The sequence below is a fragment of the Hippopotamus amphibius genome, chromosome 6 (genome assembly GCF_030028045.1).
Source record: "Hippopotamus amphibius kiboko isolate mHipAmp2 chromosome 6, mHipAmp2.hap2, whole genome shotgun sequence".
Taxonomy (NCBI): Eukaryota; Metazoa; Chordata; class Mammalia; order Artiodactyla; family Hippopotamidae; genus Hippopotamus; species Hippopotamus amphibius.
This window is the reverse complement of record NC_080191.1, coordinates 27,464,172-27,727,948: the sequence shown is the minus strand read 5'-3', so window position 1 is coordinate 27,727,948 and position 263,777 is coordinate 27,464,172. Positions and strand designations below refer to the sequence as shown.

At 39.2% G+C, this 263,777-nt stretch overlaps 3 protein-coding genes across 9 annotated transcripts; 2 read left to right on the top strand and 1 right to left on the bottom strand.

Annotated features, from left to right (window-relative positions):
* The first annotated feature begins 31,163 nt into the window (after positions 1–31,163).
* FAM184A (family with sequence similarity 184 member A) lies at positions 31,164–143,394 on the top strand. 6 transcript variants are annotated; one of them, XR_009054342.1, is made up of 19 exons: positions 31,165–31,426; positions 72,781–73,635; positions 74,338–74,473; positions 75,913–76,094; positions 79,877–80,074; positions 83,465–83,587; positions 90,761–90,922; positions 93,079–93,200; positions 93,661–93,811; positions 114,805–115,017; positions 118,532–118,685; positions 120,236–120,363; positions 122,724–122,908; positions 123,349–123,495; positions 130,096–130,213; positions 132,118–132,222; positions 141,300–141,502; positions 142,320–142,414; positions 143,046–143,394. XR_009054342.1 is itself a non-coding variant. In XM_057739345.1 (18 exons), the coding sequence occupies exons 1-18, from the start codon at positions 31,256–31,258 to the stop codon at positions 143,125–143,127; spliced, it is 3,435 nt and encodes a 1,144-aa protein (XP_057595328.1). In that variant the 5' UTR covers positions 31,165–31,255; the 3' UTR covers positions 143,128–143,394. The 6 variants fall into 6 exon arrangements, 4 of the variants coding, with proteins under 4 accessions (XP_057595328.1, XP_057595329.1, XP_057595330.1 ...); XR_009054343.1 differs by lacking the exons at positions 142,320–142,414; positions 143,046–143,394 and adding an exon at positions 131,406–131,496 and having other exon boundaries at positions 31,164–31,426; positions 141,300–141,319; XM_057739345.1 differs by lacking the exon at positions 142,320–142,414.
* A 12,220-nt stretch (positions 143,395–155,614) lies between these two features.
* On the top strand, positions 155,615–232,184 carry MCM9 (minichromosome maintenance 9 homologous recombination repair factor). 2 transcript variants are annotated; one of them, XM_057738434.1, is made up of 13 exons: positions 155,615–155,908; positions 158,293–158,611; positions 161,896–162,212; positions 163,426–163,507; positions 166,991–167,191; positions 171,018–171,143; positions 172,977–173,096; positions 202,480–202,654; positions 223,162–223,364; positions 223,989–224,192; positions 225,209–225,291; positions 225,783–225,928; positions 230,137–232,184. In XM_057738434.1, the coding sequence occupies exons 2-13, from the start codon at positions 158,308–158,310 to the stop codon at positions 231,608–231,610; spliced, it is 3,435 nt and encodes a 1,144-aa protein (XP_057594417.1). In that variant the 5' UTR covers positions 155,615–155,908; positions 158,293–158,307; the 3' UTR covers positions 231,611–232,184. The 2 variants fall into 2 exon arrangements, with proteins under 2 accessions (XP_057594417.1, XP_057594418.1); XM_057738435.1 differs by lacking the exon at positions 171,018–171,143.
* Positions 176,666–188,836, bottom strand: ASF1A (anti-silencing function 1A histone chaperone). Its single transcript, XM_057738437.1, has 4 exons — positions 188,400–188,836; positions 182,560–182,675; positions 178,326–178,502; positions 176,666–177,062 (listed from the first exon to the last, which is right to left on the bottom strand). Exons 1-4 carry the CDS (start codon positions 188,506–188,508, stop codon positions 176,850–176,852), a joined length of 615 nt encoding a protein of 204 aa, XP_057594420.1. The 5' UTR covers positions 188,509–188,836; the 3' UTR covers positions 176,666–176,849.
* Positions 232,185–263,777: the final 31,593 nt, after the last annotated feature.

Below are 263,777 nucleotides of genomic sequence, written 5' to 3'. Positions count from 1 at the left end.
TAGAAATTTCAGGGTATATTTATATATTAAATTATATTAAAACATATATACATTATATTAATTACCTATTCTATTTTCACATATCAGATCATAAGCATTAGTCCATTTTTATACATAATCCACATATTTATAATTTTAAGGGATTCACAATACTTCATTATATTCATTATTTTTATTTTCTAAGGTTAAACAATCTTTGGGGGAGAAAGGATTTGTTTTATTTTTTATTTTATTTTTTAAATTTTTTATTGGAATATAGTTGATTTACAATGGTGTATTAGTATCTGCTGTACAGTAAAGTGAATCAGTTATACATATACAGATATCCACTCTTTTTTACTTTTTTTCTTTTCTTGTATTTATTTTTTGGTGGCACCACATAGCATGTAGGATCTTAGTTCCCCAGACCAGGGATTGAACCCATGCCTCCTGCATTGAAGGCACAGAGATTTAACCACTGGACCACCAGGGAAGTTCTCCACTCTTTTTTTAGATTCTATTCCCATATAAGTCATTACAGAGTATTAAGTAGAGTTCCCTGTGCTATACAGCAGGTTCTTATTAGTTATCTATTTTATATATAGTAGTGTGTATATGCCAATCCCAATCTCCCAATGTATCCCTCCCCACCTCCTTTCCCCCTTGGTAACTGTAAGTTTGTTTTCTACATCTGTGACTCTACTTCTGTTTTGTAAATAATTTCATTTGTACCATTATTTTAGATTTCACATATAAGCTATATCATATGATATTTGTCTTTCTCTGTCTGACTTATTTCACCCAGTATGACTATGTCTCTGTCCATCCATGTTGCTGCAAAAGGCATTATTTCGTTCTTTTTTTATGGCTGAGTAATATTCCATTGTGTGTGTGTGTGTATATATATATATATATATGTATGTATATACTACATCTTCTTTATCCATTCCTCCATCAGTGGACATTTAGGTTGCTTCCATGTCCTGGCTGTTGTAAATAGTGCTGCAGTGAACACTGGGGTGCATGTATCTTTTCAGATTATGGTTTTCTCCAGGTATATGCCCAGGAGTGAGATTGCTGGATCATATGGTAGCTCTATTTTTAAAGGAACCTCCATACTGTTCTCCATTGTGGCTGCACCAATTTACATTCCCACCAACAGTGTAAGAGAGTTCCCTTTTCTCCCTGTACTGGCCTCCTTGTTGGGTCTCAAAAACACAAACACATTTCTGCCTTAGAGCATTTGAACTTCCTAGATGCCCTCTCCTCAGATTTCTGCACAGCAAACTATCCACCTCCTTTAACTCACTAATCAGTTGTCACCTTCTTCCCAACATACTTACTGACCAAATTTGGAACTGCCCCTCACCTCCACAGCACTCCCAGACTCCCCTGCCCTACTCTACTTTTTATCTATACCGTTGCATTTTTTTGAACCTAGTATTAAACTTATTGCTTATTAATGTTCTGTCACCAGAATATAACTTTCACGAAGCAGGAATTATTTCCTGTGGTGTTTACTTTTGTACCCCCAAGTGTTTAAAAACCATATTTACCATACAGTATAGGCTTGATAAATAGTTTTAGAATCATGACACATGGTGAGGTATTTGGATTATATTCCAAGTGAAATTAAAGCCATTGAGAGTTTTAAGTAGGTAATTGATGTGATCTGATTTACTTTTTAAGAGACAACTTTGGTTGCTATTGGTGAATGGATTATAAAATAGAAAAAAAAAAAAAAAGGCAAGTTAGGAGGTTATTGCCAGAGCATAGGTGATGTGCTGTCAGTGGAGAGGGAAAATGGATTCAGTGTACCCTTTGAAGACAGAGCTGACAGTACTTGTACCTTAAGGAGCTTAGTGAAAGAATGGAGAGAATCAAGAAAAAGTCCAAGGTTTCTGGCTGGGAAATAATGTGTTGGATGAGTTACAGATATACTGAAAAAGGGAAACTAAGAGTGTGCAGGGTTGCTATGGACTGAATGTTTCTGTTCCCCCAGAATTCGTATGTTGAAGTCTAATCCCCAATGTGATGGTATAGGAAGTAGTGCCTTTGGGGGGGTACTTAGGTCATGAGGGTAGAGTCCTATAAACAGGATTAATGCCCTTATCAGAAGAAACACAAGGGGACTTCCCTAGTGGCACAGTGGTTAAGAATCTGCCTGCCAATGCAGGGGACACGGGTTCGATTCTTGGTCCGGGAAGATCCCACATGCCACGGAGCAACTAAGCCCATGCGCCACAACTACTGAGCCTGTGCTCTAGAGCCCACGAGCCACAACTGTTGAGCCCATGTGCCACAAGTACTGAAGCCCATGCACCTAGAGCCTGTGTTCTGCAACAAGAGAAGCCACTGCAATGAGAAGCCCACTCACTGGAAGGAAAAGTAGTGCTAGCTCACCACAACTAGAGAAAGCCCACGCGCAGCAATGAAAACCTAACTCAGCCAATTAATTAAGTTTAAAAAAAGAAGAAAAAAAAGGAAGAAACATATGAGAGTATGCTTCCTCTCTCTGTTCTCCACCATGTTAGGACACAAGAGGAAGATGGCCATCTGCAAACCCGGAAAAGTGCTCTCAACAGACACTAGATCTGCTTGTCCCTTGACCTTGGAATTCCCAGCCTCCAGGCTGTGAGGAAAAAATGTTTGTCTTTAAGTCACCAGCCTATGGTATTCTGTAACAGCAGCCAGAACTGACTAAGACATAGGCATATCTTGTGTACCTCCTTTGGGTCCTCTCAGCCTTACCTGTCTCCTGGACCTTGTGATATTGTGTCCTGCCTCAGCCACACTGTGCATTGACACTGTTCTGCCCTGAGGTTGACCAACCAGCCACATACCCAGGGTCTCTGTTCGCTCCTGTCATTTTGACAGTGGGAAATAGGAAAGGGAGAGAGTGCTCAGGTAAATTACCCTTCTCCCAGGGATGGCCTCTTCCCAGGCATGGTTTCTCCATCCAGCCTGCCCAAAGAACTCCACGTGGTCAAGCTTCTCACAGTAGCCAGGGCAACAGCACATCACCTTGCATGGCTTCCTGTGGCCCCTGCCTTACTTTCCTTTTCTGTCATCTCATACCATTAGCATTACACCTTGCCCGTTAAACGGCCTCTCTGTTATCTTGTGAACGCTGACGAAGATAAGAAGAAATAGATTTGTGGACAAAATTCAAGAATCATTTTGGAGTGAGGGTAGACAACTATTTTGAGATGTTTTGGTAGAGAGCAACAGGGCAACATCTAGAGGAGCACTGACAAGGGAGAAGCAACTATGAGGTGGTGACCTCAGAGTGTAGGAAAGTCCACTTCCCTCAGAGTGAGGGAAACGTGGTACAATTACTGGGTATGTTGAACATCCCTACAAGGTTTACAATCATACAGTTCTCGTCAGCCTGGTTTTCTGATTTTTTTTCTGGAGCAAACCTCAGCTGCTGGGGTATAAGCACAAAAAGTAGAGTTGGATTCAACTTGGTTAAGTTAGGGGTAAGTGCCAGTGATAGAGGGAGAGGCAGGAAATCTAAGCTGGACAAAGAGCCAAGTAAAGCCAGGAGAGGATGGATAGATATAGAGAAAGAAGCAAGGTCAGTGAATTAGAAGTCTCAAAAAGGTCAAAAATTGTAATGGAGAAGGTTCTAGAACAAGGGTCAGCAAACTCATTTTATAGAGTACTAGATAGTAAATATTTTAAGCCTTGTGATTCACTTCCAATCTCTCTCACATGTTCTTTTTTGTTTTTTTTTTTAAGTTTACTACTCGTTAAAAATGTAAAAACCATTCCTATCTCATGAGCTGTCCTTGGGATGCATGTGGGCCGTCGGCCATAGTTTGCCAACTCCCATTCTGTTGTAGAGCGTGTGAGCTAGAAGACTAGAAGGCAGAAGTCAGGAAGTGCATGTTTTAAACTGAGATTTGGAGGAGGCCAAGTTTCTGAGTGTGACTACAGAAGTGGCTGTTAATGTGTAGTAGAAGGAGAGATCATTAGAGGCTGGTAACCAGAGGCCAGTGTCGGCAGAATTATCCACGTGGATATTGAAACACCCAAACTGGTGAAGGAAGTAAGGGAGGAGAGGCGGTTGCCAAATAAAAAATTATGTGTTGTTAGAAGATCAGATTTAATGGGTATCCTGTATTTTTATGTACTGAATCTGACAGCCCTAGGTGGAGAGAAATACTGAGCTGGAAGCTAACGTCTTCGGTGAATAAGAGATGAGAGCAACACGGTAGAGCTATATGGTGTGAGCTCTGAAGGACATGATTGGGGGTGGGGGTGGAAAGAAAGGAAGGAAAGTGGTTTCTGAAGTGTGACTGGGAATGAAGAGGGTCCCGACTCCATGTTCTGGCATTGGGGTGTAATGGGAGCTCGAGAAGGCTGCAGGAGAATCAGAGCCCTCAGGACTCAGCCAGGTCTCATTACAGCAATCAAAGGGAAGGATGTCGAGAATTCAGAGATTTGGGGGAACTTACGCCAGGTTGAACATGTGTGATGGTTGATCACAGTTCTAGAATTTCAAAGAATACAGTGAGAATGTTTAAAAGGAAAGAATTGAGTGAAATAAGCTGAAAATGAGTGAAGTGGGGAGTGGGGCTTTGAGGCTGCCTGGGGTAACCAGGAATGCAAGGCCTGCTGACGGGGTCTGCTCTATTCTATCAGAGGAGAGGTGGACTCAAGCATTATTGTCCTGATTACTTAGCCTGGTAAATTGGTGTGTTTACTGGTGTGTAAACCGGGACTTCTGAGAAGTTGATGCAAAGACAGATTAGATGTGCAAAAGATTTATTAGGGGAAGAGCTTGTAAAGGATAATAGGGAGAAAGCAGGAGTAGAAGGGGAGAGGCTTCAGACTGCAATGCAGGTCTGACACCTGTGAAGGGAGATGGGGGAAGAATTAGAATCGTGTAGGAGCCTCAGACTGCAGCCCAGTTCTACGAAGTTTTGCCCAGGCTGGTGTGGAACCCACTCGCCAAAGCTGCCCATGAGAGCAGGGCCCAATCCACAAGAACTGCACCTTTGCCCAGCGAAGTTATTGGCTGGAGTAACCCTGGTGGCATGTGGACCCAGAAGGGACAGCAGTTGGACTGTCAGTCAACTGTGCCTCCCTCTGCCATGACAGACAAGTAACAAAACTTCCACCCCTTTTATCCCAAACAGCTCCGCTTAGCATTTCTAATAAGGAAATATGATTTTTTTTTAACTTTTTACTTTATATTGGAGTATAGGTGATTAACAGGAAATATGTAGTTTATGTGGTCTTTTATGGCAGCTAGTAATTGTGTTGCTGTTCTTTGCAGAAGTCATTCTTCCTCTGTCGCACACACATAAACCTGCATAGATGTCCTGGATCCTGCATCTGTCCTTTTTCATCTTTTCTGATATTTCAAATAGCTTTCTCAATGCAGTTTTTATGTTTTCTTTCCTTTTTTTAAAAATTATTTATTTATTTGTTGGCTGTGTTGGGTCTTCGTTGCTGCACATGGACTTTCTCAAGTTGTGGCAAGCAGGTGATACTATTTTGTTGTGGTGCACAGGCTCCTCATTGCCATGGCTTCTCTTGTTGCAGAGCATGGGCTCTAGTCGCGTGGGCTTCAGTAGTTGCGGCACACGGGCTCAACAGTTGTGGCTCACGGGCTCTAGAGCACAGGTTCAGTAGTTGTGGCACACGGGCTTACTTGCTCCGCGGCATGTGGGATCTTCCCGGACCAGAGATTGAACCCGTGTTCCCTGCATTGGCAGGTGGATTCTTAACCACTGCGCCACTAGGAAAGGCCCAGTTTTTATCTTTTCTACATGTGTTCCGTTAAAAAAAAAAAATAGTGTGACTGTTTCAAGGAACAGAAAAGGACAACAGTCAACTTCCTAATTTCACTCCTAAAAGAATAAAATTCAGCTCCTCTTTAGAGTGCCACCTGTCTGGTGGGCCACTGCTCAGGGGCACAGGGAGAGCAGCTTCTGGCGATCTGAATCACAAGTGGTGGAGGGGAAACCCACTAAACTGCAAGAGGAAACAAATAAGGAGACTGCTTTATGTAAAACCCATTAAACTTTCAATGCCAGAAAACTAAAAATATTAAAAGGTTTTTTTTTTAATTATTTAAATGTAACCTGGGTGGAAGCGATTACTTATGATGTGGTCAATTTGAAATATGACCATTCAGAAACCCTGTGTAATAGGCCATTTTGCAAACCTAGGAGGTCCCCCCCCCCCCGCTTTCTTTCCAGAATAAATAAAATTCAGGGATTGTACAGTTTTTAACAGTTAAAATAATATACACATAGGCATGGTCTTGTTATGCTGCTATGTTCTAAAACTATCAAAACACTGCAGAAATGATGTTTTTTTCATTTTCAACAGCCATTAAACAGTCCAAACACTATTTCTTGTATTGAAAATATTCAGCTCCATATACCAATAAACTGCTTTTTTAGAGAGAGATGAATTGCCCAAATTACCCTTATTTGCTTTCTTCCATGAAGTTGGCTGATACATGATTTTTTCTAGTATTGATACATTAAATTGCTGCATACCTGACATAGCCAAAACAATTTGATCGCAATTAGAACTTAGGCAGTCTCTTCAACAACAGGCAAGGGACCTACTTTTTCAGGACTAGAAGAAACCCAAAAGACTTAGTACCCATTTATTACTACACGGTACTATAAATTAGAGTAAGCCCAGTTTTTGTATTCTACAGAATCAGCTTCCCCGGAAATTCAATATTTTAAATATTGCTTTTAGTGTGGTAAAATATACCTAACATAAAATTTGCCATTTTCAGCATTGTTACGTGTATGTTTCTGTGACATTAAGTACATTCTCATCGTTGTGCAACCATCACCAACTTCCATCTCCAGAACGTCTTTATCTTTCTCCAGCTGAATAATCTGCACAAATTAAACACTAGCTCCCCATTCCCCCATCCCCTGGCAACCACCCTTGTGCTTTGTGTTTCTAGGAACCTCAGATAAGTGGAATCACACAGTATGTGTCCTTTTGTGACTGGCTTATTTAATCTAGCATAATGTCTTCAGACATTCATTATGTGGTAGTGTGTATCCAAATTTCCTTTCTTTTTAAGTCTAAATAATATTCTCTTATGTGTATATACATTTTGTTAATGCATTCATCCATCAATGGACACCTGGGTTGCTGTGACCTCTTGGCCATTGAACATATCCTGCTATGAACATGCTGTGCAAATAGGAAATTCGATTTTGAGTAAGCATATGGCTGAAGCCATGGCAAAGATACTCTTAGTGCACTTTTCTTCGTTCTTTTCACTTCCTGGGTCAATATGCTCCAGTTACAGGTAACAACCAGAGTGAATATCAAGTTTAAACTGCAGGTGGCAGCAAATATCAATAAACTAGGCATAATGCTTAACAAAAGCGTGGCTGTTTTTTCCCATGTTTATTTTTGGCCCTTCAAACAGAGTAGAATCGATATTTTTCTCTAGATTACCTATGTTCAAAATAAGGAACTCGAAGCATTTATTTGGGTTAAACTTATAAGGCATACTTTAATTGAGAAATAGAAAAGACCAATGAACCGGTGGAAACAGTATCTGAGGGCTTGAAATTCGGCTCAGAGCTTTCAAGAATCTTGCCTGAAACGTCTCAGCCAATCACACATACCGTATAATCTCCCTGCCACGTCTTGGAACTTTGAAAGTAGGTTAAATAGTTTACAAGTGACTTGCCTCAGGCTTTTCTGTGATAGACACTGCTAGTTGTTTACCCAATATCCTTCTCCCCTTCTTCCCTAATAATAAAAACCTCAATTTTTATTAGGCTGACAGTGTACCCAACTAGAAAACAAAAAAACTGCATTTCCTTACCTCCACTGCAGCCAGAGGAGGTCACATGACACAGTTTTGTCCTTGACATGTAAGCTCAAGTCTGTTCCTGATCAAAAGTTTTATTTTCCCGATAGAGGCTCTTCCTCCTTCCGTGTTTTTGTTGTTGTTGTTGTTGCTTTCTTTGTTGTTTTATTTTCATTTGCTTGATTTGTTTGCTTCTTACCTAAAACTTGGATGGGGAACAAAATATGGGGCAGCTATACTGTAACGATGAGACTATCAAGAAAGCAAAAGGCACATGTTCTACTTTACAAAGTAGAAAAAAGGAGCCTGGAGATGACCCAAATGAGGTGCTAACCATCCCTGGGCTACCCATGTCTAGCTGGATTACTTACTTTCCAGTAGGACTTCCTACTTCCTGTGATGTGAGAAAAATATTCCCCTATTTACCTCAATCACCATGGTCAGGTTTACGCTGGTGAAGCAGACCTAATCCCTTAGTGAGGCAGATAGACATTCTGAGATGGGTAGGTGAATTAAGGGTGTGTTTAGAGACAGAAATAATAAATATGCTTGTTTTTTCAATTGAGAAAAGGTGCCTAAAATACAGTGCAGAACTACATTTTAATCAGATGTGCCTCTACGAATAATTAACTAAGGTAGACATTGTGTAACATTGAAAGTAATGAGTTAGTAGGCCTTTAGATAAATGGAGGAGTGGCATTTAGGAGTGGAAATAGCGGAAGAGGATGACTTTTTAAATAATAAAAGTAGAGTTGAGTTTCTTAATATTTCTCATAAAAATCCCCATGAATGTGGGAGTCCCTATTCATTAGAGAGTTCAGTTTATCAGATTTTACCACATCCTATGATAAATCATTTGTGAAATGCCAGAAGGTCAAGATAATGCTGTTCCCATCCATATCCTACTATATTTTATGAGGTGGTCTATGTCCATAGCTAATATATTCATCCTGTGAAATGACCATTCATCAACATCCAAGAGAGAGAAAAAGGAGTCATTTACAAAGTAAGACAACTAAACTCCAATAAAAATTAATTTTAAAGAAAGTAAGATAGAGTTTAGAGAGAATCTTCCAGAATCAGAGCACCTGGTAGAATAGAACTAAATAGGAGGAGAGGCAGGGGATCAAGTGCTAAAACCAGTTCTAAATCTGTGACCTTAATTTCTTTTCTATACTAAAAGCAGGTTTTTGCATTTGTAAAGTGAGAGATGTGAAATGTCTCATGATACTTATAATTTCGTTGGAGAATAAAAAATCTAAGACACATTAACGCTATAGCAAACAATGTGGCACAATATGTAATTAATGGCTAAGTCATATGGTTCAGAGAATAAGTGCTACAGAAATTGAGAATATAAGACCAAAAATATTTGAGGAAGTTTTTATGAAGGAGGTGGGAAAAGGGAGAAATTATGAAGGGAGAGGTTTAAAAAAAAAGAACTTCCCAAATAGAAAGGAAGGAAAGGCAAGGACTTATGAACAAAATCAACTTCTTTGTGGGATGGAGAAGAAAGCTTGTTTTGGAAAACAGTGAGAAATAGATTTAGATTTGTAGTATTGGGTCAACTCATGGGAGCCCTCAAAAGCTAGAAAAAACAAGTTTTGAAGCTGACTAGGAGAAAGCAATCCTATTCCCTGAACCAATTATAGGTTCTAGCATTCCCAGCTCCACTCAAACCCTTGATCGGAAAACCTAGCAGCATCCCAGGGTCCCCACACTTGTACTGTCTCAGCTCATGGACCAGCAGCTCTCCACTCTCCATCAAACCACCCATCAAGGCCTGATTGATTCCTTAAAATAGAAGCCAACCACCTCCAGAGGGCATTGTCATTTCCAATCCATGGTGAAGAGCTGGGAAACCAGCTAGTTTCTGCAATTTGAAGAGAAGCATACAATTTGAAAAGGTAGATAGAGAGTCCTTAAAAAAAATTCCAAGAAAAAAATTCTCAAGAGTACAACCTGGATGGGGTATAGAGCGTTTAACAGTGTTTCAGAAGAGAGAAGAAACTCTAGGTCCCTGGCTATGGTTCTACTCTGCTCTAGGCAAGCTCTCCAGTTCCTCCCACTTCCACATCCTCATTCAATAAAAAAGTAACTATTTAGTAAGGATGTCAAAGACCCATCCTATATCAAGGCGTCAAAAGGTCTAGATAAGCTACTTATATCAACCATAAATAAGAAGAAAAGGACTATTATGGCAATCATGTAGAAACTCTGCGTGAAAATTACCATCCTCATCATATCATCATCATTAGTGCTTCTCAAACTTCAGAATATGCAGAATTATATGGAGAGCTCATTAAAACATGGATTCTGGACCTCACTCCCAGAACTCCTGATTCTTCCCTCTAGAGAACCTGGCCTGATTGACCTTTTATTCCAATTCAGCTGATATATTTAAGAATGTTGCTACCTAATGAATATGTCTTAAATTTCCTCAGACTGTTAATAGCAGGGAAAAATCATTACCTTTTTTATTTATATCACAAACTCAAAACAAGAAAAGTCTGAAGATTCTCTAGTCCATCATCCTTCTAATACAGAAATTCCATCCATCTTAATACAGAAATTCCATGATAACCTTTTAAAAATATGCCTATCAAATTTATCCTTGTAGCCTGCAGTGACAGAATGTTTACCACTTCACATTTCAGCCCAACACTTTTTGGGAAGCTATAAAATTGCTATAAAATCCTCCACGGAGATGCTAGTCTTATCTTCCCCTGGAGAGATTTATTTATGTTTCAAAGGGTAAGAGTAAGAACCTAGGATGCTACTCAAGTAAAAAAAAAGGTTTTTATCCCCACCTTTCAGGAGAGGAGGGGAGACAGCAGTCCCTTTCTATAAAAATGCCCAGATTTAGATTTTCAGGGTTCTTAACCATATTATAAACTCTGATAGGTGTGATATGGTACCAGATATACCTCTTATCATGTTGCTATATGGCTAAGAATTGGGACAAAAGGGAACTGGCACAGTTATTTGCTGTAAGCAAATATTAATCTGATCTGCTTCAGAAACCTTGAGTTCACATTCAGGTTAATATTAAAAACCATGACAACCTAGGAAAGCAGTATGAACATGTGTATCTATGAGAGAAGTTACAGGCTTTAGAAAATTGAGATCATGCAGAAATTATTTTTCATATGCAGTTTATACATTTAATATTTATTATATAAGTGGTAATTTCAATTATTTATATTATCTTTTATTGTAAGTTTAGAATAATAGATTACCCCCAAATTTTGATATTCCCTTGAGAGCTGTGAAAGGAATATATGGCCTACTGAAACATTTCATAAAGTAAGTAACCTGGATAAATTAGTATAACAAATGTAAACGGGTTTTTTTCCCCATTTTTGGAAAAAGTTACTCCCAATTACCAATCTTTTTTCTTACAGAATCTTTCCCATTCACCATAACTTCTCAGAGACTTTTTTTCAGTGAATGTATTTACAAAAAACTTTTATTACTCTGAAAGATAACTTACCTACCATATACTTTTCATGCCTTATTACTTTACTTATTGTCATGACAACTTTGTATCCTATGAGACAGTTACTAGCCATCATTTTTAGAGATGAGGAAACTGAGACACAGAAAGGTTAAGTAATTTACCAAAGTGCATCCAGATAATTAGTTTTAAAGCTAAGGTAAGAGCCAAGCAATTAAGTAAATATATTGAGTTTACTCTGGATAGTTCATATGATCTCTAATTATGAAAGCTGAGCTAGTAAAAGAACCTGATGGTATTGTCAGTACTTGGCTTCCCATTTTCCAAAATCACAAGACTGTGAAAACAGATGAGAAGACAAAAGATAACACTCTGGGTAATAGCTATACAATAATAGCTATTATGTAATATGTTCTTTTTTAAAATAAGTCAGTGTGATTTTTTTTAATAGCATTTCTCTTCCTGGTAATATCCAATTCACAAATGATAGTTTATAAAAAGCATGCCAAAAATCTGAGACAATTCTCTGATCTTGGACAGCAATACAATTTCTTTAAGCATAGAATTGGTAACTTACTGACACTTGGGTGTGCATGATTGACGTCTTTAGGTTAGTTGCGTATAGTTAATTAAAATTAATGTTTGCCGACTAACTTACTATGCCTCTTGGCAGTAAATGTACTTGATATTTACTGTCAAAGTACAGATTATTATGAATTTCTATGATGTGAATACATTTCTATCTGTATTTCTGTTATTGGTAGGGCAAAAACAGCTTTGTATAAGATGTAAATTATTGGGAAAACAGGAATCTAGAAAGTTAATATTTCTGTTTTGAGTATTTGTAGCCCATATAGTTTTAAAATAAATTTTATTTTTTTGAATTACTTTAGATTTACATGAAAATTGTGAATATAGTAAGGGTTCCCAATATCCCATGCCCAATTCCTCTGTTACTAACATTTCTTTTTTTTTTTTAATAGGAGTTATTTTATTGGCAGACGGCTCTTTCAAAGAGTTGTACAAATTACAGAGCACCCTGCACCATGTTATTAACATTTTAAATTAACGTGTGGTACATTACTGTCAACTAAAGTCCATGGTTTATTCGGTTTTCCTTAGTTTTTACCTAACATCAGTATTCTGTTCCAGGATTTCATTCAGGATACCATGTTTACATTTAATAGCTACATCTCCTTAGGCTCTTCTTGACTATGACACTTTCTCAGACTTCCCTTGTTTTTGTTTTTGATTTTTTATGATTTTAAGAGTCTTAAGGAGTACTTGTAAGTATTTTGTAGAACATCTCTCTACTGAGATTTGCTTTATGATTTTCTCTTAATTATCCTGGGCTTATGAATTTTAAGGAGGAAGATCACAGAGCTAAAATGGCACTTCATCACATTATATCAGGGTACATGCTATCGAAATGACATCACTGTTGGTGTTCACCTTGATCATCTGGCTAAGGTAGTGTTAGTTTCTGCACGCTAAAGTTATCTTTTTCCCTTTTTTCCATGGTGCTCTTTTGGAAGAGGTGTGTACTCCACACTTGAGTGGAGAGCTATATACTTTTTCCATGAGAATGAAATGGAATTCATAATTTTTAAAGCATGCACCATTAAAAAATGAAATAATAAAAGTCCTGGTGAGTTTTAGCATCTTGAAACTTTGAACAGTTAAGATCCTATTCTTAGAATCTTTGTAGGAATACTGTCTGTGTGATACCATTTAGATACTCTCTGTGTGTTACTAAACTTTACCAGTTTTTTAGATTATTTATTTGACAACCCTTTATTTATCAGGAACTATGTTGAACTCTCGAAAAACAAATCTGAGACATTGTCCTTGCCCTCAAGAGGTTTAAATCCCATCGTAAAGATTCCACATCCTGAAAGCCAATACTTTCCTCATTTCTCTTGCTATGGTATCTAGAACATTTGCAAATTCAGATTAACCTTTTAAAACTGACTATCCTCACACCCCCAGCCAACATCATACCAAATGGTGAAAGGTTGAAAGCTTTTCCTCTAAGATTAAGAGCAAAACAAGGTTGCCTACTCTCACCACTCCTATTCAACATTATACTGAAAGTCCTAGCCAGAGCAATCAGGCAAGAAAAGAAATAAAGGTTTCCAAATCAGAAATGAAGAATATACAAAACTGTCTCTTTCTGTAGATGATATGGTCTTAAGAATAGAGAATCCTAAAGACTCCATCAAAAAACAAAAATACGCAACTCTGACATCAATGCCCTGCTCACATCCCCTCAGTCCACCCCTGAGGTCAGCTGTGTTTGGGTAGATAATTTGCTTACCTCCAGCAACTCCTTACCTTAAGCATTTAGCTGTGTGAGGGACCCCAGGGAGTTAATGTCCCAGGAGCATCTTCAATCATTAAAGAGTGGATATTGATGGGAAAATACTCCCACTTGCTTGTCCTTAGTTGGGACTACTTCAGCCCTGTTTTACACAGTCCCCCAGAGAGTCCACAGTGGTAGTGAAGGCCAGTTGCTCACCCCAGTAATTTTGCAGTAACAAGGCATCACTTTGCGGTCTCCCATTTTCTGTCTCACTTCCCCCTCCCTCACCCTGTTTCCTGTGATCACTCCCCAGATAAACTCCTTGTACCCAAATCCATAGTGTAGAATCTACTTTGGGGTGAAACTCGAAGACAGCTTGGTTTTCCATTTTCTAAATTCAGTGTAGATATGTGAAATTTGTTTTACAGGTGTTCGTTTGTGATGGCTCTCATTTTGCTTCAGTCTTTGCTTTTAATTGCTCTTTTTATAAAGGTAGCCTGAGAAACTGGAGAGTAGGACAGGAAGAAGAAAGAGGAAAAGAGGTGGAAAATTGAAAGCTAAGCTCCTTTACTTAAGTGAATAAGCATTTTTGAAAAAGGAAGTAGCACTTTTCAAGTTGTGAATAAAATCAGTCATGAGGCAGAGGTGAGAGAAAACAGTGTGAACCACTGGATGGAAAGGATGGACGATAATGTCGTCATTGTTCTGACCCAAATATTCCTTTAAATATAATTTTTCTAAATCTGTACTCTTCTCATTATTGTCTCTTCTGGCCCCTACTCTTTGTATTCCCTTCATTCCTCCTTCTTAACCCCATTTCTCATCCCGCCAGGGTGACACATCAAATCTTCAAATGAGAAGAGCTTTAAGCAGTACGTGCCAAAATGTACTGCTTTGTCTCTAAGTTCCAAACTTGGATGGGCTGCCTGGAGACCAGCCCATATCCACCAATGCCAAGGACAGGCCAGGACCTGAGAGAAGTGTTGGGGGAAGGGGGAGAAAAACATGTATCCAAACATTTACCCAAAGTGCTGTCCCTCCCACACTGAATTTCAGCCTAGACTCAGACACAGTGCTAATGATACTCTTAAGCACTACCTTTTTCTTTCTTCCTATTCTTCCCATTCTCTGGAAGGATGGAAGATGTGCCAGAAGTTCACCAAACAATAAGAAAACCTATATTATTTCTCATGTAGATATTTTAATATCTTCTCTGGGAGAGGCCCTCGTAGAGACTGTCTTGAAAGGTGAAGCAATGTTCTATCTCCTGGACACTGGATTTTTGAGTCTGGATCAAGAGATTAGACGACTGATAATTTGCTTAATGCTCTTCCTCCAATATCTTAACACAGGTTAACACACACACACACACACACACACCTGACAGGAAGTCACACAATCACACAGCTCCTAGGAGCAAGGATCTTTCCTGACTTCACCACTAACTTTATAAAATGTGCATAGATTGTTTCTTCTCTCACTCAGTGCCTTTGAGGAGAGATAGGTTATCTGGTAAGAATGGATAGGGCTTATAAAACGAGAATATTAATTCAAGGAGACTAGGAGACCACTTATTGGTATATGGGACGGGCTTTGGTGATGAAGCAGATGCTCTCAGTAACCTGCGCTACATCCACTCAGCCTACCTTTGATTTTTGCTGCCAGAGTAGTGGACTTTCCCATGCGTGCTGACAGAGTCCCATCCCAAGCGCCCTCTTCATCTCTCTGACTTTCCCAAGTCTTTCTCTGAAGCAGCAGGAGCTTATACAGCTGTGTGCAGGACAAGCTCAAAATGTAAGGAACAAATGCCCCCCAGGCATGTTTCAACCAATGGGGCATGGAAGCCAGAAGATAAATGCTTCAGCCTCCCATTCACTGGAGGAACAAATCTGAGATGTATTCTATGTGGTTCTTCAGAGGATTTTCAGAGACTTGAGCCCCGTTGCCCTCAATGGTAGTTAGCTCAATAACAATACCTTTCACTGACTTTACCCAGCCAGCCTGCCTTTCTTTTTATTGAGGTATAATTGACATACAACTTTTTATTAGTTTCAGGTGTGCAACATGGTTGGCTATTGGTATATATTGCAACATGATCACCACAATAAGCCTAGTTAACATCTGTCATCATACATAGTTATAAATTTTTTTCTTGTTATGAGGACTATTAAGAATTACTCTTAGAAACTTTCTTTTTTACAGTTGTAATAAACATAATTTATTTCATTAATAAATTACTATTTCATAAGAAACATCATTTATTTCACCATATGTTCCTGAGTATAATCATGGGTTGTCCTGATAGTTGCATTAGGCTCTTAATACCTCAAGGAAATAGTAACACCCTGTAGGTTTCTGGATGATACCCATGCTCTCACTGTTCAGTTTACTACACTGACCTTTTAAAATGAGAATTTTTACTCCTCTTCAACCTCATAGCCATTAATAGCTGATGAATGTTTAAGTGTACATAATGGCAGGTGACATGAATGGTGAAACTGATCCTTATGAAGAGTTGTTGAATTCTATCCAGCCTTTCTTTAAGCTCAGTAGTAGTTAATTCATAAATGTGAGATTTGGTGAGATACACCAGGTATATATACAATACTGATGGTTATGGAATGGGATATCTCAAGAAGATTCATATGAGACCAAGAAAATTTGTGATATATGTGTTTATAGAATGAATTCTTGAGGGAGATTAACCTTTATGATATTTCTATAGTGCTCCAACTCAAATTCTTCTCTTATTGCTTTTCTAGCTCCCTTGGCTATAATAAAATACTAAGGTCTTTAAGAGTTAAAGCTGGGTATGAAATGATAGATTTGGCTTATTTTACTGACTTGATGCTTTTAAAGTACAGGAAAATTATGAAAAAGACTTTAAGGTAAAGAATATGCTATGCTTTTTAAAAAATGTTAACTTATTCCAAGTATATTATAATAAAAGTCAGTAGGGGAAATAAGATTTGATATATAATTATTAGCTTTTTCTGCTGAGAATTAATGTAATATATAAAATTGGGTCATTCTATGTGCCTTTTTAAAAAAATACTTAGCACCTAAGTGCTACTTGTGTGTTTAAGTTCTTAGAGGTTTTTTGTTTGGTAGCAAGACTTAAAAATTCTTCTTTCACTTATAGTGTGTCAGAGATCTTGGAGAAACATGGACCTGAGAAGCCAATTTCATTTGTTAGGAACAGTCTAGCTCAGAAGGGTCATGCAAGCTGATGGTTAGCCTGATGATGCACACTGGTCAGAAGTGAGTAATAAACAAAATTAATAATTGTATATGATTAAAAATAAGTACTGCTCTTTTTCTTTTTTTACTTTATTGGGTTATAATTGACCAACAATAAATTGCACATATTTAAAGTATAGAATCTGATAAGTTTTGATATATGTATGTACCTATGAAACCATCACCTCTGTCAAGATAACGAACATATCCTTCATTCCTAAAACCTATTTCTTGCTCATTTATAATCCCCTTCCTCCTCCTGCTTCTCCCCATCACACCCCCATCCCCTCCCCAGGCTACCATTGATCTATTCTCTGTTCCTACGTATTACTTTTCATTTTCTAGAATTTTATGTAAATGGAGTCATATAGAACACACTTTGTCTTCTTTCTTTCACTCAGCGTAAGTATTTTGTGATTCATCCGTGTTGTATCATGGATCAATAGTTTATTCCATTTTATTTCTCTCTTAGCAACTTTCAAACATGTAATACAAATAGTATTATTAAATGAAGTCGCCACGCTGTACATTACATCTCCATGACTTTATTTTATAGCTGGGGTTTACATCTTTTCACCCCCTTTTCCCATTTTGCCCACCCCACCCTCACCTCTGGCAATTGCCAGTCTGTTCTCTGTGTCTATTAGCTTGGTTATTTTATTTTTTAGAATCTAAGTATAAGTGAGATCATATGGTATTTGTCTTTCTCTGTCTGAGTTATTTTACTTAGCATAATATCCTCAAGGTCCATCTATGTTGTTACAAATGGCAAGATTTTATTCTTTTTTTATGGCTGAATAGTATTACATCACATTTTCTTTATTCTTCCTTTGATGGATACTTAGGTTGTTTCCATGTCTTGGCTATTGTAAATAATGCTGCAGTGAACATGGGGTGCTTATATCTTTTCAAGCTAGTATTTTTGTTTTCTTTCAGTAAATACCCAGAAGTAGAATTGCTGGATCATATGATAGTTCTATTTTTAATTTTTGAGGAAACTCCACACTGTTTTCCACAGTGGCTGTACCAGTTTACATTCCCTCCAACAGTACATGAAGGTTGCCTTTTCTCTACGTCTTGGACAGCATTTGTTATCTCTTGTCTTTCTAAATAATAGCCATCCTAAGATACGTTAGGTGAGATCTCATTATGATTTTGATTTGCATTTCTCTGATGATTAGTGATGTTGAGCTACTTTTCATGTGCCCATTGGCCACCTGTATGTATTATTTGTAAAAATGTCTATTCAGATCATCTGACCATTTAAAAAACTGATTTAATTTGTTTTTGGTTTTGTTTTTTCACTTTTGAGTTGTATGAGTTTTTTAAATATATATTTTGGACATTAACCCCTTATCAGATATATGACTCATAAATATTTTCTCTCATTCACTGACTTTTTCATCTTCCTTCTCTCAATAAGCTTACTCGCTTCCCTCCTATTTTCTGAAGCCATGCAGAAAATTAATTACCTAAACTCATAATTATCTAAACTCAAGTCCTTACTTCAGGTTCTGCTTTTGAGGGACCCCTGAACTAAGACAGTAATACCAGATACAACCCTACAAAGCAGACCTCAGGATAGTATTCTGAAAATGGTTTATTCACCAGTCAGATGGAAACAAAAAACCCATCGCTGGTGGTAACTGTAATGTCCATACTTCTGGCAAAACTACAGAACTCTCAGCTGTGGTAGATAGGAACTGGAAGAAGATGAGCTTTGTTTACCCAGTATCTCTGATACTGGAATGAAAAGGGGCAATGGTAATTCCACATGGAGTGGAATTGGCTGGCTTTTGTAAACTGCCTTAGAAGCCTCGAGAAATGCTTTAAAGGAAGAGAGAGAGAAGTTCAGTTCAGCCAACTATCAACTCATGGCATTTTGTGAAAATCAGAGCCCTCCATGGCAGACAGTAAAGAGACCCTGTGGCAGAAGGGCAGACTGTGCTAAAAGCCAGGTTCAGAACTTCAACTTAGGAGTGACAGAATGGCAAAGGAGACTGAACATGTGGCTCTCCTATGTTAAAGTTCCCTGCTTACGTGACAGCTTTGACAGAGAAAGACCAGGACCCCAACACTTGGAATGTAGACATCTGTGAGGAAATGTACGCAGACCTTAAACCCTGGATGCTCTTCAGTCATGGAGGCTGCAGAAGCCCGTCTCCTCCCCCTCGCTAGAGGACAGCAGTCCCCCTTTGCCTCAAGAGGCTAACACCTTTGAGATGAAGGCCTTGCAAGATAAAGCTGTTCTCCTTGGGATCCCCTCCACTGACTCCTCTAGTTGTTTTCAGATAGATAATGTGAGTCAGGACCTAGAATACCATATGAGGGAGGTATAGTCTCTGCTATGGGAGGAAATAACTTACTGAAAGACTTATAGTATCTGGTTAATATGATTGATGGGAATAAGGGAAAGATCGATCTATGGGAATAGATTAGAAAGTGTTCAGTTGAATAGTGAGTGGTATATAAGGATGAATAGGGGAGAGTTCATTGGAAAATATAGCATGGCACAGGATTTAATATCCTTTCAATTGCACCTGGAGCTTGTCCCAACATACAGCTAAGATGGTGCTTTGAAGCTTGGATAAGACAATGATGTAGAGATGCCAGAACTGTCATCAGAGTATGAAGGAACATGACAGAAGTCTCAAGGAAGTAGCATATTAGAATGAGATTTTTATGTGAGACCTACTCTTTGACTGTATTTCCCAGAATACTCCTTTCACTGGGGCAATAAGAAATGCAGTAGCATTTTTTTAAAAGCTCAGTGTCATTGTCTACGAACCAGGGTTCATAGGAAAAAATGCTACCACAGAATTGGGTTCCCTAGAATCAACGGGAATGAAAAAATTCCATGATATTAGAGGCCAAGTAGCTGCACTTAAACATCAAAGGCATAATTACTGTAATAGGCAATAAGATTAGAAGGGTAACCAGAGTGCCTGGACCCAGGGATTTGGAGTAATTGCTAATAAACCTTTATGTCCCTAGGGATAAGATAGATAGGCAGCCTGCAAAACTATTACTCGACTTTCATATTCAGAAAAAATTAAAAGCAGGTGAGCAGCAGGCTAGGATCACAACTGTAATAGAAAATCATAAACCTTTGTAGAGTTTCCATCTCTGAGCTGGTTCTCAGACCCAGAGCCCCCAGCCTGATCCCTCTCGAGGAAAGACCCCGCAACTCCATTATAAATATATATACTAACTCTTCAGTTCTTCCCCCCGAAAAACCTATGACCTTTTCCCCAGACCTTTTAAGGCCTGTTAGGTATAAAATCTAAGGTGACACTGATAACAGGGAACCTGAAGGCCATGAGGGTCCCCTCAGTAAAGCGGGAGCTTAAGGAGGCCAGGGAATAAACGGAGTCCTGGTACCAGGCATCTCCGGTGGGCTTGCAGGCCATCTTGTGGTTGTTCCCCCAATACCCAAGTGCATGACTAGGATGGATATAATTATTTATTGAACTTTTCGTTCCTAACATTTAGAAAGAAGTGCAGCACAAATTTGGTCTCTTAATTTTGGACACAGCAGATACCGTATGGGGTATATTGTTCCAAACCGTTTATTGAGTGACTCAGAAATTTTCCAGTTACAAGTAGGGTCCAAAGCAGGAGAAGACTCTACAGCAGGTTCAGGCAGTGGTGCAAGGCTTCCTTGTATCTAGGACTATATGAACGTACAGATTCAGTGCTAGAGATATCTAACAAAAGAGTGGCAACTCAGAGCTCTGAGATTATTATTATTATTATTATTTTGGCTGCGTTGGGTCTTTGTTGCACCGGCTTTCTCTAGTTGTGGAGAGTGGGGGCTACTCTTTGTTGCGGTGCTCAGGCTTCTCATTGCTGTGGCTTCTCTCATTCCGGAGCATGGGATTTAGACACATGGGCTTCAATAGTTGCAACACATGGGCTTAGTAGTTGCAGTATGCAGGCCCCAGAGCGCAAGGGCTTCAGTAGTTCTGGCTCATGGGCTCGATAGTTGTGGCTTGCGGGCTCTAGAGTGCAGGCTCAGTAGTTGTGGTGCATGGGCTTAGTTGCTCTGTGGCATGTGGGATCTTCCCGGATCCAGGGATTGAACCTGTGTCCCCAGCATTGGCAAGCTGATTCCTAACCACTGAGCCACGAGGGAAGTCCCAGAGTTTTGAGATTCTGAGTCAAGGCATGGCCTCTGTTACAGGGAACCACCCACCATTTGACAAACAGTTTCTGGTATATTCCAGGGTCCTAGTAGAGACTGAAAACATGACCATGTGACACTGAGTGACTGCAACTGGAAATGTCAAATCATCTAAGTTACAAGGCGAGCTTCACAGTAGCAATTCATCATAGGATAGAAATGATACATACAGGATGGGGCCTGAGGAAGTCCAGAAGTCACAAGTAAATTTCAGAAACAGGTAGTCAGATTCCCACATCACTACCCTCTGTTGCATCCACGGGTCTCTATCAGTCCACACCCATGGCCTCATGAGATGTTCCTTGTGACCAAGTGATAAAAGAAGAAAAAAATCTGAGCCTATTTTATATACGGCTTTGCTCAATATGTTGGTTCAGGTGCAAATGGCCTTCTGTTGCACTACACCCCATTCACGGGTAGCCCTAAAAGGCAGTGGTGAGGGGGAACTCTCACAGTTCTCAGAGCTTGGAACAGGCACTTGGTTTATGGAGGAAGAACTAGCCTGACGTAAGGATATATATGCTCCGTTGTGCAGTGGTGAATTACTTAGCTAATTTGTCAGACGCCTAGAATGAGCAAGATTATAATATTTAGCATAAAGAGATTTGAAGCAAAGGCATATGTAAATATCTAAAGGAGTGGAAACAAATATGCACATCTTTATGTTTTACACTAACATCTATCGGAGAGCATCTGTTACTGAGGAGGCTCTTAAAAACCAGGTAGACAGGATTCTCCTCAGGCAAATGTCAGCCAGCCTCTATTCTTGACACCTCAATGCTAGTGCAGTGAACCCATGAACAATAGCAGCCTTGTTGGCATGTATAGAGACCACACATGGCCCTAATAGTATTGGCTCCTTCTCAGCAAACTGACATAGCTATTGCTTCTGCAGAAGTTCTGACTTAGCAGCAAAGACCAGTACTAAGTATCAGTCCTCAAGGACACCCTCAGGCACTTAGTAGCAAGTTTATGACATCAGATCTCCCCACACCCAACCCCACAGAGGAGGAAGCAATTCATCCTTACAGGAAGCATCTCCTATTCTGGATATGTGCTTGCCTTCCTTGCTTATAGTATATCTTTCAAGATTATTATCTGAGAGCTCAGGTTAGTTTGGGGACAACATCCTTCATGTTTGAGAGTTGTCCTACACCATGTGGTATATGTGTTGAGCCAATGACTGATATATGGTGCTGTGTACTCAACAGCTAAAATACATGAGTCTGGAAACCAAGGAGGGGAAGTAGGAATGGCTCCTCTCACCATCATACCAAGTAACAGAAATACTTGCAGCATTTGTGCTTCCTATTCCCATGTCCCTAGGCTCTATTAGATTATAGGTCTTGGTTACTGCTAAAGGTGGGAGGAAGAAAATCACTTCTAGTCGGGGATACAGTAAGAGTCTCACAAAACCTATAGCTATGACTACCACCTGCTCACTGTGGCTCTTTAGTCCAGAAGATCAGCAGTTAAATAAAGGCACTGTTTATACTGGCAGGGTAATGATCCAGTTATCACGAGCACCTAGGATTGTTGCTAAGTAATGGAGGCAAGGAGGAGTATTTCTAGATCTCAGCAGATTCACTGGGATTCACCTTATCCGTCCATGCTTGCTGATAGCACTGAATAAAAACCTGTCACAACCTCAGCCTGACATGGGCAAAGCTTAAACTCCCCAAGGATGAAGGCCTGGGTCTCCCCACCAAGCAAATAACTTAGACCAGCAGAAGTGCTTGCTAGGGGTAAGGAAAATCTACAATGGATGGTAGAGAAGGGACCTGGTGAATGTGTTATGGCCTTTGGACCAGTTGCAGCAAGGGACATCTGCTTGCTACACTAACTCTTTTGCCTTAACTCCTTTTGAAAATTAGCATCTGGCCATGACCTTAAAGAACTGGTGATAGAATGGACTTTATATAGGGCAAAAATGGATCTGAAAGGTGCAAGTCATAGACTACAGCAGATACTTTTGGTGTCCCGTGCCACTTCCTTTGATTTCAGCTGCAGAGGTGCTGGACAGTTCCTACACAGGCTACAGCGCCCCTCAAGTGCCTGCTGCATGTCTTCCTAACTCAAAGCTCTCTCCAAAACCCCAGGAACTAAACCCATACTGAATGGCCAGACACACAGAGAAGTTAATTCCCCTGGGAGCCACCCTTAACCAATGAGTGAAGGGATACAGTGGATAAATGTCAGCTTTTTGTTTTCAGGCGGGAAAATTCTGACACGCATTCTCAGAGAATCCTTAGTGGGATTGAGTCCCAATTGATCAAAGTGGTATTCAGATTAATAATGTATCCTCTGATGGCTTTTCCTTCTTATCTCTGTCAGTTTCTTTGGCTCCCACAATCACCTGCAAGGTAAACTGCCTGATTCAGTCTCTGCTTTCAGAGAAACTCAAACAAAGCAGATTGATAAACCGGTTGACCGTGATGCTTATAGAAAAATTTGGCTTTGTTAATAAAGGAAAAACTAATAATATTTTTGGTAGATGAAGTCAACTAAATTTCAGAAACAATTATTAAACATTTGTTATGGATTATGCATTTTAGTAGGTATTCAATACCATTTTCAGTTGATTGATGTGACAGAGATGAGTTTTCTGAACTCAAGGGGAATGAACAAAAAACTAATAAAGAGGTAAAAAGAGAAAGAAGCACATAGCAAGACATCAATGAATGACAAACTCTTTTACGGTGATGTCTACCAGCTTGTAGCCATCTGGATTTATCTGGGAAGACTTAGGATTATATTGTGTACCGTGCTTTGGGTGTATTAGAAGGTGAAAGTGAGGGTTGGGACATGATTGTTTTGTGGTATATCCAAAAAATATAACAAAATTATGTTCTAAGAATATGAGATAATTTATCATGTAATACGTGAGAAATATAAGAGACCCTCAAGATCATTTGGGCAATGTCTTTGCTTTAAAAATGAAGAAAAAGAGGTGGTTTAGTGGTACAAATCAAGCCTGGAATATCAGGATCCTGATACTCTTTCCAATTATACTTGGAGCCTTGCATCAAGAGAATAGTTGTCAGTTGAAAAATGTTTAATGCAAAATATTTTCTGTATATGTGTGAAGTCTTAGATCTAGTGTGTTTATTGATTCTACCAGAGTTCAGTTGCTTGCACACAGTCTCTATTGATTCTGAGTCCCTTATGCAATTAAGCCTTGTTGCATGACCTTAGATAAAGTCCCATTCAAGTACTGAATGTTCCTAAGAGGCTTAACAATGTGATACAGAAAAGAACTAGAAGGTTCCTTGGAAATCACCTGGCCAACTCCACTTGTCATGCCTTTTTGTAGATAGTTAATACCATTCTTAATTGACTGTCTGATTTGACCTCTATGACTCTTTTGGCACAAGTAGGAAGGAGGAGAAAAGTAAAAAGAAGAACATTTCCTCACTTTTTCCTTCTCTCAAACCTCAAATCCAGATGTTCCCTATAGTTGACGATGACGACGGCCTCAGGTAGAAAACGACTGTTTCACCCCTGCAAAGGAAGCACCCAAAATACGCTTGTTGGTTGGTGCAACAGCGTTCTCTGGTTGTTCTCTGAAATGCATTTCCTGTAAGCAGCAAGGATGTCTTTCCCTGAAGAAATCAGCGTCTACTTTTTATTTTCTATTGTGGTAAAACATACATAACATAAAATTTACCATTTGAACTATTTTTAAGGGTATAATTCAGTGCATTAAGTATATTTACATTGCTGTGCAATCATCACCACCATCCATCTCTGGAAATTTTTCAACTTCCCCACCTGAAACTCCATGCCCATTATTATTTTTTTAAGATTTTATTTATTTATTTATTTTTAAAATTTTTGGCTGCATTGGGTCTTTATTGCTGCACATGGGCCTTCTCCAGTTGTGGCGAGCGGGGCTACTCTTTGTTGTGTTGCTCGGGCTTCTCACTGTGGTGGCTTCTCTTGTTGTGGAGCACAGGCTCTAGGTGTGGGGGCTTCAGTAGTTGCCATGCCTGGCCTCAGTAGTTGTGGCTCATGGGCTCTAGAGTGCCGGCTCAGTAGTTGTGGTATACGGGCTTAGTTGCTCTGCAGCATGTGGGATCTTCTCGGACCAGGGATCGAACCCATGTCCCCTGCATTGGCAGGCAGATTCTTAGCCACTGTGCTACCAGGGAAGCCTTCCATGCCTATTAAATAGTAACTCTTCATTCTCACCTCCTTCCAGTCCTAGCAACCACCATCCTACTTTCTTTTTTTTTAATTGAGATATAATTGATATATAACGCTTTATGTGTGTGTGAGATATCCTACTTTCTGTATCTATGAATTTGACTACTCAAGGTGCATCATGTAAATGGAATCATACAGTATTTGTCCTTTTGTGATTGGTTTATTTCACTTAGCATCATGTCTTCAAGGTTCATTCATATTGTAGCATGTCAGAATTTCCTTCCTTTCTAAGGCTGAATAATATGCCTTTGTGTGTGTATATATATATATACACCACATTTTATTTATCCATTCATCTGCTGATGGACACTTGGGTGGCTTCCACCTTTGGCTACTGTTAATAATGTTCCTGTGAACACTGGTGTACAAATTTTTACAAATATCTCTTTGAATCTTTGCTTTCAGTTATTTTTGATACATACCCAGAGGGGAATTGCTGGATCATATGGTAATTCGAAGTTTGATTTCTGGAGGAACTACCATACTGTTTTCCACAGTATCTGCACTATTTTCCATTCTTACCAGCAATGCACAAGGGCCCCAAATTTCTTCATATAACACTTGTTACTTTGTTTTGTTTTTATAATAACCATTCTAATGAGTGTAAAGTGGCATCTCATTGTGGTTTGGATTTGCATTCCCTAATGATGAGTAGTCTTCAGCATCTTTTCATGTACTTACTGACCATTTGTGTATATTCTTTGGAGAAATGTCTATTCAAGTCCTCTCCCCATTTTGCAAATTGGTTGTTGTTGTTATTGTTGAGTTGTAGGAGTTCTTCATAAGTTCTGGATATTAATCCCTTATCAGATATATAATTTGCAAATATTTTCTCTATGGGTTGCCTGTTCACCCTGTTGATAAAGTCCTTTCATGCGCAAAAGTTTTTAATTTTGAGGAAGTCCAATTTACCTATTGTTTCTTTCGTTGCCAGTGTTTTTGGTTCACTAACTTTTTTTTTTTTAATTTATTTGTTTATTGGCTGCTTTGGGTCTTCGTTGCTGCACATGGGCTTTCTCTAGTTGCGGTGAGTGGGGGCTACTCTTCATTGTGGTATGTGGGCTTCTCATTGCAATGGCTTCTCTTGTTGCGGAGCACAGGCTCTAGTCACATGGGCTTCAGTAGTTGCGGCACATGCGCTCAATAGTTGTGTCTCACGGGCTCTAGAGCGCAGGCTCAGTTGTTGTGGCGCATGGGCTTAGTTGCTCCTTGGCATGTGGGATCTTCCCAGACCAGGGTTTGAACCCATGTCCCCTGCATTGGCAGGCGGATTCCTAACCACTGCACCACCTAGGAAGTCCCTGGTCCACTAACTTTTGAGTGCACATCTTGATCCTTATTTTTTAAAAAATTTTGTTTACCATTTAAAAAATTTGAAATGTAGTTAATTTATAATGTGTTAGTTTCAGGTATATAGCAAAGTGATTCAGTTATACATATACATATGAAATATATGAAATTCTTCTGAAAAATACTATATATTTTTGCTCAGATTCTTTTCCATTATAGGTTATACAAAATATTGAAGGTCTTTCCCTGCACTATACAGTAGGTCCTTGATGTTTACCTATTTTATATATAGTAGTGTGCATATGTTAATCCGAAACTCCTAATTTATCCCCCTCCCCTCACTATCCCCTTTGGTAACCTTAAGTTTATTTTCTATGTCTGTGAGGCTCTTTCTGTTTCGTAAATAAGTTCACTGGCATCATTGTTTTAGATTCCACGTATAAGTGGCATCATATGATATCTGTCTTTGTTTGACTTACTTCACATAATATGATAATCTCTAGGTCCATCCATGTTGCTGCAAATAGCATTATTTCATTCTTTTTTATGACTAATAGTCTATCGTATGAAATATTCCATTCTAATCCTCATTTTAATTCTTAACGTTAGGTACTGCTGCCTGGGATTAATCTAGGTTTTCTGGAGCCTGAAGTACATACAATGTGGGAAGCTTAATAGAAAAATACAAAAAAACTTGTTTTTATAAATTTTTACTAAATTTTATAATCATGTTATCACTTGAGAGGACCCCTCCTGGAAGGAATCATGTGAGCTTCATTAGCTCCATCACTAATTGGTCTTTACAGACACCACTACCACTTTCTTCTTCCCTCTCCCAATAATTTCTAACAATTCAGAAAGTGTATAGGGGGATTTGCAAGCCCGTGAGACATCATTGTAAATATAAATCATAATTGAAATATCAGCATATGGAAATATTAGCATAAGAAATGTCTAGTTAAAGAATACCAGAACAGAGATTCTCTGATAAATAGGTTTAAACTATTGTTTGGTAAAACAGAGGGAACTGAGTTTAAAATATCTAGGTCATAATTCTAGCTCTAATTGATTTTTAAAACCTGTGTAACTCATTTTTTCTGGTCTTCAATATGTGTAAAATAAGAGACTTGGACTTGAAGTTCTGTTCCAGCTCTAATCCTCACAATTATTTTTACTTCTAGCTTATTCCTCTACTTGCTTTCAGTGACTATTCCCCTGTATCAGCCTCTACCCCTGCTGTTCCCAAATTCTGCATTAAAAGCCCATTTCTCGGGTATCATTTCCTGGGCCGGATGCTTCCTTTCATCAGTTAAGACTCCTTCTCAAGGATAAGTTCTATCATGTCATAGATGACAACATACCTAGACAGATGCTTCTTTTCACATATTGATGGCTTCTGCTCTTCTCTTGTAAGCAACACTTACCTTCTCTTCTTGTATTCAAATTTGATTACTCCTATTACCTCTCCTATCCTATATTCAATTGCAACCGAGTATCTCCACTTAGATATCCCACAGGCATCTCAAAGATAACATGTTCTACCCTGAATTTATCACCTTCCTCTACCTCTTCCTCCTTCTCCAGTCCCTGTCTCAGGGAGAGCCCTTACTACTCTCTTGTCCTCAGCCCCAATGTCCTGTCTGCTTTACCTTATGGATGTTTCAGATCCATCCATTTCTTTTATTCTCACTGCCATATTTTAGGTCAATGGTCTCACCTGTATAAGTGCAACAGCCTCCCAACTAACTAGTCTCCATGTCTACAAAGTTGCCCATGTAACTCATTTTCCACAGGCACAAGAATTAGGTTACTAAACTGCAAATCTGATTATTTCAGTCACCTGTTTAAAACCCTTCAGTGGCTCTTCATTGCCTTTAGAACAAAGTCCCAACCTCTTTATCAAGGCAAATAAGTTCTCCCTCCCAAATAATCTTGCTACATACGCTGCCTCGTATTTGACATCCCATCAAACCCTTTGCTTCAGCCATACTGTACCACTTACTGTTCCCTCAATGGGTTACACTCTCTCTCATCCCCAGGGCCTTGCCCTTGCTGTTCTCAGAGCCAGCAGTCCACATCTACTATCTCTCTTCCTCTGGAGAACTCATCCTCCAGGAGTCCATTCAGACATGACTTTTTCACCTGTGTGAAGCCTTCTCTGACACTCGCAGGCTGGGTTTAGGGCCGCCTCTTGTGCGTTCCTTTAAATAACACTTATCACGCGGTATTGCACCTTATTACTTGTGTCTGTCTTTCCCACTTGGCTGCTAACAGACACTGATTCTTAGTCATCACTGCAGCCTCGGCACCTGGCACACAATAGGCTTGTGAGAAATATTGCTGCATAAACCATCTCATGAGAGAAACAGGTACTAAACAAAGATTTCTTGCCTAACTAGCTTTTCCTGTTTTCTCTCTTATTGCACAACTCCTTTACTGAATTTTTTAAAAGTGTGATTCTGTGGGTGATGGGATTATGAGTGTATTATATTAGTCTTTATGTTTCTATGTATCATTTATTTTTTTAAGAACTTTTGAGATACAATTGACATACAATAAACTGCATATATCTACATATCATTTACAATTAAATAGAATTCTATATCAGATGACCTGTTTCATCCCATTGTGGTCAGGTAAAACTATTAAATTCATGGAATGACACTGGGTGTCTATTGAGTAGAGTATTTAGGAAAAGGCTCCTCTTGGGCTATGCTGTATAGTGATGGCAAGAACTCTTGTGATGGGATTCAGAGTGAACTACCAGTGGACCAGAGTTGCAACCTTTAACTCCCAAGTTAGACTGGGAAGGGACTGATAACACTCTTCAGAGGATGCACTTGAGGGATGAACAAGATGGGCGACTCAGCTGAGGCTGCACATTGGTCTTATTTCCAGTCCTATATTCTTTCCACTGTATCATAAAGACAAAAACACCTTCTTTGCCCTAGCAAAACTTAGCTATAAAAACTTTATGAAACTTAGCATTTGAAGCACACACTTCTGCATAGAATGTAAAGGACATGAGGGTTCTAAAGTGATTATGAATCTTTCATGCCTAGAATTTGGTGAAATAACCCACCTCCTAATTCTCTTTAATTTCATTTAATCATTAGAGCTTAGGAAGGGAGCAAAATTTGCATGATATTTGTTTCTGCTCATCTGCTCCATTCAGGACCTTGGAACTAGACAACCTATCTTCGGAAAGTCTTATTAGAGGGAAGGCTGAGCACCAAGGACCTGGGAAAAGAGGTAACTAATGTCAAGCTTTCTTTCTGGAATTCCAGCAGTTCCATAACTATTTCAAGATCCTACTCGACCTTCTCCTTGTAGGTTTATATTTTGTCACAAATACTTTATGATAATATGGCCCCCAACTGGATTTGTTAATAATCTCAGATTTATATGGTAGTTGTATACTAAAGAGAAATTACATATTATAACAGGAGGGGATTCAGTCCTGTAAAACTGCATGAGAACAGATTTTTTTTTTAACAGGCACAATTCTACATTTTTAAAGTTTGTGTTAAGAATGCTCTAAAACGACTGATTTACTTCAACACAGGACATAAGATTAAAAAAAAAATTATTTGACCTGCAGGAGCAGAGATGTTAGGAGAAAATCAGTAGGAAATAACACATTTAGTAAGATGAAAATGCACAAGTAATGACACATTTTGGCCCAGCTCCTAATCCTTAAGGACATCTTGTTCCAGCTTCTGTTTTCCCCAGCTTGCAGCCAAGTAGATTTCATATATAATTGTCTGGGGCTCCATTAGACTGGGAAAACGCAGTGGTGCAATTCTATACCAACTGAGTGATGAGGTGTGTCCTCTCCACACAGAGGCCCTTGGTGTTGAATGAGGGACAGTGCCTGGCACGTCCTAGGTCGGCCTAAGACACTGTATCAATCATGTTTGTGTGAGTTTGTAAGGAAGGGTCCGGGTAGCGGGCAGCGGATTCTCCGTGGTATTCATGACGCACGTCTCCGGTGCTGAGGCCGCGGCTGGGAGGGAGCTGGACGTGAATTTGCCGCTCTTCTTGGGGAAGAGCCACTGGGGCCCAGCGCACGCGACGATGCACGTGGAAGGGCTCCGTGAATCGGCAGCCGTTCTGCACACCGAAGCCGAAGCCGACCCCGGCCCCGTCGTTTCCGGCGCGAGCGGCACACGGCGCTTACCACCGGCCGGCCGGAGCGCGCGGGGTCCCCGCCGCAGAGGGAAGCCCCTGGCTGCAGACCCCGCGCCAGGCGCCCGCACCTGCCGCTGGGCGGCAGCGGCGGCGGCGGCGGGGGGCGGAGCTTGGCTGCGGGGAAATGACGTCGCCGCCCCGCGCGCTCCGCGGGCCGCGAGCCCTGGTAACGGCGGCTCCGCGGCTCCCGCGTCCTCCTCCATGTCCCCGCCTCCCCCCGCAGCAGCCCGCCCCGTCTCCGCCTCCCTCCGCAAGCCCCGAGGCGGCTGTCTCGCTGGGTCCCGGGTGCGCGGTGGCAGCGGGACCCGCGGGGCCACGCCGCCCACGTCGTCCCCGCCAGGCGCGCGCTGAAGAGCGGGCGAGAGCGCGTCGGGCCCCGGGCCAACGCCGCCGCCGCCGGATCCCGGGCATCTGCCCCGCGCCCGTGTCGCCCGCCGCTCCCTGGACGGCGGTGACCGGGGGAGCGCCGGCGGGTGAGCGCGGGCGGCCGCGGCTGGCGGGCGCCGGGGGTCGGGTCCGGGCGCGGCCGCCGCCCCGGCTCCTGCGCCCCGGGCGCGGACACCGGCGCCCCGGCCGGGGTCTGCCGGGAAGATGGCGACCCCGGGCACGAGCTGGCAGCAGCACTATTACGGCGGCGGCGCGGCGGCCGGGGCGGCCAAGTGCGCGCCCTCGCCGGCCGCCGCGCAGCAGGCGGGGCCCTGCCTGGACTACAGCCAGGACCTGCACCTGAAGATGAGCAAGAAGATCGCGCAGCTCACCAAGGTGAGCGGGCGGCTGCGGGGTGGGCGCGGCGGAGGCCCCGTGCGGGCCCGAAGGGGAGGCGGCGCGCGCTGCGCCCGGGGCGATGGGAAGGGGGCCTGTTCTGGGGAAGCCACAGCCAGAGACGTACCTCCTGGAGCAGTTCAAACTTCGGGGCAGCGCCGGCGACGTGAATTTAAAGTAAACGAAACCCCACGGCACGGCTGGGTTGGTGGGACTTGCACCCCGCCACCCTTTGGGGGCTAGCCGGCACAGAACAAATGAGGATCTGCTTCTTTCATGGCACAGTTTTAAATCATTTTAGTTTTGCTCTCGTGCATCTGCCGAGGCTCCACGAGGCTTTACACTACTGTATGAAGTACAGTACCGTATTTACCCGCCATGACCCGGGGTCCTCGAAATTCATCAGTATCTTTTATTGGTTACGTGGTTGAGGGGATAATACATCCTTCTGAGAGATATAGGAGGGTAAAACATACCTTGCGTGCCGTTTTCGGGAATTAACGAGTCACTCCTTATGCTGACAAAATGTCAAACAAGGCTTTTTAGATGAATCATGTGCCTTCATTTAGTTAAATGCTTCAGTCTATCAGAAGAAGATTTTCAAAGAGCAAACACGCCCGCAGATCTGGCCAATTGTAGCTTAGGATCGTCCTTGCAGGGTGAGCTTTTTTTTCAGGTTGTGTTGATAATGAGAAACAGTTGGTATCTGTGGAACAAGAGCAACTTAGAACAGTTACATTATTCTGTTAAGGTCTTAGGGACAATCTCAGTATCCATTAGCTGAGAAGTGATTCGTGGTTTCTGAAAGCTAGTAGAAGTGATAGACCTTAGTTTAATGTTTAAGCGGAGCTGGCTACCCGCTTGTTAGTGTTGGTATGTGAAGAGAGGCGGGCATTGTGGGGTTTGCTACCAGAAAACTTCTAAAGTCTGACTCTTTCAACTTCAAAATTCTCATTGTATAATTCCATTACTAGTTGGCAGTTTTGAGAGGGTAAAGTAAGAGTTGGAAGAGAGGATACGAAGGAAATGGAAGTGAAAAGTGGTGACAAGAAGGTAAAAATATTTTGGTGAAGAAATGTGACAGAGTAGAAAGAAAAATAACTGAAGGGACTAAAGCATAAGATGTCAAATGGAAGCACAGATGAAGAGGTACAGATGCATAACCGTAAAACTCATCCACTCTAAGAGCAAGGCAGCATTGGGGGAAATTTTGTTAGTGTTTGGTTTTTGTTTTATGTCAGCACCATCTCAGAGGTTGCTGCGGGTCCAGTTTTTACTCTTTTCTCTTGTGACTGAGGGCCCTCAAATTCAGAGAAAGGAAAGCCCAAGAAGGAATAATAGTATACCATCAGAGCATTTACACATTTGGGAGCTAAAAGCCCGGCGTCCTGAAGTCATGTTTGGTCTTCAGAATACTGATGTCCAGAATGAAGCACATGCATATTTATTTACTGTGATTTTCTCTTATAGTGTGTCCAAAACAAACATTTTTATTTTAGATTGTAACCCTCTAGGGCCGTGCTGTAAGTCATAGAAACAGTAAGTTGGTAGTGGAGCTGTGTACAGTTTAAGAAGTTTCTTTTCTGTCCAGTAAACTACTTTTCTTTTATGCTTTTTCAATTTCCTGTTCCTTTAAAGGGGGGAAAATCAGCACAATTGTGAACAGTGGGAGTATTAATAGAAGTTGCAGTCACTTTCTTTACACTGCCCACTTCAAATCTAACGAAGCAGGAGGCTGCCCTCATGCCAGTGCCCTCATTACGGCTTGAGTGCTACATCTAATCTTGATTATTACTTGCACTCTCTGATTTAGTGTTTATAATTACTATCTCTAAACACTTACTCCATGCCTTCTGCTAAGTGCCTCAGACCTTTAATCTCTTATTCTAGAGTTTCCCAGCCTTGGCACTACTGACATTTTAGACTGAATAATTCCTTGTTGAGAGTGGGCAGGGCTGTCCTGTGCATTATAGGATGTTTAGCACCATCTCTGGTGCTACCTATAGGTTCCAATTGTAGTCCGCACCTGCACACACAATAGTGACAATAAACATGTCTCCAGGCATTGCCAAATGTTCCCCAGGGAGGGGTGGGCGGGGATCATCCCAGGTGGAGAACCACTGATTTACACTGAAATAGCCCACCCCCGTCTCTTACCTCTATTACTAAGACAAGGCAGGAGAATCAAACAGTCTGATAATGGGACTCTGTTTCAGCCAATACCCTTCAGTTTCTGAAACATACAATAAGACCTGCCTCCTTTATGTACCAATTTGGAAATTGTCAATTTTATAGTTACATATAGTTATTATAAATACCATAAGAATGATAGTATGAGTAATATATCAAATGATAGAAACTCTACTAGTATCTGCTATATAGAGTTTTCACTCAGTTTATTAATAAATTCACATCAGTAGAGGTATGTTAATAGAACTATGGTTGGAACTTGACAATAGCTTATGTCTCAAAAAATTCGACATTATAAAGGTAACCATTAAAATAGGATTTTATGTCTTTTGGAAATGAGTCAACAGAACTCACCTCATCAGCGTTGTTGTCAGCATGGCCTGGGAATCTGACACACTGTCTTGAGTTAAAACTCCTTCTCTACCATTTACTAGTACTATAACCTTGGGCAAGTCATTAACTTCTGAGCCTCAGTTTCCTAATCTTTAAAAGAGAGATGATGATACTATAACCTGTAGGATAGTAGGCTCTTAACTCAGGCTGTCACTGAAAAGACATATACCAACAAAGTATTGTAAAATACTGGGTGATATACTTTTTAAGTGCTACTTTATTTTTTAAATAAACCATCCTGCATTAATAGCATTATGTGATACTGTATTTCTTTATGGGGTTTCTGCTAAATCTTTAAAAATGCATATAGTAATTTTTCTTGTATTTGAGTATCAGAGTTTAAAATGTTCACATTTGCTCTCTTTTTTTGTAGTACAGTATTTAAAATACAATATGCATTTTTCGGAGGTTTGGCTGACAGTGAAAGAAGGATGCAGCTAATCTACATTATAACTTTACACGTAGTAACATATTTTTAACTAAAAAGCAGTCTCAGCTGCAAGCATATTTGTTCACATTCTGTTTTCTAAGAACCTAACCTGGCAGCCATCACGTGGAAAGGACACCGCAATTCTTTAAGCATTTTTTGTGTAAGGGGTGCTTTGCTAAGTGTAGGAGATACAGCAGGGAGCAAGACAGTCTCTGCTCTTTGAAGTGAGTCTTTTATATTGTGGTTACTCATGTCAGATTTAAAGAATTGCTATCAGGTTCTTGAGTCCTGTTGTGTCACATTTCTGAAATTGTTAGTGACTGAGCCATCTCAGGATAGAGAAGCTGGACGGGTTGAGTTATGTTTTATGAGACCACGTTTGTGTACTTCTTTACTCTCTACTGTGTTGACTCTTTAGTGCATTTGGCTGAAAATCAGGACTTGTGGGATGAAATTATAAAACAGCTTTATTTTTGTCACTTACTGTCCCTTTCAATTTACTCTGTGAGGCTGACACATCCCCTGCCCGTGGATAAACTTGACTTTTTTGGTTGCTTTTAGCTAATGCAACTTGTCCTTCAGTAACTAAGTCACAAACGTCTCAATTTGGTTATTAAAATGTACCAGCAAATAAAAACTCCAAACCAAACCTGAATTAAAGATGAAGCTTCTCCCCCACTCCCACTTCCTAGCTCTGCGCATTGCAAGGGGGACGCCAGTAATCTGGGATTTTTTTCTTCTGACTGGGCTTTTCTACTTCTTCTGTGTCTTGCCATTCCTAGTTTCTGACCCCTCCCAAGTTGGACAAGGAAGAAGGGGACAGTGGAAAGAAGAGCAGCTGCTAACTAACACTTGATCAGTGCCTGGTGCTCTAGCTTCAGTGCTGTTGTAGGTGTTTAAAGTTCTTTCTCTCACCTGTGGATCCTCTGCCTGCCTCCTCAGTTGCTTACCTCACATTGCTTGACAGTGAGAATGCATCTGTATTCTGGCAGGTTTTTTTATGTCTTCCTCAGCTTCTTGGATCTGGCAGGACCTGCATGTTCATTTTGCTGAGGTCTGTTCAAGCTCCAGGTGACCCTCTTGGTTGGACCCAGACGACATCACCCCAGCTTGCTCTTAGGACCCACATTGGTCGATAAGGAACACTCATTCTTTGTCCAGACAGACTCTGAAAGTGGTCCCAGTGCAGCCAGCTTTCTTTTGCTCTCAAACACCTCTTCATCCAGCTTCTTATCCTTTAGAATGTCCAGAGATGAATCAGGTGCCAGTTTAGTCCGTTCTTCAAAGTGCTTGAGGCACACATCAAGCTCTTCAAGTGGTCCCATCAAAGCCGTTTCCTCTAGGCTTTCAGTGAGAGGCAGGCATCTATCTCCTCCCTCCCCTCTGGAAGGCAAGGGCACTTGTTCTGGTAGCTCTGTCCCAGAGGAACTCTTCTCCAAAACCTGCCTCTGAATTCTCCTTGAAGCTTCTCTCCCTTGTGTTGAGGGTAGGGGGTAGACTGCCTCCTTGGGAAATTTTGAGAATGTTCTGGCACCTGCTTTGGAATGTCAGTTGTCTTTGGTTCTCACTAGAAACTTCCCTTTTAATATCCTGTCATGTTAGCTGCCCATCCAACAATTTTTTAGTTGATTGCACTTTTGATATAGTTTACCACAGACATAATTAGTATAAGGTTCCAAAGAGCAGGAACAGTTGCTTTGTGTTCTCTGTGCTTAGCATCAAATCCTTCTTAAAAGTCTTCTTTTAATACCCAACTTATGTCTCTCCTCTCCAGAACTGCGCTGACCAACCTGGGCCTTTTGGGGTTTGCTTTACTCTGAATTAGGGTAACATTTATTCTCTGTACTTCTCATTTGATACTTAGTAATACAAAGTTGCAAACACTGTCTCCTGTGTTTATAAATATACTTTGTTTCTCTGATTTGACTATAAGTTCCTCAGCTTTGGAGACTGTATGTTTCATGTAACCTTAATGTTGCACATAGTCTAAAAGCTTAATAAATGTTTATTGGAGATAATGATGTACCAAGTAATTTTGTTATATAGTAGAGAAAGTCAGTAAATATTTTTGAGGAGTTGTAGCTGCTTTTCTTCTGGATTAATGCTAGATCATTTCAGCTGAGTTAAATTACTCTTAAATATTTAAATGTTCATTTGGCTTCCCCTTAAACTGCTTCAAAAAGCTATATTATTATTTTTTGATACAAAAATAAAAATGTAAAGCACTTTGTCTAAAATATAAATATCATTTCAAAAGAAAGGTAATTGATGTACCAGATTCTTAGCAAATATGGAAAAAGTCTTTTGATCAGTCATTTAATACTAACTCTGCTTTTACTATATTCAAAACCTGAATGTGTTTATATAACACCAAAACCAGTGAAATTTTTAAACAATTCTGTTTTGTCTATGTTAAATACAACTGATTTCTCACTAGTTGGTTTGTTTGAATTACCTTGATACTGTTTTATAACAATATTTAGTTTCAGTTATGACTTGGGTTGTTTTAGCTTGGCACATGCCAAATGTAGCATCTTTTTTTTCCCTCCTTTGTTACATTGCAGTTTTGCCATTCTGTTATGCAGTAGCTTAGACGTAATCTTTTAGTCACAGCTGAGTGGTTTGAATTAATTTCCTGTATTTTACTAATGGGCACAAAAGCATGATTTGCTATTAATCAATTGTCTAAAAATTTATGAAGGGACTGCCTTTAGAGTTAAAAGGTTTAGAGCTGGAAGAAACCATAGATTCTTACCCGCCTAACCCTCTCATTTTGGGGGTATGGAAGTTGAGGGCCTAAGGTCATTTGAAGACTATACAGCTTGTCACTGGCAGATCTTGGATTCGAACCCAGGTGCCTGGAATGGTTTAGGGGAGGGCCAGTGATACTAGCAGGTCTCCTCTTGCTGTGTACGCCTTCCTTCTAACTAACATTACCCACTCAGTTCCTAACAGACCACGGAGATGGAGTTATTTTCCTCCGAATTAGAACTATGTTTTGCTTATCATTTAGATCACAGACCCGATGAGAGTGAAACCAACATAACTCTCCCATACACTGCACAATTTGTGGGTATGTGGGTTGTACAGTTTGTAACCGTGGCTTTGGTAAATTTGTAACAGCTTTTTTTTTTTTTTTTTGTATTCTCAGATAAATGTCATAATATTTTCATGTTTTTATTAACAGCTTTAGTCATTCCAGACTTTAAAAATTCTTTAATTATGTTGATTTAGATACTGTCATACTTGGTATCAAAGTTACTACTGGGTGGTTATTTTAAATAGTTTTCCTTTGCTTGCTTTCTTGATTGGATTGTTGCTGAGGTTCCATTTCTGAGGGCAGTACGTTGGAAGTTCTCCAGTTTTTCTCCCCCTGCCCCTCTCTGATTTGTTTATGAAAATCTTTTGCTATCTTCTAATTGCCAACCTCTTAAAAAGTAGTATGAAGGATAAGGGTTCAGCAAAATGTGATTGAAACAATTTGTTTATTTTAATTAATAAGCAAATTCCTGTACTTTCCTAAAATTATGAGTGTTTCTGAAATTTTTCTCTCTCGTAAATTTGAGATGAGAATGGAGTAACCTGGGTCTGTAAAGTCAGTTAACTTCTAGATGACAATAATGGGGGTGGGGTGAGGCGTGGTAAAACACTGTTATCTGCCCTTTCAGTTTATCTTATGAGATTAAAAATCTTTTTTTATCTGTGAGCAAATAAACTTCAATATTATGCCATGAAAGTGGGATTGATGTGAATAATAGAAATTCTTAATGCCATACTTGTTTTTTTTCACAGGAGAAAGTTTCTATCCTTCAGGCTACTTTTGAATGAAAAGAACAGTGAGTCTATTGGATTGGTGTCCCCCAGCCCTTTTGGGAGACCGACATCGGAAGAGAGAGGGAAGAAAATTGCTAAGTGAATTCAGGGCTTGTTTTTTTGTTTTTGTTTTTTTAAAGATTTTTAAAAAAAATATTTTATTGGCTGTGTTGGGTCTTTGTTGCTGCACACGGGCTTTCTCTAGTTGTGGCGAGTGGGGGCCGCTCTTTGTTGTGGTGCGTGGGTTCCTCATTGTGGTGGCCTCTCTTGTTGTAGAGTATGGGCTCTAGGTGCATGGGCTTCAGTAGTTGCGGCACGTGGGCTCAATAGTTGTGGCTCACGGGCTCTAGAGCACAGGCTCAATAGTTGTGGCGCACAGGCTTAGTTGCTCCGTGGCATGTGGTATCTTCCTGGGGCAGGTATCAAACCTGTGTCCCCTGCATTGGCAGGCAGATTCTTAACCACTGCACCACCTAGGAAGTCCCTGTTTTGTTTTTTAAAATAAAAACAATTTTATAAACATGGGCGAAATACTACTTTCAGGTGTGATCTGAGCCATAAAGGTGTTTTTTGTTTGTTTGTTTGTTTTAAGGTTAACGTCATAACTTAACAATCCTTCAGAATATTTTTGGAAAATAGTCTCTGACTGCCAATCAGTTAACATATGGAAATGAATTTTGGAAACACCAGTCTTTACAGGTTGAGGATCGCCAGTTATAGTCATTTGGTATACTTAGCATTTGAGACCAGGGCAAATATTTTAGAAAATACACTTTTTATTTTTAGCTTTCTGTTAAACCACAGCAGTGAGTGAGTGTTGTCATTTGTAGGCCCAAAACTTATTTCATTAGTGATTACACCTCTCTTTCCTACCAAAACTTTAACAAGAATGTATAAAAAGTAGTGAAGTTGAATATGTAAAAAATTTTTGCCCTATATCTTTTACTACTGTCATGGTGAGATATAAAGGGAGGCTGAAACTACCAGAGGACCTGTGGTGGATGGAAAAACAAGACTTAACCATAATACTTGGGATTTGGATAATAGACTCAGCTACTAGGTAACACTTTATTATAAGGGAGGTAGTATTTTAATGACTTAAAAATTACTAATCTGTATTTCTTTATATGTACATCTCTGTTTTGAGATTTAAGAAGTTTGAAAATAAAAGGTTGGTTCATAAAGTACATTGCTAATATTTAAATTATCAATAAAATTGCTAATTTTAGTGAAATATAAGGATAAATCCCTATTCAAAATTGTTAAGGAATGAATTATTTTAGTTAACTACAAGTTACCATAGGGATTAATGATTTTCTACCTTCCAAAATAATATACTTACGCTTAAGTTATACCATTCATGAATTATGTGGAGACCTTTATCACTTCCAGATGCTTGTTGATAATCAGTATATTTACAGGAGATTAGGCCAAACCTATACTAAGCCTATGCCAAATGCTGAAACTTTATTTCTGAATAAATTTTATTACTTTCATTTTTATTTGCCATGTCTCTCTTCCTTATAAAATGAAGTGCAAAGTTTGAATATTTACATACTCTAGATATTGGGCTTTCTGGTTGGAAAGATTTTGCTTATAATGCTGAATGTGTGTCTGTGTGTTCAAGGTATTTGCATTTTTCATCCTGTTTCTCCTTAACCACAGTCTTAACAGAATTTCATTTCTTTCAGAAAACATTTCATAACTAAAATGCTAAATAGTGTTCAATTTTTTTTCTTTTTAAAATTTTTATTGGATTATATTTGATTTACAGTGTTGTGTTAGTTTTAGGTGTACAGCAAAGTGAATCAGTCATACATATACACGTATCCACTCATTTTTAGATTCTTTTCTCATATAGGCCATTACAGATTATTGAGAGAGTTCCCTGTGCTATACAGTAGGTCCTTATTAGTTATCTATTTTATATATATTAGTGTGTACATGTCAATCCCAATCTCCCAATTTATCCCGCCTTCCCCCTTGCCCCGTCTATTTTTTCATTTTTATAAATTTGTTTATTTATTGGATTTATTTATTTTATTGGCCCAACGGTCTTCGTTGCTGCACACAGACTTTCTCTAGTTGCAGAGAGCAGGGGCTGCTCTTCATTGCGATGCATGGGCTCCTCATTGTGGTGGCTTCTCTCGTTGTGGAGCATGGGCTCTAGGTGCATGGGCTTCAGTAGTTGTGGCACATGGGCTCAATAGTTGTGGTGCACGGGCTTAGTTGCTCCGAGGCATGTGATATCTTCCTGGAGCAGGTTTCGAACCTGTGTCCCCTGTATTGGCAGGCGGATTCTTAACCACTGCGCCACCTAGGAAGTCCGCCCCCTGTCTGTTCTTATTCTTAGAAGTTTTGCCTAGTGGAACGTTATGTAAACAAAGTACAGTTTTGAGAGGAAGTTGTGTATTTATGTGCGTTTAATGTAATGGTCTGCTCAGAGCAACAAGGGAAGGTATAGTTAAATATGACTAAAAAGGTTGGTAAACCTTTGTTGAATGTCTAGTCCATGAAAGATACTGTGCTGGGCTCTATTAATACTATCAATATATGGTGCCGTTTTTAGACTATGTATTTTTCTATAGACTTTTGAGAAAATGTGACCAGAATAAAGTAGGTAAATGTTTTAATCAAGATTAATTTAATATGGCAAATTTTAAATGTTTAATTATGGGAAGCTTTCTCTGTTTGGTTTGGGTTTTTTTGGGGGGGGGTAAATAAAATATATATATCTCATTTTCTTAGATAAAGAAACTATGCTAGTACCATCCAACTTCTTTAATAAGGCTTTTAGTAGTAATTTAAAGAATAAAGTTGATACATTCTCTGGTTACAAATCTCTGTAATGACCAGGGGTAAAGGGGATGAGGGAAATTTTAGTTTTCTGAGCCCCAGGAGTTAGTGGCTATGTTTGGGTTTTGGTCTCCTGGGCATGGGACAGAGAGCTACGTTTCCAGAGCCATTGGCTCAGTGAGGCAGCAGTGCCCACTGTGCGGGCCACAGGTGTGGTTCAGTGGCTCTGACACAGACCCCAGTTTGAATTTCTGCTTCACCACTTACTAGGCTGTGACCTTTAGTAAGTGTTTTATCCTCTTGGAGCCTCAGTCTCCTCGTCTGTAAAATAAGAATGACAAAGCCTATCTCATAAAATTACCATAAAGATGAAACGAGATGATTTGTGTAGAGGAGGAGGTCAATAAATGTCAATTTGTACCCAGTCTCCAGGCCTCTCCCCCTTGTTCAGCCTCTGCTGACATTGTTTCTAACAATTAAATATGTTTTTGTATACATTTGCTCCTCTGATGGAGATACCATGTACGTTATTAGGGACCACAGCTATCAAAAGTAAAGGTTAAGCAGAAAGTACAGTTGATTCTCATTATCTGAGGTAGTTATGTTCTATGAAATTATGTAGGGAAAACACGGGGTTATGTTCCTGACACCCTCTGGTCGCATTTTCATCAAGCCATCAATACATAACCTTGTTTTAGGTGTATTTCTTGTTTAATGACACCTGATTTAAAACATATTGTTGATTCATTAACAGAGAACTCACAGCAGACAGCACTGTAATTCATGCGTGAATGAAGCTTATCTAACACAGTGTGTTAGATTTTGAGGTTACATATACATTTTAGCAAGTAGACAAATTTGAAAATATGGAATCCCTGCATAACGAGGATCTACTGTATCTAAAAATGGATGTAGAACTTTGCATCTGCTGTGTACTTAGTCCTGCTCTGGTTTGTCAGATGCTGTCATGGGCCTATGTGGCGATGACTCTGACTACACCCTAAACGCCCTCACGTAAGTGTGAGTTTGACTTACCATTTCCCTAAATGCCCTCAGATGAGAGGGCTGGAGGGGGTGGTGGGGGCGTGAATACTCATCTTTTGTGCGAGCTGCCAGTCACCTAGCAGCTACCCTGCAATCCTAGTAAGCATGGGATAAAGTTACAATCAGATTCTCTCCGTGCATGTACATTGTAATTTACGTAATCTGAACTTGGATCTGCCCTATTGCCCTAGGTCAGAAAAAGAAATAAAATGTATAAATTATTTCTTGGCATGGTGTGAACCCTTTAAAAATATAATGTGGACTTATTTTAAGTAAAACAAAGTCTTATTTCTTATAGTCATCATTTGCTTAAAATGTTTGCAGTTACAGTTACTTTCTTCCCAGCACAAATGGTCAGTGTGGGAGTTGGTTTGTCTAGTTACCTTTGTCTAGTTACCTAAAGATAACTAGAAATCTTCTACTCCCTAAGACTACAGCACATTTGGTTGGATGTTTCGTGATTAACTTCATTCAATATACAGAAAACGCTTAAACTATTTATTCACATGTAGACTGTCTTTGGCAGATAATTAGTCTTACTGGTCTCTATTCTGACAGTACTTTTCTTAAATGACCTAGAAGAATGTGCTTTTTCATTGTTGTTAATTGTAAGGTATGTTCAGGTCGGTACACGCTTTCTTGTCCCACTCTCCTGGTGATGATCAGAAAATACTGGGGAAAAAGGAGCCCAGATAAGACCACTCTGTAGTCATGAAGGAATTAGATAGTTAACTGCTGTAGAAAAAAATAAGAATTTGATCTGAAGCCAAGCCTGTCACTGTGATATTGCTCTTTAGGGCTCTACATGTTTTTAACCTTCAAGCCTGCATCACCCTTGCTATTTGTTTTCTCTGTTTCTATTTCTGGATTATGGAACATTGCTAGAGAAAATTATGGGACTGGACCATGGCAGACTACTGCTACCAAGATGTCCCTGTCCTAATCCCTGGAACCTGTGAATGTTACATTATATTATACTGGCCCCATCCAAATAATCAAGGATAACCTCCATCTTGAAATGTCCACAGTTTTATCCTCTCCTCTTTCTGTACACACATTGGGTAGGTAAGCTACTTTGTATTTTACTAAAACTATAAAGACTACCCAGCTTAAGTGACTTGTGTATAGAAAGACTATGGGGTCATTTATTCCTTAAGAGAACTTTCTCCTGGTCCTGCCACCTTACCTCTTGTGTATGTGCTATTTCTCTATGTCTTAAATGGATCACACTTGACAGGGGCAGGTGAGAATCAAGGAAACTAATTGAGAGTCTATTGTAATATAGTATTAATGAGAATTGAGGGTCTGAATTAGGACTATGGTGAGAGAGAGTAAGGTGATTTGAGAAATCTCAAACCTAAGGGGCAGATTTGAGAAACGTTTTGGAGATAAACTTGTCAAGATTTTGTGACAATTTATTGTAGGGAAGATTGAGAATAACAGGTCAATAGAAAGTACTCAAATATTGATTAAGTAAATGAGCGACTGGATAGATGTTGATGTCAACTGAGATAGGAACATAGGAAGGACATCTATTGTTGTGTAACAGATTATACCCCCAAATTTAGGGTCTTAAGACAACAAACATTTATTATCTCACAGTTTCTGAGGGTCAGGAATCCAGGTGTCACTTAGCTGGATGGCTCTGGTTCAGGGCTTCTCATGAGGTTGCAGTCAAGCTGAAGACTTGTCTGGGTCTGGAGGCTGCATTTTCAGGCCGACTCATGTGGCTGTTAGTGTGGGACTTTAGTGCTTCACCAAGTGAAATTCTCCTTAGCAAGTGATCTGAGGGAGTTGAGGGGGGATTTAGGAATCTCCCCTCATATAGGCAATTATTAAAATCTTGAGTGGTTGGGGCCTTAAGCAGAATAGAAAACATTTAGAATAGCTGTGGTGGGAAGGAGGAGAAAATAGCTAACCAGATTCAAGTGAAAGGATCAGTGAGATGTGTGGTTGTCCCAAGAGGAAATTAGACATGATATTTGGTATCAATTTGAATTGAACTTGAATGCTTCACAGTTTTCTGCAAAGTCCTGCCATCCTGTGGAGAGGACCATTGTTCACCAAATGTAGGAGAGAAGGCATGTTATTAAAGGATTAATCCAGAGTCTGAGTTTTGCCCGAGAGGTGTAGCAGAATTGGGGTTTAAGAGAATTAAGGAGCTTCGATAGAGAATAGTTCAGCTAATCTACCCTTGTGTGCTGCACAGGGAAGGAAGTGAGGTGAGGATGGAGCTAATAGATAAAGGAAAGTTTAGGAATTGGGAGGACCATCCGTATGTAATGTAGATGATGGCCCGTGGTTGAGGGATGACGCAAGGAATTGTATCACGAGGGGGGCTCTACTAAGACTTCTGAGGTGGAGTAAGTTGTAACGAGATCCAGGGCACAGTCTTGAGAATGTTTATAGGGGGGTGAGTTTCGTAGAGTTCGGAGTCCCAGAGAACTTTACGTCTGGTCTTTGGGATTCTCCATGCATCTTTGAAATCTGCAAAGATAATGGCAGAGTTGGGATAGGAGGAAATCTTGTGAGTCTCATGCCTAAATTTATTCTGGATGTGGGCAGTGACTTGGAGCCTGGCTTGTTACTGTGATAAGGCAGGTGGACTGATAAAGCTAAGTAATAGGATGAGCCATAAAGCAAAAGGCAGTTTTCATTATGGGGGAAGAATAATGATTTGGAATGGTTATCAGTAAATACCATTTTTAAGCAACCATTATGTGCTATTTTCTTACGATATTTAATTTAATTCTTACCATACTCTGTGAGGTTGATATTAGACTTCATGAGGAAGTTAAGTGTTAGAAAGGGTAAGTGACTTGCCCCTGGGCCATGCTGCTAGAAAAGCTGGGATTTGAACCTCTGTTTGTCTGACTGTGCCGTGTTGCTTTTTTTTAGAAAGCAGCGTTAGGCAGCTGGGTGAATGCCCATGTCAGTTCCACATCCCGCGATGTGTTAGGTGCAACATAAAGTCTGGCTTCTGGTGGAAGAGAACTCTGTGTCTTTGGCGGAGAGGGCTGCAAATGGGTGAAGGAACCAGGGAATGTGGATGGATACTGGAATCTAACTTGCAGCTGTTCTGCAGTCATATGTCTAAATAAGGTGGAATATATGGTCTTACAGTGCAGGCTCTTATTATGCTTAAGTGGTTTTTTTTCTTTTTCTTTTTTTTTTTTTACTATCAACTGGAAAATTATAGGTATGCAACAAATGCTAAACAAGAGGCTAGAATTTTTAAGAAAAATGTGATTTTAAGTAAATTATTTCATCAAATTGTCTTTTTAACTTGATTATTTGTTTATACAAAATTTCTGGATAGTTTGTCATCCTAAAAATAGTGAATAACATGAATAAAAATACCTATTTACTAAGTATATGGGATTTTTTTTAGATTGTCACCTTTTTACTGATAATCTTAAATCTGAAAATGACATTTTATAAAATCTAAACATCTTTTAGAAAATGAGCACAGAAGTTATTTAACAAACTAAGTAGATACTGTGTCAAATATAGCCTCTAGAACCTCTGAGGTGTGGAACTTTGCCTGTTTTACTTTATCCCTGTGTGGAGAGTCATTCAGCAGCCATTAGAGTGTCTAATAAATACAGTGGGGGACACGAGTAGGGCCGGAGCCTGTTCTCCAAGAGCCTGCAGTCTAGCGGAGGCACAGGACAGTCACCTGAGGCAAAGCGGTGTCTGCATTAAGTAAACCACTTCATGGTTAGTGTTATCACAATGGAACTCTGGCCAGAATAGCCAAGAACATTCTGAGTCCTGTCATTTCCTTTCCTGAGCACAGCTGCCTTCACCACAAGTTGGGAGGCGGTGGAACCGACCAGTTTTGTCTCTCACATATCTGGTTACAGTTTATTGGAAGGACCATGTCAATAAAAAAACCCATTAAACCGAAAAGCATGTGGTGCAGTTCGGTGCATCAGGCACTGTGTGAAGCAGATTACTTATATTATGTTGTTGTCATCATCATACCTTTATGAAGTAGGCATTATTCTCTTCGCTTTACAGAAGAAAAACTGAGACTTAGAGATGTTGAAAATAACTTTCTCACATTCGTATAATGGAAGTGAGAAGGCGTTAACCGTGGTCACTTTTCTCTAACATATTTGGAATCCTGTGTAAGATCTGCAGTCTGCTATGTGCAAAATGTTAAAACCAGAGCCCATCTTGGAAGTTTCAAGCCGGCTCTTTCTATCTTATGTCATGTCCCTGTCCCTGGACTTGGCTCCAGATACAGTCCCCCTGGGTTACTGGGCTTATCCTCAGGCAGTTGTGCTTTCTTTTCCTGGACACTTGCTGGGTTTTTATACTTGCTCTCTGGAAGTCTTATTCCATGCTCAGCAAACTTCTCTGCAGCCACCTCTCTTCATAAAATACCCCATCTCCTTACCTTAATTGAAAACCTGGCTCCCTCCCCAGGATACTGCCTTTCCCTGCTGCTTTTGCAGGTGATTACTACTTATTTTCACACATTTCGTCAACCAAATACTCATAAAGAAAATGAAGTTCCATCAGGAACACGAAGAGTTTGATTTTTTATGCTATGATTTGTGAGTAACCAACTTATTAAATATAGAAGCAAGTTATAAAATGGGCTATATTTATAAAAATACAGTGGTTTGAAGAGTTTATATTAAGATTATATATCAAATAAGAATAGTCTTTTTGTTGAAAATAGTAAAATGTGCTCTTCTGCCAAGATAATACTTGTGGATGAGAGTAAATATATAAAATTCAGTATAGCCAATTCTCATTAATAAAGCGTTTATAATGATAAACATCTGAAGTACTGGTATAGTGTTTTGTTTACGATAAGTGCTGAATAATTCTTATGCCTGACAGAATATTTACTTATCATGGTATAGTTGGGTGCACAGCATTTGCTTCAAGTAATTATGTCTTTAGTCATGACCTAATTCAAACACAGGTTGGAATAAAAGGGTGAAAAAAACTGAAATAATTCCAGTAAGTAAAGAGGATGTTAGAAAGAAGCATTTATTTTTAAAATTTTTTGGTTTTTTTATTTTTTAAAAATTTTTATTGAAATATAGTTGATTTACAATGTTGTGTTAGTTTCAGGCGTATAGCAAAGTGATTCGGTTATACATATAAATACATATCTATTCTTTTTTTAGATTCTTTTCCATTATAGGTTATTTCAAGATATTGAGTATAGTTCCCTGTGCTATACAGTAGGTCCTTGTTGGTTATCTCTCTTATATATAATAGTGTGTATTTTAATCCCAAACTCCTATTTATCTCTCCCCCTCTTCCCCCTTTGGGAACCATAAGTTTGTTTTCTATGTCTGTGAGTCTATTTCATGAGCCTTTTTTTTAAATTGGAGTATAATTGCTTTACAATGTTGTATCAGTTTCTGCTGTACAACGAAATGAATCAACTATATGTATACAAATATCCCCTCCCTCTTGGACCTCCCTCCCCCCATCCCCCATCCCACCCATCTAGGTCATCACAGAGCACTGAGCTGAGCTCCCTGTGCTATACCGCAGGTTCCCACTAGCTATCTGTTTTACACATGGTAGTGTATTTATATCAAACCTAATCTCCCAATTCTCCCCACCCTCCCCTTCCCCATTCCATGTCCACACATCTGTTCTCTGTGTCTGTGTCTCTATTCATGCCCTGGAATTAGGTTCATCTGTACCATTTTTCTAGAGTCCACATATATGCATTAATACACAATATTTGTTTTTCTCTTTCTGACTTAATTCACTCTGTATGACAGACTCTAGGTCCATCTACATCTCTACAAATGACCCATTTTCGTTCCTTTTTATGGCTGAGTAATATTCCATTGTATGTATGTACCACATCTTCTTTATCCATTCATCTGTCAATGGACATTTAGGTTGTTTCCATGTCCTGGCCATTGTAAATTTTATTGGATATGATGGTTTCTAAAGCTGAACTGTCAAAATAAATTTGGGAAATTAACAGGGGACATCTATTATTGCCAAAAAAAAAAATTGGAAATGAAAGTTTCAGTAAAGGGGATGAAAAATGTGGAATACAGTCATTAAAGTGAGGAGGTGGCCATTTACCTAACATATCTTCGTTACCTATTGCTACCTTTCACACTACTCCAAAACTTGTATAGAACAGCCACCATTTCATTCACATACATTCTTGGGTTAGGAATTCAGAGAAGAGACAGTGAGGGTGATTTGTCTGCTTCCACAATGTCTGGATTTTCAGATGGGAAGGCTAGAATGGCTGGGTGTGACTTGATGGGGGGGTGGGGTGGCTAAAACAACTGGGGGTGGAGAATCCACTTCCAGGATGACTTCTTTACTCATGTGGTACCTGGACTGGGATTACTTGAAGGCTGGGCTCAGCTGGGGCAGATGACTAGAGGAGCTACATGTCCTCTCCATGTAGCTGAAGCTTTTCACTATATGGTGCCTTCTAGAGACTGGGTCCTCCAGAGACAGAAAGAAAGCTGCAAGGCTTCTACTGATCTAGGCTCAGAAGTCTCAGTATCTCTTTTGCCACATTCTGTTGGTTACAGGTGAATCATTCAGGCCAATGCAGATTTGAGAGGAGAGTTGAACTCTACTTCCTGATGGGCGAATAGTAAGCTCCCATTGCAGAAAAGCATGTAGCATGGGAAATATTATGACCATTTTTAGAAAATATAGTCTGCCAAAACGTACACTTTCTGGAAATAGAGGAAAAAATTTAACCCACATTTACAGCTTTTTCAGTGATTAGCCACAAACTTTTAAGGGATTAAAAGAAGAAGGAGAACTTAATATGCATTATTAGGAAAGAGTTCTTACTGGCATTTTAAACACAAGTATAGAATATCCAGATTAGCAGAGACACTTTCCCTCAGCATTTAACAGAGACATTATTAGATATATGGTAATATATGGTAATAGCAAGCCTTTTTATTATAAGCATAGCAGAAAATTAGAAAACATACTGGTGTACACTTTGGATATTGTCACTGCTTAGCCACTTGCCCATCTTACCTATTGGGACAATAGCAAGAAGACCATCATTTCAAGGCTTTTGGAGATTACTTCCAAGATTTTGGATCTTTGGTAATAGTGTATATGTATGTATTTGGGCAGCAGCCTTTATTGCTTTCAAGTTACACTACGTTAATTTTTAACCATATTGTGAAAGAAATTTTTCGATCTGATTAAGCTTTTATTTCTTTCCTCTTTGAGGAGAGAAACAGATGGTAGTATTTACATAAGTAGTGTTGTGTCAGGAAGGAAGAAAACCAAATCTTTAGCACACTGGTGAGTTCCCACCAAGCCAGGCTTATCCAGGACATCCAGTCCCTTCTAGGGGCATTTAAGGAGGTTAGCGATATTGTGGTTCGAATACTGAATATTTATGATAACTCTTTCCTTTTTATTTGTCTTTGGCTTCATTCTATCAAAATGTAAATGCTCAGCATATGTGAGTGCCCAAATTTACATTGCTTTGGAAAGGAAGAAAGTACTTAGTATGTTATATGAATAACTTTAGTTTGGGAGATATTTGAAAATTTTAGTGACAGAGCTGGTAAACTAACTGCATGGTAGAACCATGATTCAGTAGCCAGTTACTTTGATGCTTAATGCCAAGTGATGCCCTTGAATAAGACGAGAGAGAGATTCTGGTGAGCATGAAATGTTGCTATGGGATGGTAGAACCCTAAATTAATTTTAAGAAGCTTCTGTCCATTTAATTTTTTTTGACCTTCGTGCTATTGTTGTCATTTATTTTACTGTCCATTTAATTTTTAAGACTGTTGTTTGTACCTGGATGTCTGCCATCACCTCAAATACCACATGTCCAAAGTTGAATTAATCATCCTCTCCATCAGACATCTCCCAGGTGCCAAAGAAAAAAGAAATAGGCCAAAAAATCTAATTTTCTTTCTCTACTCTAGCATTTCTGTCTGACCCTATCTTCCTTTTTTTTTTTTTTTAAATTATTTATTTATTGGCTGCATTGGGTCTTCATTGCCCACTTGCAGTGGCTTCTCTTGCTGTGGAGCACAGGCTCTAGGCTCGCGGGCTTCAGTAGTTGCAGCATGTGGGCTCAGTAGTTGCAGCTTGCAGCCTCTAGAGCACAGGCTTAGTGACCCTGCCTTCCTTTGAGAGTGGAATTTTGGGATTAAATTTTTCTTTTTAAGTGCTTTTGTTTTTTCTTTGGTATTTCTATGAGATTTTCCTTTTCATTTGCATTCCCCCAGGTAGGAATCAATGTAGACCTTATTTTTGTAGTCTCCTAACTTTTGTGCTCTCCTTCTCCAAGATAAATTTCAATTGTGCTTCTTAGTGCTATGGTACTATTAATAAATGTAATCCCCTGCATGAGTATTCATTTTCTCTTTGTTGTTCGCTAGTCTAAATCTAAACTCCTCTGCATGTTTTTTGCTTATTTGCCTATTCATGGGGCAAGGGACTGCCAGGGCTTAAGCACCTGTATTAGGTTTCTCCAGAGAAACAGAGCCAATAGGATATATATTGTTAATTAAACAAGGTGGCTTTTAGGTTGAGGTGGCTCTAATGCCATGGTAAGCCAACCAGAATCTAAGCCTGTAAATGCCTCTAGATTATGAAACCTAAACCTAAGGATAACCCATCACGAAGGGCCAACTAGGCTTTAAGTTGTAGCCAATCAAATAATTTCCTTGCTTTGCTTCCACCTCTTCTCTATGAAAGCCCTTCCCTGAGCTCCTGTCTCAGGAGCGCCCCTAATCACTTGCAGTTTGGCACTGCCCAGTTTGACTCAACTTTTGCTCAGATAAACTCTTAAAACTTTAAACATCCCGGTCTGTCTTTTAGCAGTACATGATAAGGTATGTAAATACGACTTGTTATTAGGTATCGGCGCACACGATTATGGAGGCTGGAAAGTCCAAACATCTGTAGTCAGCAGGCTGGAGACTCAGGAGAGCCCAGTCCCAGGGCAGGAGAGGACACGTGTGCCAGCTCAGACGGGATGAAGAAGTTCCCTCTCACTCAGCCATTTTATCCTACTTAGGTCTTGACTTGATTGGGCGAGGCCACCCGTATTAGGCAGGGCCATCTGCTTTACTCTGTCTGCCAATTCAAATGTGTGTCTCATGCAGAAACACCCCACAGACCCACTCAGAATGCTGGACCAAATGTCTGGGTACCCCACGGCCTAGTCAGGTGGAGACATAAAATTAACCATCACAGCAGTTCGATTGGGAAGGTTTTCTTCCATGATTGCTTTTAGCCACTTACGACTCAAATGGCAGGCAGAGTACAGGCTGTAGTGAGAAGTGGGGAGTACAGAACGAGGATGGGATGACATTTAATAGTGCCTACGAGAGAGGGTCGGTGAAGGGCTAGGTCTGTAGGGATTGTAGCCTGAGGCGTATCAGGAGGGGGAGATGTGGAGAGGACCAGAGGGACACAGAGGAGGCTGGAGTCAAAGGGAGAGGTGATTTGGAATGTGGAGAAAGTAGGAAAGACTGGAAATGTGGAATGTCAGACTGGGAAACAAAAGAGGGAATTGAAAGAACTGGACAAGCTGAAGTCTGCAGAGTAGGGCCGACAGGGGCTGCTGGTATGAGGGCAGGGCTCTGTGAGGTAAAGCTGAGTATGTGTTGTTGGGGTGGCAGCAGGAAAATGATGAAGACCAGGCTTCTCTTTAGAGAAGTGGAGACTGCAGACCTTGTAGGAGGGAGAAGAGAGTAAGTGTATTATTAGACAAAGGGCATGGCTTTTGGGGAGGCAGTCAAGACAAGAGCTGAAAGGGTGGAACAAGCCCGTGATAAACCACATCCACTGCAGAGAGCAGAATAGGGTAAAAAAAGTGTTCTAATGCGCAAAGAAATGCAGAATATGAGATTCGACACCAGAGAGATATATTATCTGTACTGTGTATACTTTCAAGGAATTTAAGTTGCCATCACAAGTCATTAGGGAACTGCAAATCAGCACCACAATGAGATACCACTTCACACCCACTAGGGTGGCTATAATTTTAAAAGTGGGCAGTAAATTATTGGCAAAGATGTGGGGAAATGGGAGCCTCATGCTTTGCTATTGGGATTGTAAAATGATGTCGCTGCTTTGGAAAATAGCTTTTCAGTTTCTCAATAGGTTAACATACATGGAGTTACCACATGACACAGCAAGTCTACTGTTAGGTATATACCCAAGAAAACTGAAAATATGTACACAGAAACATATATACACAAAAACTTGTACATGTTTTTGTGTATATATGTTGTCAGAGCAGCATTACTTACAATAGCTAAAAGTAGAAACAACCCAAATGTCCATCAACTGATGAATGGGTAACAAAATGTGGATATAGAATTTCATTTTGGTCATAAAAAAAAAAGAGCGAAGTACTGATACATGCTAAAACACAAATGAACCTTGAAAACATCATGAAAGACCTGACACAAAGCCACATATTGTATGAATTCCATTTCTCTGAAATGTTCAGGATAGGCTAGTCCCTTGAGATAGAGTAGAATAGCTGTTGCCTGGGGCTTTGGGGAAAGCTTGGGAGTGGGAGTAACTACTAATGGTTATGGGTTTCTTTTTAGGTGAAGATACTCTGAAATTAGGTAGTGATAATGGTTATACAATCTTGTGAATATACTTAAAACCACTGAATTGTATACTTTAAAAAGGGTGAATCTTAAGGTATGTGAGTTACTATTTTTAAAAAAGGGGTTGTTGCAATGTTTAGTTACTCAAGGCTCAGAACAAGAGCATTCCTGAGTATAGGACCTATGTGAATTCCTCTGCCTGCTTTAATCTTAAGAATAATATATGATTTCAAAGATTTGAAATTTGTTATTTCTAGGGACCATTAAGATAAATACATTGATTACTTAAAGTCATCTCCTGTGCCATACTTTGGAAAAATCTGGATTATTGTATCTAATTACCAAGCCAGCCTACTTTATTTATTGTAATTCACTTATTTATCTTAGCTTTACTTTCAGAGTTATATACAATATTTTCTTAAAAATTTGCTGTTTAAAAAAAAAGCAGAGACAGGCTAGTAAAAAGAGGAATATGTGGGGGTTTTTTTTGTTTGTTTTGGTCATTAATATGAATTTTTTCTCTAAGGAATTTGAATATTGACAACTTTAAAGCTCTTTTCTAGAATTTCATTACCTTTCTTCAGATCCTTTCAGAATGGCACTGAGGTTTTCTCAGTTGGAAGAGCATCATAATATTCATTTCATTAAACTATATGTAGTTCCTGTTGAGAAGTAAATTGAGACCTGAAAATGTTTATCACCATAAAAAACAATAGAAAAAATATTTCAAAAACATGGAGGAACTCTCTTAGAATTCAGTTTAGGGTACTGTTGTTATGTTTCAGAGTTTGTATTCTTATAAAATAGGTTGGCATAGTATTTCTTCTTTCTAATTACTGAATTAATTTTATAGGCCCTTATTTTTGAATTTAATAAAGCAGCAGGTGGTTCTCAATCTTTTTTTTCCAGTCAGTCACTCCCCTTGGTGCATGTGTAGATAGCCATTCGAAAGGGGAAGGGAATGAGTATGTAGTTTTTTTAAAAGGCCACTTGGTGATTCTTATACTACGTCCTGCCCTACATCAAATTGGGAATGCCTGCCATTGTGATCAGAAGTTATTCATGGGAGTGTAATATCCCTCTGGTTGTTGGGTAGAAAATGGTTAAGCACAGTTAGCCGTAGTGAAGGCTCAGGAAATTTGGGGTGATGTGTTTTTAGAAGTGCCTGCTCTGCTGGGAAGACAGATGCTCAGAACAGAACTGTGGACCTGGAGTCAGAGGCTCCTGAGTTGTACCCTGTTCCAGCCCAGATCTATCTGAAACAGGAGGTCACTGTTGCGGGCAGGAGCATGTGAGAAACTGGAGTCAGTGGGTGCTGTACGAGTCCCCTGTAACTCATAAGGTGTGAGCCCTGACTGAAGATAGAACAAAATCTGTAGAGTCCATAACCTCCTTGACGGACTGAACAGCTGGGAGAGGGTCTCTCTCCTCCCACTTATAATCAACCGCCAGATTCTCCTGCTGTGTGTGATCTAAACAGCTCTTCAGTCAGGTCTCATACCTCCCAGCCGAGGTTTGTGTTAGGAACCTCAGGCTGTTTCCTGAGTTATTTTGATGCATTTTGACTGTATTTTAAGTCTCCTCCCATCCAATATATCCCCCACACTGCAACCAGAATTTTAATTTCTAAAATGCAAGTCAGATCAAGTTATTTCTCTGCTTAAAACCCTTCATTGGTTCTCCATTACCTACAAAGAAAGGCATGGTTATTGAGTTCTGTAACTTGTTGATACCTTGACTTTTGATTGATTCGTTACATTGGGGGTACTCCTTTAAGAAACCTCAGTATGTAGAAATTCAGGTGCCCCCTGAGTTTTGCACAGAGCCTCTCTTAACACAGCCTGTTGGACTCTCTCAGCCACTGCTGCTTCCTGACCTGTCTCTGGTGGTATTGTTTGTTGATTGCTTTGGTGAAAGTGGCTTTCGGGTTAGGTCAGGAGAGGGGACCAGATCAAATACAACTTTGAAGGCCACAGGAAAGGATTTTAGCCTTTTTTTCCTGTATGCATGTGATGGAAAACTGTTAGAGGGTTGAAAGCGAGGGTTAGTTATGATTTATATTTTGAGAGGATCACTGTGGCTGTTGAGTGAGGAATGGATTACAGTGCAGTGTAGATGAGAGCTGGGAGGTCATTGAAGAGACCACTGCAGTGGTCCTGGCTCTGGAGCCAGAGGTGATGGTGACTTGCACTAGGGTGGTTGCAATGGAGATGTAGAACAGTGCAGAGATTCAGGATATATTTGGAAGTATAACTGATAGGACCTAATATTGGCTTCATGTGGTGGGGGGGGGGGGGGGGTGGTGAGGAAAAGAGAAGGAAGAACTCTTAGGAGACACATTTGTCTATTTTCATTCTTTAACAGCATATTTAGGTGTAAAAGGAGGAAATGAGAAAAATATAATATGGTTGTCTGTATCCAAAACAGATAATATTATTTTAAGCCCTTGAATTACACTTGAGTTAGGAAGGGAATATATGACTGGGAGACTGCAAGGGCTAGTCAAGGGCCGACGTAGTGGAGGGCACAGTCTGAGAGAGTGCTTGTACCTCAGGAGCTATTCAGGGAGTCCATACCCCAGCTCAGGACCTTAGACTCATGCTTCAGTATTGGTGTCTGGGAACCTGGGCCTCCATGGCCACTGGCGTGGAAGGCTCTGACTTTTCAAAGGAGGGTATCTCCCCCAATTCAACCAGGTTCCACAGGGCTTAGTGTATGTTGTATCCCAGTCTTACCTGACTCACCTTACTGAATTTTGCTGACATCCAAGCCCTTATTCAAAAGCCTTTTTATTTGAGTCCTATGACCAGAAAAGATAGCACTCTACAGCCCTCCCATTCTGACTCCACGTCTCAATCCAGTGGCACGATGTTCTTTCCAATAAAGGTTCTACAGTCTTGTGAACCCTGGGATGTACCAGGTAATTGTTGTAGTGACATTCATTCTTCATATCTTCTCTGCTTTCCTGGCCATTCAGAGGCACATTATTGGAGTATGTAAGAGTAGGGCTGGAGTCTGATGTGGGTTTTCCCAAATACTGGAGACATGCCAGTGCTAATGGCTTTACTTCCTTGATACGTGGCACAGGAATTCATGCTTTTGATATGCTGCCTCTTGAAATTAGAAGCAGGAAAGTTGTGGAAGAATCAGCTTCCTGTCTGGGCCTGCTGAAAAGAAGGTCCCAGTCAGCTGTTGGAATGTTACATTGGCTCCATCTTCCTTCTTCCCGGGCTGATAACACTTTACTCTTCACCCTGTTTCCACAGCATAGGGTCTTTGGAATATTATTATTGTTCTGTTTTGTGTATCTGATATAGAACCTTCTAGGACATGAGTTAAAATGTTGGTTAGCAATTCAGTAATACTGCCCAAATCACATTTACATATAAGTTATTGCAAAGACTCTAAATATAGGGTTAAAAAATAGATTTTTATGGGGATGAAGTATATTATATCATATTAAATAATACCATAATAGAGATATGTTCAAAATATTATAGGAACCTACATATTGTGGGTCTCCCTAGGATTCGTATGCTGGTTGGAATAGAGATGATATTGTGGTAGATTTTAAAATATTTTTACATGGTCTTACCAATTCAGTTTTGACAATATTGATTAGTATATTAAATATTATGCATCTCTCTTACTGCATTTCCTTTGAGAAGGAAAGTAGAAATGGAGAAGAGCTATAATACAGGAAATTGGATGGGTATGATAAAAACTGTGGCGTATACTTGGACAATTTTTTATTTGGTGGGCATAGCAATTACTACAAAATTGTTTGTTCATCTGAGGATCAACTTGGTACAATTAACTTTCCAAAGTATACCTTTTCCATCATAGACACAACTCTTTTTCTGACTTCTCAGGTTACAAATATTAGTGTGATTTTTATTCTTCTTTGTACTTTGTTCCCTATATCCAATCTCTTATTAAATTCTGTTAAAAGGAGAGAGATGCAAAAAAAAAGAAAAAAGGTAACAATTATAATAGGATAAAGGGTGACAAATATTTTTTCCTTTTTTTTTTTTAATCTATTTTCTTTTACATGTTTCCTGCAAGGCACAAAGATTACTTTAGTAATCAGAAAATATATAGAACATATAACTTTTTAAAAAGATCATTTTTGATAACTGGACATAACAAGAGGAGGACACTAATATTGACCAAGGTGCAGAGAAAAAAAAGCGTTAACTAGTTATGAAATATTGATCTACTTCCCTAATCCAGATTTTTGCTGTATAAATGTTTTTTTAAGAAAGCAATTGTTCTTTATTGTATTTGAGAAGATAGTTTGAGTTGAACTTGAACATATAGAAAATCTTTGTTGTTGCAGTTTTGCTATTTGCTGTTCTCATTACTGAATTCATTGTGGCACCTTATGCCTCGTCTGTGAATGAGGACGTCAGGCATTCTGGTCTCCTTTGCCAGTTTTGCAGCCTCCTCCACATTCTTTATCCACTACTATTCTGCCTCCTCCAACTCCAAGCTGCAGAAGTCTTCTGTTTTGTCAAGTCAACTGCTCCACCGTTGGCTTTGTGGGTGATTTTTCTACTGGAGAAAAGGGATTTGGTGGTGAAGGGAGCAATGCTAGAGTGGCTTTTTGAGGAGACCTGAGCAAGAGCCATCCCTCTGAGATGATCATGTAAGCTGCTCAGCAGCTAGGAGGAAGAGAAACAACTAGAAGCCAGTAAGTGTTTTTTGTTTATATCTCAGCCATAATAAGAAGGAGACGTTGCTTTGAAATATCAGCATTTATTACATTTTAGACAATCAAAACAAAAAATTTTCTAATCCTTTTTCTCTAGACAATTTTGACGTCCAAGGGGAGGGGAGGGTGGTAGCAGGAGGTGGTAGTGAGTTACTTTATTCTCTCTTAGGGTTTAATTTTTTCCAGCTTTATTGAGATATAGTGAACATATAAAACTGTGTAAATTTAAGTTGTACAATATATTGATTTCGTACACATATAATGCAAAATGATTACTACCATAGCACTAGCTAATACCTCCATCACATCACATAATTACCATTTCTTTTTCTGTGGTGAGATCATTTAAGATGTACTCTCTTAGCAACTTTCTAATACGTAATACAATATTATTAACTATAATCACCATGCTGTGCATTAGATTTTCAGAACTCGTTTGTCTTATAACTCGAAGTTTTTACTGTTTGACCATACATCTGCTTATTTCTGCAAGAACATATAATGGAGAAAAGACAGTCTCTTCAGTAAATTGTTCTGGAAAAACTGGACAACTACACGTAAAAGAATGATTTTAGAACACTCTCTAACACCACACACAATAATAAACTAAAATGGATTAAAGACCGAAATGTAAGGCCATACAGTATAAAACTCTTATAGGAATACGTAGACAGAAGACTCTTACATAAATTGCAGCAAGATCTTTTTTGACCCACCTCCTAGAGTAATGAAAATTATCATAAAACAAAAATAAACAAGTGGGATCTAATGAAACTTGAAAGGTTTTGCACAGCAATGGAAACCATAAATAAAACAAAAGCCAACCCTCAGAGTGGGAGAAAATATTTTGTTATGAACCAATTGACAAGGGATTAATCTTCAAAATATACAAAGAATATATGCAGCTCAATGTCAAAAAAAAAAAAAAAACCCAATTAAAAAATGGGTGGAAGACCTAAGTAGATACCTCTCCAAAAAAGACATACAGTTGGCCAACCAACACAAGAAAAGATGCTCAACATCACTAATTATTAGAGAATTGCAAATCAAAACTACAGTGAGGTATTACCTCACAACATTCAAAATGGCCATCATCAAAAATTCTACAAACAGTAAATGCTGGAGAGGGTGTGAAGAAAAGGGATCATTCCTACGCTGTTGGTGGGAATGTAAATTGATACAGCCACTACAGAGAACCATATGTAGGTTCCTTAAAAAAATAAAAATAGAACTACAATATGATCTAGCAGTCCCACTGCTGGACATATACCTGGAGAAAACCACAATTGAAAAAGATACATGCACCCCAGTTTTCATTAAAGCACTATTGACAGTAGCTAGGGCATGGAAGCAACCTAAGTGTCCATCAACAGAGGAATGGATAAAGAAGATGTGGTACATATATACAATGGAATATTACTCAGCCATAAAAAGGAACGAAACAGTGCCATTTGCAGAGATGTGGATGGACCTAGAGACTGTCATACAGACTGAAGTAAATCAGAAAGAGAAAAACAAATGTAGTATAATATCACGAATATGTGGAATCTAGAAAAATGGTGCAGATGAACTTATTTGCAAAGCAGAAATAGAGACATAGATGTAGGGAACAAACATATGAATAGCACGGGGGAAAGGGTTGGTGGGATGAAGTGGGAGATTGGGATTGACATACATACACACTATGTATAAAATAGAAAACTAATGAGAACCTACTGTATAGCACAGGGAACTCTACTTAAGGCACTGTGGAGACCTGAATGGGAAGGAAGTCGGAAAGGGGGGGATATGTGTATATGTATGGCTGATTCATTTTGCTGTACAGTAGAAGCTAACACAACATTGCAAAGCAACTGCACTCCAATAAAAATCAAAAGATGAGTATAAATAAATAAAGGTCCTTAAAAAAAAAAAAAGCTAGTTTCTATTAGGGTCTCTTTCCTTGATCTAATTAGAAGAATAAAAAAAAGCAAAGAGGTTTTGAGAGACTCGTGGATAGTAGTAGCATTTTGTGTTGGTGAGTATGAGAGAAACAAGCCTTCCTTTTCTCTTGATTTACTTTTATCAATATAGCAAGGGTTTCCTAGCTTCTTTGTAATTGGGAGCTAATTGTCTTTTCTGTAGGTCTTTGAGATCTTTGACTGTAGAGCCATGGAAGATGAGTAGATGAAGGAAGGAATGTCGCTTATGGTTTCACTTCCTCTGTGCCTGAGAATGTCAGCAATTCTTGCAGTGGTTGAAGGGGCAGGAATTGGAGAACCCATATGGCTTTGAGATCAAGGAAATGTCGTTACAATATTTCAGTTTAGAAGAAGTTGCTAGGGTTGTGGTCCTTGTCAACCGTTTTCTACCTCAATTTGTGTGAGAGGTGATGTTTGCCTCTGTAATATACCTCAGTGTACACAGCCAGGTTCAGATCAACCCCATACAATTTTGAGAGAAAATAAAACACTGTAATTCCAAATCACTACACACATTAAAGATATCAGTAGCTATCAGTCTCTAGAAATTGCAGTATAGATAAGATAAACTAAGAAGTATTTGCAATTCCCAGAGTATGGACCACGAAGCTTTTTTTCTTTACATTTGCAAACTTCAGTCTCTTAACTATTAATGTTAAATTATTTGGGGCATGCAAGTCACATCTCTGGAACCTGTGCCATTTCCTTTAAAATTTCCTGTTCAGATTATTTATTAATCATTCATTACTGATTTTGTATATTAATATTCTGCAAATTTACTGAATTTATTAGCTCTCATAGTTTTTTGTAGATTATTTGGGATTTTCTACGATTAGAACCATGCCATCTGTCAATAATGATGGTTTTACTTCTTCCTTTCAAATTTAGATGCCTAGTATTTCTTTTCCTTGCTTAATTGCCCTGGATAGAACTTTTAGTACAATGTCAAATAGCAGAGGTGAAAATGGGTGGATTTCCCTAAGGCTTGTCAATTTTGTTGATCATTTCGAAGAAACAACTTTTGGTTCATTAATTTTCTCTGTTGTTTTCTATTCTCTTTCATTTATCTCTGCTCTAATTATTATTTCTTTCCTTTTGCTAGCTTTGGGTTTAGTTTGTGCTTCTTTTTCTGGTTCTTTGAGAAGAGAATTTAGAGTATTGATTTGAAGTCTTCTCTTTCAGTGTAGTTTGTAGCAACTATTCATCTCTGCCATTGTAGTGGGAAGGCAGTTATAGACAGTGCATTAGTGAATAAGCACGGCTGTGTTCTTCTATTTATAAAAACAAGCTGCAGTTTGCCAATCCATTTTAGCTGCATCCCAGAAGTTTTGATATGTTTTGTTTTCATTTTCACCCTTGCCCAAAAGGTTTTACTCTTTTTCTCTTCCCCCAGACTCAGTTGGTTGTCACCCGTGCCCTGGAGGGGGGCAGTAGGGCCAAAGGGGAAACAAGGTTTGTTGCTCTTACCCCAGTAGCTTATGGCTCTTGTTCCGTAGATGAGAAGATCTGGGTAGCGTTTTGTGCTTTTTCAGCTGAGGCTGGCCTGTTGCACTGAGGGAGGCTTTCTCTCTTTTTTTTTTTAACTTTTAATTTTTTATGTTTTACAATAAACTGCATATATTTAGAGTGTAGAATTTGGTATCCCAATCTCCCAGTTCATTCCCCCCCCCAACTCTCCCCGCTTTCCCCACTTGGTGTCCATATGTTTGTTCTCCACATCTGTGTCTCTGTTTCTGAGGGAGGCTTTCTCTTGTCTTCTACCCTGTCTCCAGTCTTTCTCGTGGCCACCCACTGAGGTCATGGCGAAGAGCTTGTGAGTAAGTGCCATCCCCTGTGCTTGTCGCATTCATGGGTTCCGTGTTCTCACACTTGCCATTGTTGTAACTTTGTCAAATTCACATTTATTAAGTAGAGCCCTGGGGTGGTGATTCGATAAAAGACCACAAGAGAAATGAAATCGAGTTTATTACTTACAGATCCTAGAGGAGGTACGCGGCACACCTTACGAGGCCTCGAGGAGGGAGGTCAAGTCAAAGGGGTAGGCAGAGATTGGGGCGGGTCCCGGGGGTGTACTTTGGGGTTCCCAGGCCAAGGCCAGATGGGTCAATTCAAACCCAGAATGCAGGGATGTGGTTGGTAAGCTTCTCCAGTGCCTGTTTTTATCCAAGGGGCACCAGAGGGAGACCCTGGGAGGTGGGGGAGACTGATGATCACAAGGGCAGCTGGGCGAGTCCTGTCAGGCACTTACACTCACGTGTGAGTCTGTGGACCGTTTTCTAGGGCATGCACGCTCGATGGAGGATAGTATCAGCTCAGAGCCTCACGGGCCACTTGGCCACACGAGATGGATGCTGAGGCAGCAATGTTGTGGAGTAGTTTAGCTAAACCCATGCTCTACTTTTAACAGCTTGTTACAGACTTTAGCTGAATTCTTCTTTCCCACTCACATGAGATCCTCATCGTCTGTGCCGTGCCATGGGTGAGCCAGAGTTCGTGTCCTGGGAGGCTTGTCTTAGATTTAAAGTCAGGAGGCTGTCTTGTGGTTGCAGCTTGCTGACAGGTTCAATAAAACTTACAATTTTGTAGGCTGTCTGGTATTTTTTGTTGTTACTGGGGAGTATTGCTCTTTCCATCTTTCTACATCCTGCATAGAAACTGGAAGCCCATCAGATGATTCTTTCAATTGAGCACACACACCCAAATGTCATTATGACCTAGGTTTTTTCTTTGGGGGGTTCACTTCCTCCAGAGAATTCTTCAGTGTGCTGCCAGGGCCCTGTTATAAGCTGACTCCTGGCATTTGGAATTTGGGGAGGGAAGGGGAGTGGGGACTCACTGTTTAGGATGCAGTTTTTATGAACAGACTTTGTATTGTAGAGCAGTTTTAGAGTATCAGAAAAGTTGAGTGCAAAGTACAGAGTTTCCACATGCCCTTCTCCCCTAAAGGACACAGCCTCCCCCACTATCTATAAGGACTCAATTGAGACTTGTTCCTGCGCCTTCCTGCTTTAGACTCAGGTTTCTCCTGTTCCTTGAGCAAGAGGTTCAGACAACTTTTTATAGAATTGAGAATTGATTATGTTCTACTTTAAACATAAAAGACTTTACTCATTTGTTTTTCCTGATGACTTCATAGCACTCTTGATTCGTGGTAAGGGCTGATTTTTAAGATGCATCATTACTTTATGTATGAGGCAGCAATATTGTGGAGTAGTTGGAAAAAATGCTGTCCTTCTATGATTGTAAGATTCTTCCCCACTTATGAGATGTTTAAGTGTGGGGGAAAATATATATATATATATGTCTTAGAATCATTGTCCAGCACCATTGTGAGCGTATAGACAGAAAAATATGTATAGATTCTAAATCTTCTAAAATTCTTAGACTCATTTCCCAGTTAAATTGCAGGGACAAAACTCATCACCAGGAACTTTTTGACTCTAACTGGCCTTCCCTGGCACTCATCTGTCTCTCTGTTCAGGATCATCTGACCACACCAGCCACCCACCAAAACCATTCCTGTCTTGTGCCTTAACTCAGGTTGCTTTCTTCACAGTTCTCTCCACTGGCCTTTGCCCTTTCAGGCCTTTCCGTATACTGCAGTCCTCATCCAGTTCTGCTGCTGAAAACCTCTCATGCCGTGTTTACAGTATTCTCTGCTCAACAGCTTGACACTTTACATGTATTATCTAAAATTGTCTGCCGTTATTTTGTGTGTGTGTTAAGCAGTTCTATTTAAGTAAGATTAAGTAAGAACATTTATACTTTTCTTTATCATAATGCATATTAAAAAGTACTGAGAACATAGTAAGGCATTCACTTAAAAGTTGTTGATTGATTTTTTTGTTGTTAAGATTTGGTAGCACAGATCCCATTGCCTGGACCTTAAATAATAAGCCTTATAATAAGACTTCTGTTTGCCATTTCAAAAGTCACGTTAAATTTTCTCAGAGAAACAGATATATTCTCTATTACCATCAAGGAAAATACCTCCAATGTTACTATACTTTATAATTTTAAAAAGACTTTTCTAACAATCATTATAGAAATGCATAGAGAGTAAACATATCTTTAAAGGTAATTCTTTCCCAAAGCAATTGGATTTTAAAGCTCTTTTAAAATTAGGGTTTTATAATGCCCTTAGCTTAAATAAATCCAAATGAGCTTTTTTTTTTTTTTAATTGCCTTGTAAATGTTTTATTTGGACATGTCTATTGTTGGAATTAATTTGATTATATAATGAATGAAGAATAGCTTTTGTTGTATTTCGAACTTATAACAAAAGAAACTGGACCAAGAAAAGAAAAAAATGGAAGTAATTCATTACCAAGGCTAAACTGCTCTATATGGGTAGCATCTGTTCCCCTTCTACTCACCTTGAACTACAGATCTTCAATGCATCTTCCTGGTAAATCCAGTTCCATAGTTATTAATGGCAAATATGTGACTTAATATTTTTTGAGAATATGGGTTAAAAGATTTACATCTCATATCATATTCCAAAAGACAGTTAAAAGTCTCTTTAAATACCTAGCCTGCCAATTGCCTCTTTTCTTCACCACTCTCACAGACCCTTTAAAAAATCCCCTCAAAGTTTTGAGCAGTTCAGGCTTGGCCTTTGGACAGGTAGACCACAGGGGCAGCTCTTACAATTCAGGCAGCCTCCTTGGAAGGCTTGTCACATATAGGTAGGGTGGGTTTTCATAGGGACTAAACCTTTTTAAACAAATTTAAATTCGTTTTATCATTCTTTTTCTCATTTCTTTAAGCTGAGTAGGACATCATAAAAGAGGAACAGTGGGTTGGAAGAAGGTGGGGAAGAGTAATATTTGAAAAGCAGACTGGTAAGTGTGCCCTCATAAAGTGGTGTTAAGTACTCTAATCACTGATAGGGTGGATTGAGAAAACACAACACAACATTTCCACTGAGAGGAACGTGACACAATTCTGAGTCTTTATCATATGTCTTCTACAGGTCAGCCAACCTGGTCTCTTCAGAAATGTCAATGTTCAAATTAAAGGAGACTGAAGACTCAGTCTAATGTGGGATCCTGGATTGGATCTACAGTGATAGAGAAAAGCTGCTATAAATTTACTGTTGGAATAATTTGGTAAACTTGAATACAGGCTGTGTATTAGATAATATTCCACTAGGCTAAGCTTCTTGGGTGTAATAGTGCTGTTGTCTTTGATCTTAGGAAATATATTCTACAGTATTTAGGGGTGACAGGTACCTGGAACTTATTTTCAGATGGTTCAGAAAAAAGAATGTGTATGTTTGTGCGCGTGGGCGCACGCACGTGCTTGGTGCTGAATGGGCTTGGGATTTTTTTCTTTCTGACACTTATTTTACACTAAAGGATATTCTGTGGGTTTTACTTCTTGCTTTATTTTCTTTAAGATGAATGGTCATTTGTGACCTCATTTTATTTTTTCCCTTTCGTCCACCTCAATTTTGCTAGCATGGAGCTGCTTGGGACTAGTTCTTGAATTCAGTTGTGTAAACTTTTCTTACACTGCAGTGATTAACCCTGTAATCCAGGTAGCATAAATATGTGCTATTATTGATCATCAGTAGAATAGTAAGAAAATATGGATGAATTTGTGCAGTTTCATCACCTTTAAAACACATTTTATTAACATGCCCTAAAGGATGCTAATAATATTCAGGTTCCAAAAGGTGAACCATTTTATAGAAACATTAGATTCTCTAAGCTACTTAGAGCTCATCAGCTATATTTAATTTGTGAAACATTTACCTGTAAGGCTGGCCTGGGAGTGCTGCTGAATATAACTTGAGATACAGAGTCCTCTGGTCTGTGTCATTCATTGCTCTAGAGCAGATAGAACAGACCGTATGGCAGAGGTCAATAACCCACTGTTTTGAGAAGTTTGAGAGACTCCTTTCAATATTCTTTAACTTTTGTGCCTTAAGGACCAAGTAACCTTTTGGTAATTGCATCTGAGGGTTTAATAATAAAAACAGAGTTATAGAAACATATTCTTCCTTTGTTTAAAATGTATGAGATCTGCTTTTTAATTGAAGTATGACTGACCTACAACACTGCATTAGTTCCAGGTGCACAACACAGTGATTTGGTTTTTCTATGTATTACAAAATGATGTCTGTTACCATCTGACATAATACAAAGTTATTATAATATTTTCTGTGTTCCCCGTGCTGTACATGTCATACCGACAACTTGTTTTGTAACTGGAAGTTTGTACATCTTAATCTCCCTCACCTATTTCACTCCTCCCCCACCTGCTTCTGGCAACCACTTGTCCTGTGTATGTATGAATCAGTTTCCGTTATTTGTTCATTGTTTTGTTTTTTTACATTGTATATATATGAATTGATATGGTGTTTGTCTTTCTCTGTCTGGCTTATTTCTCTTAGTATGATACTCTTTAGGTCCATCCATGTTGTCTGAAATGGCAAGATTTCATTTTGTAAATGTTTCAAATGAGCTTATTTACAAAACAGAAACACAGACTTAGAGAACAAACTTATGGTTCCAGGGGGAAAGGGAGGTAGGGAAGGGATATATTGGGAGTTTGGGATTGACATGTACACTCTACTGTATTTAAAACAGATAACCAACAAGGAGCTACTGTATAGCACAAGGAACTCAGCTCAATATATTGTAATAACCTAAATGGGAAAAGAATTTGAAAAGGAATGGATGCTTGTATGGGTATAACTGAATCACTTTGCTGTACACCTGCGACTAACACATCATTGTTAATCAACTATACACCAATATAAAATACAAATTTTAAAAAATGATTTCATCTTTTTGTGACTGAACAACATTCCATTGTGTGTACATGTGTGTGGGGGGTATGTGTATATACCACATCTTCTTTATCCATTCATAAATTGTTGGGCACTTAGGTTGCTTCCATTATCTTGGCTATTGTAAATAATGCAGCAGTGAACATAGGGGTGAATATATCTTTTTGAGTTAGTGTTTTTGTTTTCTTTGGAAAAATACCCAGAAATAGAATTGCTGCATTGCATGATAGTTCAATTTTTAATTCTTTGAGGAACCTTCATACTGTTTTCACTGTGCCTTGGTGCATACTGGCTGCACCAGTTTACATTTCCACCAACAATGCACAAGGGTTCCTTTTTCTCCACATTTTCATCAGCACTTGTTATTTGTCTTTTTGATAATAGCCATTCTGACAGATGTTAGGTGATCTCTCGTGGTTTTGATTTGCATTTTTCTGGTGATTAGTGATGTGGAGCATCTTTTCATGTGTCTCTTGGCCACCTGTTTATCTTCTTTGGGAAAATGTCTATTTAAATCTTGTGTCCATTTTTTAATCAGGTTGTTTGATGTTGAGTTGTATGGTTATTTGTACATTTTAGAGGTTAACCCTTTATCAGATATATTGTTTGCAAATGTCTTCTCCCATTCAGTAGTCTGCCTTTTTGTTTGGTTGAGTTTCCTTCACTGTGCAAAAGCTTTTTAGTTTGATGTAGTCCCATTTGTTTGTTTTTGCTTTTATTTCCGTTACCTCAGGAGACATAGCCAAAAAAATATTGCTAAAACTGATCTTGAAAAGCATGCTGCCTACATTTTATTCTAGGAGTTTTATGGTTTCAGATCTTACATTTAAGTCTTAAATCCATTTTGAGTTTACTTTTGTACATAGTGTGAGAAAGTCCAGTTCAGTTTTTTTTTTTTTTTTGCATGTAGCTGTCCAGTTTTCCCAACACCATTTATTGAAGAGGCTATTTCCTATTATATATTGTTTGTACCAGATTACAATCTGTACAATTAATTATAGATTAATTGTACCAGACCTTTAAAAAAATTGTCGAATCTGAGATTGCTCCTTTTTTCTTTAAGTACTCTCGTGCCTCATGTAGTGCTTGTATACTCTGAGGGTGAGTTTTCCCTCTCTCTCTCTCTCCTGTTGGTCTGTCTGACTCTCTGGCATTGATCAGAAAAGGAAAGTGAACAAATGTCCAGAATTTTCAAATAAGCAAGAGATAAAGGAAAACATCACCTGGAGGAGCAGTGATGACTGGGGTGTGCTCATGGTTGCTGCGGGGCTGCGTCTGTTGTGAGGCAGACATGCTGGGAAGGCTGAGTGCAGCTGGCCTCACCAAGGTCAGGAGCATCGTCTACGGCCAGTAGAGAGAAGCTGCTGACGGCTGCTGCGCTCTAAGAACGTGGTCTCGTCTCCCTATTACGGAGGGGTATGCAGCAATCAGACAGGAGTTGCCCATCTTCCCTCTCCACCTCGAGTCCCACTCTTTACCCTTGCTCTCTTGGGAGGAGTTTTTCCCTACTTCCAGTCAGTGCCAGCCTCTCCACCTGTGGCCGGCAATCCTTGCCTCAAACTTTCTCCGTGACTTTGGTACAACAATTAGCCCTTCCCTAGGTGACATTTTCAGTTCTTCTTTAAAAACAAAAGCTCTCCCTGGACTTGATTCTGCTGCCTCCTAAACCATCATCCTAGTTGTGCCTATTTTTTTCCTTCCTTTTACCAACGGTTTCTTAGAGCTTTTTTCTCTACCAGCTAAGCACCTCCATTCACTCACTATCAACTCATCCACTTTTTCCACTTGTCCCCTCTCTCTGCCATCACCACTCTACTGAGTGTGCTCTCTCAGAGATTGCTTCTGACATACAGATTCTGAATGCAGGGCTTCAAGTCTTCTTTTTTCTTGATTTTTGTGCCGCCTTTGACAAGATCCGTTGCCCATCCCTCGCACCTCGGACCGTGATGCCCTGTTTCCACGCTCACTCATCTGTCTCAGCACGTTGCCTCTGTCTGTGGGTCCTCATCCTCCTCCCACGGCTGAATCCCACCCAAGGCGTGGTCCTCAGTCTTCTTCATTCTTTCTCAGTAGCTGCTGAGCTGGGCAGAATCCAGAAGGGAGGAACTACTGAGAAAGAGATTCTGGTTAAAATACCATGTGATAAACCATCATGGAAAAGAATATCAAAAAGAACATATATATGTGTAACTGAATCACTTTGCTATACAGCAGAAATTAGCACAGCATTGTAAATCAACTATTCATCAATAAAATTTTTTAAAAATGAGATCCTATTAAGGTAAAGTAAGCATTTTCCTCAGAATAAGGGAAAACTCATACATTACCATCCTCACTCCCACCCGCAAAGACTCATTTTGTATTTCTCCTCCTTTGTAAGACTTATCAAAATTTCACTTTGACAGTTTGAGTAAATGTTTCTTTAAGGTCAGTCTCCACTAAGCTGCAAGACAGTAGACACCTCACATATGCATCTAGTTCACTCTTGTGCTTTCTGTGCCAGTTATAGGTCTTTGCATGTAGAAGTGTGCAGTAAACTTTTGTTGAAGGGAAGAATGAATGAAGCAGGAATTAACTGTTAAAGATTTGCACGTGAGCTATCAAACTTTAGGCAATTAGATTTTTTTACATTTTCAAAATATATGTTCTTTTTTAGAAGTATAATGATTAATGTTCAATATTCTTGAAAAAGTTTAAGGATAATTTTTATAAATCAGTTTTCAGTCGGTGATTTTTAAGGAAATTTGAAGGGTATCTGTTGGTAATTAAGGTTCCTTTAATTTTCTGTTTTCATTTTCATTGTTCTGTTTTTCTACAGCTAATGCATTTCAAGTATTCATTCATTCTTTTTAGCACTGTTAATGTTAATCTTTTTAAATGGTTTAACGTTTTCTAATTATAATAGTAACATACATTCATTACAGAAGGCTTAGAAGTACTGAATATCCTCAGTTAAAATTTGGTTAATTTCTTTATAAACCTTTAAATATGTATCTGCACACACATGCACACTCATTGTTTTTCTGTATAAGATTGGATCTTGTTGTGTATAGTAGCATGTGTATTTGCCTTATACTACAAGCTTTTTCTTTGAAATATCCTCCTAAATGAGATGTGCTTTTTAATGGTTTCGTGGCATTACGTTGTGGGGATGTACCATCATTAGTTCAATGATTCCCTTGCCTTAGCAGCGTTAAACTTGTTGGTATAATATGCAACAATTCAGGTCCACTTAAAATATTTTAAGCTAATATAAGATACTTTTCAGTGAAAATACTTTATTACTAATGTGTTAGCTTTCAGTGGGAACATATATTTATTTTGCCAACATATTTGCTCCTTTAACCATAACAAAACACCATAGAACTTCTTGATGTGTCCTCACGTGGCAGAGACAGAGAAAGGAAGCAAGCGCTCTGGTGTCTCTTCTTCTAAAAGCATGAAGTCCCATCATGAGGATTCCACCCTCATGACCTTGTCTAATCTTAATTACCTCCCGTTATCTCCATGTAACATCATATTGGAGGTTAGGGCTTCAGCAGATGAATTTTGTGGGGTAGAGGAGAGACACAATTCAGTTCATAGCAGTCGACAGTGAGAACTATTTCAGACACTTTTGTTTTTCCCTAAGTAGCATTTTTAAAACTAGGATCTAGAATTGTTCTCATTTTATCCGTGGGTAAGATTATCTGAAAATCTTAACAAAAAAAATAAAAATCACTCACAATTGCTTATTCATCATGAGATAGATAGTTAAATTATGCATTATTGGCGTAAGATGGAACTGTGAAATTGCATGAAATTGCTGACATGATTGTACTGTCCCATTCCATGAATGTTCATAGTTCCAGAAAAATTGCAAACGGCTCTTAATGTCTTTTAAAATAGTTTATGAAAAGGGACATTGGAGAATTGCCTTTTCCTGTGCAGGAACCATAGCCAGTTTTATGGGTGATTATGGTTGCTTACTGAAGTTTCTTTTAAAAATAAGTCTCGTTCTCTCCATAAATAAATGATACAACTAATAAGGAAGCCTTAGTATCTTACAGTGCTTTATATTTTTTTTAAAAAATCTTAATATAACATCATTTTAAAATGTCAGTGATAAGTTGATCTTATAACAACATTGCTAGGGTAGAATAAATATGATCTCCATTTAATATTGAGAAACTTGAAGCTTGGAGGAATTATTTTACCTAGGGTCGAAAATTCAGTTTCGGTCCATTCTGTTACTTCAAGTCATATATCTTCTGTATTCAGAGAACATGGAACCATCTATATTACGTTTGTCTGAGAAATAATAATTAATCAGACAAAGGTAATATAGATAGAGAAACATACTAATAAATGTTTACCTTTGTAATTATGTAAAAAAGTGAACAGAAGATGCTATGTATAGTTAAGGTACTTGAAAATTCATATATAGCATTCTCATTTAAAAATAATATAATTAAGTAGTGGTATATTTTAAATGGTCATTTATAAGAGCACTGTTAATTTGTTACTGTGCTTGGCATCTTTTTATTGTTCCTTTTTAAGTTTTTAGAAATTTATTTTACCATTGCTTTCTTGGAAGATACAAATACATGGTCAGTATGATACTGTGTTTATTTTATATAATATACTTTCAGAATCACATAGTTGGTGTTTTCAGTGTATGAGTTGCAGTGGTACAAAGCCTAGATTGTTTAGTAGAGAGTAAAAAAAAAAAAGCTAGTGCAAAATTACAGTTTTAAATTTTTGGCTGCCAGTTTTGGCTGGTAAGATAGCTATGTATAGATTAGAACAGGAGTAGGTAATAAGGTCTTTTCCACAACTACTCAACTCTGCTGCTGTGCTGGGAAAGCATCTGTAGGCGATACATAAAGGAATGGGTGTAGCTGTGCTCCAGTAAAAGTTGGTTTCCAGAGACGGGCAGCAGCCATATTTGGCCTGCAGGCTCTAGTTTGCTGAGCCCTGGGTTAGAATATAAAGTGCAGTAGAACTCCTCTCCATACCATTTCCCCATTATTTATCAGATGTTTTGTTTACTTTTCTTAAATTCTGTTTTAATCTAATGCTTTACTTTGTAACCTTTATCCCCTTTAGTTTCACCTTTTTATTTACATTTTTGTGTGCTCCTGAGCTCTTGTATCTTTAGCTACTTTTCTAGGTTCTGTAACATCATCGCACAGCTTTCTGGCCTTGTCGTCAGGACCCCCCACATTTAACCAATCTAACATTTCCTGTGTTTCAGGAATGACTGGTGGTAAGGAAATGGTAATGTTGGATATAAAGGAAAGATAGAATGCCATGGATGTAGGTGCTCTTGGAAGACTAAAAGAGGCAGAGCTGGAGCTGACGCTTAAAGACTGGAGGGAAATTAAATTAGAAAAAAAGAGAAGAGTATTTCAACAAATAGTTGACAAGGAAGAGCTCACGTATTGCTTCCCTCTGGCTTTTCATCCCCAGTTATATAGAATCTCACCCTGTACTGGTCCTTGTCAATATCGTTTCCTGGAGCAAAGTGCTAACAGTGTGACTTGTTTTCTCTGGGGATTCCATCTCTTTGGATTGTCTCTTTTCCTGTCACTTGCTTAGTGAGATCAAGAGGGAAGGCATACAGACATGCTCTGGGGAGGTCTGCAACCTGTGGGCTAGACCAGCTCTGTTCTAGGCACTCTGGCAAATGGACTTCTCTCCAGCTGGTCAGTGTAGTGCCCCTTCCAGTCTTTTCTGGCATCAATGTGGTAGACAGGTATGACCCTGAGGGAAGGGAATAGGAAGCCACCCAACTTTCTTGGTTATAGGCTACCTTTAAGATTAAATGTGTAAATGAAAGGAGTCCTCCATGGGGATGTATATTAGCTCTTAAGGGACATAACGTGGAATTTGGAATTAGGTTTATTAAAAAAGAGACACTGTGAATAAGTATTTATTTCCCTCTGTGCACATATTTTCCTGTGGCCCTTGTAGGAGAAGGGGTAGGTGTAGCAAGACAGATGGAATCTTGCCATCTCTCAATCTTTTTTCTTTTGGTAGGATTGCATCTCATTCACGCTGTCAGAAAATAGACACAGCAGACCTAGCTGAGTGTACAGACAGGGGACCTAGTGTGGAAGATAAAGCCCTGGACGGAGAGAGTGAAGCCCCTGCAGTGAGGTAGCTCCAGTGTGTATTCTGCCTTCTGCCAGTGTAGATGCATGCTTAGCAGGTGACAGCCTAGATTTAGCAGCAGAATTCGGAATTACCAGGCTTCCAGTGTAGGGCAGAGACTTACTGTGAGGCTTTTCTGCTGATCCCCCCATAGTCCCCAGGAAGCTAGACTGGGCCATAGGAAAATTCCACTCTCATAGACCAGGTGGCCTCCTTTGTCTCTTTCCTCCTCACTGTTACATTTCTAGGAAAACGTTCTTCAATTTGAATGCTTTAACATCCTAATCAAAAAGTCTTCAAGTGCAAATTTTCAGTGTGCTATGTAAATTTGCTAGGTAAATCTATGAGTACAAAAACAATGCAGGAAATTTTAGTATTTAATATTTACCATAGCCAATATCATGTGCATAGACAAAAAGTCAATCCAAATGAAGGAATTAATTTCAGTTAGAAAATAATGTGGTTTACTGAATTCTTCCCCCTTTTCTTTACAACCATGCAGGTGATATACGCTCTGAACACTAAAAATGACCAGCATGAGTCTGCAATTCAAGCCCTCAGAGATGCCCATGAAGAGGAAACCCAGCAACTTCTTGCAGAAACAAGAGAAAAAATACTGCAGTATAAAAGCAGAGTAACAGAGGAGTTAGACCTTAAGAGAAAGATTCAAGTTTTAGAAGCATCATTAGAAGATCACATAAAAATGAAGCAGCAGGCTTTGACAGAATTTGAGGCTTATAAGCACAGAGTTGAGGACATGCAACTCTGTGCAGAAGCCCAGCATGTCCAGCGCATAGTGACCATGTCTAGAGAGGTTGAGGAGATTAGAAGGAAATTTGAGGAAAGATTACGGAGTTTTGGACAACTCCAGCTACAGCTTGAAAAAGACAAGCGGTTGGCATTAGAAGACTTGCGAACGGCTCACAGACGGGAGATCCAAGAGCTGCTGAAATCACAGCAGGATCACAGTGCCTCGGTTAATAAAGGGCAGGAGAAAGCCGAGGAGCTGCACAGAATGGAGGTGGAGGCCTTAAACAAGACACTGGAAGAGCTAAGGCTGGAGCGGAAAAAGCTAGTTGAGGATTATGAAGGCAAGTTGCGTAAAGCTCAGTCCTTTTATGAACATGAGCTAGATACTTTGCAAAGGTCACAGCTTTTTACAGCAGAAAGCCTCCAGGCTAGCAAAGAAAAGGAAGCAGATCTTAGAAAAGAATTTCAGGGACAAGAAGCAATTTTACGAAAAACCATAGGAAAATTAAAGACAGAGTTACAGATGGTACAGGATGAAGCTGGAAGTCTTCGTGACAAATGCCAAAAGCTTCAGATAGCACTTGTTACAGCAGAGAACAGTGTTCAGGTGAGTAAAGAATATTACATTCAACACACAGATTTTTTTTTTCCACTTTTCTCTTTTTCTTTTCGATTAGACCACTTTAACTTTTTTTTCCCATGTTGCTTTGTTTCTATTTTTCTTTTGTGAGAAAATCAATGAAAAGGTAATCTATATTACCCTGTAGCTATTATTGCCTGCAACAGTTTCAGACATTAAAGGCCCCAAAAGATAAGCTTAAAACCTTGTTGATTATGAAAGGATTTTATTTAAATAACACATTATTCAATGTGATTTGGGAAGTTTAAAATATTAGTCTTTAATTATATTTTTTCCTTTCCCTTCATTAATGATGGTCTGCACATCAGTTGATATCCAGACACAACAAAAAATTAAGATTGCTTTATAAACAGTGGTATGGCACAAGTCTGAAAAAAAGCCAAAAAGTCTCTATGGAACGTCTCTTTGTTTCATTGGCGTGGAAAATTTCATAGGTGTGTTTTTAATATCTGGACAGTATTTAAATATATTCAAAAGGGTCAAATAGTCTTTCATGGTTGGGTCATATGACTTATGATGATAACAAGTTATGTGTCACTAATACAGATTCAAAACTAGGTATTGTTAAGTGTCACTTTTGAATAAGAGAAAGCTGCTGCTGGTAGTTTCAGTGAGTTATTTAGGCTAGCATCATTCTTATATCAATAATGGCTATTTGATCTTTCCTAGGTTCTTCAAAAACAGCTTGATGATGCCAAGGAGGGAGAAATGGCCTTATTAAGCAGGCACAAGGAAGTGGAAAGTGAGCTAGCAGCGGCCAGAGAACGTTTACAACAGCAAGCTTCAGATCTTGTCCTCAAAGCTAGTACGTCTGACCACAGTTCTTGGTGTATTCCTCAGCTAAAGCTAACATTTAAATGTTAATTCGACACAAAATTAGCCTTCTCATATTTTAAAATTATTTAGATTCAAAATATGTTAAAGGGTTCTGTTATCTTATTAATTAATCATAAGATAAGCAAATGATAAGTTATGTTTAGGAATATATTTCTATAAACAAATTAAGAATTATAGGTTTTAGCACCAAGAAGTCAGTCACTAAAAGAAAAACACTCTAAGAGGCTTTGTTCTTTAAAAACGTGTCCTTTTAAAACATAAATATTGAGACATACTTAAATTAATGGAAGTGTATTTAGATTACAGCAGCCTCACTTCATTTGGCTTATTAATAAGGATCACTTGGCATACTGACGTGGGGTTGCCCATCCTGGCGTGGCCGACGTGCTCATTTCAAGGCCTTTCCTAGAAGAGCGGGGCGACCCACGTCAACCTGAAGTGACGTTTCACCAGGGTGCTTGGTGAGCCAGGGGAGGCCTTTGAACGAGTTCCGTGAGGGTGTCATCTGATTGATGGGCTCATCAGTGAATCCCAGATTACCCTCCCCCTAAAGTATCAGTAGTAGCTTTTCCCCGTTAACCTGGCTGAGAGTCACCCGGACAGCTTGTGCAACCACAGATGCTGGGCCCCAGTCCTGGAGTTTCTGACGCAGCAGGTCTGGGGTGAGCTTCATTGCTCACTGGTGGTCCTAGGTGCTGCCGGTGCTGCCGGTGCAGGGCGCTTTGAGAACCCCTGTCCTGAGGCGTGCCTTCTGAGACTTCTCATATTCACTTTTCACGTCTCTGTCTCTGCTCATACCCGCCCCCCTTCTGTTGTTTTGCTGTTGTCATTTATTGTAGGTTTTCATAACCTTGCTGTCCTTATCTGTCTCTTATCCTGCTTTAGTTCTTTATCAGATCCGTTGTCTAAAACAAATTTAGTTTCAACCAAACTGCTGCCTGCCATTGTTACCTGCTGCATACAGATTTCTTCCTTTTTATGTTAGAATTTGAAGAAAAGAAAAAAAAAAGAGAGAGATTAGAAAAGAATACTCATTTTAGTGCCATAGTACTACTCAGTGCATCTTTTCTTTCTTTTACTCCCAAGATTTTTATATGTATCCCTGAGGAGTTGCTTCTGCTTCAGCTTGTATAGCTTGAAATCTTCAAAAATGATTGGAATGGTCCTGGGTGCGGGGAGCAGCATTAGTGATGTGAAAATGGACTTCATTCTAATTTAAGTAATTCTACTTGGATAATAAACATTCCCATTGTAAATATTTCTATTGTATACAGTGAGGAAACCAAAGAACTACTTGTACATACAGACCATTTATTTTACTTAGGTATTAAGTACATGTCATTAACTATAAACTTTTATATCACAATGTAACAGATTTTAAATTGGGGTTTTCTCTTGGGGGAGTAGGCCACATTGGAATGCTTCAAGCAACTCAAATGACCCAGGAGGTTACAATTAAAGATCTTGAATCAGAAAAATCAAGGGCCAATGAGAGATTATCTCAGCTTGAAGAAGAAAGAGCTTTTTTGCAAAGCAAAACTCAAAGTCTGGATGAAGAGCAGAAGCAGCAGATTTTGGAACTGGAGAAGGTAAAGAGGACCCCACCCCCCATGACGGGAAGGGAAGAAAAGTTCAGTTTCCCTGTTTTCCAGATTTGATGTAGAGTGTTTACTTCTACTCTGTAGTAACAGTCTATTTCTTAACTCTAGTACTTTTTTGTTTTTATTTTGAGGAGAAAAGCTATAAAGCTGGACTATCCCATATTGTGTATATGTTCAAAATACTGTCTATAACAATTTATCATGTAAAAACTTACGACATTTCACCTATTTCAAGCCAGAAACTGAATAAACTCTTATTTCAGTGGGATGTACACTGTGGTTAATCATATTTTTTTTTATTGATGGAATGTATTATTGTATATATGCCTAGGAAATGTTTATAAAACTGAAAAGGGTGACAAGAATTAAGCCCTGAAAATTCGTATACCAACATATTGAGTTTCTAAATTAAACAAATAAGACATATCATGTATAGAGTAAGTGCTGAATATTTATTTCAATTTTTCACGTATCTACAATACCAGGTGGGAGATTGGGACACTCTTCCTCCTTCTCTCAGCAACTGAGTGTGTTGGAAAATGTCTGTTCTCCTTGCCCACCTGCCCCTCACTCCTCACCCGGTGCCCCCACCCCACAGGCTTGGCCTCGGCCTCGGCCTCCGGTGACGTCCTGGTTGCTGGACTTGGGGGATCTTGTCTTTCTGTGGTACTGACTCCTCTCTGACTTACAGCATCTCCCTTTGGTTCTCTCACTTTCCTCCTGCCTCCCTGGCCCTGAAGTCTTGTCTGTGAGCTTCTGTCCTCTCTCTATCTGTGTCCTTACCTTTGGTGTTCCTCCCGCATTCTCATCTCATTCCACAAGCTCATCCGTTCCAGTAACATCAGCTGTCACTTGGTCACTGATAGCTCCCAAAGCCGTCTGTCTAGGCCAGATCCTTTCCGTGAACTTGAGTCCTGTGTCTCTAACTCCCACTAGATACCTCTGTTTCTCACAGACATGTCAAATCAACATGTCTAGAGCTTTCTCCCCTCAAAATACAGTATTTCCTTTGCTTCTTTTTTCAACCAGTGTTACTATAGTCTGTCTAGTTTGGTAAACCAGAAACCTGGGAGTCATCTTTGATGACTGTTTCCTTAACCCCTTTGTCAGGCACCAAGTCCCATCAGTTCTATTCCCTTAATATGTTTTTATTCCACCTCTCCTCTTCATATCCATTTACAGAGCTTAGGTGTAGGCACCTATCATTGCTTGCTTGGGTTACAGTTGTAGCCTGCTAACACTCTCCCTGCCTTCAGTCAGCTCACTAGCCTACTGCCAAGACGTTCTGCCTGTGGACAGCAGCTTTAGCCCATGCCCAGGAGTTCCCACCCAGCTTTCCCAATGGCCTCTCTCTTCCTCAGCACTCTTCTTCCTCCCTGCTTCTCTGGTTGAACCCAGACTGGTACACGACTGTAGGTAGAAGCTATGATCTATGATGAGGGGGACTTCATGTCTGAGCTGTGAAATAAAAAGGCCTTGGGGCGAGGGTGGTAAAAGACCCTTAAAAATGTTGCATTCGCGTATTCAAGCAGGGGCTCTGGTTTCTGGGGACCCCAAGTCAGGGAGAGCTAGAAAAGGGGTTGGGATCCTGTCCTAGAACACTGTGCTGAACCCTGAGCCCCCAGTATCCCCATCCCTATAGGGCAGGCTTGAAGGGAAGGTCTGAGGCCCACACTGAACCAGGCAAGAAGGAGAGAGGCTGGGAGTTTCTGCTTCCTCAGTCTACACCTTCTGGCTTTGAAAGGAAAGAAAGTCCAGTGCCTTATATTCAAGAATCTTCCTTAGAGTTTTTCCCCCTCACTGAGCCTTGGGAATAATTATAATCTCTTATTATGTAACGTAATTGCTAACAACTATAAAATATTTACAGTGGGCTGGGTATATTGCTAAATATTTGCGGGCACATTATCTTAACTTCAGCAACCCTGTAAAATAGGTTCTACCTTATCATTCCCATTTCACAGATGGAGAAATTGAGGCTTATAGACATTATGCATGCCTGGTACCCACAGTCACATGGCTAATAAGTGGCAGAGCTGGAACTTGAACCCCTGTCTGTGACACTCCAAAACCCATGTTCTTCACCTCTACATTGTGCTGCCTCCCACGACATGAGGACCTTTTATTTCCACCTGAGTAGTTCTAGGGACCTGCAGACTAAGCCAGGCAGGCAGGTAGATGGCAGTTGCTATAGAGGCCAGACAGCAGGATGGCTCTGCCTACCTGGGAGGCATCAGTGACCCAGAGGAGGTCATTGTCTGTCCTCTGAGAGTCCTACAGAGCGGCAAGGAGGTGGTCTGCTCCAGCCCCTAAAGAGAATTAAAATATCTTTCAACCTCATATTCTTCAAGTTTTACTTTCTCACCTTCCTCTTTCATAACACCACATAACTTTTTCAGAAGAGTACCCTTCACCCAGTACCTCCATTTCCTTCTTTTGGTCTGGCTTCCCCTCTCCTGCTCTGTTGAAATGGATCCTAAGGCATCAGTGGGAACACAGCCACCACACCCAAAAGCTGTGCCCATTTTCTCAGCAGCACTCACACCTGTTGGCCACCCCCTCCCCACTCTTTGTCTCTGTGATGTTGACCCTCCTGGCTCTCCTTCCCTAGTCACTCATGTCTCCTTCACCGGTTCCTCTTTCTCCTCCTGCTCCCTAAATCCAGGTACTTCCCAGAGTTCTTCCTTTCTTTGTTTCCTTTCTACTTCTTCCCCTTGACAAGTTGTCTTGGTTTGCTGCAGCTGCTACAACAAAACACCATAGCCTAGGTGGCTTAAACAACAAATATTAAAAAATAAATAAAAATTTTAATAAATTTTTTTTAAAATGTAAGTTACTTAAATTTCGGTGAGTTCTTATTGCCATCAGAATAGAATCCAGAGTCCTTAGCATAAAAGACCCCTGGTCGTCATCTGACCCTGCCTCCTCCCGAGCCTCACCCTCCTCCACTCCCAGCCCTGAATCCCAGGTTCTAGCCACACTGCTCAGCTGTGTGGGCTTCTGTCTCCCTAACTTCACTGCCTGGTAAACTGCTTCTCAGCTGTCAAAATCCTGGAAATGGTTAGGAATGCAGGCTTTTGACATCAGATCCAGATTTGAAATTTTCTCATCTGTTGTTTATTGATGGGCTTGTGAGAATTAAATGAGAGAATGTGTCCTCATCATCTCAGCTCAGATGTTTTGTCTTCTGGGAAGTCTTCCCTGATCGATCAATCAATCTCTCTCTCTCTCTCACACCCACACACACCCCCCCCCCCACATTTCCCACCCCATCCAGGTTAGGCTCCTTTCTTGTATTCTCTCACAATATATGATGTATGCTCCTTTCATAGAACTTAAAAAATTATATTGCCACACTCTTTTGACTCTTTTTTCACCATTAGACTGTTAATGCTTAAAGGCATATAATTGGCACTCAGTAAAATTGCATTGAATAGTATCATTTGAGTGGGTATGTTGGTAAGCCATTTTGCGTACCACTTTGACATGTAGGAAGACTTTTTCTCTTGAGCCTACAGATGCGCTCGCTCACACTTGGTTCTAACCTAATAATAGTGTATTTTATCATTTGCTTTAAAATTACTCATTTTGCCTGTGCCACCCAGTCATTTTCTGAGAACACCCACTCATGTATTGTCACGTACCATAGTCTATATCCCATAGCACTCAGTTCATCCAGGTTTACCTATTTACTGAGTATTCAAAATACTAATAGCAGTAATGAAAAAAGCAGATGCCAATTATTGATCTTTATTTTTGTTCAATTTTAGAAAGTAAATGAGGCAAAGAAAATGCAACAAGAATATTATGAGATGGAGCTAAAAAACCTGCAAAATCGACTGGAAGGGGAGGTGGCTCAGTTAAATGAGGCCCATTCGAAGACTTTGGAAGAATTAGCTTGGAAGCACCACATGGCAATTGAGGCTATCCACAGTAATGCACTTAGGGATAAGAAAAAGCTGCAGGTGGTGAGTGAAAATTCAGCTTAGCATTGCATTGTAAATCAGTGGGCTTTCTGTAATGATCTAGCTGCTGTCTTGTTGTCACTCTGTAAATCTCGGTTCAAAGAGTAACATGCATAAAAGTTCTTATAGGGGATGCAGTTTATTTAAGTGATGTGAGGAAGTTCTGCTTTGTGTAAGCCGTAATAGAAACACTCCCTGGATCTTGAGCTGCCTCTTCGTGAGAGAGCAACATCAGCGCGCTCCTCAGGAAGCCTCCCTAGTTGAAGCACTTACTCTGTAGACAGTTTCTTTCCCTGGGAAAATGATCTGTTTTGTTTTGTTTTTGCCCTCAAATAAGGCATCAGCTTGCTAATAGTAATACAAGACAGATAGTAAATTATATAGTAGAAGAAGCAAGGTGTCTGATGGATTGGGGCCTTACACTGAGCTCTTTGCTTACTAGCTGCTTATTCTTGGGTCCCAAAAGCTATGCCTGAGGCTCCTCATTTGACAGATGAAGATAAGATCCGTCTTGTAGTATCCCTGTGAGGGTTAAGTGAGAGACAGTGTTGAAAACCCAGACATATCCGAGCACATAGTGATAAATAAGTGTTAGTATTTCTTACTGTGTACCAGATACTGCAGTGGTGTTTTACATTTATTTTTTTCATTTAATCCTTAAAACACTGCTTTTGGTCTCACTGCTATACCCATTTTACTGAAGAGGAGGTGGAGGCACAGAGGGGTGAAACATTTGCTCAAGCACATGCAACTGGTGAGAATCAGTCAGACCTTGAATTCAGGTCTCGGATGTCAACCCCGAAGACATGTAACCTCCGCATTGCATGGGCATGTGTTGATGACTGTTGTCCTGTGTTTTATGTCATAGCAGTTTGCAGGCTACTAAGGGCTTTCTTATATACTCCTTACCATTTATGCCTTGGAGAGTAATGTCATTTTTATTCTGTGGGTGGTGAAACAGGTTTAATAAATCTAAATGACTTACTCAGAACCACAAACCTAGTAAATAAAAGAGGTAGGATGTGAATTGAGATCTGCCTCTGTGTCCCTTCTTTTTCTGACTAGTTGGAAGAAATATTCAACACCTAAAGTTAATTAAAAATTCAAAATAAAACTTCCTTTTAGGATGATATTTCTGTCTAAACATACTGTTATATGTTTTTATAACGAAAGACAAAACTTAATGATATGTTATTTCTCACAGTTGTGGTCGTCCTTGTTTCTGTGCCAGCTCCCTGCTCCAGGACAATGTGTACAGCTTTAATTAATTACATAGTTAAACTTGTGCATGCTCGCCAACTCTGGGTGAGCTCCAGTGTCTGAGATCTTATAGTAGAGTGTTGGGTGGTAACTGGCTTTGGTAATCTCTCCCATAGCTGCCTTTTGCTGTTCGTTTTCATGTCCGTGTTCTATTTACACCTTGGCCTCCTCCTCCTCTTTTATTGGAATACTTAAATTGCAAGTGCCTTTTGCCTCTCTTCATTCCTCTGTATTAAGTGCTAAGTGCTAGAATCAAGGCATCTCTCATCAATATCATTTTTACCTCATTACTACCCTTCTAATTGCCCCCTTACCCATTACAGTGCAATTGCTGAGCTGCCTGAAAATCTACTTTCACCCATTTACATTTCCTACAGACTTTCATTAAAGCATGGTTGCCATAAGGCAGATGACATGAATTTCCTCTATGTGAAGATACAGAGAATCCATGCAGAAAAGAGATACCATAGTAGTCCTTAGGAAGCATGGTGCAAGCTTGGCCCTTAGCTGGTGTCTGGAACTTGAATTTCAGGAGGGTTCCCACCATCCCCTGATTAAGAGTGTCTCACTGTGCCTAAAACCTGTATGCAGACAATGTGGTTTATGCTGAACGTGGCTTTCCTTCCCGCAGTCTGGAATTTTGGAACATGTGAAACTGGCCAGCCCCCGGTAAGAAGCCTGGCACTGAGGCCCTCATGAGCTTTCTCCTCCCCTCCCCAAGTATGTTTATTTGGGAAATGAAGTTAATGATCATGAAAGTAGATATCTAAGCACCTTGGCTGAACTGACAAAGTTCTACTGTACCATTTTCATAGATACAAAGGCAATTTTACAAATCTATCCTAAGTGTAAAGATATTATTTGGGGCTAAGGTAAATTTATAAAATAATAATTATAATAAGGTATTTGTTAAATTTCTCATATTTAGATATTTACCAACATCTGATTCTAGGAAAGTTTTCTTCTTAAAAATTTTTATTGGGGTATAGTTGCTTTACAATGTTGTGTTAGTTCCCTCGTGAGCTTTCTTAGTGGACATTTCACACGTGTTGTCCCAACTTGCAGGGGAGTTGTGTGTGAGAGGACTCTTAGACACTTGAGCCTGGTTTCCTGAAGACTTTGCCCCACGTGCCTTTCCTCTTTGCTGATCGTGCTTCGCATCCTTTTGCTGTAATACATCATAGCTGTGAGCACAGCTAAATGCGAGTCCTGGGAGACATCCCAGCAAATCATCACACCTGGAGTTTTTCTTGGGGACTCCCAACACAGCACCCTGTTTATTTACGGTTCTCACCTTACACTATAGACATACTGCACACTTGGAACATACCATGTTCTTTGCTACCTCCATGGGTTTTGCACATGCTTTTCCTCCTGCCTAGAATGTTATATCTCCCTCTTGCTTCACCACCTTTTCTTACTGGTACACTCCTTCAAACTATGCTTAGGAATTGCTTTCTCTGTGAAAGTTTCACACCAAGCTAGAACTTATCAGTTCCCCATTCATATACTCCTATACTCCCCATTACATCTAATTTTAATCACATACTCTTTAATGAGCTTATTAAGGGCAGGCACCACGTCTCATCGCCTTTGTATCCCAAGTAGTAAGTATCGTGTCTGGCACACAGTAGGTGTTCTTCAGCAAGTATCACTTTTAGTAGTATTGCTCTTTAGATACCTTCATTTTTTTACTTGTTAATCCTTGACTGCATTCCATTGCTAGACCACTGAGTTCCAGAAGTGTTACTAGATTTTGCATTTTTATGTAAATATAAAAGAATTATGAACCCAAGAGATAGTGAGAATTTTTTCTCATCTCACCAAATTATCATTTATATCACACATTTCTGTTTTTTGATTTCAGGTTGATCTAGACTAGTCAGATATTCTTCTTACCATTAAAAAAAAAAGACAACTGCTATCTCATAAGTGACTCAAAATGAGTCTAAGGCCTTAGAATCTAAGGCCCTAGGATTAATTAGATTCACTGTTAACCCTGATATTAATTATTAAGTATAAGACTAATTTGAAGAGCAAAGCATCAAAATATAAAACAGAATAGCCTTTTTCTTGGAGTCTGAAGTATACAATATTTGCAATTTTAATTTTTTTTAAATTTCTTTTTCTAAGGAATTGGAGGAAAAACATAAGAAGGAAAAGCTAAACCTGGAAGAGGATAAAAATCACCTTCAGCAAGAGCTAGAAAACCTGAAGGAAGAACTGGAAGATAAGCTGAATTCAGCCAATCAAGAGGCAAGAATTCTTTGGGCCGGCCAGTCAGTCACCTATGTTATATCTTATTGGTAGTACCTTATTTGGTAACATTGTATGAGTAGATGAGCCTCAGTGAAGGTAACATACCCAGAGTAAAAATAATCAAAACTTTCTTTATTGCTGAATTTTTCATAGTGACGTTGATTATATCTCACCAGGTAAAAATTTGCTACAAAAAATATTGGACCAAAGTGCTTTTGTGAGGAAAAGCAAAACAAAGGAGAACATCCCCTTGTAGGAAAGAAAACAAAAGAGGTTTTTCTACCCTTTTGAAAAACATTAACTTCCTGTTGTCTACACTGAATCTTAATTTTTAAAAAAAGAGACCTTATAAGTTCTGGATAGTGACATCTGAAACAATTTTTAAATTCTATATGAGAATAGTATTGTTTAGCCTGGAAAAGAAAAGACCAAGAATAGAATAGAATAAAACCTTATAAATCAAAAAGTTGTGACTAAAGGAAATGTAAAGACAGCTGAAAAGCTATAATATTGTTTGTTCCATCATTTCTTGTGTCCTGGTTCACCTGCCCCCCTTACTGTCCTCTTTTCCTTCAGTTCCAGCTCATCCTTCATGGGGCTCGTAGACTGGTCTTCCTAAAACGAGTTCTTGTCTCGTCTCGTCAGCTGTTCCTATCTCACTAGCCTCATCTTTCCCAACAGTCTTTTAAGTCCTGCTTTCTCATCACTCTGCTTCTGCTCACAGAAACCATACCAAAACACATGAGTGCCCCTGGGCAGGCGAATGATTTGCACTCAGTATTCTTTATCTTTAAACATTTATCCAGAGAAGGTACCAAGCACGACATTTGGATATAATAGAGAATTAAGGTTATTATTGGTATTAGCTCAGTCTCTCTTGGATTGTCCAAGATATCCACTGCATACCTGTCTCTCGGTCTGTGATCCGTGTGGTTACAGTGTCCCACTCTCGTTTGAAGGTGATTTCGTGACCGTCTGTGTTTCTCATGCAGGCGCCCTGGAGTTCTTTCAGTTCCAGATTTCAGTATTCCCTCAACCTACATACTGTAATCTCACTGAGAAGAGTTCTAATAAATATGTAATTGATTTTCCTTCTGGATACATTCTCAGTTATGTTTTAGCACCTTGGTAATATTTTGGTGCCGCTTTAGAATGGCTCTCCAGAATCTGCCTGACTCATCCCTCTGCATGCATCTGTCCTCCCTTCACCCTGGGACATTTTCTTTCTTGTCCTGCTTTGCTGGCTAGGATCTCCAGAGTTAATAAGCATTCCTGTTTTGTTTCCTGCTCTTAAAGTGAAGGATGTCAACATTTCACAATTAATTATGATGCTTCTCTGAAGTTTTATTTTGTAAAGGCTCTTTATCAGCTTTAGAAAATTCTGTTGTAATTCTAGTTTCCTAATTCAAAAAAAATCACAATTTGATGTTGATTTTTTGGCATCTATTGGGAATATACTCATTTTTCTTTAACTTGTTAATGTGGTACCTTACATTAATCAATTTTATAATTTTTTAAAATAAATTTATTTATTTGTTTATTGGCTATGTTGGGTCTTTGTTGCTGCTCGTGGGCTTTCTCTAGTTGCAACAAGCGGGGGCTACTCTTCATTGTGGTACATGGGCTTCTGAGTGCAGTGACTTGTTGCAGAGCATGGGCTCTAGGCACACAGGCTTCAGTAGTTGTGGCACACAGGCTCAGTAGCTGTGGCTCCAGGCTCAGTAGTTGTGGTGCATGGGCTTAGTTGCTCTGCAGCAGGTGGGATCTTCCTGGACCAGGGATCGAACCCGTGTCCTCTGCATTGGCAGGCAGATTCTTGACCACTGCGCCATCAGGGAAGTCCCAATTTTATAATTTTAAATCAACCTTGGAGTTCTAGAATAAGTCCTACTTAGTCATGACAAATTATATAAATCTTTGTTGTGTTGTTGTTGTTTTATAAAATACATGCTTTTTTTATATGATTTTTCTGGAAAAGGCAAAACTATGAAGTTGGAGAATAGATAAGTGGTTTCTAAGCGGGGAGGAATTTACTACAAAAGGACAACACAAGGGAATTATGCAGGGTGATGGAACTATTCTATGTCTTGATTATTGTGGTGAATGTACAACTCCATGCATTTGCCAAAATCCATAGAACTGTAGACCACAAAGAATGAATTTTACTGTATGTAATATTTTAAAACTAAGTCTAATAAAATGCTTATTAAAACAAAGAAGAGATTATGAGTAATAAAAAAGTTGGCAGAGTTTAGGAAAGAAGTGAAAGAGAAAAATTAAAATATCACAGGTATAAAAACCACATTAGAAGAATCAAAAATAATACTAGATTTAGTTTTCTAATATTCATTTTAAGATGTTTAAGCCTAGTCTTAAGATTGTTCGTACTTTTCCTTTTTTATACCATCCTTTTCTGGTTTTGGGATCAAGGTTATACTAGCCTCATAAAGTGAAGTAGGACTTATGTCCTTTTCTGTTCTCTGGAAGAGCTGTGTGAGATCAAAATGCTTTTTTAACCTTAATTGCACTGTGGTTCATATTGAAGGCAATTTTGAAACTTGTTAAGGCTAGAATTGTGACCTCACACATAAAAGAAGCTTAATGTTGTAACTGCATCCACTTGTTTAATGCAATGTAGTTTGTATTCTGGTTCATTAAATCAAGATTTTCAGCTATTTTCTTCAAATATTCTGTATTCTTTTCAATTTTCATCTTCTTGATCTATCGGTTTCTAAAAACTGATATGATGATGTAATTTGCTTATTTCTTTTTATATTCTATCAATTTTTGCTTTGTATGTTTAGAGGCTTTGTTATATGCAAAAAATATAAAATTTTTAGCTACTTAATGAATCATACTTTTTGGCTTAGTCTGTGTTATTTGATATTGTATAAGCTGACTGGTATATCTTTTTTCATCCACTGACTTTCTGTTTTACTGCATCCTTATGTTTACGTGTGTCTCTTGCCAAACACAAAGCTGCATTTTAAAAAATACCTAGTCAGAAGTTTTGCCTTTTAAATAAAGGTTTTATTTCACTTACATTTATTAGATGGAAAATAGATACATCTATGGAAAGACAGAAGGAAAGAATTAAGGTGGTAGTTCATAAAAAGTGAAAGTGATAGTTTTAGAAAATACTAAAGAATGTACTATCTTCATAAGTTGATGATCTTGATACCCTTCCAAGTGAAATAGCTTAAAAATATAAATAGTTGAGCTGTGGATTTAGATGATAAATTCATGAGTGCCAGAATCATAATGGTACATTAAGGGAAGTTAGTGAGTTTAAAATCTCAAGTGGAGGATAACCATTATCCTATGAAATGTTATTTTGGGATCACTTTTGAAGACAAAATAGTAGGCTGAATCATCAATAAATATGATCAGTATGGTCTTTTAAAATGTTCTTATAACATTTAAGTTGTAGATTTTCTTCTGAAAATAAACTTTTTAAATGGATATATATTTTTTCAATATTGTTAAAATGAAAGCCATTTGGATTTGTTTATTATAGGGTGTTCTATCATAGTTCTGCTGCCTGAAACATGGTAGATCAGTAAATATTTTACATAAATTGTAGTAATATTTTTTGGATCTGTCTCCTAAGGTAAAAGAAAGAAAAGCAAAAATAAACAAATGGGACTTAATTAAATGTAAAAGCTTTTGCATAGCAAAGGAAACCATCGACAAAAAGAAAAGACAACCTACTGAATGAGAGAAAATATTTGCAAATGATATGTCCAATAGGGGTTAATATCCAAAATATATAATCAGCTCATACAACTCAATATTGAAAAACAAACAACCCAATCAAAGAGTGAGTAGAAGACCTAAAGAGCCATCCATATGTCTTCTTTGGAAACATGTCTAACAGACACATGAAAAGATGCTCAACATCACTAATTATTAAACAATGCAAATCAAAAACAATGAGATAATCACCTCTTACCTGTCAGAATGGCTACTATCAAAAAGCCTACAATAACAAATGTTCACCAGGATGTGGAGAAAAGGGAACCCTTGTACACTGTTGGTGGGAATGTAAATTAGTACAGCCAGTATGGAAAACAGTATGGAGGTTCATCCTAAAACAAAAAATAAAACTACCATGATTCAGGAATTCACTCCTGGGTAAATATCCAAAGAAAATAAAAACATTAGTTCAGAAAGATACATGCACCCCACTGTTGATAACAGCATTATTTACAATAGCCAAGATATGGAAGCAACCTAAGTATCCGTCAACAGATAAACAGATAAAGAAGATTGTGTGTGTGTATATGTGTGCACACACACATACATACACACACATACATATATATGTATATACACATACATGTATGTATATATGTATAAAATGGAATGTTACTCAGCCATAAAAAAAGTGAAATTTTGCCATTTGCAACAATGGGTGGACATAGAGTATTGTGCTTAGTGAAATAAGTCAGGCAGAAAAAGACATACTCATCGCTTATATGTGAAATTTAAAAAAGGAAAACAAATGTATATAAGAAAACAGAAACAAACTCACAGATATAGAGAACAAACTAGTGATTACCAGTAGGAAGGGTGGTGGGAGAGGCAAGGTGCAGTATGGGATTAACAGGTACAATCTACTACATATACAATAAGCTACAAGGATATATTGTACAGCATAGAGACATATAGCTGTTATTTTGTAATAACTTTAAAATGGAGTACAATCTATAAAAATATTGAATCACTATGTTGTATGTATAACTGAAACTAGTATAATATTGGAAATCAACTATATGTCAATAAAATAAAAAATTTAAATAAAATGTATAGGGCTTGATATGGTGAGTGGTAGAAAGTGACTCAGATATCTAGCTTAGGTATTTGGACAGATAATGATGCCACTCTTGGAAGATGGGAATTACAGGAGGAAAAATACATTGGATGGCGAAGACTAAGTTGTTTGGATATGCTGACTTTGCGATGATTGTAAGACATCTAGGCTGGAACTAAGTAGAGTGTGCAGGCTTGGCGCTGAAGATCAAGCAGTTCCTGAAGCCATTTAAGTAGAAGAGCTTACCCAAGGGTAGCTAATGAGAAGATTGCTGATAACAAGAGGTGCACCAATATTGAATTAACAGAGCCAGGAACAGAGATTGAAAAGGAGACATAAAAAGCACAAGAACAAGGATTAATGGATATCAGAAAAGCATGAAAGCAGATACTTGCAAGAGGGTAGAAGTGCTTCACAGTGTCACGCAGTGATTAGAGTCAGACTATGAGGCTTGAAAAGGTTATGCAATCAAGAATTCTCTGAGGACTTTTCTATAAGAAATGTCAATAGAACAGAAGGATAGAGGCTAGAGTTAATAGGTTTAATCTGAATCATAGTGGATGACAATGCTTTTTTAAGACTATATGTAAATGGAAGAGAAGAGGAAAATGAAGTTAAATTCTTTATTACTTTGTACCAAAAAAGTTGTTGAAATGTAATATTGTCATGAATATAAATATAAATAAAATACAAAAATATAAGGACAGTGAAGGCCTTTTGAAATATGATGGCAGTGTCATGAATTAAAAACACAGAATATTTGTACAGTTAAAGCTAAAACTCCTATATATCAAAACATACCATAAGCAAAATTATGAGAGAGGAGAAACTGGGAGGGGTGGAATAAGCAATTGGCAAATTGTATGACTACCTGATATTTGTATGCTGCTTCCTAGTTAAAGAATCTTTTCCCATATATCCTTGAATTTAATTATCACAGTAACTCTGTGAGGTAGGTATTTTTACTGCTATTTTATAGTTGCAGACCCAGAACTTGAAACTAGATTTTCTGCTAAGTTGAGTACTCTTTAACCCTGTTAACAGTCACTTTTCTTACATTCATTCATTCACTGCTGCAAAACACATTCATGGCAAGCCAGATCAACACAAAAAGTAGAGAAGATACAAGTAAGCTATATAGACTAGGGAAATGTGACAACTACAGTGACAGAGAAAAATTTAAAACATTGTAAATGAATATTATATGCAGATATGCTAGTAAATTTTTAAATTTAAGGAAAACCAATGCCTTCGTATGAAAATTTCAATTTCTAAAATGATTCAAAGTAGTTGAACAACCTGGCCAAACCAGTTATAGCCATGAAAGAAACTGAATAGTCCAACATGTATCTAGAGAGGCACTAGACTCAGAGGATTTAAATGGATGAGTTATACTAAATTTTCAAAAAACAAGTAAATCTTAGCTATGAAAATATTGTAGAGCCCAGGAAAAAAAAAGGAAGCTCCCAGCTCATTTTATGAGGTTGATATCCCTTTAAAGATACTGAGATAAAATGCTACTATCACCAGAGTTGTTCCGCATGTATGTGTATCTGCATGGAAAGGAGACAGGAAGTTGGGGGCAGGGGATTTGGGGTCAGAGAAAGGATTGAAGAAGGATTTTTTGGTTTTCTTCATCATGTCTGTATTTACAGTGAGAAATATTCAGGTGTTATTTTTTAATTACTGGTTGTCATTTCTGTAGAGTTTTGATAGGCTTGGCTGTTTAATAAAAAGAGATTTTTACTTTGTAGCATTTTCCTAGATAATTTACTGTATTTCATTTATTGATTTTATAATAGTTCTCATTACTTGAGGGTATGGGTCTGCTTAATCAACTTAATTTCGAGATACAATTTTTTTATGGAAACACAGAAATCAAAACATATCCTAATTTAAGCTACATTTACCAGCTTATCAATATTGACCTAAATCTATCACTTTTATAAATAGATAGAGAACAGGGCTCAATGAAATATAAGTAATTCAACTTTAAAGAACAGTTTTTAAAATATTTTGATCTAAAAGATACTTTTTTCCTCAATCTTGGGTATAATCTTTATCTTGCTTCAATTCTTTTTTATAGGTATTTGATTATATGATAGAACCAGGAATTCACAGGAGCTTGAGGTATCTGTTTATTTACATGGTTGCCATGACAAAGGGAAATCATAAACATGGAGGTCTTTTCAAAAAACAGTAGATGAAGACTGTCATGATTGAGTGCTCCTTCCAAATTTATCAAGAAAGATCCATCAGTAAAGTTACATCTAAAGAAAAGACTTTAAGAAAACAAAAGTGACTTTTGCTAGTCAGTTAACACTGAGGTGTATTAAAAGTACTGTATTTACTTGCAGATTGGCTGCCTCCAAGAAATGGTAAGCAAAAGTGAACAAGGTCTTGGCTCTGCAGAAGGACTCATTGCTAGTCTTCAGGACTCCCAGGAGAGACTCCAAAATGAGCTTGACCTGACTAAAGGGAGGCTGAAGGAGACCAAGGATGCTCTATTAAATGTTGAGGTAATGTCATTATCCTGCTATAATCTAAGTATCAAGGTAAAAATATAACTTAGTTACTTTGCTTAAAGTTTATTATAAACATCACATTATATATAATTAGTGTATTAGCTTCCTAGGGCTGCCATAACAAAGTACTACAAATAAAGTGGCTTAAAACAACAGGAATTTATTCTCTCACAGTTCTAAAGACTGAAAGTTCAAAATCAAGGTGTTATCAGGGCCACTCTCCCTTTTAAACCTCTGAGAGAGGATGGATCCTCCCTTGCCTTTTCCAACTCCTGGTAGCCCCAGGCGTTCCTTGGCTTGTGGTAGCACAACTTCAATCTCTTCTCTGTCTTGGCATAGTATTCTTCCTGTGTCCTCACTTCTTTTAAGGACACCAGTTATATTGGATGAAGGGCTTACCGTACTTCATCGTGACCCCATTTTACCTAATTAACATCTTCACTAACCCTATTTCCAGATAGCATTATTTTCTGAGAAACTGAGGTGTTAAGACTTCCACATATCTTTTTGGAAATACAGGTCAACCCCTAACAGTTAGTATGCACAATTCTTTTACTGGTAAGAGTTTGAACTCTCCTGTATAGCAACTAAGTGATTCTCTGTGACCTACAGATTTTGGAAAAGATTTGTCTTTCCCCTTAAAGTCTCATGAAGCAGAGCAAATATTTAGACTGCCTTAGAAGGTAGAGAAATGCACCATACAACTAGGGGGACAGTAGCTAGAGATTTCTTTTTTCTTTCACAGAGATGGTTTAAAGTGTGGCCTCTGAAGTCAGATTGACTGGCTGTGGATTCTGGATCCACCACTTAGTGTGTAACTTTGGGCAAGTTACTTATTGTCAACCTTACTTTCTCACCCACGCAGTGCAGGAGAGGTAGGGGATAGTAATGCACTTCACCTTCTGTTGTCATAACTGATGAGGTCAACCCATTACCACACAGTGCTGAGCAAACTAGTCAGCGCTCAGTAATTCAGCTTCATTTCTTTAAGGTCCTTGCTCATATTTACATTGTTCTTCTGTCAAATAGGTGAACATAATAAAAACATTTAAGCAAAACCTTAGCAACTGTTTGTTTTCTGTTCTGCTGGACAAATTTAATTGAGAAAATATAGGTTCTGCATCACAGTTTATCATAACTTTGAGTAAGTTCCTTAAGAGCGAGTATTTTCTTTACTTCTTTCCCCACCCTAATAATGTCTAATACAGTGCTTTGTAGCCAGTAAAAGAAATACTCTTTGAGTAATGCTACTCCATTCAACACTGTCTTTGGTGGAAAAGGTAATTCTTAGAGGCAGAGTACTTAGTGAAAATGACAGTTGGCTAAGATGGCTGAATTCATGTTTTAATACTTACGGCTAACCAGCCAGGTCAGCAGTTTCGGCACTGACTTGTGCTTTCCCATTGTTAAGGATATGCCCCTCAACAATGCTGCAACGTGCTGTTTAGCAAGTGGGTGATCCAGAAGGGGTCATTGTGATAACAGAAGGATGGACCATCATCTCTTCCTTTTCCTTTGTGCCCTGAGAGCAGCTACACTGCTGGCAGGGATCGATGGTCCCCAGTGTTGTCCACACAGGTCATGTCCAGCCCCAAGCTCTAGAAAACCACTTGATTTATGCAACTCTCCAGAGATTTCATATATATCACATTGTACTACTGTAACACTAAACCCATGGACCACTGGTTTGAAGTTACATGATGAAAACAATCAGAAGCCTGATTAATTACGTCAGTGAGATACAACTATAATGCTTAAGCTTTGAATAGATACCATACTTTTGATACGAATGGGAATGAATTTAAATAGCGTATCTGTCTATGTAATGCGTGTACAGGTGAAGATAATTGAATTCTTAGCTACCTATGATATGGAAAACTTAGTCAAGGTTATTAATTTAATGCTGACTTTAAACTATTAATGTAATTTGTAAACTTAATAAAATATAGTTTGCACAAGGGCATATAAAATACTAAATGAGCACTGTGATTTTACTGCCAGAAAATCTCAAATAATTGTCGTAGATAGCACTATCAATTATTGTGCTATAAGAATTTAAATGTTATAATGCAAGCACTCTGCTTATTTGAAATAAGCAGCAGTGACTGCTTTTGAAGACTAATCTTCAATGAAAAGTTTTTATTCTTCAGAGTGAGCTAGAACAAGAAAGGCAGCAGCATGAAGAAACACTTGCTGCCATGACAGAAGAGGAGAAACTGAGAGTGGACAAAATGGCCCATGACTTAGAGATGAAATGGACTGAAAACCTTAGGTATGTTCTTTACTCTGTAATGTAATCTTGTCTATACAGATGTGCAAAAAATGCTTTTCCATTATATGGCTTATATGGTCTTATTGTTGAAGATGTAGTAGCAGCATTTTTAATGAATTTTCCCTATGATTAATTGCAGAGAAATTGGAATTCTCTTCTTCTGCTTAAATACAGATTACTTTTGATTTTATTTCCTTGACTATAACATAGGCAGAATACTAACCTGAAGCCAGAGGACTTATTGTTCTAGTACCTATTCTGCCATTGATAATTGATAAATCAAAGATTTTGGATAAATTACCAATTTACTTTCTGGGCCTTAACTATAAAATAATCACCTCTTATTTGAGTTGGCTTTTGAGGAGGATTAATTAAATGCTTAGAAAACCTGCAAACAACTACACTAGTTATTGAGAGGAATAATTCTCTTTACAAATGAAATGGATTTGTTGTGTTTTAGACATGAGTGTTCTAAACTTCGTGAAGAGTTAAGGCTCCAACACGAAGAGGATAAAAAGTCAGCAATGTCTCAACTTTTGCAGTTAAAAGAACGAGAGAAAAATGCAGCCAGGGATTCGTGGCAGAAAAAAGTAGAAGATCTCTTAAACCAGGTATTAATAGTCTGTAGGTTATGGAGGTTCATTCTGCTTGACAGTCACTATATTTTGTCATTTTTCATAGGGCAAACTTAAAATTTTTTAAATGCATAAAATCAAGGAGACGTTCTTAAACTTATGAAACAGTGTGCTAAATAATTATGTTACATCTGCAGTCCTAAATACTGAGAAGCACTTACAGTTTTTTGGTTTAATATTTGAACTGAATGCCTTAAAGTTTTTAAATGGAAAAGTTTTATTTTTTGGAAGTATAATATCTTTTTCCAAGCCATTAGATACCATTTGGGCAATGGAAGGTAAAATTTATTAGACGTTATACTGATTTCCTAAAACCACTTACCAGAAGTGAGCCATTTACTTCTTTCTCACCAACAGGAAGTTGCCTGTTATGCTTCAAAATGACATAAATGAAAGGTGGTTTTTCTAAATTGCTCTTCTTATTTCAGGCTTGCTTGTTTCCAGAGCATTTACAACTATAATTAAAAGAATTTGCAGATTTTCACTCATTTACACAACTTCTGAATTTATGAATTCTTAAGTCTCTTGCAAAGCCAGTAATTAAATAGGACTGACTGCATGAGTCACCAGTTGATAAGCAAGTGCAGAACTTAGACAAGAAGCAGCTCATCAATTTAGTGCTAGAAATCCACTACTATCTTTCTATTTGTGACCGTGATGAATTTCAAAATAAACAGGATAGGCTTTTTGTAAGATTATTTATTATATAAGTACATACATGCAGTGTCTTTCAAGAGTACTTTGAGCCTGCCAGTTTGTGACTGGTATTTCATGATAACTTCTAATGTTACTCTGGAAAGGGAATATATTTACATGAATATTTATGAGTTTTTGTGAATAAATAAATTTGAAACCTTTGAAACTCAGGCAAAAATAAGAAAACAAGAACTCTCATTAGATGTTGGTCACTGTGTTAACGTTATTAGTTACCTTCTCCGTACTTATTTTACATTCCTACTTTGGGATCTAGAAAGACATGTTTTACTGGGTAGAGTGGTACTACTCCTCTATGATGTTCTGTACTTAGGAAGATTTAATTTTATCATATAATTCAATTACATGATAAAAATGAGAAACATCCTTAAAAGTATGCCGTGTTTTTCAGTCAGGAGGTATTGGCATAGACATTTTCTGGCTAGATTTGGCACTGTAAAGAGGGCCTACTTCCCCCACCTGTTTTCTATGAAATTATTTTATTCATTATTCAGTTACTCTTCCTTGTATTAAGCTGTCAGATTTCACACATGCTTCTCTGATATTCTGGTATTCTTTTCTTGTCTTGTCTTTTTTTTTTTTAATGTCTACATTGTTCATTCCCAAGAGGACATAATGCTTCACATCTTGTTCTAGTTCTGTGTTTTATAAAATGCTTTATTACACATGGCTTCAGTTTTTGCCAGCTTTACAGAAAGAATTTTTTAATCAGTTTTCAAAGCAGATTAACCATAAATATCAAGATAATCAAGAATTAGTTGCCTCCAAAGGTAAAACTATTCTATGCTGCTTCAGGCCATCTCCAAAATTAATATCTTCCTTTCTCCCCACTTCTAAAATACGTAGGGCAAGTACATTATCGTAGATAAGCTGGCAAATAGCTGTTGCATCCAGGATTGTCTACCTGAAGAAAGTTAAGAAACAGCTGAACAGAGGATTTCACATTAAAGTGAAAGTGGGTATTGTGTTAGAAGTTTCCCTCATTGTAGACATATGAGATGGCAGCAATTCTAGCAGGACCAGCAATTTTTTAATGGAACTTGGTTTTGGACTGAAGACCCTTCCTGGCCCTTTGGATCTTGTTCTTTTGATTCTCTTGAATAGTTTCCTGGAGGCTATGCTCTGACACCTGCTCTACCACTTTCCACTTGCCTGACTACTGCTCAGCCTTGCTCCTCAAACCTTCCACCTCCAGCCCTGACCCCTGCCGCCATTCCTCTCTACTCACCCCACCCAGCATGGCCTGTGCCCCTCTGCACTTAAGAAAGATAGACCTGGCTTGGGGTTTGTGACATTAAGGAAGTAAAAGTGGAGAATAAAATGGGGAAACATCCAAGGCCCAGGCAGAAGCGTATGTTATAAAAGGTATCAGAGGGTCTGCATTTTCATGTATTTTAATTATTTCTGAGTGAACTGAACACAAGTTTAATTTTTGTGCCTTAGCTTACATGTATTTCATCCTACTTAGAGCAAAGAAGTAAAATAATTTGTCTTCCACACGAATTTAAACTCTTGAGAGTTGAATTTGATTTAAACTAACCCTCATAGCCTATGTATTAGAAAAATGGGCATAGAAAAGCATAAGAATTTCATTTTTCCTTAATCAGATGTTTTTTACTTTATGAAAATTTCCAAAAGCTATTATTTTCATTCTCTACTCCAGAACCTAAATTTTTATCTTTTAGTTTTCTTTTAATATTTCATTGTGTTCTTTTTTTCTATTCAGTGATTACACTTTAGTCCAAAACTAATTATATGCTTCTTGGGCTAATTAGTGTGTACATTTGACTTCCTTTAAAGCAAAAGAAGTACATTCTTATTTTTCAGCTCTGTCTAAAGGAAAGCAATTATATAGATTCCCCTGTGATCATATTTTCTATTTGTGATCCTAAACTCTCATCATTTATTTCTTTATCTCACCTTTTTCAAGGCAGATTCTTTTTTGGGTCCAGTATGACTTCATATTCCAATGCCCTCATTCAGATCAGTGGACTGAGAAATTTGAGAGACACACGGATCATTCAGACATAGAAGTATGGAATTTTGTAGTTTATGTCTTACACTCCATTTTGAACTTTGAGGCCCCAAGAGCATTTAGCTGGTTATGGAGATATATGTGACACAATTTTTACCCTCCACATATTTACAGTCTAATAGCGGAAAGATTTGTATACAGATACCTGCAGTAAAAATCACTTTGTAGTAAGTGACTTTATAAAGGTCTGGACAATTTGTACTGTAGGAGCAGTGGTGCAGCAGCTCACCAAGCGGTTGTGCACATACCTTCTCAACTCCATATTCAGGGTCATCACGGCAGCGGCTTGCAGTCATCGATGGTGGGAGTGTTTACATCACAGATACAGCAGATATCACAAATGAGGGCTTCATTTTTCAGAGAGTTGTTAAACATTCACCAACATACCACTGGGTAGGAGTGTGCAGTAGAGAAAGAGTAGTATAACCAATGTGATTGGGAAAGATTTCATTGAGGAGGTCAGCTTTAGTGCGACTCTTGAATAAGATGAAGGATGAACACAGACATTTTTATTCATGTAACCTTTAATTGAATATACTCTTACTTCCCAGGCACTGTGAGGAATACAGAAAAATAAGAGGACAGTTGGGGAGAGAGATCATTGTGAAAAACTTTGACTTCTAGGCTTGGGAGTTCAAAGTTTACTCAGTAAGCTATGAGATTCTATCAAAGGTTATGGACAGAGGAATAACATGCTGAACTTTTTATTTTAGAAAGCTTAATATGGCTGTGATATTGAAGTGAGGACTAAAAGGAGACATCTCAATATAAATATCTAAATTAAAGTGTCTGAAACAGAACTCTTGAATACATACCATGCACCCCTCCATCACTTCAGCCTAAGCCAGACCCCTCCTCCTAGACCCTGCCATTCCTTGCTGCTCAGCCATCTCTGCCTCCTCTCTCTCACACGGTACAGCCAACTCATCAGCATTTCCTACTGTTCTACCTTCAGAGTACATCCTGGGTCTACCCATCTCCACTACCAGCCCAGTCCAAGCCATTTGCAGTTCTCTTCTGCACCTCACCTGGAACCTGCATTTGGTCTCCCTGCTTCTCCTTTTACCTACCTACAAATTGTTTTCCAGCGAGCCAGCGTGGTACTCTTAAAATATTAAGTTGGATGATGTTACTCTTCTACTTCAGATCCACCAGTGGCTTCCCATGGTGTTACCAGCGCAATCCGCACTCATACTATGGCCTGCAGTAACCTCGTGTTCCGGACCTTGTGATTTGGCCTCTGGCTGCATTGCCAGTGTCATCTTCTGCAGCTTTCTCCCCTCCTTTTTCACAGTCACGCTGGACCACTTGGAGTTTCTGGACCACACAAACCAAGCTTAATCCATCTCAGGGCTTCTTCATCTGCCAGTCCCTCTACACAGAATCCACTTTCCCCAGATCTATGTGGCTTGTTCCTCAATTTGTTTAGTTCTCTGCTCAAATCTTTAACTCTTCAAAAAGATCTTCCTTGACCACTTTCTCTAAAATAGCGCCCTCTATCACTCTCTGTCTTGTTGTTCTGTTTTGTGTTTCTTCAAAACATTTGTTACTGCGTAGCATGGTATTGATTCTCTTCCCTACAGAATGTGGTTCCATGAGAGCCGGGTCTTTATCTGTGTTGTTCACTGCTGCATTCCCGGCATCTTAATCTGTGCCTGGCATATAGCAAGCCCTCAGTAGTTGTTGATTGAAGAAAAACTGAGGCCTGGCATCCCAAGAGGAAGTTGTCAAGTATATGAAGTACAAACAATTCTACCCAAATAGGACTGGAATTAAGTTTATTTCACTGAGAATTACAAGAGAAATCGTAAAGGAACAAGTCATGTAATTTGATGGAATACTTTGGTAGAGGAGAAGGAAATGTTAAAGCTGACCCAGGATTTGAAACCAGGATGATGAGAAGATCATCACCAGAGACAGGGAGGTCACAGCAAACTGCTTCATTGAAAGGGGTGAGGTGGTCAGTTTGGTTTTAGGAATATTGATTCTACAATCACAGGATATTTTTAGTACTTTTTACACTCAGTAGGAAAGAACAATGACATGAATAAGAAATAGAGCATTGAAATCAATGTTCTTGATCAGGAGCGACTGAAAAGCCAGTTTCTTAGGGCTGCTGTAGACTGCTTTCTGATTTTCTAGACTAGTGCTGTCTCATATGGGAGCGACAGGCCACCTGTGACTGTTGAGCACTTGAAATGAGCTTCATCCAAATTGAGATCTCAGTGTAAAATATATACTGGGTTTCAAAAATTTAGTTATAGAAAAAAGAATATGGAATGTCTCACTAATACTTTTTATATAATTATGTGTTGAGACGCTAGTATTTGGGATATATTCGGTTACATATATTCCTTAAAATAATTTTACTTTTGTTTAATATGGCCACTAAAAAATTAAAATTACACATGTGGCTCTCAATTATAATTCTGTTGGCACTGGTCTAGACTATTGAGAGCACAAAATTTTGAGTAAATTTGTACTATAAGCTCAGTACTCATTCTGCTGGCCCTTGTCTCTTAACTCTTAAGAGGTTTTATGTTAGGAAGAAAGGAATTCTCTCTCTTTAGAAACTGTATTTCTGTCTATTGAAAAAAGATTATATTTTCATCAGTTTTATGCCCATTTTAAATGAGTAACAATACTACTTTTTAATGGAAGAATAGCTGCAAGCAGATTCTGAGGTAGAGGGAATAAAAAAGGACCTGGAATAATCATCTCTTCTCAGCTAACTCAGATCATGACCTTGACAGAAGCCCTAAGCAGTGACAGGAGATCAAGGAACCTGACCCTGAAGGTTGGGAACCCTCTCCCTAGAAATTAAGAGAGCAGGAAACTATGTAAAAGAAACATCAGAGATCCAGCTCGAACCCCAGGAAGAGAGAGGACTTGGGTAAGGAAGAGGGAAGTGAAAGGAAGAAGAAGCAGGGAGACAAAGGGAAATAACATGGAGAAAAGAAAGCAGGCAGCTTGAACAGAGGGGGAAGAGCAGGCATGGCTCAGTTTTGCCTTCTCAGAAATGTGGAATGGAATTAAAGTCGACCAGAAACCAACCAACATCCATTGTACTTCATTCTTCCTACTTCAGTTCCTGGATTCAAAGTTAATTTGCAATATTTTCCTTAGTAAATATGGAAGTTTTAAATTTTTCTTCAGTCAAAAAAATTAATGACATTCTTATTTCAACTATATTATAGCCTCTTTTATCAGACCTATGTTGTTATTATTTTTCTGCTTGAGATTTTTTTCTTCTAAAATAAATAGTACTAATGCCGCAGAGCAACTAAGCCCGTGTGCCACAACAGTTGAGCCTGCACTTTAGAGCCCATGAGCCACAACTGTTGAGCGCATGTGCCGCAACTACTGAAGCCCATGCATCTAGAGCCTGTGCTCCACAACAAGAGAAGCCACGGCAATGAGGAGCCTGCACACCACAACAAAGAGTAGCCCCCACTCACCACAACTAAAGAAAGCCCGCGTGCAGCAGCAAAGACCCAACACAGCCAATGAATAAATAAATAAATTTATTAAAAAATAAAATAAATAGTACTAAATTGTTTTCTGAATTGATTTGCAAATCTAAAAATATTTAATTTTCTTTTCCCTGCCCAAAACTCCCTTTTTAGAATTTAAATCTATCCAGTTTTTTTTATGTTGGCACCTTTAGGAGGAGAGTGAAGAGATGGAACTATGGTATCTATACCTAGCTTTAAAGGAGATGTTAAAATACTGGGTAGTTTTAATGTGTACTCTGTGTGTGTGTGTGTGTGTGTGTGTGTATCTGTTCTGCAAAATACTATAGTAGGATTGTGATGAAGTGCAGAACAGTGTGTGCCTTAAGAGGTGCTAGGGCCCAGAAGACACCTGAAAAATACTTAGGAACTTCTGGATAGCATTGTAGTGATAAATCAGTTTAATCTATTTGTATTTCCTGTGGCAAGATCCTAAAAAGAAAGTGTTTTGGATTTGAAAGAGTTCAGTGGATGTATGGTTGTAAAGTTATTTAAAGACCTAGTCTCTGAGATGTGTTAAGATTACCTAACATTTTAGCTTCTCTCCACCTTAATTTCATTTAAAAGCCTGTTGTTACTAATTTAGTTAAAATATTAAACAACTGTTCATGGCTTTTTCTTCTTTTTTTTGCTTCAGGAGAATTATTAAAGTTGTGATTCCCACCTCTAATCTTAGGTTTGTTGGCTGCTTTTCTCTAGATAGTGGTAGACTTGAAATTAATATTAGAAAAAACTTTACATAATTTAAGAAATTACCGTATTGTATATTAAATACTTGACTTTGGAACATTTTATTAAGATTTAACATATTTTACTTGAATTGCAGTGTAAGATTAATATAGATATTATAGATATTATTTCAAGGAATTTAGAAATTTAACAAGTGACATTTGTTAGTAATGAAAATTTTATTCTATTGGCATTTGATGACATTTTGACCTGTCAAAAATTCAGTGCTTCTTATATGCCCGGCACTGTGTCAGACCAGTAATGGGGTTGTGATGATCTCTGCCTTCCCACTGCTTGTAATCTAGAAAAGAAGGCAAATAGGAATAGCAGTGTGACACATTGATTCATTACAGCCGTGGGACACAAGTGTATGTACCACGAGGACTGACATAGTCTGGGGACTTGGGGAAGGCTTCTCTGAGTGGGATATCCTTTACCTGAGACCTGGAAGAGAAGCAGAGTCAGGCCAAGAGGAGAAGGAGAACAGCATTCTGAGGAGAGGGGGAAGTATGTGCAAAGGCCCTCAGGCAGCCCACACATACCTTTGTTCTGGGGAATAGAGAGCTAGGAAGGTGGGGGACGTAGGCAGCGTCAGATCACATGGGGTCTTGTTTGCCTTGTTGAGACTTTATCTAAAGTGCAATGAGTAGCTACTGAAAGGTTTTAATCAGGAGCGTGACACATTCAAATGCTGAAGTTTCAAAACTCTGACTGCAGTATGGAGAATAGAATAGGGCAGGACAAGAGAGGTGCCACTCAGTGTATACTGCTTCCCTCTTGGCAAGCTTTCTTTGTTCAGATTAATATTTTCTGAACAAATATTTAGTATACTCATTAGTTCATTTCTGGGGATACATTTCTAAATGGTAGATTCTGGCTTTTGTCAACAGGATTTCTACGAGATACATATATATTTTCTAAATAACTTCTTTTTCATTATCTGGAAGTTTCTCATTGATTCTTATGGTACTGTGGGGGAGGGGAAGGGTAGAGAGTAGCAAGAACTAACTCAATAATGAAAGTCCATATTGTTCATTTAGTCTCTTAGTAAACATTTATTGACTATTTACTCTTTGCCAGGTACCAAGTTTGGCACTTTGGATACAAAATATGAACAAGGCAGGGTCCTCTAAAAGCTTGTAATTCAGTGGATTTCAATATTTATATATCAGTACATTTGCAAACTGTAAACATGTAAAAACCTTGTGCTATTTTCTAAATCAATAAACTGAGGTTTAGAACAATGAGATTACTCCTAAGAGCATAGTTTCTTATGTGCAAAGCTGTAAGCTTCTAATTAAATGCAGCAACTTTTTCAGTTATTTTCAATTTTCTTCCTCACTTAGCTGAAAATCTGATTATATTCATCCTTCAAGACGGGAAATCCTGAAACACATTAGTAAGCCTTCTATGCTGAATTATCCAAGTGCTCTCAATGAGCCGAAGAGGACCTCTTGAGGCCCTTTTCACCCATCTTGAAAACTAACAAGCAGCTTAAGATGCTTTAAAACAAATTGACTTATATAGGGCATCAATTTTTATTAACATGGATCCTGCTTGTATAGAATACTTGCCAAATAATGTATTTGCATACAGATTTTTAGTTCATCCAGTATTCTTTCAAGCAAGCATTTACTTGGGGGATCTCATCCAGTCTTGTGCTTTAAATACCATCTATATGTCAGTGACTTCCAAAGTTAAATCTCCAGCCTTGATGTTTTCACCTAAACTCAGTCACTTGATTGTCTAACAGGCATCTCATACTTAGCATGTCTGACTCAAAAGTATTGATTTTCAATCCCTATCCCATCATCTTCACTTCTTGGCACTGCTTTTTGCTCAAAATGAAAACTGAAGAGTCGTTCTTGCTTTCTCTCTTTCCTTTATCGCTCATGTAATCTCAATCCTGTTTATTCGACTTCCAAAGCACATCCCAGCTCCCCTGCTTCCACCTCCCTTAGTAAATACTAGTCCAAGGCACCGTGTAACAGCCTTCTATCTAGCCTCCCCACTTTCACTTTTTTTTTTTTTTTTAACAAACTTGAGGTAATCTTTTATGATGTAAATCAGATCATGCCATTTCCCTGCTTAAAATTCTTTCAGGGCACCCCATTGAAATAAGGCTCTTAGTTTCTCCCATCTCACTGCAGCCTCACAAACACCCCCACGCACTCCCAGTCGCTCTGGCTCACTTCCGCCTCAGGGTCCTTGTGCTAGCTGATCCATCTGCCTGTATACGCTTCCCCCCAAATCATATCATTTTGTGGCTGGCTTCTTCATTGATTCCAAGTTTAAATGTCACTTTTTTCAAAAGGTCTTTCTTACCATCAACCCAATATCACCTCTAGTCATTTCCTATCACATCAACCTTTTTATCACAATATTTATCATGAACTTTTTCTTTTTTTTTAATTTGTGTATGTTTGTTTTACTATCTTATTCAGTTCTCTATATCACCCTGTACTTCCTGGAATATAACAGTACTCTAGTAAAAAATTTTTTAACAAAAATTAAATCTTACTTCATTTATGTACTCACCAATAAGGGTATTGTGACCCTTGGTGTAAGTCACCCCAGGTCACAGCTTAGGGACCATGCCTTTTGGTTTAAGTATTTCCATGGTGTGCAACAGCATGTTGACAGAGGTAGTGACCATATGAGTTTAGATTTCAAATGTTCACATATACTTCTCTCATATAAAATCTAGAATTCCTACAGAAGAACCTCTGATCTGTCATATTGGTCTAATTTATCAGTTAGTTCGGGAATCCTAAATAACGTATATATTTTTGTCTGATGATACCTTAAAGAGTGAAAAAATCTATTTCATAAGTAAATGCCATATATTTTAGATTAACTTCTAGTACCAGGACATCAGTTCAGAGAAATACAAAGAGGTAAAAAAAAAAAAAACTACAACTAAAAATCCCTTGGATTTTCATAAGTTTTGTGAAGTCTAGATTAGTTAAGTGCCTCATTAGTATATAAAGAATATTATGAGTATGAGAAAGCATAAAAGAGTAAAAAATGAAATTAATAAACTAATGTATTTAAAAGTATGAGAGTTTAAACTGAAAAGTTATAGAATAATCAAATAGAAAGTTAATCATTTTTCTCAACTGACTTTTTCAACTCTATGAACTATATCCTAAACTATATCCTGTAATAGTCTTGAGTTATTAGTAAAAAATTGTTTACCAGATAAAAACTGGCTTTAGTTTATGACACACCAAAGACTATTCATATTATGGGGAAAAAAAGATAATTATGTTCTGCTGAAAATTTGATTAGTGTCCAAAGTAAAAACCATTTTACAGGAACTTTTCTATTTATATTAGTAATATAAATTTAAAATACTAAATACATTAAATACATTTTGTATCCTTGGAAGGCAAAAAAAGTGAGGCAATTGAAAATAAAATCACATTTTCCCCGTATTTGGGGGAGGGAGGGTGTATGTTTTTCCAATGGTTTATCACTCAAAATTTCAATGAACTTCTAAAAAATGAACCCAGATCATACATTATTTTACCAAATATATCCTAGAAAATAGGATTGAAAAGATACGAAGGCATCTGTTCTTCCTTTCCCTTGAGTATAAAACCATATTATTATTAAATCCTTACATTTTCAGTGATTATCTCATATTTATTTCTGGCCCCCAAATTATATTGTCAATTAAGTTAGTGTTTTAGTTCTCATCTGCACATTTCTCATAAGAGAAATCCTTTTGGAACCTATTCCAGTGCTGAGTGGAATGCTTTGAAGCATATTGTAGATTTCTGGGAGGAATTTAGAGCAGTAATATTCCTTCTAGATGCTTCAATAACCGTTATCTTTTAAATTGACCTCTGGTTTACATATGCTACCCTTCGGTATCTTGCATAGGTAAGTCTGCCAACCCACAAGCATCAGACACTGTTTTAAGGAACTATAGATGTTTTAGACTCTATGTCATAAGTTTCTTTTTGTCTGATTTCTTTCTCAGAACTGTTTTCAACTTATTTTTTTCTTGAGCATATTATAATTAATGTTCTATGTCTTACTCTCCCTTTTTATCCTTCCTTTCACTTAGTTGATTTCTGAATGTTTTCCTTTATTCCTGTGATCTTTTCATAGCGGCACTCTCTGGGTGAAGCTTTGCATAAATCTATCAACAATGTAAGTTAGCAGCACTTACAATTTGTACACAAGGGCATGTTGCACTTTTGGTTTTGCATAAACATCGTCACCGCTTTAGAGCTTAAACTTATGATATTAAAAAATACACTTTTTGGCATTCACTAAGATATGTTTTGCATATGAGTAACAAAAGCTTCTAACTTTCAGCCATTCATTTGTGTATGTGCATACATCTACCACATTGTATTGATAAGCATGTATTTTATTTTAAAGCCAAGCAAGAGTTTACCTCTTAAACATAAAATTCAGGATTTTAATGTTTACATCAAAAGATAGTGATATTTTTGAAAAACTATTAACTCCTTGACTCTCATAAAAATGGAAGTACATGTAAGTGTATTTCTTCTTTTGTTAAACTAGTTTATTTTTTGAAAAAGTGGTATCAATTGACTATTAGATCGTTGTGCAGGTTCATAGATTCAGAACATATTTTATATTTTTTTTGATGTGGACCATCTTTAAAGACTTTATTGAATTTGCTACAACATTGCTTCTGTTTTTTTGTTTTGTTTTTATCGGCCGAGGCATGTGGGATCTTAGCTCCCTGACCAGGGATCAAACGTGAACCCCCTGCATTAGAAGGCAAATTCTTAACCACTAGACCACCAGGGAAGTTGCCATATTTTACATTTTAATGTTACAATTATTAAAAGATTTAAAGCAAAATTGACTAAATCCCTTTCCTAAGAATTGGCAAAACTATTCTTTTACTTATGTACACTCAAATATGCAGAAATTAAGCTTCAGAATAATATTCCATTTAAATACTCATTAAAAATTTTTTTCCTTTACATATGAAGAGAAAAAATGAGATTTATTTTCACATCAGACCCATACCCAACATGTTCTTTAAAATAAATTGACAGAGAGCTAAGTATGTTTGAATATTTCTCTTAACATCTGAGGGCGGAGGTCAGCAAACTTTTCCTGCAAAGGGCCAGACAGTAAAGATTTCTCGCTTTGTGGGTCATGCAGTATCTATGGCAGCTACCGGACTCTGCTGTTAGAGTGTGGAAGTGGCCACAGGCCATATGTGAAGGAATCTTGTTAATTTACAAAAACAGACTGTAACGTGCCAATTTCTGACCTGGAGATGTCCTATGAAGTTTTGATACTTCAAAACTATGTCCTCATACCTTTCTAATTTCTTTCTACTATGTAAGAAAAGAAAGTTTTTTATCTACTAGTTATATTCAACTTGACTGTCTATATAAAAATTAGAAATACATGAATACATTTTAATGCCATTTTTCTTTAATATATTTTAAAGTATGCAATAAAGATATTTATCTCAATGTTGGTGAAATAAGGCTGCATTTAGAAATAACAGTTACATAGACCATAGTAAGAATTTGCGCGCGATTGCTATATTAACCTAGACTTTTTGGTGTACGGGCTAATTGGGATAGAAATAACCCAAATAAGATATGATTATTGTTAAAAATTAGTTGAATTGTACTTCAGAATACTTCTGACAGCATAGTCACTTTTTCCTACAATAGTTATAAATGAAAAGATGTTCATTAAAATAATAATGTTATTGAAGTTGAATCTATTAGTAATTGAAACGAGAATGGCTTGATTCATCTCCTACAGAATAAGTAAAAGGGGTTTGTAACACAGTGAAATCCCCATTAATTAATTCTCTTTTGTAACATCATAGTCATTGAGGATGAACTCCTTACTCAGTCATCATACAAACAAGATGTGACCTTGTCAGTGTCATTCAGCAGGGCGAGGTCTACCCACCCCCTATTCATACTGCCTTTAGCCAGCCTTCCATGCAGGAGGTTTGCCACTATATGCTGTCTTGTTCAAAAAAAAACAAGTGATTGTTGGTACCTGTGTTCTTTAATTTTATTTATTTATTTATTTATTTATTATTTTTGGGGGGGTACACCAAGTTCAATCATCTGTTTTTATACACATATCCCCGTATTCCCTCCCTCCCTCGAGTCCCTCCCATCTTCCCCATCCCAGTCCTCTAGGGCATCTTCCATCCTCGAGTTGGACTCCCTTTGTTATACAACAACTTCCCACTGGCTATCTGTTTTACAGTTGGTAGTATATATATGTCTGTGCTACTCTCTCGCTTCGTCTCATCTTCCCCTTCACCCCCCACCCCCTCCCAAACCTCGAGTTCTCCAGTCCATTCTCTACATCTGCGTCCTTATTCTTGTCACTGAGTTCATCAGTACCATTTTTAGATTCCGTATATGTGAGTTAGCATACAATATTTGTCTTTCTCTTTCTGACTTACTTCACTCTGTATGACAGACTCTAGGTCTGTCCACCTCATGACATATAGCTCCATCTCATCCCTTTTTATAGCTGAGTAATATTCCATTGTGTATATATATGCCACATCTTCTTTATCCATTCATTTGTTGATGGGCATTTAGGTTGCTTCCATGTCCTGGCTATTGTAAATAGAGCTGCAGTAAACATTATGGTACATGTTTCTTTTGGGATTATGGTTTTCTTTGGGTATATGCCCAGTAGTGGGATTACTGGATCATATGGTAGTTCTATTTGTAGTTTTTTAAGGAACCTCCAAATTGTTTTCCAGTACCTGTGTTCTTTATAAAAGCTTTATAATTTCTATCAACTAAGAATGAGAGGATGATTGGAAACATATTCTAGAAATATCTTAAGGACATTAAGCAGGCATTATTGTGGATCTTCATCAATAAACCTAGCTTATAGGTCTTCTTAGACAAAAAATTATGAACAATTCAGAATTTTTCAGAATGGTCATAATTTCAGAAGCTTAAGTTTACCTTTCTTAGCTAGACTCTTCAAAAATAGCAAATTAGTGGTTAAAAAGGGGAAAAGCATAGAAAGAATTAAAATATTCAGACACCTTCAAACATTTTACATGAACATTTATATAAGTTGTTGACATAGTAATAAATTATCCTTACTGTTCTCTACTAAGCCTATGGTAGCAGTTTTTAGTGTTGCTTTATATATTTGAAAGTATTGAACTGAATATTAATATCATGTGGTTTAGACTTTGTAATAATTTCTGTTGACCTTTCTTGTTAAAATTAATAAGTATTCTGGCTCAACACAACTCCATACCTATAATTTATTGAAAAACAAAATTATATTTACACATACTATTTTTCAAATTGCTTTTTCTTACTAATTTTCTTGTTTTCACAAAAACGAATAAACCCTCTCATACAAAATCTCTACCCTTTTAAAAAGCAAATCATTTTTGAAAAAAATCATGATTTATATAACAGCCTTCTTCAAAAACACACAGAAGCACAAGATAAACAGTTCACCAATATCTTGATAAATTGACCAAAACTACAGGAGAAATAAAGCAAATAACCCAATCCACAAATGGGTAGAAGACCTAAATAGACATTTCTCCAAAGAAGACATGCAGGTGGCTAACAAGCACATGAAAAGATGCTCAGCATCACTAATCATTAGAGAAATGCAAGTCAAAGCCACAATGAGGTATCACCTCACACTGGTCAGAATGACCATCATCAAAAAATCTAGAAACAATAAATGCTGAAGAGGGTGTGGAGAAAAGGGAACGCTCCTGCACTGTTGGTGGGAATGTAAGCTGGTACAGCCACTATGGAAAACAGTTTGGAGGTTCCTTAAAAAACTGAAAATAGAACTACCATATGACCCAGCAATCCCACTCCTGTGCGTATACCCAGAGGAAACCATAATCCAAAAAGAAACATATAATGTTCATTGCAGCACTATTTATAACAGCCAGGACATGGAAGCAACCTAAATGCCCATCAGCAGATGAATGGATAAAGAAGATGTGGCACATACATACAATGGAATATTACTCAGCCATAAAAAGGAATGAAATTGAGCTATTTGTAATGAGGTGGATAGACCTAGAGTCTGTCATACAGCGTGAAGTAAGCCAGAAAGAGAAAAACAGATACCATAAGCTAACTCATATATATGGAATCTAAAAAAATGGTACTGATGAACCCAGTGACAGAGCAAGAATAAAGATGCAGATGTAGAGAACAGACTTGAGGACATGGGGCGGAGGGGAACGGGAAGCTGGGACAAAGTGAGAGAGTAGCATTGACATATTTACACTACCAAATGTAAAATATATTGATAGCTAGTGGGAAGTTGCTACATAACATAGGGAGATAAACTCGATGATGGGTGATGACTTAGAGGGCCAGGATAGGGACAGTGGGAGGGGGTCGCGGGAGGGAGGGGATATGGGGATGTATGTATAAATACAGCTGATTCACTTTGGTGTACCTCAAAAAAATGGCATAACAGTGTAAAGCAATTATATTCCAATGAAGAGCTTTAAAAGAAAACTACAGGAGAAAAGGCTATAGGTAGTATTACTTGAGGAAAATACTTTTCCTCCTTGATCTCATAAAATGAACTGAGAGCAGAGGACAAATAAAAAGTCAGGGGTTCAAAGACTTCTCTAGACATTGCTTTAAGATTATCATTAAAGAAGTAGCCAGAGTCTTTAGTTTTATGAATTCTGGGGCAGTGGTTCTCAACTGTGACTGTGCATTTAAGTCATCCATGAAACTTAAAAAAGAGAGGGATATGCAGCCTTCTGATAGAGTGATGTGTCTATATTTAGACCATTTGATTTTGGGGGGTTTTGATGCAGTGTCTGTAATAGCAAAACGAGGTGAGATGATCCGAATTTCCATCAGGAAGGATTAAAGTAATTAAAGTGTGTTTATACTTTGGAATGACATCTGTTAGGATACATTTGGCTATAAGCAGCAGAATACCCAGTTAACAGTGGCTCCAGCTGTCAAGATAATTAAGTGCTCAGGTACTTTCTGTACTTCTGCTTTGCCGTGTTCAATGTGTTAACTTTGGGGCCTCAAGTTTGTCATGTCATAGTCGCAACATGGCTGCTACAGCTCCAGCGATCATGTTCTTGGACAACTGTGCTAACGCAAAAGACTCTCAAGCAGTTTTTACTTTTATCAGGAAGTAAAATCTCTCCCCTCCCCCCAGATTCCCCACATACTTACTTTTAGCTTATTAATTAAAACAGGGTGACATGTCCTTAGAATTAGAATACTGTGACTTTCTAATCCCAGTCATAATTCACACCTTGGTGCTGGGAGAGGGTCCTGCCCATCTTGATTTCCATTCACTCCCTGAACAAATTCAAGAGTTTAGCTAACCGGGAAGAAAGGAAAAGGGGGAGATGGGAATTTGGGGAGGCAAGAGACAGTGCCTGCCATTCGCGTTATATGTAGTCATTGAAAAGAATGGGGCATGCCTACACGTCATTGATTGTGTACCCTAGAAATGTTACCTCGAAAGGAAAAACAAACCTCTAAAACCGAACTTGTTGGCCCCCCTAATGGAGAAGCCACTGACCATCATTGAGTAAGTCCATGAGTATACTCATCTTGAAGGGAGCAAAACAGAGCTGAGTGTTTGAAAGCCACTCCATCACCTAGCAACACCTGTAGATCTGGACACTATCATAGTTTCACAAATGAAGGGGTGTTTATTTCTCTGTGTAAGACATAGGGAATGTCTGTCCCAATCAGCAGAGCAGCCCCATGGGTCTCTGTTCCAGCTACTTTGGACATTAAGCACTGGTCTCTTGAGCTGTGCCCCGGGGCCCCCAGGTAACTTTTGTGGGTAAGACATAGCCAATATCTTGTCGTATCATGGCAGATGTCCTCTCTACATGGTGAAAAACATCCACCCGTTTACACATAATGTAGTTGAAAAAGAAAAGGCAAAAGAAAGCAAAACAGGAAATTAAATCAAAAGAGAGAGAAGTCTTAAGAGTCTGTGGAGATAGCAAAGTGGTAAAACTGGTTTCCCTTAGGGGTTGGGATTTGGCAAGGAAAAGAGAAGGAAGGAGACTTTCCCTTTTATTTTATAAACTTTAAAAAAATTTTTTCACAGTGAACACTTATTACTTTGGTACTTCGGAATAAAAATATGTTAAGTAGCCTGAGCTCAATTCCAGGCCTATTTAATCAGAAATATCCAGGGATCAGGGCCTGGGCAAGTACATTTAATAAAATCTACAGAGATGATTCTGATATACAGCCAGGTTTGAGAGCCACAGATTACATTTACTCTCCCAAGAAATACTTTGTTTTGAGGATAAAATGTTTATATACTTTCTGTATTCATTCAGTTCAGTAATAAGACTGATTTTTTTGGGGGGGCGGGGGACAACAGTGCATCAAAAACCAGAGATTGTAAGTAGGATGTGTGTAATTAATGGCATATCTCATGTTGACATCCCATCGTATCCAGTACTTCAGATTTGATGTTTCAGTTTCTAGTTTGAGGAATTTCCGTAAGCACCATTGTAGGGGTATAGAATCTTTGTGAAACTGCCCTGTAGGAAACAGGGAAAGCTTTCCCTTCTTCAGAAAAACGTATCTGTAGGTTTTTAATTTTGTCTTTTTGAAATTTTTACACTTTATTTTCAAAGAGATAGATTTAAGTGGTAGAGATCAGAAAATAGCAATTACGATGAGTGAAGTTTGGCTTCTAAAATTTTTCGAAAGTATCTGGTTAACTATTGATCAGTAGAATATATTTCATATCTAACTGCTGTGGTTAGAATTTTTTAATTAGGGTTAAATTTTTTTCTGAAGTAAATATTCTCTGGTTTAAGATCAGCAAAATTAAAAGCCTTAAGATTTATAACAAATGTGTAGAAACTAGTACCATATACTTCATAATTTGCAAATATAATTTGAAGCAACTAGTTCTCATTTATTCAACAGATGCCTTTCTGTAATATTGTAATAAAAGTATTGATCAAAGTTACCCAAAATAAATTAATGCGAAATCTTTGTTCTCTTTTATTTTGAATGAAGTTTTATGTTATGTATTTCCATAAAGCATACTAAAATCTGCTGTTTAAGTTATAGCTATAAAACATTAGCTCATTTTACATTGCTTTGCTCATTTCTGTCTTTAAAGTGCCATGTAATTTTCATGCTGAATAAAGGCTGACAATTTGATGCAATCTACTAATTTATTAATTTATAAAAAGAACAAAATAAGTAAGTTTTGATGCTGCATTGCATGATATCAAAGGCTTCTTGCTTATAATTTATGTTACTGTCTTGAGCATGAATCCAAAGATTTTTAGATAGCCTTAATGTTATTTTGGTGTGCTTTCAAAATTAGGAATATAAGATATCTAAACTAAGTACTGTATCTTGAACACTAAATTGCATGATAATGTCTTTTTGCATATGCTTAAATTTTCTTGAATATAAAGGTTAATCATATATTCTAAAAAGAAAAATGTTACTTTGGAATTCTTTCAAGGTAAAGTATATTATGGTATAAAATATTTAAGTGTATCTTATTTAAGCCTGAGAGGTTTGAAAGTGTGCTTAGATTTTAAATGTATAACTATTATATTACTGTGGTACTGCATTAATTTTAAATGTTGCATTTCTTCATAAATTTCATCCTTAAATGAAATGTGAGTCAAATTATAGTCAGATTAACATATGGGAGCTCTTTTTGACACAGTGAACTTTCGAAGTAGGTATTTCAGAGCATAAGCTACAGTGTTGTGAACTGACTGGCTTCTTACTAACCTAAGTGCACACTTAACTGGAGGACAGGATCCAGGGCCACTGCTGGCCCATATGGTGCCTGTGTACAAATCAGAAAATCATGCCCGTTTTCTATGAGTAGACATGGATGCGTACCAGGGCAGATGGCTTGGTGAGCAGTTCATTCACTGGGTAGATTAGTCCTCACCTGGCCACTGGCCAAATAATAGCTTTGACAGTATCAGTCATTATTCCACATGTAACAATAGTCTTTTCCTAATGTTCCCATATGAGTTGTAACAAGTTGCCACCAGAGACAAGGTAGTCATGTGGATCCCTCTGCTGGGTCTGGGACTAAGATTTAACCTGGGAAGAGTGGGTAGGTGCCTCGTCTATTTTAAGAACCATCTAGCTGGGAAGAAAATGATTATCACTTTATACATCAGGGTTCACAAACACATTTTTATTGCCTTTTACCCTTTTATGATTTTTTTTTCTGGGTTGTCTTTAATATTCATTTCGTCCTGATTTTCTATGCATAAAATGGTGAGAAATCACATGGTAAAATTTTGGTCCTCCTACTCCACAAATAAGGCTTAGCCGTTGCTGTGACTTTCTCCTGCAGTTTTCACGGTTGCAGGGTTTATTTGAGCTGTAAATCACGAGTGCTACTGCCATCTAGAGGTGTAGGGAGTTGCATTGCCTGCGGTCAGAGTGTTGCCGTTCACCATGACTCCAAAACGTATGAAATGACCTCTGAAATCTTAGGCTTATGTAGAAATTAATAAGTAGAATTCATACCACTTTTAATATGCAAAGTCACTTCATTGGAAATACGTTCAAACAGATTGAACGTGTGTGAGTTGTATCCTTTCTCATCGGTGCTTGAGCCTCTCCACAAAGGCACGTGCTAACCTTTACAACTAATCCTGATGTACAGCTTTGCCCCAAACCCTTCCAGACAGCTGTCATCCACCCTAAGCTCACCACAGTCTGTGACTGTTTCCTGCTGCTGCCCTCTGACCGCTCCTGTTTTCCAATTCCTCCTTCCTTATTTTGCATCTCTGGTGATTCTCAACCCTTTCTCTTTCTCAGGTGCCTTGCTTGGTCAGACGTGTCAGGCAGCCTGTATCTGCCTTCCATCAATCAAAAGAAAGTCTTTTCCCATTTATAAAAACTCACTTTAAAGTTTTCCCTTTCCATTAGCTTTCCTGGCCACAGAAACTGTTTTATTTGTGTATAAACACAGCATCTTATTTAATGGAATACATTGGACAACTTTTTATCTGGTTCCCTTAAGTTCCCTTTAGCCTCAGACTTCTAGAATAGGATTGAGTTATCTAGTTTCAAGTTTATAGTTTCCTGTATATGAGAAGAGAAAGAGATCAAGTAAAAATTTGGTTTCAACAAAGGTGTATATGAACACATATACAGATGCATGTATTTTGTGCTTTTATTCTTTAAAAGGGGCTGTAAGTATTTTAAAACATGCAGAAGCAGCGTGGCCATATTAAGGGTGATTTGTCTGTTTTCAAAAAGAGGGACCAATCCGTTTTCCATAGTGAAAGAAAAGCACCTGTCATTATTATAAGGCTGTAACTAGAGGATTGTGAGGGGTATGTGATTTTTAAAAAGCTTAAAAATTTGCAAGTCCTTTGAATTAAATGAAAATTCAAAAATCCTTTTTTTAACATAAGAATTCTAAATTATAAACTGATAAATCTTCTAAAGAGTAATTTTTTAATCCTCGGGTAATCTTAGCTCGCTTCCACGGAGCACTTACCACGTGGCAGGGGCTGTTCTGAGTGAGCGGCATGTAGTGACCCCCTTCCGTCTGAGGCACCTGGCGAGGTGCTGACGGCAGCAGGTGGCAGAGCGAGGATTTTAACTCAGAGCCCACAGCCTTAACTGCTCAGCTTTGCTTTCTGCTGTCTTGGTTTTTATTTCATATCATGAGTTTTTATTGCAAACCAGCACAGGTATTTGTTTTTTTAAATGTGGGCTGCAGTGTTCTATAGAGAATCTACACGCATAATACCACTAAAACAGTCTATTTTTAGAGCAATTACTGAAAACAGAATAAAAGTAGCAACACCTAAAAATTAGTTGTCTGATGTAAAACATTTTAAGTGGACACTTTGTTAAGACAATTATTTTGCTATTGTTAATATCTTTGAAATGCTTTTCTCATTAGATAGGCAATATGTGAAACATGCCTTGTGTTTATTCTTCTTTGCATACCATTCTGTGGCATAGATTTCCTTGCTGAAACAGAATCTGGAGATGCAGCTTTCCCAGTCTCAGACCTCTTTGCAGCAACTACAAGCCCAGTTTACACAAGAACGACAACGACTTACACAAGAGCTTGAAGAGTTAGAGGAACAGCATCAACAAAGACATAAGTCTTTAAAAGAAGCACATGTCCTTGCATTTCAAACTATGGAAGAAGAAAAGGAAAAGGAACAAAGAGTAAGTTTGAAGTGACACATGTTCACATGTAATCCAACAGCCTAATAATTGTTAGCCTTCTAATTCTAAAGAATTCATTTTTGCTCCAAAAATTATGTATTGCTTTATTTCAGTGTGTTTTCTAGGCTATGACTTCTTGTTGGGGGGGGGGGGGGGGGGTGGGGAGGATGGGATCACAGTAATTAAACATAGACACTAATTATACACTATGCAGACTTTATTTTTTAGATTTTGTATTTTTATCTATTTTTTTTGTTTTGTTTGTTTTCTTCAGATCTTTATTGCAGTATAATTGCTTTACAATGTTGTACCAGTTTCTGCTGTACAACAGAGTTAATTAGCTGTATTTATACATATATCCCCATATCCCCTCTCTCTTGAACCTCCTTCCCACCCTCCCTATCCCACCGCTCTAGGTCATCACCAAGCATCAAGTTGATCTCCCTGTGCTATGCAGCAGCTTCCCACTAGCCACCTATTTTACATTTGGTAGTGTATATATGTCAGTGCTATTCTCTCACTTCATCCCAGCTTCCCCTCCCTGTCCCCTGCCGTGTCCTCAAGTTCATTCTCTACATCTGCATCTTTATTCTTGCCCTGCCACTAGGTTCATCAGTACCGTTTTTTTAGACTCCATATATATGCATTAGGACACAGTATCTGTTTTTCTCTTTCTGACTTACTTCACTCTGTATGACAGTCTGAGTCCATCCACCTCACTACAAATAACTCAATTTCGTTCCTTTTTATGGCTGAGTAATATTCCATTGTATATATGTACTACATCTTCTTTATCCATTCATCTGTTGATGGACATTTAGGTTGCTTCCATGTCCTATTGTAAATAGTGCTGCAGTGAACATTATGGTACATGGATCATTTTGAATTATGGTTTTCTCAGGGTATGTGCCCGGTAGTGGGATTGCTGGGTCATATGGTAACTCTATTTTTAGTTTTGCAAGGAACCTCCAAACTGTCCTCCATAGTGGCTGTATGAATTTACATTCCCACCAGCAGTGCAGGAGGGTTCCCTTTTCTCCACACCCTCTCCAGCATTTGTTGTTTCTGCATTTTTGATGATGGCCATTCTGACTGGTGTGAGGTGATACCTCATTGTGGTTTTGACTTGCATTTCTCTGATGATGAGTGATATTGAGCATCTTTTCATGTGTTTGTTGGCCATCTGTATGGCAGACAAATTTTATTTCTGTTTCCCATGATAATTCCAAGTTCATGATGAAACTAATACATCCTCTGGTTTGTCATATGTTAGCAGTGATTAAATAAATTTAGTTGTAACTGCTGTAATCACTTAATACTATCTTAAACTTATAATAGTCTTTCATCAAATTTTTAACTTTTCTCTTTCAGTCTGGATCTCCAAAGACACATGTACCCAAAGAATTTGTATTTTTTAATCTCACTTTTTTCCCCCTCACACCTTTTCTTATGTACAGAATTCACAATGAAATAAAATGCAAGACATTTTAAAATAGTACAGTTTCCTATATACAGCATCAACAGGTATATGAAAAGTAATGATACAAATAAATCACTCAGATAAGATTTAAATCAAATAGATACATTATTGGTTTAATTATATGCCAGAATCTCCCCATTTCCGTTTTTTTGGTTCTGTGTTAAAATGTGAGTTGACATAGTCATGGTGTGATTAATTTGGGTTTAGTTCATTTCTTAACACTATTTTTCAATTTCTTCTAGGGAACTTATGCATAAAGATTGGATAGAAAAACAGTATTACTAACAATGATTTTTCACCATATATAGTTATTATAGATACACATTTTTAATCCTTTATTTGGGTATAGATACTATTTTTTAAAATGGTATGTTACTTAAAAATTATTAGAACAAAAAAGTCATATTCTTTTAAAAACTAACTTGCCCATACAATAAGTTGTAGTCTATAGATCTTGTCCAGAAAATCAAGGAAGGTCTTTGGTTAAAAATTCGACCTGCTCACATTACTAAATAATCTATTCATTGGATTCCATTTGTGAATTGTGATAACCCATAAGCTTTCATATCAGTATTTTAATTTTACACATTCAGTTTTTTCAAAACTGTAATCATTTTCCAAAAGAAATCAGAAGTGGCAATTTTATTGTCCGTCATTAGGTAGCCAAGCTACCTGAGTCATGGTGTCTATGCTGGAAGTCCTTTATTTTAGCTATATTCAAAGGAACTGTTGACTTAAAAACATATATATATGCACAATGTGAGCATTGCGAGTTAAGTTTTATTCGGGCCAAAATGAGGACTGCAGCCCAGGAAGCAGCATCTCAGCTCTGAGAAATGGCTCCAAGGAGGCGAGGGGAGGAGCCAGGGTATATAGGAGTTTTGCAACAAAGGACAGGTAGTGCGGAACTTCAAGGGATTATTGTTAATTAAAGGAAACCAGATATCTCAAGTTAAGGAATTTAGCGCTTTTCTGTGTATGGGAAGGACAAGCTTTGGGCTCACTGAAATCATTCCTTTGATACTCACCTTAGCTGTCTGGGGCCTGCATGTTCACATCCTGAGTTTCCTCAGAGTTCACCACAGGGAGTGACTTGCAGTCTAGGGGCAGGTATTGTTTTCGGCTAGGGCTGCAATCCTCGATGACAGTGACATCCTTTGTTTATTGATATGGCAGGAAATATTCCATTCATAAATACTCCATTCATCAGAACCTATGCTTTGTGTTTCAGAAAGAACATAAGTAGTCAAATAATATTTTTAGAAGCAGCATTTTAGAGTAGTGATTGAAGAAACACAGCGCTAGTTACAATGTGGTACCTTTCTCAGAAACCTTTCATGTTATAGGTTATACTAAGAAAAATCCTTCCTGGCACAGATCAGGCCTCTAAACTTGAAGTACCATGAGGGCTGTTTTTTTTTCTCTTGTGGCCACATATCTTCTCTTCGTCTTGGCCACATGTAGTCTGTTCTCTCTGGCTAGGCTTTTAAAACTAATCACATAAAAGGGCTTAGTTCACTTTTCTTTCCTCTCAGAGTTTTTGCTTCTGTTCATAAATGCAGGAGCAAAGAATGACTGTAGAAAATAGCTATAAAAATGGTGTTAAAGTTGGAGTTGTGAAAGCCCTTATCTCTCTTTTCCTAATCAGAAGGAGATCTTTTCTGATCTGCCCTCCTCCACCTCTTTCCTAAGTCTAAGTCTGCACACACAGAGGAATTATTCATTAATTTTAGGTGGTTTATGTCTATTAGCAGCTTTAGAAGATAGCTTTATTTGAAAACTGCCATAGGTAAAGGGTCTGTTTCACAACTCAAAGTGATATATTGACTCCACCTGATTTCATAATGATTATTCCACTGAAGTGAACCTATTAATTTATTTTCTAATGATGATCCTCATATCTAATTTTCTTAAAAATGAATTTGACTTGTTTTCCTTAAATAATAACTAAGTTTTAGTATTTTTTTCTATTTTGTTTGCATTTCTCTTCCTGTATTCTAGCATCACAATTTGAATATATTTCTCTCATTCTAGGCTCTTGAAAATCATTTACAACAGAAACATTCCGCAGAGCTTCAGTCATTAAAACAGGCACACAGAGAGTCAATGGAGGGCTTCCGGCTAGAAATGGAACAGGAACTTCAGACGCTTCGGTTTGAATTAGAAGATGAAGGAAAGGCTATGCTTGGTATTTTGAAAAGATTGTAAACCCGTCATATTTATTTTTACATCTTTCTAACTTTAAAATTCAACGAGAAATCATAAAGTTTTCCTCTTAATTTTTGAAACAGCAAAATGAATATCTAAGTGTTGTTCATATTTTATTTGAAGTCACTGGATGAAGGAGCAGGTATGGTGGAGTAGAATGGATAGAACACAGACAGAAAAGTGAGGTCCCCTCAGCGTTCCCCGTACTCTGTCTGTGTAAGCAACACCAGCGGTGCTTCCACTTGTCATTAAGGGACTGAGTGGAGTCAGCACATTCAGGCTTCCCACTCTCCAGTGACTGAGAGGAATAGATAAGCATGGAGCCACATGTCTTTAGACCAGATCATCATACTGATTTTTTTCCACTTAAGGATTTTGTTTTAATGAAAAAAGTCATGTTTAGGTCTTTTTGTTTGGATATTTTTCAGATGTTTTATTAATTAGGATTTTTATCTTTGAGCTGTTAAAATCACTGTAGTTTTTATGGGAGATCATTTGAGTTTGGAAGAAAAACTGAATATGTATTTAAAGGGTTTTTTGTTTGTTTTTCAGTGTTATTCAATAACTTTTTTATTCCTTTCATCTCATTTTCCTTCTGTTTGTGTTTTTTCCAAATTCTCTTAATGTTTTTAATGTCTTTTGTCACACTTCAGTGGCACGCTCTTTTCCAAGTAAGAATTGAGAACAAAGAAAACCAAAGTGTTGTGAATATTTGGGGCCTTTAAAGGGAAAACCAGTTGACCCAGTTCATCATCTCTACTATTGCTGGGAGTTCTAGGCCAAGTCCTTATAGCTTTTAGACTGTGTTACTATAACAGTTCCTTTGCGAAAGCGTCCCTAGTTTCCCTCTCCTAGGAAATTTGGGTTCTTACACCACCCTGCTTTCATTATAAGTGAAACATTATATTCCATTATAATGTTCATCTCTGATATCCCACTAATTCCTTGACATGATGCCTTTCCCTCTAGCCTGTGCAGTTATTAGAACAGGGTCATATTCTGTTCTATAGTACTATAGTACGTGGCATTCAAACATATGGACTGTATGAAATAATCTACAATTCAGATAAAAATGATGACTTCCAAATCACTAAGAACATTCACCAACAGTGCATAACATCTTTGAGGGATATTGTGGAAGAATTCTTACCTGGGTGGGAAGTTGCCTGCTAAATATGTGCTATATTACCATTCAGCTCTAAAATTCATTATTCTACTAGTGACTGAGAAGAGTTTTAAAAATTTCCTCTCCATTAGCACCTTACTTGCAAGCTGAAAGTATATATAGAAATACCTTGATCCATTTGAGCAATTTAAAATATTCTTATCCTCATCAAAGCTGGATGACCTCTAAATTTATAATATTTTATGATAGTATGTAGTATTTGAGGCGCACACAATTCTATGATATTTTAATGGGAATATATGTATCCTAATTTTAAAAAACAATACTCTATAACTTTTATAATGTTTATCTAAAATACTAATATTTTAAAAATACGCTGTCTCTTTTTTTTCCTTGGATTCCAGCTTCTTTACGCTCAGAACTAAACCATCAACATGCCGCTGAAATTGATTTGTTACGGCATAATCATCATCAAGAATTGGCAGCCGCTAAAATGGAATTAGAGAGAAGCATAGATATCAGCAGAAGACAGGTAAAGGACATTCTGTTTTGTGATGACTTCTTAAATAAAGGTGAATAGATTTAAATCTTCACAATTTTCTGAAAATTATTTTGTAATAACTAGTATTTTCACTAGTAATTATTTACTATCTATATTAAAGAGTTTTATTACCTATATTAAAGGAAAATAGGTAATTCGACTTTAGCATAATGGTCAGTTTATTTTATGACCTTTTAATTGAAGATTTTGAATTTTATTTGCATCTTGAGTGAACAATGAAATGCAAATAATACAAAGAGTGAAAACCGTATACGATAAAACAGCAGTGTCTAGTAGAACTTTTCACAATGAGGGAGCTCTTCTATATCTGTGCTATCCACTGTGGTAGTCACTAGCCAGATATGTCTAGTGTGACCAAGGACTTGCATTTTTAATTAATTTTTATTTAATGTCAGTTAAATTTGAACTTAAACAGCCATATCAGATAGCACAGCTATAGAAATAGCAGGTCCTCAGGAAGAAAAAAAGGTAATTTATATTTCCATATCACTAGCACAGCTACTACTCACACTTTTAAAATTTTGCTCATTAGTCAAGTGTATTTTTTTTTAATAAATTTATTTTTTGGTTGCGTTGGGTCTTCATTGCTGTGAGCAGGCTTTCTCTAGTTGCGGCGAGCAGGGGCTACTCTTTGTTGTGTTGCGTGGGCTTCCCATTGCGGTGGCTTCTCTTGTTGCAGAGCAGGGGATCTATACTCGTGGACTTCAGGAGTTGTGGCTCGCAGGCTCTAGAGCACAGGCTCAGTAGTTGTGGCACACAGGCTTAGTTGCTCCATGGCATGTGGGATATTCCCTGACCAGGGATCGAACCCGTGTCCCCTGCATTGGCAGGCAGATTCTTAACCACTGCACCACCAGGGAAGTCCCCAAGTGTTCTTTAATTAGATAGTTTGTGATCCCGAATGTATGTCTGGATGAATGAATTTCTCGGTATAGTACAATGAAGGCTATTCTGTTTATCTCATAGTTTATTACTAATGACTTTCACTTTGTTAATCTTCAAATATATTAAATGATCAGCTTAAATTTTTCTTCATTACTAGAAAGTTTTAAATGAGCCACCTTATAACCATGGAGGGAAGTTATATTCTCTCCAACTAGGCTGCTGCTGAAATTGCCAATGTCTAGGCCTGCAGAATTTGCCAAAAACAGTGACTTCTAGAAAAATAGAAGGGAGCTTATCTGTCAGACAGGATAACTGCTAGACCAGCATGAAGCAGACAAAGTCTTCTACGCAATGGTATTGTGTGTGTGTTGGGAGGGCCTCCATAGAGGCAGGCCCTTTTTAAATCAAAGGACAATGGCACCAGCATTTTACTGCAAGACTATGTAACTTATTGACTACGGAAGAGCCTGTGTTCTAATGTCAGTTCTACCATTGAGTATAAATCATCCTTGGACAGATCATCTCTTGGGTGTTGGTTTCTTCATCAGTGAAATGAGGGAGATGTGCTCATATGGCCTTTTGGGTCCCTGGTGGCCCTGAAGTATTGAAGCTGCACCCATATATACACTTCTTATATCTTGACACATGAACACAGAGAAGGCCTTGAGGGTCCTTATTTCAGCAGTTTGCTTTTTTTTTTTTTTTTCATTCAAAATTAATCACAAGGCTGGATACCTGAAAGAATCTTCCATTAAAAATAGTTTGAGAGCTAGAAAGTAATATTCCAGTTAACAGGTTATGACCCTAGGACAGTGACATGATTAAATAGAAATGGCTTGAATCTTATGGATGCATTGATCTAGATTCAGTGTTGATTCAGAAGTCTATACAAATCTAATTTCAAAATTAAAAAATATCCGTCTTGAGTTTTGTTTTCTTTCCGTGTCCATAAAATGAAGAGCTTTTCCTGCTCACCAGTTTTTCATACAACAGACAAGTAAATCTCATGGCACTCGCCAGAAATGTTTACACTTGAGGAACTTCACAGCAAACTGGCCTCTTTTGATAGGCAGACAGCGACCCCTCATTTAACATGAAGCTGTTCATCAATCGGTGACATCCATAGCTTCATTAGTATTCATCAACCTACAGGATGCTGGTAAGATTGTCAGGTTTTAACCAAGTCATTTTCCAGCAAACATTCTCCCATGTGTTTTGGAACCTTCCTTCATATCTTAGCCCCTCCACATAAGAGCTCCGTTACATCGAAAGCCATTGTTCCTAGGCTGAGGAGTCCGCTCCCAAGCCCCGATGTAAAAGCCAGCAGTTTGCTTTTCAAGCAGTGTCAGATTTACTAATTTGACATTCCAATATGTCATTTTCTTTTCCTTAAACACAGAAAGTAAATATATAGAAAACTTTAAAAAACTACTTGTATTTTTCAGAGTAAGGAGCACATGTGTAGAATAACAGATCTACAAGACGAAGTAAGACACAGAGAGCATCACATCTCAGACTTGGATAAGGAGGTACAGCACCTTCATGAAAATATAAATGCCCTAACCAAAGAATTGGAATTTAAGGGAAAAGAAATTCTCAGAATACGAAGTGAATCCAACCAACAGATGAGGTATGCCATTAATTAGCACAGAAGGAATTTGCAGTGTTACCTTAAAAACTATTGCAGTGGTATTTAGCAATTATGTCTATTTTTATGACTAGATAATCTAGTAAGATATTGAAGACAGCTTTTTACTTCATTTGTTGACTATGTTATAATTTGAGTGTAGAAGAAATGTTTATATTTTGAATGATGTATATGCATTCACTAACTTTGGAAATTGTATGCAATTAACTAAAATCTTTTAAAAATGTTATTTTAAAAAGCATTAAAGGAGACAACTTTAACAAGCTAGAAGATTTAGAGGAAAGTAAGTACTTACTTTTAGGCTGTTTCCACTAATTTTCTATATATTATACCTAAAACCATTTCAAATCTGGTAGAATATAGAAAGTTTTGAAAGTTTGACTTCAGAATAACGTTTTCTTAACTGAAAATAAATTAAACAGGTTGCATGAACAAGACTTAAACAAGAGACTTGAAAAAGAGCTGGATGTCATGACAGCAGACCACCTCAGAGAGAAAAATATCATGCGGGCAGATTTTAATAAGACTAACGAGCTACTCAAGGAAATAAATGCAGCTTTACAAGTGTCGTAAGTCACATTATATTAAAGAAAATTCATATGTGGAGAATAAACTGAGGAGCACTGTGTCTAACCTCAGATTAGCTAGTCTTTTGAATCTAAATGATACTTTAAGAAGAAAACTTAAGTGCTGTATTACAGATGGTAACTGCAATATGATATATTCTTTAATTAGAAGAAGGCAGTTGAATGATTATGTTTTATTAGCTGCTGCTGCTATGGTTCTACTAGGACAATACTTGTCCAAAGACTGTCCCTCAGGATCATGAACTATGATGCTATGGTGAAAACCGAAAGATATCCATTATATAATGCTAAGTAAAAAGAGTATATTGTGACCAATGGGATTTTTATGATCCTATATATACACACATAATACATATTTTACAAAAATATCAAAAGATCTTAAATAAAATTTCAATTGTAGTGATTCCCTCTAAGGACTGGATTAGGAGGTACTGGAGATGGAGAAGAGCAAAAATTTCCTTTTATTTTATATACTCTACTTCCTACACATTTTTTGAATTCCCACAACAAGCATTTGATTGTTTTATGATTTTAAAAATCAATAAAGGTAAAACATCACAGAGTTACTGCTCATACATAGTAGCTCCAATATCATTAAAGCCCAAAGTTCTAATTATTGCTTTATGTTTTGAAAAGTATTCAGTAGCCCCTCTCTTTCCTACACACTTACTTATAAACTTCTGTAGCCAACGCACCTGGCATTCACTCCATCTCTGTGGCCTAAACTGTGGTCCAATTTAAGTTATCTCAGAAATAATTTAAGCTGCTGCAAATGGTTTGTTCACCTTCATTCTCTCCTCTTCCAATCAATTGAAAAGGCTTCATAAAAATATATAAATATCTCTACATACTTCATAAAAAAATATAAATATCTCTACATACTTCAGTAAAGTCAAAATAATGACTTAATCCCATCACCCTTCAGTCTCAAAGTCAGACTGCCTTATCCCACAGCCACCCATATTCCCTGTCTGCTACCTTTGTGTCAACCACACTGACCCTCTCAGTTTCCTTCTAAGAGTCTCCTGCGTTGTCCTCTACAGTCTAGAATAAGCTTCTGTGTCATTCCTACCTATTACCTTCCTCCAATCTAAAAATCGTCTTGCGTTTCATCCATTTAAGCAGCTAAGCCTCATAGTAAATATATTACATGTGTACCGCATATGCCCTCCTCTACTTCAGCTGAAACAGAAAACAGACCCTCCCCACCCCAGTCGTTGGCATTCACTTCAGAGGCCTCTGAGCTGAGGTGCTCTTTCTAATGGACATATACAGAATTTTCACATCAGTAGGCACTCAGTGAATACTTAAAAAATAAAATTTTTGAGGATTCTCTATAATATTCACCACTTCATAAAGTTAACCTTGAAAATGGTAAAGAAACTCATGAGATGACTTCCCCAGTCACAGTGATTTTTGGTGTTCGTGGTTATTGGAGGTAATTTTTAAATCCTTTTTAGCTGCAGTAAGAGCTTGGATACCTGCCGAGTAGAAAAGCTCATAACCTCAGGCATTTTGCAGAAATGAGTTACAATAAACCCCAGTGCCTGGGCTTTCCCTTCTCCTGACCTCAGTGTTATTTATCAGGCAGAGGCTGAAATTCTGGTATCACCCACTTCATACTCTGAGAAAACATGCTCACAGAAAGAATAACCTCTCTTTTTCTGTGTGTCCTGCCTGCTTAGAAATGTTAATTTACAAAGAGTAAAGGTGATATCTTTGTTTTTACTTTATTCTGGTTTGTTTGTTTTTTGGCTGCGTTGGGTCTTCGTTGTGGTGCACGGGCTTCTCGTTGCAGTGGCTTCTCTTGCTGTGGAGCACAGGCTCAAGGTGCATGGGCTTCAGTAGTTGCAGCACACAGGCTCAGTAGTTGTGGCTCTCGGGCTCTAGAGTGCAGCCTCAGTAGTTGTGGCACATGGGCATGTGGGTTCTTCCTGGACCAGGGATCAAACCCATGTCTCCTGCATTGGCAGGTGGATTCTTAACCACTGCACCACCAGGGAAGTCCCTGTTCTGTTTTTTATGGTTTTGCACATTATGAATTTTCATTAGATAGTAAATAATTTAGTTTTTAATATCCATTTTTAATTAAAGAATTAGTATTACTCATAAGTCAAATATTTTATCTGCTTTTCTAGATCTGCCATTTGTTTTCTACTTCAACTAGGTCTATGCTAACCAACCATATTTCTTTATTCACCTGCTGTCATCATGTAATTAGCCTCTAGTTTTAGGTATCTACTTATTTCATTAAAAACAAACACATATACAAATGTATTTAGACTAGCCGTGTCTAATAGATTTTTCTGTAATAACAAAAATGTCCTATATCTGCTCTGTCTGCTACAGTAGCTGCTAGCTACAAAGGCTGTTGAGCACTTGAACAGTGGCTGGTGCAACCAAGAAACTGAATTTTTAACTTCATTTAATTTTAATTAATTTAAATGTAAATAGGCACATATGGGCTAGTGGCTTCCATATTGAAAAGTTTTAGACAGTTGGATATTCTGGCCTGTATCCTCAAATGCAGCCTGCAGGGATCTGCTGAATGGTTTGGATTTAGGCAGGGGTGGAAAACAGAGAGCATCCATTCCAGTTTAAGGAACTGGGGAGAACAACTTTTGAACTATTCTCAGCCTGTTTCAGTGAACTAAGGGGACCCTACTAAAGTTCCTAATCAACTGCATGCTGACTTTAAAGCTTCAAAATCAGAAAAGCCCTATGGATTCTTGGCAGTGGGTGTGGTGGAGGGGCTTGGAGAAACGTGGCTCAGCCTGCCCGTTGAAGCCTGGAGCTGGGGGGCCTCTGGAGCAGCTGGACATTTTTTGCTTCTGTCCCTGCCCCAAACCCTGTTGGACTCCAGGGAAATGAAATGGGGACAAAAATTTAAAGGATGGAATGGGGACTTCCATGGTGGTCTAGTGGTTAAGACTCTACACTTCCTCTGCAGGAGGCACGGGTTCCATCCCTGGTCAGGGAACCAAGACCCTGCAAGCTGCTGGGTGCGGCCAAAAAAAAAAAAAAGAAAAAAAGGGAGGAAACGTACCCTCTAAACATTGTTGAAATGGTAGTAAGAGTTGTGTATCTCTTACAGAATGATTACTAGAAATCCTCGTCTAGTGCTGGGCATTAAAGTGTACTTAGATTTTCAGATATTCTATAGAAATTGTTTTATTTTCTTGAGTAGTATAGTATCTTACTAAAAACATTGTATCTAAGAAATATGGCATGGTTTTTGTTTTAGAAACAAATGAGAGAATGGGCTGTTTTAAAAACTTTGTTTAAGCTGAATGTAAATATACAGAGAACTTGGAGTCATGGCAGGTCTTTATTATGCAAAAAAGGTGGTTTGGTTCAGAGATTATTATTGTCTGGTTTATTTTACCTTAAATTCTTACTGTACTGACCCAAAAGATAATTTCTTCTTGTGGGAAACATAGGTCAGTAATACCTAATTAAAAAGAAGCTCTCCATCACACGAGAATTACTTATTTTTTAAAAGTTGAGTTTTTTTTTTAATCTATAATACACTAATAGTTTTTTGTTATTGTTGTTTGATTTTTAAATTGCCATACAGGTTATTTTCATAATCTTTGTGAAGTACGGATGTAGTCATTCTATTGTCACAAGTCTGAGTCTGTGCCTATAATTTATGGGAAAAGAAAAGTTTGACGTCAAACTGCTTTCCTTAAGGCTGTAGGAAAAGGATAATATGATAGAATTCTTTCATCTTATACAATTAAAATTCTAAAATACACACGTTACAAATAATACTGTTTGGCTCTAAAAATCTCAAATTGCTGACTTTTTTTTTTTGTCATTTATTTTAAAAGCATGGAAGGACTATCAACTTGGGAACTTTTTTATACAGTTTTTTAGCCATTCATATTTTTGGTTTGTGTTGTCCATGAGCCATAGACACTGACCTATATATTCTCAAAGCCAAAAAAAAAAAAATCAGGGCATGCGTGACTGTGGAGAATCCAACAGTGACTCTAATTGGTAATTTTATATGTCCTACTTGTCGGTTCTTCCTTTGTATTACTGCTAATGGGAATCTGTATTTTGAGTAAAAGTCTGTATGTACTTGTATGGTTCTCTCAAGGCAGTGTTTCCCAGGCTTTAATCCTTCCTATACAGCCTTTGGGAATCTGGTCATTTCTGGCTACCTATGATATTAATTTTCTTAATATTTTTATTTGACTCTTTAACTTTTCCTATTAAATTTTAAACTCTGGAATAAAAGCATTATCACTACTGAAAAATTTTATCCATTATTCTAAATAGAAGCTAAGCTATAATTATAGAAATGTAACTTCTGTGAAAATACAAGTGTTGTTAGATCCTGGCTAGCACTGATGCTCAAGGCCTGAGTGTTGTGAAACAGTGTAATAAGCATATATGTTATGAAGACCAGTCAAGATACACAGAGCCAAACAGACTTTCTCCTCGTGATCAGAAAGATTAAAGGAGAACAAACTACACTGTCTCCTGTATCACTAGTCGTTCACACCTGGTGTCTGGGAAGCAGCTGGCTTAAGAGAGCTGCGTGGGGCAGCTGAAGAAAGGGAATATGTTGACGGGTGTTGGCGTGAATGGATATCTGAAGAGTACCAAGTGTGTCTCCCATCAGGATTTTGAAAGACTCGTAATTCCTGAAATATGTTTGCAAGTTAAATCTACATTAATTAGTTGTTCTCTCCTTTAATGCTTTCCCATTTGTGTTTATGCAGCTGTTTCTTCAACTTAATTATTTTTTTTCCCTTTAATATCCAGGTATCTTTAAAAAAATTTTTTGGTGCTGTAATGATATTTTGTAGAGAAGATTAACTGATAATAACTTTGCAGGTAAAGAATGCTGAAACTAAACAAAAACATACACTGGAATTTAAGGTCAGGGACCTTTGTTATGCAAAAAGGTGGTTCAGGGATTGTAACTGTTTTCAACTTACTTTACCTTTACTTCTCATTGTACTAGAACAGAAAGATATAATAGTTTTTTTTTTAACTTTACAAATGAAGTACATGTATTTATACCCCAAGAAGATGATTTCTGATTTTTCCATGCTTAAAAGCAACATTCAACATGATTCTAAGACATAATCGTTTTAAAAAGGCTTTAAATTGAGTTTTTTAGCGACCATTTACTACCAAGTATTTTTGTTCAGCTGCAGGAAATAGTTCAAAAATCTTGTACCTTGTTTTTACTGAAAAAGAAAGTACTCCAGTGACATCTTGTGGCTACTCCAGTATGAAACACAAATGCCTTTTCCCCGTTCCTCAAGCTTCTCAAAACTGTTGCCCATAAGATATATATAAATGTTTGCCCATACGTCATGATAAAGTGCAAGATTGCTTTGCCCAGTGAATTGTCACAGAAGCACAAAAGTGAAAACAACGAAACCTAGCCTCACACTGAACTGACGAAGTCCCAACGGATCCTGAGATAATTACTCCCTAACCCCACACTTGCTCTCCCTCATACGTCCCTGCTTCCCACATCAGAACTTTCGCCATGGGGCTGAGTAGGGAGCCAAAAATGTTACCTCCAAGTCTTTGGCTTGAGCTGAGTTAATGGAATTTACTAGAAGTACTAAAATGCGCAGATTCTGGTACCCCTCTGGAATTGTGGGGCGGGAGTAGATCACTGATTCCTAGAGGATTGATCATCTAGAAGTTACTCAGTAGTTGTTAACTGAATAAATGTTATGTGAATCTTCATTAACCATAATTTTATTGAGCTAAAGTTTATTCCTTATATTTTGAAAACAAGTTTTAAAATTCCCCTAATTATGTTATTTTCTAAAATTGAAAGTGCCTTTTTTTTTTTTTTAAACTAAACCAGCAGTTTCCATTTGCATCCTCCCCACTCTGCCCTGTCTTATGTACTTAGACTCTGCAGGGCCCATGGTACCTCCACTTATAAAAAATGGCATCTATTCTAGAGTCTTCAGTGGCATTTAGTTCTGTTACCTTCTCATTTCATTCAGGGCAGAATAGGCCTAGAAGGAAATATAATTCTTCTTTTATCCGATGAACCATTTTTTTTGTCAGTTTATATATTCTGTATTATTAACTGATACACAGAATTTGTAAACTGCATTTCCCATAAACCAGGAAAGAATGATGTCATCTGTGTGTGCTTTGTTCCCCTTTCATCTGTATCTTCTGTCCTTTTTATATATGTTACCTTATGTCATCACACAATATCATATGTGTGGTAAGTGCTCCTAACAGTAAGCTACATTTACAGCATCAAGCCTGCATTTCTAGGTTAGTATTATTCAGTATATTATTTCTTCTACAAAGCATACCTCACCTCATTCCCGTACAAACTTAAATGACTTAAAAATGAGTGAATTCTTCCAAAGGTAATCTGCAAAGCCTTTTAATAACATCAGCTACACTTGAAGAGCCTTTCATAACACTACCTCTTAAGGCAATCATGTCATTATGCTTACAAGTTTTAACGAAAAAAGTTTGATTTTAAGTTTTTGTGTGTTCATCTGAACCAATTTCAAAAACATAGGCATTACAAAAGAATATCCATATCATATCAATGAAAGGTTTTCTTGTTTTTAGACTAGAAGAGATGGAAGAAAAATATCTAATGAGAGAATCAAAACCAGAAGATTTACAGATGATTGCAGAATTAAAAACCATGCTTACAGAAAGAGATCAGATCATAAAGAAACTAATGGTAAGTTGTTTTGGTTTGGGGGATAGGGGGTTGTGGTGTAACCATGTTGGTAATCGATAGACTGTGATTGGGAAAACATAGGAAAATACTTATAAGTAATGCTAAACAGAACTTAAAAGTACAAAATATATATATTGTGATTGTATTTCTTATCCTCATTCATAAACATTTTAATAAACATTCAACGTAATTTTAAATTTGGTATTACAATAAGGAGATTGTGTCTTTTTTCAGAATTTTTAAGAAGAAATACTTTTTAATACATATTGAATGTTTAATAATGTCATTGCCAATGTACAGTTAATATACTATTGAAGTGTGTGTGTGTGTATTGTACGTGTAGAATTAGAATTGGATAGGAAAGAACAGTCAACACATACATGCACTAGCCTGCATAGCACACTTCCAGTTAGTCACTTTCACTTCCTAAAGCGTGTTCCACTAAAGCCTGATCCATAGGCATACTTCATGGAAAAAGTTTTCTCAGGGTTCTAGCCTAAGAAAAGCTACAGGCTCTCTTTTGAGAGTCTCAGTGCACACTGAGGTGTCAGTGGCTCTCAGAAGTCCATCAAGGAAGAAAATACAGATTTAACAATAAATACACTGCCTTCATTAAAGTCATTATTCCTAAAGAATAAAAAATACAAAAATGTTTTAAAATTCATAAAACATTTCAGTCTTCTAAAATTATATGACCTGATCAATAATTAAAATATTGCTTTTTACTGCCACTGACAAATAAAAATCACAGTAAAACTAGAAACAGAACGCTGATCATTCTGTTTGCTCGTTGATCTCTTCCTACAAACTCTGGACATTAGCATGCAAAGAGAGCCTAAGAGCATTTAATTTTGAAGTTCTTTTTCATTACCGTATTTCTTTTAGCATTTAGGAAAGCCACCCTGTTGTATGGGACTAGAAGTTCCTGCCATAAGCAACAGGTAGCTGATTGGGGTTCATAGATGGAGCCCAGGAGCAGGTACTGGAAGGACAGAATATGTGCTGTTTTATGCCACTAACCACCCAGTTTTCCAAGCTTTGTGCACATGAGCACAGGCATCATAGCTTGCTCTGTTTCTATTGGATAGCAGTAGGTTCATGAAAAATTACCTTACATTCCACATAGGAAATTAGCAAATGTATTAGTATGTTTCATCTGTGGTAGAAATAGCTGTTGATTTTCCATTTCTAGCCAGGGGGTGACCTACTCTTTTCACTACACCCTGATTCTGTGGACCGTGAGGCACATGGGCTGAGATTAATGATGCAAGTGATAGGCAGTGGTAAGTAGGAGGGGGTTAAGAATCTCATTCTGCTAGAGCACAGCCCTGCCTTTCACACACACAGTCATCCTTTTACTTATGTGTTTACTTCCTACAATCTGGTTGTTCAGTTAGCACATGCTGGTGAAGCCAAAGGCAAAGGGTTTACCTCTGTATGGGCCATTCACTTTGTTCTATGGTTACCATTGCTGTAATACATTGATGTCTCAGAGAGGAGATTAGGCAAGATGAAATACTTCTCCAGGACTCAAGAATACTGATATACCATAGTGTCATCTTCATGTGTGAAACAACTCAGCCATGCACACAGCTCAGCTCCATGAATGCAAGTTAAGCCTGGAAAAGGGATGAGCCAGAGGAAGCGTTTAGCTCCAGCCTTGGAGGGAAAAGGTATGAATGGGTGGAGAAGAGTCCTGCAGCATAGGTTCGAAAGGTGTTGAAAACTCACCCACCAGCAGACTTTAAGACCATGGCAATCAGGTCTAGGAATCTTTGAATAAGGTATATAAATTTTCATTCAGGTTTTATATTAAATTTTGGATGAAATGGCATTTATATAATTAAGTTTTTAAAATATTCAATAGAAAATGTTTAAGAAATGTTTGTAATTCTTTTGCATAGGAGGATAATAAATTTTATCAGCTGGAATTAGTCAATCGAGAAACTAACTTCAACAAAGTATTTAACTCAAGTCCTACTGTTGGTGTTATTAATCCACTGACTAAGGTATGTGCTATAAACATTGTAAAATAGGAATGTGGTTTAAAATTGATTAAAATTTTTATTAAATATTTAGAGCAGCATAGGGTAAAGCTTCCAAAAAATGTTTTCTTAAATTTAACAATCTAGAACTAAAATCTATGAATTCTTTATGTACTCATTTTCAAATGAGATGCTAGTAATATTCATTTATTTGTTGAGAATTATATTCCTTAAAACAATATTTTATTAATATTATAAAACCTTGATTATAACATTTTGTTTTTCATATCTCTTAAAAAAAATAACAGAAAACAAAACTTTTGAATCTCCTCAAGATAACTTCTTGTCTTTTTTCCTTAGTGTTCACTATCCTCTGTGGGGTCTTGAAAAGTACTCCAAGCGCTGTATACCCAACAGCTCTCCCTGACTTAAGGCCTGCCATCTTCATGGGCCTTGGGTCGGACATGTATTCTGCTGCTCACTAATCTTCAAAGAAGGGCCTTACTTCTCTGTCTTATCACCTTTCTTGACAATTAAAATTGAACATGACCTATTCTTACACTTTGTTGCTGTCTTAGGACAGATAGCCATGTCCATTTCATTTGTCTACAAGACTCTTCTAAGTCTTATACATCTTTCTACCCCAGCTTCCTATGGCTCCCATCATAGTGCTATAGATGTAGTGGGTATTCAGTAAACATTTGTTCAGTTGCAAAATTTCATCATGTTTTCTATAAGCTACTATAAATTATTCTAGTGAATAAAGCAAGTAATAAAGAATAACTAATTATGTTTATTGGCTTTATAGGGACGACCTATCTTTTAGCAGAAATCAGTAGTGGCAATAAAAATGCCAGTGCTAAAGCTGTTTTTTGGATTCAGATTTAATTAATTTGCACATCATATCTAATTTCTCTTAGGCCCTTAACCAGAAAAGTTTCTGCTTTCAAAGCTGATAAAACTCTTCTGTTAAGAAGATGGAATCTCTCCTTCCTTCACAAGTTAAAGTGCTTCACACTTTAAACTTAAATGTTTATTAAAACCAAATGACTTAAATGATTTGTAAAAGGGAATGACTAAAGTTAGGAAGCCTATAGCTGTATCTCCACAGCCTAAAATAGTGCCTGGCATATAGAGGCCTCTCAAAAAAAATCGGTGAATGAATGAATATAGTGAGTTTCAGTTTTTAAATTCATTATTTAGTGTGAAATAAGCTTTTTTTTTTTTGAAAAGCCAGGTTATGAGACTTGTTGAAACAAGATTAGAAATATTTTCTCTTTACTTATTTTATTGGAATTACATTTTTAGTCACAAAACCGTTACTGTAGAACTTTACCAATGATACTTTTGACTTCTTAAAATAGAAACCTTAGGTAGGCTTAATTATGCCCTCTCATGACTAGAACAAGAAAATGCTAAAAATACATCTTTGTAAATTTTGACTCCCAAAAGGGACTCAATTTTCACAAATAATTCTGAAGAAGATATTATTCTTCCTTTCTTTTTGCAGTTATGCTAAAATAGGCTTCTTTTCAGCGACTTTGTGATTCACAGAAAATGACACAAAAGACAATGTCTAGATAGTTGAGATCATTATAAGTAAAGGAGGAAAAGGACCATCTTGTCTATTAATTATATTTTTTTCAAACTTCGGAATCATTTTGCTAAAAAATTATTTCATAAATTAGCACACATTTCATTAGTAAAAGATGGGAATATTCACAATATCTTACATGTTAATTTTTATCATGCTTAGCAAGATGATGTTCATTGATTCTACAGATGAATAAAATAAAGTTAATGATTTGAAAGCTGATAGGTTTTTAAAAAAAATTTTTTTTTTTTTTGGGGGGTACACCAAGTTCAATCATCTGTTTTTATACACATATCCCTGTATTCCTGCCCTCCCTTGACTCCCCCCCACCCTCCCTTGAGTCCCCCCCACCCTCCCCGTTCCAGTCCTCTAAGGCATCTTCCATCCTCAAGTTGAACTCCATTTGTTATACAACAACTTCCCACTGGCTATCTATTTTACAGTTGGTAGTATATATATGCCTGTGCTACTCTCTCTCTTCGTCTCAGCTTCCCCTTCACCCCCCGCCCCCTCCCAAACCTCGAGTTCTCCAGTCCATTCTCTGCATCTGCGTCCTTGTTCTGGTCACTGAGTTCATCAGTACCATTTTTAGATTCTGTATATGTGAGTTAGCATACAATATTTGTCTTTCTCTTTCTGACTTACTTCACTCTGTATGACAGACTCTAGGTCTATGCACCTCATTACATATAGCTCCATCTCATCCCTTTTTATAGCTGAGTAATATTCCATTGTATATATATGCCACATCTTCTTTATCCATTCATTTGTTGATGGGCATTTAGGTTGCTTCCATGTCCTGGCTATTGTAAATAGTGCTGCAATAAACATTATGGTACAAGTTTCTCTTAGGATTATGGTTTTCTTTGGGTATATGCCCAGTAGTGGGATTACTGAATCATATGGTAGTTCTATTTGTAGTTTTTTAAGGAACCTCCAAATTGTTTTCCATAGTGGCTGTACCAACTTACATTCCCACCAACAGTGCAGGAGAGTTCCCTTTTCTCCACACCCTCTCCAACATTTGTTGTTTCCAGATTTTGTGATGATGGCCATTCTGACTGGTGTGAGGTGATACCTCATTGTGGCTTTGACTTGCATTTCTCTGATGATGAGTGATGTTGAGCATCTTTTCATGTGTGTGTTGGCCATCTGTATGTCTTCTTTGGAGAAATGTCTATTTAGGTCTTCTGCCCATTTGTGGATTGGGTCATTTGCTTTTTTGGTATTAAGCTGCATGAGCTGCTTGTATATTTTGGAGATTAATCCTTTGTCCGTTGTTTCATAGGCAATTATTTTTTCCCATTCTGAGGGTTGCCTTTTAGTCTTGTTTATGGTTTCTTTCGCTGTGCAAAAGCTTTTAAGTTTCATGAGGTCCCATTTGTTTATTCTTGATTTTATTTCCATGATTCTAGGAGGTGGGTCAAAAAGGATCTTACTTTGATGGATGTCATAGTGTTCTGCCTATGTTTTCCTCTAGGAGTTTGATAGTGTCTGGCCTTACATGTAGGTCTTTAATCCATTTGGAGTTTATTTTTGTGTATGGTGTTAGGAAGTGTTCGAATTTCATTCTTTTACATGTTGCTGTCCAATTTTCCCAGCACCACTTATTGAAGAGGCTGTCTTTTTTCCATTGTATATTCGTGCCTCCTTTGTCAAAGATAAGGTGCCCATATGTGTTTGGGCTTCCTTCTGAGTTCTCTATTCTATTCCATTGATCTTCCTTTCTATTTTTGTGCCAGTACCATACTGTCTTGATCACTATGGCCTTGTAGTATAGTTTGAAGTCAGGAAGCCTAATTCCACCAACTCCATTTTTCCTTCTCAAGATTGCTTTGGCTCTTCGGGGTCTTTTGCAAATACAAATCGTAAGATTTCTTGCTCTAGTTCTGTGAAAAATGCCATTGGTAATTTGATCGGGATTGCATTGAATCTGTAAATTGCTTTGGGTAGTATAGACATTTTCACAATGTTGATTCTTCCAATCCAGGAACATGGTATGTCCCTCCATCTGTTTGTGTCGTCTTTGATTTCTTTCATCAATGTCTTAAAGTTTCTGCATACAAATCTTTTGCCTCCTTAGGCAGGTTTATTCCTAGGTATTTTATTCTTTTTGTTGCAATAGTGAATGGGAGAGTTTCCTTAATTTCTCGTTCTGCTCTTCCGTTGTTAGTGTAAAGGAATGCAAGAGATTTCTGTGCATTAATTTTGTATCCTGCTACTTTACTAAACTCATCAATTAGTGCTAGCAGTTTTCTGGTAGAGTCTTTAGGGTTTTCTATATATAATATCATGTCATATGCAAAGAGTGACTTCTTCTTTTCCAATTTGGATTGCTTTTATTTCTTTTTCTTCTCTGATTGCTGTGGCTAAAACTTCCAAAACTATGTTGAATAATAATGGTGAGAGTGGACACCCTTGTCTTGTTCCTGTTCTTAGAGGGAATTCTTCCAATTTTTCCCCATTGAGAACGATGTTGGCTTTTGGTTTCTCATATATGGCTTTTATTATGTTGAGGTAATTTCCTTCTATGCCCATTTTCTGGAGAGCTTTTATCATAAATGGATGTTGAACTTTGTCAAAAGCTTTTTCTGCATCTATTGAGGTGATCATATGGTTTTTATCCTTCAGTTTGTTGATATAATGTATCACATTGATTGATTTGCGTATATTGAAGACTCCTTGCATCCCAGGGATAAACGCCACTTGATCATGGTGTATGATTTTTTTAATGTGCTGTTGCAGTCTGTTAGCTAGTATTTTGTTGAGGATTTTTGCATCTATATTCATCAGTGATATTGGTCTGTAGTTTTCTTTTTTTGTGACATCTTTGCCTGGTTTTGGTATCAGGGTGATGGTAGCCTCGTAGAATGAGTTTGGGAGTCTTCCTCCTTCTGCAATATTTTGGAAGAGTTTGAGAAGGATAGGTGTTAGCTCTTCTCGAAATGTTTGATAGAATTTGCCCGTGAATCCACCTGGTCCTGGGCTTTTGTGTGTTGGGAGATTTTTAATCACTGCCTCAATTTCTGTACTTGTGATTGATCTGTTCATAGTTTCTATTTCTTCCTGGTTCAGTCTTGGAAGATTGTATTTTTCTAAGAATGTATCCATTTCTTCCAGGTTATCCAATTTATTGGCATCTAGTTGCTTGTAGTATTCTCTCATGATCTTTTGTATTTCTGTGGTGTCCGTTGTTACTTCTCCTTTTTCATTTCTAATTGTGTTGATTTGCATCTTCTCCCTTTTTTTCCTGATGGGTCTGGCTAATGGTTTATCAATTTTGTTAATCTTCTCAAAGAACCAGCTTTTAGTTTTATTTATTTTTCTTATGGTTTCTTTCCTTTCTTTTTCATTTATTTCTGCTCTGATCTTTATGATTTCTTTCCTTCTGCTCACTTTGGGGTTTCTTTGTTCTTCTTTCTCTAGCTGTTTTAGGTGTTAGGTTAGGTTGTTTATTCGATCATTTTCTTGTTTCTTAAGGTAGGACTGTATTGCTATAAACTTCCCTCTTAGAACTGCTTTTGCTGCATCCCATAGGTTTTGGGTTGTTGTGTTTTCATTCTCGTTTGTTTCTAGATATTTTTTGATTTCCTCTTTGATTTCTTTAATGATTTCTTGGTTGTTTAATAGTGAATTGTTTAGCCTCCATGTGTTTGTATTTTTTGCAGTTTTTTTCCTGTAATTGATATCTAGTCTCATGGCATTGTGGTCTGAGAAGATGCTTGATATGATTTCAATTTTCTTGAATTTGCTGATGTTTGATTTGTGACCCAAGATGTGATCTATCCTGGAAAATGTTCCATGTGTACTTGAGAAGAAAGTGTATTCTGTCGTTTTTGGATGTAATGTCCTATAAATATCAATTAAGTCGAGATGGTCTAATGTGTCATTTAAAGCTTGTATGTCTGTATTTATTTTCTGTTTGGATGATCTGTCCATTGATGTAAGTGGGGTGTTCAAGTCTCCCACTATTATTGTGTTACTGTCGATGTCCCCTTTTATAGCTGTTAGCATTTGCCTTATGTATTGAGGTGCTCCTATGTTGGGGGCATAGATATTTACCACTGTGATATGTTCTTCTTGAATGGATCCCTTGATCATTATGTAGTGTCCTTCCTTGTCTCTTTTAATAGTCTTTACTTTCAAGTCTAATTTGTCTGATATGAGTATTGCTGCTCCAGCTTTCTTTTGACTTCCATTTGCATGGAATATCTTTTTCCATCCCTTTACTTTCAGTCTATATGTATCCCTTGGTCTGAAGTGGGTTTCTTGTAGGCAGCATATAGAAGGGTCTTGTTTTTGTATCCCTTCAGCCAGTCTGTGTCTTTTGGTTGGAGCATTTAATCCATTTACGTGTAAGGTGATTATTGACATGTGTGTTCCAATTACCATTTTCTTAATTGTTTTGGGTTTGTATTTGTAGGTGTTTTCCTTTTCTTGTGTTTCCTACTTAGAGAAGTTCCTTTAGCACTTGTTGTAAGGCTGGTTTGGTGGTGCTGAATTCTCTTAACTTTTGCTTGTCTGGAAAGCTTTTGATTTCTCCCTCAAATCTGAATGAGATTCTTGCTGGGTAGAGTATTCTTGGCTGTAGGTTTCTCTCTTTCAGGACTTTCAGTATATCCTGCCAGTCCCTTCTGGCCTGCAGAGTTTCTGTAGAAAGGTCAGCTGTTATCCTGATGGGTTTTCCCTTATATGTTGTTTGTTGCTTTTCTCTTGCTGCTTTTAATATTTTTTCTTTGTGTTTAATTGTCATTAGTTTGATTAATATGTGCCTTGGTGTATTTCTTCTTGGGTTTATTCTGTATGGGACTCTCTGTGCTTCTTGGACTTGGTGAATTATTTCCTTTCCCATGTTTGGGAAGTTTTCCACTATAACCTCTTCAAATATTTTCTCAGACCCTTTCTTGTTTTCTTCTTCTTCTGGGATGCCTATTATTCGAATGTTGGTACGCTTAATGTTATCACTGAGGTCTCTGAGACTGTCTTCTCTTCTTTTTATTCTTTTTTCTTTTTCCTGCTCTGTGGCAGTTATTTCCCCCATTCTGTCTTCCAACTCACTTATTCATTCTTCTGTCTCAGTCATTCTGCCAGTTATAGCATCTAGAGTGTTTTTAATTTCAGTTATTTTTTTATCCATTGCTGTTTGTTTTTCTGAGTTCTTATGAACTGTTTCTTGTACTTTCTCTATTTTGTTATCGAGATTTTGTATCATTTTTACTATCATTACTCTGAATTCTTTTTTAGGCATTTTTCCTATTTCCTCTTCATTTATTTGGTCTTGTGGGTTTTCTTCCTGCTCCTTTGCCTGCATGGTGTTTCTTTGTTTCCTCATGGTTGTCCAAACTTTTGGGGTTGCTTGTCCCGGCCTTAGAGGTGTTTATAGAAGACTGTCCAAGCCTCAGAGTAATGGCCAAGTGTTGGGTTAAACAAATATTAAGTCTAGGAAATACATACATGTATAAGACACACAATTACTGAATCCATTAGGACATAAGGCTCTGGAAAGACCTGACAGAACCCCAGTGTGCTATCAGATATTCAAAGAGAAACCCAACAGAAATTGACAACTGAAACAGAACAAATCAGAGACAAAAGCAAAAGCAAACAAAGAAACAACAGCTTACACATACAAACACTAATCCAGGGAGATTTTGTAAGCTAGAATCAAATATAGAAAAGAGCTAGAGTACCACCAGAGAGAATGGAGATTCTCAGAATGAAATTAGACAATTGTACTAAGAACTAAGATAAAGACAAAAACCAAATATTAAATACCAAGGCAGTGTGTCATCTGGAGAATAGAGCAAGGAGTCTGAGGAGATCGATAGTGTTGCTTATAATTATGTTAAGATAAAATAAAGTAAAAATGGATGGAAGAAAGGGGAACAGAAGAGTGTAGTGTGATTGGAAATATGCAAATAAAGAAGAATAGAAATGTATAAAAGGGATGAAAGGAAAGTATGAGAGATATATTGTCTGTACTACCAAAAACTTAGTTAGAAATAGAAGTATATAAAAAGGCAAAGAAATAAAAATAGAATAAAAAATAGCACTAAAAAAATTGTTATAAAACTTGTAGATCCCTTAGGACTAAGATCATAATTAATAAAGGAAAAAAAAAAATCCAGAACTGATCCCAGAATGGACCAGTTCAATAGGTATTGATACTACTATTTCTGTTTCCTTAGCATCTCAGCTGTAAGTGTCCTTCTCCTTGCCTTGGGTTTTTTTGCATTATTCTGTGACCAGCAGAGCTTCCTTTATTGTCGTCTGTAAGCCTCGGTGTGTGGGGAGGGAGAGGGTACAATAGTGGCTCCTTCCCCTGGGAGTGAGTGAGCAGTGGCACACTGTTGTTTCAGTCAGGCTTGGAGGTGCCTGTTGCAGAGGGATGCTGGTGGCTCAGGTGTAAACAGAAAGTCTCAGAGTTGGGCCTCTCTTGTGTTTTTTATTTTTTCTCGGCAGCCTCCCTGCTGCCGCTCCGCTCGGAGGGGTTTTAATCTAGCCCCGCCCGAGTGCCTGAGGGTACTTGTTATCCCTGAGCACTGTAGGTGGCCCACAGGGCATCTCTCCACTGCCTGTTGCAGAGGCACCTAAAGAGAGAGAGAGAGCCTATGCCCGTGCCTCCTCCCTCCCCCCCCCCCCCCATGAACCTGCAGCATCCAGCCGCCATCATGGCCAGGCAGTTCTCAGGGGCAGGCACTCCTCGCCGCGGACCTCTTCCCTCCTGTCCTCTCTGTCCTTCACCTTACTGGCAACGCTGATAGGTTTTAATAATCTGCAGTTGTATTGCTCTTCTCATCCATCAATTTTAAAGACCAATTAAAAGATTAAAAAAATGATTGCTTTTGTTTTATAACCTTTAAATTTTTTAAAAGATTGTGAGCTAATTGTAATACTACCAATTAATTGGTAAATGAGACTCAAGTATACAGCTTCTTCCCTCTTCAAAGAGATGGTGCAGTGAATTTAAACCCAAATTATTTCTCTAGGTCAGCTCTAAGTCCTAGGTAGAAATGTGAGATTTGTTTCAAACTACTTTGCCAAGCATTTTCTCATTCCTTTTATTTTCCAGGCAAGGACTGCCTCCTTTTGACAGATGGCTAAAGTTCACGGACCTCTTTTAAAATTATGTTAACTTTTCACCTTCTCCTAATTTTAGCCTAAACCCATTTAACCTCATGGTATCCACGAGATCTACTCTTTCCCCTTTCCTCTCAGTATACTTTATCCCTTGGCCTTCTTTCCATCCCCTCCTCTCCTCCCCATGAACCATTCCTAACCGTGCCTTCCTCATTTTTCCTGTCCTAGAAGCATGTCTGTCTGTGACGATTCCATGTAGATAAAGAGCACCTCCAAGGATCCCCAGACCACACTTTGGGTAACACTGGTTCATCTTAACATCCAGCTTCCAAAATTTTCCCGTACCAAATTTATATCTTCTACTCTTCCTGTTTTCACATTTGTCCTTATGCGGGGACTGTCCTCACATGTATTATTTTTAACACAGCAAAAGAAGAAGAATGATAAATCACCAACAAACAGGTTTGTGAGTGTCCCCAATCTAAGTGCTCTGGAATCTGGTGGCGTGGGCAATGGACATCCTAGCCGCCTGGACCCCATTCCTAATTCTCCAGTCCACGACATTGAGCTCAACAGCAGCAAGCCACTGCCACAGCCAGTGCCACCCAAAGAGCCCAAGACATTTTTGAGGTGAGCCCCGTCTCACCAGTGATTTCTTTTTTTTTAACGTGAGAAATTTACTTTCTTACATTGCAGAAATCTACTACTTTAAGAACAGCCTAGGAAAAGAAATTTGACTGTGAAATCTTTTCAGAATGTATTTACCACCTCTCTAGAGAACTCCTTTTTAACTGTTAAAAAGATTTTTTTCTATTTCCTCGTCAGTTTTCTAAATGCTTAAAGAGGTGCTAATTCATATGCTTAGAATTTTAATATTTATGGACCACTGCTTCATTTTTAGAATTATCACTGATTTTTCATTAAGAAATTCAAAATATTTTTTATTTATTAAGTGGTTTTTGTTTCTTATCTGTATTTTTCCCTTGCTTATTTATAAATATACATGTTTATTGCCAAAATAAAAAATATATAAGCTCTGGGAACTTAAAAGTAGGAAATTTAGAAGAAAATTTTATAATTAATATTCCAATTTTATCTCAGAGTTCTTGAGTAAATGTATTAACAAGTAAAATTTGAATGAAATCCAGTTGTTTATCCATTAAATAAAGTCAAAGTACTGTCATTTTGTGCTTATCTTACTATTACTGATTTTGTGCTGTTTTAAAATTTATTTTTTGATTTATTCTTAGTAAGTCTCAGTGTCACTAGTAATAATCTTACAGGTAGTCCACTTTTTTTCTAGGCTAAATGATTAATGACTAGTTAATGACATTATTTTAAGTAGAAAAAAATAGCAAGAATGAAAAATAGTCAAATACACCTTTGAATGTGTCTCCTGCTAAATATTTTGTGTTGCTTATTTTCCCTTGTGCATGGGTATGTTCAGGTATCAGTAAGATGCATGTGCATGGGCTCAAGGAACATGACTACTGGAGTTTCCATTATACATTGTTGCGTGCCTTGTAATTTCCCCCAGAGACGGTAGGGATTCTTTTACTTTCTTAACTAGCCCAAAGAATCTTTAGTTAGACTTAAGTATAGATTATATAACTTTGAAGATGGAGGGGAAATTGCCTTTTTAATGCATTCATTTCCCCCAGAGTATCTGCTTATGGAATTATGAAAGTTTAATATAAATATGCATATAGAAAAAATATTATATCATGGTTTAGTTACTTTAGTTCTGTTTAAGGACACATCAGTAAGAAATGCTTGTGTCAGATTCTAAAATTTTTCTTAAATTAACTAAAAGAGAAAAGGTGCTGAACAAGAAGAATGTTCTCTTGTTCGCTCTCATTTCCCCACAGTTCCTCCTGAACTTTTTTTATTCCAAGAAGGTCACGTTACTTTTCTCAGCTGTTTGATTTTTTTGTAATTGTTGTAATGTGGCTCCTTGCTAATGGACTTCATCTGAGCCGCGCTGCTGCTGCTGCTGCACCCTCAGGGAGGGGAGAACACAGTCTAGTGTAGAGGAAGTAGCACATCTTTAAAATGCACCTCCTAACGTAGGGAACCAGCTGTGGTCATCTGCACTGATGTTTTATGTGCTTTTCCCTTCATTTTACCAAACAGCTTAATGCTGGGTTACATGTCTCTCTCTTTATGAATTCAGTCCTCCTCAGAGTGAAGCTTCCCCGGTGGCTTCTCCAGATCCCCAGCGCCAGGAGTGGTTTGCCCGGTACTTCACATTCTGAAAGAATTGTGTTGCCACAGTTCTGGGTGGACTGTTAACTAAGAGCATGACCTTATACAGATCATTATGTGAACAGGCTTTCCTATGTCAACACTGTGAGAAAGTATTTGTCTCTCCAACTGAAAATGCACTGTATTTCCTGTGATATTTATTGGAATCACTCTATAAGGTACTATATTATGTGTGTAATTATAACAGTTATTTTTATTTGAGATGGAAGAGTCTTTAACCTTTGTAATTACTGCATAATAAATTTTGTTAGAACAAACAGTGTTTCTTTTTTTCTAGTAAGTTTGTTTTTAATTTTTAAATACTCTTAAATTCCAGGTAAGACTTGCCAGAAAAAGTTTTACTACATAATAACCATAAAATATCAAATTATTTTACTTCAATAATAACAAAATCAGGACAGGGAAATATGTTATAACCTATCGATTTGTTTCATTACCATGTATAACTGTAACTAAATTGTAATGAAAACACTTGTGGAAATCATGGACTTTCGAGTGTATAAAGTACTGCCAACTTATTTATAGTGTTTTTTTTTTAATTGTTCTGATAGTTGAGGACTTAGAATTTCTAGCACAGCATCTATGCTCAGTATTACAAAGCCAGCTTGTTAGTTTTCTAAATAGGCAATGTAGTATTGACACATGACCATGGACCCAGCTAACCACTAACACACATTAATGAGATCTATTCTCCCTTTTAAGTTTTCAGTCCAGCTTGGCAGGCTACTGTATTGTATCTTGTGGCCTGAAAGAGTGGATCCATTTCTAAGAGTGCCAACTTTAGTTGACTGAGTCATGTAGATTTTAGAAGAACGTGGGTGAACATAACCTATGAGTGATTATAACAATGTTGAAGACCCACTTTTAAATGGTTGTTACGTGTCAGGCACTGTGCTAAGGGGCCAGTAGAAAGATTATCTCGTTTAATCGTCACAAAATTTTCAAGGAATAAACCATAGCATATGAGTGTGCATGGCTGGCAGTGTGTTATTTAAATTATCCTGAAAAAAAGTTCTTATAAAATGCTTGCTTTGAATTTTGTGTTCAACTAAGAGATTGAATTTTCCAACAAAAATGGTTAATGCTTATTTCAGAAAATACACTTATAAGCTCATTTTCTTGCCCCTAGTTCATACATATCCCATAATTTGGACATTTATTTACCAAGGATTTGATGATTAGAACTCCTGCAGGTGATCATGCTAGATACGAGCACACGAAGATGAATACCTGTCCTCAAGGAGCTAATCATATACTTACTGAAATAGTCCAGAACCAAACTTTTTTTTACAGCTATATCAGAAGGACCACAAATAGGATTGATGGAACATACAGTGGGAGCGGAGAAGTGATTCCTACCTGGGTGGTGGCTACCTGCCTATGGTGTCAAGCTACCTAAGCTGGACATGGAAGTGGTACTCAAGTATAATATTGAAGGATGAGTAGGAATTAACCAGACAGACCAAAGGTGGGGCTGTTTAAGCTGAATCAACAGTCAGGAAAGTGCAGGCCAGCTGCATCCAGAGAACTCAGTGTAGTCCTGTAGGACCACAGGGCATAGTAAGAGAGCAGCCATTTCTTGAGCACCTGCCTTGTATTAGACAGTATAATTTGAACATTTTTAACCCTTCAACCACCCAGATTAAAAACCTGAACTCCCCCTCTTTGTCATCCCCCCACCATACATATATACATATACACACGTACCTGCTAAAGGTTGAAACCTGTACTCTTTATGCTACAAACAGCCTGGAATGCTTAGTAAGGAATTCAACTTGATCCTCTGGAATCTGGAGCAGGTAGTAAATAGCACGGTTAGGTTTTAAACTGTTTAGTCAGCATATTGGCCGCAGTTTGTTCAGAACAGATGGGGACCTAACAGCAATACCCAATTCAAGATTTATTAAATTGGTTCAGATGAGGACTAAAAGGAAGAACTGTTAATGGGAATGGAAATGAGGGAATAAAGAGTGAAAATGTAGAACTGGCCGAAGCTGGTGACAGGTACGTGTGGAACATGAAAGAACACGAAGTGTGGGCAAAAGATGCAGTGTGATTTCAGGTATGGTGATGCTAATTGAATAACAGAAGCAGTCAAACACAAGGGTCTGGAACATGGCGTGTATGCATATATGAGCTCAACAAAGCCAAAGGGGTGTGGACGAAAGTAACAAGGAACAGAGTTGTGCCCAGAACTCTGGGGGACAGCAACACTTAAAGGGCAGGCAGGCCTTGAATGAGAAGGAGAAGTAGAGTTATAGATCCCCAAAAGCATGATGTTGTGGAAGAAGAATGCTCCAAAGAGAGAGCAGCCAGCCAACAACGTCAAGTGCTGCAGAGATCAGGGAAAGGAAATAAGGAGAAGTGTCCACTGGCCTTGACAACTAGAAAATGGTCTTAGGAAAGGCAGAGTCAGGGTAGGTGGCAGCAGCAAAAGCTAGATTGCAGGGAAGAGAGGTGAAAGGGAGTCGAGGCAGTGAGCGAGTGACAATCCCTCTTTGAAGAAACTCTGGCTATACAGGTAAGGGGAAGAGAAGGTAATAGTGAGGCTGGGATATGGGGTCCCATGGGTTTTGTTTGTGTTTTATATTTTGCTACTGGGGAGGGAGAGAAGGAGAAGACAGGTGACACTTTTATAACTTTCAACTGTGTCACTGTCTTACATGCAATAACATTACAGAGATGGCCAAAGAAGTCCCATAATGTTATTAGCACCGTGACTGAAGAAGTTTCAGCAAGACATTTATTGTGATAGAATATAAGCAGCAACATGGAATCCTAGAATCTTGGAGTTAGAAGAGGCCTTAAGGCCATCCCTTCTAATCTCCTACAGAATGCCTGAATCTCCTCTACAACATCCCTGAGTGAACGTTAATACTTCATTGATAGGAAGCTCACCTCTTGTGAGGCTCCCTCCCTGCCTACTGGCTCTGCCACCAACAAGTATCTTAAGCTCAGTCTCCTGCACTGTGTAGTAAGATGGATACTTTTTACCCTACCTTCCTACAAAGATAATGAGAGCCAGTGAGCCACAGCTACTGAGCCCAGTGCTGCAACTACAGAAGCCTGTGCACCTAGAGTTCGTGCTCCACAACAAGAGAAGCCACTGCAATGAGAAGCCTGTGCACCGCAAGGAAGAGTATCCCCCGCTCACACGGCAACTAGAGAAAGCCCATGCACAGCAACGAAGACCCAACACAGCCAAGGAGCGAAGGAAGGAAAAGAGCAGTAGGAGCATCTTTTGTTCTATTGAGATGACTCTAAATGGGCTCCTGCGTGGCTCCTGAATGGGGCTGGTCACCAGAAAGACTAAACCATGATTAGAAGCTTGGAATTTTCACTCCATCTCCCGCATTCTCCGGAGAGGGGAGAGGGACTGGAAACAGTTAATAACAGACCATGCCTACGTGAGGAAGCCCCCGGAGAATGCCAGGAGGGTGGGGTCTGGAGAGCTTCCGAGTTGGCCAGCACATCCACGTGAGGATGATGAGGCAACCCAATTCCGTGGGACAGAAGCCACTCAGGGGACCTTCCCAGATCTCATCCTATTATAGTTATTTATCTGGTGTTCATCAGAATCCTGTATCACATCCTTTAAGAAATGTAAATATAAGTATCTCCCTGAGTTCCATAAGGTGCTCTAGCAAATTGATTGAACTCAGGGAGGGGGTCGTTGGAACCTCTATCTACAGCAGATCAGTCAGAAAGACAGGTGATGACCTGGGCTTGCAACTGGCATCTGAAGTAGGTGTGGCGGAAGGGAGGGGTTCACTCTTGTGGGACCGAGCCCTTAACCTATGGGCTCTGACGCTATCTCTAGGGAGATGATATCAGGATTGAGTTAAATTGTAAGACACTCCACTGGTGTCAGACTTGCCTGTTACTGTGGGGAAAAACTCCATACACTGGATGTTCAGAAGCGTCAGAGTGAAGTTTTTTTTTTTGTGAGGACTAAAGGAGACTCAGAGAAAAAACACAGAGTAGGACAAAGCTTTTTCCCCCCTACACAGAAAGGAACACAGAAAAAACCGAGTTTTTCATTTTTAACAAGAAATTGAAAATACATTAAGACAAATCACAAACTGCTGAACCCAGTAATAAACAGAAAATTTGCAAAGGTGCCAAAGGGAAGAGGAACATAAAATATTTGAAGAAATATTAGAAGAGCACTAGAAATCATAACTACATGAGTAAATATATACAATTTTTTTTTAGTTTAAATTTCTTTAAAAGATCATTGAGACATCTGGTGTTAACTCTGACTCATAAGAAACATGAAAATCACCACTCAATTCTAACAACAGGTGAAAACCTGAAACACTGAAAAATCAACAGCTCTTCTTAAATTCATAGGAGAGTGAGCTCACAGGGCAAACTATTACTCCCTGAATTGAAGAGACAAGAGAGAATCACAACTTACCAGGGCAGAAACTCACGAGCGGAAAATCTCCATAGGAACCGGTACTGGCTTAGGGAAACAGACTGTAATCCACATATTACTGTGTGGGCTCAATGTGGGCAAGTCTGAAAAGTTAAAAACTCCAGAGGGACCCACTCCCACTTTTGTGGGTTTTACCTCCAGGAGTTCATCAGGTCCTCACAGTAAATATTGGAGAAAATCCCTTCATGCTTCTGGCAGGATCTGGGGAAAGGGAACCATTTTGAAATACACCAGAGCATTCTGTTCTTGGTAAGCGCTGCCCTCAGCTGAAACTATTTCACCAGAGCCCAACCTGCTGGCATCAATCAGAGACTAACTGACCTTGGGGAAGGAAAATAACCATCTCCAGCTGGCTCTAGCCTTCCACATGAAGGAAGGGGAATACACAACTCCAGGCTCCTTTAGCCTTCCACAGGGGAGAAGGAAAATATCCGGATCCAGACTGTTCCAACCATCCTGTCCCACCTAAGGGGGAAAGGGACTGAGAAGAACGTGAAAATTCACAATTTAAAGGCAGAGACTCATTAAAAGATTGAGACCTAATCATAGGACTATATAGAACACGTCTCCTCACTCCACACCTTACCCCCACATTACTAAAGGCCTATTTATAGCACTTTTACCCAGTATATCATCTCTATCGTTCAACAAAAAATTATAAGGTATACTTAAAGGAAAAAAGAAACCCACACAGTTTGAAGAAACAGAGCAAGCATCAGAACCAGGCTCTGATATGGCAGGGATATTGGAATATTCAGACTGAAAATTTAAAACTATGATTAATATTCTAAGGGCTCTAGTGGATAAAATAGACAGCATGCAAGAACAGATGGGCGATGTATGTAGAGAGATGGAAATTCTAAGAAAGATGCAAGAAGAAATAGTAGAGATTAAAAACACTAACTAAAATAAGGAATACCTTCGATGGGCTCATTAGTAGATAGCACACAGCTGAGGAAGGAGTCTCTGCACTTGAGGATATGTCAGTAGAAACCTCCAAAACTGAAAAGCAAAGAGAAAAAAGACTGGAAAAAAAAAAAAAAAAAAAAAACAAACAACCCACTGGAACATCCAAGAATTGTGGGACAATTACAGAAGGTATACCATACACACAATGGGAATACCAAACGGAGTAAGAGAAAGGAACAGAAGAAATATTTAAAGTAATAATGACTGAGGACTTCCCCCAAAGTAATGTCAGATTAATGTTAAAGAAAAAAATCCTGAAAGAAGTCAGGGGAAAAAAAACACTTGCAGAGAAACAAAGATAAAAATTATATTCAACTCACCCTTAGAAACTATGCAAGCACGAAGAAAGAGTAAAATACTTGGTGTTAAGAGAAAAATCCTACCAACCTAGGATTCTGTATGCTGCAAAATTACCCTTCAAAAGTGAAGTAGAAATAAAGATTTTCTCAGACAAATACAAATTGAGGGAGTCTGTTGCCAGCAGACCTGCCTTGCAAGAAAAGTTAAAAGTTCTCTGAAGAGAAGGAAAATAATATTGGTCAGAAACGCAGATCTACATAAAGTAAGGAAGAGTATTGAAGGAGGACTAAATAAAATAAAAACTTTGATTTCTTTTCCTATCCTCGATCTAACAGACAACAGTTCAAAATAATAACAATGTATTCATTATGCATATCTAAGTCTTATAAGCTTATATGAGCAAAGTGGATGAGTGCAATGATACAAGAGATGGGAGGGAAGATTCAGGATTACTTTGTTACTGTAAAATACTGGCACTATCCTTGAAGTGGTACAGTGTTATTTGAAAGTGGACTTGGATAGTTATAATGTATATTGCAAATTCTAGCAGGTAACCAATTAAAAAAGTAAAAAAGAAAAAAAAAAGGAACTGGAATCTCATAAAATGCTCACTCAAAACCACAAAAGGCAGAAAAAGTACGGAAGGCAAATACAGGAACAAAGAACAAGGGTAACAAGTAGAAAAGACTAACAAATATAACAGACATTAATCCAACTAAATCAATAATCACTTTGTATGTCAAATGGTCTTAATGCACCAATTAAAAGTCAGAGATTGCCAGAGTGGATAAAAAAAAATAAGATCCAACTATATGTTTTATATTAGGAACCCACTTTAAATATAAAAACATATAGATGAAAAGTAAAGGGATGGAGAAAGATTTACCGTACTAACACTAGTCTAAAGAAAGCAGTAGCTATATTAATTTCAGACAGATTGGACTTCACAGCAAGAATAGTTGTCAGGGAGAGAGAGGGTCATTACATAATGATAAAGGAATCAACACTCCAAAAACATAACAATCCTTAATATGTATGCACCTCAGAACACGTGAGCCAAAAACTGATGGAACTCAAAGGAGAAAAAGATGAATCTAAATTACAGTTGGAGACTTACACACCCCTCTAGAGAAATGTACAGATCCAGTTGCATAATACCAGTAAGGCCATAGTTGAACTCAACAACACTGTCAATCAAGTGGATATAATGGACATCTACAGACTACTTCATCTAACAACAGCAGACTGCATTCCTCTCAGAACATTCCTAACATAGAACATTCAGCAAGACAGATTATATTCTGTGTCATAAAATACACCTTAACAAATTTAAAAGAACAGAAATCATACAATGTCTGCTCTCAGACCACAGTGGAAGTAAACTAGAAATAAATAACAGAAGGAAGTTTGGAAAAATCACAAAATACTTGAAGATTAAGCAACACACTTCTAAATACCAAAGGGATCAAAAAAAAAAAAAAAATCTCGAGAGAGATTTTTAAAATATTTTGAACTAAATGAAAATGAAAACACGATTTATCAAAATTTGTGGAATGCAAAATTTGTGGAAAACAAAATTTGTGGAAAACAGTGCCTAGAGAGAAATTTATAGCATTGAATACATGTATTAGAAAAAAAGAAAAATCCAAAAATCAATCATCTAAGCTTCTACCTTGGATAACTAGGGAAAGAAGAGCAAATTAAGTCCAAAGTAAGCAAAAGAAAAGAAATAATAAGAATTAGCACAGAAATCAATGAAACCAAAAAGAGACAGTCAATAGAGAATAAGCCTCTGGCCTAAGAAAAACAGAGAGAAAATACAAATTACAAATACCAGAAATGAGACAGGGGATACCAGTAAAGATCCCACAGCCATTCAAAGGATCATAATGAAATATTACAAACAACTCTATGCCCACAAATTTGATAACCTAGATGAAATGGACCAATTCTTTTAAAGACACGATCTGCCAAAAGAATAGAGTCTAAATAGGCATATATATATATATATAGGCATATATAATTAATACTGAAAGCACCGGATTCATGGGTTTAATGGTGAATTCCTTTTTTTTAATGGTGAATTCTTATCAAACATTTAGGGACAAAATTATACAAATTCTCTACAATCTCTTCCAGAACACAAAAGCAGAGAGAATATTTCCTAATTCATTCTTTTAGGCCAGCATTACTCTAACACCAAAATCTTACAAGCACATTACAAGAAAATCACAGGCCAATAGCTCTCAAGAACATACATGCAAAAATCCTTAACAAAATTTTAGCAAATCGAATCCACCATTGTATAAAAAGAATTAGGCACCACACCCAAGTGGGATTTATCCACAATATGTAAGATGGCTCAAATTTGAAAATCAATTAATGTAATCACTCACATGGTCAGGATAATAAAAGAAAATCACAGGATCATATCATGAGACACAGAAAAAGCATTTGACAAAATTCAACACACATTCATGATAAAAACTCAGCAAACTAGAAATAGAGGCAGACTTCCTCAACTTGATAAAGAGCATCTACAAAATCCTACAGCTAACATCATATTTAATGGTGAGAAAACTGAAGCGTTCCTACTAAGATCAGGAACAAGGCAAAGATGTCCCCTCTCATCACTGCTTTTCAACATCATACTGAAAGTCCTAGCTTATGCAATAAGAAAAGGAAATAAAAAGCATACAGATTAAGAAGGAAGAAATAAAGCTATCCTTATTTGTACATGACATGACTGTTTATATAGAAAATATGAAAAAATCTATCAAAAACTTCTAGAACTAATATGTAATTACAGAAAGATTTCAGGATATAAGGTTAATATGCAGAGTCAATTGTTTTCTTATCTACCAGCAATGCACAAGTGGAATTTGAAATTAAAAACATATTACCATTTACATTAACACTCCCCCCTAAAGGAATAGTTTGGTATAAATCTAAGAAAATATATACAAGATCTATATGAGAGAAACTGAAAATCTGATAAAAGATATCAAAGAAGAACTAGATAAGTGAAGAGGTAGCTATTCCATGTTCATGGATAGAAGAGTCAATATTGTCAAAAATGTCAGCTCTTTCCAACTTGATCTATAGAGTCATCTCATCAAAATCAAAATCCCAGCAAGTTATTTTGTGAATGCTGACAAAGTGATTCTAAAAGTTTATGTGAAAGAGGAAAAGACCCAGAATAGCCAACTCAATATTGAATAAAAAGAACAAATTGGAGGACTAACAATACCTGAGTCCAAGACTTACTATAAAACCACAGCAATCAACACACTGTGGTATTCATGAAAGAACAGACAAATAGATTGGTGGAACAGAATAGAGAGCCCAGAAACAGACCCACATAAATATAGCCAACTGATCTTTGACAAAGGAGCAAAGGCAATACAACTCCTTGACAGATGGAGCAAAGATAATCTTTTCAACAATGGTACTGTTACTGAGTCCAAGCTCTTACTACTTGCTGCACAACAGGCCAATAAATTGAGAGAGAAGTTGCTGGGGTAAGGAATAGCGACTTTATTCAGAAAGCCAGCAGACTGAGAAGATGGTGTCCCAAACAACCATCTTGCCTGAGTTAGAATTCAGTCTTCTTTTATAGTGAAAGGGGAGGATGGTTGTTATAAACTTCTTGGTGCTGGAATCCTTTGTTCTTGTAGCTGGCTCTGTAGGTCTGGTCACAGTATTCCTATAAACCTCCAATGAGACAAATGTTATTCTCTGTTCTGCAACTTTCTATTTCGAAGTGAATGGAAACGTGTTATAGCTTTAAAGATCAGAGCCTTGAGAATGGTCTGTCCTCTATATTTCAGGGTATAGGCAACATTATTTTATAAAAGGTGCAGAGCCAGCATGACTGAGCACAGGCAACAGAGCACAAGGGTTAGAGCTAAAGGAACAGATTTACATGGAGTTAAGTTTGTTCTTCCCTGTTACAGCACTGGAACAACTGCACATCCACAGGTGCACGTGCATGTGCACACACACACACACACACTCCTAGACATAGACCCTACATTCTTCACGAAAGTTAACTCAAGGTGAATCATGGACCAAAGTGGAAAACACAAAACTATATTAAAAAAAAAAACTATAAAAGTCCTAGAACAAAGGAGAAAATCTAGATGCTCTGGGGTGATGACATTAAATATAACACCAAAAGCACAATCCATGTGAGGAAAAACTGATTAGCGGGACTTAATTAAAATTAAAATATGCTCTGTGAAAAAAAATGTCAAAGACAATGAGAAGCCTAGAAACAGACTGGGATGAAATATTTGCAAACACATTTATAAAGGGTCCTTAAAATTCGACAATAAGAAAACAAGCAATGTTATTAAAAAATGGACAAAAGACCTGAAGACACCTCACCAAAGAAGATATATAGATGAAAATTAAGCACATGAAAAGATATTCAACATCATATGTCATCAGGGAAATGCAAAGCAAAATAACAATGAGATACTACATATCTATTAGAATGGCTAAAATCCAAAACATCAAATGCTGGAGAGGATGTGGAGCAACAGGAACTCTCATTCATGGCTGATGGGAATGCAAAATGGTACAGTCTGGAAGACATTTTGGTGGTTTCCTACAAAACTGCTCTTACCCTATGATGCAGCAATCATGCTCCTTGGTATTTACCCAAAGGAGCTGAAAACTTATGGCAAAACCTGCATGTGGATGTTTATAACAGCTTTAGCCGTAATTGGCAAAACTTGGAAGCAACCAAAATGTTCTTCTGTAGGTGAGTGGATAAAGTGTGGTACGTCCAGATAATGGAACATTATTCAGTACCAAAAAGAAATGAGCTGCCGAGTCATGAAAAGACATGAAGGGGGACTTCCATGGTGGTCCAGTGGCAAAGAATCCGTCCTGCAATGCTGGGGACTCAGGTTCAATTCCTAGTCGCGGAACTAAGATCCCACATGGGGGCAACTAAGCCCAGGGCCACAACTACTGAGCCTGAGTGCCTCAACTAGAGAGCTCACATGCCCTGGAACCTGTGAGCCACAACTAGAGAAGAGAAAACCCTCACGCCACAACTAGAGAGAAGCCTGAGCACCACAACGAAGAGCTTGTGTGCTGCAAGGAAAGATCCTGCGTGCCGCAACTAAGACCTGGCGAAGAGAGAAAGGAAGGAAGGACAGACTGACATGAAGGAACCTTAAGCGTATATTACTAAGTGAAAAAGCCAATCAAAAAAGGCAACATACTGTATGATTTCAACTATATGATATCCTGGGAAACCACGGAGAGAGTAAAAAGTCAGTTGTTGCTAGGGGTAAGGTGAGAGGGAGGGATGGATAGCCAGAGCTCAGAAAATTTTTAGGGCAGTAAAACTGTTCTGTATGATACTACAGGGGTGGATGCATATTATTATACATCTGCCAAAATGGACAGAATGTACAACACAGAGTGAACCCTACTATAAGCCATGGACTTTGAGTATGATGATGTGTTAATGTAGGTTCATCAATTGTAATAAATCCACTACTCTGGTAAAGGGATAATGATAGGCAGGTTGTGGGTGTGTGGGGACAAGGATTATAAGGGAAATCTTTCTATTTCCTGCTCAGTTTTGCTATGAACCTAACACTGCTCTAAAAAAAAAGAACATACATTATTAATTTTAAAAAATTTAACAATAAAATTTAAAAAATTAATTGTATTTCTACCTCTAGAAAAGAACAACCAGAAATTGAAATTGAAAATATTATTTACACAGCATGAAAAAGTATGGTTCCTTCTTCCCCATGATTTTAGCAATAAATCTGAGAAATCTGACAAAAGGTGAAATATTTTTTAAATTAGGTAACACAAATAAATGGTGAGGTTCACTTTCTTTAAGGGTCATATGATTCAACAGTATTAACACAAATTCTTCCCACACTGACCTACAGATTCGATGTAACCCCAACAAAATTCCCAGCTTTTTAATAGAAAACAACAAGCTGGCTTTAAAATTCACATGGAAACAGAAAAGCCCAAACAACTTTGAAAGAAAACAAAATTGGAGGCCAAACACTACCCAATTTCAAGACTCATTATGGTTACAGTAATTAACACAACATCGTATTTTATAAATGTAGACAAAGAGATCTGGTAACAGAATATTGTCTTAGACCACATATATAAGCACAACTGATTTGACATAGGTGCAAAGGCTATTCAGTGGAAAAAATACAGCTCTTTCAACAAACAGTGGTAGATATCCACATGACAAAAAGTTACCTAAGAGCCACATTCAGCACCATATCCAAAAATTAGCTCAAAATGAATCCTAGACCTAAACGTAAAACCTTCGCTCTGCAACTTCTAGAAGCAAACAGAGAGATAATCGTCGTGACCTTAGGTCTGGCAGTTTTCAGACAGCCAGCAAGCCCGGTCCGTACAATCCATCACAGCCACCGCACACTCGGGCTCTCCTCCGTCCAGCCCGCGGCTGCTCCGCCCAGCCCCGCCCAGCCCCGCCCAGCCCCGCCGGGGGAATTCTCGCGCCTCTTCGCCCCTCCGCCCCGCCTCGCCCGGACCCTCCTCGCCCCTCCCAGCCAAGCCCGCCCCGCCCCTCTCAGTCAGCCCCGCCCGGAAACCTCCTCGCCCCTCCCCGCCAGCCCCGCCCCGCCCGGAAACCTCCTCGCCCCTCCCCGCCAGCCCCGCCCCGCCCGGGAACCTCCTCGCCCCTCCCAGCCAGCCCCGCCCCGCCTCTCCCGCCGCGCCCGGCGGAGCGCGCGCCTGCCTGCTTCTCCACCCGGAAGGGCCACCTGAGCCGCCAAGTTGAGGCAGTGCGCGGCCCGGCGTCCCTCGGGAGCGCGGGCCCGACCGAGCCGCCCGCGTGGCGCCTATCTCGCCCCGGCGCGAGGCGGGCCCGCGGGAGCCTGCGCGGCCCCGCGGTCGACGGCGCCTCGAGTGGTCCCGCGCGCGCGCGCGCGCCCCGCCCCCACCCGGGGCCTCCTCCCGCCTCTCGGGTCCCCGCACGACCCCGCCGACGGCCTGAGCTCTCCGCGCCCCCGGTGACGTCTGACACCGCGTATCCGCCAGTAAGTGACAGCCACTGCCTCGTTTCACCGTTGTTTATTTCTCCCACAGTGCGCCCCAAGTCTCGCCCACACCTGCTTAGTTCCAAAACTATTCAACTCCGGGACCGGGCACGCGCCGGAGCTGCCCGCAGCCGAGCCTGGGACGTGTCAGAGACCTGCCGACTTGTCGTAGCGTACGGGCTGCGTCCGGAGACGGAAGCAGCTCTCCCGGCGCGACTCGGCTGCATGTTCGCCGAGCGCCCGCGGCGAGCCAGGAGGGGAGGAGGCTCCGACCTCACGTGGGCGGGCGGGCGGGGAGGGGGCGGTGCCGGGGGGCGGGCCTCAGGACGCGGAGGGGCGTGGCTCCCGGAGGGGCGGTACGGCGGGTGCGCGGGCTGCGGTTCCCGGGGACCCAGCTAGACGTTGCCTCTGATTCATCCTCCCGGATTTTCCTTACTGGCGCTTTGGTCGAGAGGATGAGGTAGCACAACTTGGCTTTATTTATTTTGTCTTCAGATATTCCATAAGAAAAGGGAAAGGGAACGTGAAAGTTGTGAAACACTGCCACCGGTCTAAATCTGGGTGAGCGTGTTTCTAGGGTTTGCAAACTGCTTAGAAACATTTGATTAGTTTGATTAGTCAGTTGTGCCCAGATATAGAAAGTGAATGCTATTTTTTTTTTTACTGATGCTACTTCAAAAAGACAGGGCGAAAGTTAATCTATCTTATTCTGAACCATGAATTCTGGGGCTGCTCCCTTCCAGCCGTATGTGGAATTGCAGTTTAAATTGCTAAATTTGTGGCTCCAAATTTAATATGTATTTATAGAATCCTAGCGATTATCTTATAGCCACTCTTGAAGTCCAGATTTTTTTTTTAGCAAAGGCCACATCGTGAAAATACTGTATGATTAGTTGTTCCTTCCCAAGTGCTTTTTCTGCTTTACGCTTAGCTGATTTCATATTACCCAACTCAAACAAAATACTTACCAATGTAATGGTCTACACATCTCTTACTCTCATATTGGCATTCTGTAGGTGTCAGGATTCTTGACCTACCTGTGGTATACGCTCCCTTACTCCTTTCACATCTTCTAGTAGGTTCCCAGAGGAGGCAAAATATTGCTAATAGCACCTGTAGCACGTTTAGGGTGCTAAAATGTGAATGTCATAAGTCTGTTTTAATCTTTCTGTTTCTGTAGCCTAGTGCAATAAATGTTGGTTGAATGAAATAAGTCAAAGGACATTTGTCCTCCAGTGGCCTGTTTCCAAACCAAGTAAGAATTTCTTAAATGATGAGTTTGGACAGTTTATTTGTTACTGTCCATTCCCGTATCTGGGATTGTCACTCCATTTAAATTTAATCCTTCTCTCCTTGTGCTCCTATTTGTGTTGCATTTTTACCACTGTTAGAACACCATTTCATTTGATCTGTTCCTTGGTTCTCTGAGGGCATAAGAGGACCTTTTATTGTGCTTTTTTCATTTCCCAGAATAGTGCCTTGTACATGGTAGATATCTACATGTATACATGAAAGTAGAATGGGGGTAGGCCCTTTTAATCTGTAGGTACAGTTAAAAAATATATATATATGTATATATGGCCAGTAATTAATATAGTGTATTTACTTTTAATCGTGGTGATTTATCATTTAGAGATCAATTTCCTTTCCTCAGTTTAATTATTTAGTTTTTTTTACACTTATGACAGCTGTTTTTGCTGAAGCCAATAGTTTTCCTAGGTTAGGAAAAGGAAATAGGAACAAGTTCACCTCCAAATGTAAATTTCTACAGTCAGTTTGTTAACTATTTAAGTCAGAATTGGCTACCAATCTGAATAGTAGTGTATATTCCATTTATGTAGCAGAATACAAATGAATGTGTGTGTGTGTGTGTGTGTGTGTGTGTGTGTGTGGAACTAGGTTGGGGTGAGAGAGAAAGATATGTTTTTTATGTGAATAAAACCTAGAACCAGGATGCTTGCAAAGAACTCTACTAGGAGTAACTTAAACCAAAAGACTGGCATTTAAGATTTTATGTTTGAGAGCAAACACATATATGGAATGTGATTAAAGAAAAGGCAAGGGCCTTTTACATTATATATTATAGGGTTAATGAGGAGGCGGTTTGGGGAAAAGATATCGGAAAGGCATTGGACCATTTTGGATTTTGATAATCAGTACCATCATTATTCTTTGACTTAAAATTAATTTCAGTTACTTAAAAAAATAAATTTAGTAAGTGACTGTGACAGATAATTCAGATCTAATTAAGATTGGAATTCAGATAATATTTTGAGATTAGAGTGTGGCCCAAAGTCAGAATGATTTATAACCAATCTTTTTTGTAAACTAATGTGTAAGTCTAGAAAATCAAAGGTATAATATAGTCCATTCTCTTTCTTTAGTTACCTAGATCCAAGATGAACGGCGATCAAGTTACACTGGTTGGTCAGGTGTTTGAGTCGTATGTTTCAGAATACCATAAGAACGATATTCTTCTCATCTTGAAGGAAAGAGATGAAGATGCTCACTACCCAGTCGTGGTTAATGCCATGACCCTTTTTGAGACCAACATGGAAATTGGGGAATATTTCAACACATTCCCCAATGAAGTGCTAACTATTTTTGATAATGCACTGCGAAGATCAGCCTTGACAATTCTCCAGTCCCTTTCTCAGCCTGAAGATGTGTCCATGAAGCAGAATCTTCACGCCAGGATATCAGGTGAACCACTTAAGGATTTTACTGCCGTGTTATTCTTTAGGAAGAGTTTGAGAAATCCCAACATATATGGAATTCAAGCGCTAAAAACTAATTGATATTTATGCTTAAAAATATATTGACTGTGTAGTTCACGGTCACTTTTGGAGAAGAATCATGATTTTATACTGTTTTCTCTGGACATTTGGGAGGCTGGGGTACCAGCCATGCCAACTGAGAGGAGGGAGAATGTGTGGAGACAGTATGTTTTTTGTGCATAGGTACACATATGTATGTGTAGACAAAACTCAGCTTTCTGAGCTTTTGTGACTATTGACAATATAAGAATTGATAATACAAAGCATTAACAAAGTGGTAGGTGCTACCTAGTGATCTTCAAAACTATTTTAGAAAATTCATTATTTTTATATATCAGGTTTAGCATTGTGCTGGCCACCTAATAGTCACTCAGTAACTTTTTTTGAATGAATGCCAGATAAAGCCTCTTAACTTTAAAGAAATTGCAGTGGAGCAATCAGCAACTTGTGGTGTCAAAGCTGTGTCTTTGAATTACGGCAATCTGTGATTAAGTTGGAGAAGATGTACCATTTTGTTTGAAAATAAATATTTACTTTATAGTACATTTCAGAAAGGTGGGGATTTATAATCAACAAAAATGATTGTTGTGATTCCACAAAGGTTAGGAGTCACTATAGAATTCCTTGGAGATAAATTAAGATTCAAAAAAATACCAGACACTTGATTTAAGTGAAAAAATAGTATCTGTGATTGCACTTACTGGAATAAAATTATGAAGATTATTAATCTTCATGCATCAGGCACTAGGTAATCTCTTGCTAGGATCAGGAAGAAATGTTCTCTTCTGATAATGTTACAAAAGGATTGTCAAAGGGGGCTTTAGTTAATGTTATTGAAATGGTATTTACCAAATGTTTTTAGGCTGTCCTTATGTTTAGACACCTTTTCATACTCAGTTCAGATACTAAAGTTCTGTCTGCCTATTGGTTTCAGGTGAATTTAGCCTATTTTTTCATTCTTCTCTGAGAAAGTGAATTGCATGTTATGTTACTAGCATAGTGACATTCCCTCTACTAATATATCCCGTGTAGGCATTTGCTAGACCCTTGGGAAACCAAAACGAATATGGTGTAGTCCTTCATCTAAACGAATTCAAGGCTGTAGGGGAGACAGCTATATAGTCAAATATTTACAAAATTGTGTATTTATGGCCACAGATACATGCATGTGTACAAATTAAACATAACTGTAAAGAAGCTTACTGGCAGTTTTTGCTTATGATACATGCAAGATATATTAGCTCACTGAACAGGGAGTGAATTTTCCTAGGGGATTCACCCAAGGTTTCAAGACTAGATGGTGAGATAGGGAGGGATGCAGGTTTCCCAGGCAGAATGAACCAGAGATGGGAATAGTCTGGTTTTAGGTATATTGTACCTCCATCTTGGATTCCAGCAAGGCATTGAATTATTAAAACCCAGGATGCCTCTGTGGTTCAGTCTCCTTAGGAACATAAGACATTTTCTGGTTTGTTTTTCCAGGATATGCATTGTTCTTTGTCTTCTGGGAGTTTTATTGGTCTAAAGTTTACTTGCTATTCCCAGTGGTTTTGATGAAAGGTATTCAAATACACAGTTAGCATCAAAGTATTGAATAAATGAGGGGAAAAAAAGCATTCACGTGTTATTTAGTGTTTCTCAAACATTCATGGGCATCAGAATCACCTGTAGGGCTTGTTAAAGCGCTAATTGCTGGGCCCCACCCCCAGAGTTTCTCATTGAAGAGATCTGGCCACAGGCCCAAGAATTTGCATTTCTCAAAGCTTTGAGGCTGATCCTGATTTCCAGGGACTGCACGATTTCCAGAGACTGCACGCTGGAAACCACAGACCTGAAGTAATTGCCCTGGACATATCTCTAACACAGATGTGGACATGTCTCTGTTTTAAATAAAAATTATCAGTGAATGAGTCAGAGAATGACAAAAGTTTTTGTTGTTTCGTGCTAATGGCTTAGTGCCTGATGTACCTGCTGCTTCACTGGGATAGTTGAAGAACACACTTAGTAACATATAGTAAGACAGAAAGATTAAAATAAATTGATATTTCTATTAAAGCACTGTCCCTTACTCTGTTTTAGTTCTAAGGTTTTGATTTTTGTGGTCAGTTTTGCTTAACATTATTTTACTTTTATCTCTGTCTTTATATTATAAATTTACTTAAAAAGTGTAATATGAAAGAAAATAATCTGAAGATCCATACCACCTCTACTACTCTTTTCTTAAAATAATATGGTTACTTTACTATACAAAATAAACCACTTAATGGTAAGGGTATCATGTTTTAGACTGATTTGCCTGATTCTTTTTTTTCTAAGAACTTTTATTGAGATATAATTGATATGCAATAAACTGCATATATTTAAAGTGTACAATTTGATATTTTTTTCTTGTTAGTAATGTACATATGGCAATTATGAAAAACACAAGGTTTTTAAAGGATGTAGTGATGCTGTGGGTAAACCTCTAGGTAATTCAGGGTTAAAACAGTCAGATTTATTATCACTCAGCTTTGTGGTTTACTCAGAGTCATCAACTGATTTTATGTGTGGCATGCGGCAGTATATTCATTTTTTTTAAAGAGAACTTTGTTTTTTGGCTGCGTTGGGTCTTCATTGCTGCGCCTGGGCTTTCTCTCTCGTTGCCATGAACGGGGGCTACTCTTTGTTGCGGTGCGTGGGCTTCTCATTGTGCGAGGCACCAGCTCTAGGTGCATTGGCTTCAGTAGTTGCAGCATGCCGGCTCAGTAATTGTGGCTCGTGGACTCTAGTAGTTGTGGCGCACAGGCTTAGCTGCTCCATGGCATGTGGGATCTTCCTGGACCAGGGCTCGAACCCGTGTTCCCAGCATTGGCAGGCAGATTCTTAACCACTGCACCACCAGGGAAGTCCCAGAATATTCATTGAATGAGGTTAAAATTGTATACTCTATTTACATCCTACTGAGATAGCCTTCTTAAGAGAATCAGTTCTTTTTTAAATCCAGATTATTATATCATCTAGATTGTACTTTTAAAGGGGGTCCATTGATAATTGTTACTTGAAATAATTCTTTTCTATTTTCTTGAGTTGATCTTTTTCCTTAAGTAAAACACAAATATTTCTTTTTCCTGAAATTATACTTTCTCCTTCAGGAAATATGAGAAAAACATATTTCATGGAGTCAAATTCCAAGATATAAATTGATGTGTTTTTGTTTTGTTTCTCCATCAGGATTGCCTGTTTGTCCTGAGCTGGTGAGGGAGCACATCCCTAAAACCAAGGATGTGGGACATTTTTTATCTGTCACTGGGACAGTGATTCGAACGAGTCTGGTGAAGATCCTGGAGTTTGAGCGGGATTACATGTGTAGCAAATGCAAGCATGTATTTGTGGTCAAGGCCGACTTTGAGCAGTATTATACCTTCTGCCGGCCGTCTTCTTGTCCCAGCTTGGAGAGCTGTAATTCTTCAAAATTCACTTGCCTCTCGGACTTGTCTTCATCTCCAACTAGGTGTAGAGATTATCAGGAAATCAAAATTCAGGAACAGGTAAATGATCAAATAAATGAGAAAAATAACAAATTTGAAGAAGTGTTTTTCAGTTATGGGCAAATTGCCAGGACTAGGGAACACAGAATGGATTACGCAGAACTTGTATCATCACCTGGTAGAAAGTCAAGCATAAAACTGTTTCACATACAGAATTTAGCATAAAATAGTCATCTTTGTATAGGGAGCATTGGTAAGAGGGTTATGAAATGACTTAAATTAAAGAAGTGAATTTTTTTTTTAATGTACAATTTGACTTTTTTTTTTTGTCATTAGTAATGTATGTATGGCAATCCCAATCTCCCAGTTCATTCCATCCCAGCCCCCTCCAAAGAAATGAATTTTTAAGAAGCTCAAACTAGTTGTATTTGACTAAGCGGTGGGAAAAAATTAAATGGGTTTAATTGGTTGTTGAACATTGAAGTGTGCAGTATTTGGGGTTTAGGCTCCATTTACTTACTGCACCAAATGAGGTAATACATAAACACTCTTAACACATGGGGGTGACCCTGTTTTCCTTTACTTGCAGCTTAAACACAAAGGCTTATTCATTGTCAAGGATTCTGACCTCTTCTGTCTTTCCACAACATTCTTAACACATGGCTTCTATTCTTATGGTTGTCTGTGGTCCAGGATGGTGACTACAACCCTATCACATCTGTATCCCACTCAAAGAACAGGAAGAAGGAGGCAAAAGCACCTGCTATCTAACCCAAGTCTCCTGCAACAAGTTCGCTTGTGTCTCATTGGTCAGAACTCAGTCATATGACCACACCTAGCTGCAAGGGAGCCGGGATATTAGTCTTCTTACTGGGCCTACATCCATGTGGAATAAAGCCAGGGTTCTGTTACTAAGGAATAATCAAAGGAACCAAGTGATTTATACCAGGTCTTATGACTAAAGATCAGAAAAGAACTTCTTATCTTTTCTAGTTAAGTAACTTTGTTATTATGTGTAGTAGTTGGAGCATCCACAAGGTAGATTATATTTTGAGATATTTTCCATATGGATGTTTTTATTTTATTCTAGTTTTAGTGAATTCTTAAACTGATGGTAGGCACAAGCTTCAAGAAAATTCCATAAATCCCCATCATCATGAAATTGGGTGATAATACCAGAGAAATAGAAACAGTAATTTCAAGAACTGCTAGGCTTCTGAATACTTACTATGTATCTAAGCATCCTCAGTATATGCTTTCTTTTCCTTGCTAGGTTCAAAGGCTATCTATTGGAAGTATTCCACGATCAATGAAGGTTATCCTGGAAGATGACTTAGTAGACAGTTGCAAATCTGGTAAGAATGTTAGCTTATATAGTAGGTCGTAAAGTATTGATTAGGAAAAGCCACTTTTTATTTTCCCAAGATCACTGGCAAGTGAGCATGGGGAACTTGTGGCATGAGATGGGAGGTGATAGCAGGAAAGAAGCTGGGCTGGAATTCAGCGATCTGATCCATAGTCTAGCTGCTTGTTTTATACATGAAGAACCTGATTTGCCCATGAGAGCTTTTCCTTTCTGTTTCCTCCTTTTATTCCAAATAACTTAAAAACTGTTGCTTTTACTGTTTGCCTGGCAATTTCCATTGGCTATTTAACATTTAAAGGTGGGTCAGAAAATGGAAATGATGGTTATCAACGATTGCCTTTCAATTCACTTCAAAATTTCCTGCTTTAAATATTTCCCATCCTCACTAAAAAGCTGTTTAATCTCTAGTAAAAAACAAATAGCACCAGTGTGGTTCCTGGGCAGTAACAGGTGTGTCTGATCTCTTATTTCATATCCCACTGCTCCCCTAGTGGACAAGTCGAAAATGCTTCATTTCTCTAAATTCCATCGTTTACCTTTTCTTAACCCTAGGCTTCCCCAAATGCCTCATTTATAAAGATTTACTGAGCTGACATTTCATTAAAATGATGAGGCAAAATCTCCATGGAAACCAGGAGTTCAGTATCTAGAGTCAAGAATAATTCCTTGTCAAAAGACTCTCCCTTCCACCAAGAATCACCAACCCATAGTTTGAAATTTATGTCAAATGTATTAACAGTTTATATTTGTCGAAACAGTATTCTAAGTACATAACAGCTATGATCATGGTTTCCCTGCTAAATGGACAAGGCTATGTCAAAGTACCTTGTTCAAATAAGACTCTAGATTTTAACCAGAAACTGTAATGCCTGGATCAGCAAAGCAGTGCTTGTATGAGCTTAGCCAGAACATGAAAATGTCCTTTGATAGAGATTAAGATGTTTTCATGCAGTTCATCTAAATTGAATTCTTTCTGCACTTAAAAAAAAAAAAAAACTTAAAAGCTATTTTTCTTTCACATCACTAACAATAAAGAATGGATAGAAGCAGTCTGTCAACAACTATCTTTTCATTTATCTATTGCTACAAACCTCTGTGAGAATCAGAAGACATAAATGGCATAATCTTTGCCCTTCAGGAATTTATAGTCTAGTTAGGAACCCCAGTCTGACATTGCAGGGTAATAAAGTTGGAGGTTGTGTACTGATAACTGTATGTGCAGCAGGAGATCAAAGATGGGTCTAACCAGGGGTGGTTGCAGTGGTAAATATACTGCAAAAGAGAGAGGGGCCCAAAGAGATTGGATTGTAAAAGTAAGAATTTTAGCTTCCTGAAAAATAACATTGTTTCCAATAACATTTACTATGGAAAAAACACACAAGTTTCAAATAAGTATCTATTGCCTCAGACTGTCATGTGTACCTCACAATTATTCCCGATGATCATATGAATCTGTCTCTCAGTAAATATCTGAGTAAATGAAAATATGTATATGTTAAAGTGTGTTTAACGTATTAGTTGCTCTACAAATGTAAAGTAGGTTTATTATAATGATAGCTAGTATTTATTGAGCATTTATTCTGGATACTGCATTAAGTACTTTATATACATTATCTGACCCAGTTCTCACTATAGTTCTATGATGTAAATATGATTATTCCCATTTTCTAGGTCAAGAAATAAGCTCAGTTTATTAGGTAGCTTGCCACATAGCCAGTTAGTGGTGGAGCTGGGACTTGAATCCATATCTGATGAGTCAGTGCTCTTGGCCATTCTTGAGTACTCCACATTTTCCACATTACTGCTGCTTCATAAAGTCAGCTTATTACGAGTGGGTGCAATATCTTAAAGTCAGATTTCTCATTTGACTTAATATGGGCACAACCTATATTTAACAGCCATTAAAATGACCATAGTAGAGAACTCTTTGAAGTGCTCATATAAAGTTGCCCAGGTCATTTTCATCTAAAAAATTGGGGGCAGACAAAATAGTGAATGATCACTATTCCTGACTGGATTTGAAAACCATTCAGCAGTGGTTGAGGAAGGATGTTGAAAATGTGTGAAGAACGTATTTAATGTGTTTATCATTTACTGTGAAGTTGCCTTTGGCTGGAAATATGCTTTCTATTTGGTGAATTGCTACCACCAGTTCCATGCATTTAGCATTCACAGAACACTTTTCTTCAGGAAATCAAAAGCCCCACAGATTACACATTACACATTGACATTTAGAGAGTGAAAGGCATTTTGCATCAGCAGATATCATATATTTGACACAGGCTTGGAAATGAAGACTTGCCTATTAGTTCAGAGACGGTATTTGTTGTGCAAACTATAAATACCAGGATTGGATTTAGGGTATGTCCAACATCCTATATTCAACAAGATTGAAATCTTGGGGACTAGGATTATCTTTCATTTTTTTGGCTCTCTTTTCTCCAGTACCAAAATATTGAATGCCATGCACTCACTTATACTTGTTAATTGATGCATTGAATTGTATGTAATAATAAAAACAGTTGTCAGTGTGCCTGTAAGTTACCCAAGGCCTGTTAAGAAAATCTGTAAAAGTTTAATATTCTGCCCATCAATCAGGAATGGGAAGGAACCAACCAAGAAGGAACAAGCAGGATTGTATCTTGTGCTTTCATAGCTTATGGAAAGGAGCTTTGAAGTGAAAAAGTATTCATTTCTTATTGCACTCACTCTTTTGTTCATTAAAAAAAAGGCAGTGATGAATGTTAAATTTGGTTAAGAAAAAATGAGTATATAAGAAACTAAAACTAGTATCATAGTATCCATCATCACAAGATTGTCTCCTTTCCTGACACCAAATTGATTATGCATTTGACCCTTTAACAACATGGGTTTGAACTGTGTGGGTCCGCTTATACACTGATTTCTTTCAATAGTAAATACTACAGCACTACACGATCCATAGTTGCTTGAATCTGCAGATGCAGAACCGCAGATTCGGAGGGCTGACTGTGGGACTTGAGAATTTGCGGATTTTGATATCTGAGGGGGGTTCTAGCACCAATCTCCTGCAGATACTGAAGGACAGACTGCACTTTAACCTTCTGGCTGCAATTCCCACCTCTTCTTTAAGTGAGAACTATGTGGTTAGAGATTCTGAGAGGATGAACATTTCACCCAGTATAACTGCAATAAATAAATCACCCAGTAAACTATTTTCCCAAGGAAAGTTTAGAATTTGGTGTATTGTGTGGCAGATTAAAAAAAATTTAACTGCTGGCTTTAGTTTGTAGTTATGCAAACACAAGTGCCTGTTTAAAAAAAAAAATCGGGATTCTGTGGTGTTCTTTGGCCTCAAATGGTTTCTGGGAGAACGTGCACCACTCTGAACCCTGGTGGGGTAGTGGTTTATTTCTTGGTTCTGGTCTTTTGTTGAGCTTGTGCCCAGGCGGGCAGGATGCTACTGCTGGACTCACTGGATGCTTTTTCCCAGGTGATGACCTCACTATTTATGGGGTCGTAATGCAACGGTGGAAGCCCTTTCAGCAAGATGTGCGCTGTGAAGTGGAGATAGTCCTGAAAGCCAATTATGTCCAAGTAAATAATGAGCAGTCTGCAGGGATCAACGTGGATGAGGAGGTCCGAAAGGAATTTGAAGATTTTTGGGAATACTATAAGAGTGATCCTTTTGCAGGTTTGTGATAAAGGGTATAGAGTTGATAATTATTAATGGCATTTCATTCATTAGTTAAATATGTTTGTGATTTACATGCTGTGCATCAGTGACTGTGTTCAAAGGGAGTAACATTAGTTGTATGTACCTCTAGCTGTAGTCTCCCTTTGAAACCCTTTTCGGGTATAATCTTTTCTATTTAGAGATCATACTAGAAATTCCAAGAGATTTTCCATTTCCAGCTATTATTTTAACATCTCTTATAGTGCCAAAATAGTTTCAGAGCTTTCTACCTTCTTTAGCAATTAAATATATAGTTCTGCCTGAAATAGGCAAAATTCATCCTATTATGAAACCTCATCCTATTAAAGCCACTTCTTTTCTGATGTATCTTACACAGTTAAGACAGCTTCACACTGTTTTAGCTGAAGATTTAAAAATATGGAATAAGTAGGAAAGAGATGATAAGAGAGATGCAAAAAATAAGCTTTGTCATCACAGCAAAAATTTTTGACTCTGACACTAAGATATAATTACACAGATCAAAACATTATAGCCTTTGGGTTTGTAGAGTATTTTTTATTTAAAAATCCCAAATGTATAAAACACCAATTAAATCTTCAAGTATCTGTTTTCATTCTTCCTTGGAGGCATCTTCTGAGAAAAATAAATGGAAGCCAGTAATAGACTATTTCTGATAAACTTAACCTCAAATCTAATACACAGTGATTACTTTATTCTTAAATCACATGCTGAACTGGACAAATATCATTTCACAAAGAAGGGCTTTCAGGGACTTCCCTGGTGGTCCAGCAGTTAAGACTCCGTGCTTCCAGTGCAGGGCACATGGGTTTGATCTCTGGTCAAGGAGCTAAAATCCCACATGCCACACGGTGTGGTGAAATTAAAAAAAAAAGGGGGGTTTCATTTGCCTAAATATAGGTAGTTTGCTTTTATTTTGTGGGATGGTTTTTGTTTTTTGCTTATGTGTGTAACACATATATAGTGGTTACCGATCATTCTTTTATTTGATCCACACAGAAAGAACCAAAGGTCTCTATGTTGTGGCTTTATTAACCAAAACTTTTAAGAATCATATGTATTTTTAAATAAGTCTTTTTACTTAAAATTGTTTCTTAGGATCAAATCCTCACAAAAATCTGTAACACTTCCTTGCACCATATTCATTCCTTCTTAATTCCAGTGCCACAGCTACACTCCACCTAGTAACAGTGAAGGAAGGGCATCATACAGTGCTCTAACCAGGCCAAAAGAAGTGCTTTGTGCTGGCAATTAAAGAGTCTGTCTTGTTTTAATTAGAAGGTTATAGCTATACATTTCATTTACTGGATGAAAGGAAGAAATAAATATAATAACCTGTGAGAAATATAAGCAGGAAGACAGGGAAAACACGAGGCAACAATATTCTTTTTAATATGAGTAGATTCTGCTTTCTTAGTTTCCCAAGTACCCATTATCAGCCCACTCTCTTTTACCATTTCAAAGTGTATGTGTGTGTGTTGGAGGTGAGAGGGGAGGAGGATGGAGGTGGGGAGCTGTATCCAAAAGTGTGTCTTCATTTTGCTGGTCTAAAGCCAGAGATTACATCACTGCTCAGCTCTGGGTGGTTGGCCTGCTTCATTAAGCTCCAATACTGTGAATATTGACGAGGAGCTGAAGATTTTCTTCTGATCTACACTGATCTCAGGATCCCCTGACCCTGATGTTTAGAGGCTGGATAGAAACCCAAATGTAGGGGTTGGGGTTTATTGGGCCATCTGAACCCACTCTAGGGTGACTCATTTATCTTAGATCTAAGAAGTTCTCTTCATTGGGGTAACTGATGGCCATGCCACAGTTAATGGATTACATGGGCACACTATTAACATGGTCTAGAACTAGAAATTTGGGAGGGAGGGAGGGAGGGAAGGAATGGGGTAGTATTCACCCTAATGCATTCTCTTCCATGATATAATTATGGGAGCTTCTACTGCCATGACCCAAGGAATCAAGTTTTTCAACCTTAGATAACAAATTTAGGGAATGGACCTTCCCCTTTGCTTTTCTCTGATACCTCAGACCTGACTTTAGAGTAGTATCTTTTATGTTGACCACAGTGTGAGGAAATCTTGAGATGAGAAATAAGCACAAGTAATACAGGTAATATAATAGTTAACAGGTAAGGAGCTCCTACTATCTGCCAGGTACTGTAGTGTGTGCTGTGCACATTAACTCCTTAATGACCCTGCGAGATGCCATTATTATCTATTTCACAGATAAGGAAATGGAAGTGGAGAGAGGAAGAAACCGGCCCTAGGTCAGACAGCTAGTAAATAGCACTGAGCTCTGACACCAGAGCCTGTGGGATGTGCTTCCTGTCAGCACATTTGTCACTGAATCCACCTTTACTCAAAAAGCTGGCTCTTTTTGCCTACTTGTTCCCTGCTTGTTGAGGCTAGTCTGTTTTTCTTTGTATGTGTAATCTCCAGATTCTGGTCAGAATTTACATACCTGCTATCAGGTCTTAAATATGTATATATCAGACCTTTCATGTTATTTTCTCTAGACTGTCTACCTTGGGAAAGGAAAGGATTCCCTCCAGCAGTTAATGAACTTCCTTCTAGGATTTACTAATTCTTTCTTTTGGTTCCTTTTTTACTAAAATTTTTTCTTTCTCTATCATTTCCGCCATCCCAGGTCATATCATCATAGCTTAATTGCCACTGAGTCAGTTTTGATACATTACAAAAAGTAGCCTTTGTGCATAGGGCCATAAATTATGGAGGAAGGCCCTTTCCTTTATCTTGATGGAAACACTTCTGGAACTGAAATCATCAGCTAAAGTAGCACTTGTATGATTATTTTCCTCCTCAAAAGAGCTATCATTGAAACTGAGTATAAACTCAAAGTTAAATATAAAAGCCCTCAAAGGTGCAAATTAGTTACCAGCATGCGGACATTAATTTCTGGTAACATGAATGTAGATACACAGAGTATCATCACAGTAGTGAATTTCGTATTAGACAGACTCAGCAAAGGCTTGTTAGAATCTCGTAAGTTCTATAAGCCTCATTGGTTGATTGGCCAACGACAGAATGAAATACCTACTTTATTCATGGATGGCATAGGCAGATTCTCAGATTTGGTGTTTGACATTTCTGAAAACAGAACCTAAAACAGTGATAATCTCTTATTTAAAGCATGTGATCAGAAGAATCCCAAGACCTCCAGCTTGGACTGCTAGAGTTGTCGTTTATAATGATCTTCTAAATACCCTGATACACTGATACTTAGGATAAAACAGAATTTACCAAACTGTTCAGAGCAAACACTGAATTGACTTGAAGGATGGGGTCAACTTGATTTTACCTCATACTTCTGGAGAAGCTCCATGAGCTCCAAGTACCTTCTGTATTTAAAGGTTACAGGCTTCTACAATCTCACTCATTGTTTCTGAGATCCAACACCTTCCTTTTATTTAGGCAGTGGAGTAATTTTACTGAAATTATTGCATAGGAAGTGCAGCTGGTATTATTTTTAAAGGATAATGTTAGCCCAGTGAGGGAGAAAAGAGATTTCTTTTTGTCCCTTGTAAAGTATGCTAAATTTACAGAAACTTAAACAGGTAGCAGCACCCAGGAATAAAGAGACTTTTCATCTCATGGCATTATAATAAGAAAAGAACTTTTAGGACCAAAACAAAGTTATTCATTCCTTTTAGTCATTTGGAAATGGTACCCTTGATCATTTTAGAGAGTAGAGTGTTTATAAGAAGATAGGACAGAAAGAGAAATTTCAGCTAGAATTTCTTGAAAGTTATTGGTAACATCTTTCTGCCTTTCCCCAGGAAGGAATGAAATATTGGCCAGTTTATGCCCTCAAGTTTTTGGACTGTACCTAGTAAAGCTTGCTGTGGCCATGGTGCTGGCTGGTGGGATTCAAAGGACCGATGCTACAGGAACACGCATCAGAGGTTATAACCCATTTAAAATTTTTGAGAAATATTAACACAAACAGTAAGAAGCTAGAATTTTTCTTTCCTGAATAAAAATTGCTTGTTGAGCTTTATTTTCCAAATGTAATCTTTTAAAACTGACAGTTGTTCACTATCTAATACTCAGTCCAGCATCAGGAACTACTGTGTAGAATTCCAGTCTTTTTCAATGAGTATATATTTTTGCTTCTGCCTATAAGGGTGGCACAAAATAAAATCTTTACGTTTCTTTTGCTGTCTATGTTTTTCATTGGATCCCCAGTCTCTTTCCAAGAGGAAAAGATTAGAAATAGTGCTTTTTAATGTCTCCAAGTCAGTCTCTCCATCTGTGACTGTCAGTGTGTTTCTCTCAGACTGCTGCTCTCAGTCATCTGCCTGCTGGTTCCCCTTCTGTTGGTGGGTAGCAAATGTGCCATCTGCTAAGAGTTGCTGCTGTAGGTCACGCATTAAAGCAAAAATTACTGTGTTTTTATATCCAAATGGCAGAGAGCTCTCGTGTGGTTAACACACTTAACTGACCTGAATCTGGCATAAACTAGGTTTATTATGGCCCTCATATTGCCTACGTGGGGCAGTAAGAGCACCATAATAACCAAAGGCTTAACCAAAAGACTAAAAGGACATTGTAAATCAGGTGTTAGTAGGGACTGAAAACCCATATTTTCAGTAAAGAACAGTAAGTATAATAAGGTTTATGTGTATTGTATGTTTTGATTACCTACTGTTTGCAAGGTATTCTGCTAAATGTTGAGCTTACATAGTATTTCCCTATTAATGTATTCAGAAAATATTTGAACGTTACTGAATAAATTTGCTTGATCAGTGAGATAAACATGAATATCCTGTGGCATAGGTTATCTATGTTACATTTAAAAATAAGAGTACAGTAAGATAGGTATTTCATTAAACTTCTAAAATTTTCATAGAATGAAAAGGTTTTCACTTAAATGTTAGAATTATAAGTGATTTGGTATTTATAAAGCACTTATAAAGTCCTGAACTTTATAGCTTAAATAGCTATATAGCTTTTTTTTTTTACAAATAAGTTTATTTATTTATTTATTTATTGGCTGTGTTGGGTCTTCATTGCTGCACGCAGGCTTTCTCTAGCTGCTGTGAGTGGGGGCTACACTTTGTTGAGGTGCACGGGCTCCCCATTGCTGTGGCTTCTCTTGTTGTGAAGCACGGGCTCTAGGCGCGTGGGCTTCAGTAGTTGTGGCACATGGGCTCAACAGTTATGGCTCATGGGCTCTAAAGTGCACGCTCAGTAGTTGTGGCACATGGGCTTAGTTGCTCCATAGCATGTTGGATCTTCCTGGAGCAGGGATCCAACCTGTGTCCCTTACATTGGCAGACGGATTCTTAACCATTGTGCCACCTAGGAAGCCCCGCTATATAGCTTTTTATACTTAAATACAAAAAGAATAAAATAGCTGTATGGCTGGATGGAAAGATTTAATCACAGTAGTTTGATATTTAAAATGATTAAATAAAATCAGAAACTTATTTATAAGCAAAAATTTTTTAAATGTTAAACACAGTCCTAAACATCTGGAAATAGCACAGAAGTCTGTTTAAAAATTAGATTTTAAATGGCATTCAGAAATCAACTAAAAGAGAATTATTTATCTTGAAAGTTAACTTTTCTAAAGATATTCTGGTTAAATCCTTCCTTGAATGGCCTTAAGCAAAAGCACTATATAAAATATAGTTTGTGTGGGCATTTCAAGTGGACAGTTTTCTTTTTGATTAATTACACTTATGAGTCTTTTCACAGAAATTATAAACTTTACATTATTTACATTTTTCTAGGTGAATCCCATCTTTTATTGGTTGGGGATCCCGGCACAGGGAAATCTCAGTTCCTCAAATATGCGGCAAAGATTACACCAAGGGCTGTGCTCACCACAGGGATTGGATCTACCAGTGCAGGTATTTTATGTGATGACTTCAATTAATTTAATGTTACTGTAGGAGCTAACACTATGGTTGTTTTCTTGTGTGAAAAAGTACGTATTATAGGATAATTTCAAGGTTTCTGACTTACTGCCAAAAACCTAAATAAATATGTAGCATGACTTCTGTAGCTCTTAGAAAATATTTTAAAAGCTCCACCTTCACTTGAAGCTATTTTCCAAAAGCTTATTCCATATATCTTTATATTTTGGTTTTGAACGATCCTATTCAATTTTCTCATCCTCTAGTGATTACTTTCATACATGCTTATGCAGCATCTGTTATTCTGTGAAGACCCAGCAAACAGTGCTGAAATTAATTAAACGGGGAAAATCTCACTTTACAAAAGTACATAGATGACATAAAGCTTAAGGCATTTTCATGCTTATGGATCTCACAGGCAACAGTAATTCCTACTGAAAATTATTAGGTAGAAAATTTGTCTTAGTATGTGGAAAGCGTACTTTCATCATTGCAATGTGGAGCTTCATTCGTACACTGTAATGATTCTTCAACAAGTATATTTAAAGCCTTTGCTGATATTAGATTGTCAAGATTTGATTATGAAGTGACTTTAGGAAAAAATTATTTTAAAAAACGTTTTGATGCAATTTTGAATTTTTACACTGTTTTGATTGGGGAAATATTTCTCCTGTTCTCCTATAATAGGCCTTTGGTTTCACATTTTACAAACGTAATTTGTTACTTGTTAGGGATGCCTACTGTCCATGGCCTGTGCTCAAATTTGTTATGAGAAGCTTATAGTTTAAAACATCATAAAATAGCAAATCCTCCATTAATGGTCCTACATACGCAACAAGAGCCCTGTTTTAAAGGGCTCTCAGGTTTTGAAATATAACTAAACAATATATTAAGCACTGACAAGAAGGGATTTGTGTACTGAGAGAAGCAGACAAGCTTTAGGATACTGGAAGGGAAGGAGGCAAGAATACTTCATGAGCATTTTAAAATTCTTACAACCCAGTATTCTAGAATTCTATATTAAGTGATATTAACAATAAACAAATAAACGTGTTTCCTGAGTAATGATGTGGAATGTTTCCTAAGTTAATTATATGGAGTGTCAAGAAATGAGGCCAAGCTAATTTATGGACTGCTAGTAATTTCAGAGTATTAGGACAGTTTTAAAGTGAATGGCTGCTGAATGCACTGTATTAGCACTTATGCCTCTTGTTCTGATTGCCAAGATCATAATCCAAATACAAAAGAAATGACAGAGGGAATATAAATTTTATAACTATGGAAAAGTTATTGCTACTTCTCATCTACCCAAAGCGCAGACTAGCCTTTTTTTAAACTGTATCACAACCCATTAGAGGGTCATAAAAAGTTATTTCAGTGGGTCAAAACCAGTACTTTCAAAACAAAATACAATAAAAGATACTAGAGTATACTAGTGCACACAGTAAAGGTACACTATTAAGGGTGCATTTTCATGAAAACTGTTAATATAACTACATATTTGTGTTATGGGGTCATACTTAAATTTTTTTTTTTTTTTTTACCATGGATTACAGTAAAAAATTTTGCAAACTGCTACCATAGACTTTTCTTGGTAAAACTAGAAACCCCAAACCTGAGGGTAAGACCACATGGAAGCCTATGGTTGTAGAAGGTTACAAATGAATGAACGCATGCGCATTTCTCAAACTTCTGCTTGTTTTCTCCCCTCAAATGATCTCATCATTCCCTCCAGCCTACTTGCCTATCTCTTTTGTGGCATTTGTTCCTGTTTATCGTCTCAGGACACAGCTATTTACTATGATCAGAAAGGGAAAAAGTTTACAGTTCTAAACTTTCGAGCTATAATTCAGACAGCGTCTAGCTAAACGAAAAATAAAAAACAACCTATGCATTAGTTTCTTAGTTTGTAATGTCTAAATACTAAATCTTTATTTTAATTTTAAAAATTACCTTATACAACCATAAAAATTTTAAAAAAGAGATGACAGTTTTTAAGTCTCAAACTTCTGTGAAGATTGGCTGTCAGTTTACAAATTGATGTAAAAACTTAACTCTGATGTTAAAACTTAACTCTCTGATGTCAGTACAAACCAATCATAATTAATCAGAATAAAAACTTAGCAGTGAATTGATTTGGTAATTTGGCTTATATATGCTTTATTTCTAATAAGCACATATTGTGTTCCTGTTATATTAATCACTGAGCTCTTGGTTGGAAAGTATTACTTTTATTTTCATTTTAATATTTTAACATTTTCTTTTAATTGCAATTAGAAGTGAAATTTTCTTCATATTGTTTTTAACAGTTGGACGTATTTTACTTTTAAAGTCTATGAGCTAGTTAGTGGACGGTATTTTAATTATCTGGTATATTAAATTTCAAAGTTTAACATTTAGCAAAATTTTGCTTCACAATGTCACTTTTAGAATGACAGGAAATATATACAACTTAGAATCCATATTCAGACAAATGCCCCCTTCCTTTCCTCAAAATAAAAGCTTTAAGAAGTGCAGTATAAAAGTTTTCGATATGAAGGCACTGCATAACTCTGCATTGTATGGCTAATGCCTTGCTTAGCAGCAAGAACAATGAGAATATTCCACATTTAATTTACTGCAGCATAAGAAAATTTTTGAGGAAGGACCTAGCTCTCATCAAAGAAAAAGAACCTTTTGGCCCATTCAGTTAATGCATTCCTTTCCAAGACTACTTTTAAAAAACTTATCTAGAAAAGCTATCTAGAATATGTCCACCACAGATATGCCTAATCTTATTGTGCATGAGTGTTGGGGGATATGGAGAAAAGTACTACATCTGAAAATATATATCGTTCCAAAATAGTAACTTATCTATTATGATAAAGCTAAATATATCTTTCCAAATCCACCGTTTTTATATAAATGCTGCCAACAACAGATGACCTATCAAAACGGTTTTAAAGAGTTAAGTTGATAGTATTTTTTATAAATCTGATGAACAGAACCAATTCACTATACTCTCCTGTTCTGAAACTTAGGGTGTTTGTATCTGCTCCCAACATGTTAAATTCACTGGGTAATAATGATGTATGATTCAAGGAGTGTTCTGATGTCCTAAACTATTATAAAAACAAAAATCATAGCCAGAGCACCTTATGAACAACCACATTTGTTGTCTTAGAAACCAAACTGAATCCTAACATCATATGAACTGAACAGTAGCCATAAAAGGCTTCAAGGTGGCCTGGAAAATCAGATCCTAAAGTTCTTGGTAGCATATAGTTGACTTCAAATCCCTTCCTTAAGGGCATGCCAAAAAAGAATGAAATTTGCCCCTTAAATCACACCAAATTATGTGTTATCACAGGAAGACACATTTTAGTTGAAGTGAACTTTATCCTTTTGAAGGTTAGTAAAATACTGGTCCAGAGATTATTGTCCAAGAGGCTGACATCTTTACAACCTAGTCTAATGATTCATTTTTCTTTATAAGTGCTTTAATTACATATAGAGGAGAAGAAAATAATATATATGTTTTAATCAGATTAGTTTAAGAACAAATAACACATTAGAGAAAAAAATTACTTAAAAATAGTTGTATTTATATTCCACAATTTGCTCAAATACTGGTTTTCTTATAAACTTTCTACAGGATGTTTTTTAAACAAATTCTTCACATTGTATCTTGACTATGTACTTACGGAATTTCAGGGAAATAGTTCTGTGTTTTTATAGCTTAATTTGTACTAAAGGGATGGCAGGTGGTCACATGCAGTCCATGTGGGATTCTAACATGACATTTAGTGAGTTTTCTGATGTGGACCATCCCTTTGATGCTGAAGGTAATGCATCTGTTGAAAGAAGTGATTGTAGATTTGGATTACTGCTCTCTGCATCTTCCAGTTTTTCTGTGTTATCTTCCCAGTTAATGTGGAATCTTGTGACTCTGGGATTGGATGCCAAAATGTTCCTTTGAAGCTAGAGGAAGAAGGAAACATATAAATGGTAAACACTAAGAAAGTTAGATCACCATATACAAATAGACCTTAATGGAATGGTTGTTTATAATGTAAAGAATTAATACTCCTAAAGCACTAAATCATATACAAAGGTATAAGTCAAAGCACATTAAACATAACTAATAAACAAGGAATAGGGCTGCAACAAGGAAATTATTTTAGCCTAATGAAAACAAGACGTGGAGAACCTGAGGGAATTATCCAGATCTTTTACTATCCAACAAAATATCTAACTGTATACTTGTTTCCTAAAAGGGAGAGAATCTCTTGAATGCTTCAGAGGATGCTTTATTTAACAAATTAACATGCTTTCTAGATTGATGTGCTGTTTCTTCAGTAATATTTTCAAGGAAAATGAAAAATATTGCCAAATATGACCTCTTATCATTAATGGTTTCTTATCTTTTAATTATGGCTCATTCTTAGAAACAATATTCTAGTTTCTCCTCTTTTTGCTACATAAGGAGCCATACAGGTAACTAATAAATTAGAAATGAAAGGTTTCACATCAGAATAAAAAACATTCCAGCCTTATTATCAGAAAGGAGAACATTCCATTCTACTCCCAAGTAATTTTTCTTACATGGTTTGGCAGATAGAGTGTTATGTTCAATCTCACAAAAATCACCAGTTAGAGTACTCAGTATTTTTGAGAATACGGAATCACAGATTTCACTTCTCACTCAGAAGCTAAGCTGTTTTCACCACCAGATAATATTTAAGACCTTTAGTTCAACTTCTGAGAATAGCAGATAAAGCAAGGCATGTAGGAGTTTTGGGATAACAATGTTCCTGTGAAAAACAAAAACAAAACTCCCCCCGACAATTTTGGAAAGAGTTACAGACAAAATATCATTGAATAAGCAGTACAACAAACATGAATTTGAACGTCCTGAAGACTGAAATGGATAGAATCATGATGTATGGGAAATGCCATACAGGGAGCTATTAACAGAAGCCTTTTTCTTATAGGAGGCTCTTTCGGATTTTCTAAATCATCAGAGACTCTGAAGGTGCCTGACCAACATTAATTACTAATGACTAATCTGGAGGTAGGGTTTGAGGTCACCCGTGGTAATGGAACAATGATTAGTTTGCTCAGTTGGCACAAGGACCTCAAATTTATTTTGTCTCAAAGCCGTTTTCCCAGTGTACTTTGAAATGGCAACTGCTTAAAAATTGTAGAGTAAAATTAATGAAAAAGGAATAATCTGAGCATTACCTTAGAAAAGTCTGGTTTTACTGGTGGATTTTCCCTTAATTCTGTCTCGGTATATTCATTATTTACATAATAACCAACTCTAATAAATTCTTGACCTCGATAGGTGCATGTAATTAGCACAACTGTTACACCTACTGCATCTGCATCTGGAATGAGTCCCGGATTAGGTGCATCAGCCTAGAATAATTTAAAAAGAAAAGAAACACACATCACAAAAGGTTGTTAACTGTAAGCAAAACTGGAGTTTTGGTTACACTGAGCACCTTCAGTTAAGGGCGCAGCAACCAAAACTTGGAAATCATACTGGAAGACAAGTGCTCGTTTTTTTTTTTGAAACTGACTTCTAGCTAGAAAATACAGTTCATGTGTTTCTCCACAGTATGCCTTAGTACCGTGGGTACTTGAAAGCATCACGACGTCTAGAGGAAAGTAAATCTGGCTACAGTGGTGGTTCATGAAGGATTATGCAATATTCAGTTATAAAACCTTTTATAAAATACAGTAAACAAATCAATAGTCTTATTGATTCCAACCTTTCCCAGTCAATTTTCAGACCTAAATTAGTAAATATTTAATTGTCTCCATACAGCCTTTTGGCAGCAAATGTTTATTATCTAGTTTTCCAGGACACGCATCCGCATATCCACTCACCCACCCTTCACAGATATTCTAATAGTAAATTAATACAAAACTGAACATGGAATGGAAAGAGTTATATAGCACGTTTTCAAAAAAATACAAATAGTCCCACATACTATGGAAATTCAATGAAAGTAAAGATTGTTGGAGGCAGATGTAATCATTGATCTTGTTTTGAATCAAACTGCTGTAAGCTGAACCTTGAGGAATGCAGACGGTGAGGCACATGAGCTGGAGGTGGCTGAGAACATGGGTGAAGGCTAGGGCCCTGTCCGCAGCCGTGTGGAAGACAGTGAGGACAGTGGTTGGAAGGAATCACAGACTGGGGACAGGCAGTGATGGTGGGGCACTGTGCATGATCTGAAGCAGCCATTCTGAGTGGTAAGTGCATGAAGTCCCAGCCAATTGGCTTTCTCTTGCTGCGACACGAAGGACCATCCCTGGTCCTGAGTGAACACTTCAGCCAATGCCTTAGCTTGGGAACACTTCTGACTGGTGTTCTCAATCCGGCCATTATAATAAAAGGCTCATGATTACTGTATACCTACCACATGTAGGTGACACAAGAAGGCATAAAACACCCGAGTCACCTAGACTAAAAACCTGTCACCCTCAGCTTCCCTATCTCCTACAGCTGGTCAGTCTCAGTGTTTCCCATCTCTGAAAGCAGAATGCAAGTCTTCATCTCTTATCTGAATATTGCTAACACTTCCCTACTGGTGTCCCCCAGCGGTAGCCTATTTGCACTGCAACCAGCATTAGCTATCTAATAAGCACAGATCCATTCCTATCCCTTCACAAGGTTTTAAAACCTCAGATGATTACCCTCATTTCTGAGCTAAAAAATCTCAGTTTTTAACTTCACTATAAGGCCCTTCACAATTGGTCTCCAGCCAACATCACGACCCCTTTAACTCTACATCTCTTGGTCTAGAAATGTAGGTTCTTTAAAATGTAATAATAATCTTATGCCTCTGTGCCTTCCCTAACATTCTGAAAAATTCATCTTTGAAGCTTGCATCAAATGTATTCTTTCTTAGTGAAACACTTTCTAATTCAAAGGTATAATTGATAGCACTCTTTATGCACTGTATTATTCCACACAAATTCTCTATTAATGTATGTTCAACAATCTAAATATGTTTACCCTTCAATGTTGCCTGAGATTCTAAGCGTTACCTCAGGCAGGAGTCCCATCCAGCTCATCTTTGTGATCTCAAATCTGACATAGCTCTAGACACACAGTATATACTTAAGTGTTTTGAAATTCATAACTCAGTTCCTGCCCTGATGTGGTTTATGATCTCTTTGGAGAGATACCAGAATGGCGACAGAGGGCCTGTCCCGAGAATATACTGTGTGCCTTTGGGTGGAGATGGGAAATAGAGGTAGTTCAGTACTGTGGGACCCCCCACGCCCCCTGCTTCCCACCCTCCTCAACAAATTGGTTCTAGGCATGTTTGTGTTTTAAAATTTGTTTGCTAAAGGATTCAGCTTGAGCAAATTCATGGGGAGAAACCTGCAGGCCTCTCAGATAATTTAGGATGGAGAAGTGATAAGCAGAGATCTTTGACTCTAACAAGGAATACTAGGCAGATGTCCAGGTACCTTCCTGCTAGGCTTTAATACACTTAGGAGAAAGGCATGTTTATTCTACAAGGCAAAATCATGGCAGACCAGGAGAATACTATGGTAGTTTGTTTAAAACATAAAACAAAACTATTTTAGTCTCTTTCTGCTGATAATGGTGAATTCTGAAAAATGCATAGGCTGAACATATGATCTAAATCACACTGTACTTCCTTTGTACTTTTGGCAACATGTGCACAGATACCAAGGTAAAAATCACTGGAAAATCACTAGAGGGAAATAGTTTTGAATAATTTTTTTCCTACAACACTTCAGGCCAAAAGCTGAGGACAATTCTTAATCAACATAAACAGAAAAGATTTTTTAAAGTCTATTTCAAAAACATAACATTTATTTGCAAGTTTTTGTTTTTAAGCAGCATCGAAAGGCACATCACTACATCTCAAATCAAGTTTCTTGCATCGTGAATTATCATCTGTGAAGTACAGGTTCTCCAGGCATGTGGGTCATAGCAAATACTGCTTCTTTATATAATAATTTCAAGAAGCTAAGAGAATAAAAACTTAGTTCTAATTATAGAACTAAGTGATTGTACTTAGCTGCTTTATTCCTCATTTAATCCTCATAACATTCTTATGAGGTAGGCTACTATTCACATTTTAGAGATGGCTGGAGTGACTAAGGGAGGCTGGGAGCCTGTCTGAGGTCACATGTGGCTAATAAGCCACAGAGTAGATCTGAACCAGGTCTACAACTGCAGTGCTTCCCCTACACGGTCACAAAACTCAGCTAAACAGCACTTTTAATTAATGTATTTGAGCCATCTAGTCAATATATTTAAGCTTTTCTTAACCAGTTATTTAGATATAATATTTGTTGCTTTTTAATAAAAAGCACTAAGGCTAGGAGACCAAGATTCTGAATCCTCTGTTTAGGAGAGGGGAGGGAGCAGTAGCAGCTCTAGAGATACCATATGTTTCAGTGATTCTTAGCTCATATCTGGTGGGATTATTTGACCAACAGTATTCATTTAAATTGGCCCCATCTGTGAAGTGAGAGAAGCGAGCGGTCAGGGATAGAAGAGTTGGATTTTCTTTCTGGTTGAAGTCTTTTCAGTGGGTTCTACTTCACTAATGGAACTCTGTTGAGTAGAAATACTTGTGACAAAATTAATAATAACGGTTTTTTAAAAAACTATGGCTAGTTACGCTTTGGACTATTATAAGTATCTCCCTCTAATAAACATGGATAACTGAGAAGTAACTGAATAGTTTTATACAACATGATGTGGATTAAAAGGAATAATATTTTTGAATACAGAAGACAATGTCTGAAGCCTTGACATAGACCTGAATACTCTCAGTGGTATCTGAGAACATATTTATATTAGTAGAATTTCTCCTCATAAATGATAGAGTTGTGGATTTATCACAGTAATCCTTTGTAAGAAGTGTAGAGTACATGGTTTAGTTGACCACTGGACTTCATTTAGTTCCAATAACCCACGATCCCACAGATCTCTATCTTCTAACATACCTGGTAACCTAGCTGAATTACTGTTATGCTGAAATGAAGTTGTTGTTTTGTTATATCATCATCATTCCTGGTGGCTAAAACTATAATCTGAAAATGCATATTAATAACTGTACAAGTTAATAGTAAGCATTTTGAATCCCTATTTTGGGCTGCTGGACAGCCACCCTAATGGTCTCATACTAAGGGACTGTTCACAGGAAGAGCCCAAAATTAACCACCACATGTGCACTGACACAGTATAAGGTTTACTGCATGCTGTGCAAACCCTGAAGTAAACATCACAGTAATATCTCTCAGCACACAAAATCAGGAGATGGCATTCCTTCATGACACAGAGACTTCTTAAAACATGATAGAAGCAGATAAAAAGTGAATGCAGCAGAGCCAGAGTGATTTAACCCAAAAGGAAAGGGTTAAGGATACATTTAGAAATGTATTTGGCATACATATTTACCAAGAATAATCTTACCTGAAATACAAACATATGCCTTCCTGCAGGAACAGGGCCCACTAAGACAGAGTCTAAAACTTGATCGTATTCTTCACTTTCTGCAGAGCCCACATAGATAATTTTCCATTCCAGGTCTAGGGTTAAAAACCAAAACATTATTTCATATTCAGTAATTACATTACGAAATGACATCAAAGACCCTTTGAATGTCCACTTACATCTTTTATTGGCTGCTAAAATTGGCTTTTCATAGCAGAAAATCAGGAAAGGCACTGAAGTGCGCCTTATAAAATTCTTCCATTTCATACCAGAGTGTCTGAAAAATGCTGTTATGTGAAATACGGGTCCCTGGGCAGGGCTCCTCATGAACAAAACAACATGGCCAAAAACCTGGGAAATGCTACAACCTTCTTTTGAGAATTTATAAAGCACACTGGCAGAGCAAGGGGTCTGAGAAATCCTTCAGTAAAGAACACCAGTACCATTAATCCCGTGCTTCCCAAATTTATCTGGCTAAGGAATCAGTCCCCCTTTTCCTGTATGTCACCTTTTAACAACCTGGTAAACAAACTTTGGAAGGGCTGCCCTATACTATGTTGCACAGATCCAAGTCATCAAAAATCATTACTTGCAAACTTCTCTTGTGGCTCAGAAGCCCGGAAGGACTTCAATTCAGTTGTTAAAGGTCCACATCAGGGTTTTTCCCTCATGGCACCCCTTCGTTTTATACATTCTTTATGTTGGGAAGAGGACACCAAGTATCCTTACACCACTTGATACATCAGAGTATATACAGTGGGAACAGGCACGAGGAACAAGACAGAACGAAGGACAACCTAAGACATTCAGGTAGTCCAGTCATTATATGTAATTCAGACTTTATTGAGCACCCTTTACAGTGTGCTCTGCGAGAAGAACCCAGAAATGAGTAAAACGACTGCTCTTTGGAAAAGGCCTCCTCTTTGAAAGTAGAGGGAGGAAGACCACTCTACAAATAAAAATTATCTCTGAGACCTCCCAGTCCTCTTAGGGTGTGTGGCACTTGTGTGGCCTGCAGCTTGGATTCACTTCACAGAGTCTACACCAGCACTCCCAGAGGGGTGTTCCTGGGTCACCTGTGGAGAATTTAGTTAATGCCACCATGTGTTGTCATTTTCATGTAACTTTGTAGGTATTCTGTTCCCTAAACAGATAACAGAAATAGTATAGGTACTACTTATTCATACTGTATTATAAACTGCAATTTATTGAACTAAAAGATCCTTTAGGTTTATACTTTCTCTTATGTCATGATTCTGTCTCAGACCTAGACCACTTTATCTCCAGTTTCTCGCACATTTCTAGATGTAGAGTCCTATATCTGATATCTCATGAGATCATCTATTTTTGTTGTTGAAGATTAAGAGACAGAACAAGCAGTATAAATATCTAGTTAGAAGGAACAGCAAGTACAAAGGCCAGGCAGTAGGCATGTGCTCGGCACGCTCAAGAAAAAGCAAAGCTGCCAGGGCAGGAGCAGAATGAGCAGAGGGGAAACAGCCAGCCGTGAGACTGGGGGCGAAAGGCATGGCCTGATGATGCAAGGTTATGAAGGCCATCATAAAAATTTTTGGCTTTTACACGAAATGGCATGGGAAGCGACTAGAGGGTTTTGATTGGAGGAGTGACATGATCTGACTTTCATTTGAAGAGGATCATTTTGGCTGCTGTGTTCAGTATAGACTCTAAGAGGGCAAGGGAAGAAACAAGAGGATAGTTCAGTTGGGGCAAGAAACTTGCACCACATGTAGCCATGGAGGCGAGAAGCAGTAACATTCTAGATCCTGAGGACAGAGCCAGTAGGAGCCACTTATTTTTACAGGAGGGAGGGGAGGGAAACAATCAGGAGTTCTAGAGATAATGAAGGTAATGGATAAGTGGAGATAATGAATAGGTATGGTAAAAATATAGGCACTGTCCGTATGTAAAGCCTTGAAAATAGGTGCGATTCCTACGGAGTGAGCCTGAGGGCTCTCCAAAGTTAAGAGGTTGGGGAGATAAGATCAATAAAGTAAGTTATAGAACTAGTGGCCAATGAGTTAGGTAACCCAAAAGTCAAGTGGAGAAACGGTTTTAAGAAGAAAGGGGTGTGGAAGCTACTAAACTAGCTGAGTAAAATAAGACTAGGAATTGTCACATGGAGGTTTTCATAATGTTTTATTCATTTCATATGTATTTGTACTACCATATATCATGCTCTTGGCTTTATTGGTATAAGTTGGCATTTGTGATCTGGCATAGAAACATGGTTATGACCTATAAACCTACTTCTATAAATACCTACTGTGTGCTAGGTATTGGTCTCGCCACTTCACACCTGTTGTTTAAAACCGCAACAGCTTTGTATCATATGGATTTAATTATACCTATTATACAAACAAGAAAGTTGAGACTCTGAGAAGCTAAGTAATCTGCCCAAATTGAAGAATCAGAATCCAAGCTTTGTCCCTGCAACTCCAAAGCCTGGGCTCTTTCCAAAAATCTAAGGAAGATAAATTCTTCCCTTTTTAGCTCTCAGATGAATAGTGAAATAAAGGAACTTAATTTGCAGAAGGTGGGAAGGAATGGGTAAGGGCAGAGGCCATGGGGAGATAATCTAGCCTTAAGGAGTATAGGCTGTAACTCAGGGAACACCTGTATCTTAATTTTTATGCTATGGATACTTGCCGTAGCTACTGAGTTTAAAATGCTCAGTACTTATTTACAAATTAGCATCAGTTGTTTTGTTCTTAATTTTTTTAACCCAGCTTTCATTCCCTTGCCTCCTGTATTTGAAACAAGAAGGGATAGGGTGGGATGCTTTACACAGGTTATCACTTGAAGGAGTTCACTCGTTTATTTTAAAAGTTAACTGTTTCATTTAATCATGGTAATCCCAGCATGCAACCTTCTGTTTGTGGTGGGAGTGATAGGAGTCACCAAGGGAATTTCAAACTAATTACACTACTTGGGAAGACCTGTGATCTAGGGGCAAGTATGTATTCTTTGTGAATTAGTACAAGCCTGAGGCTGGAAAGTATGATGCTCCATTCAGTTCTGGTACATTGTAAGTATTCAACTAACAGTAGCTATAATTATTGATACTGATCAACTTAAAAAAAAAAAAAAAAAGGCTGCATTCAGTAAAGAAGCAGAGAATCAGCAGTCCACAGAAGGCACAACAAAGACAAGCAATCAAAACAGGCTTGGTGACCATCAAATCAAACACAAGCAAGGTCTCCTATCTCCCAGACTTACAGGACAGCCTCTGCTTAAATCTGTGGAGTGCTATAACCTATACCCCTATATAGGTCTTACAGTAGAAACCAATAAATTATCTTAAGAATAAGTACTCCTCAAGGCTTTTTTCTCCTGAAGCAAAGCTACAGGGCAGCTTTTAAAGGAAGGTGAAGATATTTGGGGGCTATTGACAACTTAAAGTACAAAAAATGGTGGCCAACCTCTGGCTTGGGACTTGAGACAAAATTATAAAGTGACAATTCCTCTTCAGAATATCCTATAGTTCAGTTTCAAGAGAAATATTTCAAAGAACTGCAGTGTAAGTGATGGGACCAATAAGAAGCCTTTGCTAAGTAAACTCAATTTCCTTAATCCACACAGCCTCTAGGTGGAGTACATAAGCATGGCACCTTTTTGAAAGATTCCTTTGCAGCTTTGGTATGACTCAGCTTAAACTCTTAAAAAATACTAAATAAACGCCCAGTATAGGTGCCCTGGGAAGTGAGGTATAGAAGTCAAAGTAGGTGTATTCCTGACATTAGTACTGTAAAAACTCTGATGTGATTCAGCTGGGTTCTGAACAGATACCAGTTACAAACAGAACACGTCAATGGCAGGTTTCAACCATCCAATGTCAAAGCCCTATAACAACATCCTGAATCATCTGACTTCCTTGTTCAGAACTGGATCCTAAAATGGAAGGTATCACTTAGGAAGTACTCGTAATTTCAAAACTTCTAATGCCTAAAACACTATAGTGTAAGTTGGAATGGCCTCAGTAGTTTCTCTTGCTTTTGCCCATTTTTTATACAGTTTATAATAAAAAGGAAAAATTAGTCTAATAGGCATAAAAATGGGCCTGGTGGCTTAAATGCTTATGGTAGTACTATGGGAAAGTAACAGAATAGTTTCACAGTACCATAATATGAAAAATCCCCTTTAATTTTATTACCAATGGCCTATTTAGGAATTAGTTTAATAAACGAATCTTTCAGAATGTGCCTACTTGTATATATGCATATGTGCTTTTATATGTGTAGTAAAACTATACTGGATGAGCACAGACTAAAGTGTTAATTACGGTTACTTATAAGAGTAAGATGGAGGAAGGTACTGAGTACAGAGGACTGTTTCTTTATATATGTATGTACAACTTCAAAAGTATATTACAATGAGCATATATTGTTTTTGTAATGTAAAAAGTTAACATCCTACATAAAATACATTATGTAGAGATTAAAAACTAATTTTTAAAGTGAAAGTGCTTTACATGCCTTAACTAGCATATAATTTAAAATGCACTTTGCTAAACATACTTGTAAGTTCAAAGACGTATGTCCCCTATTTAATTGTAAAATTAGCATTGAGGAAGTGAAACTTTTCCCCCTCAAATTTTGAAAATGGAGCACTGAATTGCTTTAATAAAATCGCAAAGACCTTGGCAGATTTTAGTTTTCTAAATTTATTACCGCACTTGTTAAAAATATTTATCTTTTTGAAGACCTTAAAACGTTCTTAGAAAAAATAATAATGTTTGCATTGCCATCAGGACTTTACCTTTTATTTCCTAGCCCACTTTTGTGTTTTATGTTCAGGGTATTTGTATGTGGAATTACTGTAATTAGATTTCAACACGTTCTTGAAGATAGTCTTCTTTCAGACTACTTAGAAGCCAGTGATTAAGTCCTGTAAATTATTTAAATATTCTACTTATTTCTGCTCTCGGGTTAAATGTAACTTCCTAGCTTAGCACTATTTTTCTTCCTGAGAGAGAGGAGAGAAGATTTCGGTCATTAAGGATGAGGAGTCCACGTTGGTCGGGGCGAGCCTGCGCGCCAGCATCCCCGGGCGCCCCGAGCATCCCGGGCGCCGGCCGGGGAGCACCGGCCCGGGAGCACCCGCGGCCCCCGGGGAGCGCCGGCCCGCGGCGCCGAGGGGCCGAGCCTGCGCCCGCCTCCCCCGCTGGTTGGTCCAGGGAGCCAGAAATCAGCGCGAGGACAGCCTCGCCCTCCTCCCCGAAGCGGCCGGGCATGGCCACCCAGGAGAGTACGGCAACTCCGGCGTGATCCCTAAAAATGGATCTGCCTCTCGCTCCGGGGCAGGAAGGTGGGCAGGCGGGGCGCCGCGCTCGTCACCCGCGGAGAAGGAGGCGTCGTGACGCCGGGGTCGGTGGCCCAGTTCTCTCCTCTCGGTAAGATGGCTCCGCTGCGAACTCGCCGGCGCGACCACACACGCCCCCCGCGTCCCACCTCCTCGCCGGGGCCGCGGGGGCCACGGAGGCCGTTCGCGGCGCAGGGCCAGCCCGGCGCGACCCCCAGCCGGGGCCGCGGGCGCGAGTGCGGGTCTCGCGAACCTCCCGCCCGCCAGACAAAGCTGACAACATGGCTACCTCCGCTCGAACAAGTTCCTCGCAAGTTGAGCCGTGGCAGGCGCCCCGGCGGCGGCCGAACGCCGCGCGCGCCCCGCCGGCCGTCGTCCGTCAACTTCAAGTTTCCCTCCGCAGAGCCGAGCACCGGCCGCGCGCGAGGCCGGGCCCGGGAAACTTTCAACGTCTGCAGCCCGCAGCTGACAGCCCGGCGGCGGGCGGGCGCGCGACTCACCTTCAGACAGGTCCTCGATGCACTCGAAGGTGATCTCGAACTGGAATGGGTTGTAGAAAGGAGAAGGGTTATCCAGCACCACTACATTGTTCACCTGAACCTTTGCCATATTTTGAAAAAAACACCAACAATGGGAGCGGGGGCTCGTTGCGGCACAATAAAGTCCAGCGCGCGGCCGCTCGGGAGAGCGCAGACCCCCTCCCCGGCGCCGGCCCGACGTAGTGCAGCGGCGACTTGAGAAACTTTTTTTTCCTCTTTTTATTTACACGGGAACACTCCACAGTGTTTTGCAGCTTTCCTATTTCACTAAACTACAGCCCATTCTGCTCCGATAACTAGCAGCGTTGCCCGCGATTGGCTACACCCGAGCTCTGACCCTCCTCCTCCAGCGAGGGCCTCCGCAGCAGGCAAGATGGGCTCCCGCTCCCGGAATGGACTCGGAAACTTTAACTGCGGCTCCACCTGCTGGTGTGGACTAGGACAAAGGCGGAGAACAAAGTGAGTGGAATACGGGCTGGGAGGCCCGCGCGGAGGCCGCCGCTGCCGCCGCCGCCGCCGCCGCCGCCGCCGGGAGGAGGGGCGGTGCAGGCCCCGCCCCCGGCCCGGCGGCTCCCGCGCCCCACGTCGGGCGTGGCCGCAGCGGGGCGGGGTTGGAGGGGGCGTGGCCACGGCGGGAAGGCGTGCTCGCCGCGGGCACCGCGGCGGGAGGGCGCGATCGCCGGCGACGCCGCCCCTCGGGTTTACTTACTGTGGGGTTTTTTGGTTTTTGGTTTTTTCCTTTTTCTTTTAACGCATTCCTTACATCCGTCCAACGGTTCTGCAGCCTCTCTACTGAATTTAGCAGATATGAATCCGTTGCCTAGGTTAAGTTCAGTTGTCTGTATATTGGGTAATATTTGGGGTAGAGGGCAGGGTTGGTTGCAGTGGAAGTAAATTGCATTTTATAGACTGATGCCAGCTCGAAAGGAGCAAAGCCATTTTGGAAGTCTAGTTCTTGGCCCCTATCTGCGTTTGGGCACGACAGTGCGGTTAGTTAAGTAGATACAAAATGAAAGACGAAACTCTTTTCCACCCACACTTTGTGGAATAGGTAATATTTGGGCTGCATCTGGGTCTTCTTCCTCCCGTTCCAATCTGGAAAGTCTGGAATAAGAAAAAGATGACTAGAGATGGGATAAGTTACACCCCCAGACTTCTCCCGTGCGATGGGCATAGCAGGAACATAAAAGGAGAAAATGGAAGTGTTAGACCGAAGGGCAACAGATATAACAGAGAAGGGAAGAGGAGAGGAGAGACCACAAAAGCGTACCAAGTCATGCAATTTTCGAAAAATTCATGACCTGAACCGTTGGTAAGTAAAAATTTGTGGCACCACAAACAAGTTCAGAGGAACCTTTGTTTGACTATTCCACATTCAGTGTCAATTTATTTATGCAGCTTGACTACCTTTGCAGGGAAAGGGAGAGCTTGTAACACATTTGTAAGGTTGTTGAACTATTTCACTCAATAAGAGCAGTATAAAGGGATTTTTTTTTCTGCTGCATAAACCATCGTGTTTTCAATGACACCACTAAACTTGGCTAATTAAATTTAGAGAGGAAGTTATTTCTTAAGTGTCATCTATGCTGGAAGTTTTCTCTTAGTATGGTGCTGAGAATTTTTCAGTTAACATTCTTTGGGCATTGTTCATAATTAAGTAGGTTGCTTTTGATGAGACATCTTCATCTGATGGTCTTTTGAAAGTTAATATAGGACATCTAATACCAGGTCTCCGACATTTAGGGAAAGTACTTAGAGTGGGGAATCCCATGTTTATCGTCAGTGGATTAGCAGTCAAATATGACCTATAGAAAAGATTTTCTCAAGCCCAGTTGTTTGTGTGCATTAGATTGTAAGGGTCATACTGTAGTGACAGATGCAGATTATGTTGACTGATAAACTATATTCTCTGTTCGCTGCTGTTAGTGCTGGGCCTAACACTACCTCATGTAGAGTGTAAATTGCTGTATGCTGTAAGACACGTTGGACATACAAGGTAAGTAACCATTTGAAGTATAAAACATGACTCCTTTGAGAATGGTGTACGCGGTTTCCTGATTATTGTGGGCACAATTAAGAGGAGATTCTAATCCACTTGCTTTGTAAAAATGATATTATAAACTTGGTAAAATCAAGTGAATTTTGAATCTGCCCATAGGTGTGTCATGATAAAGTGTATCTTATAATAAGATTCACCTTTGGTGGATGTGCAGCATGAAGAATCAGAAGATTTACCTGGATACTACTAGTTTGGCTTATTTTCTTTAAAATCCTTTGTTTAACATATCATATATAACAGTACTTATGGGGGAAAAAAACACCCTCCCTAATAGTTCACTGGAAGCCACAAGAATTGGCTCCAGGCCTTTCATATTGCCTTTCCCGTCTTCACTCTGTTACTGCCCCTCAAAAATATTAAAGCGCTTTGGGTACTCTCTCCAGTAGTTTCCTCAGAGGCACATCTGGGAATCCCTTTGGTCTTTCCTGGAAAGTACTGTCAATGGTGAGGGGCATATGTTGAAGCACTGATCCGCCCCTAGTGCCTCAGACTATGACTGTATTTGGTGACAGGGCCTTTAAATAGGTGGTTAAATTAAAATGAGTCCCTTAGTGTGGGCCCCAATCCATTGTAACTGGCATCTTTTTACAAGGAGGAAATTTGGACATAAAAAGAGACACCAAGGGCACTCATGCACAGAAGACCACAGGAGGAGGGCACAACAAGAAGGCAGCCATTTGTAAGTCAAATGAAACCAGCCTGCTGACACCTGATATTTTATGGCTAACCCCCAGAACTGTGAAAAAATAGATTTCTGTTGTTTAAGCCACCCAGTCTGGTGTTTTGTTATAGCAACTAATACAAGTATAAATTTTCCTCCCAGAATTAAGTTTATTTGGTAATCTAAGTGTATTTATATTTAATTCACTTATTGTTCATTTATCAAGTGCTTTCTATGGAGTGAAATGAGGTTGTCATTTAGCCATGCCGGTAAGTTGTGGGGTGAGTTGGGGTGGTATGCTGTAGCTGTTTCTCAGAGAAGGGACCTGCTGTTGGGCACACACACCTTAAATTATGAACAGACTAGATGCAGTTCACTTCTGTGTTCCAAAGCTCATCTACAGAGGGCTTCTAAGAATCTTAAACTTGAAGTTCAATTGAGGTCACACACAAAACTAGGTGAAAGAGTGAGTTAAAATGTACTAGAATTAAATTGGATTAAGTTAAAATATGCTGGATTAAAATGTATTAGAACTAAGAATTAAATCAAGTCTCTGACCCTGCTTGCTGCAAAGTTATCATAGGTATGGGAAATGCTGACCTCTTGCCTTTGTTCAGATCCTAAATTCCCCCTGGGGTAATTATGTTATCATTGTGTTGAATTCTCTCTGAGAAGACATTTGTGTTATTGTCCCCATCTTTGAAAAAAATTCTCATTGAAGGCTTGTTGTAACATGATCTTTAGTTAGTTTAAAGGGCCCCCTATTATTGTTAGTTATAGGACGTCAAACTTTAATGATAGTTTTGGACGTTCCTGGTGGCACAGTGGTTGAGAATCTACCTGCCAATGCAGGGGACATGGGTTCAATCCCGGGTCCAGGAAGATCCCACATGCTGCAGAGCAGCTAAGCCCATGTGCCACAACTACTGAGCCTGCATTTTAGAGCCCACAAGCCACAGCTATTGAGGCCCGCACACTTAGAGGCTGTGCTCCACAACAAGAGAAGCCGCTGCACTGAGAAACCGGCACACCACAATGAAGAGTAGCCCCTACTCGCCACGACTAAGAGAGAGCCTGTGAGCAGGAACGAAGACCCAATGCAGCCAAATAGAAAAAAAAAGTAAAATAAATAAAAAATTTAATGATAGTTTTGGAATGTAGAATGTAGCGATTAGCTGCAGTTTACAGACTTCTAGAAGGAATAACTCCTACAGTAATGATTTTAATAATGATAACTCATTATATATATAAATAGAGCATTTATTATGTGAAATTATTGTGCTAGGCTCTGTGGAATAGTCAAAGAAAAAAACATACACAGACATTATCCTCAAAGGTCTTATGGTCCCGTAGGAAAGATAACTATGTGATCAAGTCAGTATGGTAAAGAATAGAAAGTGTTATTAGATGCAGCTTTAACAGTAACAGTTAAAGTTCTGTGGGAGGCAAAATATAGTATCACAATAAAGGCCGTGTGTGTGTGTGTGTGTGTGTGTGTGTGTGTGTGTGTGTGTGTGTGGTCTGTGTGTGTATATACAGTATACATATGGTATATATGTATATGCATATGGTATGATGTTTTCTTTACTGTTTGTAAAAAACTTTTAAATAACCTGTTTTTGAGCCTTGCAACACTCTGGAATGGTAGAAAGATACTATCATCTCCAGATAACAAATGAGGACACTGGTGCTCGGAAACCCACTCCTTTAATTGCTGACCTAGCACTTCTCTGTTTTCTCTTCACTGTGTTAGATAATATTTAAAGTGGACTTTATGTGTAGAAAAGCAATTGGTATAATTTCCTGGAAGAACCCACAGGCTGGCAGACACTGTAGTAGTGGCTTGATTAATGAACTCTTGAGGAACAGAGCTCTGTGAATGAGGTTTGCCCAGGTATATACTGGGAGTGACAGGAGGCTGCAGCCAAGGCAAAGCTGTGAGAGCCTCTCCACTGAGGTACAGATGCCAAGCCTCCTGTTGCAGAAGGAGTGATTGGAAGGTGGGGGAGGATAGATCCTGGAATTCATCCTTATACTTTTAGTAAGACTTTTATGTTTGTTGCATAAAGTATGCCCGCCTCCTCCATTCTCTGCTGCACCTCATTAACAGTGGTTTCACTGTTCTGTGTTTGTGTTCATTGCTACCCACCATTAGGTTACAAATTTTTTGGAGAGATAAGCTGTGTCTGGCCCCTTATCCATAGCTGGACTGTGCTGTTAAACACCTTTGGTATCGCTGTCAATATTAGTCAGCTTTCTGAAGCACCATAATTATGCTTCTTATGGATGATCTGCTGATGTTAATATCATGGTGTTGTTTCTGACCGGAAGAATATGGATGGAAATGCTTGATAATTATAATCTGTCTCTTGTATCTAGTTTTCAACCACATATTCTCAGTCCTCTTATAAATGAAGCTTATTCTAAACTCGTTTCCTTTTGAACTCAATCTCTGCTTGTAGTCCACTGTCCCTCATGTTTCACGTTCTATCCCATTCTCTTTCACCCTCCACCTCTCCTGTTTGTCAGAGGCTTCTCTCCTTTTCCTGGTACCAGGAAGAATTCCGTGATAAGTAGAAAAGGGACTCAAGTCTTTAAAACATCTCTAGGCTAAACCACTGCTTGCACAAAGCCACTGCTAAGCATAGCCTCTTTTTAGTTGGTTACTATAGAGACAAATGACATTAGATGGAGTCACGCTTGACAGAAGCTAGGCAAGTAAGCTTCCTGAGATTGGTGGCCTTATTATGCAGGGTTATTTAGAAAAGGTAGAAAACTAGAAAGGATGGGAAGGGGAAAGGTTTCACAAATGAACTAATAGGTAATTAATCGGTAGATTTCATTGGTAGAATTTATGTCTGTTAAGGCCTTGAATCTGGCATACAAAGAATCTATCTCCAGATAAGCTGAATATGATTACATTATGATTTTTTTAAATAACAGCTATATTGCTATCAACATTTGTATACAAATTTTTGTGGGGGACATATGTTTTCATTTTCCTGGTATATGCTTACGAGTGGAGTTGCTGGGTCATATGGTAACTCCTTATGAGGAAGTACTAGACTGTTTTCCAAAGTGGCTGCACCATTTTACATTCCCACCATCAATGTATAAGCTATCTAATTTCTCCACATCCCCACCAACACTTTCTGATTATAGCTATGGGTGGTGTGCAAAGTGGTATCTCATTGTGGTTTTGATTTACATTTCCCTGATCGCCTAAGTTGTTGAGCATTTTTCATTTGCTTATTGGCCATTTGTGTATCTTCTGTAGAGAAATGTCTGTTCAGCTCCTTTGGCCATTTAGAAAACTGGGTTATGATGAACCCAGTGACAAGACAAGAATAAGGATGCAGATGCAGAGAATGGACTGGAGGACACAGGGTTGGGGGGGCAGGGGGTGAAGGGGAAGCTGGGACAAAGTGAGAGAGTAGCATAAACATATATATACTACCAACTGTAAAATAGATAGCCAGTGGGAAATTGCTGTATAACAAAGGGAGATCAACTTGATGATGGGTGATGCCTTAGAGGGGAGGATGGGGGGGAGTCGCGGGAGGGAGGGGATATGGGGATATGTGTATAAATACAGCTGATTCACTTTGGTGTACCTCATAAGCTGGTACAAGAGTGTAAAGCAGTTATATTCCACTAAAGAGCTTAAAAAAAAAACAAAATAAAAAATTGGGTTATTTGTCTTTTTATGATTAGGTTGTGAGTTCTTTATATATTTTAAATAAATATAGAATATATAGTCTCTGATAAGAGACTTGTATTTACTGGTTTTGCAAAATTTTTCTCCCATAGTGTGGATTATCTTTGGATTTTCTTGGGGGTGTCTTTTGCATCACAAAAGCTTTTAATTTTGATGATGTCCAATTTATGGCCAATTGATGGCATAAGGATACAGACCAACAGAACAGAGTTGATTGTCCAGAAATAAACCCATACGTTTATGGTCAGTTCATTTTTGATAAGCATTCCAGGACAGGTCATTAGGGAAAGAATCATCTTTTCAAAAGTTACTGCTGGGAAATTGGACATCCACATGCAAAATTTTAAATTTGGATCCATATTCACACCATACACAAAAAATAATTCAAACTGGATCAAAGACTTAAATGTAAGGTGCTAGAAGTATAAAACTCTTAGAAGAAAACATAGGGATCAGTCTTCTGTCCCTTGATTAGGCAGTGTTTTTGAGAAATGATAAAAAGCACAAGCAAAAAAAGTCAGTGAAAGTGGGGTGTTTTTTCATTTATTTGTCATCTTTAATTTCTTTCCACAAAGTTCTGTACTTTTCACAGTGTAAGTTTTATACTTCTTTTGTTAAATTCATTCCTAAGTATCATATTCTTTTTGATGCTTTTCTAAATAGTATTACTTCCTTAATTATATTTTCGTATTCTTCATTGCAAGTATATAGACATACAGTTGATTTTTAAAATTGATTTTGTATCCTTCAACCTTGATGAACTCCATTTGTTAGTTGTAATTTTTAGTGGATTCCTTAGGGCTTTATGTAAGATCATGGCATCTGCAAACAGGGATAGTTTTACTTCTCCCTTTCACTTCTGGATGCCTGTTATTTCATTTTTTGCCTAATTGTCCTTCCTGCAACCTCCAGTACAGTGTTGAATAGAAGCAGTGAGAGTGAACATCCCTGTCTTGTTTCTGATCTTAACAGGAAATCATTCAGTCTTACGTCAAGAATGATGTTAATTCTGAGATTTTTGTAGATATTTATCAGATTGAAGAAGTTCTCTTCTGTTCCTGGTTTGAGTGTTTTTTCATGAAAGGTTGTTGAATTTTGTCATATGTTTTTCCTGCCTCTATTGAGATGATCATATGCTTTTTGTCCCTTATTCTATTAATATGAGGATATTACATTAATTGATTTCCAGATGTTATACCACCAATCTTGGATTCCTGAGATAAATCTCACTGGGTCATGGTTATATAGTCCGTTTTATATATTGCTGGATTTGGTTTGCTAGTATTTTGTTGAGGATTTTCAAATGTGTAGTCATAAGAGATTTTGGTCTTTAGTATTCCTGTGATGCCTTTGATTTTTGGTATATGGGTAATATTGCTCTCATAGAGAACGAGTTAGGAAGTGTTTCCTCCTTTTCTACTTATAAAGAAGAGTTTGTGAAGAATTCATATTTGATTCTTCTAATATTTGTTAGAATTCACCAGTGAAGCCATCTCTGTGTAGATTTTTCTTTGTGGATAGTTTTTAAATTACGAATTCAATGCCTGCTTATTTATTATCAGTCTATTCAGATTTTCTTTTTCTTCTTGAATCAGTTTTGGTAGTGTCTTTTTAGAAATTTGTCAGTTTCACCTAAATTATCTAATTAGTTGACATACAGTTGTTGTGTCCTTTTGTAATTCTTTGTATTTCTGTAAACTCATTAATAATGTCCCATCTGTGATTCCCGATTTTAGTGATTATTTTATTCTCTCTTTTTGGCTTGGTCAGTCTAGCTAAAATTTGTCAATTTTTGGATTCATTAATTGCTCTATTGTTCTTATATTCTCTGTTTCAATAATTTCTGTTATAATACATATTATTTCTCTCCTTCTGCTTGCTTTGGATTTAGTTTGCTCTGCTTTTTTCCCAGTGTCTTAAGGTGGCAGCATAGATTATTGATTTGAGATCTTCCCTCTTTTTTAATGAAGACATTTATAGCTGTAAGTTATTCTCTAAGTACTGTTTTAGCTGCATCCCATTAGTGGAAGTAGGTTGTATCTTTATTTTCTTTCATCTCAGTGTTATCTAATTTCTTGTTGTCCAGCCACCTGTTCGTTGCATGAATACCTTTCTGTACTATCTCTGACAAGTGGACTTTCCACTTTTGCTTAAAGATTACTTTGAAGAAAAGTTTATTACTTTGAAGAAAAGTTTATTACTTTGCAAGGTAGCTCATTCCTTTTTAGATACCTCAAGGTTTCCAGCAGTTGCCTGTAAAATTCTACATGTAGGTCTCAGTTATTTCTTTTGACGCCACCCCAAATAAGTCTAATTGTTCTTCCATAGGATAGGTCTCTAAATACTTAATAATTACTATTTTCTCGTCTCTAAATCTTTGTTTCAGGCTAGTCATAGCCTATGCAATAAACTGTTCTTTAAGTGGCATTATTTCCATGTCCTTCATTATTTGTTTACTTTCTTATTAGTATTTCTTTTAAAATTTGATATCTCAATGTACATATTTATGCTCTACATCAGGAGTCAGCAACTTTTTCTGTAAAGGGCCAGATACAAATATTTTAGATTTTTTGAGGGCCATTCAGTGTCTGTCACAACTACTTGACTCTGCCATTGCAGTGTGAAAACAGCCATGGACAATATGTAAATGAGAGCATGACTGTGTTCCAAAAAACTATTTTTACAAAAACAGGTGGTTGGGCCAGATTTTGCCCACCGAACATAGTTTGCTGACTCCTGCTCTGGATGTTATCTAAGCAGTGCAGAACTTAGTCTGATATTATCTTCACTTTCAAGTGCTGGTCTTGCCTTAATGTATTTTTTAGATTGTATTGAAATATTCTGAGCAGAAGTTGGATATAAATCTCATTTATGCTCTTCTGTAGGCAAGGTGGTTTTTTCCCCCCTCTGGGCTTTTTTAAAGTTTTTTTTTCTTTACCTTTGATTTTCTTAAGTTTAAATCATATGCCTAGATACGGTTTCGGTTAGTGTTCTTCCTGCTTTATAGTCTCTGAGTTTTCTCCATGGTTTGGTGTCTAACATTAATTTAGGGAATTTCTCATTATTGCTTCAAATATTGCTTCTATTCCTTCTCTCTTTCTTCTTCTTGTATTCCCATTACATACACTGCATGTATGTTACACCTTTTGTAGTTGTTCCATAGCTCTTGGATATTCTGGTCTGTTATTTTCCATGTTTTTCTCTTTCCTTTTCAGTTTTGGAAATTTCTATTGACTATCCTTATTCTCAGAGATTCTTTCCTTAGCCACATCCCCTCTACAAATGAGCCCATCAAAGGCATTCTTCAGCTCTACTGATTTTGATCTCTAGAGTTAATTTCTTTTTGATTTTTTTCTTAGACTTTTAATCTCTCTGTTTACAGTATCAGATACAAATGTTGATATTCAGTGTGAGAACCTGATAGAGCTCCTGGAGGTAAAACTCACAAAAGTGTGTATACCCACCTCCTCCCTGACTGGGTTCCTAAGAAATTTTTAATTCTCACGCGGAGCCTCCAACAATTTGTCAGGTACTGTTCAGGGTTTCCTATCCCAGCATTGGTGCCCATGGAGGCTTCTGCTCTGGTAGGTTATAATTCTCTCTTTCCAATTTTGGGGGCAGCAGTTTGCCCTGTGATCTCATTTTTTTGATGGATCTTACAACAAAATTGTTGATTTTTCAGTTTGTGTAGGTTTTCACTTATTTAGGATGGATGAGCAACTTTCTAAGCTCTTTAAGTGCTGGACCAGAAACCAGAGGAGCTCACATAGCTTTTTTCCTATGTTTTCTTCTATGAGTTTTATAAGTTTTACATTTTTCATTTAGGTCTTTAATTCATTATGAGTTAATTTTTGTTTTAAATGTGAGATATGGAGAAATATTGATTTGTTTTTTTCTTTTTGCATAAGGATATCCAATTTTACAGCACCATTTGTGAAGCAGATTATCCTTCCTCCATTGAATTGCTTTTGTGTTTTTATCAAAAATTATTTGACCGTCGGGCTTCCCTGGTGGCACAGTGGTTAAGAATCTGCCTGCCAATGCAGGGAACATGGGTTCGATCCCTGGGCCAGGAAGATCCCATGTGCCGTGGAACAACTAAGCCCATGTGCCACAACTACCGAGCCTGTACTCTAGAGCCTGTGAGCCACGACAATTGAGCCCATGTGCCACAACTACTGATAACCCCACGCCTAGGGCCCGTGCTCTGCAGCAAGAGAAGCCACAGCAATCAGAAGCCCGTGCACCACAACAAAGAGTAGCCCCCACTCACCGCAACTAGAGAAAGCTAGTGTGCAACAATGAAGACCCAAGGCAGCCAGTAAAGAAATAATAAATAAATAAATAAATTTATTTAAAAAAATTATTTGACCTTATATTTTTGGGCCTATTTTTGGACTGTATTCTAGTCCATTGTTCCTTCTGTTTGTATCTTTTCTCCAATACTACAAAAAATTGATTACTTCAGCTTTGTAGTAAATCTGGAAATTGGATCATGTGAGACCTACTTTGTTTTTTGGTTTGATTCTTCTGTTTTCTTTGCTTCTCCATATAAACTTTAGAATCACCTTGTCAATTTCTATAATAAGGAAAATCCCACTAGGATTTTGTTTGGACTTGCATTGAATCCATAGAGCAGTTTGGGGAAACACCTTTAAAGTTTTGAGTTTTCAGTTCATTCCATGAACATAGACTATCTCTTGATTTGATTACATCATCTTTGATTTCCTTTATCAGTGTTTTGTAGTTTTTGCACACAGATCTTGCACATCTTTTTTAAGATTTATAACCAAATATTCATATTTTGGGGTAATATTATAAATGTTATTTTTAAACTGCAATTTCTAATTGTTTTTTCCTAATATATAGAAACATAGTTGATTTTTGTTTATTGACTTGCACCCTGCAACAATGCTACACTTAGTGGTTTTAGTACTTTTTTGGTAGGTTATCTGAAATTTTCTACATAATCGTATTTTCTGCAAATATAAACAATTTTAATTTTTCCTTTTCAATCTGTACATTGTTTATTTCTTTTCCGTGTTTAATTTCACTGGCTAGAACCTCCAGTATGATTTTGAATAAGAGTGATGAGAGCAAATCTCCATGCCATGTTCTGATCTTGGGGTTGAGGGTAGGGATGGAAGTAAGCATTCAGCCTTTTATCATTAAATCTGTTAGCTGTAGGATTTTTGTAAATACCCTTTATCAGGTTGGAGACGTTCTCTCTGTTCCCTAGTTTTCTGAGAGCTTTTTTTTTCTTTCTTTTTAATCATGAATAATTGTCGAGTTTTATCGAGTGTTTCTTCTGTATCTGTTGAGGTGGTCGTTTGCTTTTTCTTCCTTAGTTTGTCGATATGGTGAGTTGTAGTGATTAATAGTTGAATGTTGAATTAGTCTTGCATTCTCAAGGTAAACTTCACTTAGTTATGATCTTTTACCATTTGATTTGGTTTTATTTTTTGAGGGTTTTTTAATGAGGGATACTGGTATGTAGTTTTAGTATACCTTTATCAGTTTTTGGTGTCATGATAATGCTGCCTTCATTAAATGAGTTAGGAAGTGTTCCTTGTTTCTCTCTATTTTTGAAAGTTTTGTGTATAATCAGTATTATTTCTTCCATAAATGTTTGGTAGGATTCACCACGAAGTCATCTCAGCCTGTAGGTTTCTGTGTTGCATCATCTTTAACTATAGAGTCAGTTTTCAAAGTCAGTACAGGATTTTGCAAGTTATCTACTCCTTCTTAGATGAACTTTGGCAGTTTATGTATTTAAAAGAATTTGACCATTTCATCTAAGTTCGGACATAGAGTCGTTCATCGTATTTCCTTATTGTTAGTTCAGTGTCCTTACGGCCTATAGTGAAGCCCCCTCTTTCATTCCTGATATTTATAACTTGTGTCTCCTCTTTTTTTACGTTGATCTGTCTAGCCAGAGGTTTATCAATTTTTATCAACGGTAGTTATTATAATTATTCATTGTGTACCATATACCTTTTAAAGAGCTTTATATTCTATTTGAATATCCATGAATCTATTAAGTATTTTCTATTGTTATCATTTTTTTTATAGATAAATAAACTGAGATCTGGGTATACAGGCATACCTCAGAGATACTGTAGGTTCAGTTCCAGACCACTGCAATAAAGCAAGTCACGTGAATTTTTTGGTTTCCCAATGCATATAAAAGTTATGTTTACACTATGCTGTAGTCTATTAGGTGTGCAATCGCATTATATCTTTAAAAAGTACATACCTTAATTAAAAAATACTTTATTGCTGAAAAATGCAAACCATCATCTGAGCTTTCAGTAAGTCATAATCTTTTTGCAGTTGGAGGGTCTTGCCTTGATGTTGATGGCTGCTGACTGATGAGGGTGGTAGTTGCTGAAGGTTGGGGTAGCTGTGGCAATTTCTTAAAATAAGACAGTAATGAAGTTTGCTGCATCAGTCGTCTCTTCCTTTCACCAGTGCAATGATATTTGAGAGCATTTTGCCCACAGTAGAACTTCTTTCAAAATTGGAGTCTGTGCTCTCAAATCCTGCTGCTTTATCAACTAAATTCTAAATCCTTTGTTGACATGTCAACAATCTTCATAGCATCTTCAGCAGGAGTAGGTTCCATCTCAAGAAACCACTTTCTTCGCCCATTCATAAGAAGCAGCTCCTCATAAAGTCTTATCATGAGATTGTAGCAATTCAGTCACATCCTGAGGTTCCACTTTTAACTCTAGTTCTCTTACTATTACCACTACATCTGCAGTTACAGTAGTAACAGATCACTGATCACAGATCACCATAAGAAATATAATAATCATGAAAAAGTTTGAAGTATTGAGAGAATTACCAAAATGTGACACAGGGACACGAAGTAAGCAAATGCTGTTGGAAAAATGTCACCAGTAGACTTGCTCAACCCAGGGTCACCACACACCTTCAGTTTGTAAATTCGCATAGTATCTGTGAAGTGCATTGAAGCATAGCTCAGTAAAATAAAGTATGCATGTATTTGGAAACTTGCCTACAATATGACAGCTAGAATGACAGATCCAAGATTCAAATCCAAGTCTAGGTAACTTCAAAGCCTTTGCTTGTGACCAGCTCTGCTTTATCGATTGGTATAAAGGATGACTCAAAATCAGACAATACTTATGAAGAGAATCCTCTCCTTCACGCTGTGACTGGCAGCAAATGTTTCATTTTCATCATTGGTCTGTAGTATCTACCGTTCGCTGTCTTTGGACTCATCTCTGTAAATAGCATATAGTTCAGAACTTATTATCGTAAGATCTCTGGAGATCTGTTTGCTCCTTCTGAAGTTTAGACTGCTCAGTGAGGGTACCTACCAAGGAGAGACAGAAAATTTGGGGACTCTGTCTGCCACACAATACTCAATAACATATTAGATTTTCAGAATGGAATCTCCCAAGACCTTCCAGTGAATGGATACCTGAAGCAGCTGTCCTGATGCCATCCGTTTTTGGTAGAGATAAAAAGCTTGACTCTATAACCTTCCCTTTAAAATACAGGAATTTATTTAGCTTCAAAGTTATAAGAGACGGTTTCAAAAATAAAAGCTAACATAGCTTGCTTGTGTCCTTAGGTCTGACAGTGACTGCTGTAAAAGACTCAGGAGAATGGAATTTGGAGGCTGGGGCCTTAGTGCTTGCAGACGCAGGCCTTTGCTGTATCGATGAGTTTAATAGCCTCAAAGAGCATGACAGAACCAGCATCCATGAAGCAATGGAGCAGCAGACCATAAGTGTTGCTAAGGCTGGGTAAGAGTTTCTTTTCTTTAAAATGTATGGGAATAGTGAGATTAGTTAATATATGATTATGGGAAAATGTGAACCATATTGAACTGCAATGTTTGGTCCTCTAAGAGACTATCAGTTATCACCCTTCAACACAGTTTTCCCATGGAGATGTATGAAGAAGTAAAAATGAGTTGTGAGGAGAAATAAGGGAAGAATGAAGTGTAAGTTGATTTAATTCTTAGAGAAAACTTATGAAGAGCTTTCAATGCAGCATTCAATTCATCCTCTCATTCAATAATTGTGTGTCTACTGTGGGCATAGTACTGCTAGGAATTTTTGAGATTTGAAAAGAAAAAAATGTAATTTCTGCTTTTGATAGCATTCTCCTTAGATATCCTAATGGAAGGTTTATCACTGCATATAGAAACCTAAATAATATATATTAGCATAAGATGAAGTACTTGCTGTGACTCAAGGGGGCTCAGAGGTTGAGGTATGTGAGTCTCTGGCTCCATATGACCAGTGAGGAGAAAAATTAGGTAGGTTCAGATACAAATCCATTCACCCAGGCCCTGAAGTGGTTATGGGAAACTTATCTGGTTACCATTAAGCAGGTTGCCGGCTCTTCCAACCAAAGAACAGAGCCAGAACTCTCTCAGCCCTAAGGCTCCTATTATAGATATGAGGCCGGCTGATCAGACAAATAGGGCTGCCAGCAGAGTCTTCAAACAGTAGTTGGTACTTGGGAGCCAGGCAGACACTAGTGGATAGGGATTCTGTGAGATCCATACATACACTCACAGCAGAGGAAAGGGAAGAGGGCAGTAAGAGAAGGAAAATGATACAAGAAAAAGCTAGGCAGAACCATTATCAAATCTATTCATTTCACTGAGTATAGAATCATTCAGAGCCTGCCATATGCCATGCACTGGGCTAGGCACTGAGAAGTACGAAGATGGTTACACCACCATCCTTGAGGTATACACTATTTTGTTGGGAAAGATTGAAGAGCGGCAAAGGGATAAGTCATTAATAAAAGTGTTATAAGAGAACATACTTTAAAATAATTATACTGCTTCTGAATCCTTTATCGGGAAATTAGAGATATAGTTTACTAAGTGTCTTCAAGGCTACTTTCTCTTCTCATTATGTCTCCATTTAATTAGCACCTTTGCTGGTTGGTGGAATCTATGGTTTATTTTGATATACCTTTTCAAGAGGCAATCTGGGACATTTTGAAAGATTCCTAAATAATTAACCCATACATCAGGGAAACTTGGGACAAATGCTGTGAATCTGTTTTAGAAAGGGAGAAAATTAGCTGTGCTATATGATAGGCTACAGAATAAATGTTCATAAGTGAATGTATTTGATTAACCATTCCTACTGCCTTACCCTCTGCTAAGTGTGAATTAGTATGAACCTTTTGTGCTATATCTATAAGTACGTCCTAAGTTCCAAAAGAAATATTCCTGTAGCTGACTAAACAGTGCACCCACAGGTTGGACAGTCTTGTCATAGCCATGAGTACGTTATGCACTGGAACTGTGCTTTTCACACTATTTGTGGTGAAGGACCAGTTTTACTGTTTTTTTTTTTTTTCAGTCCTTCACAGAGCAATATTTTTATAAAATAAAATAAAAATTATTTTTTAAATGAAATAAAAAAGCAAAGCATAAAAAACATAAGCCTAAGTTCCTCTTCCAGTTAGGATATAGAAAGCTGTAAGGGCATGTCACCCTTATCCTAAATGAAAAAAATACAGATAGCCCACAAAAGTTGTAACTTTCCGACCATATGAGAGAGCTGAGTTTACAAGGAAATCAAGGGAACTCAATTCCAAAGTGTGACAAGCCCCTCCTAGGAGAGATGAGACACATAGACCGTTCACCTTCAACAGAGCATGAGAGGAACTAGTGGCTGTCATAGAAGCAAATAAGAAAGAACTAAAAATTTTTACATTCCCCAAAGTGCAAGTGTGGGATAGCATATCAGTTTAGAATAACTGGGAGCCCCAAACGCAAGGGGAGTTTTCACTTGTAAGCCCTTCTCCACGGGTCTTCACAGATGCTCACAAGAAAAACTGAGCAGGGCAGCAGACTAGAGAGACCCTCTTCTGCCCTCATCAGTCACGCAGACCTGAGGGGTATTGCTGCTGGGGACTAGGCACAAAGCCCTGCTGCTTCCCCAGACACGTTTCTCAAATGAAGCAAAATCTTTAACTCACTGCGGCCAGGGCAACAAATCCTCTCATCTCCGGGGCCTCAAGAGGAAGGCTAGAAGTGAAAAAAACCCTTCTGTCTCAGGAGGAGGTTAGAGAATATTCCTTCCTTCCCCTCTGAAGGAGCCAGGCAAAAAGGTGCTGCTTTTGGCAGGAAGTAGAAACAAAAGCCATCTTCTCCTAAGGGAAGGGCAGGAAAATCTCTCAGGTCCAGGATGCTGACCCAATATAAAGCAGAGGTCTGAACCACTGGGAAAGGGAGAGAAAGACCCCTCCTACCTGAGAACCACCACAGATGCATGGCTGGGTTCATGTCTCAGGTGGGAGGGACAGGAAGCCTTACAACTCTCTGGTCTGTCCCCTCCAAGAGCAGGTACACAGCATCTGCCTAAGACCAGGAGACCAAGAACCATCCTGGCCCCCAAATAAGCCCTACACCAGTAACAAGCAATAGCAGTCTGCTGCTGGGGATGGCGGTGGCATGAGGAATGAGACCCCGCTGGTGCAGGTGTGCAGTGGCTGCTGAGAGCTGAAGGTAGAGCGGAAACTCTGAGAGTAATCTTCCAGCTCTGCACCATAATCCCCACAGTAAGCACAGGCTAATGACAGCTCAACACAGAAAGAATTTGAAGTCTGTGGTGCGCTGAGGGTAAAAATCACAACAGCAGTGCCAATACCCAGGCCAACAGTGATGGCCTTACACTATACATGAAGTGGCATGGTATTATTTGAAGGTAGACTAATCAATTAAAGATGTAAACGTAGAACAACCACTAGAAAATAAGAGACAAAACTAATAAATGAGTTGTGGAGATAAAATGATATCATAAATAATCCAAAAGAAATCAAAGAAGAAATAATCCAAAAGAAGAAAAGGGGAAACAAAGAATACATGAGACAAAGAGAATACAGTTAGCAAGATGATTGATTGATTGATTGATTGATTGATTTGGGCTACATCAAAATTTAAAACTTCTGAGCACCAAAGTATGCAATAGAGTGAAAAAATAACGTGGAATCAAAGAAAATATTTGTAAATCGTGTATCTGTAAAGGAGTTAATAACCAGAATATATAAAGAACTCCTACAACTCAGCAACACAAAATAATCAAGTTAAAAACTGGACAAAGAACTTGAATACACATTTTTCCAAAGATGACATACAAATGGCCAGTAAACACATGAAAAGATGCTCAGCGTCACTAATCATTAGGAAAATGCAAATCAAACACAATGAGATGTCACAGCACAAGTGTTAAGATGGCTACCATAAAAACAAACAAAAACCTGAAAAGAACAAGTGTCAGTGAGGGTGGGGAGCAATTGGTCCCCTTGTGGATTATTGGAAATATAAAATATAAAATGATGCAGCCACTGTGGAAAATAGTTTTGTAGTTCAGTTTCACTTTTGCAAGATAAAGTTCTGGAGACTGGTCTCACAACAGTGTGAACATATTTAATGCTATTGAATGTACACTTAGAAATGGTTAAGATGGTGAATTTTATGATATGCATTTTTAAAAAATAAATTTATTTATTTTTATATATTTATTTTTATTTACTTATTTAATTTATTTATTGGCTGTGTTGGGTCTTGGTTGCTGCACATGGGCTCTCTCTAGTTGTTGCGAGCGGGGGCTACTCTTCGTTGTGGTGCGCAGGCTCCTCACTGTAGTGGCTTCTCTTGTTGTGGAGCACGGGCCCTAGGCATGTTAGCTTCAGTAGTTGCGGCACATGGGCTCAGTAGTTGTGTCTCACAGGCTGTAGAGCACAGGCTCAGTAGTTGTGGCGCATGGGCTTAGTTGCTCTGTGGCATGTGGAATCTTCCCTCGGCAGGGCTCGAACCCGTGTCCCCTGCATTGGCAGGCAGATTCTTTACCACTGCGCCACCTAGGAAGTCCTACATTTATTTATTTATTGGCTGTGTTGGGTCTTCATTGCTGCGCACGGGCTTTCTCTAGTTGCGGTGAGCGGAGGCTACTGTTAGTTGTGGTGCGCGGGCTCCTCATTGCCGTGGCTTACGCTCTAGGCGGGTGAGCTTCAGTAGTTGCAGCACACAGGTTCAATAGTTGTGGCTCACAGGCTCTAGAACACAGGCTCGATAATTGTGGTGCACTGGCTTAGTTGCTCTGCAGCATGTGGGAGCTTCCTGAAACAGGAATTGAACCTGTGTCCCGTGCATTGGCAGGCAGATTCTTAACCACTGTGCCACCTAGGAAGCCCCTGATACGCATTTTTTACCACAATAAAAAATAATATACTAATTTGAAAATAATATAACCAATTTACATTGTTGTATAACCATTTATGTACTTTTTAAAAGAGTTTTCCAGCCAACATCCTCTGAGTAGGCCAGGGTGAGAAGATACTTATGACTCTCCAACATGGTTTTACTTCATTTGTATATGAAGGTGTTAACAGGACTCCTTGTGTTTGTGAACTCAGTTGAGTCTCTAAAATAGTTTCAGAATTATTACACCAACACCATTGCCAATAACAACAACCACAAAGAAACTAAGTAATATTCAAGCCTTCTTTGCAGTTCTTTTTCGGTTTAAAACATATTCCACTAAGGTTATACATGGCCAGAGTGCATGTTCAAAAATTATTTGAATTCTTTTCTTTGTATGGTCATATTACTAATTTGATATACAGTTAGGAAACAGGTTTTTAAACCTATGTGTTCACTTTTATAATTTGCTTTTTTCATTCTTTTTTATTCAATTTTGTTTTCTGAATTTGTAAAACATATTCAGAAGTCAAAACTATTATACCTAAAAGTTACACTCATATCTCCACCCCTTCCATTCTATTTTTTCCTGTCCTTTACATAAACTTTTTTCATTGGTTTCTGATTTATCCTTCCTGGTTTGTTTGTTTGTTTTTGCAAAAATAAGCAAAAACACGTGTGTGTGTGTGCCCATGCGTGGGCACGTGCATCTCCTCTCTTATGCAAAAGATAGCATAATGTATATGCTCTTTGGCACTGCTTTAGTGGTATCCTGTAATTATTATATGCAGTGTTTGCATTATCATTTTTTTCATATTTTTTAGAAATTCTGAAATTTTGGTTTGTACATCCCCTTTCTCCCAAGATTTGTTTTAAAGAGTTTTTCAACCTCTAGGTAGAAAGACCTTTTGAAAATTATTTGTTTTTTAATGGTGTTAGTAATTTCTGGTTTTATTGCATTGTGGTCAGAGAACTTTGTATTTTTTCTACTTTAAGAAACGTCATGAGATTTTTTTTCTTTGTGGCCTGATATTAGAGCAATTTCATGACTGGCCCATCTAGGGGAAGTTATATTCTTTATAATCAGGATGTAATACACACACACACACACACACACACATAAACTGTACCTTATAAAGTCTTCTAAATCTTTACTTATCTTTTGTTTTTTTGATATGTCTTAGGCTGAAAGTGGTTTGTTAAACTCTTATTATTACCGTGTGTCGTTTTCTCTTTGCATTTCTCATATCAGAAACTTTGCCTAAAATTCTGCTTTATCAAGGTCATTGCTTGGGACTTCCTTGGTTGTTCAGTGGTTAAGACTCAGCGCTTCCATGGTAGGGAGTACTGGTTCGATCCCTGGTCAGGGTACTAAGATCCCGCATGCCGCATGGTGCAGCCAAACATAAGTAAATAAATAAAAGAAAACAAAACACAGTAAAATAAAAAATAAAATACCCAAAACAACAACAACAACAAAACTAAGCTTTGAGGGGGAAAAAAAAGAAAGGTCATTGCTGTGGCTCTAGCATTTGCACTTTGTGTTAATGCTGTGTGGCCTGAATTTTACCTTGACTGGTATCAAGGTCACAACTCCTGACTTCATATGATTTGCATTTGCCTAATATATATTTGCTTCTTCCTTTATGTTTAGCCTTTTGATTGCAATTAGTTCTCTTGTATACAGCATAAAGTTGGTTTTATTTTATTTTATTTTGCTTTGTTTTACAAGTAACCTGAAAATCTTTTTAATATGTGAGTTAAGCACATTTACATTTATTGGTATTACCAATATGCTTGGTGTCAAGTGTTTCATTTTTTTAAAAAACTTACTATGTTTCTTTTTCTGTTTGGCATTTAGGAAGATTTGCATTTTTGTTGTACATTAGGGGTTGGCAAATGTTTTGTATAAAGGTACAGATATTTTAGGCTTTTGTGGGCTATATAGTCTCTGTTGCAACTATTCACCTCTGCAGATGTAGACAATATGACTGCATCAATATGTCTATGATGTAGACAGAATAAAGAAGCCATAGATAGTATGTAAATAAAAGGATATAGCTGTTTTCCAGTGAAACTTTACTTACAAAAATAGGTAGTAAGCTGGATTTGACCTGCTGGCTGTAGTTTGATGACACCTCTTTTAGGGCTTACCTATAAATACCTTTTATGATGCCTGCAGCTCCTTTTATCTTCCCTTGGGAGCTCTAAATAATATCCTATAACTGTACTTCATTACCCATGTGGTAACCAATGAGCATATTCTACTTTCCCTTTTCTCCCTTCTCTTTACTATTAAAAGAATGTTATATTATTTATACTTTGTCAGGACAAATAACTTAGTTGATTATTCTTGATCATTTTGTTTTAGATGTTAGTGAGCTCTTTGAAATGTAAAAGACTTCATTTCTCTCTGGAAATTTTTCTTGAATTATAGTTTCACATGTTCTGTTCTTTGTTTTGTTTTTATTTTTCAGAAATTCTAATTACATGTATGTTAGGTCTTCTTTGCCTAGATTCTATAGCAACCAGGTTTTTTCTTAGGCTTTTAGCTCTTTTGTATTTTGTTTTTATTCTCTTGGTGTTTTTATCCCTCCCCTTAGCGCCCTTGATTATATTTTCATTCCCGTCTGTCCTCTCTCTGGCATTCCACATTTAAATGTTTATTTCTGAAATTACTTTGTCTCCCTCCCTGCCCCCATTTTCTTCCCTGAGTTGTCTCTGGATAGTCATCTTCCTCTTTTTTATATTTTTCTGTTCTGAGTTTTTAAATTCTGATTTGGAATGGTTTTTCGTATGGACAAATGTTTAAGAATATTTAATTTAAGTGAGGGTATTAACTACAGATTTCTTCTGCTTTGTGGGCCTTTTAGGGTGAGGTGGAATGGGGGTTTTATCAACTAAGGTGTTTTGATTCTCGCGGCAATTTTATACGAATACAACCTGTTACTTCCATTCATTTTGAAATGTCTTATCGTTTCCTGATCAGTAGTAGTTATTCTGTGAAGGCGGTGGTCAGAGGTTTGGACGGTGTACTAGTTTTTAGTTCACAGTAATCTCAGCTCAGTGCATTTTACTTAATAGAGTTTTTTTCTAAGGTTTAAGGGGGGCAGTTGATGTGTCTTCTGATTTTGTGTTTCTCATTTATGTTGTAGGACTTTTAATTTACTGCTTGTCTCCTTCCTCTGATCACCAAGACTCCAAGGGACTCCTGCCCCTTGCAGGTCACCTCCATCCACTTCAGCATGCTTCCCAAGCACCTCTGGTCCCAGGAACTTTCGGGTTCCTCTTTCTATTCCACAGTAGTCATTGCTTTGATGAGGTCTCAAGACTGTTCTCAATATTTCCCTTCTCCGTGTGGGATGCCTCCTTGTAAGGGTGGTGCTGCATCATAAGGAAACCATCGCCCTCTCCTCCTTTTCACTCTGTCAGCACTGATCTTCCTACTCCAGTACGGGCTCTAGATTGGCTTTGCTAGTTTCTAATCTCTGTTTACATGGAAATTAAAGTTTGTAGTATTCTCTCTCTCTCAGCTAGCTTTCAGTTTTGTTTTATGGGTTTATTTGCTCTTCTTGTTTATCCATAAGGCCTCTGGAGGATATGTTGAGAGATTTGGATGTAAGCAGCTGCCATTATCCTATGGAAGCCTGGAAATCAATATTTTGTATTTTAAGCTATTCTTTCTTGTTTAAAAGAACACCAACTTTTGCTGTATATTTTTAAAACATTGCCTGTGTTTTCCTTGAACCATTTCTAGAAAAAGTAATTAGAGAGATTGTTATCCGCAGTCATTTTGAAGGGCTCAAATATAGATATGAAATTAGACTTGTTCTGTATTCTTTAGAATCAATGGCTTGAAGGTTCAGGGAAGCATATTTAGAATCGGTACAAGGAAGACTTCTTAGTAGTTAGAGCTGCCTAGAGATAAGGAGGCTGTCTATAGAGTTTAGAGATCTTGAAGTTTAGACTAGAAAAAAATTATATAAGGAATTCAAGCATCTAATGAGTAAATGGATAACCTTTAAGGTGCCACCTGTGAGATGCTGCAAATTATGGGCTGGTCCACAAACTCAGCCGTGATGAGCAAATTCAGCTACTGGCTGGTGTATAGCAGAATATGTACATACATAAAATATAGTTCCACATTATATCATGAAATATGGAACATGATCTGTGCTAGACATGGAACAAGTTCAGGAAACTGCATCAAGAGCTCTACCTTTTAAAAATGACCACAAGAATGTATTGGGTGTTGAAAAAATTATCATAATAATTAAAAGCAAGAGTCCCTGAGCTAGTCTGCCTGGGTTGAAGTTCCAGGTCCACTACCTACTAGCCAGGCATGTTACCGGACTCTTCTGTGCCTTGGCTTCCTCCTGGTATGATGGTGAGAATTATTCTGTCTGTTTCATATTGCTGTCGTGAAAATTAAATGAGTTAATCCAGGTAAAGTGCTTAGGATAGAACCCAGCACGTAGTAAATACTATTTAAATGTTACTGTTATATGTCTGTAATTCCTTTCAGAAATTCTCGGGGCCAAATGCATGTTGGAATTCAGATTTTTTGTTTCAATTTTAAGAAAGTACTACAATGCATGTGTCATATATTATGAAACCCACTAGCAGTGTCTGAGACAGCACCCTGTATTCAAATGCTTTAATTGTTTTTCAGTGAAACTTATAAAACTTCACACTAAATGGGATAAAGACACATCAATTTAGGTCAGAGTTTGCTGCCAGAATAACTATGAAAACCTTGCTTATTTTTTTAGAGCTTTTTGAACTTTGAAATTGTTATAAGTGAATATGGGCCATTATCCTTCCCCTCCTCCCCCTCCTTCTCCTCCTCCTCAGGTTCCTGCATTTGTCTAGGAACCTTGAGCTGTCAGCCAAAACACAATTCTGCTCCAGGATGAAACAGTGACCGCTACAGGGTGGATGATAACTGTAAAGGTTTTTCAAAGTTGTAATGAGACTAGCCCAGGTTACCTGAAATAGACCTTAAGCCAGGCCAGCTAGAGTATGCAGGAGAGCAAAAGCTGCATTTTGGTGTGACTGGAACATAATTTGGGGGATGGGAGTTTGTTCAAAGTGGATATAAAAATAGCAGCTATATTATCTCATTGCCGCCTCAGCATCAGAAGTATATTCATTTTCAGCCCTGCTCTCCCATTGTTGTGACTCAGATACTTTGTGTCTTTGATTTATTTGTGTTTGTGTGTCTTTTGTTCACCTGTCTTAAGTAGTTCAGCTCTCCCTCTTGTGTCCATTTCAAATGCCCTCAAGAGAGGCCCAGTTAGATATTACCATCTCTATTAGAAGATTTATGCAAGACCAGCTCAGAGGCCTCTGGCAAGTTTATGGGTTGACTGCTCTTGGGTCAGTTTCCAATATCTGGCCCAGCCAGTCCCCTGTGTATGGCAGTTTACGTAGAAGGGATTGTGGAGTTATGTGCTTGGTGGGCATCCCAGTGGTTGGCCTGTCCAGAACTCTAATGAGGACAAATATACCAAAGAACAAGTCACAGGTCAATTGTAAGTACTAGTATGTTGGTTGGTGCTGGGAAACACTATTTTGTTTACACAGACAGAGTAGCCCAGTGAATCAATCTAAGTAGGAGGTAGCTCTTTATGAGAAAAGTCTTGAGCTTAGTGGATTTCAAAGAGTTGGACAAAAAGGATGGCAGGGTTTTAACAGACAGTACTTAGTCACATGTACCTAGTGAGTTGTAAACACTTGGTCAAGCTCTGTAGTTTGTAGAAGTTCTTACAGTTTCTCCCCAGATCATAGCAACTGCCAACTATGTGATTTCTTCCTCCATTCAAGTTTTCCTTTTACATTTTTTAAAACTTTTATTTTGATGTCACTGTAATAGCTGTAATATCACTTACAGGAAAGTGCAAGAATATGGTACATGTTGGTTTTGCTCTTGGGCTGGCAGTTAAGTGTGCCCTTAATTACCACTGCCCATCTGTCATCTCCTTGGTGATGGGAACCAAGGAGAACACTCTTCACGTTCCACTTAGCTCATGTGTTCATTTTTCATAGCACTCACTCCGGGTCACTCTATTATTTAAGAAGAAGTTGGTTCTGCCTCCAGCAGTAGCTCGTCGAATTTTGTGCCCAACAGTTTTCAGAGTCTTCCGTTCGCTCTCCCTAATTAGAAGCCCGGTAATCTTCCTGATGGAAAGTATACAGTTAATTGCCAAATGCAGAACTCTTCAGAAAATGTCTCTGGATACATAAAGCATGTCAAGTTGTTCATTAGTAAGCAGGTAAGAAGGGTTAAGTATGAAAAGGTCATCCTTAATCACGTATTCAGCTAAAATAAAATCAGGATACTCTGCATTTTCCCCTTGAAGCACCTTCCCTACTCCTCACGCCACAGTTGAAAGACGTTTCCTCCTTTGGCTTCTGTCCCCTAGAACAGGCGTCCTTCACTGAGCCATCATCGTCCATGTGTGCTGCGCCCACTCTCTATGACCCCGTCAGGATTTTCTTTGAGATGTTTGATACCTTGCAGCATCATTTTGAGGAACTCTTGGATCTGTCCGCTTTTGTTTTCTCTCTCTCGTTGTCTCTCTTATGTCTCAAGTGACTAAAGTCTGATTGATTTGTGAAGGAATTTTTATTTGAATTATAATCTCCCCCTAAGGGTATTAATGTGAACTACTGGATCAGAATGTCTGGCTGGCCGCCAAGGCTGCAGGGAATTGTGCAGAGGGGTGGGTGTGTGTGTGTGACTTTGTATACGCTGCACAGAGGTAGAGAGTTCTTTTAAAAAATAAGAACCACACACTTCATTGTTCCATGTAACTGTGCAAATTCCACAAACTGTTTTTTGAGTTGGGGTTGAAGTTTATCCATGTGGTGGGCATATACCTATGAGGGCATATCATAAGCCCTATACCCACAAGGGGCTGGGAGAGAACCAGTCAATATGACTTCTGAGTGTAAAAGCTTGTTATGGGCAGTCAGAATAGAAAAAAAATGCTAAAACACTCAGGATGTCTACTACGATGTCTAGAGTCTACTAAAATGTAACTTATAGTGTCAGTAACCAAAATATAGGTCTTATGGAACACATATGTGTTTGAAAAGACTAATAGTTTTATTGTTCTCTGCTTACGTTACTTAAATCTGAAAACATTTTTAAAGTTTGGGATTTTCACACCTTACATTTGTCCTGGCTGCTTGATGAAATAGAAGAGGAAACCAAGAAGCAAAGGATGCAATATAAGCTTGAAGAGGGGTATCAGTATTTGAATTTACCTTTTTAAACTGTGCTTATCAGTCCCTGTACCTGGCAAATGGCTGCACGACTGTGTGAAGTCATTTGAGAGAGCTTTATGTGGTGATAATCTTTAAGGTTGTGGAATGCTAAACTAAATAATGATTTGGGAAAGATAATGTTTAATGTATTTTCCAAGTTCTTTTCAATCTTAACTAGGATAGCTTCTCATCAAGGGTGGGGTATCAGATTCTTAAATAATAGAGGATACCCTCACTATTTGCTGAGGACACATTTTAGGAGAAAATTTGACATTGCAGTTATATATTTGCTTCTGCTAAATTATACTCACATGCCTAGGTAGAAGTACAGTCTAAAATTTAAAAACAGCAAGATGGCAATTTATTGTTTTGCTCAGTAAACATGTCTTGAACACTCAGCAACATCATGGGCTCTGCTAGCTACTAACACTGTGAAGATGAGAAGACAAGGCCTCTGTTCTTAAGATGCTGACAACCTCGTAGCGAGGCAGACAAGTAAGCATTTATTGTACACCACACATTTTTTATACATCTTTATTGGAGTATAACTGCTTTACAGTGTTGTGCCAGTTTCTGCTGTACAACAGTGAATCAGCTGTATTTATACATCTATCCCCATATCCCCACCCTCTTGAGCCTCCCTCCCACCTTCCCCATCCCACCCTCCCCATCCCACCCCTCTAGGTCATCACAAAGTGCCAAGCTATCTCCCTGTGCTATATAGCAGCTTCCCACTAGCTAGCTATTTTACATTTGGTAGTGTGTATATGTCAACGCTACTCTCTCACTACATCCCAGGCTCCCCTTCTCCCCCCCCCCCCCCCGCCATGTCCTCAAGTTCATTCTCTATGTCTGTGTCTTTATTCCTGCCCTGCCACTTGGATCATCAGTACCATTTTTCTAGATTCCATATATATGCATTAGCATACAGCATTTGTTTTTCTCTTTCTAACTTACTTCACTCTGTATGACACTCTCTAGGTCCATCCATCTTACAGATAACTCAATTTTGCTCCTTTTGATGGCTGTAATATTCTGCTGTGTATATGTGCCACATCTTTATCCATTCATCTGTCGATGGACATTTAGGTTGTTTCTGTGTCTTGGCTATTGTTAATAGTGCTTCCATGAACATTGGGGTGCATGTATCCTTTCAAATTATATGTAGTTTTCCTCACATATATGCCCAGAAGTGGGATTGCAGGGTCATATGGTAGCTCTATTTTTAGTTTTTTAAGGAACCTCTCTACTGTTCTCCATAGTGGTTGTACCATTTTACATTCCCACTAACAGTGTAGGAGAGTTCCCTTTCCTCCACACCCTGTCCAGCATTTATTATCTGTAAATATTTTTTAAAATAAATTTATTTATTTATTTGTTTACTGGCTGTGTTGGGTCTTCGTTGCTGCATGTGGGCTTTTGCTAGTTGCGGAGAGGGGGGGCTACTCTTCGTTGTGGTACATGGCTTTCTCATTGTGGTGACTTCTCTTGTTGTGGAGTACAGGCTCTAGGCACATGGGCTTCAGTAGTTGTGGCACATGGGTTCAGTAGTTGTGGCTCATGGGCTCTAGAGCAGAGGCTCAGTAGTTGTGGCACATGGGCTTAGTTGCTCCGTGGCATGTGGGATCTTCCTGGCCCAGGGATCAAACCTGTGTCCCCTACGTTGGCAGGTGGATTCTTAACCACTGCACCACCAGGGAAGTCCCTATAGACTTTTTCATAATGGCCATTCTGACCAGAGTGAGATGATACCTCGTTGTAGTTTTGATTTGTATTTCTCTAATAATTAGCAATGTTGAGCATTTTTTCATGTGTCTGTTGCCCATCTATATGTCTTCTTTGGAGAAATGTCTGTTTAGGTCTCCTGCCCATTTTTTGATTGGGTTGTTTTTTTGATATTGAGCTATATGAACTGTCTGTGTATTTTGGAAATTAATCCCTCGTCAGTCACATCGTTTGTAAATATTTTCTCCCATTCTATAGGCTTTTTCATTTTGTCTATGGTTTCCTCAGAAGTCTTGATTTGCATTTTCCTAATGACTAAAGATGTTGGACATCTTTTCATGTTTATTGGCCATTTGTATATCTTCTTTGGAGAAATGTCTATTCGAATCCTTTGCCCATTTTTAACTGGATTATTTATCATTTTATTGTTGAGTTCTAAGAGTTCTTTGTATATTCTGAATATGTCTTTTATCAGATATATGATTTGAAAATAATTTCTTCCATTCTGTGTGTGGGTTTTTTCACTTCCTTGATGGCATCCTTTGAAGCATGAAAGTTTTAAATTTTGATGAAGTACATTTTACCTGTTTTGTCTTTTTGACTTGTGCTTTTGGTGTCGTATCTGCAAAAAGTTGTTTTTACAACTTGAAAGCAATTGTCAATGAAAAAAATTAATCAATAGTCGATCTAAGAAAGAAATGGAAAATTTTATTTGAGCCAACCTGAGATTATAACCTGAGTGACTGTCTTTCAGGAAGCTCTGAGGACTGTTCTGAGGTCAGAGCCCTGTTATAGAAGTTTCTGAGGTGAAGGGTTATATGTCAAATGATGTATTATTGACAGTTTACACCATCCAGATCTACGTGTACAAAGTGAGCAGTGGGTCAAGGGTCATCGTGGCCCCTCACAAGATTAAGAAGGAAGGTTATCTCCTAAGGAGGTCTGGTTGATGCAGATACGCAATACACACTAAAGGGGAGGGAGGAGGCCCAAACAGGCAGAGAAGAATTTTAAGTTTAAATTTTCTTGTCTTGCCATAAAATATGAATTTTATTTCATCACAACAAAAGCTTTTTCAGACTGAGTTTGTGGTTTCTTTGGCAGTGCAGACCCCATAGAAACTTAGGTCTCTTATCCCTTTACTTCTTGTCAGTTGCATATGCCAGTATCCAGAATTCCTTTCTTGACATATTTCTTAAGCTCAGTTGGTTGGGTTTGGGGGATTTTTCTTCCTTGCCGTGCGCTGCTGTAACAAAATACTATAGACTGATTGGCTTAAACAACAGACATTTATTTCTCAAGGTTGCGGAGGCTGGGAAGTCCAAGGTCAAGATGCTGGCAGATTCAGTTCCTAGTGAGGACCCACTTCCTGGCTCCTAAACAGCAGCCTTCTTGCTGTGGCCTTCCCTCCATGTGCGAGCGGGAAGAGAGATCTTTCAGGACATGAATCTCATTAGGAGGGCACTACCCTCATGACCCCATCTAAGCCTGGTTACCTTCCTAAGGCCCCCAGCTCTTAATATCATCACTTTGGGTGTTAGCACCTCAAAATAAGAATTTTGAGGGGACCAAACATTCAGTCCTTAACACTCTTCATTCCTTTTTTCTAAATTGTGGTTAATTAAAAAAAAACAACAACAACATAAAATTCACCATCCTAATTATTTCTGAGTATACAGTTCAGGAGTGTTAAGTACATTCACATTGTTGTGCAAACAATCTTCAGGACTTCACTGAAATTCTACACCCGTTCAAGTTTCCCCCTCTCCTCAGTCCCTGGCAACCACCATTTTACCTTCCGTTTCCATGAATGTGACTACTCGAGAAACCCCTTATAAATGGTATCATACAATGTTTGTCTTTTGTGACTGACTAATTCACTTACCATGATGTTCTCAAAGTTCATCCGTGTTGTATTATGTGGCAGGATTTCCTTTCTTTTAGGCTGAACAGTATTTCATTGTGTGAATGTGTGTATTGTTTATCCATTGATTCATCCATGGACACTTGCATTGCTTTCTCCTCTTGGCTGTTGTGAATAGTGCGCTGTGAACATGGGTGGACCTCCGTTCCACTTTTACTCAACTTAATGGTGGCTACCCTGAGGCCATCTAAACTGAAGGCTTCACCCTTAATCTGGGTCACTTTATACTACTGAGAAAATTTATTGGGCCTTTGTTGTTCAAAGCCTGTTTGTTTCAGTCTTTCCCCTTACTTTCTGGGGTCTAGAGGCAATTATTTTTTCCACCCCTTCAAATCCTCAAGTTTCTGAGCTGTCTGTTCTCGTTCATTACTCCTTGGAAACTGGTCACTCCCCTCCTGTGCTCGTCTCTTTGTTGCAGTGTTTTGCTAGAGGGAGTTTTTCTTGCTTGAGTCACAATCTGATGTGGGTGGAGGGTGGGGTGCTCTGATGCACACAGTCCCTCAGATGGCTCTCTGACTCCAGGGCCCGTTCCCCATCTATACCAGCAAAGAGAGAGAGAAGCCGGGAGGGTTGCACAGGAAGGCTTTTAGGAGCCTGACCTGGAAGTAGCGTATGTTCTCCTACCACCATTCCGTTGGTGAGACTTGTTATTACAGCTCTACCTAACTGCAAAGGAGGATGGGAAATTTAACCTTGCACTGTCCCCAGGGAGAAAGGAAAACAAGGTTTGGTGAGCACAGAGCAGCCACTGCCACAGGCTAGAGCTAAATTCGGAAGTGCCAGCCTATAGGTAGTGGTTAAAGCCATGAGCGAAGATGGGGATCACCCGTAAAGATGTAGTGAGAGTCATGGGGACTATCACAAACACAAGGGCACTAGTGGAGGGCCTGTCACGGTAAAAATAATTTACGTAACCTAATTTTACGTTGCTTAGAAAAAGTACTCCCGTGTATACAGGAAAATTTAAACATGTAGATTAAAAATGGAAAAGTAGCTTTTTCAGACAAGAACAAGGACGCGGTTGCAGAGAATGGACTGGAGAACTCGAGGTTTGGGAGGGGGCGGGGGGTGAAGGGGAAGCTGAGACGAAGCGAGAGAGTAGCACAGACATATATATACTACCAACTGTAAAATAGCCAGTGGGAAGTTGTTGTATAACAAAGGGCGTCCAACTCGAGGATGGAAGATGCCTTAGAGGACTGGGGTGGGGAGGGTGGGGGGGGAGTTGAGGGAGGGAGGGAATACGGGGATATGTGTATAAAAACAGATGATTGAACTTGGTGTACCCCCAAAAAAAATAATAAATAAATAAATAAAATTTAAAAATAAATAAATAAATAAATGTTGTAGAGGCAAAAAAAAAAAATGGAAAAGTAGCTTTTTCAGAAACTGGAATATTTTCACTCCTTGAAGTTAATGCAGAAAACAAAATATATTAACATGATTATTTTATGACTGATGAAGCCTGTGAGTATAACGTGACTCTGAATTTAAATAAAGATTTATTTTTTGTTTATCATTATTCAGTACATGTTTATTGAGCCATTAATATGTGACAGGCAATGTGAGCATTATAACAGTAAGTCACAGGCCCTCCCTCAAGGGAGATCAAATTAAGTCGGAAGAAAATAAGGCAAGGAAATGAATAAAACATCAGGCAGAATCTTCAAGACCACAGGAAATATTTAAAATGTTACACCATTGGGGCTGCCTAGGTGGCGCAGTGGTTAAGAATCCGCCTGCCAATGCAGGGGACATGGGTTCGATGCCTGCTCCAGGAAGATCCCACATGCCGCGGAGCAACTAAGCCCGTGCGCAACAACTATTGAGCCTGTGCTTTAGAGCCTGTGAGCCACAACTACTGAGCCCATGCGCTGCAACTACTGAAGCCCACACACCTAGAGCCCATGCTCCGCAACAAGAGAAACCACAGGAATGAGGAGCCCGCACACCACAACGAAGAGTAGCCCCCACTCACTGCAACTAAAGAAAGCCCGCGCACAGCAAAAAAAAGACCCAACACAGCCAATAAAATAAAGAAATAAATAAATTTATTTTAAAAAAAAAGTTACACCACCAGGGCAGCAGTCTGGAGATGAAAGAGAACTGGTTTTGAAGTTAAGTGGATCTGGGTTTGAATCACAGCCCTGTGGCTCTCCACGTAACCTTGGGGAAGTTATTAACATCTTGCAACTTCTAGTTTCCTGATTTCCAAGTTGGTGATAATATATCTATCTTTCAGGTTATTGTGACAATAAGGGGTACTATGTATACATAAAAGGCCTAACATAGTGCTTGGTATGACAAATATGGTAGTTATCTTCCTGTTATTGAAGAAGGTAGAGTAGAGCTCGTATTGGATTGGAAAAATGACCCTTACCTGCCACTAATTCGTGAGTTCCTCATTCAGTAGTATTCAGTGAACCATTACCGTGCACACAGTACTTAGAATTAGACTGTGTGAATATCTTTGTTCTCTAAAGCCGCATTCAGTTTGTAATGCAGTCATGTTGGTACACAGGTCTGCAACCACCAGGCTTATATACTGTCTTCCCCTCTTTCAAGTGACCGAGACCACTGTGTCCCTGCTGGCACCGTCCCCCTCCTCCTTTTACTACAGGCAAACTTTGCTACTGGCCTGACTTACTATCCCACACAATCTCCTCTTCCCCTGCCCACCCCTCTGCCTTCATTGCTCGAATTTCCACAGGCTGCCCCTCAGGAAGCCTGTTTTCTTCACATATAAATCTTCCTTAGCCCCCTTCCCTAAACTTCTTTTTATTTTTTCCCAGTTGCCTCAGGAATAACGCACCACCTTCTTTCTGTCTTTGCTTGTTCATTTTCCTTCTCACATCATGGATATCGTTAAGCTTCTATGTCTTACACATATCCGGGCATCTCCACGAAGTCTCTCTCTGCAGACACTAACGCTGATACTGCCGCCAGCATCCGTTGCACACGTCCTGTCTGGCAGGCGCTTGCGTTGAGCCTTCCCATCCTCCAGCAGTTCTGTTGTAAACTAATGGAAGGCCAGGACCGGCTGTATACCCTTCTCGGTTCTCAGTACAGTCCTTTGCACACAGGAAATGGCTTGTAGATAGCTCGTGGTCAGAGAGAGGAGGAACAATCAATTTCACCTCTCAGAAAATAATTTTTAAGAGATTAATTCACATGCAGTTGTATTGTTTCATTGCCAGTATTGCAGCAATGTTACTTTTTTATGATAAATGCAAACAGCCTAACTTAAGTATTGGGTTAAATATGCTTTTTTGTGGGATTAGCTAGGAACCATTTATTATGAGGGTGAGTCAAAAATTATCTGCACTCTGACTGTAGAATTTATTTTAAGTAACTTAGAAAAGACAAATACATCATTTTTCAACATAATCTCCTTGCTTTTCAATATACTTTGTCCATCTGTCAACAAGCTTTTGTATTCGTACATTAAAAAATGTTTTAGGCTGAGCTGTGAACCACGAATGCACTGCTGTCTTCACTTCTTCATCAGAAGTGAATCTTCGTCCTTGTAGGTCTTTCAGGGGACCAAACAGATGAAAGTCCGATAGAACAAGACCAGGACTATAGAGAGGATGCTTCAACACCTCAAAACGAAGTTTTTGCAGTGTGTCGACAGTGTGGACAGAAGTGTGCGGACATGCACACCCTCAGATCACCAAAACCGAATCACTGCACACTGCTTTTCTTTCATGCAAGTCACAAGTGGGGCATCCATTTTTGCTCGCTCCGCAGTTGCAAATGAACTGATGTAACACATTCACACCTGCACAGCAGTGACTGGGGTGACAGTAGCCTTGAACAGAAAGCACTGATGAGACAGTGCAGCCAATAGAAGTTTTAATATAACTGGAGTGCAGATAATTTTTGACTCACCCTTGTACATTGGTTTCATGGCAAACTGGATTCTGAGTTCTAAACAGCTGCCTTTACAAAGTCATTTTGGTACATAAATGATAAGATGTAGACTCTCTGTTCAGAATTTTTCCCCATCATTAATTTTTTTGAAAGAGGATTTAGTTTTCAGTGAAAGTGCCTTTTTGGCTTTCTCTTCTGTGTCTTCTTGTACCATTTACCACAAATAAAAATTCTCAAACTTTTTCAGTCTTTGGGCATGAAGTAATTGCTAGAGCCAACTGGAAATAGACCAGAGATTAACAAACGTAGCACATGTTTTCCCATGTCCAAGGGCTGTGACTGCTGAGAGGCAGACATGCCGCTGTCACTGAAAACAGTCATCACTAGAGAGCATGCAACTTTACAGAGAAGGAACTCTGCACTTGTTCTTGTCAGTGAATGTGCCGTATTATTTTGAGGACTCGCCTGTCATAAACAAGTTTAAAAACAACATCTAAGTTATGTCATCTCCATATCTATCCTGTCAGTGCTCTGTTGAGGGCTTGTGTGCCTCTTCCTGAGCCACTGCCCTTGTCCTCCGATGTGTCCTGTTTGTGGTCCTTCCCCGTCTAACCGGCCCACCACGCCCAGACCTCTGCAGCCTTCCCTTCTCTGTTGCTCCTCAAAAACACTGTGCTACTCAACCTTTCTTTGTCCCAATTTCTTCCTCTTCTATCCCTCCCTCCCTCCATCCCTTGCTCCCTCCCTCCCTTTTCCTTCCACCTGTTTCTTTTACTTTTAGGAAAACCAAAACAAAATAAGTGAACACACAGAACAAGTCCAGATGTCATGAAAGGCCCAATTCAAAAACGACTTCATAATGTTTCTCTGAGTGTCTCTTCTGTCCACGTAGATGAATACATGTCATCTTTATTTCCCCTGGGAAATTTATGCTTCTAGGACTTACCGTATTCTGCCTTGTCTTACCACTATGGCTAGTGGATTGCAAGATCCTTAAGAGCAGTATCCATGTGTGGTTTAACTTTGTATACCTCTTAACACCTCTTAGGAGAGGGGTCTGCTCATAGTCAGGGCGTAAGAAGTATTTATTGAACAATTACTTCAAGTTAGGCTAGTGTAAATTCCTGCATTTGAACTTGGTGTTTGTATCATTCCACATTCTCTTTCACGTGAATGTCTTTAGATTTTCGAGGTGCAAGAGCAGCCCCTTTCTATTGACAAGCTTAATCTTGCTTTTCATTTGAATCTCAACAGTCTGTGAATTGTACCTTCTCTTTCGGTAGCCTCGTGTGCAAGCTGAACACAAGGACCACCATCCTTGCAGCAACTAACCCCAAAGGCCAGTACGACCCCCACGAGTCTGTGTCGGTGAACATTGCCCTTGGCAGCCCACTCTTAAGTCGATTCGACCTGATCCTGGTTTTGCTTGATACCAAAAATGAAGACTGGGATCGTATAATTTCCTCCTTTATCTTAGAAAACAAAGGTGCGTGGAGACAAACAAATCATTCAAGTTGACGAAGAGGAGACAGAACAAATGAAATTTTCCTTGAAGAAAATTAAAGGAAAACGCAGGGTACCGTACCTAACGAGCAATAGAGAGATGCTTGGATAGAAAGCAGTGAGAGGAGTCAGTTAGTGAGCCCAGAATAGCGAGCAGAAGGAAAAGGGTCTTTCTCTGCTTGCCATTGATGAGATTAAAGTTGGTAAATACGTCCTTTGTGATGAAAGGGAGCAACCTTATGATATATAATTACCACGTGGTTCACCTCCTGCACACAAAGAAAACTGGACTGAATTTATGAAACAGAATTCTAAACCTGGGACTTTTGTCAAAAATTAGATTTATCAAATACTATTGATTTCTGTATGTGGCAGAACAGAATTATTCTAGTAATTTAAACCGCTGTAGGAAGCTTAGCTTTATTAAGCTTAGAGCCTAAGACTGTTTATTATAGAACTGTATGCAGAGACGGGTCTAGATTTCAATGGCCACAAAGCCTGAAGCTTATCTTTTTAAAAATGAGTACAAGAACTTTATCAAAACTCTTAATATGAGATGTTTGCCTGTTCTTAGAAATTACTGACCCCCAATACCTGATATATACAGGTTACCCAAGCAAATCAGAGAAGCTCTGGAGCATGGAAAAGATGAAAACCTACTTCTGCCTCATTAGGAATCTACAGCCCACACTGTCTGATGAGGGTAATCAAGTTCTCCTCCGGTACTACCAGATGCAAAGGCAGAGTGATTCCCGAAACGCTGCCCGGACCACCATCCGCCTGCTGGAAAGCTTGATACGATTAGCAGAAGGTTTGTTTCATTCAACAAATAATACTTTTATTGGGTGCCCAGTGTGAGCAAGGCATAGGGCTGGGCACCGTGAGTTCAGAGATGAGTGAGGATGATCTCTGAGGTTCTTGCTCACAGTTGCTTAAAAAGTAAACACTCAGAGCTGTGAAACCTCCAGTCTTCTGGGGACGGATCATAGGTGTTGAGTAGAACAAAGGGTCGTTAAGAAAGAGGAATCTCTGTGACATCTCCGACCCTTCTATAACTTAAGGCATCATTCATTTAGAAAGTCTTATTTATGGGTGTTTTATTTTTCCATGGCTTCTGTTAGCATTTAGGGTGGAATATTCCCTTATTGGGAGCTGCTTCCTATATAACATCTTGGGTTATTTCTCACCAGTTGCCACTCACAGCCCACCACTAACACAGTAACACTGAATTAACACTGCCATGCTCTATCCCATCCCTAAGGTATGAGACTTACGTGCATACTTGCACATAATATGCATCTCCAGACTTTTTTTTTTTGTTTCTTTCTAATACTGGCTTTTACATTTAGCCCTTATTTAAACAATCCTAAAATTTTTTCACATGAACTGACTGTATCATATGATGATATAATATATGCTTACTAAAAAGTTCTATAGGACAAAAGTGCCTCACTTTTTCAAGGATTTATAACTAATATTAAGGCAAGAAATACGCAAGGTTCAGGCTTCCGAGTTTGGTAGTTTTGAAAAGCTCACAGATAAAGAGATGTACCAGAGATGAGAAATGAATTTTAATTTTAATTTTGTATAATTTGTGATAGATTAGAAAGTAAGGATGGAAAGTTACTACATATTAAATATATGCTTGTATAGATACCCCTTTCTTTGCTGGAGCCCAGAGTACCTTTTCATGTAAATACACAGAATTGCCATGGGCTCATTTATAAAATATAGTTTTAGAGTAGCAAGGATCAAGGAGAGTATTGCATTTATTACCTCAAATATTCATAAAAATAATTCTTCATAATTTCAAATGCACCTTATCAGCTCACGCTCGCCTGATGTTTCGTGACACAGTGACTCTGGAAGATGCTATTACAGTGGTGTCAGTAATGGAGTCCTCCATGCAGGTAAGGATATTTTGTACCTAATATTTTAACCCTAGTTACAAGCGTTGTTTAAAAAAGACAATTTATATCATATCAGGAGTTATAAAAATGACCATATTCTAGACCTAGTAATTCCTGGAAATATATCCAAAGGAAACCAGTTAAAAGAAGGGGGGAAAGTTGTCATGGAAACAGTCACTGCATCAGTAGTGTTGCTTTTCCCACTGGTGTGAAGCAGTGGGTCTCAATCCTTTTTCTCCTCAACATGCCTGAGAGATGCTTATGGTCCCACTAGAGACAGTGTGCCTTCCCAGAGCAATGCGTGCCACCAGGAATTGGGGGAGAGGACTACTGAAATTTGAAAAAGGCTCCCAGGTGATTGTGATACCCATGATGGGGGTGTAGAGGGCTGGTCTTAGCCATCTGGGATCAGTGGTCCCTAGTGTGTACTTCTTGTATGCAGGCTAGCCTGGTGACTCTCCCTGGTATTTTCCATTTTCTCACCCTTTCAGGGAGGTGCACTGCTAGGAGGTTTGAATGCACTCCACACTTCCTTTCCTGAAAACCCTCTGGAGCAGTATCAGAGGCAGTGTGAACTTATTCTGGAAAAGCTGGAGCTGCACAACCTCTTGAGTGAAGAGCTAAGAAGACTTGAAAGGTGAGAAAAGAAAAGCAAGAAGGGCATATAATGGAAAATACTTGTTTGGCATTTAATGAAACCAAAAAAGTATAAAGTAAGTGGAAAATATGTCTGTACTCTCAGTTGGGGATTTCAGTTATCTAGTGCTGTATAATCTACTACCTCAAAGCTCAGTGGCTTAAAAAAAAAACCAAAAAAACAAATAGACAAAAAAAACACCATACCTTTTTAGTGCTCACTTTTCTGGGTGTCAGAAATTCAGGAGCGCTCAGTGGGGATGGCTTATCTCCCTTCCACATAGTGCCAGCTGGGGTCACTCATACACCTACATTTAGCTGGGAGCTTGATGGGAATTGGAACATCCAAGATAGCTTCCATCACATGTGTGGTACATTTAAGCATTAGTTAAATGTGGTGGCCATTTAAGCAGGAGTGGCTTACATGGCTGGGAGCTGGCTGGGCTCTCTCTGCTGGAAGGGAGTAAGAATTCTGAGATGGTAGCTTAGGACTCAAGTAGCTGAGCAAAAGTGGGAGCTGCAGGCCTCTTAGAGGCTGGGCCAGATCTGGCGCAGCATCACTTCTGCCACACTTTGTAGGTCAGAGCAAGTCACAAGGTCAGCCCACATGCAAGGGTAAGGGAAATGGGCACCACCTCTTGATGGGAGAAGTGGCCTAGACAGACAGGAATGAGGGAATTGATGGCTGCCTCTTTAGAGCTGCATTTCCTTGGCTTGCTGGTTTGGTGAGCTTTGTGGGGAACACCAACCGGTCCTTTACTATATATAATAAACTGGATCCTGATTATATGAGAAGCACCAAGGTATGCCGCCTACAGTGCACCCCCAGTATGACACACAGTTTCCATCAAGAACCCTTGGTGAACAGGCTGTATCCTGTTTACTGCCACCACTTTTTCCTCTTCTCTCTCTTTGGCTCAGTATAGGAAGTAGAATAGTGCTATTCAGAGAGGTGGCTGGGACTCCTGTTGAGGAAGAGGAAGTTGGCCTCTAGGAGAGTGATCTATCCCATCCCAGGCCAGACCCAGACGTAAAATATTTTTTAATTCAGGTGTATCATCTTTCCTCACCAGAAAAGGACATGTGCAAGGGCGTTTGCGTAAAAAGTCTTAGTGCTTATTAATATTTTAATTCTCTTCTTATTGTTGGTAAAGCTTTTTTCCAAGCATAATAAATATTTGATCATTAATGTTTGTATAACCCTGGTGGAAGAAAATCACAGGTAGAGACCGAGACCCAAGCTGCTTTCAGGCCAGCCTGTGCAGGAACCCTGGGAAGGTTACAGAAGTAGAGATAAGAGTACTGACTCTCATCCAGGAAAGGCCCTCCTGGTCCATTAGCGGCAGCTCTGACCCTCCCTTCAGCCTCATGATTTCCTTCCCTACATGCCCAAATCCATGACTTTTAAAAATTTACAATTTAACAGTCAGACTAAAAAGAAAACTCCCCAGTGAGAATGATATATTTTATGTTAAAGAGGAAAATCTGTTTTTCATCCTGCAGGGGAACAACTCAGGAATGACAGGAGCAATGGTTCAAAACTCCCCTTTCTAGTGATTTGTTAAAATGTGGACACGTGGGAAGGAACGTGTCACACGCGTTACCTAAAGAATTTTTGCCTGAACTTTAACGTTTGCATGTTCCCTAAATACATGAGCGTCTAGAAAGCCTGATTTTGTGCCTGTGAAGCAGGAGTGAGGAATGGCAAGTGTGTCCATCGGGCATCTTCCTGGTCAGTGTGAGTGGGTTAATATTTGACCTGAACCTGGTTACCGGTGTTGATCTCAGAGCTGGGGGCTGGTGAATGGAGGGCATGTGGGAGCCAAGCAGCTTGCAGGGAGAACTTGGGGGCCATGTTGGGATTACCGACTGTTTAAATAAAATCTCGAGAATTCTTTTCCTGGAATTTCTCTCCTATTTGCTCACTGCCTTCATCCAGCAGTGTTCTCATTCTATTTATAAAACCTCATCACAGCCTTTTGGGGACGTATGGGGACTGATTTTGTCCTGCTAATACCCAAGTGCTGGCCTGCAGTAAACTTGCACTTTGTCTTTTTCTTTTGGTCTCCTGGCTTTTTTATGACCCAGAACACAGTGTTAAGATCAAAGCTCTTCCTTTGGTTCTTTTATGGTTTGATGTAGCTGATCCTTTTCAGGCCTGTCCTGGGTTTGGCTTTGGCTTTGGCTTTGCTTTTGGAAAGAATGCTTGTTGTGAGTGACCAGAAACTGGTCATTTTGACTACCTTAAACTGACACATGCTGGATTCAGGACAGGAAGGAACGTGAGGCTCAGAAGCAGTGTCGTGTGAGAGAAAAATAGCAATTGGACTTCCCAGATTCAAAATGACCCTCCTGGAGGGAGAGAAAGAAAACAAAAAAAGAGTAGGTGATGGTCTAAAAGATAGGAGTCTGCCTTAAAATGTTTTTTTCTTCTGGTATTTCTTTGTAATGTAAGGGCATTTTCCAGAGCTGATCCTCACAGTAGCAAAACCAGGTGGCCCGCAAATGAATTGTATTGCCTCCAAGACACACTCTAAAGCTAAGCTTAGCAAGTGGGAAAACCGCTGGTAGCATGTGGGTTTATCCCCTTGGGACGGAGTTTTCTGTTCCTTAAGGAGAGCACATATTAATAATAAGGCTATTTGTATTTTTACTACTTTTCTTTGGGAAGATGCTTTACTAGTGACAGCCAGTCTCAAATGGTGGCTGTTCTACCCATCTCAAAACAAGAGTGTGAAGATGTCTTAGGAGGAGGAGTGTAATGCAGAATTTAAATAGAGAAATTAATTCCCCGAATCACAATCAGACTAAAATAGTAGGGCTGCATTATTCTACCCTTAAAATTCCCATAAATTCTTAAAGTTATGGAGCATTAAATGAATATCCCTGACCTCAGTTTGATACCAAAAGTAGACTAGATAGTAGTAATTTTAAAAGCTATTTGGGGCTTTTTTGTTGGTTTGGTTTGGTTTGGTTTTTGTCTGGCTGTAACTATAGTGAAACCAGATTTTCCTGTATCGATGTTTCTAAGTGTGCTATGAATGACTATAGCCTAAAATTTTAAAAATAATTTCCTGGTTTTTTTTTCCTGATTGTAAGCAATAATACACATTCTTTATAGAGTATTTTGAAAATAACAATAATAAATTAATAAGGAAAAAATCACACATTATCTTATTTCCCAGAGAGCGCTATCATTAACATGTTAATGTATTTAAACATATTTAAATTTAAAATCCATTTAATTTTAATGTATTCTGTTCCTTTTTCTATGATTACCCATGACTTTTAGAATAATTTACTCATCTGCTTTTTGGTGTAGTTTCTTTTCAGATTTAGTTCATGGAAGCAGAGTCACATTACCCCTTACACTGAAAAGGCATTTCTCGGTTACTAGGAAGGGCTTTCTAAGGGACCTCCTTTTGAGAAGCTACAATCCCTTTTAGAAATTGGTCGTCTGGCATTATTTCAGTTTAAAATGAATATCAAAAGATGAGCTCTGTCATTCTGTTCAGGTCAGTAGGTTTCACCTCAGTATCAATCTGATGGCAAGTGGCTGCCCAGAACACATGCTGAAACGTGGCTGGGCTTGGCAGGAAAGAGGTCACAGCTGCCTAGGGGAGTCTGCCATGAAGGTGACTGCTGGAGGGGTCAGGGGAGCCACTGGCACGGAGGAATCACAGTCTCTTTACTCATGAGGAAAGTCATTTTTTAGATGCACTAAAATTCAGTACCTCAGTTAAGTAAAGAAACGTGAGGAGGTCGTAATCTCTAGTCTTTCACTTTGGTTCAGATCTGCAGACTGGCTACCAAACAGCTCGAGCCACTTCTCTTGGTCAGCAATCAGCTACTGTACACATAGCCACCAGTCTGTCTCGTATGTGAACATTTAATACGAGAGAAGACTGAGCATTTTACACTGACCTTTCAACAATCTAAAATGAATGAAATGGACTTTCAGAGAGATCTGAACATGTAGACAAACCTGTTACTTCATTTTCTTTATTTTACTACAGTTTTAGGTTAAATTAGATTATCAGAGCACTTGATTTCTATCCTGATGAAAAAGGATGATTTCCTTCTGCTGCTTTAAGAGACTGTATGTGGTATTAAGCTGGAATTACATTGGACTTAAACACTTAGATGGCATCTTAGAGAATAAAGAAATGAAAAGATTAAAGCAATACACGTTTTCCTTATCTGCTACAGGTTACAGAATCGGCGTGTGTATCCGTCCCAGCCACGGGCAGTGGAAGCAGAGACAACTCCAGGGTCCCTGAGAGACGATCCAGGGGAAGAATCAGAGTTCAGAACATCGACCCAGCAGGAAATGAATTGTAGCACACACCCAGCGCCTACGGGAGGCAGTCCTGGGGGAAGCCCACTTCTCGATCCCCCGTCCCATCTGGGGCCTAATAGACGGACAAGGAGAAAGCATTCAGCTGAGCACAGAAATAGCCAAGATGACAGTTTGGACTGGTTTGACTCCATAGCAGCTCATCCGATTAAACCCGAAAACACTGTTCCTGTGTCTCCTAGTCCCAAAACAAGTGGGGGGGACATGGCTTTGAAAATCTCCAACAGCAAACCTCGGGGTAAGGAAAAAAGAAAGCCAGGCCAAAGGAGCAAATTGGAAACTGGACCGCTGGCGGCATCAGGAGAGACAGAAATTCCATTGAGGCCAGACGGCCTTGAGGGTGAAAAGGCAAAAAAGGCAGCAGTGGTTTCTGAAGCAGCAGTATCTGCTGATGAACCAGACTCCGTCCTGATTCATCATGTCCCCAAGAAACTGCACACGCTGCGCAAGGGGGGGGCCCAGGAGTTGTGCAGGAACCCCTCCAGGCCGCCCTTGCAGCCCACAGGCCCTTCTCATCCTCCGCACACTCCTGTACAGAGCCCAGAGAGAGTGCTGGAAACTCCCAAAAGAAAGAGGCAGAAATCCCTTGCTCAGGTGCAAGAGCCCCACTTTGAAAGTGTTGAGAGTCCGGGTGCCCCTGTGGCCAAACTGGCAAAATTTACTTTCAAACAGAAGTCAAAACTGGTCCACTCCCCTGAAGATCGCAGCCACGTGTCTCCTGGCACAAGTGAAACAGCAGTTCAGAGTCCTGAAATTCCCCAACATAGAGCAAGAGGAGGAGCAGCTCTGCCTGGGAAGGGTCCAGAAAAGCTGGCCTCTACCTCAGGAATCAGAAGCTCAGCTCAGCTGCAGGATAGGACAAAGAAGGTGTCACGGCAGCCAGCAGACAAAGACGGACCAAGAGAGAAGAGAGAACGTGCCCCTGCAAAGGGAGCTGTCCAGCCTGAATTGGAGCTTGAGAGTGACACTGGGCATTTCCATGTTCCTTGTGAAAGAGATAGAAAGGAAGAGGTTTCGTGCCATGATAAAAGTGGCAGCGTTCATGCTTGCACATTAGCCAGATTGGCAAACTTCTCCTTTACTTGCCCCTCTGAGTCCAAATCAGAATCCCCTCCTCCTCCTGAAAGGAAGAACCTGGGTGAGGGAGGCCCCAGCCCTCCTCCTGTGACCACAGCTACAGCACTTGGCAGGAAGAGGAAAACTTTTCAGTTGGAGGGATCTACCAAGAGACTGAGTCTTTCCAAAACATCTCTCTTCACTTTACCAGAACTAGATGATGAACCATTAGATTTTGATTGGGATGAAGAAATGAGAAAAAAGCCATAATCATGAAAAGCTTTCTGGTCAAGTTTCACCCTCCCCCACTGAAGCCAGCACCCTCAGGATATCAACCTAGCACTTGTGGATGTACAGAACTGTTGGCCACAGTGGGCGCAATTCTGAACACCAGCACCCCCCCCCCCCAATCAGGTTTTATAAATTCAGGTTTATCTTCATGACTTGAAAAACTGTACAATCAGTGTAGGTCAGTGTGATACCAGCGCTTGAATCAAATTGATGGAAAATTGTGCTTGATTTTGCAAACATTGTACTTGTATTCCCAAAATGTTTCCATCTGTTTTGTTTGGTTTTGTTTTGTTTTTAAGGGGGGTGGGTTTTCCTGAGATCCCAACTTTCATTCACTCAGGAGCAAATGCCAGGGAGGTAACGCTCATAAAGCTAACAAGTCAGATGAACTCTTTTTCTGTTTTTTTCCTTCTTTTGTTTTTGTTTGTTTTTCTACCCAAGATGTAATGAGTGTGGTAAATATTTATTATAATTTGCCAAAATCGTGATTTTTCTAATTTTTCTGTATTCTCGTGTGTCACATTAAATATGACTAAAGCTTTTGTTTCTTTGAGAGGCCTTCTCACAATTCCGTGATAGTCTTAAAGATCCGGCAACTGGTCAGACAGTAGCTTTCTTGGGGTATTGACCTTTTGAGTTTTCTTTCTTTCTTGAGCCACCAGTTTGTGCTTCAGATTCTTTTTTATGTCTTGGGGACTTACCTCCAACACAATTTAAATGCTGCGGTTGGAAGAAGAGAGTGTGCAGTGGTCTCAGTCACACATCATGGCATCCATCCAAGCGGTTAATATGGAAACGTGATTCCTGCTAAGTGATGATTCATTTGCCTTTAAAACCAAGCAATGACTGTGTTTGGTAGGAATGGACAACTCAAGCTTTATCTTTCTTAAATGCTTTTAGAGTAACTTCTTCCTTTAGATTCTAGCAAGGTTTCCGTAATTACAGACTTTCTCTTCTAAAGTTTGAATTTGGAAAATGATAATAGATTCTTTCATTGTCTGAGGAACTTTAGACATGAGGAATACTGAAAACTATATGTACTTTGTTTAATGATCACTTTATTAAATTCATGCAGAAAACAAATTAGGAACCCCAGTTTTTCTTGAGCATTTAAACATTCATTCCAAAATTGACTAATTAAATTTTCTGAAAAATTTTAAACTGTGAGTACAAATTTAGTATGGATGAGTCTTTTGAAATCTTCAGACACCTTAAGCAGCTGTTGATAGACATAGATAAACAGTGATTATAAAAATTATTATTGCACATTCACTTAAACCTATCCTAAAATGTCAAGACTATGGTTTAGGTAGTTTCTTCATTATTTCTCTACTTTGCTAGCTTCCCGGTGTAGTATGATTCTTAATGGGATATATTCCTAATCTTTAAGTATTCGTGCTTCCCTGGGGTTAGCATTATTACTAGCACTAAAGGAAAAGGAAAGGATCTGAGTTACTGACTGGTTGATTCTTGGCCTGAATATGGTCTGAGGTCACATTTTATCCTGCTATGTCCTACTTTCTTTATGCTGTGTGATTTCAGGACAACTAAGACTTTCTCTCATATAGTATTTAATGTGTGCACCAAGGGAAAACATAGATGTCTCAGGGGGAATATGTACAGTCTCTGAAATCATATCTGTAGTCAATGAAGGAAAATGTAAAAATAACCTTTAATTCTGAATCAACATGTCAGGATATTTTTTTTTCAGGCCAGTGGACTCCTTGAAAACATTTTAATAATGTACAATTATTTAAACACTTTAAAAGCTATACTTAATTTTCTTTGTGAGAGGACCAAGTCAGAATCTTCATTCTATCATAACTATATAAAAGGATTGAATTTTCTGACATTGTTAAAGATATACTTCTCAGTGTATATGTGGTATTCTAAAATTTGGGATATTCTAAATATCCCCAAGTTTGGGATATTTGTGGTATTCTAAAATAGGGATTTTATTACTGTAATTTTTAGTGTTTATTAGAAATACAGACAAAACAAGCATATTATTCTGATATCTTTAACTCTTTGGCTTAATTCAACCAAACCTTAAACTTTTTTGAAGGTATACCAAAATTTTAATAGTACGGATCTATTCTTTTTTTTTTTCTTCTTTTTTTAAGAGATCTATTCTTGATTGACAATTTTTCATTCTAACAAACCTACTCATTCTTTATGTGTGTATTGTATTTGATTTCTATGCCTTCCCCTAGTGCTAAAGCTGCCTAGCTGGTGGAATTACTGCAAGATCAATTCTAGAGAAAATCTTAGGTCAGCCACAAGGAAGATCCCTCGAGCTCACTTTTAGCCAGTCCGCAGCATTTGGGTGTTCAGAACCTACCTACCCTGAACATCTAAGTCTAGGGACTACCTGAAACCAGGTTAACCTTTCAGATGCAGCCTATCAGACACCCTAGTTCCAAACCTAACAAACTTGAAATGTGGAAGGAGAGGCCAGTGTGTATTCCTCCATGTTCAGAATAACATTTTCCATGTCTGCTTTCCATATTAACATTCAAAAAAGGTAAAAGAAGGCTCCTAGTTCACATACTCTCTCCGGCAGAGGTTTTGTTGTCTGTGTCCCATCTTGCAAGTGGTGAAGCCCAAGTCCCCTGTCCTCCCCTCCACCGCCCCGGGATACAAGGAAACATTACCCGCACTCATGCCCTTCACTGTCACTCAGGGGACACACACGGGGAAGCTGTGGTAACTTCTGTTGTTCTTACATCAGTTCCACCGTCTTCCCTCTTAAAAGCTTAAAAATGCATCTGAAGGTAGTATTTGTAACAGTGAACTTGACAGAAGTGTTAAATTAGGCTCAACTAAATTGTTCATATGTCTATGTAAATATCCCAATGCAAGATCCAGACCAAGAAGGGAAATAGGATATGCACGCTGGGCCTGATATCACTAAGGAGTAGGGTGTATGTTACTTCTCTTGTGAGTGTAAACGGTTTCTAGGCCACTCTTCTTTATGTTTGGTTAGAACCTTAAGTCTGGGCGGACTCGAGCCACCAGAAAGCAGGGATTTGCATCAGGCATGCTTCTGTGTGGGGACGATTTGGTCTAATTTAGGACTTCCATAATAAACCAGTGTTGAAAGACTGCTTAATATTTCAGATCTAACTTTTTCAGTGCCTACTGATACATCCAGGAGACGGGCAGCCCAGCAGAAGTGGGAATCGGGCAAGTTGAATTCTCGGACTGAATGATCACTAAGCAGCATGTACCTCGCTTGATGTGGTGTAGCTGACTCCTCTCCCCTCCCTGGAATCCTTTGTCACTTGGCCTTCAGGACATCACGTGCCTGTGGTTTTACCTACCAACCTCTTCTGGTCTCCTTCGCTTTTCCGCTCCTTACCTAGTTTCTCCTCCTCTCCCAGACCTTTAATGTTCAAGTGACCCAGGGCTCTTTTCTATCAGCACCCCACTCCCCGTTATTCTCATCTCAGGGCTCCCCAAACCTATCGATTAGCTGATGATCCCTTTCCCAAACTCCAGATTCCTCTATCCAACTCCTAGTCAATATATCTCCACCTCAGCATATTTCAAATAATACTCCTGATCTTGTCCGCATCAGACTTGTTCCTTTCCCAGATTGATCCGTCTTGGTAAATTAGAGACTCCGTCCTTCCCGTTGCTTAGGCCAAAAACTTGAGTCATCCTTGACCATTTGTTTTCTCTTGTACCTCACACCCCATCTGTTAGCAAATCCTATGGAATCTCTATTTAAAATATATCCAGAACCTGTACACGTCTCACCACATTTGCTGCCATCACACCAGTCCGAGCCACTATTCTGTCCCGCTGTGCCTCCCTACAGGCTATTCTCAGCACAGTCGTCAGAGTGAACCTGTCAGAATATATTACTTCTTACCTCAAACCCTCCAGCAGCTCCCATCTCATCCTGGGTAAAAGCCAACGTCCTTATAGTAATGATCTCTACGGCCATGCGTATCTGGCCACGTGCTACCTTTCTGACACTGAACACTAACCTTGCTGGTTCCTGTAATTCCCCAGATCTGAAGCAGCCCTGGGGCCTTTTCACTGGCTCTTGTGTCCGTTGGAGTGCTTTTCCTCTGAAGGTGATCACGCCTCACCTCCTTCATGATTTTGCTCAAGTATCACTTCAGTGAAGCCAACTGTTCAAAATTGCACAACATTCTTCCCCTTACTTAATTTTTTTGCAGCATTTTATCATCTGGCATACTCTAACATTTACTCATTTAGTTTATTGTCTGTCACAGGTGCTAGCCAAGGGCGAGGGAAATCTCGAGTGGAGAGCAGAGGAGAGAGACCCTGAGTACCATGTGCTGCCTCCAGATCCTCTGCGGTGGGCGGTGGGCTGGGATAGGGGCGGTGGCTGTGGCTTGTACCACATCTGGCACAACCGCTGCAGTTCGTGCTGCAGGGTGATGGAGCTTGGGGTATCCTGCTGACGTCTTCCTGGAGCTAATTCTTGTAGAGGCCAAACAGATGCGTTAAATGGAAACTGTAGAGGCTGCTTCTCCTCGGAGCCAGGAGACCTGGAGGGAGCTACGTGCCATTGTAGGGAAAGCACACGACACGAATAGGATGTATCTTATTAGTAACATCAGTTTTGAGGTGTGTGTGTTTACAAGTATTTTCCTCATTGATTCCATCATCAGACTTAAGAGATAGCTGTAGTGCATGTCATTGTACTAACTAACCACAGCTATCAGAATTGCCCCTAAAAAATTGCCCTACCCCCAAGAATAGATGGATTTAAGATTCCAGGACCAAAAGTGGAATAGCAAGCCTTGATGCTGAGTGGAGAGTTTAATGGTCGGCAGGCTGCTCTCCTCCCCTGCTTTTTAATCTCCTTGAGAAGTGCACTTATCTGAGGGGAGCGCTAAGGTTGCCGTTAGCACGTGGAGGGAACGCCTTCCAGGTTTGGCCTAGGATGAGAGCGTTTTTGCACGTGATGCTGGAAGAGGATGTGGTCAGAGCTGCCGGGCGCTGGCTCTAATGAGTCCCCTCCTTACTGGAGGGCCTGTTGTCACCACACCCTGCCGCCTTTGCACCCAGAACCAATCCTAAGTTCTTTTTTAGTAGTCAAGGGAACTTGGGAGTCTCTGGGTCAGATGAGAATCTCAGGGGGTTAAAGGCAACTCCCACTCACTAGAAAAATGAGATTGTTTATGTCCTTTTAAGGCTAGAGTACAGAAGAAATCCTAAGCATCAGATCTCCAATGTCATTTCACAACAAACCAAAACAAACAAAAACAAGCCTGTCAAATAAAAATTTAGACCTGAGAGGTTTCAGAAGCAGGTGAACTGAGTCTGGTTTTCTGCCCCTCTCTGGAGCAAGAGCCATATATGCTGACGCCGGGGTGGTGATCAGGTCCTGTTTCATGACGTGTGCGGACTGCTCTCCTCCCCGGCACAGAGAGATCTAAGAGTGGACAATTGTGACGATATGGGAACATTAAAGAACCAACAGGTATTGAGCACCTACTATGTGCTAGACATTGTATTAGACACTTCATGTATTTTGTGTGAGTCTGTGTGCATAATATGGATGGATAGGTAGATATTTAGCTCTCAGCAATTCTGTAAGAAAGGTATCATTAACCCGGTTTACAGCTGGAACCATGATCAGAGGGACTGTGTCCATTTTTCAAGGTCACACAGCCAGCAAATGGCTTCTGAAGGAGGAACGGTTCAATTTCAAAACCAGTGTCCCGTCAACTCTATCATGACAGCTCCCAAAAGAAATGTGACTGTGTCAGGGTGAGGCCAGAGTCATAAGGGCCTTGGCGCATCTCCCATTTAGTCATCATGTGTTTTCAGAAAGAAACATGTGGGCAGCCCTCTCCTGTAGGCACAAAGCCAGGGCGACCGTGCTGGGCTGAGGGCAGGTCCCTTTCCTCTGCAGGTGGACCTGGGCAGCGGCTCCGTATCCAGAACAGGGGACGCCTCCGTGCCTCAGCCCCGGTCAGCACCTAAGGAGGGCAGCCGGACTTCGCCACGCCAGGGGCTGTGGCAGGTGCTGGGCTCTGGGCAGTATGCACAAAGGACACACTGAGAAGGCTGCCTTGGAGGATGACAAGGTGTGTCCCAGCCAAAGGTCCCTTTTTCTTTTCCACCAAATGTGTGCACATACTTTTTTTCATGGCGAACTGCTCAGTAAAAAGCTTTCAGTCGCTGGACCCTAGATAACCATCCGGAAGGGGTTTTTGTTTGTCCATGTCCTGTGCTTCCTTGCCTTGGACAAAGGGGGCTCTGACAAGCCCTCGTCTCCCAGAAAGCGGATGTAGGTCAGCCGGTTCTCTCTGCTGCTCACACCACTAGGGGGCATGAAGGCTCTCTGGCAGAGCTGCTGAAAAGGCTGGAATGCCTAAACTCACCAGCAGAAGCCGGCGGGGACCTGCCTGCATTCAGCTCTCATGATGGAGATATTTCTTCCAATATCAGCCTCCTCGGGCACTTTCGGCAGACACACAGGCCAGTTGAGGAGTGGGCCAGAGAGGGCGGGGGCACCTCAGGGGGTGCCCCGTTTGATCACTGTGGAACACGGCTCCATCTTCTGAAGACTTTGAAAGTGTGTACCTGAAAAGCCGGCTGCAGCAGGGCTTTTCTTGTGTTTCCTACTTAGAGAAGTTCCTTTAGCACTTGTTGTAAGGCTGGTTTGGTGGTGCTGAATTCTCTTAACTTTTGCTTGTCTGGAAAGCTTTTGATTTCTCCCTCAAATCTGAATGAGATTCTTGCTGGGTAGAGTATTCTTGGCTGTAGGTTTCTCTCTTTCAGGACTTTCAGTATATCCTGCCATTCCCTTCTGGCCAGCAGAGTTTCTGTAGAGAGGTCAGCTGTTATCCTTATGGGTTTTCCCTTATATGTTGTTTGTTGCTTTTCTCTTGCTGCTTTTAATATTTTGTCTTTGTGTTTAATTGTCGTTAGTTTGATTAATATGTGTCTTGGTGTATTTCTCCTTGGGTTTATTCTGTATGGGACTCTCTGTGCTTCTTGGACTTGGTGAATTATTTCCTTTCCCATGTTGGGGAAGTTTTCCACTAGAACCTCTTCAAATATTTTCTCAGACCCTTTCTTGTTTTCTTCTTCTTCTGGGATGCCTATAATTCGAATGTTGGTACGTTTAAGGTTATCACTGAGGTCTCTGAGGCTGTCCTCTATTCTTTCTATTCTTTTTTCTTTTTCCTGCTCTGTGGCATTTATTTCCCCCATTCTATCTTCCAACTCACTTATTCGTTCTTCAGCCTCAGTCATTCTGCTGGTTATAGCATCTAGAGTATTTTTAATTTCAGTTATTTTGTTATCCATTGCTGTTTGTTTTTCTGAGTTCTTATGAACTGTTTCTTGTACTTTCTCTATTTTGTTATCAAGATTTTGTATCATTTTTACTATCATTACTCTAAATTCTTTTTCAGGCATTTTTCCTATTTCCTCCTCATTTATTTGGTCTTGTGGGTTTTTTTCCTGCTCCTTTGCCTGCATGGTGTTTCTTTGTTTCCTCATGGTTGTGCAAACTTTTGGGGTTGCTTGTCCTGGCGATAGAGGTGTTTATAGAAGACTGTCCAAGCCTCAGACTAATGTCCAAGTATTGGATTAAACAAATATTAAGTCTAGGAAACACACACATGTATAAGACACACAATTACTGAATCCATTAGGACATAAGGCTCTAGAAAGACCTGACTGAACCCCAGTGTGCTATCAGATATTCAAAGAGAAACCCAACAGAAATTGACAACTGAAACAGAACAAATCAGAGACAAAAGCAAAAGCGAACAAACAAACAAATATCACCTTACACATACAAACATTAATCCAGGGAGATTTTGTAAGCTAGGATCAAATATAGAAAAGAGCTAGAGTACCACCAGAGAGAATGGAGATTCTCAGAATGAAATTAGACAGTTGTACTAAGAACTAAGATAAAGACAAAAACCTAATATTAAATACCAAGGCAGTGCCTCATCTGGAGAATAGAGCAAGGAGTCTGAGCAGATCAATAGTGTTGCTTATAAGTATGTTAAGATAAAATAAACTTAAAATGGCTGGAAGAAAGGGGTACAGAAGAGCATAGTGTGATTGGAAATATGTAAATAAAAAGAAAGGAATAGAAATGTATAAAAGATAGGGATGAAAGGAAAGTATGAGAGATATATTGTCCATATTACCAAAAACTTAGCTAGATATAGAAGTATATAAAAAGGCAAAAAAAAAAAGAATAAAAAATATCATTAAAAAATTATGTTATAAAACTTGCAGATCCCTTAGGGCTAAGATCGTATTTAATAAAGGAAAAAAAAAAAGAGAGAGAGAGAAAAAGAAAAAAAAAAAATCCAGAACTGATCCCAGAATGGACCAGTTCAATAGGAATTGATACTAATATTTCTGTTTCCTTAGAGACTCAGCTGTAAGTGTCCTTCTCCTCGCCTTGGGTTTTTTTGCATTATTCTGTGACCAGCAGAGCTTCCTTTATTGTTCGTCTGTAAGCGTCAGTGTGTGGGGAGGGAGAGGGTACAATAGTGGCTCCTTCTCCTGGGAGTGAGTGAGCAGTGGCGCACTGTTGTTTCAGTCGGGCTTGGAGGTGCCTGTTGCAGAGGGACACCGGTGGCTCAGGCGTAAACAGAAAGTCTTAGAGTTGGGCCTCTCTCGGGTTTTTTTTTTTGTTGCTGTTGTTGTTTTTTTTTTTCTCTGCAGCCTCCCTGCTGCTGGCGTTGCAAGGGGTTTTACTCTAGCCCCGCCCGAGCGCCTGAGGGTGCTTGTTATCCCTGAGCGCCTTAGGTGGCCCACAGGGCGTCTCTCCACTGCCTGTTGCAGAGGCTCCGAAAGAGAGAGAGAGGCTATGCGCGCGGCTCCTCCCCCCCGCCCGGGAGCCTGCAGCCTCCAGCCGCCATCATGGCCGGGCAGCTCTCAGGGACGGGCACTCCTCTCCGCGGACCTCCTCCCTCCTGTCCTCTCTGTCCGTCACCCTACCGGCAACAATGTTTCTCCCCCTGAACCAGCTCTCCGGTTCCCACGCTCCCGCTCCCGGACCCTCCGTTCAGCTGCGGATCGATGTCTCGGTCCGGGAACGCTGAGCTGCGCTGCGGATCCTCCGTGTGTTTCTCACTCCCTCCCGTCTGCCACAGCTCCGCCGCTTCACCCTCTTTGAGCCCTCGTAGATGCCTCCCTACCGGCTATGTCGGGCTCCCCCCAGTCCTTTCTGGTGTCCGAGGCCGTCTGCTGGTGTTCAGCTGGTTCTCTGTGGGAATTATTGCGTCCTTCCGTGCCTTCCCAATGCATCTGTGGAGAGGGATGCACTCCACGTCCCTCTACTTCGCCGCCATCTTTTTTCTCCTGCAGCAGGGCTTTGAAACCCTCTGAGCCGTGAGGTCAGAGTCTGTTTTATAGACGCGTATACTCTGAAAAAATATACGTTCAGTAATGTGATTCCTTTGGGAGGTGGGGACAGGGAGTCAGACTCCAATCCACAAGGTCCTCAGATTTTTGTTAATCAGAAGCTTTAAAAAAATGCCCAGAACTTCCCACAAGCAATAGCCTGCATTATTTCTTTTTTGTCGTTGAGGTATAATTGACATATAACATAGGGTAAGTTTAAGGTGAGTTGATTTGACACACTTCTATACTGTGTGATTACTACTACCATGCTAGCCAATACCTCCATCACATCCCATAGTTATTTCTTTTTTGTGGTGAGAACAATTAAGATCTAAAATGTAGCAACTTTCAAGTGTATAATAGCGTTATTAACTGTAATCACCATGCTGTGCCTTAGATCTCCAGAACTTATTCATCTTCTAACTGTAAGTTTATAGACTTTGACCAACATCTCCCCATTCCCTCCACTCCCCGACCCCTGGTAACCACCTTCCTACTCTTTGTTTTTCTGAGTTCAGCTTTTTAAAGTTCCACATATAAGTGGTATTATTACAATATTTGTCTTTCTTGGGCTGGCTTATATCATTTAGTATAATGTCCTCGAGGTTCATCCATGTTGTTGCAAAGGGCAGGATGTCCTTTCTCATGGATGAATAATATCCGTTGTATATGTGTGCATCTTCCTCATTCCTCCATTGATACACGCTTAAGTTGTTTCCGTATCTTAGCTACTGTGAATGATGCGGCATTGAACCGTGGTGGTGCAGATCCTATTTTTCATTTCCTTTGGATATGTACCCAGTAATGGAATTGCTGGATCATATGGTGGTTCTATTTTTAATTTTTCAGGGACCTGCATACTGTTTTCCATAGTGACTGCACCAATTTACATTCCCACCAACAGTGCACAAGGCTTCCCTTTTCTCCACATCCTTATCAACACTTCTCTCTCCCTTTTTTTTTCTTTTGATGATAGCCATCCTAATAGATGTGAAGTGATAGCTCATTGTGATTTTGATTTGTGTTTTCCTGATGATTAGTGACGTTGAGCACCTTTTCGTGTACCTGTTGGCCTTTTGTATGTCTTCTTTGGAAAAATGTTTATTCAGCGTCTCCATTATTAAATTAAAAAAATATTTTTTTTGCTGTTGAGTTGTATGAATTATTTATATAGTTTGGATATTAATCCCTTACCAGGAATATGATTTGCAAATATTTTGACCCATTGGGTAGATTGCCTTTTCTTTTTGTTGATGGTTTCTTTTGTCGTGCAGAAGCTCTTTAATTTGATGTTGTCCCACTTGCTTATTTTTGCTTTTGTTGCTTTTGCTTTTGGTGTCAAATCTGAAAAAATTGCAAAGTCCTATGTCAAGAAACTTACCCACTGTTTTCTTTTTTGTTTTATTTTTTCCTAATTTTTAAAAAAAAATTTTTTTGGCGTATAGTTGATTTACAATGTTGTGTTAGTTTCCACTATACAGCAAATTGAATCAGTTTTGAGTATACATATATCCACTCTTTTTTAGATTCTTTTCCCATATAGGTCATTACAGAACCCACTGTTTTCTTGTAGGAGTTTTAAAGTAGGTGTGCGTTTGACCCCAGGGTGCTAGGGGTACCCACAGGCCAGTTGGGGGATCCTCTAGTGAAGTTTCCCCAGCAGCTCATGAGCAGGCTTCCTGCTGGAGTCTAGAACACAGTCAGCAGGAACTGTGTCCCTTTAATGCCCTCTGATAGTCTTATCTACCTCTTTCGCAACCTCCTCCCTCCCCCAATCATGGAGCTCTTGCTTCAATACTCTGGATGCTGCTCTGGAGATGGTTTCTTTGATAGCACCCTGCACAGCTGGGATAGCCAGGCACCCACTCACCACTCTCCCAGTCCCCCACAGGAGGGATCCCTGGCCTCTTCCTTCTGTAAGCTGGGCTGCCTTGCAGGGGAGGAGCTTGGCAATGTTCCTCTTACCCAGTCCAGTGCATCCAGACTTGTATGTTTTTATTTTTTATTTCTTTGCTCCAACAGAGTGCTGGAACTTCTCCTCTAGAAACTTGAACTTCTGCTAAGGCTCTCTCGTCCGTGGGTATCTGCCCCAGTCAGTATTTTCCAGGTGGTCTCAGATTGTGGCCCAGAGGGGTTGGAGCTAGTTCACAGACTCCTGCTGGCTGCACAGCCCATACCAGGGTTTCTCACAGCCCGTACCTGTACCCAGTGCATTGGGTGGGTGAGATGATGCCGGTACCCATAGCCACCACAGAGGCCCTTTGTTCATGGATAGATGCCAAATCTTAGGTGTTAAAGGGGGACAAAAATGAGGGACATGTTATCCTGCCATGATGCTGACATCGCTGCTCCCGATAGCCCACATATCGGCAATCCAGATTTTAGCATCCATGCAAGTGTGATGATAGAGCATGGTGCTGGATGCAAGACAGAGATGCCACTCACTAGCCTTGTGTCTGCCAGGGGTACTTGATCTGAACATCAACAAAAAGGCGCAGTATCGGGACTTCCTAGGTGGCGCAGTGGTTGAAAATATGCCTGCCAATGCAGGGGACACAGGTTTGATCCCTGCTCCAGGAAGATCCCACATGCCACGGAGCAACTAAGCCTGTGTGCCACAACTATTGAGCCTGTGCTCTAGAGCCCATGAGCCACAACTGCTGAGCCTGTGTGCTGCAACTACTGAAGCCCACACGCCTAGAGCCCATGCTCAGCAATGAGAAGCCACAGCAATGAGGAGCTGCTGCACCAGAATTAAAGGTAGCCCCTGCTCGCCACAACTAGAGAAAGCCCATGGGCAGCAACGAAAACCCAATGCAGCAAATAAATAAATAAATTTATTAAAAAAAAAAAAAAGGCGCGGTATCTGCTTTGTAGGACTGTTCAACACCAACTAGTATTTATCAAGGATCTGCTGTGTGCCAGGCACCGTGCTAGGCACCAGGGATATGATAAATGGTAAGACAGACGTGGTTGGTACCACTCTTGCACATTACAGTCTAGTGAGCACTGTATTACCAGTAAGGATGTGTCTAAAGTGCCTGCACAGTGCCTGACCTGTCACAGACACTTAACACATGTTAGTTTTTTTCTCCCATCCTTTCCCTCCTGTCTCCTTCTCCTCAAAAATATGGATTATAGGATCAGATCGAGATTCCCCTTTGGCAAAGTGGGTTTCTAGAGCAAATGGCAGGATAGCATCCTTTCTCATGGCTAAATAATATTTCATTGTATTTACTTGAGCACATTATGCTGAGACAAGTCAGACAGAGAAAGACAAATACTGTATATCACTTAAATGTGGAATCTAAAAAAGGTAACCTTGTAAAAAACAGAGTAAAATGGATACCAGGAGATGGGGTTGGGGCTGGGGGCAGGGTGGGGGATGGGGAGCAAGTTTGATGTTAAGGGTATAAACTTGCAACAAGTAGTGAATAAGCCATAGAGATCAAATGCACAGTATAATGACTATAGACAACAGTGTTGTACTATGATTATGTAGCGTGATAAATATCTCTACAATGGCAATCATATTACAGTATATAAATATATCAAAGTAATACATTGTATACCTTAAGTATATACAATGTTATATGTTAAATTTATTCAATAAAAAGGTGGGTTTCTAGAAACACAATTAGAGGAGATTCATTCATACTTTTTCTTTTTTAAATCTGCCTTTACTTAGCACTTAATGTTTGCCAGACTGTGCTAAGCCTCAGGGATCTGTAACAGATACTTCTTATGGCCTGGCACCATTTATCTGAGCCACCCTCCTTGTTTGAGGAATTCCCTTACCGTCTCTGACCAGGCTGAAAACATCAGCTGCTCACCTTCATTGCGAGTATGGGCACTTTGAGGCTTCGCCAATCAGGTGCATGCACCCTGGTGTACTTGGGAGCCAGAGAGGCCAGGAAGTAGGGAAGGTAGATAATCCACCAAGGGGGAGGCTGGCAGATGCTGCAACAACCTGTAATTTCCAGGAACAGTCGGCAGTGCCAATGGGAAGGCAGTGCACCCTGGACGTCAGGTGGCCTGGTTTGGTGGTGTGATCTTGAGTGTGGTCCTGGCTGCTTTTAGTTTCCTTTTTTCATACCTATTTTCTGATTTTCCCACTGGTCAGTGCACTATCCAATTCCTTTTAGCAAAATCCTGGCCTACTTAGATCAACACAGATGGGTTTTGTTCTTCACAGCTGAGAACTCTGATTGATACAGGAAGAAAAGCAAATAAGTCTGACCCCTGTCTCTCAAGAGCTTGGCACACAAGTGATTTCAATACAGCCCCTGTACTAGAGGCAAGACAAGACTCATTTGGAGCATCTACTATGCTGGACAGTGAAAGTCAGTAATGAACACACTGGACTTCTGACTGCAAGGCACTCAGTTTATTGGGAGAGATGGATACATCAACAGATAATTGTATAGCAACATCATAAAAACAGTGCTGGAGATGTGTGCAGGGAGTGATGGAAGCACTGGGAGGAGCACAGCCCAGCTCAGGTGAGGCGAGGATGCTGCTGGACGAAGGCATTGGAGAGGAGGATACAATGTTTGAGCCAAGTCTTAAAAGAAGAGTAAAAGTAAGTCATACAAAGGCAGAGGACCCTGGCGGAAAAGAGGCATTTTCTGTGCAAGAGCAAAGGCCTGAAAGAGATTCAACATGATGTGTGGAATTAAGCAGCTTGGCATTGCTAGAACCACTGTGTTCCTGGTGAAGAGTAAGAAGGTTTTCGTGGGCCAAGAGAGAGAGGTGCATTCTGAGTACAAGACTTGGATGTAGAGGTAAGAGTTGGGAATAGCTCCCTAGGGGAATGGGAGATGGGGAGGACCAGGGATAGGAAAGATGCAGTGGTGCAGAGGGCCCAGGAGAGGCTGGTGATGATGATATTTTAGTAGAACTTACCCATGTGGTCAGAGATTTTCTCCAGAAATACTTAGCTACCAGTGTATAGCAGTAAAGAAGGATGTTGGTCCAGAATTAGGATTGTGCTGTAAAAAATGAAGGCATCTGAATTTGGAGACCCCGGTCTTGGACCAGGTTAGAACAAGTTACGCAACTGAAACCCGCTTTGGGATTGGATGGGGGAGAAGATACAGGACTGGGGTGAAGAGGGGGGCAGGGTCTAGTCTTGACTGAAATCTGCCACATGTGGCCCAAACCCATTTCAGGCCCTAACACAAGAGTCATCACATATTTTGAGTACAAAATTGCAAATGTAAAAGAAATTTTTAAAATAATCACCTCAATTCACGACACCGTGGGGATCAAGATGTTCTTCACATTTTTATAGTACATTTACACAGCATTCATTTCCCCTATGAGGAAACTGTACAAGCACTCTTTAAGCATTTTAAGGAAAAAGCTTGAAATAATTGTAGCAAACATTTACAGAGGGCTTTCTATGTATAAAGCACTTAGTTACTCTTCATAAAAGGCCCCGTTAACCCATTTTACAGACAGAGGAACTAAAGGGTAGAGAACTTAAGTGACCTGCCCAAAGTCACACGGAAGGAAGTGGGAAAGCTGAGAGCTGAACCCAGACAGTCTGGCTCTGGAGACAGTGCCCTTAACCATATACTCTACTGCCTCTCCCTGGAAATGTCACCACATCCTAACAGCTAGGGGCTTAATTGTGTCCCCTCAAATTTTATATGTTGAAATCCTAACCCCTAGTAGCTCAGAATGTGACTGTATTTGAAGACAGGGCCTTTAAAGAGGTGATTATGCTAAAATGAGCCCATTAGGTTGGGCGGTAATCCAATCTGATGGGTGTCTTCATGAGAAGGGGACATTTGGACACAGGCATGTACAAAGGCCAGATGATGTGAAGATACAGGGAGAAGGCCATCAAAAAGCTGAGGAGAGAGGTCTCAAAAGATACCAATCCTGCCAACACTTTGATCTCAAACTTCTAGCCTCCAGAACTTTGAGAAAATAAATTTCTGGGGTTTCAGCCACCCAATCTGTGACACTTGGTTACAGCAGCCCTAGCAAACTAATACCCTCATAGACCATGAGTCAAGAAGGAGCGGGAGAAGGGGGAGGCAAAAAAGAAATTTATCTTTTAAGTGAATTCCCCTTGTCATTTAAAATAAAAAATATGCATTTCATTAGATAAGAAGAGCTTTAATTGGATTGTGTTTTAAAAGAATTAACTTGGAATTCAGTTCTATAATGGGAGTAAGATAAATCAGCAACAGTCTCCACTTATATTGAGGTAATATCACAGACAGGAAAGGGCAGCTTAATTAAGGCCAAAGTGTGCTTGTTAATTGGCTGTCATCCTCTCCAGAGAGCCTACCAAGGGATGCCGTAAAACTTAGAGAGCATGGATTTATTGACAGAAGATGAGGTAAGCTGGGCATTAAGTGCGCTGTGTTTCCTTAGAGGGCAGCAGTCCTTCATTAATAATGAACGCAGTCTTTCCTTATGTCTTCTGAGTTTCCCACTAATACTGGAATTATTGGTGTGGAACATGAGGCCTTCCAGCAATTACAGGCAATCGAGAGATTCTTAGAAAGCACAATAGTGTATTCCAGGGGAAAACTAATTTCCAGTGTACTTATTTTTTCTCTAATGAATTTCAATCTGCGTGCATTTAGTACTGACCAGGTGCCAGGTGGTGCCAGCCAGTTTCTTTGGTACTCAGGATTCTGAAAGATTTGCAGCCTGAGGCCCTTGGGAGGACTGTTTCCTGAGAAGTAAATTAGGGAGCATCCCAGTCACAGGTCTGAATCGTTTTAAGATTGAAAAGCCTTGTTTGTAGATTTGAAAAAATTCAAACTTTGACCATGTCGTCACATTTTCAGTTCCTGCTCCATGCTTTATACAGCTATGTATTTCATGTTTCAAAAGGTTTAAAATCAGTTTAATGAAATGTTTCATTTTTACATGTATTTTCATTTTCACATTGTCTCATTCCTCTCTGTACCCAAGAGTCCAGGTTGTCCTTTTAGTGACTATTTCTCACTAGCCTTGAAAGGCAGCCACATTCTGTGTAGATGAATATAGGGTTGACATGGTGGACATTTCTGGAAAACTCCATCCCGAGTCAAGAACATTTTTTTTTTCTCAAAGGAACTGAACTTTCAAAGATCAATTGAAGTACCTGCATGAAAAAGCTACTTGACTCAGAGTTGGGGGAGGAGGAATTTGATAATTCTTAGAAACAATATACAGTGATTGGCATTTAATCTAACTTTGAATAAATGAATGGGAAAAAAGAAAAGTGTGGGAAAAAGAGGCAGAAACAGAGGAGACAAATGGAAATAGACAAATAGAGACAGTTTGAAAGAAGTGATGCAGGAACAAAAGTAGAGCAAGATGTGTCCAGGCCCAGAGACACAGACAGAAATACATGTATTAGAAATATAGAGTCCTACTGGGGTCATACCCAACATTCATGACATACCATACCTTGTCTTAAGATACTATTACTTTAAAAGCTGTGTCACATTTTTCACACCAAAACAAAAGCAAAAAACCCAAATTTAAAACATAAACAAGAAGTAGGGCACTTTCCTGGTGGCACAATTGTTAAGAATCTGCCTGCCAATGCAGGGGACACATGTTCGATCCCTGGTCTGGGAAGATTCCCACATGCAGCGGAGCAACCAAACCCATGCGCCACAACTACTGAGCCTGAGCTCTAGAGCCCTTGAGCCACAACTATTGAGCCCACGTGCTACAACTACTGAAGCCCGTGCTCCTAGAGCCCACGCTCCACTGCAAGAGAAGCCACCGCAATGAGAAGGCTGTGCACCACAACGAAGAATAGCCCCTGCTCTCCACAACTGGAGAAAGCCCGTGCGCAGCAACAAAGACCCAATGTAGCTCCCACCAAAAATTAATTAATTAAAAAAAACCATAAACAAGAAATAAACCTTGTTCCGAAAGCCAAAATAAAATAATACTGAAGGCCAAATCTGACTGGGCTGGGGATTTCTCACGTCTACATTTTTGCCACACGTGAGCATGTGCACACACACACATACACAGACACACACATGTACACACATACATGTACACACACATACGCACACATACACAAACACACACACACACACACACACACACACACACACACCTAATGATTTTGGACAACGAGAGAATCCACTGTTCTGCCGTGAAATGGCTCGGCAGAGTCACTCAGAATGAGGAGATGTGCAGCGATGGTGATTCACCTCAGCCAAAACGATGGCCAGTAGCTGACAGGGCTGCAAACTGTGGTTGGTTGGACTGTGTGTAGAAGTGGCCAGAGGCTGTTGGTAAACAGACTCAAAGCTGCACTCATTCTTGACTTGCTCTTGTTATAGGAGCTGGCGTTGGGTGTCCCCTCCCGAGCCAGGCCTGTTCCCCATCTTCCGTCTCATCACTGCTCTCTTTATTTTACTCCCTCAACAGTCAAAAGACCCAGGCTACATGGCCTGATCAGAATGAGAACAGTTGAGTAGGAAGAAACATCCAAGCAGAAAGAAAAAAGTTTTTGAATTTCTTGTCTGGCATTGGGCCTTCTTGATGAGTCTCCATGATTGGGAGCAATCCAGTTATTCCCAGGTAGCAATATTTTTCATTCTCCAACATTTAGAAACCATCTCTCTATTCTTCTTATATTCTCTGGTCTTTTGCATCTCTGTCTCTCCAGACAGATTCTCAACTATATATTGATGGTTTTCTCCAACTCAACTCTGATGATAGTTCAAATTAGCAGGAAGCTATTGAACCTGGATATATTTTAGAGGGTGTTTGCCCTTGGTATTATCCTGAAGGCAGCAATGAATAAAAATTCTGCTGGGAAAATACAGTTTTATTACAGCTGGTGGTGAGGGTGAATTTGTCAACACACTTTTGTTTTCAAGTCATCTGTGCCCCAAGGCCTTCTCAGGGCCGAGGAGTTTGGTGAATTCGAGGAAAACAGAGGAGCTTGGAAATCTGAATGTTCCACCACCTGCTCGCAGACCACAGGGAATTTCACAGCCCATACATTTGCGGGCGCTGGCTCCAGGGGACTGAAAATGAAAGCGGGTGGTGGATTTTTCTATCTTTTCATTCAGCTTTTTTCCAAATGCTCTTCCCCTTTCAAGAATCATCAGAATGCCTTTCCTTTAAAGTTAACGCTGTAAGGAATCGAAATCTCATTTCCTGGAAACACAGGGCTGGACCACAGCCATCCCTCAAATGGGCCCCCACGGAGAAGACTTGGAGACGTGAGCTTCCAACTCAGGCTTCTGGCGGATGTGTATTAAGCCCCTCGGCTGGAAGCTGAGATCATGGATTACTTTCTCATTGCTGTCAAGGGTCAGCTCAACTTACACTTCCTGTCATTGTTCTCTTAGATCAGGCATGACTCAGTCCTTCTCAGCCCATTTCCGCACACACAGATTTCTAAATCAGTCGTGAAAAACTACCATTAATATCTCTACATTCAAGAAGAGATGCTAATGGGAAAAGGGCAGAGGAACTACTGTGGATTGGCAGTAATAGGGGTCAATAAGACAGGGCAGAAAATCAGCAAATGGGGCAGTGGCAGTCACTCAAGGAGAGGAAGTTAAGCAGATGGGCCAGCACCACCACTGCAGCGTTTTCTATTTTCCCTGGAAACTTCATTTGCATAACTGAGGAGGCAGGAGGTTGCAGTGGGAGGAACGTGAGCTTTGCTCCTGGATAAAGAGAGGTAGGAATCCTGCCTCTATGGCTAGATTCTGTGATATCGGACAAGTTTCTTAACCCTTCTCAGCCTCGGGTCAGGGATAATTCCTAACTTTCAAAACTGTGGTAAGAAACAGAGATCCTAGGTTACGGAGGGGTTCGTGCACGGAGGCACTCGCTACGCTGTAGACCTCAGGGTGTGCCCCGCAGCGCACTGGCCTGATGCTCCCGGTGATGGAGGCAAAGAAAGCGTAAAGACAGCCAGGAGGCCAGCAGGACCCTGGCGAGAGCAACAGGAAATGTTAGTTTGCTCTCGTTGTCCTTTTCACATCCTCACCAGCATTTCCCCCAACTTCAAGTCAAGTGATGACCCAGAGACGACAAGACAAAATAATGTCAGTAAGGAGTCTGAAATGCTCCCCCACCCCTTGCAGGCTAACGAGTGAGCCTGTCACAGCTTCACGGATTCTGGCAAAAGACGCAGACCCCTGGTCAGAGACAAAGGACATTGTTACAGCACAGCAGGCAGCATGAGCTTCATGTTCTCGTGGCTTCCTCTTGAGTCCAAAATCCCGAGGGGGTGATGCTGAGGTGGGCACAGGTGGATGCTGTGCACACAGTGGGTTTGTGTCAAAGCTGGGGAACTGTGAGCTCAGAGAATTCCCATCTTAGGGTGGGCTCTTAGCACACCTGCCCGAACTTTGTTCCGGAGACAGACGTTATCTTTACTATCCTCGTCAGAAAACAAATCTGCCCTCAGTCCCTGCAAGAGACTCTATCTCGATACGCCAAGGCTTTTTTTTGTACACAACGTCCTTGAGAAGACAGTCTGGAACAAGAGTTGTCACAAGACATGTAGAAACGACACAGAGAATTACCCTCTAGCCCCCAACAAATAAGACGCAGCCAGAGGCAGAACCCAAAAGAAGACAGTGTGATGAGGTGAGATGTCTTTAAAAATTTATTTATTTAAGCAATAAAATTGATAACTTCATGTAGAATCTTAAATAACATAGCTCTCAATTGCCTGAGAATATAGGAAGAGATATGCCCCCTTATATGCTAGTTTGGAAGCCACTGCCTGCACCTGGTCGTGGCACCTCAGCTGTGAGACTCAGAGCCTCTTGATCCCATCTTTGCCAAAGGGCCTATGTTGATGTTTTGTTTCATGCAATTTCCAATTAGGCTGGAAATGGGACTTTAGCCCATTGAAAGGACATATATTAGGGATTTTTATTTGCCGAGTTAATGAAAAGGAAAGAAATAAGACGTCCTTTCTGACGTTCTTTGGGCTTTATGAGATTAAAAATGGTTTTGCAAAAAGAATTCCATCAGAGGCCACATGTGGAGGCTCTGCAGATGTTTGCAGACAAATCTCGTTCTTAACGTGTGTTTGTGAGGTCAGACAGGGTTCTCTTCATGACCTGAGGACCTGGAACACACCCCACCAGCGAGCTCCCGGCACTTCAGGCCCTACCTCAGAGCACACCTTTGGAGTCCTAAAAGCCTGAACCATCCTGCGCACCTGACGCCCTTATTTGGAGGCACAGCCCTGCCCCCACTTCCAGACCACGCAGGAATCTGGTGTCCTTCGTGTTACGTCAACACGATGGTCGTTCTTTGCAGCAAAATGAATTGTCATAGTCAGGAACGCCAGGACTGCCCTGTCTGAGAGCTGGGTGACAGAGCAGCCAGAGAGGGTGGGGGGTGAGAGGTGGGAGGGTCAGCCAGTGGCCCCCTCGCCTCCACTCCTGAGAGGAGGATGCAGGCGCCCCAGCTCTGTGAGGCCAGAGACCTGCTTCTCGGCCCCAGCGCTTCCTTCGCTCTTGCTTTCCTCCTCTAGTCAGTCTCGAAGTGTTCTGGGGGCTCCTAAATATTTTTTTTTCAGCTCTGCCCACAATCTTTTCTTTTTTCTTTACTAAGAAATTCTCTTATTTTATTCCTTTGTGGTTTTATTTGTTTACATATAAAAAAATCCATCTGAAATGATTCATTTTTGTTGTTTCATCCCGTGAGGTGCCAATCGAATTGGATTGTTCTCAAGTTCCCAAGAAGAGTCGTCCGTACGTCCGCTTCCTTCCTACCCCTAACACCTCCCCACCCCACCCACAGCACACCCAAGACATCCCACAAGCGCACACAGAGGGGAGACAACCCTTACTTTCGTTCCACTCGCGTTCTCTCCGGTTGCCCAGAATTCCGTTTCCTTCAGTCATCTCTAGGTGTCATCCGAGAGGAACGTCTCCAGGCTGGATTTTCAGCGCCGACACAGGGGCTTGGCTGGCCTGGGGAAACTGGGTTGCTTGGGGGGCCTGTCCCTGCCGCCCCGGTGCCGGGCCCCCAGCCCGGTCTCCTCCCAGCAACGAGGGCCAGGGGGGTGGCACTCTCGGCAGAGGGGATCTCCTCCCCCAGCGTCCCCATCCCCAACGAAGGAGAATTGCCCTCTGTGATTTTACGTGGAATCTGCCAGCAAGAGCCGCCTGAGAGAATAGACAATGGAGCTCTCTGTGGCACTGCGGAAAGGAGAACAAAAACGCTGACAGTTCAGTGATTACATCTGGGATCTGCAGTCACCCGGGGGCATCCCAAAGATCTCCCAATGGATGAGATGTACCTTTTCTTCAGAGCTTAAATTAGCTTTCAAATATCTAAAAGGCTAGAGAATATATCATTTAATTAAAGGGAAACAGCTTCCTTCTCCATTCCCATAAAGCACTGGTGTGTGTGTATGTGTGTGTGTGTGTGTGTGTATGCCTGTATGTGCATCTTACTTTGCATTTTTTGCATGGATTTTGCAATGCTGGGAGCTGCAAATAGCTACAGGCTTTTTGTCCTCTACGTAAGGTGGCCACACATTACAACAGTTATTTGAAATATTCTGCTTTAGCATCAGGACTCAGCACAGCGCCTCCCAGGGAATACTGAGTAAATGACTGACTTTATGGCCTTATTCATCCTGGGATTTTGCTAGTAAATGTGGATACACAGAAAACCCATTTGGTAAATATTCCTTAATTCTCCCTTGCTAAAGCAGAAATTCCAGTAACCGCTCTTCACACGCAGTCTAGCAGGGATCTCACTTGTCAGCAGAAGTGAACCATATGGTCGCGGCCCGAAGGCCCCATGTTATGCAATGTCACTGCTTTGCATGTTCACAGCAGATTTCTTTCCTCACCAACCGTGAGAAGCTGTATCTTAAACAACCGGCGCAAGACTGTATTTGTTAAACATCAAGGGCAAAGTGCATTTTTGTAAGTCCGTAGTTTTGTTTATAATCAATTCAGTTTCCTGAATATTCCAAATTCAGTCATCTGGCCGTAGGTTTCTGGCTTATTTACATAAACTAATAATGCTTAATAAAGCTCAGAGACCACTTGCAGCTCTGTCTTCGTATTGTGAGTCCATCAGACTGAGGAATTACACAGGTCCTTGTGTCAACCCTCCTCCGATGCACGTGGACCCAGGAGTCCCAGTCGACCAACCATTGGCAGCTGCGCTCTGTCCGCCTGCAACACATCACAGCTCAAGTGTGTTACCTTCCAGGTGTTTAGGCCACGACTGAAGAGCAGGCGAGGATCTCAAACTCAGTTCGTTGTGCTGCAGGTTAGTTTGATTAATGCCGGGTCCCAGCTCGAGGCAGCTTGATTCTGACATGTGTTTTGCACTGGGGGCTAGGACCACATGAGTTTGAATTGCATGGTGGTTTTTCTGGCTGAAGAAGAAAGGAAGAACTTTTAGTTTGGGTTTTTTTTTTTTGGCAGCACCACGCAGCATACGGGATTTTAGTTCCCTGGCCGGGGATGGAACCCGTGCCCCCTGCAGTGGAAGCGTGGAGCCCTAACCACGGGACCGCCAGGGAATTCCAAGAACTTGTAATTTTTTCATATGCATCTGGGAGAAAAATTAAGATGAGGAGGACTTGTATCTCAGAAACCAATTCTTTGGTCAATCTCAAAGACCAGGGGACCAGGACAGAAGATGTTTGGAGCGTGTGAAGACCGTGCTGCGGGCAGAGCTGTGGGCTTTCCCAGGGATAGCTGTGGCAGTTACGGATGGTAGGGCTTGACTTTCTGTGGCTTCACGAGCAGCCAGCATCACAATGAGGGCTGGAATTCATGGCTACAAGAGAGACAACGTCTAGGACTCTTAGGAAAAAAATGTGAACTGGGGAACAGGGCCCTTCATGAAGAGATGGATTAAAAGCCAGTGAAACTGGAGCTATTAGTGTTGTGCAGAAAAAATCCCAGGGTCCTCGCCTTGTCTTCTTCTGTGGTGTTGCTGTCAGAGGGCAGAGACCAGCCACTAAAAGCACATCGATTCTGGTCTTTACTTGTATCTCTCAAGTGACATTCAATAGAAAATACAATTTACAGTCTCCAGTCTCACTCGTTAAATCTCCTTTCCCCTTCTTCCCTGGCTCCCATTGTCTCACTCAGGCCCCTCGCTCCCAGCTTCCCTTCCTCAGACTTTTCTAACACAAACCTTCCCTCTCAGTGGCACTCCTCACGTGGGTTAATCTGATCTGAAAGCTGGGTATGAATTTTGATCAGGATCTGGACGATGTGGTAGAACGCTAAGTAGGAAACACTAGAATGTTCCTGCAGGGGTAAGGAAAGGGGAGGATGTGAGTACTTATGCATTGTCAATGGGACTCTAGGTGGCCCCCCAGGTTAGAGAGGCCTGGGGAAGCTTTCGTTACACGACATTGTGAAATTAAAGTTTGTATTTAGTTCTCCAGCTCCCCTTTTCCACAAATTTTCCTCAGCATTCAATTGCTCATGCATTTAGAAAACACTTATGGAATGCCTCTTCTATGCTAGTAGTTCAGAAAGAAAGAAATAGTCTAGAGAAGGAGACAGACAAGTAAATAAGTAATTACATTAGTATAAAAAACACTATAATAGTTATATAAAAGTATAATATAAAAACAAGGATTGGTTTTTGCATTTCCCCCTTCCAAAAATTCAGTGGCTTAAATAAAAAAGAAGTGTATTTCTCTCCTATATAACAGTCCATGAGTAAGTGGATGCTGTGAGGTTATGGAGGTTTCATTGTAGCAGGGACCAAGGTTTTTCTCTCTTGTGGCCCATTCAGCCAGGCGTTGCCCTGGTCCACATGGGACATGGTTCCGCACCGTATCTGCTGGATCTGCATCCTGGCTAGCAGGAAGGGGGAAACGAGAAAGTGTTTCCTTTAAGGAGGTGACTTGGAACTTTGATTGTGCTCACATCCTATGGGCCACAGTTTACTCATTTAATCACATCTACCTACAAGGGAGGCTCTGCAATGCTGTCTTTTGCTGGATAGCCATATGCCAGCAAAACTTGGGTTTTGTATTCAGGGGAGGATGGATTTGGGGGAAGAACTCATGGTCTCTGCTACAATTGATAAGTAGTTCACTATTTCTTAAGACTGTGTGAGTCCAGCAAAATACTTTGTTGTCAGCAGCAATGGCTTTTAACACTGTAGTTTCCCTACATTCCTCAACATGGCCACAAGATACGGCCAAAATCTGGAAAGGCCACAAGACACTCAGAGGGAAACTGGTAAACAGATTCTTCTGGTATAGGCAGTAAAAGGTATTTGCAAAAGAATTCAAGGCTCTGGGCTAAGGAATCTGGGTGGCAGTTACCATTTGGCTCTTCTCCCAGCACACGTTTCACCTGCTCATGATGAAAAAGGATACACTCCCTGGAGGCTTGAGAATTTATCAACATGTAGAGTTCTGTGCGCATCTACTCCTAGCCACGTGGGTGCATGTCATCTTCAGTGGATCCTCACAGTCCCTCCCAAATCGCATCTTACACTTCACAGGCAACCTCAACAATGTTCCGACAACCTAGTGGAGGTCCTGCCAAAACTCCTACCAGAACCAAGACCTAGAGCAGTAGGAAGGGCTGGGCCAGAAGGGTGTTCAGAACAGCTCACCTCCCCATTGAGAAGGCTGCACACCAGGGGGCTTGGATGCTGCCATTTTGATATGGGTACTTAGATGTGGTCATCTTGACCAGAAAAAAATCCAGCTACTAATTTTTCTTTTCATTTCCAAAATGAAAAACTGCTGTATCATCCTCACCTGATGACAAAAATAACATACCCATTTTAAAAGAATCAGACAATGCCAAAAGTTATGACATACAAACCACCCAACACAAAATACTTGGTGAATATTTTTTCCAGAATTTGTTCACTGGAGAAGTATAAAAATCACTGGTTTGGGTTTTCTGGGAAGCAGATTCTGAGACAGAGTTTATTGTGCAGGACGTTTCTTAAGAACTGTCTTTGGGGTCAACACCTGTGGAAAGAAGGGGATGAAAGTAGAATCAGGTAGAGAGAGAACTCGAGGTGTGTTGCAACCTTGGCTGACCTGATAGGAAGCTCTGGGGTGAAAACAGCCCATCAGAATTGCTCTCTGTTGAGCTAAAATGACTGGCCTTATACCCCTGCCTCATCAGGAAGTGCCCACGCTTCTTGCTTGGGAGGGGAGGACATTGAGAGAGGTAGATCTGCAGCCAAGGCAGCTCCTGAACAGGCTGACAGCAACAAGTCCTTTTTTTTTTTTTTTTTTTCCAAATTTTTATTTATTTTCTGGCTGCACTGGGTCTTCGTTGCTGTGCGAGGCTTTCTCTAGCTGTGGTGAGCAGAGGCTACTCTTCGTTGCAGTGCGGAGGCTACTCTTCATTGCGGTGCCTGGGCTTCTCATTGTTACTGAGCTTGGGCTCTAGGCGCGAGGGCTTCAGTAGTTGCAGCACGAAGGCTCAGTAGTTGTGGCACACGGATTTTGTTCTTCCGCAGCATGTGGGATCTTCCCAGACCAGGGATCGAACCCATGTCTCCTGCATTGGCAGGCAGATTCTTAACCACTGTGCCTCCAGGGAAGTCCCTGGTGAAGGGGCACCTGGGCAGTGCAGCTTCACGTCCATCACACAGACACACACACTATTACATTTTAAACAAAAAGGTAATCATATCATGTGTGCTATTATGACGCTGATATTTTTTACCTAGCAATACAATGTAAACATTTCCTCCATGACCCAAAATATAGATCACATTCATTTTAATTCATATATTGTATTGAGTAGATGTACAATACTAGTCAAATCCCTGTTGAAGGGCATTTGAGAACCTTTCTAGTTTTTTGCCTTTATGAGTACCTCAGTCATGAACATCCTAATGTATATATCTTTTCACATGTCTAATTATTATCATAAAGTCATTCCCCAAAATGAAGTTGCTGGGCCAAAAGGTATCCATATTTACATTTTGAAGTGTGGTGCCAAATTAGTCCCCAGAAAGCTATGCCAATTTACCTGAGCACTGAGAATAATCAACATTAATCTTCTTAATCTTTGCTGATCTCATAGGTGAAAAGTAGCTGCCTGTTTTCTTAATTACATTTATTAATTAGTAGGCAGGTTTAATGCTGTTTCAGATGTTGACAGATTGTATCTCTTCATTTATTTTTCCTCTTGTGAATTATCTGTACCCATCCTTTGCCCATTTTTCTCTGGTTTGTGTCTGTTGCATGGAGGATGGTAAACGGGTTTGGTACACATGATATCATGTTATTTACCAGTATGTCATCTGTGACATTTTTTCTTTTCCTTTTGCTTTCTCTTCTTCTTCTTTTTTTTTTTTTTTCTTTTTCAACTAACCAAATCCATTTATCACCGCTTTCAGAATTCTGGTTTAGATGTTATTCCTAGCAAATTTCTCTGTACCCAACTCTACATAGATATCTACCAGAACTTTCTTCTGGTAATTTTGTGAATCCTCACACTTTCAAGTTTTCTAGTAGTAAGTTGTGTAAAAAAATAGACATTCTCTCCCCAGCCCACTCCTTAATCTCATCTTAGTCCCCAACCACACTGAATTACCTGTGATGGAGAAGAGTTATGAAGAAAACACAGTCTTTATGTGTCAGAAGAGTCATTTCAGCACAACTGCATCAAGCTGTCTGCTTTAATGGTCTTCCCTCCATCAGAAATGCTTCTGAATGGTTAGATTTTCCATTTGGGGTTCATGGAAACCCTGCCTCTACCTACACGAGGAATCTGAGCTGGGAGGCAGTGTCCTTTCTGCTTCTATCCTGCGAATCTCAGGCGACCCACCGGGGCACGAGCTATGGACAATGAAAGGTGGACAAAATAAGTTCTAAACCACAGCAGCTGTCCTAGGCATTTTTCCTCCTCACCCCCATCCTAACTCCACATTCCTCTTTCCTTCTACTCAGTTACGCAGGCTTCCTAGCTCTGTACCTGGACTTATGAGTTATCCACTCTGCTTTTCCCTTCTGTTGTTGTTGTTGTTGTTTTAAATACCTTTATTGAGGTATAATTTGCAGACCACAAAATTCAGTCACTTTTAATATACGTTGAAATGACTTTTATTAAATTTACTGTGTTGCCATCCTTCCAGGATGGTCCTTGGTACAGAGTAGACTTATTTTTTTCTTCTTCCAGTATTATTGACAGATAATTGACATAAAACACTGTGTAAGTTTAAGGTGTGCCGCATAATGATTTGGCTTATAGACATCATGAAATGATTACCATAATAAGTTTAGTGAACATTCATCATCTCATGTAGATACAAAATAAAAGAAATAGAAAAAAAATTACTGTGTTGTGCCACTATCACCACAATCCAGTCTTAGGACATTTTCATCACCCCACTAAGATCTTTCATGTCCATTTACAATTAATCTCTGTTCCCATCCCCAACCCCAGGCAACCACTAATCTACTTTCTGTCTCTATGGAGTTGCCTTTTCTGGACAGATCAGATAAATGGAGTCATATACCCCTCTAGCTTTGACAGTGCCTCTTATCTCCGATGAGAAATTCCAGATCCAACCTCAGCTGTGTGGAAACTGACCAGCCAGACAGAGGTTCACATAACGGGTAAATGACAGAGCTCTGACTCAGATCCAAGTCTTGTGATCCCAAATTCCTTCCACTCCCTCCTGTTTTCCTGATCTGGATACACTTTCAATGTGAAATGGAAAATTTAATGATGGCCATTTTTAAAAGCCTCCAAGATCACTGGCCTTCTGGGTCTGGACGCTGAGCTCCTGACTCTTCTCAGCCACCAGAGGGTGCCCCAAAGGTTTGTCCTTGAATTGGCTTTTGCTTGTCACAGTTGGGCATCTTAGGAAAAAGAATGTGAATTGTGACCTGAGTGGGATCTCTCTGGGGTGGTATTTTTCTTACAATACATTCCCTCTCTGGGTAACTGCAAATAGCAATGGAGAATAAAAGCTAGGAAATGTTTTTAGTGCACATTGAAAGTTTTCTTTCAGGCTTCTCAGACCAAGATTTCTTTTTTTTTAATACAATAAAAAGGGAAACTACAGACTTGGTTTGGGAAGCTGGTGAAGTGTTCTTAAGTTATGACAATCCCACATGACAAATACCAATTAATCATAATATTAAGGTGATTTTGTTAATCTTTTGCATTTTTACATAACTAAATCAATTCTTTGAGGGAAGGGAACTGGAAACATGTTCTTAAATTGTTACCCAAATGCAGAGTCTCTGTAGCTAGAAGTAACTGGATAATAATTCAATATGACAATTGAATTTATCTTTGGGAAAGAATTTTATTGTGACATATCCCCAGCTATCAGAACTAAAAATGGCGGAACTCAGTTGTCCGTTTAGGCTTTAATAGGAGTCTCTAGACTCCAGAGGGCATATGTGCCTCTTGGCTTCCCCCAGCTGAACACCTCATACACTCCCCTTCATTTTGAAAGGATGGATGGATGAATGGATGGATGGATGGATGGACGGGGGCTGATCCACAGCCAGCATGGGAGCTCCTGAGAGGATCTTCAGGGGAACTTAACGATGACTGTGCCGAGCACCACACCTGCCAGTTGTCAAGGTCACTGGAGCCATATGTCTGGTAGTGCTGTGTCCCTGCCCCCACCATGAACTGCATGCTCCCCCGAATCTGGGCTACAGCCATGGAACCAGGATTAGACCAGAGCCACAAGACCCAGGTTTTAGGACTGCATCTTCCCATACCTAGCTGTGTGTCACATCCTCTCGGTATCTCATTTTAAAAATCTGTAGAATGACAGTAATAATATTTGCCTTAACCACCCTCTGCCTCACACGGTGGTTTCAAGGAACAAATGGGGAGGAAAGAATGCTGGACAAATGCAAAGTATGATTATTATAACAGTGTGCCTGTGTGAGAAAGAAAGAAATAGAGGCCGAAGCAAAGGTCAAGGACAGAGAAAGAAGAAAGAAGCTAGGAGAGGGAGAGAAGAAAACCATAGTTCCACAGGCACAACTCTTCCTGCAGTCACACAGACACCTTTCCCCAGCTTTCGTCTAATCACCCTCCTCTGAAAAATAGAAAACAATGGAGGTGATTTTACCAATATAATTCAATCATCAGAACTTCAAAAACATGTTAGTGTTTTTCCAGGGGAAATAATTTGCTTTTAAAACATAAATGTTCTAATCAGATCCCAGGATGGGACAGTGCCAGTCAAAACCTTTCATTAACTAGAATGAGAGGTTGAGAACTGACTCTCAAGGAGTGGGGAGACTGTCTTTTACACCTATCCTTCTCTTGACAGCTAAGCCAGTCGTGAAAACTCTGCCTTTAAGTGATGACATTGATGGGAGGGTGCTTGGAATTTCAAAAAGTAGCAAACCTTCAAATACGTTCAAAGCATCTAATTCTACGCAATGAATTAATATGCTAAAGAAGGAGCATGGCATTCTGGTCACCTCAGTATGGTCCGCAACTGAAGAAGGCAACATTTTTACCACGAGTTTCCATCCCCAAATGGCAGGCTGTTAAAACTTGGGCCACCTGATACTCTCTGACTAGAAAATCTGTGTCTGTATAAATTGGTGAAACCGTGATGTTGAAATAGCACTTTTTTATTGTGATGAAACATACATTACAGGAAATTTACCATTTTAACCATTTTTAAGTGTATGATTCATTGGCATTAAGTAGACTCACAGTGTTGTGTAAACATCACCACTGTCCGTCTCCAGAACGTTTTCATCATCCCGACAGAAACTCTGTACCGATAAACAATAACTCCCCATTCCCCACCTGTCCCTGGTAACCATGCACTACCACTTTTGTAAGCATATTCATTTCGTGTGTCTGGGGATGAGAAAGCCATTTTACAAAAAGGAAAACTGGGGGACTTAAAAAATGGCCAAACTCTGCAGAAGTCATTATAGTGAAAATCATACATCTGTCCCTCTTTTCCCAACACAGAATGAACATCGGAATTGGCCTGTGAAGTGAAACATTGCTGCACGCAGACAGTAAAGATGACACCCAGCCCTAGATGTGTTTGCTGAGCACTGAGGACGCTCCCACAAAGTCAGGAAGTCTCAGAATCTCCTGAGAACCCAGAGGGGGCCCAGGCAAGGCCGGTAAGTGTGGGCATCTGTCTGGGGTGAGCTGTGAGGCAACGCCACAGCCTCAACCTAAAACTTCACGCTAGTCATCTGAACTCTGACCATTTCTCCAAAGCTAAAAATTTAATTGCTACCAAAAGGGACATTGTTGTATAGTTTGAAACACCTACACAATTACCTCTTCAGTAAAATTCAGCCTCTAAGCCAACCACAATTCATACTTTTTAAAAAGTACACAAAAAAAAATAACAATGAAGATATTAATGATTTATCTTAAATCTGGACTCACAAAGTCTCTTCTTTTGTGCTTTATTTACAGTCTTAGGCACTTACTCTAACTGGCCCCTTTCCAAAACCCAATTTCTTCTGAAAGCACATGGATTTCCTTCTGAAGGAAATACTTACACTTAAAGACTTTCTAGGCTCCCTTCCCCCCAGGCATTTTGCTAATGTGTACCAGAGCAATCTTGAAAGGAAAAAAAGGGAAAAAGAAAGAAATTCTTTGTGTAGAAAAGGGTCTGCCTTTGGGCACGCCTAACACTACTGCCTCCTATTAATCTGCAACCTAGTTCAGAGAACCAGAAATAACATATTGTGCGTGGTGCTTCCTGTAATAACAGCTAACATTCATTTCACACTTGCTATGTGCCAGGCACGATGCTACATTCTTTCTACGGATAATCTTATTTGCTTGGCACAGCTACCCAATAAGAATCATTTGTATGACTGTTACATATACTGAGGAAACTGAGGCTTTAAAGACTTTAAGCAACTTGACCAGATTCACACAGCAAATAAGTGGTTGAGCCAGAATTTGAACCCTAACTAATCTGACTCCAGGAACCTCCCTGGTAACACTGATTCAATTCATGCAACATCTCTATGAGATGTTAGCTTAGATTGTACAGATGAGAAAACTGGAGGTTAGAGTAGTTAATTGATCGGCCAAGGTTGCAGCGTTTATGTGACTGAACGGAGAATCAGGCCTGGTGTTTTGGGCCTCAAGCCCTTGTTCTTTCCAGGACACACACGTGTCCCACTCCCTGAGGTCACTTTAAAAACAAAAGGGAAATTGAACTGATGTACAAGAGTAGTTTAGTGGCAGTTTATCCCTCGCACTGACCTTGTATTTATAGGAAGACTCCAGGGTCTGAGACATCTTTGAGTACATTCCCTGCCTCTCCCTGCAGCGTCCTGAAGCTGCTTGACACAAATTAGATGATCAAGGTTCAGTTACCGATGAAAGGGGCAAATAAGATTATCTGTAGAAAGGGGATGAAAATAATACAAATTGTAGGGTTTGTTTACATGCTCTCGGGCATTGATAGGAACCATCAACCAACAGATGTTGCCGGTCCAGATGAAAGAACAGAGAACATGTGGTAACAAATTTACAAGTGTTGTGTGGAGTGTTTTCAGTGCTACTGCCCTTAGGCATTTGTTTGCTTCTCTCCAGCAAAGCAACTCCATCCAAGGATCTAAACTATAGTTTAGGACAGGAGCATTTCTTTATACTCCATGAAATTCTTGCAAACTTACTTTCCAAACCAAACTGTGATACCAAATTTTGACTGAGAAAAAAAATCTAAAAAATCTATATATATATTTAGTATTTATAAATATATATTTTATAAATATATATATAATATATTTTATATTATATATTAAATATATATTTTTTATATTTTATATATAAAATTTAATTTTCATCCCAGGATGTTAACT

Coding starts and splice junctions, on each gene's coding strand:
- FAM184A (XM_057739345.1), top strand. CDS start 31,256: ATGGCGACCCCGGGCACGAGCTGGCAGCAGCACTATTACGGCGGCGGC. Junction 83,588..90,760: donor TGAATTCAGCCAATCAAGAG/GCAAGAATTCTT, acceptor ATTTACTTGCAG/ATTGGCTGCCTCCAAGAAAT. Junction 122,909..123,348: donor GAATCCAACCAACAGATGAG/GTATGCCATTAA, acceptor TAAATTAAACAG/GTTGCATGAACAAGACTTAA.
- MCM9 (XM_057738434.1), top strand. CDS start 158,308: ATGAACGGCGATCAAGTTACACTGGTTGGTCAGGTGTTTGAGTCGTAT. Junction 224,193..225,208: donor CTTGATACGATTAGCAGAAG/GTTTGTTTCATT, acceptor GCACCTTATCAG/CTCACGCTCGCCTGATGTTT. Junction 225,292..225,782: donor TAATGGAGTCCTCCATGCAG/GTAAGGATATTT, acceptor TCACCCTTTCAG/GGAGGTGCACTGCTAGGAGG.
- ASF1A (XM_057738437.1), bottom strand. CDS start 188,508: ATGGCAAAGGTTCAGGTGAACAATGTAGTGGTGCTGGATAACCCTTCT. Junction 182,676..188,399: donor CATCGAGGACCTGTCTGAAG/GTGAGTCGCGCG, acceptor TTTTAACCCTAG/ACCTGGAATGGAAAATTATC. Junction 177,063..178,325: donor TAAAACCAGACTTTTCTAAG/GTAATGCTCAGA, acceptor TTCTTCCTCTAG/CTTCAAAGGAACATTTTGGC.